This window comes from Armigeres subalbatus, chromosome 3, assembly GCF_024139115.2.
Source record: "Armigeres subalbatus isolate Guangzhou_Male chromosome 3, GZ_Asu_2, whole genome shotgun sequence".
Taxonomy (NCBI): Eukaryota; Metazoa; Arthropoda; class Insecta; order Diptera; family Culicidae; genus Armigeres; species Armigeres subalbatus.
Window position 1 is genome coordinate 186,549,184 of NC_085141.1, and position 239,019 is coordinate 186,788,202.

The window sequence follows — 239,019 nt, forward strand, 5'->3', positions numbered from 1 at the left end:
TCGAATGAAACTTGCGAAAAAATCGATTAAGGATTACTATACGAAAAGTTGTCTAATGTTTTTTATAGCTTTTGTGCACACACATACACACACATACACACATACATACACACGGACACACAGACATGTGCTCAGCTCGTCGAGTTGAGTCGATTGGTATATAATACTATGGGTCTCAGAGGCTTCTATAAAAAGTACGTTTTCGGAGTGAAATGATAGCCTTTCGGTACAACTTAGTTGTACGAGAAAGGCAAAAAGATAAAAATTCCGATTTCCATCTCATTGAACATATATTCATTTCATATATTCATTTCATCACAATGTGTGTTATAATTTTTGCTATTTTAGCAACTAAATACCGTGCAAATTCATATTTCGGACGGTTAAGGGCTTTGTGAGATTGAAACGGGCTTAACACATAAACTATTAACTAGTTTCTTTTGAACACAACCAAATCCGAAACGTAAGGGTCACTAACTTCGGACACTTGCACGCACTGATTCATATTTCGGTCATTAGAAACTCAAACTTCTGAAAGCTAAGAGGGGAGATAAAGTTTTAATCTTTCTCCAAAATCTGTCACGTACGACATTTAAATAAACAATCGTTTTAAAATAACATGGCTAACTATGGTGGAAGTGTGATAATATTAAATTCAAACATGCTGTAGTGCTGTACTTTGAATAAGCTCAATGACACATTTCAAGGGAAATATTTCAAAAATACTCCCACATAGATTCTGGTGTCTGAAGTTTGTATGCGTCCCATTGGCGTAGCCATAAAATTGGTCTGGGGGGGTTTTCTGAACATTTTTTCTAAAAAATTTGTCTCTGGGAGGGGGTTTTATACCCAAAACCACCCCCGTGGCTACGCCACTGATTGCGTCCGAAATATGAGTTTGCACGGTATATAAAAAAAACTAATATAAGATTTTGCTTTTCAGTTTATTCAAATATATTAATGGTGAGATTTAATTTTCTTTTGCTGTTTTCTTCTACACGGGAAAATAGCACCCTAACTACAAGTGTTGTTATAAAAGTAAGATTCGTTATTTACACTACCCGCCAAGAGTATGGAAGCGCTCTTTTTATTCGCTCTATCGATTCTTTGGAACGAGAAAGAACCCATATTTTTTGAAGCCTCTAAGTTGCAAAATTGCAGTTGCAGTCTTGCAAAATGTCGTGACCATCACCAGATGATCAGATATGAAAACAAAAACCACCACGCTTTTAAACGATGTTCTTTACTGACAATCACTGCAAGCGCATCGTGACATGTAGAAGCTGACACGTGAGTACCTTCGGTAAGCGTGACACCCAGATTGACAACCACAAGCTGAGAGCCATAAAGAGCATCAGGTCGGTCAGCTGTCAAAAGTGCAGGTGAGCACCGTTATTGATTGATTTTGTTGTCGTTTGATTGGACTGACGTCGTTTTTAATTGATAAATTGGATAAATCAATAGTTAAATTAAGGGTTCATTCACAAATTACATAACGCTAAAATGGACCTGGGGGCTGAAAGCCCCCACCCACCCTCTCGTAACGTATTTTGTATGGAAGGGTTCTGAAATTTGTATGGGCCGTATTTGTGAATGGCTCTAACTAAGTTTTTACCAATTTGATCCAGACTATCTTTTGAAAAAGGCCAAATTTTTTTTATTGATTTTTTCAAATGGATACAATCAAAAAACGACGCATCCTACAAAAAAATGTTATATGGGTGACTATCGCAAAATCAGTCAAAGTTTCTAATAAAGATATCGGAAACAATTCAAATTGAGCCCTACACTGAAAAAAAATCAGTTTCAACAGTTTCAAAAATTAAAACTCGATTTGCGAAAAAACGCTTTTTTTGATTTGTATGAAATTGTGTCTCAAGATAGGTGATTTTGTTCCCTACCAACCGTCCATACATCGCAAGCTGGGCACTTTGAAGGAAAAAAAGTTTTTCTAACAAAAACTTTTTCTTGTCGAAATTATTTTCAGTGTATTTTTATCCGTTGCGATTAGTTACGACCTAAATATTGTACTCTGCTTGACTGTACAGGAATATTTAAATATATGTATGTATATGTTAAATCCACTGGCACTCCTTGACACTGAGAAAAAAAATCAATTCCGACAAGAAAAATTTTTTGTTAGAAAAACTTTTTTCCCTTAAAAGTGTCAAGCTTGCGATGTATGGACGGTTGGTAGGGAACATAATCACCTATCTTGAGACACAATTTCATACAAATCAAAAAAAGGGTTTTTTCGCAAATCGAGTTTTAATTTTTGAAACTGTTGAAACTGATTTTTTCAGTGTAGGGCTCAATTTGAATTGTTTCCGATATCTTTATTAGAAACTTTGACTGATTTTGCGATAGTCACCCATACAACATTTTTTTGTAGGATGCGTCGTTTTTTAATTGTATCCATTTGAAAAAATCAATAAAAAAAAATTTGGCCTTTTTCAAAAGATAGTCTGGATCAAATTTGGAAAAACTATGTATGTACTTTTCTTTTAATAGCACCTCTTAAAATATTGCACAAAAAGTCAATATAAACAATAAGAACACTTAAATGTTCCCAAAAATTCTATTTTGGCTTCATGCATTTTTATCACAGCAAAAATCCATTAATTCCGCTAAGTGGATTATTCCATTGCTGTCGAGCGTTGATTTCGAACCAAACACCGCATAGGTCAAGTGATCATCACGATAGTCAAGATGACATGGATATGACAACCACAACATCAGGAAAGTTTTCCTATCATTCATGCTGGTGATCACAGGCAGAAAAAGTGAAGACATGGTGAGTGACCAAGCGCTAGTTGCTAAAATGTCACTTTCATGGTGATCGTTACACCAAGCATGAGAGATCCACATTGAGCATCACAATTGAGTGCTTGACACATGACCTGGATTTTGTTATTGTCACGCTTTGCGTGACTTGTACGGTGACACTTTGCAGAACTGCCTCTAACTATTTTCAAAATCGAAAACAAAAACCGAAAAAATGCTGCACGTGTGAACCGGCCAGAAAAATTCACCCGATGTTTGTTCAAAATCGGGCCAATCTTTAAGAAAGAGCACTTTTTCGATTTTAAAAATAGTTAGAGGCTATATGGGTTCTTTGGGAAAGTAACGAGATACAATTTTTGACGGAAAATATCGATTGCAATGCAAATGCTGAGTGACGCTTGCTTGATTCCTGGTGGCCATCAATGGTCCTTCGGATATTCCGGAACATCCGGTGAAACAGTCCATTTCAGTAATTCGTCCCAGAAAGCAGCGATTTTTATCTAAACCCTTAGGAGCCGAACACTAATCACGTAAACACTTAAGAGGGGAGGGAGGGTCTGTCATTTTCTTATTTCTTTGAATGGGAAAAAAATTACATGGGAAGAGGGGGGTCGAAAACCCCAGGAAAAATGCTTACGTAAGCACCACTCATTGACCACTGGTAATCACCTACTGGTCCTCTGGGAGTTCCGGAACATCCGGTGAAGTGGTTACTTTCATTAATTTGTCCCAGAAAGCTGGAACTTTCTCTAAACCGTTTGTGATAGCAATGTGAGAACAAAACTAATACAAGCACTACAACATTACTGATTTGACTGTAAATATCGAGCCTGTGACAAGCGCGGTGTCATCATCATCAATAGACATAGCCCACTGTCATCATTGAGAAGCAATATGAAAAAAAATGTGCCCGGGACATCCTGGCTACGATCCGGCGATGGGCTACGCAATAGGATGTCAGTAGCCTGGTAAATATATAACATGGGGTAGAGCAAATATACTCTATTATCAATATAGTCCACCCTGGCTGATTTGAAGAGACAACGCAGTAGTGAAGAGACATTCCCGGGGGTGCTTAAACCTATGATTCAATATGCAGTATAACATTTCGAAATAATATGTTAGAAATCATACCATGACCTTATATTGATATCTGAGTTTAAAAATAATATTTTAAAAATGTAATTCAAATTTTCGAAACACAAATTTTTGAGAATAAACTCAAAACGGGACGCTTTGGAGTAACAAGGATTGTCACGGGACGGGACCTTCGTAAATAGAGATTCTTCGAAGCAGGATGCTTGGAAGCAGCTAAGCGTGCCTCGGAACGGGACGTTCGAGAAGAAATATACCTCAAAGCGGAACGCTTAGGAGGAACATCGTTTTCTGATCTGACAAAAAAAATCTCTATGCGGGACGCTTAGGAAGAATTTATAATTTGTTCAAAAAAGACGCTTAACGAAGCAACACGATAGTCGTTCGCAAAATGGAACATTTTGCGAAGGTTTTTTTATAAGTTCGGTTTAGCACTCTACATAAAAGTCTTCACAAGATAGGACGTCAGTGAAGTTTCTCCCGAAGTTACTCGCACTCCTATATTTAGCTCGTTCATAGTTCATTTAGCTTGTACCACACTTAGTGGCACGGTGGTACCCGAGAGCGAGTACATGTTCCACTTAGCGATAGATAGAAGCTTTCTCCAGGAGCGACAGAAAACAGTTTATGAATTGGAAAAAATGCAAAGTAAATCTCAATGGTTGAATGGTGGTTACCTGGTTCAATTGAATGGTTCATCAATTAGAAAACACGTGGATTGAAAACGTATCGTACGTATCGCACTGGAAAATTGTGTTTGATTTTACAAAACTACAGGGTATGAATGCGAGGTACAATGGTTTGTATTTTTAGAAATTCTCTGTGGAAATCTTTCGTTTAATGGTGTCAGTATATCTAACAGAGTCGAATCAAGTCTTAAAAACATTGCAACAATTTTCCACATTTTTCAAGGTACAAACGAGGAGAAACGCATGTATTCCAAATTTGTAAGAGTAATTCAGAAAGAAAGTGTGCGTGTAGAACACCAACGTACGTATTTTTAATTATTTTATAATCTGGATTACCGACCTAATGTTTTTCAGTAGGCTAGCTTTTTGTGTTATGAAAACTCATATGTGAATATGTACGTTATGTGGAAGATATTGATTTGGAAAATGTATTGGAGGTACCCACTTTCCCTTCGATGGGACTCGAACCCATGACCCTATAGTACGCTAGACTGGTGCTTTAACCAACTAAGCTACGAAGGACCTCCGTCGGCCTTCGCAACCTACCGGCTACTGAACGAGCTCGAGATTCCCAAATTGGACGCATAGTCAAATCACTCGCACTCGATTGCGAATTTTCCATCACTGCAAATACTTTTACTGCTTGAAGAGAAAAGGAGGGAAGTTCTGTTTTGAAGCAAGTCTTAACAGTAACATGTACCGCAAAGATCTGGGTTTAGAAAGGAATTGTCTGCAGCTTGAATGCTCTTGGCTTGCCGTTCGCACCAACACTCGAATTGGGAGAAGCCCATCCGTTTGAATACAACTGTGGTTTTAGTAGAGCTAGAGAGTAGAGATTTTTTTGTCTCTTTTTAATGAGAGAAGAAGGAGAGTGTGGGGTATGAGTTAATTGAAAAGATATTTTAGTTACCAGATAAAGATTGTCGCTTCGGTTCCCTTTGTTCTGCTGTCCGAAACATGTGTGGCACCTAACTGTCAAATCGTATGTATTTTTCCCTCATTGACAATTAGATCCACTATCCTCGCCAGCAAAAGATGTTCCGGACAGTGACGACAGCGACAATCTTTATCTTGTAACTAAAATATCTTTTGTTAATTGCCTTCAGTGTGTACTTAGAGGGATACCCCTTAACATGTTGGTCGATGGATGAACATACCTTCATCTATCCGTATAACGATTGCATCAAGCACGATTCATCACGGTGGTCGTTAAGCACATAGCAATCCATGACTCTTGTTCTTTCTTTGTTGGACAATCGAGCTGGTTGGAATTGGAATTGGAATCAGCTGTGCGCAAATCAAATCCCCACAATCTCCAACAGTTGGTAATCAGTTGCCGCCCTTTTTTTCAAACGAACCGTGAAAAGCTTGACAGGTATTGCAAATTTCATTATTCAATTTGTTGGATCATTGCGCTGGAAGGAGATTCTCATTTTTCCGTGGGTTTCGTGTGTATCTGCATACAGGTCTACCGGTCCACCACCCCCATTTTAACCCTTCATACAGCAATAGTTAGAATTCAAAATGATATTGAAATTTGACTTTACCGTTAAGTGGAACAACATGCAGAGCAAGACTCCAGCTAGGATGGTGGCTAACCACATACATACATACAGAAGAAAAGAATCTTGAACAGCCTGTCGATCAAACATGGCGGTTCAAAAACCAAGTCAAACGACTTCTCACGCAAGATTAAACCGTTTATCTGATTAAAAAGTGCAGGAATCTAGCGTAATGTGCGCGATACACCACTTCATCACAAAACAATGTTATTTATATATTTTTCAAACTAAGGCCTGACTGAGTGACCTGTGCAGTAAATACAAGTCTTCTCCATTCCACTCGGTCCATGGCTGCATGTCGCAAGCCTCGTAGTCTGCGAAAGGGTCTTCAAATCGTCTCCCACCCGTCTATCCACCCGCTGCGCATCTCGCCTTCTTTTGACGAGCGGATCATTGTCGAGAACCATTTTCATCGTCCGACATTATGGCCCCCAACATGTTCATTTTCGGGGTGTGAACGATTGTTCTCCCAACAGTTGTTGCAACTCGTGGTTCATTCGCCTCCTCTATGTACCATCTTCCATCTGCATCCCGCCATAGATGGTACGCAACACTTTCCTCTCGAAAACTCTATGTGCGTGTTGATCCTCCACGATCATTGTCCAGGTCTCGTATCCGTAGAGGACTAGCGGTCTAATGAGCGTTTTGTAGATAGTCAGATAGTCGGCGGCGAACTCTATTCGATCGGAGCGTTTTGCGGAGTCCAAAGTAGTACAATTTCCTGCCATGGTGCGTCTCTGCATTTCTCTGCTGGTATCGTTATCGGAAGTTACCAGTGAGCCCAAATACACGAATTCTTCTACCACCGCGATTTCGTAGAAAACGCACTAATGATTTATTTGCGTGATGGGCCAATATATTATCCTATGCTAACATTAGCCTATACAATTTTGTAAGGTTTTAATACAAAAAATGTAAGCTTCTTGCACAGGTACTGTATTGAACTAATACAAATTGTAAGATTTCAATACAACGCAGGGATTGCAACGGAAATACAACGCACTGATTGTATTAAGGAGTTGAGAATGTTTCCCACCAGAAAATATCATTGTTCGGACCGCCATCTCCGGATTGGCAATCTTACGCTTTTGCTCGCAAGGCTAACTGGAGACCCTATGGGTATACAAAATAAATTAATGTTAATATTCAAGTATAGATGCTCGCCACAAAAAGTATTACATCTATACAAAAAAAATTATAGTTGACAGTAACTCATCATCAGCTTCTCATGTCTCTCTTTCTCTCCCTTTTTTGTGGGGCATGCCATCGCCGCTTTTACAATGAATCAATTTATAAAGTTCGGAATTACATGTACCGAAAAGCTGTGTGTTCAGCTAAACTAGACCTGACAATGCACTCAGCGCAAGGAGTAGTGTTACACAGTTCAAAGCGGCACGTACCTACAGGATACAGCACAAGCACTCGTCTCCGGTCGGAACTACACAACTTCATGAGTGCCTGGCTGCTTTTTGTCACTCCATCCGCTTGGTGGTGATTTAAGCGTGCCACTGAATCTCTAACGAGTCTTGACAGTAATTCCTTTCAACTTTTCATATTTTTTCCCGCCTCTTTTTACACCCACATTTGCGCTCACTCACTTATCTCATCTGCACCTTCGGTTTCTCCCTCATTCCGATAGAACATGCCAACGTTGAGAATCATCCCATACGTGGTCGGTAGGTACTACGCTTAGTGCACAGAAATGCAGACCAAGGGATAGCTTCTGTATAATATATTTTAATGATTTCAATTTGTCACTTTTTATAGCTGCTCTGAGTCAAACGAGCAACTTTATCATGGCATTCCTCCCCAGTTGTGGGGAAAACTTTCCCATAAACGAAGGCAACGACACTTCGGTGTCGCGTTGAAGCATCGCATCGTGTGGCAAAACAAAAATTGGATTTAGAAAATTTACGTGAAAAATCTGTTTAGACAAATGGTGGTATGTAAATTGAATTTATCGCTGTCCATCCTTGGCTGTCAGGCGCAGAGGAAGCATTTAACCTTTTGTGTGACCTTAATTTGAGGAATAGAAGTTCATCGTTAGGAGCAAAAATGGAAATGAAACGATGATTATATTTCGCTGACTGCCAACCCCAGTAAAATAAAGCACTAGGTAATTATTACTAAAACCATTTACCTAATCGAATGGTAATTCTTTGCGTTCAAAATAACATTCATGAAACGCTTATGTCGATTACTTCTGCTTGTTTACATAAGTTTATTTGATTACCGATAAATATGTTTCATCCTAACACGTGTTGATAATTTCCTTCACGACTAACACGCTGAATTTCAAAACTTCCTTGACAAACTGGACCATCTTCTTACTGTGTCTTTGTGCCCTTTGTGCCTTAAAATTTTCAACTGAAATTCTTTCTGAAGTGCTATTGAACTCCAGCCAGGGGAAGAACACCCATCTGGATATTGTCACATATGTCTCAGAGTTCAGCTTCAGGTGTGTGTGCTCTGGAAATGGACTTTCAGTTGGATTACTGTGAAGTGAGGCGAGAGTAGAACACAAAACCAAGTCCGGAAGGTTCGCAAATTGTACTTCTATTGTCAGGTGCAAAATTTGCATACGAAATAAATATAATCAAAATTCATAAACAAACGAATATAAGAATCAAATGGAATATATTTGCTGGAAGAAGAGAAACAGAAGAGCACCTGGTGTCTTCGGTCTATTTGTTGTAGGTATGCCGACAAAATGATTGGCATGAAAATTTAATTTGCGAAGACATGCATGACATTCCAAAATGTAGAATGGTATCATATCAGAACAAAGGTCTTTCATGATTCAGCATCTGTACTGGAATATGGCCTGTCTTCCAGCTTTGTGTTTTCTTTAAATTTTCCACAGTTATCAATTGAATGCATTTTATGCCTGATGGTACATTGGTACATGCATGCAAAATATCTTTTATTCCCAGGAATCGGGAGATAAAATATCAACTTCCCGGGATTCCCGGAATACGGAAAAATATATGAAACTAATTCAAAATCGACTTTCAAATAAATCGACTACAACTTAGGATAGAAATATACACTCGAAGGGGATTTATTATGGCTACATTGGCCTCAAATGATCAAAGAGTTGTTGAAAATTTTATTTTTTAATGAGCTCCACCATGTGCTACTTTTCCATAACGTCCGTATTGCTCCTTCATATGTAGGAAAAGACAGCTTAGGGTTTTCTTTTATATCATTGCATTGGCGGAGGCTTTTTAACATCAACAATTCTGGAACGTATCCACATTATTATTATTGTTGTTATTAACGAAACTTTCGGCCATTGGCGTAACTACAGGGGGGCTAGGGGAGGCTATAGCCCCACCTAGAATCAAACGTCATGAGCGTAACTGCAGATAATGAATTCTTTTCATCATCTCTCTCTTCGAAAAACTACAGCATGTTAAAACTACTTTACTAAGTTTTCGAATTTCGGATAATTCAAAATTACTTTGATATTTGGAAATTCCTGCTAGAACTTTTTTTTTTGCGAAATTCACGGTATGTTTGTTATCAGACAAAATCCACGTCCAGATAAGTGAATTAGTTTTGTAGATAAACAATTTTATAAGAATTATGAAAAACTGTATGACTGTTGTTAACGCTTTAGTAGTGCCTGGTACACAGGCTACAGGATTAAGGAATCCGAACCCGGCCAACTGGCCGGGGTATAAGGAAAACGATCCGATCCACTTGATGATTTATTACGAACTAACTTTCTACATAGTACGGTGTCCTATTTATAGTCAGCTCTACCCTATTCATTACATAGAACTTTCTAGATTTGTGTACAATTGTTGCTTGCAAGTTGTTTGGGCATTATTGTATAAAGTGTAACAATGACTGAATACGACTGTCAAAAACAATACATGGATAAACAGGGATAAACAAATGACTTCATGTTGTTTACTTCACGAATGATCGAATGGTAAGTTGTTCATATTATATCAGTGTTTTGTATGTAATTAAATCATGTTTTATATCGTTTCAGGTATGTTATGAAATGCTCCAAAGGTGGAGTAAGGTATGCGAAAATGGGGTAAGTATTCAATGACATTTAAAGTGGCAAAAAAGTGATTTGTTGGGGCCTCAGCATGAGGCATGTCGTCCACCGGCGCGGTGTGATGAAAACACCCCGGTGGCTTGCTGATGGCCTTAACAACTGTATTGAAAACCATGATTTCGGGTCCGTAACTATTTACGGTAAATTAGTGACAATTTATTTGTATTAAAAAAAAACTTTCATATTCTACGGAATCAATATAATAATAATTGTTTACAAAAAAATTACGCCTTAATCTCGAATAGTTATAGCTTGCGATTGAAATGCTAAACGCAAAGGATATTTTGATTCCTTGATTATCAGCTTCAGATAACTTTGCTTAAGGAAGTTGAAGTACGAACAAGCAGTGATTATACACTTTTCAATACTGATTGGGTATCTACTAGAAGTTACAGGACTAAAAGAACAAGTACAATTTGTGAGATTTAATTGAATGAAGAAATTTTAAGTAAAATGCTGCACTTTCTGTATAGTTTTAATATAACAAGAACATAAAAGTTTGAACAAATTGTTTATGTTTCAAAGGGACACATGATGCTTAAGTAACCGCATAATTTTCAATAAATCCTGATTTTTATTCAATGGAATTTCTTAGCAAATGATCAATTCTTTAAGATTTTAAAGTTTTTCGAGTTTTTGTGAATAATTTTTAGTAAACCAAAACTTATGATGTCTTGCTTTCTAACATAATCCTTAAAGATGCAGGATTATCAAAGGAATCATTTTGAAAATCTGATACAACCATACAAAGCAGCTTATGCATGTATAGAATCCAGACATTTCAAAAGCATTTCTGTCTGGCAAAATGTTTAAAGTATTGTTCTGCGATTAACCTTTCAAGTTTATCTTTTGCACAAGTTGTTTTGCGTGTAAATAAATACAAATATTTTTTATGTTGGTTTCCATAACACATTCAATTAGTGCATTGATGAGTTGGTTTTCTTTGTAGTTTTGAATTCCAGCCACAAAAATATTGATATGAACATAACAAATTTTGAAAAAAAAATTTTATTGCATAGCCTGTTTTTTACCATGGGTGGGGCAAGTGAAAATTTTCCGACACTGAATGCATTTCTCAATTTTTTCAAACACAAATTATTTCTATTAAGCGTTTATAAACAAATGATACCAATTCGAACTCATTGGAAGGCTTTTGGTTATTTCAGTGATACGTGGTATTACTCAATCAGGAACCCAAAGTGCCGAGCGTGTCAGTGTTTTAACCGATTCAATCCGGATTTTTTTTTCGTCGTATTTCAACATAAATTTTGGACATTCTGCTTCAAAAACGTATGCAAACCATGAAAAAGTAGAAATATGGGGTAAATTTTTTTTTTTGAGATCTTCTAGGGCTTCCAAACCTTCCTTGAGTTCAGATCTTGATGATCTACATAAACAACAAAGCGTTTTACGGGGCCTCAATTCTTATTTGAAGTTGGCATTGCTACTTGAGACATAATTAAATCGCAGTATTACCAAAACATAAACGGTACTCCAAACTATTCTTGACTTTAGATCTTGGAGGTCTACAAGATCAACAGAGCAGTTCATAAGTTCCCGAGCTTGTGTAATACTTGGAGGAGCCCCATGGAACATTATTACAGTAGTATATACAAAATACAAGACTCCCAGAATATCTACGGTACTCCAAACAATTCTTGAGTTCAGATCTTGGAGGCCTACAAGACCAACAGAGTGATTGATAGGTTCCTGAGCTTGTGTGTTAATTGTAAAAACCCCATGGGACGTGATTATGTCAATATATAAAAACATCCACACTCCCAGAATATCTACGGTACTCCAAACCTTTCTTGAGTTCAGATCTTGAAGTTCTACAACACCAACAGAGTGATTCATAGGGCCCTGAGCTTGTACGTTAGTTGGAGCAACCCCTTAGGACATCATTACACTAGAATATGCAAATCACAGCATTCCCAGAGTTCCTGGGGTAATCCAAGTCATTCTTGAGTTCAGATGCTGGAGGTCTTCAAGACCAACAGAGTGATTCATTGATTTCCGAGCTTGTGTGTTAGCTGGAGAAGCCTCATGGAACATCATTCCATCAGTATATACAAAATACAATATTCCCAGAGTATCTACGGTACTCCAAATCATTCTTGAATTCAGATCTTGGGGGTCTACAAGACCAACAGGGTGATTCAAAGGCAACTCAGCTTATGTGTTAGTTGTAAAAACCCCATAAGACATCATTACACCAGTATATGAAAATTAAAACATTCCAAGAATATCTACGGTACTCCAAACGATTTTTGAGTTCAGATATTGGAGGTCTACGAGGCCAACAGAGTGAATCATAGGATCCTGAGCGTGTGTGTCAGTTGTAGAAACCCCATGGGACAACAATATACCAGTATATACAAATCATAACATTCCCGGAATATTTACGGCGCCATACATGAGTTCAGATATTGGAGGTCTAAAACATAGTGATTCATGGATTCTGAAGCTTGTTTGTTAGTTGGAGAACCATCATGGAACATCATTACACCATTATATAAAAATCTTGTTAGTTGGAATTGCTCAAATGGACATCATTACGTACACAATACGTAAGTACGAAAAAAAGTGTTATTGTGATCACAAACATCGCATCCACAATTTTTTCGTTCCTTTTATCATCTATAGTGTTATAGAGGGGCTCTCCTTAGCCGTGCGGTAAGACGCGCGGCTACAAAGCATGACCATGCTGAGGGTGGCTGGGTTCGATTCCCGGTGCCGGTCTAGACAATTTTCGGATTGGAAATTGTCTCGACTTCCCTGGGCATAAAAGTATCATCGTGCTAGCCTCATGATATACAAATGCAAAAATGGTAACCTGGCTTAGAAACCTCGCAGTTAATAACTGTGGAAGTGCTTAATGAACACTAAGCTGCGAGGCGGCTCTGTCCCAGTGTGCGGATGTAATGCCAATAAGAAGAAGAAGAAGAAGTGTTATAGAATAAAGCTTGGTACCACGGCGTCTCTTGATGACCGGCTGGGCTATACATGTGAATTATTGCTACTCCATAATCGATCAGAATTACAGTAAGTTGCACCCTGAAGGCGTTGGTACACTCATACTTACTTGTTTCATACTTATTATACATATTATATATTTTATACGATATGTTTACCCAAGTGTTTACCATTTCTATACGTATTGAAACCACCAAGGGGTATCATGAGATGACAGTCTAACCAATAAATGAGGATTGCGTACCAAGAACTGAATAAAGTTCGCAATACATTCAATCGACAATATAATTGGTTTCAGTATTGCACGGAAGTGGATGTTACTAAGACTAACATTTATATGTAAGAGTAAAGTAATTTACTAAATTAAATGTAATAGCTAAATCATGTTGCTAAAAAAATCTCTCTCTCAGTTCCTCTGCAACCATTTGATGTGATTCTGCGAGATCGCCAACAGAAGACGTTTCAGTAAAACTTTCGAATCGACATGTTATGCTCTGGTGCACTGCTGCAAACATGCAGCACACTAGGAGTAAACTTTTTGAAAGCAGTGTACCAAAAGGAATCATTAGTTAAGTTTCTCAATAATAATCTTATTCATCGAAAAAATATTTAGTAGACTAACAGGTAACAGGTCATTGTAATTTTTTTTCGAGAAATGCTCTCATTATTGATGAAATTTGTGTAAGGTGATTATTCACAAATTGAGTGACGAATAATAAAAAAACTAGTGGTTCATTACAAGAAGTGGCGAAGGGGAGAGGGGTGCTGAAAATAGTAATTGTACGTACTATATCGATCTTCCTTAGATGTCCTTCACCATACAATTTTTTGGCGGTAAATTCATGCCAGACCATCGTACATCTTCTTGTTGATCGATTTGAATATAAAGAATTGAACTCATGGACAATTTATATTGTCGTACATGTTCAACGAATTCTACAATGTGTCTATAATGGTGTAACGAAGTCCAGTAGAGCTATTCCAACTCATAAAAATAGATGGGATGACGTAGATCTTCATGTTGATCGATTTGAGTATTGAGATCTGTACTCATGGACAGTTTGGAGTGTCGTCGATGTTCAACGAGTTCTGTAATGTATCTATAATGGTGTATAGAAGTCCCGTGGAGCTATTTCCACTCATAGAAATAGTGGAGACCTCAAAGATCTTCGTGTTGATCGATTTGAATATTGGGATCTGAGCTCAAAGACAGTTTGGAGTGTCGTAGATGTCGAGCGAATTCTGTGGCGTGTCTCTAATAGTGTAACCAAATCCCGTGGAGCTATTACAACCCATAAAAATAGTTGAGACATCGAAGATCTCTATGTGGATCGTTTTGAATATTCTGATCTGTACTCATGGATAGTTTGGAGTATAATAGATGTTCAACGAATTCTGTTATGTATTTATAATGGTTTAATTAAGTCTCATGGAGCTATTCAAACTCATAAAAATAGTGGGGACATCAAAGATCTTCTAGTTGATCGATTTGTAAATAGGGATCTGAGCTTGTTTGGAGTTTGGAGTGTCGTACATGTTCAACGAATTCTGTGGTGTATATCTTACTGTGTACCGAAGTTCCGTGGAGCTATTCCATCTCGTAAAAATAGTTTAGACATCGGAGATCTTCATGTTGATCGTTTTGAATATTAGGATCTGCGCTCAAAGACAGTTTGGAGTGTCGTAGATGTCAAACGAATTCTGTGATGTGTCTATAATGGTGTCACGAAATCCCGTGGAGCTATTCCAACTCATAAAACTAGTGGGGACATCGAAGACCTGCATGTTGATCGATTTGAACATTAGGATCTGTACTCAAGGATAGTTTGGAGTGTCGTAAGTGTCGAACGAATTCTGTGGAGTGTGTAATGGTGTTACGAGGTATCGCGGAGCTATTCCAACTCATAAAACTAGTGGGGACATCGAAGATCTGCATGTTGATCGATTTGAACATTAGGATCTGTACTCAAGAATAGTTTGGAGTGTCGTAGGTGTCGAACTAATTCTGTGGAGTGTCTGTTATGGTGTTACGAGGTATCCTGGAGCTATTCCAACTCATAAAACTAGTGGGGACATCGAGGAGCTGCATGTTGATCGATTTGAACATTAGGATCTATACTCAAGGAGAGTTTGGAGTGTCGTAGATGTCGAACGAATTCTGTGGTGTGTCTGTAATGATGTTACGAGGTATCCTGGAGCTATTCCAACTCATAAAACTAGTGGGGACATCGAAGAGCTGCATGTTGATCGATTTGAACATTGGGATCTGTACTCAAGGATAGTTTGGAGTGTCGTAGGTGTCGAACGAATTCTGTGGAGTGTCTGTTGAGCTGCATGTTGATCGATTTGAACATTGGGATCTGTACTCAAGGATAGTTTGGAGTGTCGTAGGTGTCGAACGAATTCTGTGGAGTGGTGTTACGAGGTATCCTGGAGCTATTCCAACTCATAAAACTAGTGGGAACATCGAAGATTTTCATGTTGATCGATTTGAATATTAAGACCTGTACTCAAGGAAAGTTTGGAGTGCCGTAGTTGTCGAACGAACTCTGGTGTGCCTGTAATGGTGTTACGAGGTATCGCGGAGCTATTCCACCTCATAAAAATAGTGGGACATCGAAGATCTTCATATCGATCGATCTTAATATTAGGATCTGTACTCAAGGATAGTTTGGAGTGTCGTAGGTGTCGAACTAATTCTGTGGAGTGTCTGTTATGGTGTTACGAGGTATCCTGGAGCTATTCCAACTCATCAAACTAGTAGGGACATCGAAGATCTGCATGTTGATCGATTTGAATATTAGGATCTGTACTCAAGGATAGTTTGGAGTGTCGTAGGTGTCGAACTAATTCTGGTGTGCCTGTAATGGTGTTACGAGGTATCGCGGAGCTATTCCACCTCATAAAAATAGTGGGACATCGAAGATCTTCATATCGATCGATCTTAATATTAGGACCTGTACTCAAGGAGAGATTGGAGTGTCGTAGATATCGAACGAATTCTGTGGTGTGTCTGTAATTATGTTACGAGGTATCCTGGAGCTATTCCAACTCATAAAACTAGTGGGGACATCTAAGATCTGCATGTTGATCGATTTGAATATTAGGATCTGTACTCAAGGATAGTTTGGAGTGCCGTAGATGCAGAACGAATTCTGTGGTGTGTCTGTAATGGTGTAATGAAGAACCGTGGAGCTGTCCCAACTCATAAAAATAGTGGGGACATCGTAGATCTTTTTGAACATTCCTTAGAACATCAAAATTAGAACTCAAGGATAGTTTGGATGCTCTAGACCATCCTAGTGACCATAACCTGACCTGGGCAATATTTTTCCTGGATGGAACAGTTAATTTTGAACATTTTTGCTGAAGAAAGCAAGGCTCTATCTCTTAAAACTGATTTTCGACAACTGATTTTCGTCTTGGGTCATATATGACCCATCCGGATTGAATCGGTTAAATAATCCATGTTTGATAAATAATTCGTGAAAACATGTTATTTATATACTAGTTATTGAACGGCTACTCAGTCTTACAATTTTCACAACGAGTTTATTATTTACCCGACGTTTCAACACGGGAATTGTGTCTTTTTCAAGGGGAAAATTCCGTGTCGAAACGTCGGGTAAATAATAAACTCGTTGTGAAAATTGTAAGACTGAGTAGCCGTTCAATAAATAGAATTAAACATACAGTCGATCCATCACCAGTTATTTATATAGCTTAAATACAAGAATCACTACTATTGCAAATATATCAACAATTATGATTTATTTAGTTGAAATTTATAAAATTTATTTATTTGTTAATGTACACTCTTCTACTGAAATCATAAGTGGATTGTTAATGAAACACAATATGATTCCAGGTTTGATAAATATTTCAAAGATAATTTCTCTGCATTATCGCCAAGGTTTATTATCTTACTATAAACCTGAAATAGAAAGTAGTGTTAAACACAAATGGAGATGAGATATTAGATCCCAAAGAATACAAGAAAACATAAAAATCATTTAATGGAGCCACTCTAGTGCCCTTTGACTTTCACGAAGTGTCAAAAAGCATCACAACAGATCACAGATATGTTCTATTCAGTATAATTATCATTTGCATGAAATATATGAACAGAAAATGTGTTCTTATATTGAAAAATCCTTCTTTTAAAATCATTTTTTCACTTACCCACTTACTTCACTTACATGTGGGGCACTTTCGTTTTCCAAATATTTTGTATTCTAAAAGTATTTTTCAAATATCTTGTTCGCAGGCATATAAAGATTGGATAGATGATTCGTTATGTCATAAATATGATCAATTTCAATATTATATTCATTTTTTATGACTTGATGAACACGAAATATACAATTTCCTTTACCCACTTGCCCCACTGTACCTTATTAAGGTTTTTGGGAATCCCATGGCATCTCGATATTAGGACTGAGCGTCGAGGATCAACAATTTAATGCCACAATACACGGCTCGAGGCCGCATCTCTCCATCCTCGAATGCGCCCCACGCTCGCCAAGTTGTTTTGCACATGGTCTGCTCTCGCTCGCTGCGCTCCACGCCGTCTTGTATCTGCCGAATCGGAAGCGAACACCATCTTTGCAGGGTTGCTGTGCGGCATTCTTGCAACATGCCCTGCCCATCATACCCTTCCACCATGACACATTTGGTGCGGTGGCGAATCTTTTTTGACCGCAGTTTCTTCTGGAGCCCGTAGTCAATTTGTACTCGATTGAAAATTGAGTGTATTTTATAGCGCATATTTTAATTTTATTCCAAGTGTTTTTATAGTACAGAGTATCTTACAACTGCTACTATAAAAATAAATATACGTCGAATTTTCAACTAATATTGATTTAATTTTCAATCGTCGTACTTTTATAGAAACATAAGGAAAAATGAATAGCGGATGCATGCCACAAGTGCACTTCAGTTTTTTTATTCAGTGAGACGGTTCGATGGTACATGGTGTCTTGCGATTTGTTGAATTGCGTTGAACCAAAGTGTAAAGTCGATGGCCAAACATATGACCATACACTTGCATTCCTGACAGCCAGCATTCTGCATTTTATGCGTTGTCGAACTTTGAAGGAATGAGAAGCTGATACTACTGGTATTTTAAAGACATGTTTCGTATTAAATGGTCAAATAAAACAAATATGAAACTTTTTATTTAAATAATACTACCACAAATATTTTAAGTTACCATTCAATTGAATTAATATTTAAATGCGTTCACATATATTTGGAATTTTAATTTCCCGTCCAGGAATATTCTCAAAAAGGACTAAATACAACATTGGGTTTCAAAATTGTGGCCTAAATTGTTATTTGACTCAATAGAATTTTTCTTCTAAAAGTCCCAAATCATATTTTCATAATCAGGACGGTTATGATTTTTTATTTTTTTTTTAGTGTGGGGTGCGGAACGTTCAAACCTGTTCAAACTGGCCCCTCCTAAAAATGATATTTTTACGTTTTTTTGGGAGAACGGACAGCTTTGACATATTTTTGTCTCAAAAGTAACATATTTATATATTGTTACAAAGCTCTTAGACAGATCTATGCAATATATAGGCTTGATAATGTAGTCAAGAATTTAGATTTTAGTAATTTTGTAAAAGCATATTTTACGCAATATTTAACGAACAAAACAATTTGGTACCCCGCAGTAAATCATCGTGCACTACACTATTGAGCTCTTAAGCATTGAGGGCCATGAATAATATTCTGACCAAATTCACCATTTTGAGAGATACTCGAATTTGCAAAATTGTCCATTTTTACCTTAATTCTCGTATACTAAGTATGTATGCGTAGAAGCTATAAATATGATCGCTCCAAAAACATTTAAAAGAAAGCCCATAGTATTGTATACCGATCGACTCAGTTTGAGGTGATGTCTGTGTGTACGTGTGATAAAATCTGTATGTGTGTAATCAAAAATGATCTTAACTATTTTTCAGGCACTTACCCTAAACCGATTTACTCGCAACAAATTTCATTCATTTTCATTAGAGAATCAGAATCAAAATTAATTGCCTATATTCCGGGGATTAAGCTACCTGACTTGGACATTAATTTACAACGTTGTGAAAACTCATATGTGAATATGTACATTATGTGGAAGATATTGATTTGAAAAATGTATTGGAGGTAACCACTTTCCCTTCGATGGCACTCAAACCCACGACCCTTAGTACGCTAGACTGGTGCTTTAACCAACTAAGCTACGAAGAACCTCTGTCGGCCTTTTAGCAACCTATCGGCTACTGAACGAGCTCGAGATTCCTAAATTGGACGCATAGTCAAATAACTCGCAATCCATTTGTCAAGCCAACACTTCCACATGTGTGTAGTACACGTTCACATTAGAGGAGCGTAAGTATTTAGAATGTCTGGCGGCTACACAAATTCTTCATTAGCAACTGTACACAGGAAAAAAAAAACGTGGTAAAAACTACTATTTTGTAGACTACGCTCTGTTTTTAAAACTATCATGAAATTTCAGTAAATTTTACCATGGTTTCAGAGAAATTCACCACTGTTTTAGTTCATGTGACAACATTCCGCATGGGTTACAGTTGATTTTTACTGCGCCCATGGTAAAATCAAACGGGTTTGTTATCTGCTGAAAATCGTCGGTGCATATTCTTAAAATAACCCTCGGAATGGTAGTTTCGACTGCAATATTTTTTTGCGTGTACTGATCAAGTCAGGTTGTGTGAGCTATTTGCCAGTCGATCGTCAAGCTCAGACCAGACCGCATTGCGTAGGCAATAGCACGCAATTCAGGTTGAGTTCAATCAAAATTTATTGCCTTATAAATACATTAGGGTTCTTTCACAAATTACGTAACGCTGAAGGGGGAGGGAGGAGGTCAAGCCGTTACGATCCATACAAAAAAATTAAACCTTCCATACAAAAAGTGTTACGTGGGGGAGGGTGGGGGTTCAAAATCACCAAATTTAGCGTTATGTAATTTTAGAAAGAATCCTTAGAGAATGTTGTTCTATTGTTTTCTATAAAAATGGGCTGGATCGGACTGTGGGCTCAAAAGCTAAGACCAAAATACATTTTCTTTCATACACTAATTACATAAGCAGTTATGGGGGGAGGGGGTCTGCCATTTTCCATATGAATAAAAAAATATTTGTGTGGGTAAAATCTTACTTGGGGGAGGGGTTGAAAAAAACCAGGAAAATTGCTTACGTATTTAGTGTACTGCACCTTATACGTTTTTTTTTTTGTATGGGGGAACAGTTCGGCACTTCATCTCATAGCCTCCATATCCCCCATAAAAAACAAAACAATGAAAAGTAATTTGATTTGTTTTTCTTTTTATTTTTATGATTTTTTTCAGCAGTGAGCACGTATGTTAGCAAAAAAAAGCAACAAGATTGGCCGAACATTTGAAAAGTTTGACTGATGGTTAATGCGTCGAAGACAAAGTACCGAGCGCGACAGGGTCTGCCTGGGAAGCAGTGTTACCATATAGGAGATACATCGAGTTGGTCGAGGAATTCTTCTACATTAGATCTTTGCTAACGGCTGATAATAATGTTACTCGTGAAATACGAAGGCGCATTTCCCTACTAAGGACTGCGGTCAAAAAAGAGCGAGCGTGGGGCGCAACTGAAGATGGAGAGATGCGGCTTTGAACCGTGCCTTGTTACGTCAAAATATTGATTCACGTTATCTATTTAGCTTAATAAATGAAGTGAAGTTTCGAAGAATCTATACAATCAGAAACAAATAATATTGTTATTGTTATCATCTATTTTTGCTTGTAAACAGCTCCCGTGATGCCATTTTTATGAATAATACACAATCTGAGGAAATTGAATTTATGGTTCAGCATAATAGAAGAAAATAAATTTGATTCACTTACTTATCGCCGACTTCCAGGGACACAACAGGTGCATTACAGTTAGGATCCAACTTAGAGGCTTGCTCGGAAATTGCGACAATTATCCCAGCTGTCTTTTCAGATGCACTCCCCCTTGCTGAAACAAGAGATAAATTGAATTGTTTAATTTGATAAAAATGTGTCAGTTGTAGCATACAATCGTTCCGAATTATTTAGAATTAGTTAGGCATTTTGTTATAACAGTTGAAGCAGAAATACTGATATTATTTAACATGGCGTCCGTTGACCCTTCCATGAATTGTCTTGTCCGTTGTTAAATATATTGTCCCTATGGTAATTGGTGATGAGTACAATCGTTGCGTAATTTACTAAATTGGTGCATCAAAAAACGATAGCAGGCTAGTGAGACTAGTATACAAGACCTTTGCTCATGTCAAAGAAATATGATAAATCAAGCTCTATCTGGAATAAGGGCGAATGTCGCAAGAGAGGATGTTACGTTTAGTTTTGATTTTGAATTAATAAGAAATAATTAGTAAGTAAACGAACGCAAACACAAATTGGAAGAAACAATAGCGCAACAAGCGGAATGCACTTTTGATCCAGTGCAGATTTTTCGAACTTCAACTGCCATGTCAAGAGCGCTCCGTGTACACGAACAACATGGAACAGACCTATCGGACAATGACGTTTCTCAAATTGACATCTGCCCGCATGCACACGCACACACCATCGTACGTCGCACAGAAAGTGAACGCAAGAAACGAAAAGTCATCGTCACTCGTCACCCACCTCTTGCCTGCGTCGAATGGCAAAAAAAAAGTAGATTTCTTTAAGGCCTGTGAAAGTGGTCAGTGCAGTGCTAAGAAAAAGTGTTGAAATTCCGGACCGTTTCGTGTCTGGTAGGCGGCATCGTTCCGTCTCAGTGTTCGCTGGTGGAATCGCGATTGGTGACGCGGCGGACACAGGTGAGAGAATCCTGCCTTTTCTGGTGTATTGTGCTGACGACAACTTAACTTATAATAAACCGCAGGAAGCACGCACGTGCAAGTTCTCGGGATACGGCACAACGCCGCCGCGGGAAGAAGAGGCAACGCGCGCGAGTTTCATTCGTCCACAGCGCAACAGGAATCACGGAAGAGCGGGTCAATTATTGTTACTCCGACGGTAATTGCCATCAAAAGTTACAATTGAGGAGTCTAACCTCGCATTCTCTGCACTATTAGCTGACGAAGATCGAGCGCCTGGTGGTGTGACTGGTTAGAGGACAGGCTAAAACGCTCATCAAATTGAGCGGAAATACCCCACTGGGTAAGTGCCGGAAAGAAATTTGATTGTGGACATTTAGCTGAATAAATGATTCAACAGGGTTTTTCGGTGGAGCCAATTCCCATCATCGAGGTCCGGGAGTATCGTGATCGAGGCAGCGGTGCGACAAGGCGACGGGCGGATTGCCGATACATCGAGTGTGCTTCACTCGGCCGGCAGGGCCAAGTCGGAGGAAATTCGTTCGGGAACCAGCAGCCCTTCGGTGGATCACTCGGAGGGACCCCATCCAGTTACTTGGTCGCACTGGACGCCAGAGGGGTCTCCAGCAGAGTGATTAGGATGCATGCGTGGGACGGCAGTGAAATGCGACAGGCGAACAGTCGCGGCAGCGAGAGCTCCGCCGAGGAAATAGTGTAGGGGGACGCCCCGAACACAAAAAGGTACACAGAGTACGAAGAAGAAACCGTGAGTAAGGAAGACAAATGTTAGTTTGTAAGGAAATGAAGATATAGAGAAAGGAGAAGAGAGAGATGCTTAGGAGCTAGGAAGGAAAGTGGGATCAATCCCCAAATATATGTATTAAATTGAAGATTTGTGGTTTTTGCTGTTTTGTTGGTGCTTTAGCCCTCCAGTCTTAGTTGCTTTTGTCCGTTTTGGTAGTTCTGCTCTACCCGCTACCGGAAGCTCGCAATACTGGCGCCCAACTGAAAATCCACAATTATTACTACCATTTAGCGAAAATTTTTGGTTTGTTTTGTAATATTTTGGTTTTGTGATTTGGTTATCCCACCTACGATAGTCAAATTTTACTTTAACTCTTACGCATTATTGATATGGACTATGCACATTTGACAGACGAAGAGGTAACCTACGAGTTGGCTTTACGCCACGTAGTTAACCTAGGTCCTACCACCCATAGAGGAAAGATCCTCCGCCTCAAGGCTCTCGTTCAAGAGGAGACCTTGAGAGACAGTAAGCCCACTAGCTCAGACCACATAATGAGCTCACAATCAAACATCGAGCATTGTGAAGCTCAAATTCACCAATTGCACATTAGTACAGAATCGGCCATCCGCTCAGCCGATAGTACAGCACTAAACCAAATTCGGACGCGTCTTACACACTATCGCGACCGATTAAGTCTGATCCGTCCTCCGGTCGAATTGCATGAAACGCACTCGAGGCTCATCATGCAAGTCAATTTGTTGTTGAGCAAAGTGAACGGAACAAGTGCAGTGAATGGTGTTTCAAGAAGTGACAGTGCAGTGAACCAACCGCAATCCACTGGTGCTGTGAGAAGGTGCAACGCAGAAGAAGAAGTAGGAGCTTTTGGAGGAGCAGCAGATGCAACGATCCCAGTTGCTGACATTGTTAATCTGGGAACTCCGCCGCCGATATCAAACCAGCTACTTCAAGTAAATTCGTTCTCGGGCGGAAGAGGGCGAGGACTGCTATTTTCAAGCTCGTTCCAAGCACGCGACAACGAAGGCGAACTACATATGAATTCAGTCCAGCAAAGCAGTTCACCACCCCCTCCGTACCAATCGAGAGAACCACCAAACTGGAACGGTCCGGAAAGAAGAGCACAGGAACTAGAAGCCAGAATGAGGGAGATGCAGGACAGAGAACAACGCATTCGACAGGAGTACCAGAGAATGAGGGACGAACTGGATCGGCTTACTCGCCGAGAACAACCACGACCGATGCGAGAAGAAGAAAGAAGAATACAGAAGGCGGTGCACAACTGGCCCTTCAAGTTCCGTGGGGACAAAGACACAACATCGCTCAACGTTTTCCTGGATCGGGTCGAAACTTTTGCGAGGTCAGAAGGCATGAGTGATGCGACGCTGCTGATTTCCATCAAGCATCTACTGCAGGAGGATGCAATCGACTGGTATGCACGGGCAACTTCACAACGTTTACTTCATACATGGAACGACTTCAAGCGCGAAATTCGGAAAGAGTTTCTGCCGAGTGGCTACTCGCAAATTCTTCGTCTGGAGGCAAGCTTCAGGTTCCAAGGAAGAGAGGAATCGTTCGCGAAATATTTTCGTGACATTTCCGCGCTTTTTCGCTTTGTGGAACCGCCCATTCCAGAGGAAGAAAAGTTTTTCCTGGTGAAGAAGAACATGAACGAGAACTATGCAGCTATCGTAACGGCAGCAAGGCCGCGTTCACTGGAGGAAATGGTTGAAGTTTGCACCGGATACGACGAAACACGAATGCTCTTGAGCAGACAGCGCCGAATTCCAATTCCGCACAGTGCGCTTCTGGAGCCGAACTTTGCCACGCCGGTGACCGCAAACAGGGCGGCGATACTTCCGCAGCAACAACAACCACATCGTTACAACAGAGTTCACGCGGTGGAAATTGAAGATAACATTCTACGATGCGAGGCAGAGGAAGATGAAGCACGGGATACGTGGCAGCATAGTATCGACGAACTCGTAGAGCAGGTGAACGCGCTGAAGCTGAACATGGAGAAGAGCACCTGGCGTTCGAGCAACACGACGCGGAACGATCAGCAACCCAGATTTGCAGACAGAATTCGTCGACCCGAAGAAGTTCGCCAGCCGGTCGAAACTGTGGAACAACACAGAATGCAGCCACAGAGACAGCAACTCGTGCAATACCAACAACGGCAGCCACAGCAGCTGCTAGATCGCTCTCGAAGAACACAGAACTGGCAATCGCACCGGGAAGCTCCGAACTTTGAAGAAGCATTAGACCACGTTCCTCAGCAAAGCCATCCATGGCATCCAGAAGCCAGACGGGAGGAAATCCATCACGATGATCAGCGAGAAATTCCGCGCAACCAGCGGCCAATCATGGTTTGCTGGAACTGCGACGAAGACGGGCACAGGTTCATGGATTGCCCAAAACCACAAGCAATTCTGTTCTGCTACCGATGCGGACGAAAAGGCTACTCACTCCGTAGCTGCTTCACGTGTCGAGCAGATGCGGGAAACGGTCAAGCGGGGAACCGACAATAGAGGGGAACAGTTCTCCGCAACCCTTCGGACACCCCTCCGAAATTCAAAAATTCCAGAACCTAGACTCAATCATCGTCAATCCCGGAAATGACAACCGTCCACATGCAGTGGTAACAGTGCTAGGCGACGAATTAACGGCGCTGCTAGACAGCGGGGCAAACTGCTCCTTGCTTGGAGGAAAGATGGTCGACCTGGCGGAGAAATACGGTCTGCAGAAAGGAACAGTTATAGGCGGAATAAAAACAGCGGATGGTACGAGGCACGCTATCTCCAATTTCGTACACCTTCCGATCTTATACAATAACCGCAACGAAGTTTTACCAGTACTGTTAGTACCCTCTATCCCGGACTGTATCATCCTTGGAATGGACTTCTGGGACATGTATGGCGTTAAAGCGGTATGCTGCAAGGTAGAAGCGGATAAAGAGGTACCAAGCGTTGGAGTGCAAAATGAGATGAGGCAGCTGTCATCACAACAGAGAATGCGACTGGAGCATGCGATCCGGAAATTCCCCAAAGCGGAAGCAGGCAGGTTGGGACGTACGAGACTGTACGAGCACCGCATCGACGTCGGAAATGCGCCACCGCGGAAGCAAAGGCATTATCCTATGTCGCCGTACGTTCTGCAGGAAATGAACAAGGAGATCGACCGAATGATAGCGCTCGATGTTATTGAAGAGGCACAGTTTTCCCCGTGGAACAACCCGTTGGTTGCGGTAAAGAAGAAAACGGGACAGTATCGTGTCTGCCTGGATGCCCGGCATCTCAACTCCATCATGGTGAACGAAGGTTACCCTATTCCGCAGATTGCAGCAATCACCAACAACCTCCGAAGCAGCAAATACATCTCGTCAGTAGATCTGAAGGATGCGTTCTGGCAGTTACCGCTACACCCTGGCTCGAGGCAATTGACGGCGTTCACGGTTCCATCCCGCGGACACTTCCAGTTCAAGGTCGTTCCGTTTGGACTGTGTACAGCTAGTCAAGCTCTAGCGCGACTGATGAAGCACCTTTTCGCCGATCTGGAACCTCTAGTATTCCATTACCTGGATGATATTATCATCTGCTCTGAAACCTTCGAGGAACATGTCGCGCTCCTGGAAGAGGTAGCCCGCCGATTGCGTCAAGCAAACCTGACAATATCGTCCGAAAAATCAATGTTTTGCAGGAAAAGCATGAAGTACCTCGGTTACGTGATCGACGAGCAAGGCTGGCGAGTAGATGACGAGAAGATCAAAGCTATAGTTCAGTTTCCAACCCCGACGTCAAGGAAGGAAGTGCAGCGGTTCTTGGGAGTATGTAACTGGTACCGACGCTTCATCTCCTCCTTTTCGGAGCTAGCGGCACCACTCACGAACCTGACATCAGCCAAGGTAAAGTTCCGGTGGACTCCCGTAGCAGAAGAAGCGTTTCTCAAACTGAAAGCCGCTCTGGTCTCAGCGCCGGTGCTGGCCATGCCAAACTATTCCAAACCGTTCGCGATAGCGTGCGATGCCAGTGACACTGCCATCGGGGCGGTCCTGACGCAAGATATCAACGGTGAAGAACATCCGATCAGTTATTTTTCGCAGAAGCTGTCAGCGTCGGAGCGGAGATATTCCGTCACGGAGCGAGAGTGTTTAGCGGTGATCCGAGCAATCGAAAGTTTCGAGCATACGTGGAAGGGATCAAGTTCATCGTGTACTGCGATCATGCAGCCCTCAGCTACCTCAAGTCAATGAAAATCCTACAGCTTTGATGAGCAGATGGTTACTGCGGCTAAACGCGTTTGACTTCGAAATCCGTTATCGGAAAGGTTCCATCAACGTAGTACCGGATGCACTCTCGAGAATAGTATCCGAAGCCGTTTTCACAGTGGATCAAGTGGTGGATCCGTGGTACAAGAAGCTGGTGGATAGAGTAAATAGTGAAGGAGACAAATTTCCGGATTTTCGTATCGCAAATGACACCCTGTTCAAGAACTGTCGTTGCAAGGATGAAGTCGAGCAGTATACCACAAATGGAAGCAAGTCGTTCCCAAAGAAGAAAGAATGCTTCTGATCCGGAGATTCCACGACGAGCCAGCGGCTGCGCACCTAGGATTCTACAAAACTTGGCACAAACTGCAAGCCCACTACTACTGGCCGCACATGCAGCAGGAGATCAGAGACTACGTGCGGAACTGCACAACTTGCAAAGCCTGTAAGGCACCCGGCGTGACGATGATGCCACAAATGGGGAAGCCCAAGCCGGCGAAGATTCCTTGGGAGATGATATCGATCGATTTCGTGGGTCCACTCACGCGCTCTAAGCGAGGGAATACAGTGTTGCTAGTGATAGTGGATTGGGTGAGCAAGTATGTGATCGTCAAGCCAATGCGCACAGCCGATTCGCAAAAGATGGTGGAGTTTCTAGAGGAAGAAGTATGTTTGAAGTTCTCACGTCCTCGGCTGATACTGTCGGACAACGGGAAGCAGTTCGAGTCCATGGTCTTCAAATCCTGGCTAGCTAAGCATAAGATCGGCCACATAAAAACCGCCTACTATTCGCCACAAGCGAACAACGCCGAACGCGTCAATCGCGTCGTGGTCACTTGCATTCGGACGCTCCTTGACGGCGATCATCGCGAATGGGATGACAAGTTGCCTGCTATCACAGCGGCGATCAACGCAGCGAAACACGAAGCAACGGGTGTGAGTCCGCACGAAGCCAATTTCGGACGTAACTTGCTGCTACACACGGATCTCTACACACAGCAATCGTTGAACATGGCGGAGGATCCAAAGGTCGCCCAGGAGATGAGATTGTCGACGATTCGCCGTATTCAGAAGCTCATCATCGAGCGGATCAAAAACAGCCACGAGCGAGCGAAGCAGCGATACAATCTACGCACGAGAGCGGTGGCGTTCAAGGTCGGAGATTTGGTTTGGCGTCGGACGTTTACCCTGTCATCGAAGGTGGACCAGATCAACAGCAAGCTAGAGCCGAAATTCGTTCCAGCGATCGTGAAGGAGGTCCTTGGAACAAATATGTACCTTTTAGAGGACGTTTTGAGTGGGAAGAAAGGCCGATTCCATGCGAAAGACATCAAAGCCGATTAAGCGGCATTGCTCAAGCTATGTACGCAGGTAATGCCTGCCAACCAGAAGCAAAGGTTGCTGAAAAACACCAATCACTGGGAACAACGACGACGAAGGAAGTGAAGAAACAGCAACACATTTCTTTTCACTTTCGCCAGACCGATTGAGGAACTAACGGATTCCGCTCAACCGAGCGAGGTTCCAAGACCATCATCAAGCTATGTAAGCAGACAGAGTCTGTGGACTAGGAGCACTGCGCTCACGAAAATCCGTCGCCAAGCGTGATAAATGGCACAGTCAGGTGTGATGAGCAACAACTTTAATAAACTACCTCTCCACCTCGACAATCAATCGGCAAAGCAACTACCGGAAGAAGACCAACGTCCACACGCAGAGGAAGACCAAAGCGGTCGCTGAACAATGTGGTTCATCAACATTCCCGTCGCGCCAGGGAATGAGCCACAACGAACCGCGCGCCGTTCACGAAGCGAGAGAAATCGTACCCTGTTAAACTGGAAACGGATTGCAGGGAGCTCTGCAGGACGGCAGTTCAGTTCCTGGGTAGGAGGAGTGGAGACCTTGGGTCGAGGACCAAAAATCCGTTCGGCGGGGGTCAAAGCTTACGGCCACTATCCGGCGCAAGGGAGCAACGACTGTGCAGTACTGAGAGTGAAGGAGAGGGGAACAAACGATTCCGAAACAAAAGTAGATCGCATAACTTGCGGTTCAACCAGGCAAGAAACTACGGTTCATCCAGCATTCCCATCGCGCCAGGGAATGAACCGTGCGCCGTTCACGAAGCGAGAGAAATCGTACCCTGTAAACTGGCAACGGGTTGCAGGGACTCCACAGAAGAGCAGATCAGTTCCTGGGTAGGAGGAGTTGAAGCCTCGAGTCGAAGACCAAAAATCTGTTCGGCGGGGGTTGACGCTTACGGCCACTATCCGGCGCAGGGGAACAACGATTATGCGGGAACAGGAGGAGAGAGAAAAGCAAGAAGATGTTGTCCGGGAACAGGACGGGAGAGAGAAGAAGCACCGAAGACCGCCATCATGACCACAGCCGGTGGTTATGCCGTTAGCCGATCGAGAGAAATCGAGCCGTTCCACCAAATATTCGTTGACACACCGCACAGAGCTAAAAGTGGCAAAAGTATATCCATTAAAATCGTATGCGTGGCCAAGAGTTAAAGCACTGGGGGTTGTCATGAATGGTAACGCGACCCAGGGCGCGGTAAAACCCTATTTCCCGGCCTCGTGACAATTTAGTCGAGTAAATGCGTCTTTTCTCAGTATTCCATACAAAACCAAAACAAACCAATTTTGTCCTTGTAAATAGTCTGTAAATATAGCTTCTTAGTGATTTGTGTGCGATTTCGCCTATTTTAGTCAATACAATAGGCTTAAATCCGATTTGAATGTTTTGCCGTAGTTTGGCCCGGATTTGTGGAAGCTAGCAAGGACTTTGGTCAGAGACGATTTGAGAGGTCGAAGATTCTGCCAGATGTAGCTGGCGTGTTGTTAAGTCAGTTAGTGATGATGATGTTAGTAAGAAGAAGATTTGGCAAGCAGTTTAGGCTTGCGTATATAGTTGAGTTAGGTTAAGAAACCGATTGTAACTTGAGGTCTGCTCAAGAGTTTAGTTGACCGATTTGTCTCTGACCATCATCCTAGGAGGATGACTGAAGTATTTTTTGAATTTTTCATAAATCGTTTGATCATCGATTTATGAAAAATTCTTCCGCTACGGTAGAGTTGTGTTACGTTTAGTTTTGATTTAGAATTAATAAGGACTAATTATTAAGTAAACGAACGCAAACACAAATTGGAAGAAACAATAGCGCAACAAGCGGAATGCACTTTTGATCCAGTGCAGATTTTTCGAACTTCAACTGCCATGTCAAGAGCGCTCCGTGTACGCGAACAACATGGAACAGACCTATCGCACAATGACGTTTCTCAAATTGACATCTGCCCGCATGCACACGCACACACCATAGACTAACGCAAAATGAACTCCCCCAAGAAATTATGACGTTTGAGCGGGTCGCATAATGAACGCAAAATGAACTTTTGTTCGAGAAGACGACCCGCTCAAATGTCAAAATCCATCAGGTGAGTGAATTTGATGAACTCCTGCACAGGTCTATCGTACGTCGCACAGAAAGTGAACGCAAGAAACGAAAAGTCATCGTCACTCGTCACCCACCTCTTGCCTGCGTCGAATGGCAAAAAAAAGTAGATTTCTCGCTTAACTTTTCAAAAGGACCTAAGTAACATTTTTTTCATGAATTAATTTGAACACTGCAATCAATAGATTTCATTAGAGGCCTGAATAAGAGAAACGCGGATAGAAGATATGACTCTGCCAACACTGTATTCAATCTTCTTCATTAAAGAGCAACACATGAAAAGTAAGAAATGGTTTATGTAGATAAAATCTCATAAACCGCTATTTGATGTGTCCACATCACATGACAATAGAATCCAATAAGCAATGCAATTTAATTTCATAATCTATAAATGACTTGCATAGATTATTGCAAACTAATGTAAAATGCATTCAAATTTGTTTATTTAAAAACGACATAAAATCGAATTTAGCCGTTTTCAGTATTTGAGCCAACATTTTGGCTGCTTGACAGGTCTCCTGCTCGATTGGCTGCTGTTTTTTGACGGTTCGATTGGCGGCACATACCTATCCGCGTTTCTCTTATTCAGGCCTCTAGATTTCATGTTGTTCTGTTGATTGCGCTATTCAAATTAAATCATGAAAAAAATGTTACTTAGGTCCTTTTGAAAAGTTAAGCGAGATTTCTTTAAGGCCTGTGAAAGTGGTCAGTGCAGTGCTAAGAAAAAGTGTTGAAATTCCGGACCGTTTCGTGTCTGGTAGGCGGCATCGTTCCGTCTCAGTGTTCGCTGGTGGAATCGCGATTGGTGACGCGGACACAGGTGAGAGAATCCTGCCTTTTCTGGTGTATTGTGCTGACGACAACTTAACTTATAATAAACCGCAGGAAGCACGCACGTGCAAATTCTCGGAATACGGCACAACGCCGCCGCGAGAAGAAGAGGCAACGCGCGGGAGTTTGATTCGTCCACAGCGCAACAGGAATCACGGACGAGCGGGCCAATTATTGTTACTCCGAAGGTAATTGCCATCAAAAGTTACAATTGAGGAGTCTAACCTCGCATTCTCTGCACTATTAGCTGACGAAGATCGAGCGCCTGGTGGTGTGACTGGTTAGAGGACAGGCTAAAACGCTCATCAAATTGAGCGGAAATACCCCACTGGGTAAGTGCCGGAAAGAAATTTGATTGTGGACATTTAGCTGAATAAATGATTCAACAGGGTTTTTTCGGTGGAGCCAATTCCCATCATCGAGGTCCGGGAGTATCGTGATCGAGGCAGCAGTGCGACAAGGCGACGGGCGGATTGCCGATACATCGAGTGTGCTTCACTCGGCCGGCAGGGCCAAGTCGGAGGAAATTCGTTCGGGAACCAGCAGCCCTTCGGTGGATCACTCGGAGGGACCCCATCCAGTTACTTGGTCGCACTGGACGGCCAGAGGGGTCTCCAGCAGAGTGATTAGGATGCATGCGTGGGACGGCAGTGAAATGCGACAGGCGAACAGTCGCGGCAGCGAGAGCTCCGCCGAGGAAATAGTGTAGGGGGACGCCCCGAACACAAAAAGGTACACAGAGTACGAAGAAGAAACCGTGAGTAAGGAAGACAAATGTTAGTTTGTAAGAAAATGAAGATATAGAGAAAGGAGAAGAGAGAGATGCTTAGGAGCTAGGAAGGAAAGTGGGATCAATCCCCAAATATATGTATTAAATTGAAGATTTGTGGTTTTTGCTGTTTTGTTGGTGCTTTAGCCCTCCAGTCTTAGTTGCTTTTGTCCGTTTTGGTAGTTCTGCTCTACCCGCTACCGGAAGCTCGCAATAAGGATTCTTTTCGTCGACTTCCCCTCTTTTATATAAAAGTGACAACTAGCAGATTTCTTTGTGGTTTATCACCTCAGAACGATAGAAAACAATGCGAACTTGTGTTCTGAGGTGATAAACTGCTAAGAAATCCCCTGCTTGTCACTTTTATTCAAAAGAGGGGAAGTCGACGAAGAGAATTCTCTCTTGCGACATTCGCCCTTTTACTAGATAGAGCTTGAAATTATAAGCAGCACCCTCTACACTGGGGCCCTCCTTAGCCGTGCGGTAAGACGCGCGGCTACAAAGCAAGACCATGCTGAGGGTGGCTGGGTTCGATTCCCGGTGCCGGTCTAGGCAATTTTCGGATTGCAAATTGTCTCGACTTCCCTGGGCATAAAAGTATCATCGTGTTAGCCTCATGATATACGAATGCAAAAATGGTAACTTGGCTTAGAAACCTCGCAGTTAAAAACTGTGGAAGTGCTTAATGAACACTAAGCTGCGAGGCGGCTCTGTCCCAGTGTGGGGATGTAATGCCAATAAGAAGAAGAAGAAGACCCTCTACACTACATGTTACTGGCCACACCCAGTCGAATTTCAAACAAATGACTTTATTTTTTGTATATCACTAAAAACCTACGGATCAAGATTAACCAAGTATTTAGGAAAAATCTATGTATTTGTTCTTGGTACCTATAGAATTTAATAAGCTTTTTGCATGAGAATGAACAAAATGCACAAACTTGCATATGGGTCCTTTACTGCCGCTAACCGCAAGTCGAGCACATCTGCATATGGAGCTCCATATACAGATGTGCTCGACTTGCGGTTAGCGGCAGTTTAGTACATCTCCGGAATCATAAGTAAAGTAAGTTTGTGCATTTTGTTCATTATCATGCAAATGGCTTACTACATTCTATATTGGTCCACATACAATGAAAGGAAATTAGAATTCAGCTATTCCTTAGTTCCTATATTATAAAGAATCCGTAAAACCGTGTAGCTACGGATTTAAAATAAAACCTGACTAATAACATTCAATATTATCACATCAGTGGATTCACTTACCACCGATGCAGAGTCCTTGATTGTTAGCCAGAAGACATCCAACATTTCCAGGGCTAGACATTCTATAATGATTAGGAAATCCTTGATAAGTCTAAGAACTCATTCCAAGAAACGACGCTTACACTTTATCTAATATCTGGTCGACCTGTTCTTCCATTTTTTACACTATTTTGAATAATTTGATGTAAAGATTGGTCTCTGCTTTGTTTCGAATTGAATCTTGAATCCTGCAAAATCTTCAAAATCCGCAAAATCAAAACAAAACATATATATTGATGTTTCTGAAGGGCACATAACGCTTAACATTTGAAAATGGCCACAGTCTATACACGGTTAGATGACTTTACCCATTAATGGGTACTCTGTTATTGTTGATATTATTCCCACCGGGTCCGTCTGACTCAGATCCAATTTGTTAACGTACCCAGATTTTGACAACTGCTAATATCAGAAAAAAATCGGGAACAAACGACTCAGCGACTGAATTGTTTCAGGTTAGCGTGAGGGGCTCCAATCATGCCAAGTTTAGAGCAAGATTACCGGGCGCGAGTATTAGCCATTTGGCAGCGCAGTATCATTACTTGACACTTTACCTATCGCTACTAAACGCGCTGCTATAACAGTAGCGCGACTGACAGGTGACCAAATTTGATAGCGCGGTAAGATCGCTCCTATTTGATAGAATGTCAACTGTCAAACGTCACCGGTACGGAATACAGCAACCAAATTGAGAGCCTAAAATAGTGACCGATACGGAAACGAGTGACGAAACTAAAATGACAGCGCTACGCGGGTAATTAAAATGCTCGCGACCGATAATGATGCTCTTATGGAAGAGAAGAACTTTATCGATTTTTGTTTTAAATTTTAAAAATACTTAGAGGCGTAAAAAATACTGATCTTTAGGAAAGTTGACCTTAAATAAGCCAAAGAATCGATCGAGCGCATAAAAATGTTTGACGGGAAAGGTAAATTTTCAAATAACCCTGCTCGCATAGCAAGATAACTTCACTTTTTACAAATGTTGAATCATTTTTGATAGATGTTTTGTTGGTCTTGCTGGGTAGCACCAGCCATTCTTATGACCGGGGGATTTCACATTTTCCGAACTGTCACTTTTATGCTTATTTTTTAATTTGCGAATCTGACCAAAGCCTAAGCAGCGAGGCGGCAATGTCCCAGTGGGATATGTAATGCCAATAAGAAGAAAAAGATTTTTGATAAAAATCCAACTTCGCTAGTCGCCCATTTTGGTTTTCAATTGCGGATTGAGTATTGAGTTCTCCAAGACCAGAATTACCAACACTAATGTCACTGTGTAGGACTTGGCCTCTAGTATCTGTTTGCAGATTTCCGTTTACTCTTGCTCAAGAAAAAAAAATGATTTTAAATATTCTAATTGGGTTGTTTAGGGGTATCGATGTTTTTACATATTCTGAATCTACACACTGACAAAAATCCAATCATATCCATTATGTGTCGCACACATAAATTTTGACTATAGCATTTCCCACATAACGGCTATGTGAATTTGAATAGCATATATGTGGAAACACACATAACCGTTATTAACTAATAACCTTTATGTGGATTCTCCCATAGCGGGTGGTTATTAACGCACACATAAAATTTATTTGTAAATTTCTTTAGATTTTTGCCAATAAAAATGTTTGGATTTTTATTCGTGCAGGAAAAACTTAGCCTAACCCCAATGTTTCAGAATTTTTGGTGCCCCGGAACTATTTTTAATTTACATTTTAAATTTATATGGGACTAAAAATTTGTTCTTATGCTGCATGGGCCAAATGTCATTCTATGAATGTTAGTGTCATTCTATCGATTAAAATGGTTTATTGTTTGCTGTATAAAAACGTAAATAAAAGGTTTACAAACAAAATAAAAATATGTTGGAGATCAGCAAAGCATGCTCTTTATTTTAAACTATAAAAAACCTCATATTTTTCTTTGCTAAACAACCCATAATTCGGAAATTTGCATGCAGCCTTACTGGCAACCATGTTTAGTACCATCACCAGCCCTTTAGAAACGTGAGGAACTTTGGTTTCAAGTTTCACGCACACTTTAAAAATGAATAAAAACTAACCGTAACATTACATAAATACCTAACTATTAATGAATGAAAAAACTGCATCTTTGGAATTTCTATAGAAATATATAAATATATATATTTGCGATTCGCCAAATCTTATTCAATCACTTTTGTGTAAACTAAATCATGAACAATTTTCTATATTAAAACTTCTGTCAACATTTTTAACGTTGTCGGTAATAAAATAAGATTTAAATTCATTATGAGTTGTGGTACTCACGAGGTCTCTATACCATGTTACGCTAGAATTTCTATCGCTCGAATTGCTGTTTTCCTCCGACATTTCCGTTGTGACAAACCTCGCTTTATTTTCATCACAATTCTATCACAACAAAATTAAGTTTGAAAATTAAAAAAAAAACTACCTAGTGCATACATTTTTCAACATAATGGTGATTGCATGTGTAGTAAAAACATGTCGAAATCACAACAAAAACTGCGATCTGAGCTTCTACACTTTTCCGACCCAGCGGAAGCAGGGCAGTACCAAGGAACTAGAGAAGCTTATTTCGATGCGGCTGGCGATGTGGCGGAAGGCTTCTGGCTTCTCGAGACCAATGAATCGGAGCGTTCGAATCTGTGGAGATCACTTCGTCAGTGGTAAACCAGCCAAGCTGGAGGAGCCGGGCAGCATCGATTGGGTGCCCTCGCTTCACTTACCCGACCAGCCATCCTCCATGATTCGGGGTGCGGACTTGGAATATCTAACGAAGACCGAGGTAACCGAAGTCGACTTTGATCTACGGACGGTATGTTTTTCGGCGTTAGAGATAAGGATAAATTTTTTTAATATGTTTCTAATGCAGATTTGTAGCATTAAAAAATGCCCCAGTAACAAGAACCCAAGTTGGAAAGTGAAAATTTACCCATTTCCCAGATTGGACAGTTCGAACTATGTGGCGCGAGTGCTGTCTGAAAAGCGACTTTTATTGTGGTGTCGAATGCTGGACACCTCCAGCAGATGGGACAAAATCGATCTCTCCAAGCTGCAGCTGTGCAGTTTGCACTTCACTTCAGGTAGAGTTGTTTTCTTAAGAACATAAAATTAAATAATTTAGATTGCTTCCATTATTTGCAGGTACTATGGCGGGCTTGACAGACGTTGAAAATGTGGATTGGATTCCAACGTTAAACATGAATAGGCAGACTCGTTTTACTGACCATATCGGTACATTATGAAGAAAGCTTTCGATAGTACCTAATCCTTAATTGAATATTCTTTTTGTTACAGCGTATTTTGATTTATATAATTTAATTTCGTTAGTAAAGGACTCAGGAGTAACCGAAAGTAGCTTGGCAACCGAATTGGTTTTACAATCACAGCAAAGTGTGATACCAACGCTGCAGTCTGCCAATGTGGGAGAAACAGTTGTTACACCGGACACACCTTCCAGTTTACCGAAAGTTTCAGTTGGTTTGAAATGTATCCTCTGTCTGTCACCCACAGCACTGAAACCGATGAATGCGGAGAACAAAAAAGCCGTTGAGCTTATATTCAAAGACGTAAGTTGATTTTTTAATGCCAGAGACTCCAACCATATGGATTAGATTCAGTTCTCAGTAGTTTGTGTCTTGTGGACGTGACATATTCTATATATGAATAGGAAACCCAGCAAAGATGGGACAAATATGTGATTCACGGCAGTATATGCGTCGTACACAGATTGTGGCAAGCAACAGTAAACAAAAGTGCCGAAAACGTGATTTTAGTATAGGTACACGTTTTGAAATTAGTATTTTGGCCTTAGCTTGTGCAATCCAGACAGTTTTCAATATTTAACAATGAGGCAAGATGCTTTGTTGAATGTAATGTATGTATTCTATCATGAACATGTACGTCTACATTTCCATATCATTACCTATTGCTGTTATCTGTGGATCGCACTTTCTGATTAATTTTCAATATCTTTTTAGACACTACGAGTGGACAGCGAGCTGATTTGTGCAATGTGTAACAAATCCGTTGGTGAATTTTCTGCATTTTACGAAAAAGTCCGTAAAAGCCAAGAAAAGGCCGCAACGGTCAAGCTCAAACCACTTGTGAAGATCGAGAAAACGATTTCCAATCCTCTGAAGCGATCAGCTCCTGCTCCCCTACCATCGGCACCGGACGAGAAGCGAATTCATTCGACCGATGAGAAAAGAGTAAAGTTGTTCAATGTCCTCGTGTCGAACGAATTCCAATGTAAGCTGTGCTACGTTACGCTCGCGACCAGACCGGGACTCAATGATCATCTATTTCACGCGCATAAGGTGAAAATCAATTGCAAACTGTGCAAAAACAGGTACAACATCCCATTGATTAGCAAACGTCTCGTGATATTCACGCGTTATGTTTTTATTATTTTGTCTTAGTTTTGCACCCGAAGGATATGCTAGTCATAAAGCGGGCTGCAAAGCGCAAGCGAAAGCCAAACGACAAGCCCAGCAAACAGCAGGTACCACTATTACAGCCACCCCGATCAAACCAAAAGCACCTGGTACGAAAGTGTCGAAACAGAAACATTCATGTTATATTTGTAAAGAATTGTAAGTACTTACTATGGGACATGCATAGCTCAATTATGCTAAAATAATAAGATTATTCGTAAGAGAAAATATGACAAGTTGCAATCTTATTTTGGCAATTTACAAGATTTATTACTTGATATTATTTGAAAAAATAGATATGTCAACATTGACATTAGGATACTCTTTATCTGGGAGGGAGAAACAGATACGAAAAATGTGTGTGTCAAGCCGAGCCGAAATCTAGCTGTCAGTGTGAGCCGAAAATGAAACTCTCGGCAAGCAATTTTTTGAAGGCAATATAACAACTGGGCTTATTCTACGAGTGGAGTGACGTGAGAAGAGTCGTATAGCCCCATTTGAATAACATGGTCACCTCACGTGAGTATTGCGAAAATCGACTCACCTCACGTCACTCGACTCGTAGAATAAGCCCAAACAATAACACGCAAAAATGAATTTAGTCTTAGACGCCTACGTTGATTGTTCTTTCTTGATGAAAATTTACTTGTTGCATGACGACAGTATATAATTAATTTGATGTGTAGTATCGAGAGCTCCCTCCCAGCTCTTTATCAAATAATAAAGCTTGTAGTCTGAATAGGCTCTAAGTCGGTTTTCTCAAACTTTGATGTTCCAAATCTCTCAAATCTAACCTAAGACATTTTGCCTATTTTCTCTCTATTTCTGCCTAAAAGCTTTACGCCTGGGGAAATTATTGACCATGTGAAGACCCACGGAATCGATACGGTTCCTATGAAAGACACCATGATTGATTATGAGGCCTGTAAGCAGTGTCACAAGGCGTAAGTATCCAGTGATTTGGTTCGAAAAAATCGAATGACAATTCCCCGGTTGCAAATTTACAGGGTTCAGAAGCAGAACATGAAGCGACACATGGAAGCGCACGAGAGTCACCGCAATCAAATGAGAAAGCTCATCAAAGAACAAGAGGATAAGCAACGCTTCCAGTGCAGTGTATGCCTGTTGGAGTTCAGAACGATACTTTTGATGGAGAAGCACAAAGAAAAGCACAAGCTTGTCACTATGGATGACCGAATCGAGTGTCCGGACTGCAACAAAGTGTAATGGCTTTTATTGAGTACATGACATGGATTTAAACTTGATTTCTCAAATTCCTTTTTCATTCAGTGTATGTACAAACGATGGATTCCTATGATTTGTTTTATTCTTAAACACTACGTCTTTACAGTAGAATTGGCTTAACATTGTTTAAAAGATAATACTTTTTGCCTCAAACCATGTTTGTAATTAAGAATATGTAGGTACACACAATGAGTCTCTCTTTTGCACATACGCTTGAATCCTTGATGTGGTGATGAATTCCGATTCAGTTGTTCCGTAAGTTCTTATTCTAAATAATAACTTCTCTTTGTTTCAGGATGACGGCCAGATATTTCAAATATCATGTGATGGTAATGCACGACAATGAGCAACTGCCCTGCGATAAGTGCGGCAAACTTTTCAGTAGATTTGCACTCAAAAATCATCGCGCAACGACATGCAGCGACGATGAGCAGGTCTCGTGTTCGCATTGTGGTAAAACGATGAGGGCACACTTACTGAAGGTAAGGATTCGTTTATTTTTTCCTGTTAGAATCCACTAGTATTTTTGCCTTTCTCGTATACAAAGTATACGTAAAGGCTATATGTTCGCTCCAAAATTAACTTTTTATAGGAAGCCCGGAGACCCATAGTGTTATATACCGATCGACTCAGCTCGACGAATTGATATGATGTATGTGTGTGCGTGTGTATGTCTGTGCACAAATAAATCACACTCATTTTTAAGGTACTTATCCTTAACCGATTAACAAGTTGCATTCGACGCCGAATCCTGTCCCATTGTTTCCTATTGAAAATTGGGCGGATCGGACTATGGGATTCGGAGTTATGGTCAAAATACATTTTTTTATATGAAAAATTCTCACTCACTTCTCAACATGTTGCATTCGATGCAAAATCCTGTCCCATTGTTTCCTATTGAAAATTGGGTGGATCGAACTATGGGATCTGGAGTTATGGCCAAAATACATTTTTTTACATGAAAAATTCTCACTTATTTTTTGGCACTTATCCTAGGCTGATTTTCTCGCAACATGTTGCATTCGACGCAGAATCTTGGCCAATTGTTTCCTATTGAAAATTGGGTGGATCGGACTATGGGATTCGTAGTTATGGCTAAAAAACATTTTTTTACATGAGAAATTCTCACTCGTTTTTTGACCCTTATCCTAAGTCGATTTGCTCTCAACAAGTTGAATTCGACGCAGAATCCTGTCCCATTGTTTTCTATTGAGAATTGGGCGGATTGGACTATGGGAGTTATGGCCAAAATACTTTTTTTCATACAAAATGCATAGAAATTACTCACTCGAAAGAAACGAGAAAGGCACCATCACCGCTAGGTGGATTAATTTGGGTTTTTCATTGTAGTGACGACTGTTTCTAGCAATTTCTTTTATAAACCTTCGGCTTTCATTTACATACATAAGTTCATCATCATTATTTACTACTTTATCAAAATTATCATTTTTTTCACCTATATTAGAATTAGATATCTTGGCGTTGATCTCAACGGTTGTCCGACATTTCGCGATAAAACATTCCGCGGTAAACCATTTCGCGGTGTACCATTTCGCGGTCTGTATCATTTGGCGGTAATCTGTTTCGCGGTTTATACAATTTGGCGGTATTCCGTTTCGCGGTATATATTATTTCGCGGTTTACAATTTCGCGGTGATCCGTTTTGCGGTATTCAAACTTACCTTATCTTATTAACTTTTTTTTGTATTTTTAAGAGTTTGCCATTCTTTTCTACCAACTCTTAATTTTCTCTTCTTTATATTGCCGTTTCTTTCATTGCGTTTCCCTTTCAAGTATTTTTCTCTTTTCTTTTACGCATTATTTTATGTTATTTCCAAAAGACATACATTATTGTGAATATGATAATTAGATGTGTGAGCTTTGTCACCAAGATACATTATATCATATGATAAAAGTCGCTGTCTTAATACCTTAAAAGGCTATGGTATTCTGGTAGAACTTGGAAGATGAAAAAACTGAAAATTATTCATAAGGCAAAATGTATCTTCCTTAAATGTTAGCCGACATTAGGTGAAATATCATGTGCTGTCTTCTTCAAATGTTCGCATTTGTCCGGTATAAGACAAAATGTGTTGTTTCGTCTTCTTTAAATGTTCGCATTTGCCCGGTATAAGGCAAATTGTGATGTTATGCCTTCTTTAAATATTTGCATTTGCCCGGTATAAGGCAAAGTGTGTTGTTTTGCTTTCTTCAAATGTTTGCATTTGCCCGGTATAAGGCGAAGTGTGTTGTTTCGCATTCTTTACATACCATCGTAGGGGGTGACAATGGGTCAAATGGGGTTGAGAATGGGTTACTATTTCAACCCCTTAGAATGCTTTTAGATTGGATTGAGGACAAGAAGACTAAAATATAAGAGACCTTTTTGGACGATTTTGCTCTTCGACCTCCAGACTGCCGGTGAAAGTCTTCTCACCCCCAGACCCATTGTCACCCCCGTTGCGGTGCCGGTAGTTATATTTGCAAATATGTTTTGCTTCAAAACATTGTTCTTGTTGGGCCTTTGAATTTATATAAGTCTAATGTAAACTGGCTGGGTTCGATTTCCGGTGCCGGTCAAGGCAATTTTCGGATTTGAAATTGTCTCGACTTCCCTGGGCATAAAAGTATCTATCATCATGTCAGCCTCATGATATACGAATGCAAAAATGGTAACTTGGCTTAGAAACCTCGCAGATAATAACTGTGGAAGTGCTGAATGAACACCAAGTTGCGAGGCGGCTCTGTCCCAGTGTGGGGATATAATGCCAATAAGAAGAAGAAGAAAAAGAAGAATGTAAACTCAATGATTATTCGCTTTACATAATAATTAGGTGAATTTTGAGGCGTTACAAAGCTAAAGAACACATTATTGAACTACTTGTAACATTAGTAAAATTAAGCCTGCAAATTGGTATTGACCGCGAAAAGTTTCACCGCGGAATAGTACTAACCGCGGAATGGTAAACCGCCAAATAATATAAACCGCGAAATGTTATACCGCGATATGATACTTAACGCGAAGTGGTAGACCGCGAACTGGTACACCGCGAAAAGGTTAACCGCGGAATGTTTTACCGCGAAATGTCGTACAATCATCTTAACCATTACAAGCTATTACAAATATTCTTTATATAAAATAAAAACCATCGTTCATCTTTTCAGGGTCACGTTAGTAAAGTACATTCGACTGTGACCGCCAAATGTAGATTCTGCCCGAAAGAGTACACCAGCAGAGAGTACGCCATAAGTCACGAGCGGTGGTCCCACCGTAAGGAGTGGGAGGAGAAAAAACGGGAAGGTGTCAAGCAGCTGGAACTGGACCGCGATCAACTGGAGGAGGCTCTCGGCATCAAACCCAATCCCAACGAAGAGGATATTTCGGCGACCTGCCCAGTCTGCTTGAACGTCCACGGTACAAAGCCGTACATCGAAGCGCATGTACGAAAAGCTCACTCCTCCGAGTATTTATCGATGATTATGAACGGTATCATTGTAAGCACTGGCGATAACAATACGGAGGATTTCGATGCTGCAGAGTACATAAGTGAAGTGATGGGATCGACTAAGACCGAGGCGGGAGCAATGTAGGGTAAGAACTACTATGATATATGTATAAACCTGTATGTACTACCTATAGTATGGCAATGTGTGGTCAATTCTGAACAGTTGTGAAATCCCTTTACATATATTAACTTTCAATCGTAATCCATTGTAACCACTGATTATTTTCGTTTGTGAGTAGATTGAAATTTGAATAGGTAATAAAACAATCCAGATTAATCCGCTTAGCAGAAATGTTGGATTTTTTTGAGTTTCGTCTGGGGTCGAGAATCCATCATCGACTCTCTTTCATCTACTCAGTACAACTACCTAATTGAATATATTTGACTACGTTACGCAGTCGTTTGTAGCCTTGAGCTTCAGAAATAAATATTCAAAAAAATCAGGTCTTGTATATCAGATGGGTGGCTACAAATGCTCTGCATTTAGGAGCGCGATCGCAGACCAGCAGAAGTGGATTTATTTATTTATTACCAGACTAAGCCCGGAGTGGCCTGTGCAATACATAAAAGTCTTCTCCATTCAGCTCAGTCCATGGCTGCACTTTGCCAACCACGCAGTCTGCGGAGGGTCCGCAAATCGTCCTCCACCTTATCAATTCATCTTGTCCGCTGTGCACCTTGCATTTTTGTTCCCGTCGGATCGTGTCCGGCCCACCGCAGTCTTCCGAATTCCGAGGTGTGAATAATGGATGGTTCTCCCAACAGCTGATGAAACTCCATGGTTCATTCGCCTCCTCCACGTACCGTCCGTCATCTGCACCCCACCATTATTGAATAATGGTGCGCGTTGGTCCTTTACGAGCATCGCCCAGGTCTCGTGTCCGTAGAGAACTACCGGTCTAATAAGCGTTTTGTAGATAGTCAATTTCCTGCCATGATGCGTCTCCGAATTTCTCTGCTGGTATTGTTATCGGCGGTCACCAGTAAGCCCAAGTACACGAATTTTTCAGCCACCTCGATTTCGTCACCACCCATAGAAACTCGTAGTGGGTGGCTTACATTGGCCGCTCTTGAGCCTCTTCCTATCATGTACTTCGTCTTCGACGTGTTGATGACTAATCCAATCCGTTTAGCTTCGTTTTTCAGTCTGATGTAGGCTTCCTCCATCCTCTCAAAGTTACGTGGCATGATATCAATGTCGTCGGCGAAACCAAATAACTGGACGGGCTTCGTGAAAATCGTACCATAGCAAAAGTGGATATAATTCAGATTAATCCGAATCACTGCGATACCGGACAGCAACTGTTATGGCAGTCAACAACAGATACGATGGGTGACGTAGCGAGAACTGCTGAGCCGTGTCGAAAACCTCCTGATAACGGCAACTGGGTGGCTGATAGAACGGGAATGGCTGCGACTTGAATGGGCCGATTTCCTATCCAAGAAGTTCATGTGAAGGATTTGTGATTGCCAAAATCAACGCCGTTTACGTATGCAGTTGCTATGCGCCTTCAAGGTGGACAGTGGAGCAGTTAACCCAAATGCTAGAGCGGTTAACCGACAAACTGATCGGACGAAGGCCGGTAGTTATGGAAGGTGATTTCAATGACTGGGCTGTGAAGTGGGGCAGCAGCCTCACCAATACGAGAGGGCATATTCTCCAGGAAGCACTGGCGAAGCAAGATGTATGACTGTGCAATAAAGGCTTTTTAAGCACATATATGAGAGACGGGAGAGTCTATCATCGATGTCACGTTCTGCAGTCCTTGGCTGATGGCGAACATGAACTGCAGAGTTAGCGAAGAGTACACCCATAGCGATCACCAGGCGATTCGCTATTGTATTGGGCAACGAAACCCTGCGACAACACACAGAAGAGTGACCGTTGAGCAGAAGTGGAAGAAGAAAGCCTTCGACAAGGACCTTATTGTTGAGGCGCTTCGCTCGGACAACAGTTTCGAAAACGTTGATGCGGCCGAACTGATCAGAAGGATGGCAACGGCTTGTGATGCCGCAATGTCGCGAAAACTGGAGCCTAGGAGCAATCGGCGTTCAGCCTCCTGGTGGAACGAGATGCTCAGTGCGCTACGCGCTGCTTGTCTCGGATCCAGGAGGCTGGCACAGAGAGCCGGAGTCAGGAGGTTTGGTGCATGATCTCCAAGGGATCATGACAACGTTGCAGAGGATCAGCCAATCAGTCGGTGAACTAGCATAAGTTAGGGGCCGGAATTCTAGAGGAAGTGCATGAGCACAGCCCCACATATACGATATGTAGCATACCGTGAGAGACTTTTTTCGTAAGTTCATGATATTTATTTATTCTTCTTATCCATCAACAGGCTTAAGATAGCCCCAATGATGTTGGTAATAATATAAAACAAAAACAGAGATACAAATCAGGTCAGCAAATAAAAGTAAAACAAAATAAAAATAGAACAGAAATAACAATCAATAATCTACATTCATCTTCACAGTATCACGGAGACCTGTTAGAAAAGAATGACGAAAACTTATGACGAAGCATATCACGTGTACTGTTGAAGTCGAACAACGGTGCCACTCTATTGAAGATCCGTTGTAAGCCACTAACCCCTCCTTGCAGGCCATAATTAGTACGTCGTAGAGGCAACCGAAGCATTACGTTGTTGCGAAGCGTGCGTTGCTGAACGTTAATATCAATTCGCTCCAAGATGGCTCCACAATCAATTCGACCCTGAATCGTGTCAGCCATCGTCATTGCCCTTGCTGTATCTCTTCTGGTGCGAAGCAGCTCGAGATCTATTAAACGACATCTGCTCTCGTAGCTCGGCAACTGGAACGGATCCCTCCAAGGAAGCTTTCGAAGCGCGAAACGAAGGAAGCGACGCTGGACGGATTCTACTCTATCAGATCCGTTGTTGTAGGCCGGGCTCCAAACTGATGCACAATATTCCAGTGTACAGCGAACGAGGGCAAAATACAGGGACTTCAGACAATATATATTGGTAAAAATTTTCGCTGTTCTGAAAATAAATCCTAGCGTTTTTGAAGCTTTCTCGACGATATACGACACATGCTGCTTGAATGTTAATTGCTTGTTGTCTCAAATAACTCCCAGATCCTTCACTTGATTCACGCGCCCGATTGTCGTACCGTGCAGGTTGTAGGCGAATGTGATCGGTTGACTCTTTCGCGAAAAGGTGATGACGGAAATCTTGGTAGGATTCAGTGTCAAGCGGTTTAGCAGGCACCAACTGGTGAAGAGTTCTAGTTGCTCTTGCAGATAGTAGCAGTCAGCGATTGACTGAATCAAAAGGAACATTTTAAGGTCGTCTGCGTACGATAACCGCGGGCTCTTTATGATCAAGTGCGAATCGTTGAAGTAGAGTAGAAACATCAGTGAACCTAGATGACTTCCTTGTGGTATACCGGATGTTGCATAGAAGCAATCAGATCTGAAGTCTCCAATCGCCGCCATCAAATGTCTGTCGGACAAATACGATCGAAACCAGCGAAGAAGGTTGCCGCAAATATAGAATCTGTCGAGTTTTGCTATCACGATGACATGGTCTATCTTATCAAATGCGGCGGATAGGTCGGTGTAAATGACGTCTGTCTGAGCCTGCTCAATCATGCTATCAGTGATAAACGATGTCAGACACAAAAGGTTGGTGGTCGTTGAAAGTCCAGCAGTAAAACCGTGCTGATCTGAGCTTGGGTGGCTTGGTTATCACTTACAGTTTCATCGTTAAATACGCTGGAGATTTTTTCTGCGAATAGACGACACGTTACTTGGGTGGAAGTGGCTATTTCGTCATTCAGGTGCACGAAGGACGGAAACCCAGACTCCGTTCGCTGTTCATTGACATATTTCCAAAAACGTTTTGGGTGAGAGCGTAGCCTACGCTGAATATCTTGCTCGTAGTGGAAAGTATCTTTGATTGGCTCGCTTGTACTCGTAATTGAGCCTGACGTATTGATTTCTAAGCGGTACTGTATGGTGCTTTGTAAACTTACGCAGGGCAGCTCGTTTAGTTGATTTCAGTTTGCGTAATGAAGTCGTTTGCTAGGGACAGTCGGTTTTCCCATCTCTCACAGTCTTTGAAACATGTCGATCAATAACGTAAGTTAAAATATTTGAGAAAGTTCGCGCCGCAGTTTCGACGTCCTCTTGTTCCAAAATACTCCCCCAATCTAATGAAGGCAATAACTCATCGATACTTCGATTATCGGCTTTTGAGAAATTGTATGAAACAGTTACTTCTGAATCATTGAAATCATGCGCCGCATTATGAGCGATCGTCACAAGCAATGGGGGCTGATGAGCAACCGATTTTACCAGAGGAGCAGGAGCTTGAACTACGGACGAAGGATGATCTTGATCACTGGCAAAACATAGGTCCAAAATACGGTTGTTTTCATTGACGACAGAATTCAATTGTAATAAAGTGGCGGAACTGTAGCTGTCGAGTAGAGTCTCCGCACCAGCGTGGAAAGTGCTATGTTCAGTGTCCGGGAATAAAAAACCGGTAGGTGAAGATTTCCAAGAGATTTGCGGCATATTGAAGTCCCCTAGCATGATAATTTCGACAATTCGACAATTGAAAAAAATGTTTGACAATTAGCATTAACGTACTCAACGTCCCGGGTTCGATCAAGAGGAATATACAGCGCGCACAGAAAGAGATTGCGGTCATCAAGCTGGATTGTCATCCAAGTCTGCTCAAAACTCGCCCATTCGGTTTTCGCAACGATTCGCGCATTCAAGCCGGTTTTTGCAGCAACCAAAACTCCACCCCCTGTTGATTTCCGACTATTGTCACGGCAACGATCGCATCGAAAAACTTCGTAGTTCGAACCGAACACCTGGCTGGAAATCGTGTTCTCATTGAGCCAAGTCTCAACCAGAACAATGACGTCGTAGCAATGGTCGGCGACTGCAAGGCGATAGTCTTCGACGAATGAGTTAATTCCACCAACATTTTGGTAATACAGCAGTAAGTTGTGCGGTAGACCGTGGCTGTAAGTTAAACAACTATCGGGATGATAAATTTCTTTTAAAAATCTCCAAACGCGGGTAGAACTCCCAAGTAACCAAATGTTTCTTTAAGGGTACATTTTCCGCTTAATCAGCTTCACTGTGCTGCTTAAGCGAAATACGTACTTTTAAAGAAACTTTTAATCACTTGGGATGGTTCTGATAATGCATTTCAACTTGTTGACTACAAAGCGAGAATGATCGCCTCTCTGTGCACAGCCTATGGGAGCTGCCAATCTGATTCTGTTTTTTCGCACTTGTATACAAACTTGATAAATTTGTTATCATGGCTTGTTATGATTCGGATCAGTTTTTTTCATTTCTTTTATCGTTGTTAGTTATCTATTGAGAGCGATTTCTGCAAACCCTGTTAACAATCGCGCTTGTGGTTGCAGGTTTGCCTGTGTTCATTTGTCAGTGACATAGATGTATGTGCGGATGGTGCAGTTTTCGACGGACGTAGTCAACACTCCCCCCGGAATACGCGAGGACTCTTCCTGAAGCGTATTCGCCACAATGCCTACGTCGACTACAGCTAAGGATACTGCAGGCCGCTCGTAGATGCCTCCAGATGCGGTCTGTACGGTGGCTGATCTTACCTGACCGTCCGGAGCTTGGTACGTAGAGATCAATCGCCCTTTTGACCAGCTATTTCGAGGGAGCTTCGGGTATACAATTATTACTAAATCTCCATCGTTGGCAAATAATTCTGAATCCATTGCTTCCAAAAGGCGTCCGCTACCTGCTGGGACTGCTTTCAGCTGTTTTGAAGAAGAGTAGGGTTGTTGTTTAGAAGGATCCACGATCGTAAGCCATTAGCCGACCCCAACAGAAAGTAGGAGTCAAGATCGATTCCACTGGATTTCTTAAAGAACGGGTTTTTAGCGAGAAAGGTTATCTTCTTGGCGAAGGCTGCTGACTGAGCGTGGCGAAATAGATTATTTTCAGCGTCGATAGCCTCCTTTATTTAGTGGTCAAGACACTCGTGGCTTTCCGCGGCAGCTTCGTTTCAGGTTGTTGATGAAACGCAGTGCGTAGGCCGTTACCCGTAGCAAGTCGGCGAGAAATTTTCTGGATAAATTGCTGGTTCCCTAGTTTGCGTGTGAAGTAGCCGATGTGGTCTTATCTCCTCAACGGTGGATTTTCTAGTAAATGGATTCACAGGTCAGTCATCTTTCATTTGCATAAGAAACTCCGGTCCGCGGCTATCAGTAGCTAGGTTCTTTGTAACAAATATTTTCACATTATATTTCGAGTGGAAAATTAGTAGGAATGCAACTTGAAAGAACTCGCTACGAAATTTCACGAGATTCAGCAGCTGATTGGAGCAGGAATGCATGTAAACCATCGTAAAGTCATGTAGAGTCTCGCGCAGAAGCGAAGAACGAGAAATGTTTAACAGCCAAGTAAATGCAAAATAATTTCGCGTATGGGAGTAATTGCAAAATATCCCTCTACTCGCTTGATAAGCATCTCTATCCGCAGCCCCCAGGGTTCGGCGTACCCAATGCCATTCGTTGACATCCGTTGTCTCCAGAATCTCGCTGACGCGGAAGGCAACGAATTTGCTATAACGTCTATTGGTCTGATCGAAGCCAACAAAGTACATCTTTGGAATCCGTCCAGAAGACTCGCTGATCGAGGGATCTTGTTTTGGCGCCCACCAAGGCACATTCGACAATACCGCAGTTGTTGAATCTCAAGTACATAGCTGCAGCGATTCCGTTCTCGCTCATCTCTCAAGTGTGTTAAAAGTCGATAGCACCGATGAATTTCGATAAATGTTATCTGAGGAAAGATAGCCACCCAACCTAACGATGTTCGCCATATTTCCTGAAGCAGTACTTTCAGAAACATTAAGACGTGTGCTATGAGCCCAAGTGAATCAAAAACCTTCATCTGCGTACGTAGAATTTCCCTTTTCGTTGGTCGACGGTTGCCAGAGATGAGTTCCTCATTGTATCGTCTAGAAATCTTGTAGGTGAAACAGAGACTGACTCGATGTATCCCACCACATTCCGAGGACCTTAAGGATGGTAAGCTGGTAAGGATGGTCTCGGAGCTGAATGAATTAAGATGAGCCCGGAAAAGCTGGCCAATTGTCTGCTGATGCTGATTCTGTAAAACAGGACATCTACCAGATGAGTGGAAGGTAGGGGTCATATGCCCCACCAACAAGAAAGGCGATACACTGGAGTGTAAGAACTTTCGAGCGATCTGCCTACAAAGTGATATCCCAGATCATCTTCCGGTGTCTGTCATCAACCGTGAATGAGTTCGTGAAATGTTATCAATACAGTTTCATTGACGGCCACTCGCCAACGGACCTTAAGCAACTTCTGAAATAAAAAATCTTAAACATCAGGTCCCAACGCACCATCAGTTTATCGATTTCAAGGCGGCATACGATAGAATAGATTGTGAAGGAAGATCATGGACGAAGAAAGCTTTCCTAAGAAGCTTATGAGACTGACAAAAGCAAAATTGTGTGAAGATTTCGGGCGTTTGAATCCGGTTTGTTTGAATCCCGCCGGGGACTACGGCAAGGTGATGGACTTTCATGTCTGTTGTTCAATACTGCGCTAGAATATGTCATGCGGAGAGCTGGGTGTAACAGCCGGAGTACGATTTTTACAAGACCCAGTGAATTTAGTTGTTTCGCGGATAATATAGACATTGTCGGCCGAACATTTGAAAAAGTGGCATAACGGTACACCCACCCGAACGTGAGGCAACAAAAGTTGGACAGGCGTCGATGACAAAGTACATGCTAGTGGGCGAAAAGGTCAATCAATATTCAACAGCATCCTTAAAATAAAGTTTACGTTCTTGCAGACTAATAATCTGATGTATTTTTTTTATAAAATTTGGCCACTTATTGTTATAAAGAAAGCAACTCAGAAGAATCTCTTTACAAAAATTCGAATAAAACGTCCGTTAAGTGCGCTCAACCTGGAGCTCCTTGCACTTTGAACTTGACGCCCTCCTCGCGCTTAGCTTGCAGCTCTAGCCACTGTTCGTAATGGGCCTTTTTTCTGTGAGTATAGAGAATCGACTGGAAACTGAATGTCATGGGGCAGAACGTACATTGATAAAGGCTCTTCCCTGTGTGGGTGGTCATATGTTCCGTTAATCGCACCTTAACCTGTAAAAAATATTTAAACATCAACGGCGTGTAGTTAGATACTAACATAAACTCAGATAACAGCTCAATACCTTAAACACTCGTCCGCAAATGGTACAATCGAACCTTCGGTTATTACAAGTGTCTGACTTGTGACTCCATAAATGGTGCTTGGATTTAAACTTTTTTCCTGTAAAAAAAAGTGAGTTCAGAACCGAATGAGTTTATATTCAAATTTGTACGCAATACCGCAAACATCGCAAGCCACAGGAGCCTCTGTCGTGTGCACTGAATCGATGTGCTTCGTCAGGATGTATTTGTGCTTGAAAGTAACGCCACATATCTGGCATTTCACTCGTTCTCTGACTTTGTCCTCGTGTTCATCCTGGTGTCGATTAAGAGAAAATTTACTTTTGAACATCCGGGGGCAATGCGAACACATATATGAAGCACTTTCGTGGACAACCCTTTTGTGACTCTCCAGAGTATTTTTGCTGAACCTGCAATGGGAAGTTTATGTTTGTATCTTTTTTTGACATTATTCCAAATTTGCAGATTGTGCGTTAGCGGAACCAAACCTTGGGTCTTAAAATTTGTGTGCGCCTGAAGACCATTAAACCAATTGAAACGCAATCCACAGTTCACACACGCTACTTTGCTGCTTTTAGAAAATACCAGTGAAGGCAATGCTGCATGCGGAAAAGTCGAATTGTACACGATTCTTCAATCGATGAGTTCTACACTGCCGTTTTACGCATAATTGTCCCATGTTACCTTTAATGAAAAAAATCCAAACTCGAGTCAATTTGTCCCACTATTTTCAGAATCGATTGGATCTTAAATTTTAACAAATTGTTGGGATGTTATGAGCGTAGGCAACACTTTACCAGTACATAAAACGAATCACCAATTATTTAAACGGATTTCAGTCTCTATTATCATCAAACAACAACTTCATTTTTTTAGTGGGACAAATTGATTCGAGTATGAGATTTTACATCAAAGGTAGCATGGGACAATTATGCGGAGATCGGCAGTACAGGTTTTGAACTTCGCTTAACAAAAAACAATGAATCAATTGTTCATGCTCCCTGAATTGGTATTCAATGTTTTCACAACTACCAATTCAGGGTTGATGATTTCGATGGCACACCTTACATAAAGACTTAATTTAAACGAGCATGAGTTTCGAGAATTTAAGTTGTAGGTATTATATAGATTTGATATTTTTTTGTTAGCTCCTGATAGCTGCCTAATATTGCTTAAGGCAGATCAATTCTACTAATGAAAGACTGCTCGTAAAAAAAATGTTACGTGATGTTTCACGTAAATTGCTTATTAGGGTGATGTCCGCTACCTAAGAATTCAAATCATTACAGAAATAATTTTTGTTTCAAACTTACGGTTTATGGCAAATATCACAAGTTGCGTCCTTGACAGTATGCTTCCTCTCCATGTGGGATTTCAGACTTTTATCACTTGTTAAAGCTTTACCACAGTGCTCGCAGCAGAAAGATATAGCGTAGGGGGACATGTGCGCACCTGCTTTATGTTTCGATAAATTCTGATATATATTGCCGCAAATATCACACCTGTTGATAGAAGCGGATTTAGATGTTTGTCTAATGAGAATCACTCGAATATTTACCTGTACTTCTCCTGGTTTACATGGAAATCCTTGTGGATAAGCAACATCGAACGAATGCTACACTTTTTGTCGCATATGTGACACTTCAGATATCCTTTGTCGTTGTGCGCCTCGCGCATGTGCTTTTTTAAATCCGGGATATTATCGTATTCGACATCCGGCACGCTAACATCTATCATACGTTGCTGGTCGCAAATTTCGCATGCGATTCGCTTGTAAAAGTCCAGAATTTCCTCATCGCGACCCACGATCCGGGGTGGCTTCTCCATTGGTTTACGATTGTGATGCACCTCGTGACGATCACGTTTTTTCTCAGTTGCAAATCGCCGAGGACATAATCGGCAAGAGATGGACAACTTTTCCTCTATTTCCGAGCGATGGATTCGCATGTGCTTGGCAAGGGCTACTTGCTGATCGTTTTGTTTGCCACATATGTGGCACCTAACAACCAAAAAACAGAAAGATCAGGGAGAATAATGGAATAGATGCGTAAAGAACAAAAATGATTGCTCGCACAAGTCAGACCGTCAAGTGGTACAGACTTCGTTTTTTCTACACACTCGATTTTATCGTATTCATCCAAGTTTATCGCCTAGACACATCCTGGGTAAACCAAAGCAGAGTCATGTCGCGAACGTCGCGAATGTGCAATCTGGACCGTCCTCCACCATGATTCGGAGGAATTACGAAAAAAATAAAATGCGACTTTCGTCAAATGAAATCAACACTATGGTTAACAATAGCTTGTTGACACCGCATGGACATGTGCAAGACAACCTCATCCAACAAAGGAAGAATAGCGGCATGCATTCACCGCAGTACGTACAATCAATCGTCGAGATGGCAATAAATGATGATAGCACCGTGGTGAATGTGCCTATACAAAATGAATTTGATCTACTCTCCATGGATCAAAACACGCAAAATACCGCTGCTGCTGCTGCTGTTGCTGGTGATGGTGCTGCTGTTGATGCTACAAATGCTGCAAATGTTCAATCCCCCCCGAGGATTAAAATACGTTGTCCACCGATCATAGTGTATGGGAAGAGTGTTATGGACATCAACAATATCATGGTGTCGTTGAGTGTCGAATGTTCCGAATACAAATTGCGGATAAAAGATGGTACCATCAGGATCCAAATGATCAACAAGGAACACTTTCTTACTGTGATTGATGCAATAAAAACCGCTAATATCCAATTCTACACTCATGGAACAAGCGATGAAATACCGGTAAAATTTGTGCTTTTTGGGTTGCCGCTTCTCGATTTGAGTGAAATTCAAACAGAATTGGAAACTGAAGGAATAACACCGTTAAATGTGAAGGTGTTGCACGCTTCCAAAACCGGAGAAAACGCGCTTTATCTTCTGTCATTCGCTAAAGGATCCATTCGGCTGCAGGAGTTGCGGAAACAAAAATCGCTGTTTAACGTGATTGTTGGATGGCGACATTATTCTCGTAAGACCACGGACGCTGTTCAATGTTTCAGATGCCAACAGTTCGGCCACGGAATGCGACATTGCAACATGGAAGCGAAATGTGTTAAATGTGGAGAACGACATCGAACTAGTGAGTGCTTACTACCATCGAGGAAAGATCTAGACACCAACAAGTTGGCAACAACCCTCAAACAAGAGAAAAAATACGTTGCGCAAACTGCAGTCAAAATCATACTGCAAACTACAAAGGATGCCCACAAAGGAAACGCTACATCGAAGCACTGCAACAAAGGAAAGAACAACTGGCGAATCGGAATCCTAACCCAGCTCTAGGAAAGAGCCGGTCATTCATGTCATCATACGTTGTGAATGGATGTAACTATGCTGAAGCTCTGAAATTGAATCCAACTCCATCATCGCAAAACCAACCCCATGACCTTTTCACTCCTATTGAGTTTCTAAACTTGGCAAGAGAACTGTTCGTCCGGCTTTCGGAATGCCGCACTAAGGAAATGCAATTCGCAGCTCTATCTGAGCTTACCTTGAAATATGTGTATAACAATGTATAATCAAACCACACTTAAAGTACTGAACTGGAACAGTCGTTCCATACGTGGTAAAACATTTGAATTTTTCGACTTTCTTGACAGACACGAAATAGATGTTGCTGTTGTTACTGAGACATGGTTATCTCCAGTGATTCCAATATATAATGACCAATTTGCTTGTATTAGAGTTGATAGAAACAGTGAAAGTCGCGAACGAGGAGGAGGGGTTGCCATTTTCGTTCGTAAGGGTATTCAGTTTAAACAACTAGAAATCCAAACTACAATCGTAGAAACCGCAGGCGTGGTAGTCAAGACTGACACCGTTCAAGTGCATATAATTGCCACATATTTTCCGGGATCTTCAAATAGTCAAGCACTACATCAATTCAAAAGGGATATCCGTCGACTTGTATCGTTTGATGAGCCATTTTTTGTTATTGGAGACTTAAATGCTCGTCACAGATCATGGAATTGCAGCAAAATGAACAAAGCCGGCCGCTTGCTGTTCAATGAATGTGAAAGCCGGAATGTGTACATTCACTATCCTGAGAAGTTTACTCGTATCCCACAAGGTAGGGACTTGGTGCTCTCAAACAATCGAATTGGAATGACGGTGCCTGAAGTATTCGAAGAATTATCCTCGGACCACTTACCTGTAACTTTTACTCTAAACGCAAATTCATCGTTCTGCTTTGAAACTGTGAAGTACAGAAATTATCGTCAAGCTGATTGGCGTCACTTCTCCAATTTCGTATATGAAAACTTAGACGTCACAACAACCCTAATCAACAACCTAGAATCCGAAGAGCAGATCGACGATGCCATAACAATCTTCTCCACCACACTAGCAGAACTGCTTCTGGAGAGGGTTTTAGTTCCACTGCTGGCACGGACCACACGCAAAGAAGAACTACCAGAAAACATCAGACTTCTTATTCGACTGAGGAACATACGACGCCGCCAATACTATCGAAGTAGAGATCCGTATCTACGGTCGATAGTCAATGAGCTGAACATCAGAATTCGAGAAGAATGTGCGCTATTCAAGTACAGGAACTTTGACACAACAATTCGCAACCTAACCAACAGTAGTGATAAGTTTTGGAGTATAAGCCGAAGCCTGCGAAATGCTGTAAAATATCAACCTCCATTGAAGAGTGGAAATAAGCTGGTGGTGACAAACGCTGAAAAAGTAAAAGTCCTGGCAGAAACGTTTGCTGAATCACACAACAATACCCTGGGTGGAGATCCAGACACGACCGCTGAAGTAAACCAATCGATAATGGAAATCACAGGTATGAACAACAATAATGAAGACCCCTCAACTTTTTGCAAGCCTCGTGAAATTAGCACTATTATCCGAAATCTGAAGCGCCGGAAATCACCAGGGCAAGACGGAGTAAGAAATGTACAGCTCAAACATTTGCCACGCAAAGGATTAGTATTCCTTTGTAAAGTATTCAATGCTTGCCTAAAGATTGGATACTTCCCAGAAGTTTGGAGAACCGCTACAGTCGTACCAATTCCTAAACAGAATAAGAATATAACTCTACCAAATAACTATCGACCAATAAGTCTATTAAGCGGAGTCAGCAAAATCCTGGAAAGAATTATTCTCAAACGACTGAACACCCATTTAGATAGCTCTCAAATTGTCCCCAATGAACAGTTTGGGTTCAAACCTGTACATTCGACGTATCATCAACTTTTGCGGATGACCAAACAAATTGAAGCCGGATTTGAAGGGAAAAATCGACTGGAATGGTCTTATTAGATGTCGAAAAAGCGTACGATTCCGTTTGGCACGATGCTGTGATACACAAGCTCCACTTATCCGGTTGCCCAACATACCTAAACAAAATTGTAAAATTGTTCCTAAGAAACAGGCGCTACCGTTTACATTTGAATGGAACATTTTCGGATAGTCAAAAAATTCTTTTTGGTCTACCGCAGGGGTCAGTCCTGATCCCAACATTGTACTAGCGACGTCGACATGGTGGAAGACGTTTCCTATTTCATTTTTGCTGATGATACTGGGTACCTTAGTAGTGATGAAGATGCCAAGATAGTGACTACTAAACTACAGCACGCACAAAACAAACTGGAGCAGTTTCAACACCGGTAGAAGATTAAAATCAATCCAGCGAAAACCCAAGTTATCTTTTTCACTAAGAGAAGGGCTGCCCATCGTTTTCCTCAACAAAGGTAAAAATTAATGGAGTTCCAGTCACATGGACGAAGGAAGGTAAATACCTAGGCTTAACCCTAGATCAGAAACTACTCTTTTCTAAGCACATCGACCAAAGTATAGCTAAGGTAAACGGTCTGGTAAAGTCACTATATCCACTCATCAATAGAAGATCAGCTCTGCAACCAGCCAACAAGCTACTGTTATTCAAATGCATTTTTCGACCAGTGCTTACCTATGGATCGCCGGTTTGGCAAAACTGCGCAAAAAGTCACCTTAAACGACTACAAACAAAACAAAATAAACTGTTGAAAATGATCTTCGCCTTGCCTCCGCATTTCCGAACGGATGAACTGCATAATATAGCTGAGGTGGAACCGTTAACAACATTCATCGAAAGAACATGAGCAAGATTTCGGACTTCCTGTCAAACTTCTTCAAATCCTCTGATTGAAGCATTAAATCCAAGACTGTGATAATAGCATAGATAGTTTAAGAAACAGATTCTGACTTTTAGTTTTTTTTTTGTCAAAACTTTTTCCTATCAGTGTAATGCTCAATTAATGTAAACTAAAAGCTATTTTCCAAGACAGTGTATAATGAACTTATGATGCAGCTGCAAGATATATCAAAACTCTGCAATGTAACCGTTATGTAAAGAAAAATAAAAATGAAATGAAATGAAAAAAAAATCAGACCTGACTCAGATTTTAAATATTTTGACCATTTGGCACGCAACGGCTGATCTGGACCGTTTGTAATAAACTTGGTAACGCAAATCTGTACAAATTCAATAAAAAATGCTCAGAGATTCAATGGTGGTGGCTTGTGATCAGATTTCCAGCTTCAATGTGCACATGATATTAAAACAATTACCAATCAATAATGAGGTCGGTCACGTCTTTACGGTTATCTTGGAAAGGAATTGATGTGCCTAACGTTACCGACATGCTAAAGAAAAAAAAAACCAACGGGTACAAATATTCAAGGTGTACAAAACACACGAACGTGTATAATGAGGCCTTGGATGAAGTTCCGGGCTGAATGACTTATTCGCGTAAGGTAACCAATTGGATTTCCGATCCAAATGCTGCTGTTTATGACGCCAATGTTCTAATTTTCATTATTTATCAATAGCAAGACACCAGAAAGTTCTTAACATACTTTGATACAAACCTATACTTATCAGGATCTGTATGAACTGCAACGTGACTGATGAAATTTCCGGGTGTGTAACATCGTTTGCCACAAATTTTACACTTGATATATGCTGGCTCCTTATGGTGCTCCTTGTAGTGCATTGTGGCGTGGTAAAACCTATCGAACTCTACTCTCTCCGGGCACACATAGCAGATAAACTCATCGATGTGCTCAAACAGTTTTGTGTCTTTCTTCCGCCTGGCTCTACGCGTCCTTGAAGGACCATCGACATCTGGATCGTCGCCGTCAAAATCTTCCTGCGTTGCCTCATCTTCCGATTCACTCGAGCTCTTTGATATGCGTTCCCTCAAGTCACTCAGATTTATATTATCTTCATCATCGTCAGATTCGTCTAAAGCCGAGAAAGATACATTATCGTCCTCCGACGATAAAATATCATTATCAACGGTACGCCTCTTGGATCTTCTGGTTGTTACCCCAGACCCTTCTTTCACATCAACATGTTTGCGTTTAGTTCTTGTTGACCTCCGCGATGTAACTGGCGAAGACTGGCTCTCACCATTTATATCCAGCTCATCCACAGTCAGAACTTCCAATTTATTGGTTTGAATCTCCTCGATTGGTTCTTCCTTTATTTCGATACATGTTTTCGGGTTCGAACCCTTTTCATCATAAGCGGAACAATCGTCTTTAAACGGATCTTCCCCCAGAATGTCTTTGTTAGCGTCCGATTTTTCATTATTAGTCTTGTGTATTCGCTTAACAGTTTCATAAAAATTGTTGAATTCATTCAAAGAATTCCAGCATTCGTTGCAGATTACTTGTTGTTCATTTGATGGTTTGAACTAAAAATATTTTACAAGTTGACTACTGATATTTATTGAATATTTTCACATTTACCTCTAAACTTAGATGCGTCTCAATGATGTTGGAAATATTTTTCGTTGAGTTTAGTTCCCCAAAAATATCAATGTACAACGTTGCATCGTTCGATAGGCATATTTTACACAGCTTGAATGCCATTTTTACGATTTTTACACTTATATAGCGTAGCTATTTTAACATATTTATGACACAATTTAGGAAATTTTCTTGCCCTGATTATTTTGTTATGTTTAGGAAATAAGACCAAAGACACAACATAAATATTGAAGTGCAGCAACTGTCAAGCAACGTCAACGTGCAACGTCCACGGATCAGCAAAAGTACCAAAACATAAGTTATTTTATTTCCACTTCTGGAAGTAGAAATCTGATTTATTTATCGAATTATGGAGACATATACGTATTGGACAAAACATTAATTATTTACCCGTCTAAGACGAGTTTAGTTCTCTCCATTTAATTCCACTATGTTTTGTTATCTTTGCAGATACGTATTTCGACCACACAGTTGCGGTCGAAATACGTAACTGCAAAGATAACAAAACGGAGTGGAATTAAATGGAGAGTATTCTAAACTCGTCTTAGACGGTTGAATACATTCCACTAAAAAGAGTTAAAATATTTTTTAATACTAAAAAGAGATAAAATATTTAGACGCTAACTTCGTGTTAGAAATTTTCCAAGTTATGTGCGCAAAGTTAGGCATATGATAAGGGGTCTGCTTTGATGTTCAATTTACTATTTATTTCAATTTTTTGTACCAAATTTAGTTCTCAAACAATAGTATGATAATAATACTACAGCATGGAAACTATTTCAACCAGACAGCTTTCTGTAAGTTGTTCGAGTTGATTCAATTTTGCATTTCCTTAACTGCGCAAAGTATGGTGCGTGCACGGTACCCAGGTTTGGTAAATTGTATACTCCTCTCCCTCTTCGGGAATGTGAGATCGATTTCAAAGAAGAAAGAAAATAAACAAACGAAATTAAAAACATCACCTTTATCCAGTGCTGCCGAATATTTACAGTCCTCGCTACATGAATATCAGTTTAATGTGTTATTTGTGTAGCAAGGGCAGACGAGAAACGAATCTACCGCAGGAAAAAAAAGGCGTGATAGCTGAAGCGTAGGAGAACATGGATTGAAACGATATACGGAGGTTTTACGCAACTGTCAATGGCACGCGGCATAAGACTGCGCCAGTGCCCGCCATGTGCAATGACCGAGAGGGGAATTTGCTGACAGACAAGACTATTGTCCTATGGGGGCAGCCAGGTGGAAGGAGCACTTCGAAGATTTGTTGAACGGTGAAAATGAAGGTGCCAAATGGCCGTTTAATTTTTACAACAAATGGTAATTTCGGAAAAAACTGAACCTTTGAACCATTACATTTTGACAATACGATGTATTATTTCAGTACCTTGATATACATCTAAAGTTTAGAAACAAACTTATGCCGACGATTTTGCTGCGGCAGCAGCAGCGGCAGCCTGTGCTTTCTCCTCGCGAATGCGGTCCTTCTTGAGCACACCGTAGTACGCACGTTTCTCAGCCGGCGTCTGGAAGCGACCATGTCCCATCTTTGACGAGGTGTCGATGAACTTGAGGTTGATCTGTTCCAGCGAGGCGCGTTTGGTGTGTACCAGCAGCGATTTACGCAGGGTGATGATACGGCGCTTAGCACCAATGCAGCAACCCTTGATCATCAGGAAATCGTTATTGATCTCGCCATAGAAGGGGAAACCACCCATCGGGGTAATGGACTTATCCGTTAGATCGTACTCGGTGGCGGCACTGTTCTTCACGACCTGTTGAAAAGGGGGAGTGAACGAACAACGGTTAGTTCAATGATACTAAAATAATATCAGTTTGTGTGGTATGATTGAAAGATCAGTCCTATCATTATGTAAACATGGCGTTTCATCGAAATGTAGTAAATTATAGATTGATGTCGGCTACAAAAGGTTTCATCATACAATGCTCTAAAGTTTTTTTTTTTAAGGATCATTACATACCTTGCCATCCTTGGTGTGGATTCCAGCACCAATACGGTAGATTTTCTTGTTGATTTCCGTGCGGTGATGGTAACCCTTCTGACCAGCACGTGCAACTGTGAATGCCACACGAGACGGATGCCACGCTCCAATACAGGCAACCTTGCGGAGACCCTTGTGCGTCTTGCGGGGCAGTTTCTTGGTGTGCCAACGGCTTGTAACGCCCTTGAAACCCTTACCCTTGGTAACGGCAACGCAATCGATCATTTCATCCTGACGGAACACATCAGCCACTGGGACTGGCTTTTCCAGATGTTCCTTGACCCAGTTAACCTTATCTTCAATAGAACCGCCGTTCAGTTGGATTTCAATGATGTGGGCCTTCTTCTGGCCTTGCTTGATCAGACGAATCTATATGCAGAAGAAATAATTTCATTAAATCGTTATCCGCGAATAATACCCTGATCTTGAAGATCGAGGATGGGACTGTGGTAAGTATGGTTTATCTACGCGATCACGGCCCAGGGGCTACGCGAAAGATTAGGAATATACCTTCCATCGCCTCCCGAAGGGCAATTTATTCTACGACATTGAGGAACAACCGTGCATTGAGAAGCAGAGTCGACCCCCACGTTTCTGATGAATCCGTTGTCCGGGAGGACAACAGATCCATCGAGGTGATGTCGGTTCTCAAGTGACTGGAAAATCGTTCCATTTTACACCTTATGTTCCCATATTATCACCCTTATTCTTGTTAACGGACGAACGAATGCAATTCATTCGAATTATTTCCTCATGTAAATTTGCTGGCGAAAACGAGAATGCGCATTTATTTTCGTTCAAAAGCGCGTTCGTACGTAAACAAGAATAATAGTGTATGCCTTTTATTTTGACAGTGCGAGCAGTAGGGTAAAAAACCGGAACAGTTTCCTTATATTGTTCGTCTATTTTTTGCATTCCTAACTGTTAATAGATTCTAGGCTAAATATTAGTTACCCATACATACCTACACTACACATCAAAATTTTGACTTTATGCGCTAAAGCTTTGATGATGGAATTACTTAAGTTTGTTCGTTTTGACCAATATTCAACTATTTAACATGGCCAGCTTGGTAAAACGCGTTTCTACGAGAGGTGTCTACAGAGCTATGCAAAATTTACTGAACGTGCGTCTTTACGTATTAATGGTCTTATCTGAATTAAACAAAAATGTAAAAATCAAGCGCGAATCGTTTACTCATAAATACGGATAATACAGGAGCGTGTTAATAATAATTAGATACCCATTTTTAGTAAGGAATGCAACATATTGACTTCAGATTTGGATTCGAAATTCAAAACTTACCTGGGAATGGGCAATCACACGGATGGACTTGCAGTAGCGGATCATTTTCTTGAAGGTATCCTCGATGGACCTCTTTCCCAGATCATCAGTCCACTTCTTGGAGGCTTTAGTGAAAGCCTTCTTCTTGCTTGCGTGCCTTTAGATTCGAAGAACGAACGGAAAAACGGGTATGCAATTCATCGGAAAAGACAAAACAGAGAAGGATCCTCATCAGACACGCGTCCGAGCGGAGAATCTTTTCTCAAGCCATGTTGGAAAAGCTTCCCACCGGGGTTAAGAAGTTGGCTTAGATGACAATTTTGAGCTCTCTCATAACGATCGAAGAGCTTTTGTTTGTTTGATTAGCAACGTTACAACAGAATGGACCCCAATGGTATTGCCAACGGAGCTGAATCAGTGTATTATAGGATCAGAAGGAAAGCAGCAGTGAAATGTTTCAACAGAAATTTTCAGACATCTTGTTGGGCTTCATCATAAAATACGCTGATTCAGTTTGCTCTATAAATAACGGACATTTGGTTAAACATATTTACCAGTTCTTGTAGAAACGGCGACGGCATTCTTCAGAAAGATGCTGGGCCCAGACGTTGCAAAGAGCACGTGGTCCGAATGGAGTGTCGATGTAGCCAACAGCTCCAACAACCACAATTGGAGGAGTTTCCAAAATGGTAACAGCTTCCACGACTTCCTTTTTGTTGATCTCTGTTGAAGAACAAAAAAAATTGATTGTATAAAAAAAACTCTCAATATATTTAGTTTAATTTTATGATGAATGTATCAGACAGCCCTAGTTCTAAACTGGTTTGTAATCATGGTTAATCAGAAATAACCGTAAACAATAATTTGATCATCATGTAAAGCTTGAATGCATCGTAAACCGGAGTACAAAATGCCTCATGCAGGAGCAGTTTAATTCAGTAAAACGTTATGTTACTATGCATTTACTTTTCCGTATCGGATCCAACAAGCTAACGTTACTCCGGTTCACGATGCACAATTTTACAGAATAGGATGATTATACTTACTTGATCCAGGACGGTCGGCTTCACGTACGATGTGAGTCATACCGGCCTTGTAGGCCAAAAATGCGGTCAGATGAACCGGCTTGGAGGCATCATCCTTGGGGAAAGCCTTTATTCTGCCCTGATGGCGGGAAGCACGCTTCCTTGGGGCGAAAGCCATGGAACCATGGCGAGGGGCCGAAAACTTACGATGCGACTGAAAGAAGCGAAGCGAAAGTGAGGTTAGAATAATTTTAATCAACATGCGTTAAAATTTAATATAATTTCCAAATAACCAATTCAAACTCATTCAATGATGTCGATTACAAAAAAATTGTTCAATTATTTATATTACAACAGCTATAAAGCACTCAAAACCATTTCAATTTGTGTTGCTTGAAAACCACATGGTTAAGACAATCACTTTCAAATAAGAATAGATGCCTTTATGACGATGGTATTCACTTTATTTTATTTTTTTACAACTCTAAAAAGAATACATTTACAAACTATAATGTATTTTCAGGCACAATTGAAGCAAGTACATACAACAACACATTTCAATTTTTCTTCCCAAACCACTAGAACTCACCATCTTGTCTACGTTTGCGTCCGACTTCCACGAAGTACAGATACGGAAAAGAAGGATGTTGGCTTGTCAAGTCATCAGGGCAAGTCGCCGTCGGGCGGGCGTCGACTTTAGAACTTTTGACGTTTGAAGTACACGAAAAATAGAATAGTGAATAAAAAAGGTGGGAATGCGTGCCCTTCAGTAATAAGGCTATCTGACGTTTAATCAAAACTGCTAGAGTGCTTTGAGAATAGGTCGTATGTGCAAAAGAGAGCCTCTCTTCGGTTACATTCTCTTTCGATTATCACAAAGCTATACACAAATTTATGTTGGATTTTTGGCGGATATCTAAAGACAATAACTTTGTCTAGCGTGCTAAAGTGAAAATGTGGCAGAAAATGCTAAACACCCGATCTATTAGCGAAAGAGAGGCGTGAACAAAGAGAATCTCTCTTTTGCACATGCCGACCTATTCTCAAAGCAATCTAGAACTATTCTCTTGCACGCGCACGGAAAAGATATTGTGTATCCGGAATAAATTTATACCGCTTTTTATACCGAAGTTGGATTTTTCTCCAGATACAGGCAACTTTCCCAACTTCGGAAGTAGTGCGCTGGATTCGCCTAAAGATGCGCTAAACAACGCATCAATTAATTTGACAAATAAAACTTCAAAAGAAAATTCGGTTCGGAAGTCGGGACTTGGAAGAAGTTGGGAAAGTTGCCTGTATCTGGAGAAAAATCCAACTTCGGTATAAAAAGCGGTATAAATTTATTCCGGATACACAATACATTCCAAATAATCTAAACGTTGTTTCCACCTGAATTTTCAGGTACATTTTACGTGCACACGTAACTGCAAATGCTTCAGAAAATTTAGATGAAACTTACGTGTCCGGTGAATTCGATCCAAAACTCGAGTAGAACTTACCTGATTTTCACGTAGGGCGAATTCTATCAAAGAAAAATCAGGTAAAAGTAACGTGAATTTCATATGGGAAAAATCTACGTACTTTTTCAGGTGGAAACAACGTGCAGATTTTTTTTGGGTGTACACTCCGAATAATCTAAACGTTGTTTCCACCTGAATTTCCAGGTACACTCAACTAAGACTGTGAACCATTCCACCGATTCGTTTAACTTTTAGTTAAAATTTGACACTTCGATGGTTATTTTCCCATCGTGGTTAAAATTTTACTCCGGAGCCGAACCATTTGAGTTTTGACAGATTGATAGTTATTCGGAACGAAATGGATTTGGCATAATTTTCTCGCGAACAAAGTTTAACTATTGAACTGTCAAATCTAACCATGCTTCGGAGCAGGGTTATTTTTAACCACGGCGAAATAACCATCGAACTGTCAAATTTTAACTAAAAGTTAAACGAATCGGTGGAATGGTTCACATCCTAAGAAAACTAGTGAACATCATGCGAATATCTTATGTTTTTGCCTTTCTCGTACAACAAAGTTGTACCGAAAGGCTATCATTTCACTCTGAAAACAGACTTTTTACAGGAACATCTGATAGTAAAGTTTTTCTTATACCATTCGACTCCAGTTTGACCGTCGAGGGTGATGTCTGTGTGTGTGTGTATGTATGTGTGTGTGTATGTGTGTGTGTGTCTGTATGGTCACTTTTTTCAACCTCAAAAACTCACACGATTTTCATGTACTTGGAGCAACTGGATTTTACCGCAACAAGTTGCATTCCACCGGAAACCACTCTTTGGCTAATTTCATACTATTTAATTTCATCAAGATTGATTAATGCGTTCACCCGTGAAACCAGGAAAATGGTTTAGGCAGTTTTCCATTTTTCCCATATAATCGGGACTACGAGCATTGAGAACGCTTCCATGCTGTAATATAAATTACGTTTGCTCAATGGGTTAGAAACCTCGCTTTACGGCAATATCGATAACCTTCTTGCAACGAGCAAAGCTTTTCAAAGCTTTGCAATGTGGAACGTGTTGAACACGAAAACTAATCGACGAACAACGTACGCGCTTTTTAAAGTTAAGAGCCGACTCGATGATGTTTATTGCCATTATACTTTATCGGAGCATTCGCACCAGCACAGTTAGCAAAGTTTCATCGTTGGCAACTTGAAATTGCACTCGATAACGACACGATTAACTGCTGGTTCGTACGCTCGTGGCCATGGTGGTATTTGCGTTTGTTTTGTGTCATACGTTGGAAGAGGAGAAAAAGGGTTTCATTTGTGCTTCAACATGCTGTTAGGTTTGGGTGGTGTGGAGTAATGGTGAAGTTTGGGTGATTTCAAGGGCAAATTGGAATATAGTTTTCGTTTCCGCCATCTCCTTATTTCCATATTATGTGTAGCAATACCGGTTTTTGTTAGTCTCCTATTTATATTTAGGAATCGTTCAAAAATGGCATCAGAGCCTTGGCGAAGGAGGGTAGGAATAATCGTTGGTTGAATAATCTTAAATGTATTTGACACCATATTCTAGTCCGGCCTTGAGAGTTATTGGCTTAATTTTCAAAATGTTCGTGTACATTTCACCGCAGACAGACGTTCAAGCTCGACTCATTAACTTGTGTAAAAAACATGGCCGCCTGATTGCCAAGTAGCAATAAGCGAAGAGATGGCGCCATATGTCAAAGAAGCATTCGTTATTTGCTTTTCTGTTTTATTGATTTTTGATTCCGTCAGATTTTTTAGTTTCTTGGATCTGCTCGATGGAACTCTTTTATGAAAAAAGCTTGAATCACGACCACGTGCATGTTGATTTTTGTACATCACTATTGATGGCACGATCAACACGCCAGAAATAGTATTTGCGACTCAGAAGGGTTATTTCATTTTTGATTTTTAGATTCTTTTTTCATGTCCTATATGTACTGTTGTTGGTTTTGCATTAAAAATCTACGATTCTCGGTCCAGACTCATGTTTTCGAAGTACAATCGCAAACAAAAATTACGCGTATTAAAGGATCTGAAAGCAACCTAAGCGAAAGTTCCGGACACATGGTAATGGCTCACAATTTATATATACGTAGCTTTGCAATCATTTACTCAAGGCATAAACTGCATGTAAAAGTGATTCAGCTTAGATTACATTGCAAAATTCGATTGTATAGGAAGTGGAATATAAAGTCATGCAGATAAAAAATGCCTTTTGCAACCATGCGGGAAAGATCTTTGCGTTGATTGTTTCTGTTTTGCTTTCTATTATTCGGTGAGAGGCAAACCGGGGTGAGGTAGAACTGTGGAAGGCGATACGGCAAAACGTCCAGTTTTCATGTAGTATAAGTTATGTATTGACGCGCTAGCATGCTATGCAATTCCAACGTATTTAGATTTGAAAATTTACACAAGAAAATCGAATTCAAATGTATGAACATAAACGTCTGTCTGCGATTTCACTAAGAAATCGAACCTTTTATAGAAGTCTTGGAGACCCATGATGTTACCTATTCGACCAGTTAGTCATAACAATTATATCATTATGTTCTTACCAAATAACAATACTTGAAACAATTTCTCTGTCAAGAATGAATGAAAGACAATTTCACGATCGTCATAACTTGATTATAACATATTGTATTATGCTTATTTTAAAAAGTAAAACAAAATTGCCAACATTTTTTGGTAGGGTAACTGTACCAATTTTGGCCATGTTCCTAATTTGGCTGATTTCTCAGATATGTAACTCCAAAAATAAAAAGCAATTTTTGCGGATTTTCAATAGCTGTAACAGGAGATATATCCCTTACGATTCTTCGCTATGAAAAATGATCGAAATTTTTTTTTAAGTATGCATTTTTCAGGATTGAACCAAATTAGGCACTAAAATTTGGCCAAAACCAGTTTACTTCCCTAGATAAAATTGGAAAAAACGAAGTTACCACCTTTAGTATATCTTGATTTAACCGAGAAAGGCATCATCACCGCTAGGTGGATTAATTTGGGTTTTTTGCTATAAGAATTACTTACAAACTTCATCCGATTTTCTTATGAACTGTGTGTTATTAGATCGAAAATGATTTTCATAAGTTTGTCTTATGAAACTTTTAAGTTTTTAAGAGCCAATAGAGGAATTCATAAGAGAATCTTATGAACATCAATAATTCTTGCATATGAGAATCATAATATTTTCAACACGATTTTTATATAGACGGCTCTCGCAAGATCACAAGAAAAGAAAATATAAAAAACAAATATCACAAAATTTTATACAACATATTATTTTATTGTTTGCTACATATCATATATTTACATTTTTCTCTGTTTAATGTTTCATATGCCGGCAAAGCTCAATTTATATAGGTGTTAACATCGCACCAGTATCCAACTTTTCAGCACTTTTGGTAATGGCGGCTCAGTGAGTTTAAAGTGTGTCCGTCCTATTACTTCTTTGACATCTGGCTTAGGGTTTGACATTCCGTTTTCCTCCTGTTCCAGGATGAGGGAGAGGGTAATCGAAATGTCAAACCCAAGCCAGATGTCAAAGAAGTACAGGGACGGATACACTTTTAAATCAACAGAGCCGCCATTACCGTGCGCGAAAAGCTGGATAGGAATTTGAGAGTCGTCTCATCGTTGATATTTTCCTCTGTTGGTGGTAGATGTTGAATATACAGTAGCCATTCGATAACTGCAAAATGTTTACTTTTCAGTTAACGAATGCCGTTCATTAACTACCCAGCACATTAGACGTCAAACGGTTGTTAATCAACGTCAGACGCAATAAAAGTGCATCTAAATGTACGGCGCAATGCCAGCATGTCATTGAGTTTGACATCAATTTGAAGTTTGGCGGTCCGATAACTGCAAAACTGTTGCAACTATCGAATTGCAATTAAAAAGCATTGCAGTTAAATGACTTGGTTCGCCGGGTTACAAAATTTCTCTTTTATGTTTATTTTGCTGAAGATCTACCAACCAGAGCTTAAAATATTCATCTTCATGAAGCAACTTCGGTCCGAATTTTGACAAACATCGCATGAATATTCAAAACATAGAGCCAACATAATTGAACGGCTTCTCCACGAACTCATTCATTCGGCTGTCACTGAATGTGTTTACTATGTTTGGAAAAACATAATTAGCATTGTTTATGTTGATGTTTACCGCTTCAGTGCCTCGCCGGATGAAAATCAGATTCAGTCCTATTAGCGATAAATCACTTTTTACTAATTTGAAATATGTTCAGATTTCAAATGTTTATCAATTTGTAAAATGTGCATAAATATTCAATGACTAATATTAACTTTTTCTCACCGAAGAATAGACTTGCAAATTGCAAATTTGTCAAAATGCCAAAACAAATGCTCACACGTCGGTGTATAGAAATTAACTTGAAAACACAATCCCAAAATATCATTCTTGCACCTTTTTTCACACCCCAAAAGCTCTTTCTTGCAGTTAGGGAGACGTCATCCGTATATGGAGAAACTGGGTAGGAACACATATTTTTAGTGGGTAATATTTTCTGCATGGGAGTCGAACACGGCGCAAAATTTGCAATATTCAACATGAATAATGACTGTCCAGGAAGCCGACTATGAATGTGTCGGAAGTGAACTGACAAATGAAGAAAAAATGGACTTCACTAAAAAAATCGATTATTTTACACTCTACTGCAACACAAGCAAACGTCGATAGACCCTTTTGCGGCCTTTATTATTTGCAATGGAATATAGCTGTCAATTCACAAAACAAACCACACGGAATCACAAATCAGCTCAGTTTTGTACAGACAGAAAAATTCCTCGAGTTTGAAACAAAAAGATTATTATTATTATTATTTTTATTAATGAGGTTTTCGGCCCTGGGCCGGTTCACCTCGCATAAAACAAAAAGAGTTTTTCAGTGGCAATTTCCAGAAAAAACACAAGGGACTAATTCGGAATTATTGTTGGCGTGAAAATCTCGCATGGGGCAGGTTCCTTGGAGCTGTGAACCAAACCACTTGATTCGTTTAACTTTTAGTTAAAATTTGACACTCAGTGATTTTGTTTTTCCATCGTGGTTAAAATGGTACCTCGAAGCCGACCATTTGAGTTTTTGACAGATTGATAGGTGTTCGGAACGAAATGGATTTGGCATAATTTTCTCATAATTAAGAGTTTAACTTAATAGAACTGTCAAAATCCTGACGCTGCTCCAGGGCAAGTTTATTTTTAACCACGACGGTAACCATCGAACTGTCAAATTTTAACTAAAAGTTAAACGAATCGATGGAATGGTTCACAGCCTTGGGCTCTGTCTCATTTGGAGAATTAAACCGAAATTAAACTTAAAAGTGACATTTCAATAATTATCAAACCTTCCTGCTCGCAGAGCAAGATTACTTTGACAGATATAGAATCTTTTTTCATCGATGTCTTATTGGAGTTGCTGGCTAGCGCAGCCATTCTTATGACTGGGTGATTTTTACAATTTCCGAACTGTCACTTTTAAGTTTGTTCTCCAAATGAGACAAATTGTAGTACTTAACATAATCAAGAGAGAGAGTCAGAGTGTAAGTTTAAAGTTGAAGAACATTTACTTAGTTTTGTGTATGCTTTTAAACTTATTTCTTTGGGAATTTTGTGTGTTCTTATCCGTTTGTCACCAGCATAAAAAGTGTTATTTATTTAATTTTCAAACAGAATTTGAACTTATTGGAACGATTGAAACATCAAAAAGAAAACTGAAAAGCGATAAAATTATTGTCTATTCAAAATTCTGGCTTGCTCCAAGGAAGCTGGGTGGTGCGGATAGAATCGATTTGGTTGTCAAACTGAAGCCAAAATTTTCTGTTGTGCGGGTAAACATTGAAAGATTAATAAGTTATGTTCGTTTCTGATCTAATATTGAGAAGTATTGTTATTATTTTGGGGAAAAATAAAGAAATAAACTTTGTTTGAGTTTTGTATTCTTTGTAACAAATATTCTCACATTATATTTCGAGTGGAAAATTAATGGGAATGTAATTAAAAAGGACTCGTTACGAAATTTCACGAGATTCACGGCAGCTGATTGGAGCATCAATGTATGTAAACAATCATGGGTCATGTAGAGTCTAGCGCATTTGTGCGCCCTCTCATTGCAACGTGGAAAGAAATTCGAAGAGGCAGGAATGTTTGACAGCCAAGTAACTGCCAAAAATAATTTGGTTTATGGAAGTGATTTCAAAATATCCCTCTGCTCGCTTGAGCGCAGAAAAGCGGCTCTATCCGCAGCACCCAGCTCCAAGGTAGCATAATCAGGGCTAGTAAATTAACATTCTCAATATTTGCCGTTTTTTCTATATGTACTTCATCTATTTTTTGGTATCCTATCATCTGAATTTTCTCAATGAATTATTCTTAAGACATTGGTTTCCTCACTCAGGCGTTGTGCATATGTCATGTGTAAATTGAGCCAGCATGAGTTGCTAACTCGCCGGAAATTTGTATGGCGAAAAACATCTAACGCGGGTTTTCCTCAAAGTTAGGGATTTTCAAGAAAAAAGCTATTTTGGTACTATTTCTGTACACGCCGTTCTCTCTTTCAAAGACTAAGTAAAATTGACGTCTCTTTCTTCTGACCGGAAATCTTCTCTCATTTTTCGTAAAAAGTGGAACTAATCAAAATTTGAGTAGTTCCACTTTTTTGCCGAAAAATCAGTCAGATTTTCATAGAGGATAAAAAGATAATACGGCAATACAATTTCTTTACTCAGTCTCTAGAGTGAAGAGTTCATTTTCTACTATGTCTAGAGATAGCATAACCTTTTCGAACTTTTACGGGTTTAAACCTTGAGGCGAGAGTAATGATAAAAATTAAGCTAAAATCTAGAGAGTATATTGTTTCAAAGTCAAATCATGAAAAGCCAGTCTTTCAGTCGAAATGTGAAGGAAATTAGCAGGTTCATTACGAAAATTGATATACCTACCTACTAAAATCATCCACACATATTTATTGGCCAAAAATCCATAGCAAATTTAACTTATGATGTATATCAGCGCACACATTATAACCATTCTCCACGCGAACTACTAATAAAATATATATCCAAAATAAACTTTATGTGTGGTCTCGAATAAGCAATTATTTAATTTATGTGTAGTTCTATATCGATGATTATATTGAGGGTGGAGCTATTGGCAAAAATTTATAACGGCGACATATATATCTTATATAGATATTTTTGGCAGTGTAGAGTGTGGCACTTTAATCGTCAGCTCAAGACAAAACTCCGAATATTATTCGACTTAAAGTTATGTTGATCTCATAAAATTGAAATACGTTTAATGTCAGTGTACTTCTCGAGAGTTTTTTAAAGCATAATTCTAAATGGTTTTTATTATAATTTTGATTGATCGTGTAACTGAAGGGATCCACAGTGTGTCAATTCACTCCACAAACAAACGTACATGAAGTACCACCTCATGGCTCACCGACAGCATGCTACAACAGTGTCGCCCGATTTCAGGCTGTGTTGTCAGTCTTCTTGATAAAGTGGTCTTCGGTTTTACTTTTTCTAAATAATTTCTATGAACTTCATAAGATACAAAAATGAATTTTATAACAGGCCAATAATTATCATAAGAGGCTCAATGAAAATGAAATTCGATTATTTTTTCACGCTTCATAAGATGAGGCTTATGATGTTTCTAAGATAGTTTATGGCCCGTTTACATATGAGCTAGTTCTAGCGGATAATGCACTATCCGACAATACTAGCGCGATATTAGCTTTAATGTATACAAGAATTGTCTCTCGCTAATGTAAGCGATTTACATTATGCGTTAATTTCTGCGCTAAGCGTATTATCGAATGAATACGTCAATCCATGGGCCAGAACTAACGTATATCTAAACGAACCGTGAATGAAGTGTACATTTCACGTGTGTTGGAATATCAGGTAGTGTGCGACGCTTCGCTGTAGATCGATGATGGATAGAAGAAGCGGGCGCCGGTTGAAGTAATATGTTGCTCTTTGGTATAAGATTAAGAAATATTGTTATGTGGATGTATTGGTATATACCTATTGTTTGAATAAAGAGAGAACTGCAGCTACTGTGGCAGAAAGTACTCAGTCAATGTAGCTCTGCCGTGGTGTATGAAAGGAACTCTAGTAATGTTTTTATTCTTTGTGAGGGGTTCCTTCTTATGGCCAACAACGATGCACAAAACGTAACTGCAAAATGATTCAGAAAAATTCAAAATTGAAACTTTACGTGTCCGGTGAATTATTCTATCCAAAACTCGGGTAGAACTTACCTGATTTTTCACGTAGAGATGAAAATTCTATCGAAAATCAGGTAAAAGTTACACGTGCATTTCAGGTGGAAAAAATCTCACGTACTTTTTCGGGTGGATGGAAACAACGTGTAGATTTTTTGGGTGTGAAAAAAAAGATAAGCGCGACAATACCGCGGTCGCTACTAAACGCGCTGCTATAACAGTAGCGCGACTGACAGCTGACCAAATTTGGCATTTAATCAACATGCGGTTTCCGTTGGGTGAAAGCTGTTGAGTATTCATTCTCGCTATGTCGGTTTTCTTTTAACCTGCGCCTAATGGGGAAGCGTCATTAACAGTACAATGAAAAAATAAATTTTCCCATACTAATTTGCATGCAAACTTGGAAACGAAAAGCTTGTGCTAAATCAGTTTTAATCCAAAATGAGCTCTCAAATTTTCAGAGGACGCTCAGGAACATGATAAAGAATCAGATAAGCACTGTGGAGACAAAAATCGATTTTTGAACCACCCTAATGATTACTTTATTTATTTAATTCAGACTAAGGCCAAGAGAGTAGCGCTGTGCGGTATATAAGAGTCTCCTCCATTCGGCTCGGTCCATGGCTACACGTCGCCAACCACGCAGTCTACAGGAGGGTCCGCAAGTCCTCTTCCACCTGATCGATCCACCTTGCCCGCTGCGCACCTCGCCTTCTTGTGCCCATCCGGATCGTTGTCGAGAACCAAAGCTTTTCACCGGGTTACTGTCCGACATTCTGGCTGCGTGCCCGGCCGCATCGCAGTCGTCCGATTTTCGCCGTGGTGTGAAACGATGGATATGGTTCTCTCCAACAGCTGATGCAATTCGTGGTTCATTCGCCTCCCCTCCACGTACCGTCCACTTCATCTGCACCCCACCATAGATGGTACGCTTAGCACTTTCCTTTCGAAAACTCCAGAAGTGCGCGCGTTGAGTCACTCCACGAAGGCATCGTCCAGGTCTCAGTATCCGTAGAGGACTAACCGGTCTAATGGAAGCGTTTTGTGGATTGTCAGTTTTGGTGACGGCGGCGGCGGAACTCTGTTCGATCGGAGCGTCTTGCGGAGTCCAAAGTACGCAATACGATTTCCAGCCACTATGCGTCTCCGGAATTTCTCTGCTGGTGTCATTTTCGGCAGTCACCAGTGAGCCCAAATGCACAAATTCTTCTGCCACCTCGATTTCGTCACCACCGATGCAAAACTCGCGGTGGGTGGCTCACATTGTCTTCTCTTGAACCTCTCCCTATCATGTACTTCGTCTTCCCGACGTGTTGATGACTTAGTCCGATCCGCTTAGCTTCCCTCTTCAGTCTGATGTAAGCTTCTCCATCTTCTCAAAGTTACGTGCCATAATATCTATGTCGTCGGCGAAACCAAATAGCTGGACGGACTTATTGAAAAATTGTACCACTTTCGTGTTAATCCCTGCTCTTCGTATTACCCTTCCAAAGCGATGTTGAATATAGCAAACACACGAAAGACCATCACCTTGCACGTAACCTCTGCGAGTTTTCGAAGGGACTCGAGAATGCCCTGAAACTCGAACTACGCACATCACCCGATCCATCGTAGCCTTGATCAACCGTATCAGTTTATCCGGAAAACCGTGTTCGTGCATTAGCTGCCATAGCTGTGGTCCCGATCGATTGTATCATCCTACCCTAATGAACATCTATCAAAATTTGGCTTTTGGAGTGAAATTATAGCCTTCTAATGCAAAAAAAAAGGCAAAAACGAAGTGTGGTTGCAGGATATATTAAAAGGCATAGCTTTTCACATGTACTGGAAGATAATTCCTGATGAAATAGAGGTGGAAGCAAAAAGCGAAGGTACTAGATTTCTATTCCAAAAAATGACGGAAAAGATGGCACATTCTGCAAAAAACGCGTCCCGCATCTGATATACAGTGTTTTTGCGTGATATGATCAGCATTTTACGGCTTGGAAAAATTTGGTTTCATCCCTTAAGAAAAAGGGACCATTTTGAAACCTTCAACGTCGTAGTTTTATTGTTACAGGAATGATCCTGTCATTATATACTAGAGTGGGGCGTCATGGTCATTTTTTCAAATCAATGGTTTTCGAAGCCATTCTGGGTCCTGAATTTCAACTGTGCAGTAGAATTGGGACCGATTAATTTGCTTCCTCGCTTTCCGCATCGCGTTTGAAGTTTGTATGGAAATTAGGTATTGGGATAACGTATATTTTTGCATTTCTACTACTAGAGGTTTCAGTACATCGTAAACCAAGTGGCACATTGCGTTAAAGGTGTAACCCTAAGGGATGCCGAAAAACTTTGTTGAAGAAGGCACGTTGCTGGAACGTCCACGAAAAAAGTTATAACGCTTCGAACATTGAGTGTTTCAAACAATATGCAAAAAATCAAGTTTATTCTGCCAGCACTGCCGTACTACGTAGACCAATAATTTAACTGAGTGTTATTTCAAAATAATTGATCTTATAGGGCTTTAGAGCAACTGGGAGCTATCCGGAAATATTTCACAAAGAAAAAAAATCCGATAAGAAGGAACATGGGTTTTTGCCCTTCGATAACCATAGGTTGTCCGGTAGTGCTGGCAGAAAACGTTGATTTCTTGCATATGGTTTAAACAATTAATTTTCAAAACGTAATAACATTTTTGTAGACCTTCCAGCCACGTACCTTCTTCGGCAAAGTCTTTCGGCATCTTCCAGACTATATGCTAATGTGCCATTGAGTCACGTAGTGATGATAAATTGGAAAGCCGCTAAGAGCAAAAAATGTAAAAAAAGTACGTTTTCCCATACTAAATCTCCATATGTAAATTTAAAAGCAGCGTGCGGCATGCGAGGTTGCAAATCCAATCGAGCCCATATGTTGTACCAGTTGATTGGGGTCCCAAAACGATTCAGAAAAACCTTGATCTCACTTGATCGGACGAAGTTTGCGTTTTTCCATACAACTGCGTCCCACTCTATTATATACATAAAAATGTATCAAAAATTGATAATAAATAGTTAAATGAATTTAATTGAATAAACAATTATTTCATCCTTTCATCCTTACACAGAAAGAAATAAATTGTAATTTTAAAAAATTGTGCGCACACTTTTTAATCAAAAAGTTGCAAATTTCCGTAAAAATAAAATAAGTGAAATAACATAAAAAAGAAAGTTATTGCATTTTCTATTCAAAAGTGTTTTTATCTTTCCTGAGAGTGTAATTTTAAAGTTCATCTTTCAATTTCAAAACTGTTAAACTATCAAAAACTGTTCATCTGTCAACAAAAAGTTTCTGGAACAAAACAGAGAAGAAGAAGAAGATGGTTCCTTCGAAAGGGCACTATAATTTACATCGTGTAGAAAAAAGTAAAAATGAAATCAATTGTGTTCTTTATGAATTTCAAAATCATATTCATTAAAATGAATACATGTACGATATTTGAGAAATAAAATTTACATGTATAATACAATTAGATAATGTAGTACGATGTCACGAATGAATTTTGCTACCAGAACTCTAATTATACTTTACCATACACAAAAAAACAAATATGGTGCCATGAAAGTTTTGCACCTTCCGCTTAAAAAGTGCTTCGTTCCTTTAAAAATAAAATGAAATTGGTTTTTGTTCAAGTATTTTCTTCATTTAAAGTTCATTTCTCTTGTTCTCATTATAAATTTAAAAGTTCTTCCTTTCCCACTAAAATTGTAGAACTGTCAAGTCTATTAACGATAAACTTCTTTTTAGTAAAAATGAGAGAATTTGAAAATAAATAATTAAGTCCCAAAACGGCATTATATGGGCTATCAAGTGGTAAAAATTACTATATGTATGTATTTGGGTTTATCAAACAAATTATCAGAGTTATTTTATAATTCTTACGTTAGAATAAACACATATAAAAATAAGTCGAAAATAATAACAAAAGCTTATTTTACTTGCATGTATATTTAAATATATATATATTTTTATCAACATGTTTTGTTCATCATGTTTAGAAAAAATTCTCATAGTGTTTTCCGTGGTTGTTTTTTTCCCACGCATCGCGTAAACAACAACAAAACCCAGATTTTTTTCTTGCAGCTGCAGGTCTGGTGCTGTGCTTTCTATTTAATCTTCGTCTTCGTTATGGTAAAATTCTAATAAATTGTCTCGAAAGAGAAGTGAGAACTGCAAGGGATTACATATTATTTGGCTTATTCGGTTATTTGAGGTTCTTAGAAATATCCACTGAAACGCCAGACCATGATATCAAAAGATGCTCCACATGCCTGCTCCCATTTACTGCATTGATCATCAGGCAAGGACGAGCGCTTCATAATACAGAACGCCGAAAACGACCGGGCTCGCGACCGAGCAGGACAAGGAATCGCTGGAATCGGAAGATGTAAGTCATACTTCAAAAGTAAGGATAAAAGTGTCTATAGATGGAATTAGAACCCCTGTGTATTACTAATTCCAGCCATCGAAACAGTGCCCAACTCCGGTGCTTCGAAGACCGCGACCGAAGTTAGGCGCTGCTTTGCTGCTATTCGATATCAGAGCATTATGGAAGGTTTTTGCTTTTTTTTTTACAGATAATATGTAGTTCCGGTACCCATTTGTGTCCGACGAAAACATCATCGTGCATTGTATAAAGAACTACTCTGCGAAGTCCCTCACGAATGCATGGATTTTTCCAGCTGCCTTGGCGAATGAGGCTTACACTGTTTAATAAAAGAAATAATTAAAATAATAAAATTCATAAACTTCATACCGACTTAATTTAATTTCAGAGGAAAAGTTGAAAAAGGTAAATTAATGGGGAGTTCCTTTTGTAAAATCATTATTAATACCGTATATTTTCCACAGGGAAACCTTTTAAATTTGACAGTTGTACAATTTTGTTTTGAGATGTTTAAACTTTTAATTTTTAGAATGGTATGCAGCTTTTATGATATGGTTATTTCAAAAGTATGTACTTTTATTTTGAGCATAAGCAACTCTCTACGAAAAAGAACCAATGCAACTTTTTATTTTAACCAATGGTTTTTTTAATTCTACTTATGGTTTTTCTTTCTGTGTATTACTGTTTAAATATAGCCAGTATGAATGATTATGGAAAATAATGCAAGCCTAATGATTAGAAGCGAATTAGTTCCCTAATGCATTGTAAGTGCAGCCTAATGAAGAAATCAATACGTTCGCACATAAAACTTATGATCATTGAATCGGAATATTTCTATTAGCGCCGCACATATTTTGGAAATGCGAAGTACACTGGTCAAAATATAAGTGCGGGGCACATATATACAATATGCATTTTATTATGAGTGTATGGAATACAGCAAACAAATTGAGAGCCGAAAATAGTGACCGATACGGAAACGAGTGACGAAACTAAGCGCTTTGCGGGTGATTATTGTCGGCGTAGCACCAAGTTAGAATTCTGAAGTCGGGACTTCCGAACCAAACTTTCTTCCGAAGTTTTATTTGTCAAACTAATTGATGCGTTGTTTAGCGCATCTTTAGGCGAATCCAGCGCACTACTTCCGAAGTTGGGAAAGTTGCCTGTATCTAGAGGAAAATCCAACTTCGGTATAAAAAGCGGTATAAATCTATTCCGGATAGACAATAAAATGCTGGTGACCCTTGTCGTGACCGATAATGATGCTCTACACGCTTAGTTCACTTTACCTATTTATGGGTACTTTGATCACCCATATTTGGGTACACCATACACACTTAAACGACCATTTTCTTCTCGGTAGAATAAATTGACGAACACGATCGTTAAAGTTTGTTTTAACTGATATCTCGGTAACAGATATGACGTTTACACAAGTTACTGAAACTCGGCAATCAAGTTTGCCACAATAACCGGTGATTTGAAATTCCCCCAAATTCGTCTGTCAAACATTTAACCTCGCGTTTAACCTCGCTGTTGAAAAACAAACACGCGAAAACTAAGAAAAACTAAACAAAAAAAATCATTATTTTACTTTTATTTTTTATCGGTAAGTATTCAATCTGATTTCTTTTTTTTTGCTTATATTAAATAATCTTTTTTTAAATCAATTTGACGTTGACTTCCATACGTATAAAATTTCAGCGGATTCGCTATAGCGCATTGAAATGGAGCTGTTCAACTTTCACTCCACGTTACAGACACAGCAATGTCGACGGAAATCGCTTTCCCTGGTGCGTGAAGTGCAGTGGCCAATCTATATATATATCTTTGGAATCCTCTTTGGAAAAATCATATATTGGGTCAGATAAATATTTATATGGAATCGAGGAATATTAGATTGCTGCCGGCTAAAGAACGTTTTAGCAGTTTGGTGTTACCTCGAACTCCATATGTTGTTTGTTAGTATTTAATATCAATAATAATGTACAATCGAAAATAAACCCCTCAAATATATTCTAAATTCATGTTAATTGACAATTTTTATTTCTATTTTAAATTATCTGAAAATAAATAAAAATAATCATTTACTGAATCTCGGCAAAAGCACTTTACCGATCAATTCGGCAATGTACTACCGAACGGTACGGTAAATTTTGACAGCTGAGTGGTATCTTACATTTTACGACCATTCGGTATTTTGAACTTTTACTGAGATTTTTACCGAAATCTCGGCTGTTGGATTCTCGGCAATTTATTTTGCCGGCCTCGGTGAATAAAATTAAGTGTGTAGTTATGGGTGAAATATACCAATAATATATATATCAAATATATATATATCAGATATCAGTAAACTTCACTCTTAAAGTTTGTCAAACCAGCTTTACCTATATATTGGGTAAATCAATTCACCCATATTTGGATGAAAAACAAAACATTTTCATTTAGTCGAGAACACCATATGGACACCCGTGTGCTCCTCGGTCGCGTTATTTATTTCTCCCTTGCTCAAAACGCTTGCATTTGAAGATAGTTTTCTTCTTTACTGGTGAGTATTCAACTAAATAATTAATATCTATGACCGGAGGCACTTTATTTATGCTTTCACGATCATATTCTTTCGTAGTTTCAGATTTTGTTTCCGACCGGCTTTGACCAGCGGGAAACTGCAGCTGGCAGAAATGGAATCAACCATCAGGGAAAATTCGTCCTATACTGCATGCAACACAGGAAATTTGGATATAAAGTGGATTGAAAGCGACATGGCCAAAATGATGCGGAGATGTCAATCCGAAAGTACGGTGGATCGCATATCCTCATTCATGTTACCGCGGTCACCAATCATCAATCTGCCGTATGGGAAAATTGTAGTGCACCGTAAATAAATATAATTTGTATGAATAAAAATGATTTTCATCACATATCTCTATAAATATTTTTGTTTAATATTTTGAGAAATCGGAATAAAATTTAATTCTGAGTCTCTAAAGCAGACCCCACACGAGGGAAAAAGTTTGTCAAACTCTTGATTATTGAAGAAAAAGATTGATGGTGTGAGTGCGAACCCAAAATATTGAGGTAAATATTGAGGGAAATCAGGAAAGTTTTATCTTCTTTTCAATATTTCCCTCATCTCCCCCGCAGTTTGCCCACAGGAGTCGATGACGGTCGAGTGTGTGCGTGTTTTGTGCGTTATACCGCTATTTGATTCGTATTAGTTCAAGAAAAATGAGTTTTTCTTCAGCTACGGCCATGCCGGCTAATCAGTGAAAATATTGAAGAAAAGTTTTATGAAAAGTTTGACGAAAAAAGTATTGTCAATATATGCCTCGTGTGGGGTCTGCTTAATAGAAAATACCCACAGATCAAAGCTTGAAAAAGTACCCAAATTTGGGTAATATTCACCTATAAACTGTTCATATACTGAAAGACCCAAATATGGGTAAACCATAAATCACCCATATCTAGGTATGTGCACTTTTTGGTGATTTTAGGTACTCTTCACCCATATTTGGGTGAACTGAAGTAAGCGTGTATAAAAGAAATTTATTTTCGTGCAGTCACAGTGTCTGAAAGACCTTCAGAAATACATTCAAAAATAAATCTATTCCATTCAGCCACCCCTCGAAAACAAATGCAACCCGATTTATAAAAAGTGCATCCCAGCTGTCATCCAGTATCGGGGATGCGCTTGGTGGCATTAATGGAGAATGGGAAAAAATTGAAAGAAAATGGTGAAAACAGAAAGTTGCGTACTGTGTCATGCAAGCAAATCGAAATGGTTTTTGGATATCTTCTGCGAGGAGAGCCAATCGATGGATATGGCCAGGATCATATCGAAACATCTATGGTTCGACGTAAGTAGTGTGTTTTGCGGGGTGTTGCAATTGAAGTAGATTTTTTTCTTCACTTTTTCCATTGTCTTCCGCAGCTGAAACCATCGGCCCAGTGTTATGTTTGCGCCGAATGTTGGAAAAATGTTCACGATTTTCATCTGTTCTACTGCAAACTAGAGAAAATACACTTTGAGACCAATGAGCTAGACTCAAAGACGGTGGAAGTAGAGGTTCAACCTGGTAAGTGAGTCATGTTATATCTGTTGCAAAGCGATATGTCTCCAGTACACAGACTGTTGACTTGGGTTCTAATATTAGATATCAGGGCCGGAATACAGTATCAAATAATAGCCTATTCAGATTCCGAGCATTTACGAGGTATTTGACGTGAATCATATGAAATGAATTAAAGGTGAGTGAACTGACATCAAGATACTCTTTATCATGTCATTAAGCTCGTAATCTGAATAGGCTATTTTGTCGTTTTCGGTGTTGAATCTGGGTCAGATCCACCCTCGACTCTGAATGATAGAACAAAAACGGATACAAGGTGACAATTATGGTGTTAGTGCTGTTAATCGAACTGTCAACTTTACAATTTCTATTTTTTAATACAAATTTTATGCCAAAATCATTATTTCCTTCACTTGATTAAAGGTCTTGTATTAGCAGGCTATCGTTTTAAATAAAGCACCAATTGAAACAATAATGAAAAAATTAGCTTTTCTCATTGCTCATATCATCATATTTTGCGCGAAATAACAAACATGCAAACACATAAATGTTGGATCTCGCAAATTTCTCAGAGCGAACCGCGCTGAGGTTGGGGCGAACCTTACGTCGGATTGCGATCCAACCCTATTTAATAACTGAACGTTTTGACTGTTGGGTCGGGTCTATAGGGTGAACCTTTGTTCGTATCGAAACCGAATAACCGTAATAACCAAAAACGAGTTTGGAATGTTAAAGTCCTATGATTTTTTAAGACCACATTTTTGCAAATCTGTGTTTATTGTTGTTTTGTTCAGACTTTGGGTTCAGTTTTTTCAATCGGCACTTGGAAATATAAATGTATACATTCTAAATTAACATTAATTGTATTGCAGATTTTGAATTTCATACGATTGATGAAATAAAAGAGGAACCTCCTGATGAGTATGAACCTAATCTGGATAAAGGAGATACCACGGAAAACTCAGAGAGGATAAAAAAGACAGTGACAACAAACGAAGACAAAAATGAACCATCATCATCTCTCTCGATTCGACCGAAAAGAAGCGCTTCCACACCTACCACAAAGTACAAAGTGGAAGTGTCCGATTCCGATCCGGAAGATGCAGACGATTTTATGGCAAATGATGATTTCGAGTGCGATGATGCTGACGACGACGACTTTCTAGCGAAGATCGAAGAAAAGAAACCTAAAGATTTAAGCGCAGAAAAGCCGAAGACTGGAAAACGACGCGGAAGACCTCCCAAAAATGCATTACCCAAGAAGGAAAACGTCTCGGACGGGGAAGAAATGGATAAGACAATGTCAGACAAAGGCGAAACTTCCAAAATGTCTGATAAAAAAGGGCGTAAGAAACGAGGACGTAAGCGTTTTACCAGAGGTTCCAGTGAAGAGAGTTCTGATTCAGACAGTGGCTCTGATCTTGAAGTGACAGACAGACGCAAACTGGGAGGGCGCCGTGCCAAGGATGAACGTCTATTCAAATACATTCAGGAATTCGTTTGCTATCTTTGCCCGGATCGAGTCGAGTTTGATCGATTCCATCATGCCAATATGCACTACAAAGAACTACATGGCGAGCCTGCCTATTTGAAGTGCTCAAAGTGTGACAAGAAATGTTTCACACCGGGCGGATTTATTAACCATATGGAAACTCATGATGATCCAGATAAGAACAAGTAAGAATGTTTTTTTTTTATCACATATTTATTTTTTGAACTCGTGAAAAATTCTAGTTACGCTATGTCAAAGGTAATGAAATTATGATAGTATCAAACTTATTGAGATACTTTTTCATTAATTTTTTTTCGACTTACAGGTGTAAAATTTGTGGTAAAGTAACCGACCAGATGATAACCCTTAAAAAGCACATGCGAGCCCACCGCATACAGATGGAGGAATCATTACCTTTCGCGTGCGAGCTATGCCCGCGAAAGTTTGAAACCGAAAAAGCTAGGAACAAACATGAGCGATTGCATGGGCGAAAGAAGATCGTAGTCCGAAGAGACAGAGGCCGAGACGAGGAATTACTTGCTTTCTACAAGAAAATCTCGTGCGATATTTGCGAAACGGAGAACAATGAAGAACGGCTATTTGAAAACTTTTCCGATTTGAAGTATCACATAGTTGGCGATCACAACAAGACACCCTATCTCAAGTGTCCCATATGCTCCAAGAAGAATGTGTGCCGACAGCAGCTTATTGTGCACATAGATGTTCACGAGAACCCGGATAGATATAGGTAGGTACATAAATGCAGAATAAGGTTATTTAACAAAAGGCCGCTGAACAAAACAATTGGGATGTCCTACGAAAGGCGGTACGATACAAAAGGCAGAAACAGGAAAGGCGGAATCACGAATAGCAGAAATGCATTGGACTGTTTTAACTTATAGACGGACATTTTGAACCACCAGATCGAACGATCTGTTGGTTCAAAATGTCCGTCTAAGTTAAAACAGCCCAATGCAATTCTACTTGATATTTACAATGAAGAAGGCAAAATGCATGCTTTCAAAGAAGGCACCATCAACTCTTTTGTATTATCCCGAGCAATCGCGTAATTAAAAACCAAAATTAAACCACCTAGTAGTGGTACTGCTTTCCTCGCATTTAGCCAAGACACCAACCTGTTTGGTTTGGTTCACAATTTTCTTTATAACGTTTTCGCACAATGCGTGACCACATGCTTGCCACATGTGGTCTAGACACTACCCCGGACAAACTAGTCCGGAGGATGTGCAAAGAATAAGTTGGCTGGAACGCCGTTTTATCGGCTATTGTCCAAATCTATGGCTAGTTCAGGCGCAAACAGAGGCGTCGCGTGATCAATTATTCAACCTGTGCACCGTTTGATTGAAGTATGTATTACGTACTCACTACTGTACTGACCTGAAATGACACATCAATATAAACGATTCATTTTCAAGCGTGTTTTCCATATGTTTCGTCTATTTGCTTCTAAGCTACATCCAATTTATCAAATTAAGTGAAGAACTGATCACTGTATCAAAATTCACAAACATAAAGTAATATAGAGATAATATATAAATAAACTTAATAAACAGTGCGTTATATTAAGGGGGAACAAAAGATGATTGAGTATTTGTGGTGTTTCGAGATGTTGCTCTACATCAATCACAATTTTTCGAAGGACAGGAAGAGACAGACTATAGACGGTGGTAAATTATTTAGAAAAGTCCTTTCATCGCATATTTATCGTTACGCTTCTCAATATGACAAATAAGACATCTACCTATTCAATGGAAAGGTATCTATGTTTTAATTTTAATTTTAGTTATTTTGTAGAATGAGACGAGTCTTAATAATTGTGAAACGTTAACCAGAAAATTGAAATATATTAAAAATGATTAGACGGCTAATAGACATATTATGTAATTAGCATGTCATACATATTAGAAACATGGTGGTTCCTCAATTATTAATTATTCTATTTTTAGTTTATTCCTTTGATGAATAATTTTCTTTTGGAAGGGCTATTCTCATACCACGTCGGCAGAAGTCGAAAATTTTTAGATGTGTACCTCCCTCCATCTGCTCATGCATTTTTTCATTAATTATTTGTCTGAAAGATGGACGGACATTCTTCATACCCCTCTACCGACTAAGTTGTCCACATGATATACGAATAGCTCCTAAAATATTTTGGATATAACGAAAAATTCTTCATAGGCCAACTTCCCAATCAATGTGAAAGACGCTATTGCTCCGATGCATCGCGATGTGCTTATTCAAAGTCAGCGGACTTTCGCCATGGCACGTTTTGAGATAGCCTCTTTTCTCTTTCTATTTTGTTCCGATTGCGTGCTCTCCACCCAATCGCGCATGCGCTTTTTATTGTTTAATTCGTTTATTTAAAGGCTCACTCGCCGAATTTAGCTTTACAGAGCCACTATCTTGGATATTATTTTTACAATAATAACTTTTTAAACAATAATTTTCTACGGTAACGTTTTTCGACGAAGTGCCGATAATTTTTCTGGTCCTGGATTCTGGGAACACTGGTCAGAACATACTCTTTTTATTTCACTCTCTTTTTGCCTTGATCGCCGTTGTTTATTTGTCACTTCATTGAAATCGGATGATGTGTTTGATGCATTGTCCTCAGCGTCTGTCCAGTCGCTATCGTTGTGTTGTTTACGTTCTTCAGCAGTGGATCGTACGGGTACGGAAGACGTCATTTTTTCCTTGTCCATTGGCGGAAAGTCGGCTTGACTAAATAACTCGTCGGTTGGAAGCGGAGCTGTTGGTGTTACTGTTTCATCTTGGCATGATGGTATGGTTGTTTGGTGACATTATTCCCCTGGATGGGCTGGTTTTGCGCATTGACGGCAAAATTTGGGCTGTAGGGTATGTTACCATCGATGTTTTGTTGTGTATAGTGATGAAAGACGGTATATGACGCAACAAGTCCATCCTTAGAACTCGTACACCGTTCGCGATACCGCATATAATCTGCTATGGAGGAATCACTCATTAATGGAGGGAGGTCATGTACCCGAACGGTAACTGCCTCACAGTCCACATAAACAGGTATGCGGAATTCTTTTTCTGCACATACCATCATCCTCTTCCAGTTGTGTTCCAACTGGTAGCGAGATGCAACATCTTTGTTATCCATTTCAATAAACAAACAGTTGCGGGAGTTGTGCAACTGTATGCTTTTTGACTTACGAATAGGGGATTTTTAGTTCATTATCCAAAAAACTTGAAATTTCCTAGCATCAGGGCGAGTAGGAAGAAAACTGAAATCCACTATAAGAGTCTTTTTTGCACCGCACATTTTTCACAGGTTAAGAGAATTGAAGTAAACATGACCGATGAATGCGAAAGAAGGCTGACGCATGCGCTGTTTAAAGTGGTAAAGGTACCTAGGGTAAAATGCCCAATAGTGGACCCCTAGTAGCGAAATTTTGCTCTTCCTGGCATAAGGAGTGGAAATTTTCAAAATATTAATTTTGCGTGATATCTAATATCAAGCTCTGCATCTCCTGTTCACGATACATACAAAAAACACTCAAATACTCGACGTTATTCTTTGAAATTAGCATTGTAAAGTTGGACTAAATTTGCCCTATAGTACACCCCCTGGGGGTCCATAATCGGAAATTGCTTCCCCATAGTCGACACTTCATTTGATTTTCATGTTTCGTTTCGGAACGTTCTTCTTCCCTATTATGGACCCCCCAAAATATTCCTATAATGGACACTCTCGTGTTTATTTTTTATAGAATTGTAAAAAATCAACTAATTTTACTTTCTAGAGCATTTTCAATGCATGTAATCAAATCATAGGACTGTAAGGTAGGTTCTCCCGATGGAATTTCATAACAAAATGTTTCCATTGTGCTGTAATAATGAAAAAATGTCTGGGGGGTCCACTATTGGTTGGGGGTCCACTATTGGGCATTTTACCCTACTCGGTAGGCACAAAACCGATGTGCTTTTCTACATCGGCACCAATCCGTGCACTGCCAGCAATGAACGCTTTGACTACCTATACATCGCCGATTGCGGTTAGAGCGGATGACCTACACATACAAAATAATGCGTGTATGATGCATGGCAAACCGTTCTCGTCTGAAAGTGCACGCGTTGGACAGCATGTGGCGGTGCGTCGGTTTCGGTATCGTAGAGTAGAATATAATGCGTCCCCATCGCAACATTTCAGTTGCCTCATATGCCCTATCACAGGCCGCCCATAAAAAAATCTGTGCATATTTTACGATTATGTATTTATTAATCGTCAAATTTGTACAAAACATATGATAAATTCACATAATCCAAATATATATTTGGATAAGAATGACAAGAAATCTATCGAGAGTTTAAATGTTAGGGACAAAATTGCTACCTGTGCAGTGCACAGGTTGCACATGCGGACGCGACGCCTCTGGGCGCAAATAAGAGGTGGTCCAAGGGTTCGGAGTCGCTTCATGGGTCATACCGGTGCCCTGTGGTCGAACTCGATCCTTTTATCGAACAAGAGGCCGCGCGAAGAACAACCTGGTATCGTCGCTTTCGCGGCGTCGGTCAACCGGGCGGGTTCCGAGCCCGAGGACGGAAAGGGATCCTCGTCAAGGCTAGGGTAGGCGTAGGCACCGCGTCGGCTAGTCCCTCTGTGTGTTGACGAATAGGCCCTATCGCAGAGATGTCAATTTGGGGTGCACGCGGCATCATCATTCTTGATACCAGTCGTGCAGGAGGAAGCAGGCGCGAAGTCGACACGGATAGACATGTGCTCAGTTCGTCGAGTTGAGTCGATTGGTATATAACACTATGGTTCTACGAGCCTTGTATGAAAATACCGAGCTTCCGTTTGATTTAAAGATACGAACGAAAATTCAATAAAATAGAATTACTTTTACTTTCACTTTTTGGGGAATAATACGTTCTGAGGAATGGTAGACAAGCGTGATAACCCCTACACAAATAATATGCAATTTAATTCTGTAATATCAAGATTCCTCATTCTTTATTTCGTACGAGGTTGTTTAGGATTGTACAAAATATACCGTTAGGCTCTCGAATCAACTTTTGACTGCGACTAACATGCTACTTATTCTTGCTTTTCGGGAAATTTTAAAAAGTGTTTTTTGATCCACCCTAATATATATATTTTTTTCTTATTTTTTCTCAAAAAAAAATGTGTAAGTCATGGGCGTTTGTCATACTCTCTCCCCCTAAACTGTCCATGCTGTAGAGACAGCTTCTTAATGTTTAGAAGAAATAAACTACTAATATCTTTTTTATCAAACTCTAACTGTACCTGTTTAATGATTTTTTTTTTTATGTAATCAACAGGTGCGACATATGTGGCGAGGTCAATCAATTCCTCGACAGACATAAGCTCAAAGTTCACGGTAATCGCGAAGAGGTGAGCACCGAGAAGACCTTCGGTTGTGAACATTGCGGAAAAATGTTCCGCTGTGAAATTAATCTGAAGAACCACATAGACCGCGTTCATGGTTTGAAGGATGTTATGTGTGAGATTTGCAATAAACCGTAAGTACTGAAGTATTTTCCCATTATTGTATAATTGCTTATTCTTACAAAAACCAATATGTTTTAATCTAGATTCAGTAAATTGGCGATTAGTTCTCATAAACGGTCAGCGCATACCGACGAGCAGTTCATGTGCGAACAATGTCCAAAAATGTTCAAAACTCGTAGTGGGCTGGAATCGCATAAAGGTGAACATGACGCTGACTTACGCAAACCGGTCAAGTGCGAATTGTGCGGTAAGGAGATGCGACGCGGTGCCAGTTTGGCCAAACACATGAAAGTGATCCACACCGTGAGTGATCCGGTGAACTGCGACATGTGTGGCAAGCAATTCCGTACTAAGTTCCACATGTTGCGTCACAGGGCCAACACGTGCGCGGCCACCATCAACTCCAGACCTTTCAAGTGCGAAATTTGCGGGAAGGGCTTCTCCATGCGGCTCACTATGACCGAACACATGACAACCCACACGAGGACAAGCTTGTATCAATGTGCGTTCTGCTTCAAAACATTCGGATACATATCTAATCTGTACAAGCATCGTAAGAAGGCACATCCAGAGGAATGGCAGGAGGTGCAAGCGAGACCCGATCAAGGTATAGCTACTTTTATTGAGATGAGAAATTGATCTTTTACTTAGAATTAAGAGCAAAACTGCATAACATTGTGGAAATGTTTAACGATTTTATCATCAATTGAATGGTATATTTATCCAAACTATGCTACCCTTTTCAACATATTCGAAAACAGAGGATTCAGGCAAAATTTTATTCAATTTCGTTTGCAAGCATGCTCAGTACTAACAAAAATGCATAAATAAAAAAAAACTTGTTTATGTTTTTGAATAATTAAAATGGGTGCATTTGCTGGAAAGTATGAATGGTAACTTTATTTAAACATACATAATTTTTCTTCATTTTACTTGTAGGAATAAATATGATAATCTACTCTAAAATCTATTTTTTTATTGTTGAAATATAAAGAGAAATTAGTCTTTATTTCTACAAAAGATACATATTAATGCAATGGCAGGCAGAGAAAAGGAAAAAAGCTTCCAATTAATAACTGTGGAGGAACTGCTTATAGAACATTAACCTGGGAAATAGGTCAAACTCCAGTTGGAATGTAGAGTCATTAAGTCATCGATACAGAATGCAAGTAGCAGTCGGGATTTAAAAGCTAGGCTAGCACACCACGTTTTTCCTATAATTGATTCGGGAAACGTTTTCCGCTCTATGATGATTTCGTATTATTCCCGCATTTTGTATTATTCCCCTGGATAAATTTAAACGAAAGAAGAGAATAATAAAGAATAGCCAGACGACACACCGCGGTGGTGAATTATTCAGAAAGCTGTTTTCTTTGCCCAACTTTTCTTGAGCCTTAAGGTTCAACTCGACTATTACCCAAATATCTATCAGCTAGTCAGTTTGGGCCGAATGTCTTTCACCTTTTATCGTTTATGCAGCTTCCATAAAGCCTTAGCACAGCTTTGTCTGAATTAGCAACACGGCTAATCGATTAAGAGCTCATGTATGCAATTGTATTGCTTATTAGCAACTTTCCTTATTGCGATGAGTAGCATTCACAATCAAATCGCTTTCTCTCATGTTATAGCACTAATAATACAGCGTAATGTCGCTATGAACGAATTAACGATGCTTTTTTGCAACTTTTGTATTCTTTATGGTTACAAAACGTTTAAATAAACCTTATACTGATTATTTTTATAGCTTATTAGTATAGAACATCGAAACCGCAATGTTTACATTTGATTTTTGGTTCCGGAGCTGTATATGAGCTATTTGATTCCTGTAATTCGCGAATACGAAAGTAATGCCTCTACTCACTCTTATGGCAAAATCTCATTGCTATCTGTCAGACTGTGCGTGAAACATGACCGCCAATCACCCCTTCTTGTCCATCCACAGTAAAATCCCATAAGGAATTGTCAGACTGTGCGTGAAGAATTTACCTTCGTAGTCGCGAATGCAGCTTTAAAGGTATTCACCTTCTCGTATATGTTGCAACTGACAAAGCGCTGTCATAGATGCTAACAAAAGATATTTTAGTTACTAGATAAAGATTGTCGCTTCGGTTCCCTTTGTTCTGCTGTCCGGAACATGTTGGGTACCAAGCTGTCAAATCGTATGGATTTTCCTTCTTTGACATTTAGCTCCCCTATCCTCGCCAGCAAAAGATGTTCCGGACAGCGACGACAGCGACAATCTTTATCTAGTAACTAAAATATCTTTTATGCTAACAGATAGTATAATAAAACAAACCATTTAGAAGCAATATTTCTGTTGATGGTGGCTGTAAAACGATTAGCAGTGGATGCTGCTGCATGCAGGTCGAGAAATTGTTGCCTAAAAACAATTTCAGCGATTGATGGTGGATAAAAGTTAGCCAATTCAAAACGTTGAAAGATGTTTGAATAATAATTGAATTAATGCTGAAAGTACTATTTTTAAGCTTATGTGCTAAAAGCAGCATGTTAGACTCTTTCTAGCGTTTATACAGCTCAAAACTCAAAATTGCTTTGCGAAGAAGCACATCCATAAGTTTCTCTATTATTTACATATGTCAAAGTGACTGTGTTGACAGAGTAGCAGCCATTGATTCTGGAGATCAGAAGTTCGAATCTGGGTAGCAACAAAATTGGAATGTCAGTTTTCACAACAAAAAACAATAAATAAACTCATTTACTCTATCTTCTTCAATTATATTTAATTAAATTAAATTTAGTGACAGATTTAAAAAGTCTGAATAAGCGCTATTGACCATAATTAATATAACTAAATAGTTCGGTAAAGATTGAGTAACATGCTGTAAAATAGTTTTGCAGGCACGTCAAAAACTGCTGAATAGATTCGCCAGATTTGCTGATGAAAGCATTGAATAGTAGGGTGTACCAATTGTAGCCATATGTAAGATCAACTATTTTTTAAAAAATAAGTAAAAGGCATGTGGGTGGACTTTGTATATCAAGCGAAAGGTTTTACTTCCTGCTCCTTAGAACAGCTGTGAAAACCATAATAAAATTTGTTATTATCCTCATAATTGATTAATCCATAATAGGAACCAGTTGTGGCACTATTCTCAATTTTGGTTCCTTATTTGGCAAATGCCATTGTTTTCTTATGGGATTGGCCAAATAGGGACCACTAGTGCGACAACTGGTGCAAAGGATTAAGCAAAATCAATTTTTACAATTATGCTTTGCTTTTTTTGGAGGAGATCAAAGGTGTTATCGTATCATATGAATATGCTTTATCGTTTTTTTTTATTCCTTTCTTTATTTGGTAGGCACTCTGTGTTACTTAACCGCTACTGTGTTGAAATCTACTGTGGTATTCTGCTGCCAGAATCCACACAGAAACTATTTTTAGATTTTACATTATTCATTGTTGTTGTCGTTGCTGGTCCATCTCACCGTGAGTCCATTGTGTCCATTTGTCCGTGTCGTGAATTCAATTATCGTTGCGCATTGTTCGGTTGCCATTTATCCAGGTACGGTGGAGGAATGCCTCCGAGAAGAACAATTTGTCATTCGTCATCAGGCAGTCGTAACGGTATGGGCGCTCCCCAATACGCCACCGCACAGGCTGCGCATCCGGCGACTGACGAGGGTTTGGTGGAGGGGCTGGGAATCGAACCCATGACCATTCGCTTGTAAGGCGAACGTGTAGCCAACTACGCTACGGGACCCCCCATGCTTTATCGTTATGAACTTGGTTTGCGGTAATTTGATTGCCATTTGAAAAATAAATCACTAGTGCGAAAACTGGTGCTATTGCCACAACTGGTACATCTAGCCTAGTACTTGCTCATATTTATATACAGCACTCACATTCAGCTTGAAGTCGTATAGACGAGTTGAAATAACATTTACATTGACATTAAATGTTAGTTGGGTAAGCTACTTTTGATTTCTGTAAGAATTTTATTTAAAGCAGCATGGTACTAACGGTATGAAAACAAAATCCCGAGGTTATTTAAATCGGATCAACCCGAAACTATAGTGAAATGGATATCTCATAAATTCCGTTTATTTTGCGTTTAGTTTTACGCAGATGATCAGTTCTAATGCAAACAGAATTGTGTCGCTTTAAAGTCCATGAAAGGTCTACATACCATATCTTGATGAATTACGTCGACCTAAAACATAAATATTTGCAGTTAATCTGTAATATCTTGGTATCAGGAATTAAATGTAATTATTAGAAGATTGTTAGACAAGTCCAACTATTTTCCAATATTTTTCTAGCCGTACCGATCCTTATAACAATAAAATTTATTTAATAAACAATGTGAGATACGTTGCTGAGATACGACCCGCGCCGAGAACAGCGTCGAAAACAGTTCAGCGTCGGAAGCAGTTACTGTCAGATTAGTTTATAGCAGTAGCCATTATGGCTAGCATGGAAAGCTGGGAGTCCCATGTGAGACAACGGGACATATCTATTGATTCGCAACTATAGGAATACGAACTAAAAATTACCGCAACTATTGGAACACTGCACCAATAATTGGAGGTATTATTTTAGGTAACAACGATGGAAATTGGCACGGCAAATGCTGGGTAAAGCGTGCCATTGGTACTTCGCGTACCTGAAGGAATAAAATAGACCCCATCTCGCGGTCCTTAGCCTCTTACCCAGCAACTCCTATCCCTACCTCCCCGCGGTGCTGGCCGGGATACGAGCAAACTTAGGGAAGATCGGGTAACCAACCCCGATGGGAACTATGGTCGTATGCTGACTGACCATGGCACCTCCTCTCCGGAGGTGCAAATCTTATTGAGCGTCTGTCATAGGCGTAACTAGAGTCTCGGTCTAGGGGGGCCATGGCACCAGCTGGTGGGATGTAATTTTCAAAGGCGATTTAAAGCACTGTGCGCATGGATAGATATTGTTTGACTAATAGAAATAGAAATTGTTTGACTAAGTTTATCGCTCAGTCGTCCTAGAACTAACATAAAAAAATCGCGAATAATACAATTGATTTCCAATGATGCTGTGATTGCTTCAAAACGCTGTGTCTGTGTCAACTTGTCTTTTCCATGTTACTAAATGTGGATAAGTGTGTAATCTAAGATTCAAGAATCTTCTTCGAATTATTGTAGATCCAGTTGAAATCCGAACTGAGCTCTCGCGACAATCGCATTTTCTCCCATTTCTGGATGTCGCAACTGCATCGCGAGTAGTGCGCATCTATGCCATAGCCATGCGCCATCATGCGCACCACTCGCGATGCAGTTGCGACATTCGGAATTGGGAGAAAATGCGATTTTCGCGAGAGCTCAGTTCGGTTTTCAACTGGATCTACAATATCTATAAATGAAATTCGATATGAGTATATTTCTGAAAGTTTTCAAGCATTTCCATGATTACTTAATGCATATAGATCTCGATTTTTTTGAAACTTGTAGTTTTTGAAACTCTTCAGATGTGGAATAAATTCCACGAAATTTTGTCATAATCAATATAAGTATTCATGCAATTCCAAAATGTATGCTATGTGCTGAAATAGTTAAGTACCGATGAACACAAATTTGGAATCCTAAAGTGTTTTTTATGAGTCATAAATTCCATGAGTCATAAAATTATGAGTCATAAATCAAATTCCAGAATAACATAGGGTTTTTGTAGTTACTGACGTTAGGAAGAAGCTTTATTATGGTTTTCTGAATAGGTGAGAGATTTCTCTGCAAAAATCAAAGAGACTTGAGAAGCAACCAAATCGATCTGAATTGTGCTGCAAAAGAAATGTTTTCTGATACGAACTGGTTTCTAAATCTATTTTTTTTATCCTAAAAAAACAAATTCTAACTAAAGCAGGCACAAAAGAGTTTTCCGATGATCCTTATGAAATCGCCAAAAAATTAAATTGAACAAGATCTTTTGAGGATTATAAAAATATTTCTTTAATGCAACCTCTGTTGTGAGTGCGAGGGTTGCCTAAGTTTTGTCCAAATACTTTCAATGGAATGCGTTGTTGATTTTTCTGTAATTGTAACAAAGATTCTTAAGTTTTATAATTTTATATCTTTTTGTGCTCCATAGGAATTTGATCAACTGTTTTGCGGCATACCTTGCGATTAACTCGAATATTTTCAAAAGAATGGTCGTTCGAAATTTCATTGACCGGATTTGTGTACATGTGCTCATTGTGATGTAGTTGCTTCAGTCTTTTTTGAAGCGGATGGTAGTTTAATAGAACAGAAATATTTATATCTTAATACAATTATGTTTTTATGTTTCTGCGACCAGGATACTAGTCAAACAAATGCAGAACAAATTTATTATTTGAGGCTAGCAACTGAATTAGAAGCGGCATTGATTTTAGCTTAAAAATCGAGAAAATGTTCCCGGGGGTCCAACTTAAATATTTCGATGCTTTGCTGAACAAATGGCCATAGATGTGATAACGCAACAAAAAATATGTTTATAGAATTCATAATCAAAATTAAGAAATATGTAGGAAATATGTAAATGAAATAAAAACTGACTAAGTTGGAATAACTTTTCAAAATTTTCTGGGGGGGGGCACAAGTAGGTCTGGAGGGGGCCAGGCCCCCCCGCCCCCCTTATTTACGCCAATGGCGTCTGTTCTCCATGTCAGGATCGGATCACAACAGCGTCTGTTCTCCATGTTAGGGGCGGCTGATCTTCCGAGTGCCAGTGAGGGACTCTAAGTGAAACTGTGCACCATGGTCCACCGGAAATAAGGAGAAATAGTCCTTCGGAAATTTAGGGGGTTTGGTGTCAGGCCCTGCAAGCCAGCCAAAAAAAACTCACGCAAAGAACAATCAACAAGAGAGTACGGACCGGAACCATCGGCGAAGACCACTGCGACGAAAAGGGACTAGCGATTGGAAACTCGGTTCGTGGAACTGCAAATCTCTCAATTTCATCGGGAGCACACATACTCGCCGATGTGTTCAAGGACCGTGGATTCGGCATCGTAGCGCTGCAGGAGGTTTGTTGGAAGGGATCAATGGTGCGAACGTTTAGAGGTAATCATACCATCTACCAGAGCTGCGGCAACACACACGAGCTGGGAACAGCTTTCATTGTGATGGGCGACATGCAAAGGCGCGTGATCGGGTGGTGGCCGATAAACGAGAGAATGTGCAGGTTGAGGATCAAAGGCCGGTTCTTCAACTTCAGCATAATCAACGTCCATAGCCCACACTCCGGAAGCACTGATGACGATAAGGACGCATTCTACGCGCAGCTAGAACGTGAGTACGATAGCTGCCCAAGCCACGACGTCAAATTCATCATAGGAGATTTGAACGCTCAGGTTGGCCAAGAGGAGGAGTTTAGACCGACTATTGGGAAGTTCAGCGTACACCGGCTGACGAACGAAAATGACCTACGACTAATTGATTTCGCTGCCTCCAAGAATATGTCCATTCGCAGCACCTACTTCCAACACAGCCTTTCGTATCGGTACACCTGGAGATCACCACTGCAGACAGAATCACAAATCGACCACGTTCTGATTGATGGATGGCACTTCTCCGACATTATCGACGTCAGGACATATTGTGGCGCTAACATCGACTGTGACCACTATCTAGTGATGGTTAAACTGCGCCCAAAACTATCCGTAATCAACAATGTTCGGTACCGACGGCCGCCGCGGTACGACCTAGAGCGACTGAAGCAACCTGATGTCGCCACTGCATACGCGCAGCATCTCGAGGCAGCGTTGCCGGAAGAGGGTGAGCTCGATGGGGCCCCTCTTGAGGACTGCTGGAATACAGTTAAAGCAGCCATTAACGACGCAGCGGAGAACAACGTCGGGTATATGGGACGAAGTCGACGGAACGATTGGTTCGACGAAGAGTGCAGACAGATTCTGGAGGAGAAGGACGCAGCGCGGGCGGTCGCGCTGCAGCAAGGTACCTGACAGAACGTGGAACGTTATAGACGGAAGCGGAGACAGCAGACCCGCCTTTTTCAGGAGAAGAAACGCCGCCTGGAAGAAGCGGAGTGCGAGGAGATGGAACAGCTGTGCCGTTCTTAAGAAACACGCAAGTTCTACCAGAAGCTCAACCCATCCCGCGAAGGCTTCGTGCCGCGAGCCGAAATGTGCCGAGATAAGGATGGGAGCATCTTGACGGACGAACGTGTGGTGATCGAAAGGTGGAAGCAGCACTACGAGGAACATTTAAATGGCGCTGAGAGTACAGGCAGTGAAAGTCAAGGCAGCGGAGGAGATGACTACGTCAGTTCAGCGGACGATGGAAGCCAACCAGCCCACACCTTGAGGGAAGTTAAGGATGCCATCCAACAGCTAAAGACCAATAAAGCAGCTGGTAAGGATGGTATCGGAGCTGAGCTCATCAAGATGGGCCCGGAAAAGCTAGCCACTTGCCTGCACAAATTGATAGTCAGAATCTGGGAAACTGAACAGCTACCGGAGGAGTGGAAGGAAGGGGTTATATACCCCATTTACAAGAAAGGCGACAAGCTGGAGTGTGAGAACTTTCGAGTGATCACTATCCTTAATGCCGCCTACAAAGTGATATCCCAGATCATCTTCCGTCTGTCACCATTAGTGAATGAGTTCGTGGGATAGTTATCAAGCCGATTTCGTTGACGGCCACTCGACAACGGACCAGATCTTTACTGTACGGCAAATCCTTAAAAAATGCCATGAATACTATGTCCCAACGCATCATCTGTTCGTTGATTTCAAGGCGGCATACGACAGTATAGACCACGTAGAGCTATGAAAGATTATGGACGAGAACAGCTTCCCTGGGAAGCTTACCAGACTGATCAAAGCAACGGTGGATGGTGTGCGAAACTGTGTGAAGATTTCGGGCGAGCACTCCAGTTCGTTCGAATCTCGCTGGGGACTAAGACAAGGTGATGGACTTTTGTGCCTGTTGTTCAACATTGCGCTAGAAGGTGTCATGCGGAGAGCCGGGTGTAACAGCCGGGGTACGATTTTCAACATATCCAGTCAATTTATTTGTTTCGCGGATGACATGGACATTGTTGGCCGAACATTTGCAAAGGTGGCAGAACTGTACACCCGCCTAAAACGTGAAGCAACAAAAGTTGGACTGGTGGTGAATGCCTCAAAGACAAAGTACATGCTTGTGGGCGGAACAGAGCGCGACAGGGCCCGCCTGGGAAGCAGTGTTACGATAGACGGGGATACCTTCGAGGTGGTCGAGGAATTCGTCTACCTCGGATCCTTGCTAACGGCTGATAATAATGTCAGTCGTGAAATACGAAGGCGCATCATCTGTGGAAGTCGGGCCTACTACGGGCTCCAGACGAAACTGCGGTAAAAAAAGATTCGCCACCACACCAAATGTGCCATGTACAAGACGCTAATAAGACCGGTTGTCCTCTACGGACATGAAACATGGACAATGGACAAGTCCTCCTGCAAGCACTCGGAGTATTCGAGAGACGGGTGCTTAGGACCATCTTTGGCGGTGTGCAAGAAGACGGTGTGTGGCGGCGAAGAATGAACCATGAGCTCGCCCAGCTCTACGGCGAACCCAGTATCCAGAAGGTAGCTAAAGCCGGGAGGGTACGATGGGCAGGGCATGTTGCAAGAATGTCGGACAGCAACCCTGCGAAGATAGCGTTTGCTTCTGATCCGACAGGTACGAGACGGCGTGGAGCGCAGCGAGCGAGATGGGCAGACCAGGTGCAGAACGACTTGGCGAGCGTGGGGCGTATTGGAGGATGGAGAGATGCGGCCTCGAACCGTGTATTGTGGCGTCAAATTGTTGATTCAGTGTTATCTGTTTAGATGTAGACTAAATAAATGAATGAACGATGGAAATTGTCAATTGAGATTTGAATTTTATTCTTTAAAAAAATCTATTATAAACGTATTACCAGAAGAAATGATGTTTTATCCCCCAGTTTCCAAGTTACACCATAAACGTGTGTGTGGCTGTAGAAACTAATCGCAGTGTAGTTTCGTCGGGACTGCTGATGCCGATTTACCGTGGAGCCTATTTCCTCCACCACCTTATTTTTCAAGCTGAGCTCTTGGTGGACGACCGGCTGCGAGCTTTGATGTTTGTGTTCATTACATGTTTGTGATGGTCGACTGTTGCACGGACTCCGGGCCGACTCAGCTAAATGGGATAATCCGGACTCAGGATCACATAATGGATTTACCGATGTCCCTCCGATTATGCCGACAGATTTGGTAACTTCGACACCGATGGCTCCCATAACACTTAGTTGGAAGGTTGGCAGCTGGCGATCGTTGATGTTATTTTGAAGAACGATGGCCACACCATCTCTCCTGGTTGGCCGGTTGAGACAAATAAGCCTTATTTATTAATGATTGGAATAAAAACAATTAAGATATGAATACAACTATTTCTCACACGTTCGCAACTCACTATGACAGATATCCGCAACTCACTATGACAGAGGCAAGAAACTCGTCATCATCGTATGCAATGCATAATTTCCCTTTCGAACTGTCTCGTTGGACAGTGTCACTGGAGCAGCATTCTTCCCTAGGCGCTTTGAAACTGTTTTATCAGCAAGAAAAGTCAGCAGGCCACAAACTGGAACCATGATATGCAATTCATTATGACAGAGAAGTTATGAAATGTTCTTCTTATTGGCAATATGAAATGTGTGATATACAATCATGAACAGTTGTTTTTTTTTTATAAATTGATACTTTTATTATTCTGTTCTTCGTATATATTTCAATATAGTCAATACTCTTCAGTTTTGTTTACAATTTTATTATATTCTACGTTAGGTATCACCATGCCATTTGTTTTTACTGATGGACATCAAAATGAAAAATTGCTTCTCAGAGACAACAGTCGGATCATGTTTATATGCTTAAGGTATCAACTGGTGCTGCACATGTTTTTTTTCTATCAAACTGATTTTTATTAATGATTGTTAGTTCTGATCTATGAAAGCTTTGCGCCTCTGACATATGTGCGTTTCTATGAGAGGATTATGGGTTTGTAGGTAAATTTAATTTATTGTTTTATTAGCCTTCTCGCAAATACTGTTCTGCTCGGTGCATAGAGCCTATGGCCGGGCTGTTATGCGTTTCACATTTCACTCTTCTTTGTGCGCATTCGCATTTTTCTTAACTTTCTAGAACCCCTGTATTCATGAATGACGCGACACAAGGAGATAGATTTTCACGGATTTACGATATTTTGTTTGAACAAAAATAAAGACGTTACTCATAACTATATGAGATTTTGTTAGCTGGAAGGACTGCTTTTTTACTCATATTAGAGCAAATATGTTTTCTATATTTTGGAGAAATATCTAGCGCTATTTAAACATATTTTACTACATAAATTAAAATACATATATCATTTAAAAATCAGAAAAGAGTTAATAAATATAACTAACATGTGTTTCACCGGTTACTAATTCACTTTCACTCCATCGCGTCTATTTTCAGTACACTAGCTAATGGTTTTACAAATTATTATTTACACAGTCGTTAACTGTACGTAAAGCGTTACTTAGTGGATCTATGTTGGCAAAGTAAACATGAAAATGTTAGGAAAAATGCATCGACATGAATTGGATATGACTGATCCGATATGTAACAGAAAATAACGACTACATAGCGAAGGAAGACGGTATAAATTATTTATAATTTGACTAGAGTGGTAATAAGGCCTAAACATATTAATAATGAAATCGCAATTTTACCCCTTCCTTCGCATTTAGTAGAAAACATGATTATAAAAACAAACTTAAAACCTTAATTTTTTCTTCAGATTGTCCAGATATGGAATTAAGTATCCTGGCACAGATTATTGCTGGACATTTGCGTTGAACACTGGGTTGACCCTGAGGCAGCTGCGCTCGCTTCTGGGAGCTATAATTCTACTTGATATGTTGTGTTTGGATCCCATAAATCATAAGAGAATGTAAATGAGCAATTGCCGAATTTTGATTCATCTCTTTCGCAATACCGATAATACAATACAATTTTGAAACTCATATTTGTCTGTTCTAATGATAATTTAATATTATCAAATAGTACTAAAGTCGAGATTCTAATGTTTTTGGTATTCGTTCTAGAACTTGGGTCAAACATAAAATGGCTTTGTAATGCCTACTTGAAAAATCAAACAAATTCAAGGACAATTTTGTCATCTCAAATTGTCGCATCATTGCTTGGGACATTTTGTTGGAAGGCAAATATGGATTAAAATCCGAATTCCTAACATTTTGATGATAAATCCTTTCAATGTTATACGCGAAATACACGCAGCATTCTAAGTAGAGATTGGTGTCTAGGCATTTCTCAGTTACATTTTAAAGTATGTTGCTAGTGTTCAAATGCAAAATTATAGAATCTATGGATTAATTGTAAAGGCAACGTTTCTTATTTGAAGTGAATCCATTGATTTTTAAAAATCAAATGATCACAAAAATTAAGTACTATTGTATATAAAATGCTATATTCTGTGGGGTTTGCTTTATAACTGCTAACACATACAATAGATAATGGACCAAACACAGACATTCATATACTGGACCTTAAGTTTTGGCGCTCACATATAAGTAGTATTGAAATCAAGGGCAATAAAATCATCGTAGGGTTTAGGAGTTTTGTTACGTATTACGTACATCAGATTGACTGAAAATGCACTATTCAACTGCCTAAAATGGAATCTCATCACATTGGATCGTGTTACAGCAACAAACACATGTTATATTAGAAATTAAAAAAGTGGCTACCTATAAATATATATTCACATCTGTTTCTTCTAGACATGCATGCATCTCGCACATGGCAGAGTTCTAGATTCTCGCACATTTCGCCTATCATACAAAATCGATTTGGATGGTCGGTATAAGTTAAAAACCAATAAGGTTGAAAATATACACATTACACAGCTATACTTATCGATCAAATCACAGCAAATCGGCGAATATTCCGCCGAACCACGCGATCACCAGGGGCAAGAAGAATTGTAGCAACGCTCGCGTGATAGACATTTCCGGAGCTCGCGAACTGCTACCGCTACCAGCGGTAGACGAAGTGCCTCCACTACCACCGCTGCTGCCACCACTGCCACCATCAACCGAAGGAGGGACATTTTTGTGACTGGTCGTGGAGTCAATAATTTCATTATTGCCGGCACCACCGCTGTTGCTACCACTTCTGCTGATATCACCTTTCAAAATAGGATCGTCCGTCACCTCCCATGGACCCAGTCCCGAACCGGTGTCGTCTTCTTCATCGAAGCCGCTTCCACCGCCGGACCCACTGCCGTAGTAGTTATCCTCTGCAATGAACAATAGATTTTTTAAATATAATTTAGCATGCAATTCAATCCAATCCTGTCATGTAATGCAATTCTTGCCAACATAAATTAAAGACTATGTTTAGCAAAGGACAATCAACAAGACTTACCTTGATCAGTCCACTCTACGTCGTGTCCATTGTAGGCGTTCCTTAGCTGACTGATGGCCGTTCGTAACGTGAACAACTGTTGTTGTACAATTGCGCTCTGCCTATTGTTAGCAGCACGGTTTGGAAATTCTGGATTTTTTTCCGACTCGGATGCGATCCCATGAAGATATCTGGAAGCAAATACAAATACAGCTTGTTAAGTATACATTTTTGACGTTAAGGCAGAGTCGTATTCTCTACTTACCGGTCTACGGTGTGTCCATTCCAACAGTTACCATCACTGCTTGGAGAAGCAGCGACTTCCTCATTGTTGCACAGCATGTATGGTAGGTTGGACCAAAACCGTTTGGAATCTTTCACCCGTTGTCGGATGTCCTTCACCAACCGGTCGAGCGGCTCGCGCGTACTGTCTTCGTCGTCAGTCTGCTTCCGGTTGTTTTTCCTCTTATTGCTACGGTTTGTGTTAGGACTAGCGCTTGGTGCTTGATGATGACTAGGTGGGCTATTGTTATTGGTAAACTGGATTTCTCCGTTGGAGAATTGCACCGGTTCGTACTTGAGCTCCCGGCTAGATGAGTCCTGAGCGGATCGTTTCGTAAGTTGCCTCTCGCTGGGCGTGGCTTCATCATCGAAGATAAAAATATCACTATCATCCTCCATTGGATTCTCGTTCGTTTCGCTTCGCAGTTCTCGTCGATTCCTAATGAGTTCTGGCTCGACCAGCGGTACCAAATTCGTGGATCTTCTCCTGCGACCGAGGGCTGGTTTTCCACAGCCCTGAAACACCCGATTGGAGATGTCTTGGCCCGTTTCCTGCAGAGTAATGTGACATATAGTAATACATTTGAAAATTTATTATCAACTTTTAGGTATGTCAATATTAATAATAAACAGTTATTAATAACTACTTGTTGAGTACAACTATTTCTCATAGATCTTTTAATATAAAATAAATCAGCGATAAATGATACCACAGACACCAATTTCAGAACCATAACTCACTGTTTGTAGATAACTATAGCTACTTATGATAATTAATCAATAATTGCACAACACTAACCTGAAAGTTCATGATGGCCTCGGAAATTTTGATGTTGATCGGTTCAACGACCATCACAATGTTAAACGGACCCAACAGCCGATCGGACACCCGTTCCATCGTGGCCACGAACGAATCCCATTCGGCGTCCAGTTCCAGGTAGTTCTGCAGACAACCCTTCATCACGTTCACGCAGTAGGACGAGCATGGCTTTTCTAGGAACCCCGCACAAGTATTGCATGTGCTCATTTTTGTCAATGCTGCCGTGCACTCTGCTGTTAAGCGTACCTGTAGGGCATCGCACACCGATGGAAAGGAAAAGAGGAAATGCAAATATAAGACGCCGCGCACTTTATTTGCTCTCGCAGACAGTAAACCCTTTTGATATCTAATATTGTCTAGCATTTTGAAGGGAAGAACATTATTTAACACGCTCGCAAAGGCAATTACACTTTGTTTGCAAGCGGCAGGGGCCTCGATAGTACAGAAGAATATCTACTTACATTCACCATATTCTTGGCTACTTCGGCAGCTGAATTCAGGGCTTGGGCAAAGGTGCGTGTCGCCACGAAGGACCGTTTGATCTGCACCGAGAGCTTATCGGGAACATCGCCGAACGGTTTGAGCTCCTTCATATGCTCACTAACGCAACCCAGATATCTGAAAGATGAAATGAAAACAATAAAACTCAATTCAAGAATACAATTCATGGGCATACTCACTTTGTGTTGAAACTGTACTGCGAGTTGAGCACGGTGAACATTTTCTGGTAGAGCACGTTGAAGAACGAATCCATTGCTTCGCCCAGATCCACTTTGCCGTTTGCATAGTACCTTTCCAGCTCGGTAAACAGATCGGCAAAAACGTACGCATTCTGCTCGTAGATGGTTCCGTACGTTCTCTTGAACATTGCATGGAACTCCGCTTTGGACTCGGTGAGGAGCTGTTTGAAGAAGTCTGGAACACAACAATAGAAAATTACGATTAACATGTGATGAAATGGGGAATGAGAGGTTTAATGGTAGAAATTAAAGCACGAAAACTATTTGGATCTTATTATAGGGTAAACAATCATATAGTTGTTCCAAATGTATGTTGTTCCTTCCTGTTCGAGTGACTAACATCTAATTTGTTTTGCCCTTAACAGGTAAACTTTAAATTTCTTATTTTTACCTGATATGGGCATTTCATATAGGGTAAAAGCCCAATAGTTGACCCCCAACCAATGGTGGACCCTCCAGCTATTTTTGCATTATTACAGCACAATGTAAACACTTTGCTATAAAATTGCATCCGGAGAACCTACTTTGCAGTCCTATGATTTGATTACATGCATTGGAGGACACTCAGAACATGATACAGAATCAAATGAGCGTTGTGTTACATTGTTACATTGAGTAAATTTTTCAGGAGACGCAATTTCCCAAAAACATCGAATAATAAATTCTTATTTGCAACTAAACTGTACCAACATGTTATGGCTGATGTGCCTAAAGATAGTACAGGTCGGACTCGATTATCCGGAGTATCGATTTTATTTTCACTCCGGATAATCGAATCCTCCGGATAATCGAATCACCATAAAAAAAACAAATTTGCAATTAAATAACAAAAAAATTATATATTATTTTATTTTCAATAGTGTAGTCAGAATTTATTTAAAAAAAACATTGATTAATCCACCTAGCGGTATCGGAGACATTCTGGTGTAATATGAAAAAATAGTATTTTTGTCAAAACTTTTGAGTCCATAGTCCGATCCAAAGTCTACCTAATCTACCTATTGAACTGCCAAACTGTCTACCTATCGAGCAAAGTAAACAAATGCTTGTTGGTAAGGCGGAAGTATTGTTATCGCCTAATGATAATTATGGCGAATTAAAACGCAAGAATTGAAATGTATTAGATTTGTTCTAGAAACAGCTTAAAAAACTTTTATACACCCCCTAATAAAGTAGCAACAAGAAACTCACGTGTTTGCACTCTGTGGGTGACTTGGTTATCAGAATGGAACACTCCCGTGAAGTCACTTGAAGGGTTGAACAAAATTGAAAGTTGTCAACATAATAAGAAGAGCATCATTCAGAATTAGATTAAGGAGATCCTCTTTGCGGAACTTAATAATCATAAACTTTGGTTCGATCCAGCCAATTTTCAATATGAAATGATAAGACAGGATTTCCATTTGAATGCAACTTGTTGGTTGAGAATAGGAGCCAATAAAATAGCTACATTATTTAATTTTTTTATGCAAACTATAGTATGTTTGCTATTATTTCTTTTGAGTCCAGTGTCAGATCCATGAAATTATCAATACGAAACAATACTTCAATAAGAAGCAGGATCTCCCATTAAATGCAACCCGCTGGAAGCAAATCGGATAAGGATAAGTAGCGCAAAATGGTTTAGATTTTGTGCACTCAAACACACAGACATCACCTCACGCCGACGGTCGGTATATAATACTATGGATCTCCAAGACATCTAAAATAATGTTAAAAATGTTAAAAATTTAAAATTATCTGTATGTTAAAAATTTAAAGATAATTTGGGGAATTTCCTCTGGAAGCTGGAAGGGGTTGCCGTGGTCACAACTAACAATTTGGTTTTGCTGAAGTTGTTAACTAAACCTAAACTCTGCTTACCTTAATGAACATCCATAAATTACATAATTGTGACAATCCATACACAATTCCAAAATGATTGATATAAACAGTTTGACGGGAGAGATGGAGGGGATTGAAAATGGTCAATTTACGAAATTAATAGATTATAGGGGGATATTCTGCAAGATGAATTCCTTCCAGAACCTCAATTTGTAAGGACATCAATTCTGATTATGCATTTCTCCTTGTTTTACACATGGTCCTCAATGGCAATTGGCAATTGGGTGGGGGAAATATTTCGCTGCCCTTTTTTTGCATTTGTATAAGGCGATGAGTAATTTTTTACCATGTCTTGTTATGATCGAAAAAACCTTAGGCCTTATCGTCGTTAATTATAAATTAAGAGCGAATTCTGCCATCCTTGTTATGCACCCAAACTAGGGCGGCGAGGTAACGTGTTCATGTGTCGAATGAGTGACTGCTTCATCAATTTTGGAACGATTGATATAAATAGCAAATCTGAAGATTTTGTCTCAAGTAATTGCATGGAAGAAAAAAGAGGAAACAGACTTCCATTGGAAAGTACTTGACGCGAGAAGTTTGTGGACATATTCTAGAGAAAATAGTTTATTCATGGAATTAAGATTAAATATATAAAACACCTCTACTTCAATCCCCCATTCCAGCTACGTCCACGTTTCTTTAAATAATCATATTTTGTATGAATATAACAGTAATATATTCATTTGAATTCATGGATTTGATATACAAGCCTATAGCCTAATTTGAATATACAAAACAGCCCCTTTTCAACCCCCTCGAACACCCTTGATACGTCCCATATTTTTGAAATAATCATATTGTATATTATAAAATTGAAATTTAAAAATTTAAATAAAAAAAAATCGAAGAAAAAAAAACTCCAGATAATCGAGTCTAAAATTCCGAATAATCGAACCCCGGATAATCGAGTCTCCGGATAATCGAGTCCGACCTGTAGTAAAAAATAAGCGAAGTTTAATAAATAGTCATGTTCCGAATTTTCTTTTAAATAAGCTGATTTTAGTGGGTGGAACTGTACATGTACCACTTTTTCTGGCAACGAAATGGCCATTGTGACATATACCAGAATATAAAATATACATATCTCCAGATTTTGTTGCCAAAAATCACTTTTTCGTTATTACCTTACTAAATCTTTGTAAATAGAAGCCATTAATGTAAAAAAAACTCAAAATTGTGAAAATGGTTTATGTACCACTTTCGCTGGCACTAGTTCATATTGGAGGTAAGTGCTTCCTCGCCCGGCGAGGAGGGGTGTAGGTGCGTGGGCATGAAAATAAACTTGACGATTACGAAGCAGTATCTTGTCTTGTTGACGACAGTTCCTCGGTTGGCGTGGCGGAAATGAGGATGGTACCCGTCTGTAATCAGAAGAGTGATTAAATGAAAAATTACATACTTAACTTCGTCACCACTCCACATTTGTCTAAGAAATGCCAATTGTTGTAGATTGGACAGGATTTATCTACTCGTCTGTAAGGCACATTAGGGGAACCTTGAATTTCCAAGAGGATTGCAATCTCTTCCGAAAAGACATCACCCTTCGCTATCTTGCAGAGTTCCTCCTCAGCACGCCTCAGTTCGTCTTGGCAGAGAACGCCTAGTCGTGATGCAAACCCGCTTCGTTTACATCGTAGGTCATTGATGAATCGTAGTACGAACGCCATCGTTCGTTGCAGACGGCACCATTGGCTGAACCCTGCATAGTCTTTTTCTCTGTAGTTTCTTCTTCGCCGGTGGTTATTGAACTCCTCTGACTTGTGAAAGAACGACTTTCCGTCTAACTAAGGAGTAAGCGGCGAGAAATGGGGCAAATCTTCCACATCATGGCAAGATCGTAAGCCTGCTCCAGATATGCATAGAACGCTTCGTTCTCGTCATTGGGTCTCCAATCGTGTGGGCAGTGCACGTTGATGATGCTATAGTTGAAGAATCGGCCTTTTATTCTCAGCTTGCACATCCTTGCGTTGATTGGCTGCCACCCAATCACGCGTTGACGCATCTTTCACAGCACTATGAAGCCGGTTCCCAGCTAGTTTGTGGTGCCACAGCTTTGGTAGAAGGTAGCCGCTCGATGCCCGCTTTTCCACACTTTCTGTTCTGTCTAGCAGATTTCCTGCAGCGCTACGACGTCGAAGTTGCGGGGATGTAATTCATCGTAGATTATCCAGTCGCAACCAGCGAAGCCTAGCGACTTGAAGTTCCATGTTCCAAGCTTCCAATCGCGATCCTTTATTCGTCGCCTAGGTGGTTGCCGATTATATCGAGTCGTATTATCTTCTATGTCGTTCGTAATGGCTGTTTTTAAAGGCGGATCTTTGGGCCTGCTCAAACCTCCTGTCTCGTGGGAGGGCCGTCGTGTCAGGGCTGTTTAGCGTCCCATCTAACACCAGGACTTGGGCTTGTGCGCTTTGAGCGGCACACGGTCGTCAAATCCCACCACATCCTAGGCAGGCACCACAACTCGCAGATGGCCTGGGGAGGGATCGTCAACCCCTTGGACATAGTCCGTGCAGCGCCCTTCATACGTTACCTTCATTATTACAAAGATTTTAAGAAAATCTTTCGCTTGAAGCATATTAGTACGTACTTTGATGTCGTTATGACGATTTGGTTGCACGACGAAAGCTAATGTCGTGCGCGTCAACGACGATGCGACGAGCAGCAGTGAAGACACTACTTCTCGTCTCTACTGTGGCATTTCGAACGGACTATGGCGATGACTTTTGTCAGCCCTGGTTGAAGCATTTTCATAGCGTAGGGAATTTACGTTGTGCCAATGTAGCATTAAATAGAACAGTTAGTGGGTGTATGGGGGCATCTCCACATGTCAGCAATTGCAGTGCTAAATTGAGTTCTGAGGCAATAGCGTTAAAGTCAAACATCTGTGAGTCGATATTGAAGGGACCATCGACTTATGGAAATATCAAGATGTGGAATCTTTGGATATCTGAGAACAAAGTAACCCAAGAAATATTTTTTTAATAAGGAAAATTTTGCTTCCATGAGTCGATATCGAGTCATAGAACATCGACTCATGGATGTTTGACTATATTAAAGGATGTTCTAATGCATTTTATAAAACATATTTGTTCTAATACATTTTCCGTGCTGGTACTGGTACTAAAGTTTTCATTTTCCCGACCATTTGCGCTGTCCCGGGATCCGGGATGAAACTATTCGTATTCTGGAATTTTTCAATGCAAAACAAGATTTTTTGTTTTGAGAACGATATTCAATGTTCACGGGTAAAGGCCACATTTTAGAAAGACAAGATATTACATAGATCAAATTGGAACACAATTCAATTTTAAATTTGAATCAATTAATTTGAAATACAACTTCAGGAGGCAAAAAGTATTCAGCTTTTTATCGGAAAGTAGAATGCGTTTTATGGAACAGGTTGTCCCTGAGTCGGAAAAGATGCGTTCGCTGTCGGTCGAAGTCGGCTTGATTGTTTGCATTGTTTTGAATATGTGCTGTTGAATATGTGAACATTCAGGAGCTCGTGACAGAGTATCGAGAGGCGCCACTTGAACAGGCTCATGTGCTGGAAAGTTTATTGCACAAACGTCGAATGAAGACGAATGGAGACGAGGAGCTTAGAACGACTGGCTCGGTTCGGTGTTAGTGAGTGTTAGGAGGAGCGAGGAGATTAGCGAGACGGGCACACTAAAGGAGAGAGTTGGAATGTGTATCAAGTAGTGTGCAACGGCTTGCTGTAAACAGAAGATGAGTACCTATGTAGATGTGGGCTTCGTGGCGGTGCGTTTAGCGCCACCAATCGTCTAGACGCATATGCTACGGAGTGTGGGTTCGATTCCCGCCCCACTTTTTGAGATCGAAAAATAATCCTTAGAAGATTATTCTGCGTACGAACGACATATCGTATCTAATACTTGATATTTGTAAGAGGTGAGGTTACAATAATTTGTATTGTTCAATTTGTTGACCCTTTTTACGATGCTAACGTTGTCCGAAGCGAACTTTTTTTTACACGTCAGTGAAATTACGTCCTTACGATCTGTCGGAAATGGGGAATAAGTCATGATGCAGTCATTCACCCACTGCAGGTCGAGAACACCTCTGTGTTTGCCACGAGATCATGCGGATTTCTTTAAATGGAATTCGTCGGTTATTGTCTATGGCTCGGTTAACGTGTTGCCAATGAATAGAAATTATTCCTATGCCGAAACACGAACTTTTTAGTCCACTTGCAGTTTTAACACAATGCTAGAATAGTTAAGCTGAAGATGTAGAATAGAAAAAGGAGACTGTATGGACTTCATTCCTAGTTCTATCTAGTTTAACCTTTATTTGTGTAAGTTTTGAAATAATTTCAGCTCTTCACTACTCCAGTCGGTGTTTTATACACAATGTGCAAGTTGACTTACGGAATTGTAAGAAATTCTGGCAGCATTCCGAAATTATTTACAGGATGTAGGACACGTAATAGATTTACTGGTACGCGTTTCTTTGGGGAATAAATTTATTAACCAATGTTATATTATTCCGACATCTTGCAAAAATATGTACCGTCATATGGGGGGAAGATGATCATTGGGTCGAAGATGATCATTTGATGTGTCAGTCAAAAGTGCCTATTTTTTCATGAAACGGTAGTCTAGTAGGTCAACCATATTATCTGTTCAAGTAATGTTACCGCTAGATAGAAAGATTTCGAGATTTTCAATTAATATCATGAAAGTGTATTTCGCGGAAGAAAGATAAATATTGTCATCTTCTTCTTATTAGCATTACATCAGCACACTGGGACAGAGCCGCCTCGCAGCTTAGTGTTCATTAAGCACTTCCACAGTTATTAACTGCGAGACAATTCCAATTCGAAAATTGCCTAAACCGGCCCGGGAATCGAATCCAGCCACCCTCAGCCTGATCTTGCTTTGTAGCTGCGCGTCTCACCTCACGGCTAAGGATATAAATAATAAATTACGCTATTTTCGTTTCTAATATTGACTTCGTAGACTTCTTCAACATTCATACAAATAACTTAGTGTATTTTGACGGCTAGGTCATAATGATTTTAGTAGAGTAGAGTTGCCAAACCGGATTACTCAAAAAATGTGTGATAATTTAATTTATTTTAATAAATGAGAAGGCATTTCAGGAAACTAAATTTGCTGATTATTGCGATGTATAGCAGTACATGTTTTAAAAATATTTGTTTCGATTTTAAAATGTAAACACACATTGTTTTTGGATGTTTTGTCTTCAAAATGATCATCTTCCCCCAGATGATGGTACGTATTATTTAAAAGAAAATCAAGGTGTGCTGAATGCCGTCACCAGCAATGCTGGTAAAATCATACTCAAATCTCGATCTCCATGCACTTACGCACGAGCTAAATCGAGTGCAATTCTATAGAGAAGCAGTGTACACGAGTTTTTCATGCAAAATCGTTTCACTCGTCTGAAGAAAAAAAAATTACTCCAAGAAGTGTTGAAAATTTATTGCAAATCATCGTTTACGATTTTTTAGTCGATGAGTTCGCCAAGTTTCAACTTGCACTTGACTTGAATCGCCAATAAGTTTTAAGATTTAGAGCTTTCTCTACATTGATTACCACCTTTCTCTTTACTAGTTAATAATTTGACACAAAACTATAATCAACAAAATAGTATGAACTACAAAAATGTGAACAAAGTGTTATGTTAGATTGGCTTTTCTCGATGATGTTGCAAATAAATGTGACGCGTTTCTGCTTACTAACCTTTAGTCCATCATCAGACGTAACGTGCTGGATGTTACCTTTTAAATTGGCCAGTCTAATTATTATTTTGAGCCTAATTACTAGCTTTACTTTAAGCTGGTGAATTACCAAATTCATAGCATAAATCGCGCTGCTGCCTGTGCCTTTGATCATTTTGAAACAATCTTACTCTCAGAACTGTTTATAGGTATTGCATTCGTTATTCATTCGTGTTAGTGATAAGATGTGACAAAAATAGCGTAGGACGCCATCGCCGTGGTTCATCAAGGCTGGTTTTCATAGGTTTTCATCAAGACACGAACTCCAGTAGATATGCATTCCAAATAATTTCAAAGAGCTACGGTACGTCTTTTTAGCTATCGAAATAGTAAGCTTGTGTGCCAAAGCCGAGATCATTCAGATTTTTTTGGGTTCGTATTTCTTTGAGATCTTGAAATGAAATGTAAAACAGCACTGAACTCTTTTGATCACTTCTTCCATAATTCTAACCATTTATCATGTCTAAACAGTAATTATATTGAAAAATAACGCTTCAAAATGTATCTTGGCACATTCCAAACAACTGAATGATAGAAAAAAGACACAGTTGCGTCCAAGTGTATCCAGAAGAAAAAGTTGATTGTTTGCATTGATGACATACTTAGTATCTATTCCTTGCATCAAAAAACAAGCCTAAACGATACCATCAGATTGTCTGTCTAGTCACTGGACGCAGCAGCGGTCGTTGGCGGGTTGTATGCAAATTAATCACATTTGAAACGACGATGAATAATCTTAGTCTTTCGTCTTGTTTTCCGTTTCTGATCTAACACCACGGACGGAGCACATCATCATCATCAACATCATATCAGCGGAACCACCAGCAGCGTGGCGTCAGGTCCATTCCAGGCGTCCAGCCAGTCGCAGTCACTACTCGCTAGATGGTTGTCACGCGATGATCATTCGCCGCCGCCACACAGTTTAGTTTTCCGCTTGAACGCCCCAAACCTGCGCTTCTGTTGGATCCGTTCCCTCGGACATGTATACCATCAGCCCACACACATGCTTTTCACGTACCGTAAATTCTGGTGAAACTGGTCAATCCTTCTCACGTTTATGGTGCAAATACGGAAAATGCAATCAATTATATTAATATTGTTTGGCATTTTCAAAGAATATTCAATTTGGCTTTCACTTCATAAGCTTGGTTACCTCGGAGCATTATTTTAATCAATCCACCCAGGTAGAAGGGTTCATAACTTTTCATTTAATTCCACAATTTCTTCGTATATTTGTAGATGTGTTAACTCAAATAGTTAAAATGGCACTTGTATTGTATGTTTGTAGACATATTGCACTAAACAAATTTAAATTGTTTGTTGTCGGCATATTAAACTTACTCAAGTATTTTCAGGTTCGGCTATAACAAGTATTCTCTAAGATAATAGAATGCTGAAATAAATTCACACTATGTCAATGATTAACTTAACTCAATTTCACGGTATTAAATGATGCATACGGGGACTTGCAATTCTGTCCGGTTCCAGGAAAGTCCAGCTAGGTATCAAAAACTTCATCATCTTTGCGGTGCCTAAAAGTCATCGTTCGTTGATCGCTTGTGAGATTTACAGACAAAGACAAAGTCAACTTGTTACGTACGCTCATCGTTTGTCAATATTAGGCAAATTAGCATATTATTTCAATTATCGAAATGAAATATATACAAATTTATGAGGCTATCGAGCGGTGGAGTTAGTGCCGGCCAAAGGCTGGACGACCGACAGCCCGTTCCCTTGCATAGTTATCAGACGGGTCGAACAGCAGGAGGAAACTCTAAATGGAAGAGTTTCGCCTCACAAATCGATTCCATGCAAATTATGTGAATATTGGTTTGTCAGGTTTTCGTTCTCTTGCGTCTTATCTCGTGTGTTTATCTAATTTTCAACTGAAAGGAAGCGAAGAGAAGAATGTTTACCTTTCATATGTGATTAAAAATTGGCGGCGCACGAAAAGACGAATATGAAAGGAATCGCCTGGTTCAGCAGGTTGATCCAGTTCGGTGGTATTTGGCGCGCATAGCTGGTATCTTACTTCAGTTTTGATATGATCAACGATTTGAATTGATCCCGTTAGCTGGGACGTTGTGTTTCTGTTGTCCGTTTTTTATTGCTCCATTTCTCTACACCGTAGGACAGGAGATTTGATCAACCGTTGTAGAAATTAAACAAATTCGGAATCAACATTACTGAATTGATAATCAATGATGATTTCATCAAATACTGTATGACGTTGTTGGTTCCTTTCTTTGGTAACGAAAAGTTCAGATCAGAGGCCTTCGCACTCCCGCAAATCATGGTCAATCCAGGTGTAGTAATTGGGCATTAGGGATAAAGTTGGAGAATTGCGAAATATGGGTGACACAATAATGGCCGGCTGTTCGCGTTTTCTAGGGCACATGCATGCCTGGAGACATATTTAGTGCAACGAACTGAAAATGTAACTCGATGCTTGCCCCCTGGAAGCATGTACTCAAAAACATTTTCAGTTTAGAACGGAGAATGAATCGCCAGGAGTGCTCCCTGAGAAGAAAATAAAGATGAGTTTGTTAGATGTTAAAATATGTACACCCAACCAGCGAATGGCAGATTTTAATACAATTCTGCATAAGAACTTTACAGAAACTGTAGAACAATTTGACAAACATAATTTCGCAAGATTTTAATACAATTGTTGTATTGAAATCTTCCAGATTTGTATTATTTTAATACAATATCTGTATAGAAAACTTACAGAATTGTATATGGTAAGATTTTATAGAATAATTTTCAGATTTGTTTTTTGGGTGTACGCTGCCAACCTTAAACGACAAAAAGTTTAAATGTATTCTTTACATTCAATTACTTGCACCAAGGAGCACACATCATAGTTCGGTATATTTTTACATTCGAATATACTTTGAAACAACAGTTGATGCACATCACTGCACATTCTAGTTTACGCTAGCAGTAACATCTATCGAATGGGAATGAGGGCACGGTTCGCTTATACGATTGAAACAACTATTTCGAATAGCAATTTTCAAACTTATTGTTCCAACACTGATTTCCTGCTTGATTCAATCCAATATTATTGTTGTTTCAATCCCGCATCATATGATTGAAACAATACTAATATCGTTCTTTCGACAACAATTTCATAATATGGAAAAATTGTATAAACTGTTTAGTTTGATTCCGTTTCTGACAATTTTTCCATTTTTGTTGATGTTATCGTAATATCGATAAAGTAGTTTCGCCGCACTTTCGAAATTTAAAAAGAACCATGAATATTGTTGTTTTCCAATGCATTATTTGACAGTGACAGCTGAAAAGCATAGTTAAAACAAATATATAAGATTGAAATCAACTATCGCGTATGATTGATTCAACCCAATCAGTAATTGTATCAACAATAAATATAGTTATTCAAAAATCAATGCAAGAATATTGTTGACTTGAAACAGAATCTGGTTGATGCTACCACGTGTGTACGTTTTTCATCCACTTTAAATCTTTCAACAATTGATTTCATTCAAGCTTACTAATTAGCTAATTGGTTTTTGATTAGTTCGTTTATTTTGCAGGCTAGTTGTGTATGACACTTTGCGACGCCGCAATTCTTTAGTGTGATATTTTACAGTGAAATCATCTTAACATTAACAGTTATTAGGGGAAGGACATATGCCAGAATACTTGTGACGACTTAAAGTTTGAAAACTACGTAATTTTAGGATAGACAGTGGTGTAAAAAAAACATTGCGCTAGAAGGTGTCATGCGGAGAGCCGGGTGTAACAGCCGGGGTACGATTTTCAACAGATCCAGCCAATTTATTTGCTTCGCGGATGACATGGACATTGTCGGCCGAACATTTGCAAAGGTGGCAGAACTGTACACCCGCCTGAAACGTGAAGCAACAAAAGTTGGACTGGTGGTGAATGCGTCAAAGACAAAGTACATGCTTGTGGGCGGAACCGAGCGCGACAGGGCCCGCCTGGGAAGCAGTGTTACGATAGACGGGGATACCTTCGAGGTGGTCGAGGAATTCGTCTACCTCGGATCCTTGCTAACGGCTGACAACAACGTTAGTCGTGAAATACGAAGGCGCATCATCTGTGGAAGTCGGGCCTACTACGGGCTCCAGAAGAAACTGCGGTCGAAAAGATTCGCCACCGCACCAAATGTGTCATGTACAAGACGTTAATAAGACCGGTTGTCCTCTACGGACATGAAACATGGACAATGCTCGAGGAGGACTTGCAAGCACTCGAAGTATTCGAGAGACGGGTGCTTAGGACCATCTTTGGCGGTGTGCAAGAAGACGGTGTGTGGCGGCGAAGAATGAACCATGAGCTCGCCCAACTCTACGGCGAACCCAGTATCCAGAAGGTAGCTAAAGCCGGAATTGTACGATGGGCAGGACATGTTGCAAGAATGCCGGACAGCAACCCTGCAAAGATGGTGTTCGCTTCCGATCCGGCAGGTACGAGACGGCGTGGAGCGCAGCGAGCGAGATGGGCAGACCAGGTGCAGAACGACTTGGCGAGCGTGGGGCGTATCCGAGGATGGAGAGATGCGGCCTCGAACCGTGCATTGTGGCGTCAAATTGTTGATTCAGTGTTATCTGTTTAGATGTTAACTAAATAAATGAATGAAATGAGTGGTGTAAAAAATAATAGGTATATCGCCCAATTTTCATATAAAATAATGATCTTTGGAACGCCATATCCCAACTCTCATTGAATGAATGATTATGAACTTTTCAACATAGGTGTTCTAAATTGGAACACCTATTAGTTTTTCAAAACTGAACAGATAGGGGAACGGTTCGGCACTTCATCCCATAGCTTCTATTTCCATCCCATCAAAAACAAAGCAATGAAAAGGAATTAGCGCGTTACGTCTTTGATTCGAAAAGTTTAAAGGATGTTCTACTACATTTGCTACTCTCTAAATTTTATGCCGCCGACTAACATGCAAGAGAGTTCGTGGGCAGTACCAGACGGGATTTAGAGGTGAACGCACTGCCACATACCAGTTGTTCGCCGTACGTCAGGTATTGCAGAAATACCGCGAATACAACGTGCCCACACATCATCTATTTATCGACTTCAAGACCGCATATGATACAATCGATCGGGACGAGCTATGGCCGCTAATGCACGAAAACGGATTTCCGGATAAACTGATACGGTTGATCAAGGCGACGATGGATCGGGTGATGTGCGTAGTTCGAGTTTCAGGGACATTCTCGAGTCGTCTTTCGTGTCTGCTATTCAACATCGTTTTGGAGAAGTAATACAAAGCGCAGGAATTGATTTATTTGGTTTCGCCGACGACATAGATATTATAGCATGTAACTTTGAGAAGATGGAGGAAGCCTCCATCAGACTGAAAAGCGAAGCTAAACGGATTGGACTAGTCATCAACACGTTGTAGACGAAGTACATGATATGAAGAGGCTCAAGAGAGGACAACGTAAGCCACCCACCACGAGTTTGTATTGCTGGTGACGAAATCGAGGTGGTTGAAAAATTCGTGTACTTGGGCTCACTGATGGTAACCTCCGATAACGATACCAGCAGAGAAATTCGGAGACGCATCATGGCAGGAAATCGTACGTATACTTTGGACACCACAAAACGATCCGATCGAATAGGATTCGCCGCCGTAGCAAACTGACTATCTACAAAACGCTTATTAGACCGGTAGTTCTCCACGGACACGAGACCTGGACGATCCCCGTGGAGGATCAACGCGCACTGGGAGTTTTCGAAAGGAAAGTGCTGCGTACCATCCATGGTGGGGTGCAGATGGCGGACGGTACCCATTCAACATTTTGGTCCCTATAACACGATCAAGTGGAGGACGATTTGCGGACCCTCCGCTGACTGCGTGGTTGGCGACCTGCAGCCATGGACCGAGCTGAATGGAGAAGACTTTTATGCACTACACAGGTCACTCCGGCCTTAGTCTGATAATAAAAAATATCTACTACATTTGCTCTTTTTGATATAAGGAAGGCATTTGACAGTGAAGGTTTTATTGTTAAACTGAATAATTTAAAAATAGAGTTTTTTGCGCTTACTTGTCAAAATAATATTTTTTTCCAAATGCTTCCAAGAAACAAGCACGATGTAGAGAAAGAAAAAAAAGACCGTTGAGGAGTAAATAAAAATATTAGGTTTATGTATTGAGTATACTATGCCTAATTGGGTTGTTTAGCACAGAAAAATATCGGGTTTTTTTGCAGTTTAGCATAGAAAGCCACTTTTCTGATCTCTAAAATGTTTTTATTTTGTCTGTAAGCTTTTTATTTACAGTTTTGTACAGCAAACAATAAGCCATTTCAATCGATAGAATGACACTAACATTCATAGAATGACAGTTGGCCCATGCAGCATAAGAACAATTTTTTAGTCCCATACAAATTTAAAATGCAAATTAAAAATATTTCCGGGGCTCCAAAAATTTTGAAAAATTGGAGTTCGGATCAGTTTTCCCTGCATATTCACAATATGTAAAAACATCGATACCCCTAAACAACCCAATTGCCGAATCATGGATTCTTCGAGAACTTTCTTCATAAAGATAACTTAACAGCAACTGAAGAGAAAAGCTGATCAATAATTAATCACTCTATTTTATCAAATGACACCGATACAGATAGCCATCGAAGGAATTCAACATCGCTCCGAAAGATGATATCACAATTCGTTAAACCTCGAGGATTAGTCATCGAACGGCTGTGATGAGATGTGGGAACTGACTCTATGTTGCTTCCAAGCCTTAACGCTCAAGTAGTTTTCCTGCGAAGCACCGCGATGCCTAAAAATCAGCAACCAAACTCAAAGACGATACCGCGCGTAAGCTTTGGTTTCTTTCTTTCTATATACTTTTTTTGCTGCTGTCTTAGAAATGTCGAAAAAGGTGAAATCATCGCACCGAAATGGAGACAAAAGCAATATAATTGGGAATTGATTAAAATTTATTTAAGAATTTAAATGAATTTCGCGGTTGGCGGTGTGACAACCATTCGATTGAACCGATGCTGATGCTGCTGCTGCCGCATGGTCCTGAATGTTTTCTTTGTCAATTTTGCATTCAGACTCCAGTCTAAATGGACTAAACAGGGCAGGTGATGTATGAGGAACGCGAACCGTCTGTGGAGAATAAGCGTGTAAATGGTGGCTTATTTGGTTGATTTATTTCTACCTTTGGCGAAGCCGCTGAATGGACATCTTTTTATTCCATTTGAACATCAAAATCGACGGAATTAGCACTATAATGAAGTAAAATTAATACATCACTGAGTAGATGTGCGATATCGAATTAGATTTGTTTCGCTCGCTCATTTAGCACTAATGAATACAGCTGTAGTGTCAAGAACCTTTGCGGAACGTGTTGAGAGATCTGACTTGATATCACGACTAGCCGTAATTTGTGAAACTCGATAATAGACGCAGTTCTGTTACAAAGCGTTAGGTTGTTTATCAGTAATTGAATCAGAGAATTGGATAAATAGATGCCATTGATGCGGTGAGGTGTAGCCTGTCTGCGAAGCATATATGCACATACATTATGAAAGACTACTGTTGCTTCGCATACTCAGGGTAAGGATAATTGATTAAACTGGTGGTATACAGCATGCTCCAGCGCCAGGGTTGGTAGTGTTCAACAATAAAAAAAACACTACGGGAATGAAAGTAAACATTAGCCTTCCGGTACACTTTTAGAGTATAAGAAAGGCAAAAACAAATAGTTATGCTTTAGGTAAATAAAAACAAAAAAAAATCAATAATTCTTGGGGCTGAGGATTAATAAAACGAACTACATTTAAGTAGCTTCTTAACAAATAAATACAATATTAAAACTATTATTATTAAATATTTTCGAATGCGTTATGTAAGCTTCACATCTTAGAGACATGAAGCTTTTCCATTTAACACCTTACAAAATATTTCATATCTTTCTTTCTTCTTTAATGACTCTACATTCCAACTAGAACTTGGTCTGCTTTACAACTTAGTGTACTTCAAGCATTTCGTCAGTTATTAATTAAAAGATTTACAATGCCCGCCATTGCATGAATATGTATATTCAATTCAATTCAATTTTTATTTATTTGTGCTTTATCGGTTTACAATTTGTTTATCTTATTTCACAATAGAGATTTGGTTTCCTTTCAACTATATCATAATTCAAGTTATCATTGGATACAATTACAACATTTTTCAATTTATCATCCAGGAAAATACTAGCAAAAAAACCTGCAATCATTGCTAAAAGATTGGGACAGTGGGAGGAAAGTTTGTTTTTCTTATTACTATATCACAGGACAAAATTACGGCACTAAATTCGCTATTAGCTCGTTCTCCGATACTGAACAGCTTATCCAGAATTTTTGGAGTAGTCTAGTCGTCCATGAGCTCAGTGGTTCAGTGTTAGATACTTCTTGTAGTTCATCGGATGGGTAGTTAAACGGTAGATCCAGCATCATTTTAAGAAGCTTGTTCTGCCGTACTTGAAGTTTCTTATGGCGAAATTGAGCGCAGCTGTGCCAGGCTGGAAAACCGTACATTAGGGTTGGACGGAATATGATCTTGTATAAAAGTATCTTATTCGTACTACTCAGTCGTGACCGGCGACTAATAAGGGGATATAACATCTTGGTAAGTTTGTTACATCTGTTTAACGTGGCATCTATGTGTTTATCGAATTTCAACTTTGGATCGAGTAAAAGGCCCAAATATTTAGCTTCATCCGACCATGGGACATGATGATTCATAACCGATATTTGTGACTGAGGTAGGAAACGTGCACTCCGACGTCTCGTGAAGAAGATTGCTTGAGATTTGTTAGGGTTAATTTTGATTCTCCATCGCCGTTGGTAATTTTCGAGTTCGTCTTGAGCTGATTGTAGTTTCTCGATGACAATTTCCGGTTTTTTGTCTGCAGCTACGAAACCTGTGTCGTCAGCGAAAAGATAATATTGAACACCATCCTTCATCACCACATCCGAGGTAAATATATTATACAGCATTGGGCTTAGTACAGCTCCCTGAGGAACACCGCAGGGTACTTGCTGAGAATGCGACAGCTCTCCACCTACAGCCACTTGGAAGCTTCGCTGCTTCAAGAAAGATTGTATTGCTTTTAGAACGTAAAGTGGAAAATTAGCTAACTTCATTTTGTGTAAAATAGCATCTTGCCATACAGAATCATATGCTTTTTCCACATCAAGACATATCATTCCAGCTGATTCTCCATGACTTTGCGATTGTCTTATGTATTGGGTAAGTCTGACAAGTTGGTGGTTTGTGGAATGCCCTCGTTTGAAACCAAATTGTTGTGCAGGAATTACATTATGGCCTATCAGATGTTCTTCTATTCGTGACAAAATAACACGCTCAAGGATTTTGCTCATGCTTGGAAGAAGGCTTATGGGGCGATAGTTGCCTGGGAGTGTAATGTCCTTGCCTGGTTTTGGAATGGCACAAACGAGAGCATGCTTCCAAAAGTTTGGAAAATAGCAGTTCCTTAAACAAGCGTTAATCACATTCGTGAGCATCACTAAACCCTTTCGTGGTAGATGCTTTAGAAGAATATTGCGTATTTTATCATGTCCGGGGGATTTCTTCTGTTTCATTGATTTAATGATCCTTGCTATTTCTCTTGGACGGCTCAATGGGATGCCATTCGTGTCTGCGGCAGTATTAGTAATATACTCGGCCGATTCGTCAACAGCCGTCGATGTCAGAAGGTCACTTTGAAGAGTGTTACGATGAGAATTGGCAAAATTGCACGCAAGTAGATTTGCCTTTTCTAACGGCGTACACACAAGAGAGTCTGTATCGGCATGATACAACGGAGGACTGTATTTAACATCGTTGCGTAGAGCTTTGCTGATTCTCCACACGTCCTTTGCTCCATTCTCTAGATTGCGAATAGTGTTGGAGAAATGTTGGTTCCTTGCTGCCGAACATTCTTCGCGTATTCGCTTATTGAGCGATTCAACTATCGCCGAGAGTAAAGGGTCACGAGAGCGAATCCATTGTCGACGGCGAGTGTTTCTCAGCTGGATTATTTGACGCGTAGAGTCCGGAATTTTCGTACCTTTATATGTCCTAGTTGTTACCATTGGGACTGCTGATGATTCTGCTTCTGTTAGTGTGGATGTTAACAGCTGGATGGCCGTATCGATAGCCATGGGGCTGTTCAGATTTGGCAAGGCGGTAGACGTTAAATCAATCTTCTCGTTAACCAAACGCTTGAACAGTTGCCAATTGCTTCGAGCGTAACAGCGTGATGTTCGAGTGGCGTTATTTCGTGGCACAGAGTCGTCTATGGTAAAGCACACTGGTAGATGGTCCGATGATAAATCGTTGACTACTGATATAGATGACATGTTCACTAGGTTGTTGGATAGCACTAAGTCTAAAGTTGATGGACGACGACCGTGGTGTGGGATGTATGTGGGTGTCTTGGGAGCATGAATATAGAAATCAGCAAGGAAGGACCGAGATGCGAGGATATTTCCAGCTTTATTCGCCCGTAGGCAATTCCATTGTCGATGTCGTGCGTTGAAATCGCCCGCAATGAAGAATGGGACGGGGCGCCTAACCAGAATGTCTATGTCCCGCTTAAACGTTTGCCATACCACTCCTCTGTGGGCACCGGGAAAATAAACTGCCAGGATGTGTATAGGTTGTGTTACGGTTTTGATTTCAACCCCAACAGCTTCAATTATTCCAGTTCTGATATCCAATTGCGTGAACTTGATACCTCTCTTAATAGCGATTAGAACACCGCCACCACGATCATTATTGTTTGACACTCTCCTATCTGCACGAATGCAACAGTAATTAGGGTGATGGAGAGAATTCTCAGTTCTTAGCCATGTTTCTGATACAGTAGCAATATCGATTTGATGCCGTTCAAGAAAATCAAAGAATGCAACTTGTTTTGGTAGGATAGACCTACTGTTCCAATTAACAATGTTGAGCAGATGATTGTTAGACATTTTTATACAGGTATTTCATCATCAGTTCGGAAAGAGCGAAAAACTGTTGCTCTTTGTTGCAGCATGCTCTGAGACGAATAAACATATCCCTAGCAAGAGCCAAGAATTCAGATATGGAGAATAAATCACTGTTGATGGTATTATCGGATGGAGCTTCGGGCTGGCCAAGAGCAGAGACCTGAGCATACGATGCTTTCTCCGCATACCGAGAGGAGTTTGGCGGAATTGTGTAGTGGCTAGTAAGATTAGGATAGTTGTCTTTCGTCATTTGAGGTGGTCGCCGCGTCGGTTTTTTCTTTCTTTTCTCGATGTCTTCCAGGTAAGCTTTTCTAGCTGGACACCCACGGAAATTCGCAGTATGGCTGGCTCCGCAGTTGGCACAGTTGAGTTGCGACCGCTCGTTGTTTTTGCAGTTAAGTTTGGCTTTCTTTGGAAGACTACACTCGCTGGTTAGATGTTTACCACCACATTTCACACACTTAGGTGTAAGGTTGCAGGTGGTAGATCCGTGACCAAACCTCTGGCAGCGATAACATTGGGCAACATCATCTACACGTTTCTCGAAGAATCTCCAAGAAACAACCACGTTGAATAGTGCTTTCGTTTTGCGTAGATCCTGGATTTTAACCGATCCGCGATGGAAATAGAGGATGTAGAGCGCGTACGTGCTCAGCTGTGTTTTTGTTGTCGACAGTACTCTAATGTCGATTGGAAGTATGTTGACTTTAGCCAGTTCATCTTTCAGTTTAGATATTTCGGCCAGAGGTAAGCCGGATAGGACGAACTTCACGGGGATGTTATCCGAGGTTCCGTGTGTGAAAAACTGAACGTTATTGCTTTTCAGTGCCAATACGGTTTTATCAAAAACTTCCTTCGACTTCGTTAGAAACTGTACAGAGGTTTTGTTGTGTTTCAATAAGAAATCTTCGTTCTGTGGAATGGCACAATTTTCCAAGAGCTTGAACACTTCGTTGATCGATGATTCCATTATGTAGATCGGCGGCAATCTGACCTTCGATGGCTTATTCGGCTGCGATTCCTTACTAACCGGTTCTCCTTCATCATCATCCATCAATTCCTCAAATTGGTTTGGCGATATGAACGGTGAAGCAATGGTTTCGGGACCACTGTTGATGACACTGTCGTTTGCTTTTGGTGCATTCCCACTACTGCTGGCATTGACGATGACATCTACACTAGAAGACCCCGACATTCTATCCAGTGAACGCACACGGCTAGGACTTTTCGGTTGGTAGTGGGGATGAAGCAAAGTATTATCCACATACTCAGTCATACTCTCTTTAGAGATTGAGGTTAGACTGTTGATGGGTTTAACGATATTCTTGTTTAGAATCCTTTGAGACGTCCTGGTGGCCGCATCCTGCTTCTCCTGGTTATTCCCGCACTTAGGTTTCCCCAGGATGGATATTCACAATTTTTAAATACGATCGCGTCGAAAAAAATACGGTTAAACGCGCCGCACATAGAAACTTGTTTACTTCTGGAGCAGTGTTTCTCCAATATGAATATGTATATTGTGTGTGGAAATGCACAATAAAAATACTATGCCCAAGTAGTCGAGAATATTTCCCACCCGACAACGTTCTAGACCGGACTGAGAATCGAACTCGGTAATTCCGGATTAAAAATCCTACGACTTTGCTCGCAAGGTTATCAGAGAGATCCAACCCAATCATATCCAGCTCTGCATCGTAGATATTAATTGCACTGAATAACAAGTATACATTGCGTTGTATCAACAACGAAAAACCAGAAAAAATCATTTGAATATCGCTTAGTGCTTGCATCATAACTACCTTTACATCATGCATATCAATGCATCCGGTGCTCTCTCGCACCTAACTCGTTTTTATTTTTTGCAGAAGAAATAATGATGATCATCACCTGAGTACCTGAGATTGGCCGTTCGCCATGAATATTTTTAATGATCAAGAATATCGGTAATAAATTCCTCATTTAATTTCACTGCGCCCATGTATGAGCGAGTGAACACAACCTGCTGTGCGACTTTTTCGAAATTGTGGCGATTTCTTGTGCTGCCGTCCACGCGGAGGACGCGACTGGATTCATCGACAGCCGATCTGGTTTTTTTAGCTTGTCATTCTGATCAAGTGCGAAAAGATTCTGGTTTTGAATTTATACACTTATTTGATTACCCACGATCGTGCGCAATCGGGGGTTTTGATCCATTTCATGGTGGGCGAACATGCATGAAGCGTAGAAATCAATTGATATCTATTAAGCGTTTCATGGAATCTCATTCCAGCGAAATTCTTATGCCCGCGACGAACAACCGAACAAATCAATTATGTTTGACAAATGTTTTAGTGCCATCTCAAACTGAATTAATATTAACTGTCGAGGACAACCTGTTGACAGAATTTCATTTTGCGGTTGCAGCTGTTTACAAATGCCATTCTAAGGTTATTTATATGCACGTCCATGCAGAGTTGCCCTCAGTTTTGTTTGCATTCGAGACAATCTCCATCTTCACACATTTATTTCTGATAGACGTCTCGTTGTCCAGCAGAATGGATAGAATATTACCATCACATCATCGTCATGTATGGACGGACGTTTCGCATGCAAAAGATGAAGCCACTTTGCGGTTTTATTGACCATGTCTAGAAGGAGACACATGGACATTTGAATTTCAAACCACCTTAACGATCGATGCCGATTTCGATTGCTGACTTGGGTTAGTTTTCTGCCAGCAAACGATCATCATACAAACTTTTTATTCACATCTCGTATAGGTGGGCGAGACCTGATTGGACCACTCAGCGTATTCTACTTTATGTATTAGCCTTCTGCCTGTTGCATGCGGTTAATCGTAAACGAAAGCGCCACATTCTTAATCCTACGTAATTTTGGTACTGTGAAGATATCTTAACCTGTTGTGATAGTTTTCATCTGCAGTTGAAATAATTCATGAAAGTAATGTTAGATCATCTAACTTAGATAGGCTTGACATATTTTATACGTTTTTATAAGAATTTTGTACTTTAGTTTCATAAAATAATGTAAACTCAATCTGGTTGGGAGAGAAAAAAAACTTAAATATCATAATCCGGGATCATTTTTTAATTGTTTTGTAAATATTTCCCCGTAGGTGAAATCATAGCTTTTTTCATATTCATTATTTGATAATTTTAAACTTGTTTTAAAAATGTTTTTCGTTTGAGTTTTTTGATTTTTTTATTTGGGGTAACTTTGATCAATCATTTATCTATAGAGAAAGCATATGCAAACGCCTTTAGGTAAGTAATTATAGTCGGAATATCTTACGCTAAAGCGATGTGCATCGATTGTTTCGAGAAAGATATCATCGCCGCTAGTGGAATTATCTGTTTTGTGTCAACAATATATATCAAAATTTCGAAACAAAAACTATTGATTAACCAAAACAATAAGATGGCTTATCACATAACTATAGGTACGAGTTTATTTTTTTTTGTTATTATACTTGTTTAAATGCTTTTGGCAGCTTGCTGTGAGTTCAAAAATTAATTTTGATTTTATTGTTCAAATTTTGACGAAAAATAAATGCAAATTCATCCGAAAGTTATATCATTCAGCAGCCAGTTTAGTCAAGATTAAGATACCTAACTCACAATAAGTAATTGTGATAACAGGAAATAATATTTTAATAATTTTGTTGGAAATAATAAAACTGATCAATGTTACCCCGGTGATCAATGTATCCCGGATTACGGTACTTGAATTTTACAAACTTTTTAACAGAAGAACGTACTTGAAAAAAAGGTATGAGAGAAACTTTGAAGGTTGTGATATACATTAACATGGAAATCTAATTAATTTACTAAAAATCGGAAACCAATCAGCGAGAGGAGATAGGAGCAATCGATTTCTCCGTTCAGCAATTTTGCAATAAACGTAGCATGCTGGATTTTTCGTCGCCGATCCCAGGTATCAAGACCAAGATATTGGCATCTGCCCCATCTGGGGTTCCGGAAGATGTTTCACGGCGAGCATGATGAATCGTTTTTGGACACGCTCGATTCTCAGATTCCATATTACGTCGTTTGGTGTCCATATAATGGATGAGTATTCGAGAATTGGCAGGTTGAAAATGAAAACTAGTCTGTCAAAAATAACACTCAAAATAACAAAAGTATGAGCCATTTACTCACCCCATCTTGGGCAAATTCGTGCTTTAGAAAAAGCATTTACTCTTTCACATTATTCCGGAAAGGACCGTGCTTTAAAAGAAGGTGTCATTCACTCTTTCGCATTAGATTGGGCAAATGCGTGCTTTAAAGAAGGAGGCATTCACTCTCTCACATTATTCTGGGCAAACACGCTTTACAGGAACGTCACATCCCAAGCAGCACAAGTTGAACAAATGTGATTGCAGTAACCATATTGTGACTGAATCCGGTCATATATAAGTTAATGTGATCAGTGTGCTGCTCGGGATTTACTCTCTCATCTTACTCCGGGCAAGTGTACACTTTGGAAGAAGAAGTAATGTACTCTCTCGCCTTGTCCCTGGCAAATGCGTGTATTGTATTGAGCGCATAAATATTATTATTATGTTGCTGAAACTATATCAGTTCCATAGACAGGACATGTGTTAAAGAAAAAGAAATAATTGCTTATACTGAAAGTCACTTCACGTTATCACAAATGTTTTTGCCTTCCTCGTACAACAAACGAACTTTTGATAGGAGGCCCGAATACCCATAGTGTTGTATACCAATCGACTCTGCTTTTTTTTAATCTTTATTAAGGAGGTTTTTAGCCCTAGGCTAGTTCAACTCGAATCATGAATGTCTCATGAAGGTCGTGAAGCCATATTTGCTTTCATTCTCTCCACTGGTCTCTACACAAACATCGTCTCTGTCATTCGATCTTTCGCATTATCCCGAATGCTCCCGGTTCAAATATTAGGATCAGTGTTGGTAAAAACTCAAAATCTCAAAACTCATGGATGATTCACATCAAGCGTGAGTTGAAACGCACCCAACTCAGCACCTAAAAACTCATGGATGAGTTGAATCATCCATTTGAATCATCGTAGATTTTCTTTTGTTCTCCTTCGTTATAAACAGTGAATTGACGTTTGTCGCATCAAATATTAGACACTCTTTTATGTATAAGCAAAAAATTGCCCCCAAATTGATTACAAATGCGTTTTTAAACCAACATGATTTTTTGGCAAATGAGTGAAATGATGCGTTTTAGCATGAAAAATTCAAGCGTGATGCATTTCATTAAAATCGCAGACGATTTCGTTCGTACGGGGGCGCTCGTTGATTGAGATTTATGAGTGATTTTACCAACACTATTAGGATAAATGTTAGCATATGCAAAAGTATGATTTAAAATTAAAACGTAATATAATTATATGATTTTCAGGGTAATGGCCTTTAAGAGTAGTGGAATATTCGGGGTAGTGGCCTTTCGGAGTACTGGCGTTCGGCATAGTGACATTCGGGGTAGTGTCATAGAACCGCTGACGATGGTTAGACGAAAATGTAAATGTTTAGGGGAAGTGAACGAAACACACCGTTCATGGCGACAAGGAACAGCGTCCCTGAAAAAATGGAACCCTGGGGTACCCCAGGCTCCCGATTAGGATTTTAACCCTTTCAGGACGAGTAAGTCATATGTATATGCCCAGCGTTTTAGACTGGTCACAGAAGAGAGCGAGGTCCCCACTTTCTTTACCAAAAATGTTCATCAGGATGTCGGCTTCACAGGAAAAATATTGGATGTCTAGTTTGGCTAGACCATGAAGACCCACACACTTAAATTATTTTACCGACCTCAGCAAAATTTTCGCCGAGAATCCAACAGCCGAGATCTAAAAAGCTCGTTTCCTACATCCAATTAGCAATTCCATCAGTTGCTTTCTCCTTTTTCTCACATTGGCAGTTCATTAACCAAGACGGACCTCTTTTTTTTATTCTTTATTAAGGTGTTTTTTTAATTCTAGATTAAGTTCAACACCGAAGACGGACCTCTGCCTCTCGAACCTTACCCAAAAAATTCCAATAAATTCCGTATGAACTCGTGGCAAGTGCAGAGGTATATTCGGCTTGCAATGGGCGAGTGATTGCATCATCATTTCGTTCCCTTCCCTACATTCTGACGTGGCAGGTGCCAGTATGACCTAACGAATGAGATCACAAGTACTTGTACATTGATGATGAGTGCTAGTCCCAAGCAAACGTCCGTTGTTTCTCTGTGCAAGAACAGATGATCTGGTCATAATGGAGTAGCAACTACGGGCAGTCAATCAAGCTCAAGCTACACTCATTCCGAAGTATCTACCAGATTAACCAAGGCTTTTTCAATGTTCTCATCAATGGCATATACCCAATTCGGTCAAATAGACATATGCGCATCATGTAAACCAAATTTTCTTGAAAGCTACATGTTCAAGGTACTCCAAAACGTTCTTAAGTTTATTCCAAAGCATCTACCGGATCATCAAAGGCTTTTTGCAATGTGCTCATCATCGGCATATACCCAATCCAGTTCAATACGAGATCTATATACATAAAAATGAAATGGTCTGTGTTCGTATCCGCATAACTCGAAAACGGCTGGATGGATTTTCTTCATTCCTTCAGGAGATATGTTCTTTAATGTTTCCGACGGGTTTATATGATATTTCTTCTTACGAAAATCACGAATAAGGTTGAGTATATCGTGAAAAACTAGAATTTTGTTTTGTATGCAAATTTCCCATGGGCAGTTCACAACGCGCATTTTTGCCTACTATGCAGGACAACGTCTGTCGGGTCCACTAGTATAAAATATAATTCGTGAAAGTAAATGGAAGAAAATATTCGTTTAACCGTGTAACATTTCCCCTAAGATGCTCGCAAATAATTAATCAATGAGAGAAATCCTATCGGCTCATTGAACCTGCTGGGATGTTCAACGATGCACGAATACATCGTTCATGACTTGGTTGATCGGATAGATCACATGTTCTGAACTTCAAGACGTTTTGTAAACCCTGAAATAGTTCAAAACTCGATCAATTTATGTCTTTTGATCCTAAAGATATTTTTGGACATATACATCAGCTTGGGACATTTTGTTTCTAGACATATTTCCTAATACATTCAAGGATATTTACTCCAGCGTGGTTTGGACCTAGGACATCCGAAAAAAAAAGTATTTCAACGCTTATTTAGTTATATCTATACCAGTTTTGGCAGGATCCAGTGAAAAAAAAAACAAATTCGTACACTAAATCTTCATAATAAAAAGCCGTCCTGAAAGGGTTAAAGGAGCGCCCTGTGAGGAAATTGTGGGCAAAAGTCCTGTTGAAGGCCTTGGAATAATTTTCCTGAATACGAGATGTTCGAGGTACTCCAAAACGACCTTAACTTCATTTCAAAGTATCTACCGAATCAATCAATGCTTTTGGCAGTGTCCTCAACATCGATATGGACCCAATCTGGTTCAATAAGCATATGCTGGGAAGAGAGATACCAATTCGGCGTGTATGCCCTCGTTGTAAGCCTCCTGAAAATCGTCTCTCAAGTTTCCAATGTATGTACCCTACCGTGCTGTCAAAATCCGAGTCTACTTACTGTTTCTAGTTTTTCACGCTTCCGCCGCCGGTTCACAAACCTCTCGACGACCTTGGGCACAAGAAGAAGTGCCTTGACATCCCAGGAGGAGATGCTGTTCTTACAAATGGGGATTTTTTTGTCTTTATTAGCGAGACTTTCAGCCCTAGGCAATACACAAATGGGGATGTTTGAACCTACATTAATAGTCCACTTGTGCTGCAATACGTTAGATTGAAAAGGTTATTCCAGAAGCCGTTGAAGTTCCAACGTTCCACTGGTGACATAAGTTGAGCTCAAGCGGAAGTGTAGGGGTTGGGAAATGAACAAGCAAGTTACCTTGATCCGATCTGGTGTAAGATAGGGGCAACGCAAGTGAATATCAGTCGTTGCTTCAAATTTCCAACGTAACGGTTCCTATATTTAACTTGGGTCAATTTTATTTACTAACAAGTTTAACTAGAGTATAAACCCTAATAACATTTTGATTTCATGCTGGTTTTATATTACGGTCTTCAAGAGCGTTTTAAAACTTAAAATATTACTTGGGAATCTCCTTCTAGCGGAAAACAATAATTTCTATATAGTTATGTAATACATAATTCTGTGTTTAAACTGTCGGAGACAGAGGTGGAATATTTTTTCACCATTATGAACATATATGGGGTCGTACAATTATTACGTAAGCAATCTCCCCACCCATCCCCCATGTAAGATTTTTTTTCATACAAATTTTTATTTATATGGTGCGTAAGATAATGACAGACCCCCTTCCCCATAAGTGCTTACGCAATATGTTCGGCCCCTATGTGTCATGTATATTAGTGTGTAGTATACATACATCGGTTAATGCATTTAAATGACATGTTATAATCAAATTTGAATAACATTCTACCTACATTTTTCTAATTATTAGCAAGGATGTACCATAACTAGTAGAGTGAATCAGAATTTGTATTCTTTATGACAAATCAAAATTAAAGCTTAATAAGGAGGAACTATATCAAAATGTGCTCACTTTTTACTATTATCCACTGTTTAAAACATTTAAAAACTAACTAAGGGGTTACAAAATCTACATCGATTTTATTTCTCTGTTACTCCTGTCAGAGCCCAGCTGAGACCTTCTATGAATCATACTTTCCAGTACACCATTCAAAGATTAACTCGTTAATCTAAATAATGCCACGAAGCTTATACCGTTTCAGTCGTTAAAAGTACACCATGCAAACACAGATCATGAGATGAGAATGCATCTTTTTCATGTAGGTAAAGTAAAATGGAACTCCTCTTACAGATTAATCTCTGACCAACATAAACAAGTGGAGGATAGTATTTTTAGAGGCTTCCACACACGCTTGCTTACTGACTGGTTGGTTGAAAGATCTTTTTGCCCACGGAAAGCCAACGCAAGAAGAAGGGATATTATCGTCCATCAAGTTCAACTACTCGCCCAGTCAGTTTAAATACAAATAAATTAAATTTAACGATGAAATTTACTTTATTGCTTCCACACATCACTATTTTTATCGTTTCTGCCCACTACTTTGCCGTGGGTATGAGCATTTTTCTGTTCAAAAATGTGTATCGTTCTCTGTCTGCCCTACCGCACAGTGGAATGCAGTTCCGAAATTTCGGTCGCTTCACTCCTTTCTCCCATATGGTTGACCGCGTGGCCTGCGTCGATTTTGAGTTAGTCAGCCACACAGACAGACACTGGAAAACTGGAGGAGTCGTCGGCCGTGCCATACCGTTGTGTTTTATGTTTCTCTAACCATTTCGAGGTTTACTATTTGTTTAATAATATGTTTTGTAAATAAAATGCCCGCTTGAGCCATCATGGGTAGATAAACTTGGTATGCACAAAGACGATATACGCATCTAAATCAATATGACGATCGAGCGGAAGGTACACATAGACACATACTTTTCGGTCGGTCGACTAGAACTGAACCGGTGTGATTTTATCCTGGTGGTGGTTGATCGCAGAAGGTAGTTACGGACCACAGCAAAATAAGATCATGTTCTGTGTTAGCTGGAACATAAAACAGTCGTCAATAATCAGTACACAGTTGGATGAAAAAAAAAACTGGGTAATATTTAACTAGATATAGCATCTTCAAAGTGACTGCAGAATATGAGGCAGGTCTGAAAAATTCTTGGCTTGTTGCCAATGTAACACTTTGGCAAACATAGGACAATTAAAGATCCAACTCAAACTCCAACCATGCTCAAACACCTTAATCTCACCGCCGGGTAAACATGTCCAGAGAAAAGCAGGCACTTATGGCTGTCTAATGAATTAGATGCAGGGGAGCCTCCCATTGTGCCGAGGAGCCCGAGCCCACTATATTATGTCAATATGAATTAAACTTCAAGCTACCCAATTGCTCCGTTTTGAGCAAATAGTTGAAGCAGAAAACCGCCTGGGTCGCCGCCGTGATGATGATACATGATACTTTTTCGTACCTTAGTGTTTTTTTTATTTCTTCTGCACCGGCAACATGTGAAGAAGAAGGTATGACAAACATTACCATGACGGGAGCTTTTATCTACGGTAAGTTTCGACGGCAGGGTAGCAATAAAAATAACACTTCCTCCGGGATGTCTGCATGTTTCTTTTGAATACCGGCCGGTTAGGCTGTTAGAGGAGCAGTGAGTGTGATAGAATGAAGGGTGTTAAAAAGTGGTAGGCTGCCATCGACAGCAACTTTGTTGAAAAGCCAGACGACACTAATTGTTATGCCTCATTTAAAATCTCGTGTACGTTAGGCGTTCATAGAAACTTATTAAATTTCAGCACAGAATGGTAGCCTTAATATTCTTGTCACCCGTGTAAGATCGTTATCGCGAGCACCCAGTGCTTTGTAGCACCATCTCCCGCATTGTTAAACATGATATACAAACAGGGGGAGAGAGAGACCAAGTAAACATCAATCTGCCCAGCCAGACGACGAGTGGAGTGACTTACCGTTGAATTTTTGCGCTCGAGTCCCCAGCACCGAGGACAGCTTGGATATCGAGTCTTTGGTGTTTCGCTCCAGCAGTGTTTTGGCGTGTACGGCCAGCTTATTCTCTATCGTGTGTGTACAACAGGTGCCTCCGGGCGGCACATCACAGTATCGTAAAGGTCTATCTGTAATATGGAGAGAGATAAAAAAAGATAAAGAATACGTGAATTCAGGGTAAAGCGGATTACTACTAATTCGAGCACATTTTTTTAACAGTGAAGTTGTAATTCTTTTCAAATTACCAATATTTGAAATCTTATAACACAATGGTTTTGCCACATTTTTAATCTGTCATACTCATTGCTATTTATTTTTTTCCGCAACAGTTCGCTTCAAATAACACAAATAACACAATTTTTTTGTGAATTTATTCGTGGAGTTAACTCATTGTTTCATTGACGCTGAAGGTCTTAAACGACTGAAACCAACCCGTGTAAAAAAACCTGGGTGTACTAGTGATACCGTCAATTCGTAATTAATGTAATACCAAGATTTTTTTGATTCTGTACATGCTTCTTCTTCTTCTTATTCTTATTGGCATTACATCCTCGCACTGGGACAGAGCCGCCTCGCAGCTTAGTGTTCACTTAAGCACTTCCACAGTTATTAACTGCGAGGTTTCTAAGCCAAGTTACCATTTTTGCATTTGTATATCATGAGGCTAACACTTTTAATACTTTTATGCCCAGGGTAATCGAGACAATTTCCAAGCCGAAAATTGTCTAGACCGGCACCGGGAATCGAACCCACTCACCTTCAGCATGGTCTTTCTTTGTAGCCGCGCGTCTTACCGCACGGCTAAGGAGGGCCCCTCTGTACATGCTTAGGTATTAAAAAAATGATAAAATTCAATGGTAATAAGCTGTAACAGGTAAATAATGTAACTTGCTGCAAGAAATGAAGCGCTCCCAATACTATCAGTGATTATGTCCCATGGTACAATTATGCGATCACTGACCAATTGTCCAAGGATTTTGATCCCTCGTGGGCGAATCCTATCTAGTCAGTATGTTTTACTGTAAAATGTTGTGGATAGCTAGTACATTATCAGTTCAATAGATAGAGGATGGCACTTGGCACACACACCGGCAGTTTAAACAACAATAGTTTAAAGATTATTTAGCCGAATAAACAAAAAAGGAAATTCTCAGAATCCTAGAAGAGAAAAGTGAAAAATGATAAATGTGAAGCGAGAAGTGAGGAATGAACCATTTCACACTTCACATAAGAAATAAGACGTAAGAACTAAAAGCAAGAAGGGTGAAGTGAGGAATGAGAAATGTGGGGTGAAAAGTAAAAAGTGAAAAATGAGTATAATCAGCAATAAGAAGTGAGAATCGAGAAATGAGATTCTAGTAGAAAGTAGGATGTGGGATGAAAAAAGTGAGAAGAATGAAGTGGAAAAAGAGAAATGAAAAGTGAAAAAAAAGAAGTAAAAAGGGGGAAATGAAAAGTGAGAAGTGAAAAGGGGCAGTGAGAAATAAAGAGTGAAGAGTAAGAAGAGAACTAAGAAGTGAGGAGTGAGGAGTGAGAAATGAGAAGTGAGAAGTGAAAAGTAGGAATTGAAATGTGAATCATAAAAATATAAAATTAGAAACTAACAGTTATTCTCTTCCTTCCTCTTCCATCTTCTTTGCTTTATTTTTTTCTGTTTAATTCTTTCTTCCTCTTTATTCATTATTTATTTCTATCTTCTTCCAACTTATTTCTTCCTTCTTCTTTCCATCTTCTTCTCTAAACCTTCTTCATTTTATCTTATCCTTTATTCTTTCCTGCTTTTTCCTCTTCCTTCTTCCTTTATCCAGCATCCTTCTTCATTTTTATTTGGTTCTTCTTCCTTCTTACTTCTTTCTTCCTTCTTTCTCGTTTTCTTGCTTCATTCTTCTTCGTTGTTTCTTCGTCCTTCTCCCCACTTTCTTTTGCTTCTTCCTTCTTTCTTTTTCTTCCTTTTTCTTTCTTTCTTCTTTTTTTATTTCCTATTTGCTTCTTTTTTCTTCTTCCTTTTTCCTTCTTCAACTTCCTTGTTTCTTCTGTCTTATATTTCACCGCTCATCTCTCCCTTCTTCCTTCTGTTTTTTCCACTTACATATAAAGTACTCACTTTGCATTTCTCAATTCTTACTACTCTCTGTGCACTTCGAACATCTCACGTCAGACCGGACAACGGACCAGATCTTTACGACAAATGTTTCAAAAATGCCATGAATAGGGGTAACGGCTCAAACCTTGGCCCATTATGCTACAGCTGAGCACATTTATCGCTATAAATCTTCATATATTGCATTTCCAACCAGAATTATTCCACCAGCCGGCTTGCTTACATTTGGTATTGATGCCAAATAGCAAAAAACGACGATGAATGTCCGCAATATCTCATTTAAACCAGCGAAAGTCTCGAGAGAAATGGACAAAACATCGGCATCCTTGTCCCTATCATGTGGATAAATTTTCAGCCCACTTGGGACGAGTGATTGTTGATTTCGAACATACGAAAGATAAAGATGGGTTGCTGTTTATAGCACCAGTCATTTTGCTTGCGTTGAATAAAGGCAGCATGCAAACAAATAGAGAAAATCAAATCATCTTATTGAGCGTGAATTCTAATTGGTTGCATGAAAAATACTACTACACTGATTGTGAGAGTGCGTTTTAGATTCCCCCAATAGCACGATTACCAAGGACATGCTAACGAAAATACTATTATATGTATCATTTATTTCCCAAATATTTACCATATTTGCAAGTGAAAAATGAAAACTGTATTAAAAACTGCAATTGCAAAAAGGCTACATGTTCTAGCCCTCATGTTGTGCCTTCAAACAAATTACATACGTTAATTATTGACTGCCGCATAATTTTGAGATTTACTGCTAGTTGAAACCATGGCAGTTGTGTTGCTTTCGCTCTCGCGATACTCTCAAAGAAACTTTTTTCCAAAACGTAAACAATGCCTTAGGTGGGGATGATGCATAACGCACTACTGAAGAAAGCCAATTGTAAAACTTATTCTAGGCAATTCCTTGCTTTGTACTGTACATAAACAGTTACAACTGTGCCAACTACCTGATATTATTACACAATTATTCATAAATACAATTATTGGATGCTTGTTTTAACTCTGCCTGCATTGAAGTTTCATGATTGGTACGTGCGTTTGATTCTACTCCTCCACATATCGATCAGCTGTTGTGAATCCTCTCAAAACTCTCACGTGTTTCAACTTCCCGAGTTGAAAGAATACTTTTTCGGTATCATTTTACAGATCAAAATACTTTTTGCAAGCAATAATAAATCTTAATTATGATGAAGGTATTTGTCAAGTAATTTGACTTGAAATTATTCACATGAAATGACGTTGAAAGTTTATCTAATGAAACATACGATCCATTGTATCTTTCCATTATTAAGTGAGAAAATGTCTGTAGGATTCGTGCGAAAGATGATAAAACTAAATATTCATACACTGATTGTATCATTTATTTGTGAAATTATGAAGAATACGGTGTATCGAACCACGAAAGGTTGATGCTTGAATCGTGTTTGGAAGCCGTAAGGTATGCAATTATTTTTGGTATGTTCTACGAATGAAAGCGATTATATCGTGATTCGAGAAAAGCATCAAGAGGGCCCATTCACTACATGACGTTTTAGGTTGTGGGAGGGTACTTGTCTGAGCGTTAAGGACTTTATAAATTTTAGAGCGCTACCATACATGAAGCGTTACTAGGGGCTGGGTGTGGGTTGATAATAGTTTAGCGTTATGTAATTTGCGAAAGAAACTTTACGGTTGAGTGGATTAACCTGTTTTTACAAAAATTCTCAGCAACCTAATCGCAAGCATCGTATATTCTATCTGCAGTTTTCGGTTATTTTCTCCAGTACGGGTTATTGGTGAGAATGTTTTGATTTCAGAGTTTCACCTATACTAACGTAGTGCTACAAATCGAAAGCGCATGCCACCATTTGGCTACGGGTGCACCCAGTATTGTCCAAAAAAGTTTTGGTTTATTATGTCGCTATACTAATGGAAATTGTGAAATAAAAATGATAGCTGACATAGTGTGGTTGTTATCCATTCATCTGATGTGCAAAAGCAGGTATGTTCATTCAGAAAACTCTTTTATTTGGCAAATGAAAAACTCTAGCACAGCCAGCCTGCATAAGTCAACGAAACATGGCTGCTAAAAACCCGAGTGAAAGTGATTTTTCACGCAAGATAATAGACGAATCCAAGTAAAAATAAGAAGAAGACACACGACGGTGTTAACTTTGACAGATCCTACAGTTCAGCATAGGGAGATCATTTTAAAATGCTTATAATAAATTCTAGACAAATTGTAATTAAAATCTGATTGATGTACGGTACGGAAAAAGTTCCGAATTACATATCTGGAAGCTTATCTCAATTTTTTGAATTTTTTCCAAAAATGTATCTATCATACAGTTCGGAACTTTTTCCGTATCATACATCAATCAGATTTTAATTACATTTTGTCTAGAATTTATTATAAGCATTTTAAAATGATCTCCCTATGCTGAGCTGTAGGATCTGTCAAAGTTAACACCGTCGTGTGTCTTCTTCTTATTTTTACTTGGATTCGTCTATTGCTTTTAATAGTTTAAGAAGTGTATAAATCTAGAGTTATGAAGCAGATATATGTTTAATACACTTTTCTAAAGAAGCAATGGTTAACACAACCCTACAAATCGACGTATTATCGCTGGAATGTTGATTTATTTGCGTGATGAGCCAATGTTACATCCAGGGCCAACATTACCGCCGGTTACCCTACCAATCCCCAACGCACCATCTGTTTATCGATTTTTAGACGGCATACGACAGTATAGACCGCGTAGACCTATGGAAAATTATGGACGAGAACAGCTTTCCTGGGAAGCTTACCATACAGATGAGCTGAGTGAGCTCTAGTTGCCTGGTTTGCGTTTTGACAATCATTTTGACGCATGATTTTTAATTTACCGCTTGAAGCCGGCTTGATATATGCAGAAATTATTTGCACAATTCAACTTGTTGCCTTTTTTGTAGATGACTTCTTACGTCAGTCAAAGCTGAACTAATCAAAATCGGCCTAAATGCTTGGAGCTCTCCTCAGCCGTGCGGTAAGATGCGCGGCTTTAAGGACAAGCATCTCGAAATCCAAAACAAAATTCACTCGCGTTTTCACTCAATATGAAAGCATCGCACAACTGTAATTTTCATTATTCCACGCATGCTGCGACGCAGAAAAGCTGATGAAATAATAAAAACAAAAGTTGTCCGCTGTCTCCGTATTGAGTGGTGTGCCCTTGAAAATGTGAGTGAATTTAGTTTTGGATTCTGTGATGCTTGTCCTTAAAGCAATACCATGCTGTGGGTGGCAGGGTCCGATTCACGGTCCGGTCTATGAAATTTGCGGGTTACAAATTTTCTCGACTTCCCTGGGCATAAAAGTATTATTGTGTTAGCCTCATGATATACGATGAAAGAGAAAAAATAGAAAAAAAAGGAAGAAAGAAAGAAGGTAGAAGCAAAAGGAAAAAAGAAGAAGAAACGGCAATGAAGGAAGAGGAGAGAAGGAAGCAAGAATAATTACCCAATTACCCAATACCCAAGGCAGAGGATGAACGAGATAAATCCACAGTTCCACATTATAGACCTAGGGATCAGAAATCTTTTGGTTTTGATTTGGTCCACTTCAGAAGGCTGCCGAGGATAGACCGGCAGCTAGGGGTTGAGGCCAGTTCCCTTCCGAAACTGAACGGTTTTGGGGCCATAAAAAACATATTTTAAGCTAAGGAAAATCATGGACGAGATTCCTATGTATGGACATCAGATAGTTATGCATATGAAGGCATTACGACAAGGTGTTGGACAATCGTGCCTGTTGTTCAATATTGTGCTTGAAGATAGCATACCAGATGTAGCAACTGCGGCTCGGGTACGATTTGGAACAAATGTAGTCATCACTTTACCTACTGGGTATTGCCAATAGAACATTTGAATGAATGGTAGACCTGCACACTTGCCTGAAAGTCGAGTTGGTTGTGAATGCAACAAAGTACACATTAGTGGAACGTTCCTACTGAGTCTACGTTTTGATACGAAGAAGTTATATCGAAAACATGTCGTTTCCAATTGCGTTCAAAAAGGTTCACACCTGTACTACGAACATGAAATTTGGATTACGCTTGAGAAAGATTTACAAGTATTGGGCTATTCAAGCAAAAGCATGCTTAATCTTATCTGTGTGGTATTTAAGAGAACGGTTAGTAATGGTGAAGGATGAACTACGAGCGTGCTCAACTATATACGCAAAGCAATCAGGGGATGTGCTTCACGATTCTGGCGTAAAATTGTGGATCATTTATGCGTTTAGATGTTAACCAAAAGTACTATTATATGATAACCGTCTATTACCACAAATAATTATTTGGGACTGAACACTACATCTTAGTTGAAACTGCGATGTTCTTCAATAGCCACAATCTGTCCAATGTCACACAGGATATTGAATTGTTAATAGGTAAGGTGCAACATCAACAGTTTTGCTTTCTTGTACAACATAGTTTTACCGAAAGGCTATCATTTCACTTCAAAATGCGAACTTTTTATAGAAGGTTAGGAGACGTACAGTGTTATATACCAATCGACTCAGTTCGACGAACTGTAGTGTACACACTAAAATTATTTTTTCGATCTCAGCAAAATTTTCGCCGAATTCCAACTGCCGAGATCTCAGTAATTTTTTTACCGAAACTCAGTTATTCTTTTACTGAAATTTCGTCATAACTTTACCGAAATTCGGAAAAGTTTACATTTTACCGAGATCTCGGTAACGATCACTGATGACTCGGCAAAGTTTACCGAAATCTCGGTAAAAAATTTACCGAGATTCGTTGAAATCATTGTCGGGATCCTGGCTCTTGGATTCTCGGCAATCGTAAAATTTCGAACTTTACGTGCACAAAAGCTAATAAAAACATTAGCCAACTTTTTCATATGTCATCTTTAACCGTTATTCTCGCAACAAGTTGCATACGACAGAGAATAAATGCTAGTTGGTTACTGTTGAATTTGATAACGATTACGTTTACGTTTAACGATTACGTTTAAAAGTTATGAAGAAGTTTTTGCCTTTCTCGTACAACTAAGTTATACCGAAAGGCTATCATTTCACTCCGAAAACGAACCTTTTATAGAAGCCTCTGAGACCCATAGTATTATATACCAATCGACTCAGCTCAACGAGCTAAGCACATGTCTGTCTGTCCGTGTGTATGTATGTGTGTATGTGTGTGCACAAAAGCTATAAAAACATTAGACAACTTTACGTATAGTAATCCTTAACCAATTTTCTCGCAACAAGTTTCATTCGATAGGAGACAAAGCCTTGTTGATCACTATTGAATTTTATAACGATCGGTTATTGCGTTTAAAAGTTATGAAGAAAATGGTACATCGAACCATATAAACCCCTTATATTGTTGGTGTCTTAACTAAATGCGAGAAAGGCACCACCAACGCTGGGTGGATTAATCTGGGTTTTTTTCTGTTGGTTAAGTTATAATGAATATGAACGTGTTCGTAATTAATAACCCCTTATGATTTTGTTCTTTTTAGGCAACCCACCATAATTTGCAATAATAGTGTCCAATAGTGTACACCCAACCAGCGAATTCTAGTTTTATATGGATCTGCACAAGAACAAGATCTGTATCACGAATTTGCTAATACAGACTTACTACATTTTAATACAATTATCCAATCATACATTTCAATACTGTATTACTTGTCATAAGACGAGTTTACACAATTCCATTTAATTCCACCACTTGATTGCATCTTTGGCAGATACGTATTTCGACCTCAACAGTAAGGCCGTCTTCAGTGTCGCGTACTTGACTCGACAAGTGAAGACATTCCACTAAAAGCTCAAAATAATTTTTAAATCTATACAACAGTATGTATTGCCAATAATAATACTAATATCAAATACCTATAACAGCATCATCGACTTTAACTACATCCAATATAAGCGATAATGTAATATGGAAAATGTATTTCGAACATGTTGAAGTGTTCTGAAACGTTAAAAACTAATGAACAGATGAACTTCATATCTCCATGCAGTATATGATAGGCACTGCTGAATAACGGTCCACCTGATGCAATCTACGTGAATTGCGCTTCGCCTAATCCTGCTATATGTACAGACCTCCCTAAGCAACGGCAATGGGCGCACAGACCAAACAAAAATTATCTAATTGACCATGGTCAATCAGTTGTTTTTTTCTTTTTCAGTACCTTACGCCGCTCATATGCTTTCCCACCGACAATCCACAGTTGCTACTCGGTTCGGCGTTTGCATTACACGTGTACCTACCTCTGGTCTTTGCTCTGTAGGTATTTCTTTTTGCCGGGCGCCGAAAAAAAAATCTGTCGAGTAATTTAAATTCTCCACAATAATAACCATGCGGAAAAGTTCTCAATTATTGCTTCCGCTTTAGTTCATAATTTTGTTGGATGGAAGCAACGTTTGAAATTCAATAAAGATATTACGTTTTCACATTTGAGCGTGTCTTATGCTTTTTGGCGGTCCCACTTTTTGCCTCAACTTGCCACGGCACTACAACGAAATTTCATTACGTCGAATTTATCAACATAAATGTATAGTAATCCGTCTCGGATTTTTATTCACATACTTTGAGTTGTTGATATGGATTAGAGCTGGCTGATCGCCATCAATCATTTGTTTTCTTTGACAGGAAGGTAAGAAGCATACACCGCCATGATAGAGTACGTAGCTTTTTCCGCCAACGTAGGTGTTTATCTAACTCGTGTCCGGCATTGGTAATCGCTGTGTGAATTCCTTTAAACTGATAGACTGAATTCTCGAATCGGTATTTCAAGTAACAAGGCGTTTTTCAGCAACAACACTTTTGTAACAGTGCAGTGCTCTAGTTTCTTTAAATGTGCTTCCTAGCACTTAGCAGTGCGAAAAGTGTTGGATATTGTACTGCGTATTGATGTGGATTTGCCTCGGTTATCAAACTTTTAGTGATGTATTCCAGGTCTTCATCTAGTGTCGTGTTTTCTTCTAGAAGCTAGAGGGACCCCCAGACTTACTTCTCTATCTGAAGAAAACATGCCGGCTAGTTTTGTTGCCAATTTCAGAGTTAAATGTGCCCTGTAATTCATTGTGTTGAAATTGCCCGGAATTGCCTTTTTTGTCACAGCAGTATTTTACCGAAGATTTGGATTGCCAAGTTTTTTGCGAATAAGCTCTAATGCCATAGATCTGTTTTTATATGCACGGTTACAAGGTATAATATTATGAGTACGAGTTCCTGGTGTATAACACCAGATCACGATCAAAATGAGTGTAAAATTATTATGCATATGTATTATGTATACATGATTCATTTTTAATTGACATGAATGCACTTTTATAGGTGTTCAATGCCTAAAATAAATAAAACAAACAAACAACTGATACGGCCGATCTAGTAAATTCACAGGATAGAAAATTATATCGACTTCTCGACCACTTCCATAAACTGTGAACTCTAATGAACGCAGGAGCGTGGTGCTAGTTTTCCGGTTGTGGTGATGGTTGTGGTGAAAAAACCGAAACAGAAATATTTTAGTAAAAAACTAAATAGTGCCAGCTCGTGATATCGATTTCTCATATAAAATAATATTTACTTTCCTATTCATTGGCTAATTTAACTGAAAAACCACAGAGCAAAAAAGCGCTCTGACTTGTGCGCATAAAATACTGAAATGCCATATTCACGTATTAAGTCAGTTCATTTAAGGTCAATAAAATGCTACAGAAAACCACAATCAAAATGTAATGAAGACATAATGACCACGATTGATCAAACTGCGGTTCGCGCGGACACACAAACATCCACTCCGTCCAACGAAGTAGAGAGGGAGCAGAAGACGAGCTCATTCGTCTCAAAGGCACAGACCGATCAGCTAGACGCCCGGGCCCGGTCCGTTTCACTACTTGGTCGATCTGGGACTACTCCGCTTAAGCTGAACGACCATTATTTGTGATACAATACACGTCATCGTCGTCTTCATCGACGTGAACTTAAATTGATTTTTTTTATTTTTCAATTAAGATTTTAATGGATACTAGCAATCAGCAAGCGATAAATAGCTTGCTCGATCGCGATCCATTGTTGTTCTTAATGTATTTCGCATTCGGGTGCGCTTGATATGTGTCTAAATCGGTTCTCACGTAGTTTTAGATAGCCACTAATCAATGCTATCAATGAGCCTAATGACTGGGGATCTCTAATGCTCGTTTAATGTTCCACAATGTGAAATTAGCTTACGCATAAACGTCTTACGGTAACACAATAGGGTGGTACTAAAATCAATTTCGCATCATATCGCTCATCTTATTCTGCCTGTAAAAGATTTTTAGTGTTTAAATTCAAGTATCTATAATAGTATAGTCTTTACGAACACTTTGTACATTGTACAAGCGCAACTTACTCAACATTTTTTTTGTATGGCAGATTACATAGTCAGCTCGATGATGATGTGCAATACCACACTTAATCGACTTCCAGCATTCTATTTTGAAATCATTAGGATCAATTCTATTACCTATCTACAATTTTCAAAATTAAATATGAAACACAAAGAATCTCGCTTTTTAACATGTAGTAATTCACGTGCAAAACCCAAATTAGTTCACTTATTTTTTCGGTTAGAAGAAAGCTCAATATCGTGTGTTATCGTGGGGTATTATCGTTCATATTTTGACCTTTGTCGATAAGGACGCAGAGTCCCCGATAGTGCTATTCCTGATCGATTTTGGTGGAAATTGTGCTTTCAAATCTGATTATGTTCGGGACTTTTGAATCCGTTATCGGAGCCTACTCGCGAATAGACCATCGAATGTAGGCCACTGAGCGGACCTAGGTGATACTGCCTTTCTTGTAAATAGTCAAGACACAAATCTTCTTGGTTTGATATATATTTATTACATAACTTTTGATAGAAATAGTCGGTCATGGTCAAATTATAAACAAGGATTTGCCCCCGTTCGAGTGAAACATGTTTCGGGTCAAAATCACTACACGAAAAGTTGAGAATTACTATATGCAAAGATGCTGTTGGTATTGTTTTTTATTTCAACACATCCATACACACACCGATAGACAGACATTTGCTCAGTTCGTCGAGCTGAGTCGATTGGTATATAATACTATGAATCTTGAAGTCTCCTGTGAAAGTTTGCTTTTTGAGTGAAATGATTCGGTGCAACTTTGTTGAACGATAAAGACAAAAACAATAGGACTTCTTCGAAAAGATGCCGAACTCTTGGAATAAATAAAAAGAAAAGTATGAACCGTTCAGGTGTGTAATAAGATAACACATTCAAATAAAACGGCTGCCGGGTGTCGTAAAGTTGAGAGCATGTTAGGACCCTATACCAAACAATCATCAAACGGTGGGTGATCTCTCTCGTCTCACTTGTTGCATGTCGCTGTTTTTGTTGCTGCCGATGTCGGGTACCCTACATTGAGAGGCCGTTACCATTGCCGGTCGGAGTCTGGCATTTCCTGGATTTTCTCACACGGTGCGCCAAAGATCTCTCACACATCATTGAAGAATTGCCGAAAGCGACAAAGCAAAAGACGAACATGCTACATTTATCAGTAGTTTGTCTTTGTCGGGCGATGAATGTTGAGATTCTTCCTCGAATTACGATGTGTACCTTTTTTCGGATTTCCTTTACCGCCGCCTGCTCTTTCGCTGGCTAAATGCAGGGCCAACTTGTTGGTGGTTTGGAGGTTTATGGAAGCATTGTGGGAAAGGTATAACAAATGAAGTTAATAGATGGAGTGTGTTTTCATTCAAAGGGTCACATACTTGCTACCTGTGTAAGGCAAATGAGCATTATTATTATACAATACTTGATATTCATTCAACAGGGCATTACATCTAAGAGATTATTGCCTATTATGGATTTTATCACATGGTTAAATTTGATGGTCTCAAATTTTACCGCGATTTTATTTATTATATGATATTACAATTCGTAGAAGAATTCACTTCGGAGAACTTGATTTAGGCAATGTTGGACAAGGTACAAAATCAATATGTAGTAGCATTTGCTTGTCATAACTCATAAGTCGATTTAGTACTTAACATATACGTATTTACGTATGTAGTCAATAGTAAGGCCGTCTCCAGTGTTCCAAATATGTTTATCATTCATGTTCTAGCTAAAGAACCCAAAGCTTAAACACGTTCTAATCGTTTTTATTACCATTTTGAACTAAGCTTTTTAAACCATACAACTGTGATTTTTTATGAGTCTAGCTCGAAAAGAAAACAATGTCTGGACCGTATCTGCATCATACCGATTTGCCACGGATGGTCTATTTTAAAATGCTACAAAATTACAATTACCTAATAATTACATTACTACAGCAGTTGGTAAATGCTTGAAATGCAATCATCCTTTCACAGCAGTCAATTTGTCGAATCGAACACATCTCAATCAGATTCTCGGCAAGGGGTGCCCCTCTACAGTCAGCACCAGCACATCCGCCACTCAGAACTGGAATAACCGAATCAGAAGTACCTACACTCAGCACTTAATTGAAATGAACTGTGCTAAATTCCGAAATTCTTTTCTCCTCTATTAGGATTTATTTTCGTTTTCAATAATGGGGTGGACCGCGCCGTTTGTTGAATGATGGTGCCTGACCATGACTTTGAAGTTCGCTCAGACTCAAGCCGTGATAATTATTGTCTAAACGCAGTTTTTCCTGTAAATTTAACAATAAATCGTAATAAACGCTCATTGAATGCTATCCCACACACCATGCGTGTCGAATGATGATTTGTGGCTGTTTAACGCTATGTATTATGTATTTCGGCTTCCCTTTTCGGGCTTCTCAATCTACCCTGTCTCCTCGCTCGCTTGTGCGTTCTCGCTTTTAACAACAACGGTCCAGCGTGCACTGAAACAGAACCATGCTGGACGGAACGGGGGACTCCATTCACTTATTGACAACGTCATTAGGAAAGATTTTAATGGATTATATTTCAAACTATTGTCCGGTTAAACTGGGCGGTTTTTAGGGCTTTGATTGTAGGTGATACACAATTGTTTACAGTCTGGTAATAAAAGTGTTCAAACTATTGCATGGGAATATTTAGTATAACAGATTATGTTATGGTCTTCATAAAGGAGACTAAACATTTGCAGATTATGTCACTGACATGAGATGTTTATAAATGATGAGAGGTGCTATGATAACAATAGAAATGGAAAGATCATTGGTTGGATGATTTCAAGAATTACTGTCGAATGCAAATTGCTGCGAACAAATCGGATAAGTATAACGTGATTATGATACAAATTAGTATTTTGCCCATAACAGTTGAACCTATTATTCGATTCAGTCAATTTTCAAGCAATTAATAGAACAGGATTCCCCGTCGAATGCCATTTTAATCTTCATCAAAATAAATTGGTTGACGTAAGTAAGTACTACATCAACACTTTGTTTCCTTCCCTAGTTACGGTAAAGGTGGTCGTATCCAGGAGTAGTAGAGTTGTTACGGGGATGCTAAAATACACGACCCAGAACGAAATTCTGTCGCGAAATATCCATTTTTTATTATTACAATTTTCTAAACATTTTCTCTTGAAGCATTTTATAAAATATTACTCATTTTTCAATATGATTCTAAACTATAACCTCATACGTGTTTGTACCAAATTGAAAAAAGGAACCCCTAGTTTGTGTTACAAACCATCTGGATGGCCATATTCACCACCGAAGCTATGAGGTAAACCGGTCAAGGGCCGAAAACCTCATTAATAAAGACAATAAAAAAAATAACCACCGAAGCTAAGTAAACAAGAACCAAGCTGGTAAAACACTTGCTGTAAGCTTGTCAAAGTTCGAACTTTTCATTTCGACGAGCCGAAATCAAGCGATTTTCGGATCAAAGAAGAACCTTTTTCGTACTATGTGGTGAAATAATTTTTCACTCATCACTCTTTTCATTAAGAAAAAAAAACGAAAATCGTGCCTAGTAGATGAAATTCTTTTTTCGTTTCATCATTTTTAGTCCTCACTCACTTTTCGCGAAAATTTACGATGAGCAGTTATAAAAATTGTATGACTGCAACTGGAATCAAACCTAAAACAGCAACAGAAATGGCATTGAGATGCGCTCATTCTAGCCACACAACTACACCGACTACTTATAGATGGTTAAGTTGTTTATTTCATAAAGGCTACTCTTGTTGGCATTGGTGCTCAAGCGTGTAATGGATGCAATTCATTAAAAACTTTGAAATATCCGAAAAACTGTGTAATCATAGACTACAAATGTAAACTATAATGTTAACTGCATTTTGTTATCGTGAATAAAGACCCATGTAGACATAAAACTATTTATTAAATATAAACATTCTCATATCCATTTCATTTATCAAATTTTCGGCACCAACATTTCAAAAGGGTGAAACTGCTTTTGTGAACAAAAGCTCACCACGTCGCTGGTAGGCTAATTGGTGCCCTCCCACACAATCCATCGCCATTTGATGAAAGAATTGGATTTGCTGCTTCCATCGGTGGTGTTGGATTTCGTGGGAGCGCTTAAATTAGCCCACCAGCGACGTGAGAAGCTCTTGCTTACAAAAGCAGTTTTGCCCTTTTGAAATGTTGTTGCCGAATTATTGATATTTTCTTAGACTAAGGCCGGAGTGGTCTTTGCAGTGCCTAAAAGTCTTCTCCATTCAGCTAGGTTCATGGCTGCACGTCGACAACCACGCAGTCCACGGAGCGTCCGCAACGCGAATTGTCTTCCACTCAATCGATCCACTTTGCTCGCTGCGTACATCGCCTTTTTGTGCCCGTCGGATCGCTGTGGTTCTCCCAACAGATGATGCAACTCGTGGTTCATTCACCTCCTCCACGTACCGTCCGCTGTGTCTTCACCCCACCATAGATGATACGCATCTCTACGCGCGAACTCTATTCGATTGGAGCGTTTTCAGTCTGATGCAGGTTTCTGTCATCTTCTCAAAGTTACGTGCCGTAATATCAATGTGTCGTCGGCGTGCCGAATAACTGAACGGACTTCGTGAAAGTCATACCACTCGTGTCAATCCCTGCCCTTCGTATTATTCACTCAAACCCTTTGCGCGTTTCGAATGGACTCAAGAATGCCCCTGAAACTCGAACTACGCATGTCACTCGATCCATCGTCGCCTTGATCAACCGTACCATTTTATCCAGAAATCCGTTTTTGTGCATTAGCTACCATAGCTGATCCCGATCATTTGTATTATATGCGGCTTTGTGAGAGGCGAATGAATCTAGTGGTTTAAGTCCTCTTTAATAAACAAAAAAAAAATGCGGCTTTGAACTCGATAAATAGGTGATGTGTGCGCGCTGTATTCGTGGCATTTTTGCAATACCTGACGTATGGCGAACACCTGGTCCGTGGTAAAGCGTTCGTCCATCAACCTCTTCTGGCACTGCCACACGAACTCTCTTGAAAGTTTGTATTAGTCGGTGGCATAACATTTGGGAGATTCTCTTTTTCGAAGCGTTCAGCCATGTGATTATCAACCCCAGAGGCTTTCATGTTTTTAGCCGGTCGATCTCCTCCTGAATTTCCTGGAGATCCAGAACCGGAAGACGTATCTATTGCGCACGTGCTCCCCGATATATTTCTATACCACTACTGTTGTCTGCCACATCGCCAATCAAGTGTTCTTCGTAGTGCTGCCACCATTTTGGATCACCTCACGCTCGTTCGTAAGAAGGTTCCCGTTTATGTCCTTACTCATATCAGGCTGTGACACGAGGCCCTTGCGTGAACGGTTCATTTTCTCATAGAACTTTCGTGCGTTTTTAGCACAGTACAGTTGCTCCGTCTTTTCTCGGTCGCGATCTCCTTGCTGATGCTTGTTTTTCCTCCGGAAAATCGAGTTTTGTCTGTCCCGCGTCCGTTTGTATCGTGCCTCATTCGCCCTCGTGTGGTGTTGCAGCAATCTCACCCATAATGCATATTCTCCTCTTCCACTTGATCCGGGGGTATCTGCCTGGTGCAGTGGTTGCAGTGCTTCGAATGGTGAATAAAAGTTACGTCTAGCTGCTCTTCCGCTGGGAGTGTCACTTCCAGCTGCTGCATTTTTAGGCTAGTCTACCGTCTTGTAGCCGCCCAATGTTTAGCCGCGGTGAACAACTTCATGGGGCCTTCTTTAGCCGTTTGTGATGTCGAAGAAGAGTTTGCCGTCGATTACAACGTGGTCGATTTGGTTTTCCATTTCTTGGTTAGATGATTTCCATGTGGCCTTGAAATCGTTATTACGTAAATTTGCGAAAACAGCTAACAACCCTGTAATTCTCATGCTTTGGTTATTTTTGTCTTACATTGAAATCAAGAGCAACACCCACCTTGATTTCTACACCCAACCAGCGGATGGCAGATTTTAATACAGTTCTGCATAAGAACCTTGCAGAAACTGTATAATAATTGGGCAAATACAAAATCTGTATTATTTCAATACAATTATTGTATTGAAATAATACAGAATTGTATTATTTTATTCCAATATTTGTATAAAAAGCTTACAGAATTGTATATGCCCAGATTTTATACAATAATTGTCAGATTTGTTTTTTGGGTGTAATAGCAATCTGGATAGAGATTTCAAATGAAACATGAGTACCACTAGTGTCCAATCTACGAAGTAGACCGTAACTATGCTATGTTATGAAATGATTCCTTTTAAAATCTTATAATAAATCAAAATAAGTCAATAAACTTTGATATCGATGAGTCACCGAATATAGAACAGCGAACGTCATCGCTTAACACAAGGTTTGCAGATTCCTGTTGCGTTAGATGATAAACAAAGAACACAAATAAAATTCGTATGCTAATTAATTAATAAAAATTCTTTTGGGCATATTCTGCTGTTCTTGTTTGCTTGCTCTTCCACCCAAAGCTTTTATAAGAACCACTATCTGTCTTAAATGTGGCTGCATGTAATCGCCCGTTTTTTTTGTTCTCTCTTTATCCAGATATTTTTTCTGTCCATTTGCCTCCCTCATCGAGTAGAGAAGATACCGGTTATAAGATTCAGTATCTCAAAAAAGAACCATGGGAATAAAAATTCAATACTAATACAAACAAAGCGCTAAGGAATTTCGATTCAGTTTTTTTCCCTCCTCACATCATACAATCCATTCATTATTTTGTTGGAGTTATTTCTCTTAGGGGCTGATCATGCCTTGCAGATCTGCCTTCCCACCTTGAGCCGCAACCGGCCGGCCTGCTGGACTTGGACTGCGACTGCTGATGGAACTGGGCCGGGCTGGCACTCGTGACGGGGTGAAGAGAGCAGCACGACGAAGGCGATGGATGATGCACACACGGCACCAGCGTACAGAGCCGAGGTTCAGAAGAGGAAAATGGACTTGAACTCGACCAAACAGGACCAGACAGGTAATATGCCGAGGAAGAAATAAATTTAGCAAAGTACATTTATAAACGCATTCGCACACAACGTGCCGCTCCACTGCCACCGCAAAGAGCTGCCCTGGCTATTGAACCTGGCGAAATAATTCAACCTCTCGTGGTCGACCGACCCACACTTAATTTCAATTTGTTCGAATACCAACCAACCCGCGAACAGTTTCAATCAACTTCGAATCAATATTAAAACCATTTACACGGTGAGGCATTCTTTTGGCTTCGCGGTAACTGAAGATTGCATTCCTGAAATACCTTTGGAACTGTATCATCCCAGCAGTGCTTTACATAAGGTTTAATTTACACAGCTGAGAAAGTTATTTCAATATGGCGTGCGAATGAAATCATTTTTAGATGTCTTCGCTCTATAACAATGCAGTGATTGTCACAAAAAACATCAATCGCAGAAAGGAATACCCTTTTTAAAAATATAATCAGCTATCTGCTTACATATCTATCAAGGCCTTACCACGTTGCATACGACATTAAGGCATTTTCGACTCGAATTCAAGACTCGACAGCTTAAAGAAAAAGTGAGAGAATTTCGTGCAACGTTGATCAATTGCAAGCGATGCCGCAATTTCGGATACATTGTGTTTGTGGCTTTGGAGATAGGTTTGTGGTTTTATGGTCAGTGGCAACAGTTTAGAAATTTGCGTGCTTGGGTTTGATTCTCGTCCCAAACTTCACTTGAAAATATCGGAAACATGCAAGAAAACTCGATAATGAATGATACATCGCTAATTGATCAATTTCACGTTTGACCAGCTTTAATAATCATCGATTATTACTTGAGAAGTGAGCGGGGTATCCAATAATTAAGAATCGTTCCAATATGCATTTCATTATTTATGCGAAAATGCGAAATCTTTGCTCTGTTGCAACATGCACAAACAGATTTGCTGACCACCTATTAATTGAGACTTTTGCTGTCAAGTGAGGGCTACGACGCTTCCCTGATTGTCCTTAATATTATCATTTTTTGTGCATTACGATTACATCCCCACACTGGGACAGAGCCGCCTCGCAGCTTAGTGTTCATTAAGCACTTCCACAGTTATTAACTACGAGGTTTCTAAGCCAAGTTACCATTTTGCATTCGTATATCATGAGGCTAACACGATGATACTTTTATGCCCAGGAAAGTCGAGACAATTTCCAATCCGAAAATTGTCTAGACCGGCACCGGGAATCGAACCTAGCCACCCTCAGCATGGTCTTGCTTTGTAGCCGAGCGTCTTACCGCACGGCTAAGGAGGGCTCCCATCTTACTCAATGTGAAATCAAATGCTTTTTTATTGAAACTAAATCTGAGATAGATCCTTACGTTAAATAAAACTTTTCTTTTTCTTGTTCTTCTTATTGGCCTCCACTGGGACATTGCGGTCGCCTCACAGCTTAAGGTCCATTCAGCATTTCACAGTTATTAAAAGCGATGTTTCTAAGCCAAGTTCCTTTTATGTATTCGAATATCAGGCTAACACGATAATACTTTTTTGTCCATCTAAGCCCGGAAAATGTCTAGACCATAACGAGAATTGAACCCAGCCAACTTCAGCATGGTTTTGTTTTGTAGTCGCGTGTCTTACTGCTTGGCTGAAGAAAGCAGACACCGTTCCCGAAACAGAGCAACTTTTTTAATAAGTAGAAAATAAGTAGTAGTAGTAGAAAATAAAAAAACGTTTTAACCGGCATCGTCCTTTGTATACGAATAGGAACTTGAAACACTCAACAAAAATATATAGCTATATAATAATAATTATTATTATTTTATAATCCATCTGACGGCTTGTGTTAAATCAGTTTTAATCCAAATGAGCTAAAATTTTCAGAGGACACTCAGAACATGATAAATAATCAGATGAGCGCTGTGGAGCAAAATCAATTTTTTGAACCACCCTACTATATAACACTATCGGCCTTCTGTCAAAAGTTCGGTTTTTGAGTGATCCTGTAGCCTTTAGTATATGAGAAAGGCAAAAATGTATCTTACACATGCAGAAAACAGACATTACCTTGATTCATCGAGCTGAGCCAATTGGTATGATGACCTTGAAGCAGCGGGGGTACCTTTTATGGATGTTGTATTATAATTGCGAAAAATACTAACTTTTTTCGAATAGCCATAATATTTGATCTAAAAAAAAAAACTTTTCGTGAATTTCTATGGCTTATTTAATTCATATGACTTTTCATCTGATGAACACATTTTTGTCCTGAATAAAGAGTAGAATCCTTGGTAGCCTTTGGGCCACGGTGAGATTGTGAAAATTGCTGTTCGTTGCCCATTTGGAAAAAAAAGTTCTTAGAAAACTGATTATCAAAAATAATAGGCATGTTGACTAGATCATAATTTCTATTTTGTAATTGGCAAAAGCTAGTTGTGCTCAGTAAAATTTGGAACAGATTTTGAAAAATGCACCACGCCCTTCTGGACAAAAGGAAAGGAAACTAGCTTTCCACGCTTGGTAATGGCGGTTTGTCGGTGTGTAAAAATCAATCGGTCACTGTACTGTTTTACACTAGCTGGAGGAAAGCCCACTGGCGTTCCTGGGTGAGGGGAAGGGAAGAAAGGCCTCACTCACTGGTGGTTTTCCTCCAGCTAGTGTCAAAAAGTACAGTGACCGATTGATTTTTACACACCGACAAACCGCCATTACCGAGCGTGGAAAGCTGAATATAACACTATGGATGTCCTTCCTTTTGTAGAAAGCTCGATTTGGAGTGATCCTCTGCGGGGTTGTTCAAAATTGACGTCACATTTTTTTATTTGGGGAGAAAATCTAAGATTTCAAAACAGTACATACTGGGAATACAAAAAAAGCGTAACAAAGGGAAGAGGAAGGTTTAGAAATCTCAAAATGTAGTGGACGTCATATTTGAATCGCCCCTAGCTTTCGCGTACACTTAGTGTACAAGAAAGGCGAAAAGGTTTATTTTTTTTTTTTTTTTTTTTAACTAATTTTATTTGCTAATTATCTAATACATGCATTCATCTCTTAGACTAGGTGTTCCGTGTTTTCTTAACACTATCATCCTTATTTGCTATGTCATATTTTTTGTTATTATTAATACATTTCAATTGCCTCTGGCAGTTAGAATTTTTCCTCTGGTTGAATTGAACCATGTAGGAATTACAATGTTTTCAACTTAAACTAAACTTAACCTATTTTATACTAAGGGTACAAGGAGTTAATCGTTGCAATAGAAGATTGCAACGATTTTTATCTAAAATTGAAATTATTTTGTTGGACATTTGTTGCAATGTCTCAATATTAGAAATTCTATGAAGTTCATTGGTACTATACCACGGAGGCAACTTCAGAATCATTTTCAGAATTTTATTTTGAATCCTCTGAAGTGCCTTCTTTCTGGTATTGCAGCAACTAGTCCATATTGGCACAGCATACAACATGGCAGGTCTAAAATTTGTTTGTAAATCAAAAGTTTGTTCTTAAGACAAAGTTTTGATTTTCTGTTTATAAGTGGATATAGGCACTTAATATATTTGATACATTTGGCTTGAACGCCTTCAATGTGATTTTTAAAAGTTAATTTTGATCTAGCAGAAGTCCTAAATATTTAGCTTCGCTAGACCAATTAATTGGAACCCCATTCATAGTGACAATATGTCTGCTAGAAGGTTTCAAATAAGAAGCTCTCGGCTTATGTGGGAAAATTATAAGCTGAGTTTTGGAAGCATTCAGGAAATTTTCCATTTCTGCAAGTAAGTGGAGAAAATATCCAAACTTTTTTGCAATCTACTACAAATGACACGAAGGCTTCGCCCTTTGGCTGAGAGGCCCGTGTCATCTGCAAACAAAGATTTTTGACACCCTGGTGGTAAATCAGGTAAGTCAGAAGTAAAATGTTATACAATATGGGCCCCAGTATGCTGCCTTGGGGACACCAGCCCTTACAGGTAATCTATCAGATTTAGTATTCTGATAGTTTACCTGCAGCGAGCGATCTGATAAATAATTTTGGATCAGTTTAATGATGTACAGAGGAAAATTAAAATTCATCAATTTTACAATCAAACCTTCATGCCAAACACTGTCAAATGCTTTCTCTATATCAAGAAGAGCAACTCCAGTCGAATATCCTTCAGATTTGTTGAGCCGAATTAAGTTCGTAACTCTTAATAACTGATGAGTGGTTGAATGCCCATGGCGAAAACCAAATTGCTCATCAGCAAAAATAGAATTGTCATTAATATGAACCATCATTCTATTTAAAATAATCTTTTCAAACAGTTTGCTTATTGAAGAAAGCAAACTGATTGGGCGATAACTAGAAGCCTCAGCTGGATTTTTGTCCGGCTTCAAAATTGGAACAACTTTGGCGTTTTTCCATTTATCTGGAAAGTATGCAAATTGAAAACATTTGTTAAATAAATTAACCAAAAAGGATAAAGAGCTCTCAGGAAGTTTTTTGATAAGTATGTAGAAAATACCATCATCACCCGGGGCTTTCATATTTTTAAATTTTCTAGTAATAGATCTCACTTCATCCAAATTGGTTCCCAACGAAAGGTCAAAAACATTCTCTTGATTGAGAATGTCTTCGAAGCTCCGTGTAACCTGATCCTCAATTGGACTAGTGAGACCTAGACTAGAATTATGGGCACTCTCGAACTGCTGAGCAAGTTTTTGAGCCTTTTCGCCATTTGTTAATAACATTTTATTTCCCTCTTTAAGCGCTGGAATTGGCTTTTGAGGTTTTTTAAGAATTTTCGTTAATTTCCAAAAGGGTTTCGGACTGGGATCGATCTTCGAGACACTATTCTCAAAGTTGGTGTTTCTCAGAGTAGCGAAACGTTTTTAATTTCATTTTGCAAATCTCGCCAAATAACTTTCAACGCGGGATCGCGAGTTCTTTGGTATTGCCTTCTTCTCACATTTTTAAGACGGATCAGTAGCTGAAGATCGTCGTCAATAATAATGGAGTTGAATTTAACTTCACATTTCGGAATTGCAATGCCTCTGGCTTCGACAATTAAATTTGTCAAAGATACGAGAGCATTATCAATATCACTTTTGGTATCGAGAGGAATATCAACATCAAAATTCCTATCGATATACGTTTTGAGAAATCCCAATCAGCTCTATGATAATTAAAAGTAGAGCTGATTGGATTATAAATGGCTTCTTGTGAGATTTCAAATGTCACAGGAAGGTGAGAGTCAAAGTCAGCATGAGTTACCAATTGGCCACACAGCTGACTTGAATCCGTTAAAACTAAATCAATTGTAGAAGGATTTCGACTGGAAGAAAAACAAGTAGGGCCATTGGGATATTGAATAGTATAATATCCCGCAGAACAATCTTCAAATAAAATTTTGCCGTTGGAATTGCTTTGAGCATTATTCCATGAACGGTGTTTGGCATTGAAGTCACCAATTACGAAGAATTTTGATTTGTTGCGAGTCAGAATTTGAAGATCAGCTTTCAACAAATTCTTTTGCTGCCCATTGCATTGAAAAGGCAAGTAGGCTGCAATGAAGGAAAATTGTCCAAAATTTGTTTCAACAGAAACTCCCAAGGTTTCAAAACTTTGGTTTCAAACGAAGAAAATAATTTATGTTTGATACGTCTATTAATGACAATGGCGACCCCACCACAGGCGCTGTCAAGACGATCATTTCTGTAGATAAAATAGTTTGGATCTCTTTTAATGGAGAGTCCTGGTTTTAAATACGTTTCAGTTATAATGGCAATATGCACATTATGAACTGAAAGGAAGTTGAATAATTCATCTTCCTTACCCTTTAGAGAGCGGGCATTCCAATTTAGATCTTTCACACAATTATTTGGATCCACTGAAACGCAGTCCGATAACAATTTTTTGTGTGTACTTTCCACCCACCTGCACACCTTCACGAACGGCACTTGCTTCCAACATTGCATCAATCATGTGATGCAATTGTTCAGTTAAAAATCAAAATCAGGAAGCAGTCATGCTACCTGAATCAACAACATGACCATGATTTTCCGTTGGGACATGGGTATAAACCTCATTTTGAGAAGAGAAATTTGGTCTACCAGCAGCGATGTTTGCATACGTAGGTACATTGGAAAAATTGAATTTACTGAAGTGCTTGCTACCCGTTGGCGAGCGGCAAAATTTGTTTGTGAATTGTGGTGGGTATGAATTGCTCGACCGGTAACCGGTTTCGAAATTTGAGCGTTTGAAAAATTTCTACCCGTCGAATCTGGGATCCGATTGGAATTTCCCGTCATCAATTTTGCACGGGAATTCAAAACTTTTTGCGTGAAGGGCATTCCCAGAAATTGGATTTATGATTGCCCCCACAGTTTGCGCACTTAAATTTATTGGAATCTTCTCTCACAGGACATGCGTCCTTGGCATGAGAGGTTCCACCACAAATCATGCATTTAGCATCCATGTGACAATGTTTGGTTCCATGACCCCACTTTTGGCACTTACGGCACTGGGTAGGGTTTTGAAATTTCCCCAGGCCTGCGGAAATGTTCCCATGTAACACGGACATGAGACATAATACAGGCCTTTTCCAAACTTTTCATATTATTTAGTTCACTTTTGTTAAAATGAACTAAATAAAATTCTTGAGAAATGCCCCTCAGGGAAGTACCAGAATGGGATTTCTTTTTCATCTTAATTACTTGGACTGGTGAAAATCCAAGTAATTGAGAAATTTCAATTTTATCTCATCCAGTGATTTGTCATCACTGGGAGACCTTTCAAGACGACTTTGAACAATCGCTCAGTTTTGTCGTCGTATGTGAAGAATTTATGGCGCTTCTCAGTTAAATAGTGAAGAAGACGTTTGCGATCGTCAAAGGATCCCGGCAAAACGCGGCAGTCACCCTTCCTAGCAATCTGAAATGAAACCTTGATCCCCTGAAGGTTACTCAAGATTTCATTCCGAAAGCCAGAAAACTCGGCAACAGATACCACAATTGGCGGAATCCTTTGCTTTTTCGCATGAATCGAATCACCTGGGCTAGAGGTAGATTCGATTTCCTCAATTTCATCATTAATCAAATCGAACTGATTGCTCAGTTCGATTGGCGAAGAATTATTTCTGATATTAGAGTTAGAAGGAATATCTGAATTCTCCAGCTTCCTTCTATTTTTTCCGCGCTTGGGCAGGACGGTCTTGAAACCTTGTTTCTTTGAAGGAAGCGGAGAATTCAGAGACTCCCCCTTCCTCTTGTTTTTGTTAATACTCATTGTTGAGCGTGGAGACGTGACCTTCTAAGAGGTTTTTTCCCAGAACGGTGTCCCTGCAGGATTACCACCGCTTGTCGGAATTTTACTTCCGCAAACGGGTCCAACGTAAAACGAAGGCACGGGTCCTTGCAAAGATCGTAACGGGATCAGTGGGTACAAATAGCGCTAAGAAGCACCGTTGAAATTAAAATAGCTTCGGGTAGTATTAAAAACTTCCTTCCGCAAAGAGAGAAAGAACCGCACAGCACGAAAGCACGATGCGGTCTGAAGGCGAAAAGGTGATAAACCTTATTGCCTCTCACCAATCGTTGAAGCAATGAGAATGGATACAAAAAGGAGAAGCCACAACATTCCATTCCGTCCGTTCGCTTGCACGACCCAGTGGACACAGTTCCGGATCGGTGCAATCCATGATGCAACTTTGTATTGAAACTGGTACTCATGTATGATGGTGCTTTGCTTTTTTTCTTTTCCTCGCAGTGCAGCAGCGTTGTTAGAACCAGAATGCGGTCTTTCTCAAACCGCCTCTTTCCATGTTACCCTATCGCTGCTCACCGCCTGCGCTGCACACCACACAGATAAGCGGTTGGCAACGACGACGGCCGCCAAAGTTGCAAATTAAGTTTTAAACTTTCCGCAAAAATGCTAATCAAGTGGCAATGCAATCAAAAATTAATCGGCCCTCGTCGATTCCCAGGAGCCTAGTCGTGTGGTATCCTTAACCGGGGTTTTCACTCGTTAGCAGTCATCGTGTTCGTCTTAGCGCGATGATGCGACCGAAAAGCGAAATACCACGTCATGGTATGAAAAACCGTATTTTAAATTCATAATTTTAACCAGCCGATGGAAAGGCTATAAAAATATGGGTTAAGTTCTGTAGTTATGCTCGTAATTGCAGTGTAATTAACTTTCTGGTGTTTTGTTTAAGACTTTTTTCACTGAGGCTGCTGCCGCTGAACCCTGGCCGGTAGTTGATGTTGTCGTGCGAAATGGGCACAAGGCATAAAACGCTTATGAAGGGAAAAATAAGGATATTTGGAAACCGTGGCAAGCTGCACCGAAAAGGCCGACGAACCTGTAAGAGAAAAGAGAGAAAAGGCAGAGGTTAGCATTTCCGTTGGTTGAGCGATAAGTTAACAGATAGCGGTTGGTGTAAAAATTGACACACGCATAAGGGAAGATCCATTGATTACGTAACGCAAAAATTGATCATTTTCAACCCCTTTCCCCCCTATGTCACGCATTTTGTATAAAGCATCTTAAATTTTTGTATGGATTGTCACGCTTCGGGCAACCACCCTCCCCCTCTAAGCGTTACGTAATTTATGGATGATCCCTAAGTCCGGAGTCGCGCATGTGGGTTATATTAACAGCTGGCGCAGAGGAACAACCCATAATATGCGATTGGCGCCAGTGCCCGTGGTGGACATGTGTAGGCATGTAGGGCCTTGTTTTTTCGAGAACCGGTGATCAGTCCAGTATAGTGTGTGAGTAATTGGAAAAAATGAAAATCAAGGTGCGAATGTCCAGGATATGTCTGCCGGAGCTGATGGCACCTTGCACGGAACTGCGGCTTAAGATGTCGTCGATTTTAAGCTGATGTAATCAGCAGAGAGGAAATATGATTTTTGATTGCTTTTTTTTTATTACTATGCCGATGGTTTCCTCGGTCCCTTCAATCTACATAGATTTGGGCATTCCACGTCTCGATAACCTCCCTATCTCGATATCTCTCTATCTCGATGTGATCTGATCATATTTTGTTCTGGATTCACTCTCCTTATGTCGATAAGTTCAAATTTTTAGGCTACTTGACCATCTTCGGACAATAACAAACATATCAACAATAGGAAATGACATTTGTTTTCGTTTTTCATAGCAACGAGCTTTTTTGGATCTAGTACCCATTTCAGTTTTCCTTCCATTCCTCGATCTCTCCCTATCTCGATGGTCCCTTCAATATCGAGACGTGAAGAGGCGACTGTATTTTATCATGTAATGAAAGGATGCAACTGCAACTACACAAGCACATATATTGTAAATAGTGATTGCGTGTATGAAAATGCGAGACACACTTTTGAAAGATCTACACCCTGAGCGATGTCCAACTATCACATCAACCTGTTGCCAGGCTAGATTTCGATCGCCTTCTTTAATATCTTTATTGAGGCTGCGCTGCCATGAGCCTCTGGGTCTGCCTCTGCTGCGATGTCCACCTGGGTTTCATTCTAATGGTTTGCAGCTGGTTTTAATTCCAAGCATCTGATTGTAGATCTCGTTTTCCGCACCTACGTAAGGTGTGACCGACCCAGTCCCACTTCCGATCCCGAATTTCAGTTGCTATCGACCTCTGGTGACAACGACGATCGAGCTCGTTGTTTGACATCCAGTTGTTAGGCCACCAGCCTCGATTTATGTACCGCAGGCATCTGTTGATGAATACCTGCCGCCGTTGGGTGTTCTCCATTGATACACACCATGTTTCGCTGGTGTATAGCAGCACAGATTTCAATTGAAAAATCGTATTTTGGGCCGTTTACTTATCTGGGGTCGCCGTGTTTACATCTAACGATTTGGTGGTATTGACGTTGATGACTAAGCGTGCCGAAGAGGAGCGCCCGTCAAGGTCGTGGAGTTTACTCTACATTTCAGAGCGCCATTACGCTAGGAGTGCAACGTCATCAGCCAATCTGAAGTCGTTTAGGTGTTCCATGGTTATAGACTGCCCTAGCAGCACGCGATTTGGTTAACGGTCAATCGCAACTACCAGAATCTCGTCAATTGCGGAACAGCAGCAGTGATAGAATACATTCTTGCCTCACACCGGATACGACCCAAATGGGGTTGGACAAGACCCCGTTGTTTAGCACTGATTTTCTCAGAAAGCCTTTTGCGTTTCAGGGCGCCCAACATATTCTCGTAATTGAAACGGTCGAAAGCTTTTTCGTAGTCGATCTTCTCCGGAATCCGGGCTAGAATGGCTTTGCATAGAACTTCGAGAACGGTACACAGCAATATAATAACTTGCCAACAATCTTCCATACAGTCAGGTCACCTTTTTTGGGCACCTTCACTAGTTGAGCGGATGCCATGGGGTCAGCTTCGAGCATTTCGGCTGATATGCGATCAACCCTTTGTTCGATTTCAGCGTTGAGGCTTTGTTCGATTTCAGCGTTTGGTACGGGAGTTCCACGCTTTCTTCCTTTCCCCTTGATTCCAAACTATTGAGTGACTTTAGGTATTCCTTAGCCGCTCAATATCTAGGAGTCATCTTTGCGGTACATACTGCGTTGGCCTGGCCATATGAAAAGAAAAATGACGGAATTCAGCAACCGTCATTTTCCAGGATGCTTTCAAGTATTGGCTACGCAAGTATGAGATTAGATTAGATTAGAGTAGAGCAAGCGTAAAATAAATGCTCAAGTCGTAGCGAACTCTGTTGCTCGTTGTTTACGGAGCAACGATCGCTCATAATCATTGTTTGGTATCCATCTGAGCAAGGCTGTTCACTCACAAGCGTAGAATAAGATCAATGCTCGTCCGCTTCACTCACGCTTTCAATGCTAGGTTGCGTTCGTCTTCGCCATGCTTAAAGCGTCATAAGAATAAGATATCGTAGAGAAGGCAAATGTCCCCAGTTGCTGTGCCTCTCTCGGCTTCGTCAACCAAGCTCGCTCTCTCCCGTCGATATGAGCGTTTCACTTTATTCTCCAGAACCGAGTATCACTGACGGGCTAAGACATTGGCTTCTCTGATTTTTGTTCGCTCCATAGCAGTTTTGGCGTCTCTTCACTTTTTTTCCTCCAAATGTCATCGATGATCCATTGCTTTTTCCTAGTGCGCACAGATTATTCTTGCTGGTGGCGATGAAGGCATTCTTAATGGCCGTCCGATGGTCATCCACGCTGCCACTTGTGGTTTGTTATGAATCGTATCTAAGTAGGGTCGGTGTACCAATTGTCGCCATACATAAGAACAACTATTTAAAAAAATAGTAAAAGGCATGTGGGTGGATTTCATATATCAAGCGAAAGGTTTCACTTCCTGCTCCTAAGAACAGCTGTGATTGTGGTTTTCATATTTGTTATTATCCTCAAAATTTATAATTCCATAATAGGAATGCATGCATCAGTTGTTGCACTATTCTTAATTTTAATTCCTTATTTGGCAAATCCCATTGTTTTCTTATATGACTGGCCAAATTGGGACCACTAGTGCGACAACTGGTGCAAAGGAAGTTAAAAATTAAGCAAAATCAATTTTTACAATTCTCGCTTAACTTTTCAAAAGGACCTAAGTAACATTTTTTTCATGAATTAATTTGAATACAGCAATCAATAGCTTCCATGTTGTTCTGTTGATTGCGCTATTCAAATTATTTCATGAAAAAAATGTTACTTAGGTCCTTTTGAAAAGTTAAGCGAGAATTATGCTTTGCTTGTTTTGGAGGAAATCAAGGGTGTTATCGTGTCATATGAATATGCTTTATCGATATGAACTTGGTTTGCGGTGATTTGATTGGTCATTTGCCATATAAAGCACTAGTGCGACAACTGGTGCTATAGCCACAACTGGTACACCTAGCCTATCGGTCATAGCTTTTTAAGCAAAAAAAATGTCACTTTTTTCCTATTTTTCACACCAAAATTTTAAATTTTAAATTTAAAAATAATATGTATAAATTAAATACAATCAAATATTGAAAATCAAAAATTTAAAATAAATATTTTTATCGTTTCCGTACGAATTCGCCACACGAAATGTAATGTTAAAATATTTATAGTAAAAAGAACGAAACCATTTTTTGTATCGACTAATCTCAATAAACAATATAAGTTATGGAAGGAACATAACCACAATCTTTAATGATTGACTACGACACAAAAGGCTATATAGGCGCCAGTTTGACAAGCAGAGTAAATCTATTCGCACCACCCAGATAAAAGATAAAAATTAAAAATTAAAAATTTGAAAATTGAAATTCAAAATTCCAAATTTTGAACTAAAATTTTAAATTCAACAACAAAAATTTAAATCGAAAATTGGAAATTTAAAATGAAAAATTTAAATTAAAAAAATATAATTTATAAATTTAAAACACAAAATATAAAATTTGAAACTTTAATTTAAAATCAGAAATTTCAAATTTGAAAAAAAAAATGAAAATAAAAATTCGAAATAGAGAACAAAAAAATAAAAATATAAAATTTAAAATTAATCATTGAAAATATAAAATTGAAATATAAAGCAAAAAAATAAAAAAAAAATAATGCAAAATACTAAATATGAATTAGAAATTACAAATAAGAAATTAAAAGTCTTAATTAAACATTTAGAATTACAACCCATATTAATCCCCCTAGCAGTGATGATGCCTTTCTCATGCATACTAAAATGTGTTAAGAAAGGTACATAAGATAGGTCAAAATAGCACTAGAGATATATCCTATATTTTCATCAATTTCCATTTGTTAGCATTCATTGCTATATATTTCCGCTGCAAATGTTTTTTTTTCGATTTTGAAATTTTTGCTGAGGGAGAGCTGCCTTGGGGAATAGTGGTGTTTTGGCCATAACTCCGGAATGCAATCTGGCCAAAATGGAATCCCAAAAACTCTTAAATTTAATGATTTAACATATTTCTACATATTTCTCGTTATTTGAAAGAAAAATGAATTATTTGTTATACTATATATAATAGCCCTATTTGTCTGTCCGGTGACTAGCCAACCAGACGCAGCACGCGGGGAAATTGACACAAAAAATAAAATATTTGAGACTTCACTTCTTTTTCACTATCAGATGCAGAAAACAAAACCAGTGAGAACCTTAGACAACCAGACACAGCATTTGATGGAAAAAATCACAGACAACAGACGTTAAAAATTTTGATTTTTTTAATGCATGAATTAATAAACCGTTTATATTGAAAAAAAAAACTGCGTCCACAAATAAACTAGTATTTTATAATAACCTTTGAGAAATAAGTACGTGGCCGGGGTTCAGCCAAATCGTGCAAATAAAGCGCCAATAAAACATAATCCATTTTCTAGCACAGACTTTTGCGTAGCAGATCCAATTAATCACAAACCGTATCGGATATTCTTCCATCCTATAACATCCTATAACAAATGAATTGATATAAATTAATTTCCGTGAATGGAATCCAAACAAAATATCACAAGTTAGTCAAAAAAGCACTATACAAGCCATATACAACATTCCTTCAAAATGTGTTTTGCCTTTCTCGTGTACGTAAAGGTTATAATGTATATTCACTCCACAAATGAACTTTTTATTGACGACTCGGACCTGGTGCACCAATTCGTCTGAATTACAGAATCCATACCATCTTCTTCTTCATCACTGGGACATTGCCGCTTCGCAGCTTCGTTCATTAAGCCTTCTACAGTTATAAACCACGAGGTCTCTAAGCCAAGTGACCATTTTTGCACTCGTTTATCATGAGGTTAACACGATGATACTTTTATGCCCAGGGATATCGAGACAATTAAATGATTTGGAGAACCCAGATCTTCGTATTATCTGGCGTATGAGCCCAGAATGATTTGGAGAAAATAGACCATCCGTATCACGTATTTTATAATCTCTCATTTTTATCTATTTAGAAGAGGCCAATTGTCGGTCCATCCACAACGTAATTTGACTAGTACATCCCGGAGCGCTTATTTTACGTGGGGTACACTCTTTGTAAAAAGTTAAAATAAGGAGGCAAGTTGAGTAAAACAAGATATTTTTTTGTTAAAACTAGCTAATGATAATCGATGCGGTCGATTAAAGAAAAAAAACAAGCATTAGAAAACAAAAATATCAAAAAATACAAATTAAGATAGCGATCACATTTGGAATCGAGCTGTTAAGAAACCATTCTCTGTTTCGTTTTATTAAATTATAAAATTATGCAAAATGCCATACTTATTTTATTGGGCACCAAACGACAACCCATTCGTGTACGATTGAATCGGGACGGTTTGTTTTTCCGTGGGTTGCGTTATTGGGCAAGACTATCTTATATACGGATCTGAAGTCATGGACTGGCGAAAATGGTAATGAAACCCGTTCTACTGGTTTATATGCGCATGAATCTTATGCTGTGAAGATATTCTGAACAAATTGACAATTAACCCGCCATTCACGCGAACCAATCGACACTGCTTCTGGGAATATTTTTAAAAGGTTTTAGGGTCATTGAGCGAATTGATAATCTTCTTTCCTACAAAGACAAATATCCCTAAGTAATTCTCTAATGATGATACGTTCGGTTCGGTTGACGGAATGGATTATGTGCACTACGTTTCACAAAAATACGTTTAATCCGATTTGGAGATAAGCATCCGCATTAACTTTTTTCTGCAGGAAAAAAAGAAACACTTTTGAGTCTAATCGATTACAGATGGGTATTAAAAGGTGAGTATTGTTGTTCCATTCACACATGATCCTTCGTCTTCCGGGGATCAGTACTCAATCTAGACGGGAAAGGAATGTATATCTTCGTCAGCACCGTGCGTGCGTCCTCAGGCAGCTCTTAAAACTGTTTTTTGTTTCTTTTTTTGGCACCACAGGATTTCCATCGAAGCCAGAACCAACACCATGGGACTGAAACATACATGGACTGATGCCGCTGTTGCCACTGCTGCCACAGAACATGAAAGAAGAAACCAGGAATGCACACTCGGGCTCAGGCTTGAGAAACATCGTGAAATCAGGTTGAAAGTTTATAGCTCGAGGAAGGATTGCAGCTACAAAGAAGAAGATGGCAAACCTGAAAAATGCGTATAATGAGAGAAAGGGATACCGAAAACTATTCAAGAAATGTCAAGGATTTAATTCTCTTTAAATCAAGTGACTTGATTTTTTTCGAAGATATGAATTGGGGTTCAGCATATTTTTACCCACGGATGACTGAGTAAAATGTAAAAATTGAAGCAGATCCTTATAATATTTTCGAATATCCTTTTATAGTTTGATTTGTTCCCCAGATGGTTTATTTTCATTCCTCATCGTTTACCAAAAACTCATGTTACGTAAACTTCGTAACAGAAGAAGATCTTAGATAATTTGATTTTAAAAAGTTTTGTTTTATAATGTGATTAATTTATAACATTTTTAACGGGCTTGGTGGCCATATGGCCACTTCTGCCTCATACACAGGAGGTCGTGGGTTCAATCTCCTTTCCTCCTACTACAGGCCCGCTCCATTCCTCCTACTTTGTATCTTTGTATCCATATATTTCTCATGTGCTAGCAATCGCTAGAACTGGAAATGGTGTCATTCACATCTGTTAGATCTGGTAACTGTTTGAATTCGAAATGAACGAAAAAGCTCGTTTCGGCATCCAATTCAGAATATACCACACCTTTTAATTACTATCACATTTATTCAAGACAAACCTCTGCCATAGAACCAAACCCTAAAATTCCAATAAAATTCCACATGAACTCGTGGCAAGTGCAGAGGTGTTCTCGTCTTGCAATATGCGAGTGATTGCATCATCAATTCCTTCCCATCCCCGATAGACCGTGAGGACGTGGTCAGCGCCGTTATCGACTATTTAAAATACAAGAGCTTTCGCACTGTGCACATTGAGGTAACTACGAAATGCAGGGTCATCATGCTATAATGTGGCATTTAACTAGGATTTGAAATTTGTTCAATAATATAAATATGCTAGTTTCATACAATTACAAACAGAAATTCTCAACTTATAATGTTATAATTATCCCAGCAACAAATGTCTAAGCCCGACAGGTAAGTATTAAGTCTCGTTTTGTTCGGAGCGGAAATTGGTGCAGCAGATCCAGCCCATCCGCACGACAAAGAGCATGGAAGTTTACCTAACAAAGAACAACAAACCCGTGAATTCCAGCTGTCTTTCAGTTGAGACCTCAGCAGAAGAAATGAGAAAATCGTTTCGCTGATTCCGGCGAGAAAATGACTCATTCAAATTAAACACCGGCTACTTACGTGATCCGAGTCATGTGAAACGCAATGCTGGTGTTTGCATTAGAATTAATTTCAAATGTTCTACGCGTTGAAAATTGCGGAACGTATCAATGATTAGCTTCTCAATTCACTTTATTTTCGAATTCTTTTTCTGATGCCGCGCGCAGTTTTCCGCTGACTGCTGCTGTTTCGATCGTCTGACTTTGAATAGCCTTTTACTTCTCATCCATAGTCGCACGGTGTTTTTCTTCGCCAGCTCAGCTGAATATGTGTGGCAAAGTCTTCTTCATCTTGGTTTTTACCGCTCTGGTCGAGGGGCCCCAGGTCTTGGGAGCTGGAAGCACATCCACCTCCTGATGGCCGCTTCTGCGCGCTCTTTGCTCTCTCCGGCGCGTTTAACACTCGCCCTGGCTTTAGGCTTTTGAGTGATGGGATAATAATCGAACCAGTTTCAAATCGAGATTCAATTATCATTGCTTTTCGAGGTCGTAAACGGAACACAAACTGACAGGGAGTATAATTACTTAATCTGATTGATGTTATAGTTACCCTAGATCGATGAAAATGTTTCTTTACATCGAGGTTGGGGGGTTTGAGTCGGGTAATCGTCAAAAAAGTTCCAAAAATGTTTGACACCACAGACAGAATATTATTTGTTAACTGGTGACTCAGAGTCGACGAATTTGTTTTTTTTTTCGAACCGATAAAAGCCGTGAGAGATCATGTTTCAACAAGCATGGTGAGTCATTTGAAGATGAATTCGTTGATCGAATGTTTTGAACCATGAAAAGATGTTCTCAAAAACATAGCCATCATATAGAACGAGAGAATCCTGATTGATCCTGCTAACGATGATACGACATTTTTTATATTCAGCGGATAAACAGATTTCTGTGATGAGAAACAACAGCGGAAGTCTAGTATGCAACTACAGACCGTTATAAAATTATAATACATACCTAGGGGGAATGACGGCTTTGGCAGGTTTTGTTCTATTATTGGCAGGGGGGTTTTTTATGACTGACTAGGCTCAAATTTGGCCTAAACATTCTTTGCATATCACAGAATATTGTGGCCAAATTTCATAAAATTTGGTCGACAAAAACCCCCCTGCCAATAATAGAACAAAACCTGCCAAAGCCGTCTTTCCCCCTACATATATTTAAAAAATACATAATGGTATTGTGTTTTCAGGCAAAAAAAATTATGGTTTTGTCACATTTCCTATTTTATAACTCCAAAATTTACCAGGGGGTGAGAAAATAGGGATATTACTGTATAGAAATTTTGCTACATGGATCACTTTCACGTGCCTTCTTTTCAGTTCGTCTTCTCATTTTGCGTATTATATTATATTACATTTATTAAATTATTTTAAAACTATACTTTTTCTTATCATTATTCCTTCTTTATTTGTTTGTTTGCCCTTCCTGACTTCTCACCTTTGCTGCCTCCGAAATTTCTTCTAAATTATTATTGCTCGGGATTGAAAAGTAAATTATGCAATTCAAATTTCGTATTGCGACATATAGATAAATAGATCGCTACATAGATGCGAATCGGAGTGTACTCGGTGATCGGTTTCACATTAAAGGGTAAGTACCGGTTTGTCTTTGTGTTTTACTTGGTGCTAGGCCATTTGAACGAATGTCGTTTGGCCTAATACTACAATAAGTTGAAAATGGCAACTCTTGAGATGAATACACCCGATTCTTTTTTTTACACGGGGGATGCGTGCCGTATGAAAAAATCCGTGTTATTTCGAGAAACCGTGTAAAAAAATCCGTATAAAAAAAGAAGCGGGTGTACTTCATTCTCTTTCTTCTTCGGCTTTATTCATTACTCTTTCCTCTCTTCTTCGTTGCTACCTTCTACCTCCTTTCTAACTTCTTCATTTTGCCTTCTTTCTTCTCTCTTTTTCTTTGTTATTTTTTTTACATACTGTATTTTTCTTCTATCATCCTCCTCTTCTTTTTTCCCGTTTTCCCCTTATTTTTTGCTTTTTCTGCTTTCTTCTCTATTTTTCATTCTATTTCATTCCTTTTTTCGAGCTTATAAGATGCTTCTGATGTTGTCATCACATGGAAATGTTATTAGGCAACAAACTCAGTCATTTCGCGACTAACTTTTGAAAAGGGCCTAATGTGTTAACTCTTTAACAAAAAAAATATAATAATTTCCAAAAAACATTGAATTTTTATTCACAAAATATGAAGAACAAATAGGGAAGAACGTATATTTTAGTGGAATATTGAAATATGTGTTGCTATGATGCACGGGAACGGGAACCTTCTTACGAACGAGCGTGAGGTGATCCAAAGGTGGCGGCAGCACTACGAAGAGCACCTGAATGGCGATGTGGCAGACGAAGATGGCGGTATGGTGATGGACCTGGGGAACGCGCAGGACTTAATTCAACTGGCTCCGGATCTCCAGGAAATCCAGGAGGAGATTGGCCGGCTGAAGAACAACAAAGCCCTGGGGTTGACCAACTACCAGGAGAGCTATTTAAACACGGTGGTGAGGCACTGGCTAGAGTTCTGCACTGGGTCATTACCAAGATTTGGGAGGAGGAAGTTTTGCCGCAGGAGTGGATGGAAGGTGTCGTGTGTCCCATCTATAAAAAGGGCGATAAGCTGGATTGTAGCAAACACTGCGCAATCACATTGCTGAACGCCGCCTACAAGGTACTCTCCCAAATTTTATGCCGTCGACTAGCACCAATTGCACGGGAGTTCGTGGGGCAGTACCAGGCGGGTTTTATGGGCGAACGCTCCACCACGGACCAGGTGTTCGCCATTCGCCAAGTACTTTAGAAATGCCACGAATACAACGTGCCCACACATCATCTATTCATCGACTTCAAAGCCGCATATGATACAATCGATCGGGACCAGCTATGGCAAATAATGCACGAACATGGATTTCCGGATAAACTGACACGGTTGATCAAAGCGACGATGGATCGGGTGATGTGCGTAGTTCGAGTTTCAGGGGAATACTCGAGTCCCTTCGAAACCCGCAGAGGGTTACGGCAAGGTGATGGTCTTTCGTGTCTGCTATTCACCATCGCTTTGGAAGGGGTAATACGAAGATCAGGGATTAACACGAGTGGTACAATTTTCAATAAGTCCATCCAGCTATTTGGCTTCGCCGACGACATAGATATTATGGCACGTAACTTTGAGAAGATGGAGGAAGCCTACATCAGACTGAAGAGGGAAGCCAAGCGGATCGGACTAGTCATTAATACGTCGAAGACAAAGTACATGATAGGAAGAGGTTCAAGAGAAGACAATGTGAGCCACCCACCGCGAGTTTGCATCGGTGGTGACGAAATCGAGGTGGTAGATGAATTTGTGTACTTGGGCTCACTGGTGACTGCCGAAAATGATACCACCAAAGAAATTCGGAGACGCATAGTGGCTGGAAATCGTACATACTTTGGACTCCGCAAGACGCTCCGTTCGAATAGAGTTCGCCGCCGTACCAAACTGACAATCTACAAAACGCTCATCAGACCGGTATTCCTCTACGGACACGAGACTTGGACGATGCTCGTGGAGGACCAACGCGCACTTGGAGTTTTCGAAAGGAAAGTGCTGCGTACCATCTATGGTGGGGTGCAGATGGCGGACGGTACGTAGAGGAGGCGAATGAACCACGAGTTGCATCAGCTGTTGGGAGAACCATCCATCGTTCACACCGCGAAAATCGGACGACTGCGGTGGGCCGGGCACGTAGCCAGAATGTCGGACAGTAACCCGGTGAATGGTTTTCGACAACGATCCGACGGGCACAAGAAGGCGAGGTGCGCAGAGGGCAAGGTGGATCGATCAGGTGGAAGATGACTTGCGGACCCTTCGTAGACTGCGTGGTTGGCGACGTGTAGCCATGGACCGAGCCGAATGGAGAAGACTCTTATATACCGCACAGGCCACTTCGGCCTTATTCTGAATAAATGAAATGAATGAATGATGCATTGATGCACACTAAGAAAAAAACAAGTTTTGGGAAACTCGCGTTTTTTTTCAAACCGCATTTTCTCAAAATGGAGCAAGATTTTCTGTGAGAATCTGAAAGTACACATCCCAAATATGATTCCCAACTAAATATCTCCGCGAGGAAATGCGGGGAAAAAGTGGCCTGAATTTTAAAGTTGAAAATACTTCTATTTTACAATGTTTTGTTCATATATCGATTTTTTAAATTTTACATTCATGATATCATAATTTTTTTATAAAACGACATGAAAGCTCTTTTAATTATCTTCACAATGCTATATATAAATCTTGATATCGTATTAGAAAAAAAAACCTTTCAAAAACTGGTATGGAGGGAAGCAAGATTTTTAAGAGGAAACCCGCGTTTTTTAGCTTTTCTCAAATTTGATAACTAATATCTCAAAAACTTTGAGGTTTTCTTATCTTGTACATCTTCGAAAAAAAATAGTGAAAAAATGACTGGTGAAAGTCGATTTTCCGATTAATGTCCGCTTAAATCCCCATAGTGCACCCCTTTTCCTTTTCCCAATGGCCTTCCGATATAATCGGCCCCTCATAGAGAAGATGTGTTCCAAATTTGGTTTAAATTGGCCCAGAGGTACAGAAGTTACACTAAATTATCCGTTTTCTTAACATTTCCCGTCTCTTCCTATCCTTCTGCTTTTCCAAAATGTCCCATATACTCGCTTCCTCGTAGGGAATATATCGGTTCTGGGAGTTGAAAGTTGTACTAGATTGATCGTTTTCTAAACAAGAACCATCCCCACTTCATCTGCTTTTCCCAATGACCTTCCCACCCTCTTTGTTATCTTTCCAGAGGATAGAGAATATGTGCACCAAATTTGGTTAAAATCGGTCAATTGGTTCAGAAGTAGTTGGTGAATATACATTATACATACATACATACATAGATTGGATTTTATATATATATATATAGAAAAAGAAGATAGAAGATAGATAGACAGATTTCCTTTAGAAAATTATGTCACATGAAACCAAAATAATTTCAAGTGTTTGCTCATATTTAGCAAATATGTTATTTATAAATATTCTAGGATGAAAATGTTAAAATAGTTCCATGATTTGCACACCATATAATGACCTTACAACGGTTTATCATAACTATCATGGTGTCACCACCAACAAGAGCCTCTAGTGGGAATTTGGCAATACCAGCTTCGTAGAGAGCGTAGATAAAAGAAACCGGCAGCTTCAACAAAAATGATTTCCGGCTTCAGATCCACATACTATGCTCCATCAGAGGTGCGTAAAACTACAAGAATATAATTGGTACAGTGAGAGAAGACAAAACGCATATAGATTTCAGTTTTATTGTCGTTTTATTGTTATATTGTTGGTAATAATATTTAGTGCTATTTATTTTTCATATTTCCTTTTTCAGAAGATGTTATATTATTTAATTATAACGCTATTTAAACCCTTATACATATATGCCTGGAGTGACTTTTGACTATTCTTGGTAAATCGTTTCATATTGTAGCCTGAGATTTTCGTAGTGAAACAACTGAAGAGATAAACTTTATAGACACCATTCTTTTTCATCGTCATCAATGGAGAACGTTGATGTTTCAATTTACCTTGACTACACGCCATTATTTTGAGCTTTACATTTGAGAAACGGTTTCAGTTGACTGACAAATCTGATAACGATTCGGCTGAAGAATGTGTTCACTCGTCTTCCATAGGCCCTATATATGTTTATCAACACTTCCAAAAAATTAGATTAGTTTGAAGAGATCACCAGATCGCAGATAAATCAGAATTCAGTCATTTATAAAAAAAATCATTGGTAGCATAAAGCATACACGTTTCCCGACCCCGAATGGCTTCGATTTGGACGTAATAGGGGCCCCAAACGGCTGGTGTGTAGAAACGATATGCCGTTTTGGTCGGAGCGGCGCAGTCCATTGCATTTCGAGCCACAAGGTGCTCTTGCTCGGACGAAGTCAAAGCAGGGAAAATGGGACGCAGTCGAAAGTCCGAAATCTGTTGCTCGTTCGCCGCTGGAACTCACTTAACTGCAAAGGTAAACTCTGGGCAATTGATGAGGAAGCGAGGCGCAACAAAAAGAAAAGGTAAACTCAGGAATGTACCTCACAGCTTGTTTAGTGTTTCGTTCTCACATTTCATAAACAAAAAAAAAGTTGTAGATTGAAAAGTGAGAGAGAAAGAAATATACACTTTTACGGCCGGAATCCGAGAGTGCCGGTATAGTCTGACTCGATCGGTCCGACTGGTCGTATCAGGTTCAATCTCGCAGTGGTAGAGGACCAAACTGAATTCCCTCACACACCGCAGCTTGGTTGTTTGTAGAACGATGGGATGAGGACGGAGTTTGTGCAGAGGCTCTGGACCGATGGAACGGGTGAATGGAAGATTGGAAGAACGCGTCGAAGTGAACACATTTGGAGTTATTAATTTACGACTACCAACTCAAATTAATTTCTTCGTTTGGATAATCGATCTTTTCTGCTTCCCAACTGTACGAATGTAAATGTTACTCTCCTATAGGGATTTGCTCTTCGCGAGGGCTTTATTTAAATGGCATTTTTGCAATGATCAGATGTAAGGAATCAAGATCAAGATAATGTAGGTCTGGTGAGCTAACTAAAGTAATATTGTAATAATTTCACCTAAGTACTTATATCGCATGAAACGATTTATATATTTTTGGAAGCTGGTGAAAGTCTAGAGCCGTTTTTGACAGAGATTAAGCAAGTCGTTGGATGTCAACACGAACAACCCCTCCAACTTAACGGTAGTCGAGCAAACGGTGTAGAAAAGATCGAAAACTTTCCATATCTTGGTATCTAGTTAGCGTCGGACGACGCAAATAGAGATCGATATAGGTGCTCGGATCAAGAAGTCTAGGGCTGCTTTTGCGAGTTTATGGATATTCAATAAGATTAGTCATCACCAGTTAGCACGCAGATGCTGCTAGTATTCATTAACTGAAGTCTACATTTTATTATTCGGGTCTGGTAGCCTCACAACCGGATCTCGAATGCTAAGCTTCATCGACGATGCCATCAAAAACCGATATCCAAAGAAATTCGAGAGGCATGAAATGAAAGAGCGAAGACGAAATCTGTAAGCAAGCACTGGATTGGAACCCGGTAGGACATCGCAGCAGAGGCAGACCCAGGTGCTCGTGGCGACAAAGCAAAAAAGTCTATAAACATTTGTTCTGGGCCTAATTTAAGGGTAAAGCGAGCAACCGCCCACGACTTTATTGTTTTTCAGCCGGTTAATCTCCTCCTGGGTCTCCTGGAGACCCGGAGCTGGGAAACGTGTGTCCTGCACGCGTGCTCAGCTTGTTCGTCACCGCGCCTACCTTTTCTGCCACAGCGCCATTCAGATGCTCGTGGTGGTGCTGCCGCCACCTTTGAATCACATCACGCTTGTTCATGCCAGATTCAGTTGCTGCGCGCATTTTGGCGCTAGTCTCCCGTATTGTAACCGCTCAATATTTAGCCGCGGTGTCCGACTTCGACGCGTATTGTACACCGTCGAGCGCTTTGCGTGCAGGCATACTGCAACGAGGTAGTGGTTGAATTCTATCCCTGTAACGTGCGAACGTTTGCGATGTCGGAGAAGAATTTACCGTTTCTTAGTTAGATGGTCTCCATGTGGCCTCGTAGATATTCTTCCGGGGTAAACAGTGATTCGGATGACGGAAAGCTGAAAAGTTTATGCATAATTGTCATTCGATACGGTATGCAAACTAACCGGTCCGATCTGTACATTCCTTCCCTTCCTACCTGAGCGTCTGACGGTCCGTTAAACGTCCCGCAGTGGGCATGAATCGTATTTCTACTTCAGCTGTTCATCGAACGCTTTTTCTCGTTGTTGGGCCTTTGTGCAAGCGTTGCACATTGGTGATGCTGTAGCTCAACGGTTCTCAACCTGGGGTACATGTACCCCTGGGGGTACCTTCGCCGGGCCCAGGGGGTACCTCGGACAAAAATGCATAATGGCGAATTTTTATTAATTTTAATCATAATTATTGATAAAGTTTTGATATATGTATTTTTTTATTACAAAATTTGGCATGTATATAATATTCATGGAGGTCAGCACCTCAAAGACTATTGAATCCTTCCCTCCACAACCCTCCCTCCATTCCCATTCCCTTACAAAATTTGGCATGTATATAATATTCATGGAGGTCAGCAACTCAAAGACTATTGAATCCTTCCCTCCACAACCCTCCCTCCTTCCCTCCGGCTGTGGACAAAAGATAAAAAGGACAGAATGATGAAAAAATTAATTTAAAAAATCTTTAATGCAATTTACCTGATCGAAACAGAATGTTGAATAATATGTTAAGAAAATTATTTTGAGCTTTTTAGTGGAATGCCTTCACTTGTCATAAGACGAGTTTGTACAATCCCATTTAATTCCACCACTTAATGGTACCTTGACAGATACGTATTTCGACCTCAACAATAAGCTCGTCTTCAGTGTCTCGTACTTGACTCGACGTCCAGAGACGCTCAGGTAGGAAGCGAAGAAAGGTACAGATCGAACCGGTTAGTTTGCAGACCAAATGGAATGACAATTATGCATAAACTTTGCAGCCTTCCGTGATCCGAATCACTGTTCACTCCGGAAGAATATCTACAAGGACACATGGAGACCATCTAACCAAGAAACGGTAAATTCTTCTCCGACATCGCAAACGTTCACACGTTACAAGGATAGAATCCAACCATTGCCTCGTTGCAGTATTCCTGCACTCAAAGCGCTCGACGGTGTACAATACGCGTCGAATTTGGACACCGCGGCTAAATATTAAGCGGTTACAATACGGTAGATTAGGCTAGTTAGGCTTTATATTGCAATTCCATTAAAATATAAATTAAGAGCTGTTGACCATTGTTTTGGTTATTTGTATAGCATTTCCGCAAATTTCATTCTAAAATACCACAACTTTACTACCTTACCTTAGTAACCCTGATAATTTTCCATAATCACTTATTGCAGTGATTTTTTATTTTGGGATGTTTACCTAGAGATCGAGAAAAACATTTGAAATATTGTTTATGAAGTATAAAAATAATTCTAGATAAAATAAAGATTCAGCAAAACTTTGACCGTTGCCAATGTTTAAAAGTAATCGATGACAAAAGGTCGAACGGGACAAGAAGTCGAAAGGACAAAACAACAAAAGGTTTTATCTTTCAACCTTGTATCCATGACTCGTTTAAAAGATTATGTTTTTCAATAAATATTTCTTCATACTTCATTTCTTCTTGAATTAGGAAATTTCACAATTACATATCTTCAAGCAGCATTTATTAATATTGAAATGTTTTATTCCTTACGAAATGTTTTGCGAATGATATGCTAATCGAACTCAAACTCCATTACGAAGCCAACAAACTTGACGAATCGTTAAGAGAAAGCATAAAGAAGGAATGTTTAAGTATTTAGAAAACCTTATTATAGACTATCAGGGTCATCATAACCTTTGATTGCATTTGGATTGGTCACCCTAGCAAATGTTGCAAATAGTCGTGTATATGAATTGCAGTAGCAAAGGTTAAATCGAAGAAAACTTTCAACTACGTACAGTACGTATGCTCAGCGAAATCCAAAAGGTGAAATGGATAGAAAACCGTAAAGGTAAGGAAATGCATAATGAAAGAATGTAATATAAATTATAATCAAGATGAAATGTGAAGTTGAAGCATAAGCATTCTCATCGTAACCCATGTTTGTCGTTTCTGTACCGATAGGTCGACGGTCAGACGGCCAGACCAGGCGAGGTGGGGTGATTTGGTGTAAGATACTCAAGAAGCAGTACTTCAGCGGGACGCCATCACCGCCACCGACCGCCACCACCATGTGCCACTGCACAATGGGATATTTTCGGACAGACAGGAGAATAAAAATATGTCCAACTTTAAATTGAAGTTTATTTTTCATTTGTCACATTTGATCAATTCTTAAACAAGTTTCCCATATCTTGCGAACATATTATTATTCGTTTATTTGTTTCGACAAAGAATTGTTTGCTTTGATTAACTTAAGCATGACCTGTTTGCCATTTCCTCATTCTCTAAGGGTCAATTTCTTCACCTTCACTTAGGCGTTAAACCCAACTTAAGTGTATGGGTAAGAGAAGAAATTAACCCTATGGCCTTAAAAAAATAGTGAAGAATCGCAAAAAAATATATTGATCAAAGTCGATTATCCGACTTTTAATCACCTTTCATCCCGCAGTGCACTGCTGATGCAATGCGAATGCGATACGAATCCTCCATACGATTTCTACCCTGGGCAACGTTTTCGGTTTTTCTTTCCCAGCCCAGCTCTGAGCCAGCGACGGAGAATACCATCGCATCGCGCGCCGCACAGTAATGCCGTTTGGCCGATTTTGGTGGGTTATCTTTGGCGCACCGCTACACACCGCTCGGGGAGTTTTTTTTTGCTTCTCTTCGCGCACAAAGAACTTTGAACAACAACACTGACTGACAGGAAAAGGGAGGCGGAGACGGATTTTGTCGCTCCGTGGTGCATGAGTAACAGCAAAGCGGAAATGTTCACAGCTGGTGGAACAGACAGAGCACGAACGGGACGGAACAGGGCCCGCAAATATACATACCTACATGGGAACTGAGCTGTGTGACATGCTACACTAAGTGCCCAGGATAATATCCGCGCCCGTGTTGTGTTCTCGCATTCCATTCCTTGCCCTAACTTGCGTACATTCATGCGCACTATAGGATTTCGGGCGGTCATTAATCGAAAATGTCATGTCTTCCGAATTATTTTAAAATATTTTCTCTCCATTGTCAATACTCTAATTAAGAGAAATTCTGAATTTGAAGTCTCTAGGTGCACTAGTTCCAAAGATATAAGGTGTCAAAGTCAGAAATGGGTAAAAAAGTTAACAAATTTCCTGAAAAAATATTTTACTTTCAACTATTTATTGAAATATTTTCTTAATGTTTTTTCTTTAATGTTAATACATCATTACAAAGGTAATTGTATAAGCTTTAAAATGGTATGCAAAAACTAATGGTTACATTGTGAAAAAAATGAAAAAATGCGGAAACAATATTTTTTCCAAAACGACGCTATTTTCAACTTTGATAGTGAAGAACTTTTTTCCTCAGAAATCCCCAGGTTCTTTTATGATGCACATCAAGGACGAAGCTTCGACTAAAATTTCCCGAAATAATTTCTTGCCAGTATTTGCAATTAACAGAGTTAAATCACTTTGATTTTTTTCATTTATTTTTTTACTGTGTTTTGCCTCTCTCGTACTCCAAGGTTAATGCTCATTCCAAAACGAATGTTTGATAGAAGGCCCGGAGATCCGTAGTGGTATATATCAACTAACTCAGCTCGAAGAATTGAGGTGATGTCTGTATGTGTGTGCATGCGCGTCTGTATGTATGTGCGCAAATCGCCATTTAGACGCTTATTTGTGTACGATTTTCTCGCAACAAGTTTCATTCGACGGGAAATCTAGTCCCATCGTTTCCTATTGAAAATGGGCCAGACTGAACTATGGGCTCAAAGGGTATGGTCAAAATACATGTATTGGTAATAACTTCGACTTTATTTATAACAATTTTTTAACTTTTCAAAGGAGTGAATGAATAAAACCCCAATACAATGCAGCACAACGGTAACGGTAACGGAATTTATATATTTCCTGTCAAATTTTACTGGTTCCGTCGCCATTCCGCTGAATTGCGTTTGGGGCTTGAGTGGTTTGAGTCATTTCCCAAAACCTATTTTTCTGAGCTATTCATTAGCTACTGATGGAGAACTAAATATGAGGTTTCATAGTATGTAAATATTTATAAATCTCATGGAATCAATAATTCCCGACATGTTTATTGCAAAAGTAAAGACGAACAATATCTTAGTTAGTACGGAGAGTATGAAATTCTTGCTAGTGTTCATGAATGTCTGGCTAAAGGTAGGGAAATATTTATTCACTCATCTACACTTTGAGGTTCACTGGCTGAACAACCAGCGGAAAGTCAATATAAAAAGAAGAAATTTAGAACTCATAATGCAAGAAAATGATCAAGAGAGGCAAATGTTGACATTTTTCTTCGTGCCTTACATGAATCAGATCTATTTTAAGCTCGATTTGGATAACGAGGAGACATTGGAAAAAATTCACTTAGTTATTCTTATGCCATGCGTAATTTTGTAATATTTGAAGATTTTTAAAAGTTCTTTATCCTCTGATACTTTAGATGAATTCATGTCATCTTCCATCGTTGATGGAATTGAAGAAAATATCATTAAAGATTTAAACCTTCACACAGAAAAGAATGATGCTATATATAACTTGTAGAAATCATGAAAACAAATCAAAAATAATTTAAATAGTGTTGTTATTCAAATTGAAAGAAATTTGCTTTTCGGAACAATGGAGCATTGTGGAATGAATGAATGTTCACATTTTTGAGAATATATTATTCTCATTTATTTTTGAATAACTTGTACAAATGTCATGGGATTGCGATTTCTAATTTGCTAATACCCTTTTTCAAAAGTTATTTCCAATTCTGATTCTTTAAGAAAATTGTTTAACTATTTTTTAGTGGAATGTTTTCACTGTCATAAGACGAGTTTAGTAAAATTCCATTTTATTCCACCAACTCGTATTAGTTCTACATATACGTATTTCGACCTGTTAGGACGTCTTCAGTGTCTCGTACTTTACTCGTTCTTGACTTCTGATTCTTTGATTAACATTTAATGCTTTAGGATCCTTCAGAACCTAGTACTTTGTCAAACAGATTGTTCTAAATACAAATTGTGAGGCATGAGAGTAAGAACAAAAAATATCACCGAATGTCATGAAATTAATGTCTTTTAACATTAATTCGGTTCTCTCGCCGCCAACTTCAGATTTAGAGCAATGAAAAGTTATTAGATTTATTGGTAGGGGAGGCGTTTTGTTACTTTCTTCCCACAAAAATGATTACCTTCCGCAAAAAATATACAAAAATATATAGACGACAGTCCACAAATGAGGATGGAGAAGGGGAGGGTTCATGATGTCCATAAATTGCTGTACTTAGTTTTTGTACAACCCCCTTCCTTCTCCTCAAGAAAACATATAAAATTAAACTTCCTAAATTGGATTGCTTTGTCACGTTAATCGAATTTATGAAAAAAATATTACGTAATTCATAGACGATCCCTAAAGGGGGGGGGGGTGTTAGAAATTATATATTCATGCTATTTCGACCATACACAGCTAAAGCAAAGTGGAAAATCACTTGAAAAGTCCAATTTTATTTTTGACCGCTCGCTTGTATGGGGATCCCCCATAGTGATGCGTGGTGTAAGGCATTTCCTCCCAGTCAGCAGCCGGCGTATGAAATGTGGTTCCTAAATATATGGTACCTTGACAGGTATCTCGAGAATTAGTTAGCTGTAATTAGCCGCATCTTTTAGAATGTTATTTCTACAGCTAACCATTCAATAATTAAGGTTTTACTTTTAGTCTGCCTCACAAAGGAAAATTAAATTGTACATAACGATAACAATATATTTAGAGTGCATTCACTTGTTTGAATGTTGAACTCATATTTTACTTGGTAGTTTTAACTATTGAAGGGTATTCTAACACTGGAATTCCAAAGATCCAAAATCAGTTTTTTTTATAAAATCAATGAAATGTCAGGTTTAAATGTAAATAAAGGTAACTGTTCCCCAATAAACAACAGACCCATTTTATATTTTAGCAATTTTTTTAATATTGAGCACGAATGTTTAAAACTTAAAGTTCTTCAGGCCAAGATACCAGTTTTGCATCTGTATCATGAGGCTAACACTACGATATTCATATACCATCCAACCAGAGAATTTTCTAAAGTGGATGAAAAATCGAACCCAGTAACCTAAAACATGTTCTCATTTTGCAGCCCCACATTTGATCGCTAGGATAAAATAGGGGATAACTTTTTGACTAATTATTTAAGAATAGTCGTAGAACATAAGTTATATATTAGTCTTCTTTTTTTACGAATTAATTTATTTCGAAGGCTCAGTCGTGTTTGCTTGCCGTCGTGAATGGTATTTCGTACCATCGTGCTCGAATTATGGTTCGTCAGGAAGCATCTTCCGGATGGCAATAGCTTCGTGGTACGGAACAATAGGACAGAGACAAAAAAAAACTGAGAAAGAAAAAAATGAAGTTTTAGACTTTGATGTGAGCCAAGCAAAGAAAGGCATAGACAAGTTGCATATTTATATTTTTTTTTCAAAAATGGTTGCAATGCATTTTAATCAATGCAAAAACATGCAAAATGATCGAAAAAATCTATTCCCCTAAAGAACTTTTTTGACTTTTCTCATATTATTTTTGCAAAATATTTTATGATGCACGAGAAAGGCATCAGCACTGCTAGGTGGATTAATCTTGGTTTTTTATCACTTTATTTAGTGATTTTTAAATACTAATTAATTTTACCAACTCGAAAGATCCTCTTGACCGAACCGGGAATGAAACCCGCCACCTCAGTGTTGGCAATACCATACCTTTACCGAGTAGATTATTCGATGGTTTATGGATCCAGATAGTCTTTATAATATCACACATCTTCTTTTATTTTGTGTTACGAGACATAATACCGTTACAAAAGAATAGCTACAACAGTTCGTAGGTGATTTCAACATCCTTTTTTAGACCCAACAAATTTTTGGACATTCCAAATTACATTCAACGGCAATAAAAGCTTATCCAAGAAAATGACACCAAATGACTTAATTTGATATTCTTCCACCACGGTGCTGGTGGCTTCCTCCTTCCACCTGTCTATTGGAAACAAAGAGACACTCAGCAGAAGGAACGCAGTAGATAAATATGATAATTGCATCTACACTTTCTTCTTTCCTTTTCATCCACGGTACTCTGCTAGCTGCCAAGCATAATAATGACTTCACGAGTCTCCTGTGAAAAATGCTGCTGCCGGTCGGTGCATCCACCCCAATACCTTCTATTCTCAGGTACGATCCCCTTGCTTCACATACAGCCCGGCCTACATCAACAGAAATAACAAACACTACCACGTTGGTACACCTTTCATTCGAGGAGAGTGTGCGAAAGAGAAGGCCTCGCTTCGTCACACAAGCGGTGCGAGATAGGAAATAAAGATTAATACTTTATCAAGTAGGTGGCCTCCTATATTACTTTTTGGACCATTCTTGGTCCCAATGTCTTGCGCCTAAGCTAGGCATTCTTCAACGGGTAGCCTTTTTATGCTCTCTTGCCGAATTCATTGAATACAAAAAAAAATACATCAGAACAACAGAGCAAAAAGCAAAGCGACGAGTAGTATAACACGGATCATCTGAAAGGCGAAAAGCAAAAGTCCAGTGGAGGCAAGAGCGAAAATGAAAATGGAAAAAGTAAGCCAAGAAGAAACACATAAAATTGAGAAATATATTAAGAAGTTTTAAAACGACGAGGTTAAGGTAAGATGATGATGATGATGATGCAGATCATTGAATACAATAATGAAAAGATGATATGAATGCCGTTGTATGAGTTTTTATGTGGATGCCTTTTTCCACCGAGAAGTGAATAAGACTGGCCTCCCGTCACACGATTCCATCACGCTTCCCGCCACCGTGTCGTCATCGTCGGTTTCGGTTGATATGGATCAAAAGACTCATTGGTGATATGTGCCGCCATTCGACTAGATATGAGACAGATCTGTCTTTTTTGTCGTAGTCGCCGTCTATCTATCTATTGCCGTATTCAATGCGTGGTGTCATCTGTATCTACGTTTTACTCCATTCAACATCAGGTTCTCTGGTTCATAAAATTATGTTATAATTTATGTATAATATCGACTTATACGCTGATAACTGCAGCGGTCCAATAATCGAACACAGGAATGTCTCTCGTTGCCTTTCTATCGTCGTCGCTTTCCGAGTGGGAAATGCGTAACTAATTGACTTGTGCTAGGTAATGCTCTTTGACACATTTATCACCTTTGAACGTTTCCTCTGTGAGTTTGCCAGCTGTCGCAAGCGTGGGTTTTTGTATTCGGGTGGTCTGTATGATCAGAATTTCGGATCCATTAGATACAAAACCTTTTATGCGTGACGGTTGAGCGAATTTTCTATTGCTGTCTTACAACAATTGAATAATAATAGACAGCAAAAAGTTTGAATGGTTCAGTCATTAGAACTGATGATAATAAAAACGGAATCTAATGCTGAATGCAGCAAAATTAAGAACTTTTATCGAAATAATGACACATATGGTAATAGTCACCAATTAAATGATTGGAAATACTTTTTGTCAAATTTCTTATTTGGGCATATAATAGGCAATACTATTGCTATATTAACATCTTGACACTTAGAACATATTTTTGCATTCAGATTATTACAACAGTCATTAATTTTTATTAAATGACTATTAAATGACTAGCTGATCCGTCGAACTTTTAAGTTTTAAAACCAACAATTTACCAACACTAAAACAATTTAAGTTTTTGAGTTATGTGGAAATTTTTGTTCCATTTGTCTTGAACCACCTTACACCATTATAAGAACCTTCATCGTCCTCAAAAGGCTCAAAAGTTCCAGCATACAAGATATATACATTGGAAATCCGTCTATTCATTGTACCATTACACTACATTTCATCTATGTTGCAGAGTTGTAGCATATTCCCTCCAACATAATACCCCCAAAATCCCACAAAACATCCCAGGATTAGTGGCTAGAATGTAAACATTTCACATAGACATTTCCCCTACGAGATCTAGCACAGCACGCATGTGCTAAGACTCCCTCATCGATACATCAAACAGAAGTCCTCGTTTTCTTCGCGTAGTCGCATCGACATCGGCAGCGTCATCAGGCGGCACCGAAGCGTACGCGTTTGATTTATCGCTCTCTTGAGATAATTGCCAACTGCCCCGATTGCCGTATGTACACACCACACAGGCCTTCGACTCCGAGACCTACGTGGAGAAACTGTAAAGGAGCCGGGAAGGTGGAGGCGGCCGGTATCTTGCAAGTTGTAATGTGTTTCGCATTAAGGGGGAATCGGCTCGGTACTTTTTTGTGTGTTTCTCTCTGCGACTCCCTGGTTCGGCTTTGTCTAGCCCTGTTTGGTATACTTACTCTTTGGTCAAGTGATTTTTTCAACACCTTCACCAGACGGCGGACGAAAAATGAGCGTGGTCAGTTTGTCGGTACTTGGGATGATTGCACTCGAGTGTGCTTGACTTATTTTTAACGAAATTACTGTGATTGTCGCAACAGATTAGTTGATTGTTGTGGGCTAACTGTGATTTGATTTCTTCATAAATTGATATGGCTTGCAATTGTTGTTCGCCGGTTGATTGATGATTAGCATTAGTCACGTATATCTATTGACATGGAAACACAATCCTAATAATAGCAATTTGCTACGGTTCGAAAGTATTCTCAGAGGCAAATGGCGATCTTCACTGATCTAATTATTAAAAATAAATCAACATTTAAAATGTTTATTAGAAATAAAGTTTCAGACTGGACCGAGAATAAATACATATATTTTTCACTTGCTTTAAGTTGTAGCTATTAAAATGTGTTATGCTCTGTCTCATTTCCCGAATTCAATTTAATTTAAATTAAAAGTGATCGTTCAATAATTTCCAATTAACTTTGCTAACAGAGCAAGAGTCTTACTGGTCTTCCTGAAAAACACCTGCGATTTCAATTTCCGGCAAATTTTTGATTTTTAAGCTGTACCTTTTAAATTTATTTTGATTCCAATTTAGGAAACGAGACGCATCCTTAGGAGCTTATTTAATTACCCAGCTAAACTCTTACATCCTACTCAAAATTATCATTTTTATTGCTATTTAATTGCTTTTAATTTCTGAGGCTTGTTGATACCTTAGCAAGAAGAAACAATCGAACTTAAGTAAGTTTAACGATACCTCAAGGCAACGATGAATCAGATGATGTGCGTAATTTCAGGGGCGTGCGCGAGTCCGTCAAATTGAAATCATGATTTGTTTTCAAATTTTGATCTTCATTGTTATTTACTTTTTTTAATTTCAGTTTGCTGTTGATTTTTTAAATATATGAACTCTTATCAAACTGATTACTTGTCGATATCAAAAATCAACAACAAAATCAATTTTCAATTTTCTTTCATCGACAGCAGAAATTGATGGCAAAGTAAGATTTTTCTGCAGTAGATATTGTTATGTTAACCGTTAAAACAACCAAAAGGATATCAATCTACGTAATCAAAAGCAGCGATTCCACAACATCAAAACCAAATATCGGTTCGATCTCAAGCTTTTATCGGGTAGTCCACTATGAGCTTGTATAGGTAGTAGTTCTTTACGAACGACATGGACAATATTCATGGAAAACCTGCGCTTGGAGTTGTTGAAAGAAATATGCTGCGTACCATCTATGGTGAGTGCAAATAGAAGAAGTACATGTAGGAGGCGAATGAACTACGAATCGCATCGACTATTGGGAAAACCATGCATCGTTCACACTGTAAAAATCGGATGACGTGAGTGCCTATCAACGACGGATTAAAGGTTTAGCCTGCGGGTGATCCTTGTTTAAATCCGGGAGTTGTTACGGTTTATTTTACCTTACCTGTAAGTGACAAATGTCTGATTGGAATTGTGTATGTTCCGTTCCTGCATGTTCTGTGTTTGGGCCTGAAGATAGGCAATAAAAATTATAGATGGAAAGATTCCCAGACACAGACTCAATATTGTTGGTGCCACATGGCACAAATTATTTCAGGGTGCCCAAATAGGATCTGAATCCTAATACAAATCAAGCTATGAATACAGCAACCAAATTGCTGTAGACAAAAAGCAATACGCTAATCAAAATATATTTGCGGGATTTGGCTGATGGACCAAAATTTCATATGAAACCTCGGCATTTCCCGTAATGGGCACCAAATAGCCGTCTCTCTCAGGGCACCAGGAGGGAACGTGCATTATTTTAATTTGTTAATTGTTACATGTTGATTGAGTATCATTATGTTGTTATAAAATAATTGTAACGTGGGACCTGTTACACTGGCGCCCAACGTTTGTTATCCAATTTAATTGTAGGGACAACAGAGTTAGTTTAGTTTAGTAAAGAATCTGATTATAGGACAATTTGCCAAGACTCGTTGGCGTTCAGACAACTTTTGGTAGGATTCGGTACCGTTGAAGGTTTAGAATAGATTTAGTTTTTTGAGATTTGTGGCTTAGGTTACGTTTCCAGTCTGCTAGTCCTCTAGTCAGATTTTTCGCCACATGCTGCCTTAAGAATTTTTCATGAATTGGCTCTCCGATTTATGAAAAATTCTGTGCTGTTGGATAAGGTTGTGTTACGGTTGGTTTTATTTTATTCGATAGTTGTAAATATTCGATCGAATCTGTATCTTGTGTCTGTTTTATTTGATGACTCTGTGTCTGGACTCAAGAGAGAAGCCTGGAAATAGGCAATACAATGTTTAGTTGTGATTTGTCCCAAGTTTGTTCCAGACACAGACATCGAATCGTTGATGCCAAATGGCATTAATTGATTCGGGGTGCCCAAATAGGATCTGAATCCTACACGAAATAGAGCTATGAATACAACTACTTGGCTGTTGTAGACAAAATGCAAAACGCAATGAAAACACATTTGCGGGATCTGACTGATGTACAAAAATCTTATAATGAAACCTCGTCACATCTCGCAATGGGCAACACATTGGACGTTTCTCTCGGGGCACAGAGAGATCGTCAGATATTTTAATTTGTTGAATGTGTTGTTAAGTGTTTATTTTTAATGTTTGTAAAATAATTTTATTGTAATAGAGTACTACTTGCAAACCAATCACCTGTCCATTGATTTCAAAGCAGCGTACGATTCGGTGAAAAGAAATATCTGTAGCAGATAAAGTCTGAACGTGGTTTTCCGGCGAAACCGATTAGGCTGATACATGCAACGCTTGATGGCTCCAAATCAAGTATTCGGATTGCAGACGAAGTGTCAACCTGGTTTGTGACCTTTAAATAGATTGGAGCAATGACGTTTACCGTAAAGTAAAAAGAGGTATTGCTGCTGCGAATAGGACCTTCTACACCCAAAACAATTCTGTGTGACATTCTTTGTATTAAGCATTTTGTATCAAATCTCGCAATCAAACCGATCAGAGAATATCATACTTGATCATACAGCTCATTGCATTAAGTCGTTTTATTTGGTTTCGATCAATACATCCAAACGAATCTCGTTGGCTCCTCCTAGAACAAGTATATGAATCGTGTACAGCAATATAACTTTAACCCACACAATCTTCTCGATTCCATTTAGCTTGATAACGGAAAAGGACACAAATATACATGGTGCTTATTCCACTCGTATCACTCATTGCTATCCCTGTTACCACTTGTCACATCCACATAGCATGAAACCTGGATTATAATTGCCCTTGGTCGCGTCGTTCCTCGTCTGGTAAATAGTCCAGATGGTTAGCGCGTCAGTCAAGATGTGCTAAGTGTGGAGGGTCCGGGCTCAATTCTCGTCTTTGGCCGGATTTTTTTGTATGGTTGCTGAGGTTGTCGAAGTATACAGCATTTCACTCCTCGATGGGGGAGTGTAAAATTAGATTCAATGTAGACACCAACACATAACCAGTTCTTATTTTCTCGTGCCCGGAGACCTAATGCAAGGGCCTGCCGTTTACTTAATACAATCTGTGCATATCGCGAAACTAATGCGAGATTGCAATAAAATGTTGCAATCTCTGGTTGGGAATGCTAATGGAAATGCTAATAGAACACTAAGTTGAGTTGGGCTAGCTTGTGGTTCATCCTTCGCCGCCACACACTTTTTATTGCGCACCGCCAAAGATAATCCTAAGTACCCTTCTTTCGAATATTCCGAGTGCTAGCAAGCCCTCCTCGAGCGTTGTTCAACTTTCATGTCCGAAGAGGAGTACCGGTCTTATGAGAGTTTTGTACATGACACATTTGGTGCGGCTGTGAATATTTTTCAACCGCAGTTTCTTCTGGAGCCCGTAGTAGATCCTACTTCCACAAATGATGTGCCTACGATTTTCACTACTAACATTATTATCAGACGTAAGCAAGCTCTACCCATGATGTCTATTTGTGTTCTATCTATGAAGGAACCTTACGTCTATTGTCGATTTCTCTAAGTGACAGAAGAGCATTTCGAGACATCGATGTGAAATCGCGGCGATGAAATGGCTTAGGGAGCATTAAAACTTTAGCTTTAATTGGTTTTTCGTACTGAGGATCAAGATTTCTGACGAATTCAAGCTTCTATGGAGAAATTTACACGAATAAAGCCAAAATTTTCATCTAAAGGGTGTTTGGATAATTGATAATAATATTTTATCGATCGTAACTATCAATATTGAATGATGTTAGTTTGCTAAATTTTGTCTCAAATACCAAACACTTTGATTCAAATTCCGAACACTACCTTAACACTCTCCAGCCCATGGTGTCTGTAGAGCATCATCAAATTTTACACCTTCTAACCTTCATCGAATTGTTTCAACAACAAAAAGCAATATATGGCACATCTTCAAGGTTCCATTAGACTACAAACCTAACCAATTTTGAGTACAAATAGTTAAGCTATTGAAACTATTGATTACAATAAAAAACTTTTTTTTTCGTTTTCCACTAATTTTAGCTAGGGGAGACGGCTTTGACAGGTTTTGTTCTATTATTGGCAGGGGGTTTTTGTCGACCAATTTGAAATTTGGCCACAATATACTTTGATATGCAAAGAATGTTTAGGCCAAATTTGAGCATAATCAGTCATAAAAAAACCCCCTGACAATAATAGAACAAAACCTGCCAAAGCCGTCATTCCCCCTATGTCAAATCACTTTTGTTCTAACATTTTTCTCGAAGATGATTCATTTCTATTGAAATCTTGAGCTTGAGCTTGATTGACTGCTGGTAGTTGCTACTCCATTATGACCAGATCAGCTGTTCTTGCACAGGGAACCAACAGATGTTTGCTTGGGACTAGCACACATCTTCAATGTACAAGTACTGGTGATCTCATTTGTTAGGTCATACTGGCGCCTGCCACGTCAGAATGCAAGTCAATGTAGGGAAGGGGGAGGAAATGATGATGCAATCACTCGCCCACTGCAAGCCGAATATACCTCTGCACTTACCACGAGTTCATGCGGAATTTGTTGGAATTTCTGGGTTAGGTTGGAGAGGCAGGGGTCCGTCTTGGTTAACGAGCTGCCTATGTGATAGATAGGAGAAGGTAATTGATGGAATTTCTAATTGGATGTAGGAAACTAGCTCTATAGTTCATTTCCAATTCTAGCAGATTACTGTTAGAATACTCAAGTTGAAGGTATAGGAATAGTAATGGAAACGGTATGGAAGTCCATTTCCAGTTCTAGCGATTGCTAGAACATAATAAATAAAGAGAAAGATAAAAAGTAGGAGAATGGAACGAACCTGGGATTGAACCCATGACCTCCTGCGTATGAGGCAGAAGCAGTAGCCATATGACTACCAAGCCCGCCTCGAAACAAGAGAGATCACACACTGAACTGATTAATTTTATTACCGGCCGCGCAATACAGAACACAATAATTCGGCCGACCGCGCGATCGTTCTGCTGTCCGAAACAAGAGAGATCACGCACTGAACTGATTAATTTTATTACCGGCTGCGCAATGCAGAACACAATAATTCGGCCGACCGCGCGATCGTTCTGCTGTCCGAAACATGAGAGATCACGCACTGAACTGATTAATTTTATTACCGGCCGCGCAATGCAGAACACAATAATTCGGCCGACCGCGCGATCGTTCTGCTGTCCGAAACATGAGAGATCACGCACAGAACTGATTAATTTTATTACCGGCCGCGCAATGCAGAACACAACAATTCGGCCGACCGCGCGATCGTTCTGCTGTCCGAAACAAGAGAGATCACGCACTGAACTGATGATTCATTTCTATTGAAATCTTTGAAAAAAGTCTTGGGCAGGAAAGGGTTAAATGCACTAAAATGTCAAATTTCAACGATATCTAATTGTTGGACAATTCTAATCACCTTGGGGGTCGTTCCAAAATTGCGTCACATGGTCTTAGATTTTGTGGCAGTACATATACTAGGTATACAAAAAAGCATGACAGAGGGGGACAGGGGTTCAGAAAACTCAAAAAGTAGTGGACGTCATATTGGGATTACCCCTTCACTGCTAAATATAACTAACTATAGTCAATTTGTTGCGATTATACATTCTTGCAATAGCGCCACCCTAATATAATCGATATGGATCCACACATAAATCAAATTATTGCTTATTCGTGACCACACATAAAGTTTATTCATATTTCTATATATTTTATAAGTGGTTTGCGAGACTAAATATAACTAACTATAGTCAATTTGTTGCGATTATACATTCTTGCAATAGCGCCACCCTAATATAATCGATATGGATCCACACATAAATCAAATTATTGCTTATTCGTGTCCACACATAAAGTTTATTCATATTTCTATATATTTTATAAGTGGTTTGCGAGAAGAATGGTTATGTGTGCGCTTATATACATCATAACTTAAATCTATGGATGATTTCCAATAAAAATGTGTGGATTTTTGGTAGTGTTGTTATATACTGCCGCCCCAAGCATAACTGACCCATATTGAAATGGAATTTATCTCTATATGGGACAGTTTTGATTGCAGCGGCAAGTTGTGCAATTATAACGAAATGTGTCAGATAAATCTCTGTGTAATGAGTAGGTATTCGGTTTGGAATATGAGTTTTTTCGGGATTTTAGTCAAAACGGTACATTGTTCTGTGGAATACGCTGGCTGGGTGTGCCTCTAAAAAAGCGAGGTGATGATCGGGACGGTCATAGTACCAACCATTTTTGGAGTACGTCGTGATTTTTAAGAGCTTTTCCCCATCCAACAAATTAAAAATACACCAAGGGCGTAGATGGACCGAAAAACATCCGGTACTGTGCATTGCGTTACCAATAGGACATTATAAAAGCGTTCAACAGTGCCAGCTGAAATTTTCATCCCTTCTAACCATTAATTCAGAGCGCTTCATATTTTCCACGCAAATCATTCCTAAGGGTACAAAACTAAATAAGCCCAAGGAAAAAAACTAAATAAGCCCAATTTAACAGCAACAAATTGTACGCTAAATTAGGCAAATTTAATTGATATCTAAGTAGTTGAATAGATCCAAATAAAACACCATCAATGTCAAACCGGATACTTTATACCATACTAGCTGTATGTACCCGGCCTTGCTCGGAGTCGCAGTTTTTTCACAATCGGAAAATGAATAAACCAATTGGTCAAAAGGATAATTGTGCTTTTTTATTGATATTTCATCATTCGATTAAAAAAAGGCAGAATACATTTGAAAAAATTGACTGATTTTGAAAAAGGGATCAAACCCAAAATCGCCTTATTCCGGGCAAACGTCTATTTCTAAAGAAGGAAAAACATACACCGATGCCTTATTCCGGAAAAACGTCTATTTTTAAACAAATTTACCATCCAGAAGAAAACACTTTAATCATTGCTTCTCACTGGGCAAACCATGATTTCGATGAAGTTTTGAGTTAATCGATAACTAAACAATACAACTCTCCCACACCCTCCCCTTTTCCACCCTTAATCCTTAAACCATGTATGCTCCAAATTTGACTGAAATAGGCTAAAGGGAGATCAGAAGTTACACTGAGGTGATTGAGAGCTGAACAATGCTAGTCCCTCCACAACCTTCCCGTTTTCAAAATATCATCCCTATCATCTTCGCCTTCTTAAGAAAAATTATTGAAATCGGTTGAAATCGGGCAAGGGTACAGAAGTTATGCTGGAACATTGGATCATTGCATACCTTGCTTTTGTTTATTAATCTTTAATCATAATCATATAAATTCCATACCTTTTAAAATTTGTAATAAAGGTTACTCGATTATGGATCACTATGCAAATCATTCAATTTGATCATTCATAATCATCAATCATTAATCATATCGATCGTTAATCATTAATCATACACATAGTGTATCAACATTTAATCACGATCGGTAATTGATAATCATACTCCAACGGTTTTTTACATTATTCATAATCGTTAATTATTGTCAAAAATGAATTGAATCGGTAATCATTATCGGTCATCATTGGCAAACGGTAATAATGCATTAATCATAACCTTTAATCATAGGTAACTCTCAACCCCCAGGACTAATTCCAACCAGATTAAATGATTTAATCATTTAATCTGGTTGGAATTAGTCCTGGGGGTTGGGAGTTACACTGAATTGCTCGTTTCATAAAGACAACCCCTTCCCCTTTTCCCCTCCCTCTTTTCTCAACGACCATTTCACCCCATTTGTTTTCTTCTCCTTGGGATAGAGAATGTGTGTACCAAATTTGGTTGAAATCGGTACAGGGGTTCAGAAGTTACACTTAATCGCCCGTTTTCTGAACAATACCCCTCCCTCCAGACCCCTCCCCCCTTGTCCAAATTACCCTCCTGTACGATCGGCTCCTCATAGTGAATATGTGTACAAAATTTGATTGAAATCGGTCCTGGGGGTTGGGAGTTGCACTGAGTTGCTCGTTTCCCAAAGACAACACCTCCCCCTATACCCTCCCCTTTTTCCCAATGACCATCCCACCCCCTTTGTTATATTTTCCTTATGATGGAGAATGTGTGTACCAAATTTGGTTGAAATCGGTACAGGGGTTCATAATATACTTTGAATTGCCCGTTTTCTAAACAAAACCCCTCCCTCCAGACCCCTCCCCCTTTCCTAAATCCCCTCCCATATGATTTCCTCCTTGTAGTGAATATGTGTACAAAATTTGGTTGAAATTGGTTCTGGGAGTTGAAAGTTACACAGAATTATTTGTTTTCTGAACAAACCCCTCCCACCACCCCTCCCCCTTTTCTGCATGACCATCCCACCACTTTGCTAACTTTCCCTGAGGATAGAGAATGTCTGTACCAAATTTGGTTGAAATCGGCCAAGTGGTTCAGAAGTAGTTAGCGAACATACATACATAGATTGGTTTTTATATATATAGATAGAAGAAGAAAGATAGAAGAAGAAGATAGATAGATGTCAGTGGAGCATCTCCATCCAAAAATGATGTTTTATGTTTTTTTACCGACAAACCGACGACGGCGGCGGTCACCAACCATTTCTGATGGGTACCACTCCTTCGGTTCCGAGGCCTGTTTTTTCGCTTTTGCTGCGAGAGAAGTTTATTGCCCTTGCACCGCCGCCAGCCCGAATGACATTCAATACCTTTTCATTGGTTTTTCGAGACGAGACTGCCAATACCTGCAGTAGCTAGGTTTAGGCAAGCGATTCACAGGGTGCGACCTGTTGACTAGCCGGTAAATTTATTTATTTCATCGACCGTCGACGTATGGATGGTACCACCGCACTACGGTGTAGGATTTCACTCCCGGCGACCTGACTGAGCATTCAATTATGATGGGAAATTAACGTCCATAAAGGGTGCGAATTTGGGACGACGCTTTGGCATGTTTTTTTTATATGAGTTTATCAAAAATCATCGAATGTTAGTTGATTCTGAGTGGTATTCAAGAGAAATGATCCACTCATAATTTGCAAATCCGGAGATAGCGAGGCTCTCGACTCCCCGGGCATGGTGTATCCATTGTACTTGCCACACAAGATACATACTCATGCAATGGCGAGCATAGACATGCTTTCAATTAATAACCTAAGAAATGCTAATAGAATACTAAATTGAAAAAAGCAGGCCAAGTTCCATTTGGAATGTAGAAGCACTGAACAAAAAGAACCACTCATAAAAGTACAACTGATTTAAGACCCTTCAGTTGACTATCAAATAAACCATCATTATGTGTAAGTTAGTCGTAGGTTAAAATAATTCTTAGTAAAATCCCTTTTCTTATTACATTAAATTGATTTTCATATTGTAGTTTGTAGGTATGTCCGTCAATGAAAAAAGCTAAGGTTCCTTGGCTCCTTCAGTAACATACATATTGCCGCTGCATAAATGCCCCATATTAATATGGATGGAACAGTAAAGCTTTTATATGGGCAGCCTATAACTAATGCTGAAAACGCAAGGAAACTGAATAAAACTATTTTCAGGTACAAAGAGAGCGAAGGTTTCCACAAGCTGGCAAATATCATACTTCATTTTCCACATGCTCCTTATTTTGCCAAAGGATCATCGTTTTAATCATCTCGAGTGGCTCATTACATTTATACCTGTTTGTTGCTGCACTACGGCAACACTTGCAACTCCTATATTAAAAATACACATGCACTCGACAGTGGACCCTCTATTTTGAATCCGTCGTTGGTAGTTGAACGGGAACTTTGAATAATCCCCATGATGATGGGCAGGCTGTTCTTATTGTCATGATTTAATTCAGTCAAATTTTGTTCTTATGACCAACAAATTGTTTCAAATTCCGAACACTATGTTTCAAAATCCAAATGTTACGCATTATAATATTGACCTCCAAAAAACATCCTTTTGGGAAAATCTGTTTTCTTTTACAATCTAACGTGTTTTAATAACAATCTAATCATGTTTTAATGAGCAGTAAAGTATTTCAGAAAAATCTTAATCTAAAAACTTGTGTTCGTAATATGAATCTGTTTGGGTATATGATGGAGCTTTTCTTAATTTCATTATCAATAAGAAAGGTAAAAAAGCTCTTTTCTAGCACATTCAGCGCTAAAAATATATAAAATCTGAAAAGTCAGGAAGAAGGTTAAATGGTGAAATGCTAAAATGTGATACTCCCAGGCTGACTTTGCTTCGTTTTCGTGGCTTCCTCATCGATCCTATGTGTGTTCTGCATTCCAGGTTTTACATTCTCTCTTTTATGCACCTCACTGTCTGCGTTCCTGCAGGCCACCATCCTTACCGCCGGTCAATATACCAGAGGAAGAATACGATGCTTTAACGCTCGCGCTCGCTGGTGCGATGCGGAAAAGGCAAAAAGAACCCGCGGTGGAGATGCTGCAGCGCACCAAAGGGAAGTAACAAAAGGAAGGGCAACATAGTTCTCGCTGCAGAGCTATAGAACTAGACTTACATAGAGGTTACCAGTGGCGCCTGGGCTCTGCCATAATGACAAAACAATAACACAACATAGCACACGGAACGAAACCGCTTGCCGAGCGGGGAGGGGTAGGCGCAGAAAACGTGTCTATGCAGCTTCTCTTCTTCACACTTTCCCATTTTCTGGTGGATAATTTGCTGGATGAGTTGCTGTGCGACCGGATAGCCGTTTGGGAACACACAGGATGCATTCGAAGGCACCTCGTGAGAGTGATATGCATTGAGGAAAGTGCCTGTCTGCAATATGAAGTTAGTAGGCAAGGTATCCCTACCAGTCGACGAGAATGATTACTGGCATGTTCATATTTGTTTTGATTACCTTAATGCGATACACATCATCGACGAATTGTATGAGAAAGATTAACGCTTGAAGGTTAATTCAATTGGATCATAAATTTATATCGCAATTATCAAACATATTTGATAACGTTTTTTATGACCATTTCAATCTGGGGGTTTATTCATCATGCAAATGATCCCGGAATAGTTTGAATCACCGGTTCTAGGCACTGATGATCTCCTATCATAAATCATTCAATGTCTATACTGATCATGGCCAATAAAATGATTCCAATTCTTTTATTCAATGCGTTCGATTTTATACACCTTCTTGAGCCAACAAGCGTTGAAAACTAGTATCTCGGTCTTACGCGTTTCTCAAACAGATTGAGACGGCGTGGTTTATAGGCTGTTAAAATTATAATTTCCAATCGCGATCAGTCAACATGCTTCAAATGTGTTTGATCCAATATGATTCTTTATTTTATTCTTTTTTGTGGCTCTTAGTTCCTATGGACGCTTTCCACACTACTTTGTATTCATATTATCATTCAAATTTGAAAAAGTTGATAAAAGTCTGCTATTTCAATATTGTGTGGCTCAGAAAAACAAGAATAATTGTTTCTACCCGAATAGATCCTAGATCGGGAATTCTGAAAGTATGTTTTTGTATGAGACACATCGCAAAACCATACTATCCAACTTGCGGCATGGATGAGAGCTGTAAGTTGGGACTCACAGTGATTCTGCCATACCTCCGGAATACAAAATATTAAAATTTTCGTTTTTTGTATCAATGCCAAGATAAAAAGTGAGGTTACGCGACGCCACGACAAACCATGACCTCACGATTTCAATGAAACTATTAAGGGGTGTGATGTCATATGCACCTGGTGCACGGCCAAAAAACGAACCCAACTATGTTAAAATAGAATAGAATCGACCATTCAGTCAGAGTATCAGTCATCAATAACTCATTCCAGAGGCTAAATTTGTAAACGTGTTAAATGATGAAATTTAGCGCGATGCGATGTTTTGTTAAACACTTGCCTCATAGTTCATTGCTCCGAAGTTTGATATTCACACCTTTTTTAGCATCAGTTACAGTTACTGTAACTAGTGCTCTAACTCCATAACTTACAAACAGTACAGTGCTACAAGTCTACCACAAAACCCATTTCAAAACACAGTTTCAGTGATGTGTTATTGGCAGAGAAATCAAAGCCAGATGCGCGGTCACGTGGATGGGACAAGGAAAAATTTATCAAATAGTGGAATTTCGGGGGAAACAAATTATTGGGTACCATATGTCCATATATGTATTGCCCCATTTCTTCTCTTATTTTCTTATTGGCATTACATCCCCACTGCGACATTGCCGCCTCGTAGCTTAGTGTTCATTCAGCACTTCCACAGTTATTAACTGCGAGGTTTCTAAGCCAAGTTAATATTTTTGCATTCGAATATCACGAGGTCTCCAGTAGTCCACTACTCCTATGTAATTTCCATTGGCGGAATTTTAGAGGGGGGGGGGGCTAAATTGTTGAGCCCGAGATTCGGAGCTTAGTTGGTTAAAAGCACCGCAGTCTAGCATACTGAGGGCCGTGAGTTCGAGTCCCATAGAAGAAAATTGATTACCTCCAATACATTTTTCAAATCAAAATCTTCCATCGCAAGCTATAACAGTCCGATATTCAGGCGTACATTTGTTTGTAAACTAACATTATTATATTTATTCCGTATATAATGTAAACGATTTTAATCTTTCGTTGAAGGAATAAAATAGATCCCATCTCGTGGTTCTCAATCTCTTATCCAGCAACTCCTATCCCTACCTTCTCGTGGTGCTGGCCGGGATACGAGCAAGCTTAGGGAAATCGGGTAACCAACCCCGGTGGGAACTATGGTAATATGCTGACAGGGAAGGGGGAGGGGGTTGCTCCTCTTCGGAGGTGCAAATCTTACTGAGCGTCTTTTCTCCATGTCAGGATCGGCTCACAACAGCGTCTTTTCTCCATGTTAGGGGCGACTGATCATTGTCCGAGTGCTGGAATACAGTCAAAGCAGCCATTAACCGCGCAGCGGAGAACATCGTCGGGTATATGGGACGAAGTCGACAGAACGATTAGTTCGACGAAGAGTGCAGACAGATTCTGGAGAAGATAGACGCAGCGCGGGCGGTCGCGCTACAGCAAAGTACCTGGCACAATGTGAAACGTTATAGACGGAAACGAAGACAGCAGACCCGCCTTTTCAGGAGAAGAAACGCCGCCTGGAAAAAGCCGAGTGCGAGGAGATGGAACAGCTGTGCCGTTCTCAAGAAACACGCAGGTTCTATCAGAAGCTCAACGCACCCCGCAAAGGATTCGTGCCGCGAGCCGAAATTTGCAGGGATAAGGATGGGAGCATCTTGACGGACAAACGTGTGGTGATCGAAAGGTGGAAGCAGCACTACGAGGAACATTTGAATGGCGCTGAGAGTACAGGCAGTGAGAGTCAAGGCAGCGGAGGATGACTACGTCAGTTCAGCGGACGATGGAAGCCAATTAGCCCACACCTTGAGGGAAGTTAAAGATGCCATCCAACAGCTAAAGACCAATAAAGCAGCTGGTAAGCATAGGCGTAACTAGAGTCTCGGTCTAGGGGGGAGGGGGGGCATGACACCAGCTGGTGGGATGTAATTTTCAAAGGCGATTTAAAGCACTGTGCGCATGGATTGCAATAGAAATTGTTTGACTAAGTTTATCGCTTATTCGTCCTAGAACTAACCTAAAAAAATCGCGAATAATACAATTGATTTCCAATGATGCTGTGATTGCTTCAAAACGCTGTGTCTGTGTCAACTTGTCTTCTCCATGTTACTAAATGTGGATAAGTGTGTAATCTAAGATTCAAGAATCTTCTTCGAATTATCTATAAATGAAATTCGAAATGAGTATATTTCTGAAAGTTTTCAAGCATTTCCATGATTACTTAATGTATAAAGATCTCGATTTTTTTGAAACTTGAAATTTTTGAAACTCTTTAGATGTGGAATAAATTCCACGAAATTTTGTCATAATCAATATAAGTATTCATGCAATTCCAAAATGTATGCTATGTGCTGAAATAGTTAAGTACCGATGAACACAAATTTGGAATCCTAAAGTGTTTTTTATGAGTAGGTCTGGAGGGGAACAGCACCATTAGTGAATGAGTTCGTGGGATGTTATCAAGCCAGCTTCGTTGACGGCCGCTCGACAATGGACAAGATCTTTACTGTACGGCAAATCCTTCAAAAATGCCGTGAATACCAGCTCCCCCCTTATTTCAAGGCGGCATACGACAGTATAGACAGCGTAGGGCTATGGAAAATTATGGACGAGAACTGTTTCCCTGGCAAGGTTACCAGACTGATCAAAGCAACGGTGAATGGTGTGCAAAACTGTGTGAAGATTTCGGGCGAACACTCCAGTTCGTTCGAATCGCGCCGGGGACTAAGACAAGGTGATGGACTTTCGTGCCTGTTGTTCAACATTACGCTAGATACAGCGGTTCTCAACCTGGGGTACATGTACCCCTGGGGGTACCTTTGCCAGGCCCTGGGGGTACCTCGAACAAAAATGCGTAATGGCGGATGTATTACAAATTTAATCAAAACTGATTGATAAAGTTTTGATATATGTATAATATTTTTTACTTCCGATTTTTTTTTCTTGTATATAATATGCATGGCGATCAGTTACTCAGAGACTATTGAATCCTGTCCTCCACAACCAGCACAATAAATGAAGGGCTATGGGACAAAAGATCAAAAGGGCAGGACGACAAAAAAACACATTTTGAAAATCTTCTATGCAATCTTCTTGATAGACACCAAATTTTTAATTATGTGTTAAGAATATGCTAACTTTCCATCCTTCCGTGATTGCAAGGACGTGGCCAGGTCTGCACGTTCAGAAGCCTCCATATTAGAGACATGAATGTTTTATTTTTAAGCTCATTTGCTTCGTTTGCTACTCTTCTCGAAAGCCTCCTTCTAAGTACTTCGGAGTAATCCTTTCAAGAGGATCGGAGGACTTCTTTTGAGAGGATGGGAAGCCCCCTTTCAAAAGGTTCGGAAACCTACTTTCAAGAGGTTCAGAGGCCTCCTTCCGAAAGGCCCGGAAGCCCCCTTCCAAGAGTCATGAAAGTCTCTTTTCAAGAATCGCAGAAGCCTCCTTAATAGAGGCCTGAAAGCCTCATTTCAAGAGGCTCGGAACCTTCTTTCAATAGGCTGAGAAGCCTACTTTATAAAGGCCGAAAACCTTTTTTCAAGTGGTTCGGAAGCAAGCATTCAAGATGCTCGAAAACCTCCTTTCAAGAGGCCCGGAATCCTCCTTCCAAGAGGCCCGGAAGCCTCATTTAATAAGGCCCGGAAGCCTCTTTTCAAGACGGCCGGAAGCCTCCTTTCAAGAGGTTCTGAAACTTTCGTTCAAAAAGCTGAAACTTTCGTTCAAAAACCTCTTTTCAAGTGGTTCGGAAGCAACCATTCAAGAGGGCCGGAATTTTCCTTTTATGTGGACTGAAAGCCTCCTTTCAAGAGACCCGAAAGCCTCCTTTCAAGAGGCCCGGAAGTCTCCTTTCAAGAGGCATGGTCTTCTTTCAAGAAGCCCGGAAACCTTCTTTCAAAATGCTCGGAAGTCTCTCTTCAATGGGCTTGCAATTCGTCTTGGAAGCTTGGAAGCCTACGTTTAAGAGGCTTAAAGGCATCATTTCAAGATGCTTAGAACCCTATTTTTAAGTGGCTCAAAAGCCGCCTTTCAAGAGGCTCAAAAGCCACTCTTCAAGAGCAATTATGGTTTCATTTTTCATATATCTTATGAATTACACCTATTTTTATCTACAGCATAAAAATAGGGGGTACCTCAATTAATGCAAAAGAGTTAAGGGGTACCTCTCAAGAAAAAGGTTGAGAACCACTGCGCTAGAAGGTGTCATGCGGAGAGCCGGGTGTAACAGCCGGGGTACGGTTTTCAACAGATCCAGTCAATTTATTTGTTTCGCGGATGACATGGACTTTGTCGGCCGAACATTTGCAAAGGTGGCAGAACTGTACACCCGCCTGAAACGCGAAGCAACAAAAGTTGGACTGGTGGTGAATGCATCGAAGACAAAGTACATGCTTGTGGGTGAAACCGAGCGCGACAGGGACTGCCTGGGAAGCAGTGTTACAATAGACGGGGATATCTTCGAGGTGGTAGAGGAATTCGTCTACCTTGGATTCTTGCTAACGGCAGATCATAATGTTAGTCGTGAAATACGAAGGCGCATCATCTGTGAAAGTCGGGCCTATTACGGGCTCCAGAAGAAACTGCGGTCAAAAAAGATTCGCCACCGAACCAAATGTGTCATGTACAAGACGCTGATAAGACCGGTAGTCCTCTACGGACATGAAACATGAACAATGCTCGAGGAGGACTTGCAAGCACTCGAAGTTTTCGAGAGACGGGTGCTTAGGACCATCTTTGGCGGTGTGCAAGAAGACGGTGTGTGGCGGCGAAGAATGAACCACGAGCTCGCCCAGCTCTACGATGGACGCAGAAAGTAGCTAAAGCCGGAAGGGTACGATGGGCAGGGTATGTTGCAGGAATGCCGGACAGCAACTCTGCAAAGATGGTATTCGCTTCCGTTCCGGCAGGTACGAGACGGCGAGGAGCGCAACGAGCGAGGTGGGCAGACTAGGTGCAAAACGATTTGGCGAGCGTGGGGCGCATTGGAGGACGGAGAGATGCGGCCTCGAACCGTGTATTGTGGCGTCAAATTGTTGATTCAGTGTTATCTGTTTAGATGGAAACTAAATAATTGAAAAATGAATAAATCTTTCGTTGATTTGTCAGGCTAATTTACCGTAAATCGTTATGGAGCCAAAATCATGTTTTTTCAATACAGTTTTTCATAATTCTTTTAAAAATGTAAACGTTTATCTACAAACGTTTATCTACCTTACCTGGACGTGGAAAAAATATTCTGTCCGATAACTACATATCGTGGTTTTCGCAAAAAAAAGCTTGCTTTAGCAGGAATTTTCAAATATCGAAGTGGTCCTGAATTATCCGCAATTTGAAAACTTAGTAAAATAGATTCAACTTACTGTAGTTTTTCTGCATTTACATCTATGCCATGATCATAGAGCTAAATACGTGCAATACTTATGCAAAAAAGCAAAAATTCTGGGGGGCTAAACTGGTCCGAGGTGGGGATATAGCCACTCTGTAGTTACGCCAAAATTTCTAAAACAAATAGACCGCTTGGATTCATACTCCAAATTTCTGTAGAATTTTGAGTCAAGTGTGGTTTCCTGGTGTCCATACCACGCTAATTGGATTGCTAGGATCGAAAAAATCGTACGCTATGCTCATCGCTTCCTCACGTGGAATGATGCTACAAACTTGCCTCCATATGAAGAACGTTGCCAAATTCTTGAAATACAAACCCTAGAACGAGAAATTGTCGCCCCATCTGTCCTAATCGAGATCAATATTTACGCTCCAGCAAGAACTCTACGCCAGCGGAATTTTCTCCACCTTGAAATGCGAAACGTTGAGTATGGTCTGCATAACCCTTTTAGATTTATGTGTAATATTTTCAATGACGTTTTTGATCTGTTTGATTTCAACTTAAACACGCGGACCTTTCAAGAACGACTCTCTATTTGCTAGGCGAAAAATAACTTTTTAGGGCACTTTTAAATGTTGTATGTTTAGATAGTTAGTATATTAAGCCCTAATTGTTCATTAAGACCACTAAAGTGTCAGATGAATGTGTACAAATAAAAAACTAAATAAGTAAAAGACGCGGTTTTCGCTGAATGAAAGCTGTTGAATATTTCTTTTACCAATGTACATAGTTTTTCTTTTAACCAGCGCTTGGAAGCGCTATACTCAGTATAATGAAAAATTTCCTCATATTGATTTACATGCAAACTGGACACAGCTCAAAATTTCGGTGGACACTCAGAACATGAGACAGAATCAGATGAGCGTTGTGGAGCAGAATCGCTTTTTTGAACCACCCTAATACTCATGCAATGGCGGGCATAAAACAGCTTCCAATTAATAAATGAGGAAATGCTATACTAAGTTGAAAAGCAGGTCAAATTCCATTCGGAATGTAGATCAATTGAAGATGAAGAAGATATCATGGGGCTATCACGATGATACTTTTCTACCCAGGGAAGTCGAGACAATGTGACGACCCAAACCTGATTACTGAACTCGAACAGGTGACTAAAGAAATTTTTTTAAAAACCCTATTTAGTAAGCACCCAAAAAGAAAGTTTCTGAAACACTTATCTTGGCTTGGTATTTATTTCGTTTGCGCTAAACAGCCAGTACGCCTGTTTATCTAATCACATACAAATCATGTTCGCGGTGGACGAAACCGGTCGGCTTTTAAGCCACAACATCATCGTCTAATCAGACTCCGTGATAACCTGATATTTGTATCGCGAACGCCAGAACATTATCACTCGAATCTTTAAAATAGAAATGTGTGGAGGAAAAAATGCTGTTAGTTGGCTCAAAATATGCACGGAGATATCAATCAATTCTGAACATATCCATTGAAATGCCGTAAATCAATAGAGTGCGCTGATATGTATATGAAGAATCCGAACAGATAAGCGCTCTAAGCCGCAGGTGTTATCATAATCAAATAAAATTATCGATTTTTCGCTTCCGGATCAGTACCGGTCGCGATCGATGGAAAAAGGCATTTCATCTTCTTGTTGCATGTTCCTGGAATACTGCATATACTGACTGGACGAAGTATACAGAACAGGAATGTATAGTCTGGAATCTCACTTTTCACAGCTCAGTATCTAAACATTACAGCCATCGTTAAAGTCGACGATGATGGTGGTGCCAAAGGAAACTCAGACTAGCCTGCGAACGTTTCCAATTTGGAGCGCACATGTGCTCCGACAGCGCTGTTATACGAAATGTGTCGATTCCGATATTTATATATAGAAATCCAATAATAAATATATTGGAAAGGAGATGATTAAAGCATGAGAAATTCACGGGGGATGGAGCGAACGGGTAAACGGGAGCGGAGTACCCGTGACGAAATTTGAACAAAGCTAAACCAACTCAGAGACAAAGGTACATGGTATGCGAACTATTTTTATTGCGTGCTCGTTCGGTCACTGAATATGTACGCAGTGATGAAGTCATCACCTGTTCTACAGAATTGTTCAACAAACTTGCTAATATGTTTGTCAGAATATATTATAGTCTACCTGGATATTATAATACCACCGGCGTTACTAGTCCCTGGTGACGTTTGTTTCATGTTTCGCGGAAGTGAATATTACTTTTCAACTATCCTTTCTCCATTCTCTTAGAGGTACCAACCCCCTTATTCAGAAATGGGTAACTACCAGGGCAAGGAAGACTAATGTTTCTTTGCAACTTCCTACTCGATGACAATATTACCTATAGAGAGACATTCGTTGCCGACGTTGCTGCCAGCCGCTGCGAGGGAGGATGTGCGAGGAAATGCCTTCCTACCGGATATGAGCGTGTTTTCTCTGTGGCTCTCATCTGTCACATAAATATTTGCTTTCATCCTTTCATGTCATTCTGTAGGCCCAACCAGCATTACAGTTAAATGAGTGTTCGGCATGGTACACACCAGATAGAGCTCGTCGTCGGTCGATCGGCTGTCGTTGCTATGTTTACCATTTGCTCTATGTGAGGGACGCTTTTCCTAGCCCTTCCCCGTTCCATCGCAACCGCACTGCATAAAGAACATCATGCTACTGTAGAGAGTGGTTTGCATAAATAGTACCATTATGTAGTACTATGCAGAGAGCAGGCAGTTTTTGTATGCATCTTCAATTCGGAAGCATTTCGAAAAAAAAACACTCAGCACACTTACTCATTACGGCAACTTTGATGCATGGGAATGATAGAAGCCATTGTTTCCTGTTTTGAATACTTTCTCTTTATTTTTTGTGTACCGCAAATGTTGTCTGGTACTGTGTACTTGTTCTGAAGTAAAATGAAGCACACAAACTCAAGGTTTTTCATGATGCTATATCGAGTTTGAAAGTAGAGCAAAGTTACATAATTTTTCCAGGCCCATCAATTCGTGAATAAACTGGATCGAAGCTGGTCTAGACACTTTTGTAAATGTTTGCTAAATTTAAAAAAAGTCGATTGTTAAGAATTTTCTTTGGTTTTTGGAACGTATTTCAAAGTACATATATATGTACTTATCCTTCTATATTATGAACCTCAAACTCTTTCCTCATTTGGGAGCAGTACTGTAAAAGGTCGTGATCCTCATAAGCCAGAGAGCAAAATCCTTTTTTGCCTTTCTCGTACAACAAAGTTATATCCAAAAAACACTTTTTATAGAAGGCCCGGCAAAAATTTTATATAGGATTTTTTTAACACGTCCGTGTAAAAAAAAATCCATGTAAAAACAGAATCGGGTGTATATTGTTTGCTATTAGAAATAGGCCTAATCGGATATTGCATTTCGGAATTATTAAAAAATCATTGTATTTTTCCCACGTGGAAAAAAAATCAAAATCGACACAATATTTTTTTTTTTGCGTAACGGTGCCAATGCGTATTAATTAATGTAAAACCTTGAAAAATTATTCTATTCCCCTAAAGTGCTTTTTTGACCTTTCTAATGAAATGTTTTCAATACATTTTATGATGCACGAGAAAGGCATCATCGCCGCTAGGTGGATCAAACCGGGGTTTTCTATTTCAAGCGACCAAATGAAAGAATCGTCATTAAAGGATGTTGTGCTTTATTTTAAAATTAAAATTTATAAATCTTCTACATAATAAAAATGAGTTGAGATTCCCTTCCTGACGATTTCACTCGCGAACGGGTTGACCGATTTGCAAGATTTTTTCCCTGATCGATTCGTTTTGAGATCCGCAAGGTTTGTATATACAAAAAGTTGGTAGATTTGATGGTGAAATGTAAAAAAAAAATTAGAATACAGTTTTGGGTCAGCTGTTGAGGAAAACAAAACAAACGCACGGAAATGCGGCGCTGCAAATAGTACATTGTGACATTTGCAACACCCGGGCAAAGCTGGATTTCTTCCACTAGTTATTTTAATAGATATATGCGAAGAATAGTGGCAAGTTGATAAATTAATCTTATCCCTCTAATTCACTGAGTTGTGGTAATAAACACAAAAATAAAGCAGATATTGCACACTTCCATACCCCTGTCACTGAACAAATATTTTTTGAGATTTTGTAGCATGCCTTCGTGTTTCTATAGATATTGGAAGGGGCAGATATGTAAACATCGCATTACATCTCTCATTGAAAATTAGAAATCGCAGTACTGTTTGTAAGCATCCATAAACTGCGTAATCCGTAAATTACGTGCGACATAGTGGAGAGAGGGGTTGAAAATGGCTAATTTCTGCGTTACGTAATTAATGGATCTTCTAACAACGCTGCACAGTAGGCCTGGCCACTTTTATGTTTGAACTACATTTATAATGTGCTTCAAACATAAATATTGACAAGAAAAGTAATAGATATAGTCGAATCTATCACTTTCCAGGATTCTTTCATGAACTGGCTGTGTATGTGTAGACTAGACTAGACTAGACGTAATTAATGGATCTTCGCTTTGGTTTCATAGGTTCTTTTTTTCATAAGTTCTTCTTCATCTTCTTTTTTCTCTGTTTCTGTGTTAGGAAATAATTGTCAATTGCTAATGAGTAATGATTTAAAACAGCTACAGCCTTCCTCACTCTTCTTCTTCTTCTTCTTCTTATCGGCATTACATCCCCACACTGGGACAGAGCCGCCTCGCAGCTTAGTGTTCATTCAGCACTTCCACAGTTATTAACCGCGAGGTTTCTAAGCCAAGTTACCATTTTTGCATTCGTATATCAGAAGGCTAACACGATGATACTTTTATACCCAGGGAAGTCGAGAAAATTTACAAACCGAAAATTGCCTAGACCGGCACCGGGAATCGAAACCAGCCACCCTCAGCATGGACTTACTTTATAGCCGCGTATCTCACCGGTAGGCTTCCTCACCTTAGAAACAGTAAATAAAACGTAACTCATCAACATGTAAAAAACATAGGGAATACAGACAATATCAATAAAAAATTGCAACAGAGGGTGGTGGTCAAACAATCAGTTAATAACTGGATATGGGAAGATTTCATAGTATTCACGGTGTGTTTGTCCGAAGAGGCTTATTTTCAAAAAATCAGTATCTCTAAAACACTCACTACACGAAAGTATAGGTTTTCCTCTTTCTAGTAAGTGCATTTTTAAAATGTTCTATCGGGGGTCATTTTTCCATACATTTTTGGGGGGGTTAAATCGGCTATCATTTGAGATTTCTATGGAGTTTGCATAAAAAATAGAGAAAAAAAATTGTTCTAGATCCCCCGATAGAACTTTTTTTTTCACCCACTATATGAAAGAGGAGAGCATCTACTTTCACGTGGTGGGTGTTTCAGAGATACTGATTTTTGTAAAATAATGTTTCCCCATAGAGACACCGTGTATTTATTATGCATTTTCAAAATTATTTACTCTTATGCATACCAGATCAAGAAGAATTAAAACTAGGAAAATATCAAAGTAGTCAAAGAAAACCCAAAAGGTTTCTGTTATCAAAAAAAAATCGAACTAGACAATGATTCCTATGTTATCAAACAAAAATGTCGATGTGCGGGGTATATCTCGCTGATATTGCATAAAAGTACATCCATTCAACTAAATGTCAATGGCTAGCAATCGCTTTGATTGACACGGACGTTATCTATTCTAGGAATGATAAATAGTCCGACACTCACCTGTAACTGGGTCAGCTGGCATGTTGGCTGTATTGAAACCCCTTTGCTCGAATATGGGATGCACGATAGCACAAGTTCGCTTGACGGTCCCAGTCGAACCTGCTGTTCCTCCAGCCGTACTGCTTTCAACTTGGATTAGCACATTTTCACTGCTGTTACCACCGCCAGCACCGGTGGCAACAGTTCCGGCTATCGGTGGCACACTGCTACTAATGACCCATTGGCAGGACAGAATCAACAAGTGCAGACATACAACAAAAGCGGTGTTTCTCGACAGAAGTGCCATCCTCATGAAGAGCGTTATTAATAGTTCCACGACGAGATGCTGATGGCGATTGTGTCTTACGTCCACAATTGTCGCAATGTAATACCGAAAAATGTTCACACCAAAAAGGTTTCTATTACAGCATACCGGTCATGATTTTTGCAACACAAACATAGACTGCACCGAACAAGCCATGCGAACTTTCTTCAATAGAGCACCAGTAAGCAGTAGGCTACGAGTTGATATAATCTTGTTCTTCAAAGAATTTCACACAAGCAACACGGGAGTTGAATGACATCCAGTTTTGTCACTAACCCTACTTTGATTCGATTTTCAGTTTCGATTTTTTCACTCCCACTTGAACCATTGAAATATGTAATTCGTTTCGTGCCGAAATAATGCCGTTTATTTTCACTTCTGATTTTTTATTCCATTTGCAAATATACAGCACATCAACAAGCTATTGTGTATATTTTTCTTCCTATGCACGAGCACGTCATACCACACTGATTCCGTCTGATGTTTACAAATCTGAAAACTCAGACATTTTTATCACCAACTCCTTCGATACCACTGGCAAAAATCAGCGATCGTCGTTTTCGCAGACCGCACACTCGCACTTGCCTACTGTAATGTGCTGCTGCGAGTAGCGAAATTCTGTCCAATCCAATGCACGCAAATGAAAGGTGAATTCACTCACACTGTCCAGTATTCGGCTTATCACACACACACACTAGACTTGCAATCTGCAGTCCTCAATTTGCGGCTAATTTTTGTACTTGCAATTTTTAGAATTTTGTGTTCGAGTGGCACGTAACGTGATATAAAAAGTCTACTAAAGTTGAATACTTTTTGGTACCATGGCTAATTTCATGCAAACAGTCTTTCTCCTTGCTTTATTTTACAAAACAACACTAACACAAACACATGTTTGATTTTAGATCAGTATTTTTTCGCAGTGAACAATGTTCAGCACACTATCAGTGATTTTTTCTTCTATCGAAACTTGCCGCGAACTTGAATGAAGTTTTGCACCACTGCAAACTTTACAACGTTTCAGCAATATTGAAAATTACAATGAAACAAAACTAATTTCTTATCAGAAACACGACAATCCAGACATTGCGTTCACTCTGTAGATAACTCTTCAAAACAGAACACACCGAGCTCAGAACATCGACGAACAAACCACTCTGCACAAAAGCTGACAACGTACTGAATGAAAAGTCTCGAATGAAAGAACCGATTTGCGTACTACGCTACGCACTGTCTTCGGTTTTCGGCTGTCTTCCGGGTCTTCCACATACATCCACGCACCGTTCTCTGTTCATGCGGATTCCGTAAGAAGAATGCCGTTAGACAGAAAAGAATGGCTTCAAAACGATGCCAAGAATCCAGTAAATACGGTCGAGCGAATGAGACAACTAGAGTAACTATACTTCAAGATTTTTCCAAAGTATTTCAAAAAAGAGGTACACACAAACACTTACACTAAAATTCACATAATATTTGGCTTATTTGTAGATTGAATAATTATTAATAAAAATCACCTAAAGAAAAAAAACCGAATGAAATGTATAAGTTTTGGAATAAATGTGTATAATGAAATATATTAGTTTTTTCTTATATACATATCATTAAGCACCTGCTTTGGCAAAACAAATTTAGAAATCTTAATATATGGACCACTCGCGCAAAAAAATGCTCAATTGGCGCTTTGATGTTGCATGAAGAAGAAGAAGAAGAAGCAGAAATATTCGTACGGGAAAACATTGAAAATCTTATACATTTTAGAAGCAATTCAATAAAAAAAAGGAAAGCAGTATGTACAGGGTTGGACTTTTCCTTTTATACTGTATAATAAACACAGTTAGTTTGTGATATCACCAAGGGGTGGGTCGCTGAGCACAATCATCGGCACAGCTTAAATTATCGGCACAGCTTGTTAATAAAATTCATTGTGCCACAATGTGCCTCGACGTGCCACATATTGTCATTAACAGAACTAGTGACATAATCACAAAGTTTGGCAACACTGTCAAATATAAACGTCATACTCGAGCTGACATATTTATATAAACATTACTTTATCAGCTGCGGTGGTGAACATCTAAAATCTAGAAAGGTAGATTTCGAAAAATGGGTTACCGGAATTCATCTAATATCAGTGTTACCTGTTACTTTTTGTTTTGATTCTGCGTTCCGGTTTCTTTTCTCCGACCCGCGTGCTAAAGAACGTTTGATCACTTTTTAACGATGTTCAAACCAACCAGCAATAAAGTGTTCAAATTAAAAACGGTCAAACTACCGGGGGTCCACGGTAGTCGGGAATAGAGATGTCTTAAATTAATCGATTACTTCGATTAATCGATTAATCGTTGTAATAATCGATTAATTTTGAATCGATCATTACCTAACGATTAATCGATTCAATAATCGAGAGAGATCGAGAGTAATCGATTTGTTACTAATCGATTAATCAGGATTTTACGACATCATAAGGATGCCGCAAATTAATTGATTACTTCGATTAATCGATTCATCGTTGTAATAATCGATTAATTTTGAATCGATTATTATCCAACGATCAATCGATTCAATAATCGACAGGAATCGAGAGTAATCGATTAGTAACTAATCGAGTAATCGGGATTTTACGACATCTCTAGTCGGGAAATGAGACAGAACTGAACAGCCAGTGGGATTTTTTTCAGTGTATAGTGTTCGAGACACCTTTGTTCTGTCCAACCTTGCTCGTGCGGTGTCTTGCGTTGATTGGTGGATGATGTGTCAAAACAATCGGTCGGTCGGAGGTTCTAGTTGGCTCCGAAGTTCTCGATTTACCAGCTCAGCGTTTCGCGTCGTGATTTTATTCTTCAATGAAAAAGAATACCGTTTTGTTTCATTCATCTTCGATTAATTCAAATTATACGCTCGTCTCTTTTATTCGCAAATTTTAGGCGAATTTTCAATTTAATCGATATTTTTAGTTGAGTGTTGTAGTTTCCAAAAAAATGCTTCGCTGGAACTTGGACGTTTGAGGTTACGGTTCTGATAGTGAAATAATAAACATAGGTAAATTTATTATCTAATTCAATAATGGATTGGAATTTCGATAATCTGTATCTAATAATTATTACCCAATGTGCTTTTCAGATTGAACCAAGATGAAAATTAAATATCGATTGGCGCTGCTTGGATTATTGGCATTCATTGGAACGTCTGCCGGGGAGTCAAAAAGCCACCCCATCACAACGCAGCTATCCGCAAAATGGAGCATAACGCCAGTGGAGCTGGAGATCGCAGAGTTCATAGAGGAAGAGAATGTTAATTTGTTTTGGGATTACGTAGATTTGATTGTTAAAATCCCCAGTGGGCTTTACAGCATAGGTAAGTTTCTGTAGACTATTCTTCGGATAAGCGTTTCTTATTATTGTGTATGCGACGTGTTATTACCTTGGAAACATTTTGCTGCAAGTTATCATTAAAAATTTTCCAACTAATTTTATTGAGTTTGAATCCTTGACTCCACTACAACAATAACTTCAACACTGGTTGTAGTGATTTCAAAACTAAACTTATGTATTTATTTTTTATTACGCAAAATTGGATTCGGTTATCCTTAATATCTTACTCATCACCACCAGCACTGTAACTGCCTTATAATATGGTTTCACAGTATGTGGAAATTGGTAACCATTGTTATTCTTTTGGCACAGGCACTGAACGAGATCGCTACAAGAAGTCGATTGAGTTAGCGGAAATTTTACTGGGAGTTGGACAAACAAATTTATTGAAACTGGCGTTGTCGCTGCACAGCTTCTCAGCAAAGGTGCACGCCCATCTCCAGATTGCCAATGAATTACTGAAACAAGGAGATTGCGAGTCGGCGGCCTTCGTGAGTATAGGTGGCAAAATAGCTTGCGATGAAGCTGAACTTAGAAGTGTCCTCAATGCCATCGATAAAGATCAATCTGAAGTGGAAACATACAGTTTAGATCATGTATATCCAGGCTCGGAGAATAACACCTTGACCGCGATATTGTACGCCCAGATAGGAACAGAGCAATTTGATCGATTGCACGTCATTCTGAAAGGAAAAGCCGAGCAAGGAGCGGTAAAGTATGTGCTCAGACATTTTGTTAAAACTGTGCCCAATAGAAAAATGCGATTGTCGGGATACGGTGTTGAGTTGCATTTGAAATCTACCGAGTACAAAAGCCAAGATGATTCACCCCGAGCACAAGATCAAGATGCTGTATACAGTGACGATTCCGCTGAACCGGAAGTCGAAGGATTCGATTTTGTTAAGCTCAAGGAACGTTTTCCGCACCTCTCACATTCATTGGACCGTTTTCGCAATGCATTGCAGGAGAAGCATGAAGAGATTGCACCGTTGAAAGCATGGGAGTTCCAGGAATTGGGTCTACAGGCAGCAGAAAGAATTGCACAGATCCAAGGCGAAGAAGCACTGCAGATTCTGCAATTTACCGCGCAAAACTTCCCGACGCAGGCCAAATCCCTCCTAGGTCAAACTGTCTCCGAAGATTTTAAGAAAGAAATGCGGCATAATATCGAAGTTTTGGGACGAAACCTCAACCTACAACCTCCGGATTCCGCTCTGTTTCTGAATGGATTGTTTTTCGATGCCGATACTATCGATACCATTACTCTGCTGGATACCCTCCGCACAGAAATGCACGTCCTAGAGGGTTTGAACCGCATCAACCTTCGGGGCAAAGCTGCAGCTCCATTGCTCGCGTTGGACCTTTCATCGACTTCCAAGGAATTTGCTATTGATATTCGCGATTCGGCAATTACATGGATAAACGATTTGGAAAACGACGCTCAATATCGCCGGTGGCCGGGCAGTGTCATGGATCTTTTGCGGCCAACTTTTCCTGGAATGCTGCGAAACATTCGCAAGAATTTATTCAATCTGGTGCTTGTTATCGATCCTGTCAGCAACAGCGACAATGGTCGTGGTATAGTGAAGCTGGCGGAAAGTTTCGTGGTACATTCGGCTCCGGTCCGGGTCGGTCTGGTGTTTGATACCAGGACAAATCCGGATCAAGAGAAGGATTATCGTGCGATTGTGTGTGCGTTCAACTACGCTCACCAGAAGAAGGGATCAACTGATGCACTCGGTTTTCTAACGGATGTAAGTATTCCTAATTAATTTCTGAAGCAGTCATATTCCGCCCACCTTCCAGTATCGCTCGTATCTAAGCATTTGAATCATTTTTGGGAAAAAAATCAACTTGAACACACGATATGTAATTTGACTCAATTTTTTTGTGTTATCTTCAGATGTTTGCCACAACTACCAAACGAGATATCACATACGACGATGTGCGTAAGCAGCTGAAGAAAACGTTTTCGAAGCTGAAGTCAGATGAAGTGGATGAGATTCTTGGTGAAGATTCCGACTTCGATTACGGCCGGCAACTTTCACAAGAATTTGTTGGCAGACTGGGGCTAAAAAACACACCACAAGCGCTGATGAATGGCGTATTGTTGCCCCAAAACACACTGAACACCGATGATTTTGAAGAAACCATCCTAACGGAAATTATGCAACAAACACCGACCATCCAGAAAGCCGTATACAAGGGTGACTTGAACGATGGTGAACCAGTGATCGACTATTTGATGAAGCAACCGCACGTTATGCCAAGGCTGAATCAGCGTATATTATCAGCGGAGGATCCCACGTTCCTTGATGTTTGCGGCAATCCTCATCCCGATCTGGAGGACGTGTCGGCCTTGGCACAATTGACAAACTCCGATCTGACTGCTACGCTGCTCAACAACCTCAAATATTTGGGAGGAAAATCAACATATGAAAAGTTTATGGGACAACGACTACATTTCCACAGTGTTTGGGTTGTAGCGGATTTGAAACAAACCGATGGTCGAAAGCTGTTGCAAAGTGCGTTAAGATTTATGGTGAGTAATTAAATACCATTCAATAATATATGTACATTCTAAGCAATGAACAATTTATAGAAATCAACGAGCGGAACTAGAATTGCATTCATCCCAAATGTAGACGGTTCCAATGCTGCCCGATCGGAAATGAAGAATGACTTAAATACTCTAGTTTGGGCTACTATTAATACACTGCCGCCAGATGAGGCAACTGAATTGGTTACCAATCTGTTAAAAGAAGCAGAAAAGGAAGAAGACTACAAAGTCCCCGAGTCAGTACTTGGTTTCCTTCCAGCAACGCAGTTGCATTTGAAAATGCTTCGGGTCTACTGCCAGCGTGTCCTTAAATTGAAAACGTCCACGCGCGCATTGGTAGCCAATGGTCGTGTACTCGGACCCTTCGACAATGACGAATCGTTTGATACGGAAGATTTCAGCTTACTGGAAAAATTCATCAATCTGCAGTACACCGATAAGATTCGAAAGGCGTTGAAGGAAGCATCCGGTGATGGTGAAGACATCGAGATCTCCAGCGATACGGTTTTCAGGCTGGTTTCGATTCTAGTGCCGCGGCAGCAATCTAAATCAAGATTTAACATACCTACAGAAATTCAGGAGCATCATACCGTAGTTAAGCTGCCTCCAAAATCCAATGAATTGCCGTTCTTTGAGATAGTTGCAGTACTAGATCCCGCATCAAGAGGTGCCCAGAAACTATCATCGTTGCTCATTCTGTTGCGTAGTGTAGTCAACTGCAACATGCGATTGATACTGTGTGCAGTGGATAAGCATAGCGATATGCCTGTTAAAACGTGAGTAAAACTTGTTATTATACTTAGAATTAGGACTACTAGCCGTTTACGTTACCTAAGAAATGCAGCTGCATGTGTGATAATTTGAGTTAGCGCTCGACTTTTAAGCTGATCAGTCGATAAACTCGAAGGAGCTAGCTTTCGGAAGTCGCCCACAAACTCGTACGTTTTTGTCGATTACTATTTACCATTCGTTACATGTATCGTGTATCATAATCACCGTGACGTCGTAGGGTAATGATGGAGGATGGAGCTGCAGAGATGCGTCTGTTTGACCTAGTAGCCGAATTTATCACCGAGTACGGCGACGTTCTCAACGTTCGGAATCTGCTTTGGGAGAATCGTTTGGCTTTCGCCTTCTTCAAACCAGAGTGCGCATTGCTCGGATGGTGGTGAAGAAGAACAACCCTTCTCTCGTTACACTGCTGGTACAGAAACTCAGCAGGACGAACAAGTAACCAATCGACGGAGCCTACCATAGGCATGGAAGATCGGACCCCGAAGTCAGCAGGGACACACCGAATACCACTACAAAAAAACGAGCAATGAACGACACCAATCACAAGGAGTTAAACTCAAGAAACACACCATGAGTGGAGAGCGGAATTTCACCGGCCCTGGACGGTGTACTGACGATAGCTAGAGCTATCAGATCCAGCGTGTTACATAATCCAGTAAATCTGTTAAACTTAGGTCTTCAATGCATCTCGTAGTGTTAGGGCGTTTGCATGACATATCATCCCGGGTTTTACCCAAAAGTAACGCGACCATGGGCGCGGATATTCCAAGGCAACTTGGAATTGTGAGCCCTATTTCTGGACTTATGCAAATTGTGAGCGAGGAAATGCACTCTTGCTCGAACTAACTACAAAGCAAAGCACTCGACAGCAGTCAGCGACTAAGCCACAAGGCACGAAAACAGGCAGCTACCGGAATCATGACTCCCAATGATGTCCTAGCCTTAAATCATTTAGCCAATTACTTCAATTATTTTCTCTATATTATTCGTTATTTGTAAAATTCTTCTGGTTTAGTTAACAACTAGAAGTAATTTTCTGAATGTCTGAATGAAAGTGATAAGGACTTCACGCCTCTCCTGGGGCGAGACTGGTTGGAGACCTTTTACCCTGATTGGAAGTTAAATTTCCAGAACTCATCAATCGTCAACAATCTAATACAGGTCAAATTTAGAGATGAAGCTTTGGGATTTAAAGCTGATTTGACACTTAAATCAGCGCAACCGATATTTAAACGTGCCTACCAGGTTCCATACAAACTAAAGGAAACTTTTTTGACTCATCTTTACATGCTTGAAGAGCAAGGGGTAATTTCTCCTATAAACGCCAGTGAGTGAGCGTCACCAGTGATTGCAGTTCTGAAGAAAGATGGGGAAATACGTATGGTGATAGACTACAAGGTGTCTTTAAATAAGATATCTCTGAAAGGACATAAATTGACTGCGCATCGCCAACAGTTGAAAGTTTTACACACACCACGACGGCAGGCGAAAGTGTTTGTCAACATGAATCAACCTACATCTATGAAACGTCGAAGAAGTGTTTCGATGGAAGAGGACTGTTTTGGATTTGATGCTTCGATCAATGATGAGGAGGATCCACCGCTGAAAAAGAAGTATCTCCATATACGTAGTCCAATTCTAACGAGATCGAAGACCGGAAGACGGGAAGCCAAATAATGAAATTTAGAAAATCAACTAGCTGTTAAAAATGAATCGCTAAATAGTGCGAAATCGAATATGTATGAAATTATAGAGAATTATTTTAAAAGCAAGTAAAGGTCTTGTGTTCAGAAATGTATAAATAAATTCCGTAAGAATTTCCTAAAAAGAGGAGAACTGTAATATTCAGGTTCTCTGAACAAAATACTTTAGAGTGTACTCGGTAAAATCAAATGTTTAAACCCTCTCGAAGAGAGATGATTTTCAATAAAGTCATTCGAACGTGAGCCGTAGATAAGAGCGGAGGCAAATCTAAATCCTTATTAATTATTAAAAAGAATATTTCCAAATTAGCGTTTCATCTATATTGTGTATTAAGCTTTATAACAGTTATAAAACATGATCCATTAGTAGTTAAAATAACAAAAATTGTAACAAAATCTCTTCTAACAAAAATATTACTAAATATGTTATTAATTGAACAAATATATAACTCCTTGTGTTACAAAAAAGTGGTGAAAATAGCTTATACTATAACAAATTGTGTTCTTGAAATGATTTATTATTTATTTAATCAGACTAAGGCCGAAGTGGCCTGTGCGGTATATAAGAGTCTTCTCCATTCGGCTCGGTCCATGGCTACACGTCGCCAACCACGCAGTCTACGGAGGGTCCGCAAGTCATCTTCCACCTGATCGATCCACTTTGCCCGCTGCGCACCTCGCCTTCTTGTACCCGTCGGATCGTTGTCGAGAACCATTTTCACCGGGTTACTGTCCGACATTCTGGCTACGTGCCCGGCCCATCGCAGTCGTCCGATTTTCGCGGTGTGAACGATGGATGGTTCTCCCAACAGCTGATGCAATTCGTGGTTCATTCGCCTCCTCCACGTACCGTCCGCCATCTGCACCCCACCATAGATGGTACGCAGCACTTTCCTTTCGAAAACTCCAAGTGCGCGTTGGTCCTCCACGAGCATCGTCCAGGTCTCGTGTCCGTAGAGGACTACCGGTCTAATTAGCGTTTTGTAGATTGTCAGTTTGGTACGGCGGCGAACTCTATTCGATCGGAGCGTCTTGCGGAGTCCAAAGTACGTACGATTTCCAGCCACTATGCGTCTCCGAATTTCTCTGCTGGTGTCATTTTCGGCAGTCACCAGTGAGCCCAAGTACACAAATCACCTCGATTTCGTCACCACCGATGCAAACTCGCGGTGGGTGGCTCACATTGTCTTCTCTTGAACCTCTTCCTATCATGTACTTCGTCTTCGACGTGTTGATGACTAGTCCGATCCGCTTAGCTTCCCTCTTCAGTCTGATGTAGGCTTCCTCCATCTTCTCAAAGTTACGTGCCATAATATCTATGTCGTCGGCGAAACCAAATAGCTGGACGGACTTATTGAAAATTGTACCACTCGTGTTAATCCCTGCTCTTCGTATTACCCCTTCCAAGGCGATGTTGAATAGCAAACACGAAAGACCATCACCTTGCCGTAACCCTCTGCGGGTTTCAAAGGGACTCGAGAATGCCCCTGAAACTCGAACTACGCACATCACTCGATCCATCGTCGCTTTGATCAACCGTGTCAGTTTATCCGGAAAACCGTGTTCGTGCATTAGCTGCCATAGCTGGTCCCGATCGATTGTATCATATGCGGCTTTGAAGTCGATGAATAGATGATGTGTGGGCACGTTGTATTCGCGGCATTTCTGCAGTACTTGGCGAATGGCGAACACCTGGTCCGTGGTGGAGCGTTCGCCCATAAAACCCGCCTGGTACTGCCCCACGAACTCCCTTGCAGTTGGTGCTAGTTGACGGCATAAAATTTGGGAGAGTACCTTGTAGGCGGCGTTCAGCAATGTGAGCGCGGTAGTTGCTACATTCCAGCTTATCGCCCTTTTTGTAGATGGGACACACGACACCTTCCATCCACTCCTGCGGCAAAACTTCCTCCTCCCAAATCTTGGTAATGACCCAGTGCAGCGCTCTAGCCAGTGCCTCACCACCGTGTTTAAAAAGCTCCCCTGGTAGTTGGTCAACCCCAGGGGCTTTGTTGTTCTTCAGCCGGCCAATCTCCTCCTGGATTTCCTGGAGATCCGGAGCCGGTAGAATTATGTCCTGCGCGCGTTCTCCCAGGTCCATCACCATACCGCCATCTTCGTCTGCCACATCGCCATTCAGGTGTTCTTCGTAGTGCTGCCGCCACCTTTGGATCACCTCACGCTCGTTCGTAAGAAGGTTCCCGTTTATGTCCTTACACATATCAGGCTGTGGCACGTGGCCCTTACGTGAACGGTTCAACTTCTCATAGAACTTTCGTGTGTTATTAGCGCGGTACAGTTGTTCCGTTTCTTCACGGTCTCGATCTTCCTGCTGGCGCTTTTTCCTCCGGAAAATCGAGTTTTGTCTGTTCCGCGCCTGTTTATATCGTGCCTCGTTCGCCCTCGTGCGGTGTTGCAGCAATCTCGCCCATGCTGCATTCTTCTCTTCCACTAACTGCTCACATTCGCCGTCATGCCAGTCGTTTCTCTGATCCGGGGGCACCGTGCCAAGTGCAGCGGTTGCGGTGCTACCAATGGCGGATCGAATATCTCTCCAGCCATCTTCAAGAGACGCTGCGCCTAGCTGCTCTTCCGTTGGAAGTGCCACTTCCAGCTGCTGCGCGTATTCTTGGGCTAGTCTACCATCTTGTAGCCGCCCAATGTTAAGCCGCGGCGTCCGACTTCGACGCGTGTTGTACACCGTTGAGAGTTTTGAGCGCAGGCATACTGCAACGAGGTAGTGGTTGGATTCAATATTCGCACTGCGGTAAGTGCGGACGTTCGTGATGTCGGAGAAGAATTTACCGTCGATTAGAACGTGGTCGATTTGGTTTTCCGTTTCTTGGTTAGATGATCTCCATGTGGCCTTGTGGATATTTTTGCGGGGAAAGAAGGTGCTTCGGACTACCATTCCGCGGGAGGCTGCGAAGTTTATGCATCGTTGGCCGTTATCATTCGATACGGTGTGCAGACTATCCGGCCCGATGACCGGTCTATACATTTCCTCCCTTCCTACCTGTGCATTCATGTCACCGATGACGATTTTAACGTCCCGCAGTGGGCATCCATCGTATGTCTGCTCCAGCTGTGCGTAGAACGCTTCTTTCTCGTCATCGGGTCTCCCTTCGTGTGGGCAGTGCACGTTGATGATGCTATAGTTGAAGAAACGGCCTTTAATCCTCAGCTTGCACATCCTTGCGTTGATTGGCTGCCACCCAATCACGCGTTGGCGCATCTTACCCAGCACTATGAAGTCGGTTCCCAGCTCGTTGGTGGTGCCACAGCTTTGGTAGAAGGTAGCCGCTCGATGCCCGCTTTTCCACACTTTCTGTCCTGTCCAGCAAATCTCCTGCAGCGCCACGACGTCGAAGTTGCGGGGATGTAATTCATCGTAGATCATCCTGTCGCAACCTGCGAAACCTAGCGACTTGCAATTCCATGTTCCAAGCTTCCAATCGTGATCCTGTATTCGTCGCCTAGGTCTTTGCCGATTATATCGAGTCGCATTATCTCTTATATTGTTCGTAATGATTGGTTTTCTAGAGGTTTAACAGGGCCCACTGTCAAACCCCACCACATCCTAGGCAAGCCCCACAACTCGCAGATGGCCTGGGGAGGGATCGTCAAGCCCTTGGACATAGTCCCTGCTGCCCGTAACTTCCCTTCCTTCCCGTCCCTCTTGAAATGATTATGATTATCCATAATGTAGGCAATTAACTTTGTCCAGCTGGTTCAACTTTAAATGTAGGTTCATATTATACTGTAGGTGGTACCTTCGTTTTGTTCCAATTCCTATCTACCAAAAATGTAGGCATTTTTTTGGTAGATATAAACATAACACATTATGTTATAATCATGTTACGACGATCATGAAATTTTCTTTCCTCCATCTTTGGCAGAGAATTTATAATAAAATTATTGCAAGTTTTGTTATTTGTAACACATATTGATATAATTGTTATGACTACTAACTAGTCGGGGACGCTGCAGCCAACCAGGTATCCAGGTATAGGTTAAGTCTTTCAGTTAGTTTTGAAAAGTTGCTAAACGTCGTCCAGGAAGGTTGTGATTTGTAAACGGATCAAAAACAATTATAGGATAAATGTGAAACAGAATTATCATATGAATGACTGAGATGTCACTCTAAAAACGGATGAACTCAAAGCAAAACTAAACAAAAGCGTTTCATTGGGCCACGTCATGGAGAACATCAAAACCTGTTCTAGAAGAAACCATTTGATTTATTTATTTCGGTCAAGTGGTAAGACGATTTGACAAAAAAAGTTAGTGTCTTAGAATAGAAAATGAAATCGAACCGTTACGTTGTTTGAATAGTTTAGCGACGACTGCCAAACTCATTCATTAATATAAGATCCTAAACATTCACTTACTGACTTGTTTTTCATGTCTACTCATTCACTGGTTCTCTTACTCACTCAACTCATTTATTTATCACTAATCACGCTCACTAACTCACTCTCGCACTTACTTGTCCACTCACTCAACCACTCTCTTCATTCCATTAATTCTTCATTTATTGATTGTTGAATCATTCATTCGCTCGTTTGTTTACTCACTTAATCAATCACTCACTTGTTCACTCATTCATTCACTCACTTGCTCACGCATATCACAACTAGTCGACCCGGCAGACTTTATCCTGCATAGTAGGTGAAAATGCGCGTTTTGAACTCCCCACACAAATCTTTATTTTAGTTTTTCACAATTTACAATTCACAATCCTCGTGATTTTCCACGCAAGGTACCCAGCATCAAATGTAGTCGTGATTACTCCGTTTGATGCTGGGCACATTGCGTGAAAGCGGCGTGCACGCAGCTTTAAAAACCGCTATGTGGACATCGGCTCTTGGGCTTTTTTATAGAGGGATGAAGGCAAATCTGCAAACAGACACCTGAAATTATGACTCAGGAAGTGGGGTTGACAGATGGACGATCCACTAAACCCACCCAAGTAGCGGAAGGTTGCTTGAGTTACCCTCTCTTTATTTGACACCCCATGTGGAACCTCTTACAAAGGTTCTCACTTCTGACATGCCATGTGAGGCTGACTTGCATGCTCAGGGAGCGTCCACAAATTACGTAACGCTTAGAGGGGGAGGGGGGGTTGAGTGAAGTGTGACGGTCCATACAAAATGTTCAGATGTTTCATACAAAAAGTGTGACATAGGGGGGAGGGGGGGTTGAAAATGCTCAACTTTTGCGTTACGTAATTAATGGATCTTCCCTCACCTCTAACATACCACGTGAGCTCCAACAGTTCTACGCTACGACCCTCCTACCTCGGCATGTGCAGTCCATACTCACATATGCGCTCACTCTTCTGCAATGCCTCGAAGTGGCGACTGCGGTTGCCACCCGTTGCGACACGTTGCTGGTCGACTGCTGCTCGCCCCGCCCGCAAGCAATCTGAGTGGCTGCAGTCGAAACTGCGTTCCACTTCTCCACCGCTTGGCACATCTTCTGGATAAGGGTATCCGGGGTTGTGTCCCGACCGCAAACGCCTAGCATAGCTCTTTTTTTCGACGTCGAAATGAGGAAATACGAACAGTTTCCTCAACACCTGGGCAGTCAGGGCAGACGGGACTCTCCGCGTGCCCAAACCTGTGAAGGTTCTGCCGGAAGCAGCCATGGCCTGACAGGAATTGTCAAATTGTGTCAGATGGAAGTAAACTTCCCCATGGGGTCTCCCCACCCAGCTCGATGTGTTAGCCCACCCACCTACCTTTAGAAGAGTTATCCCACTCGCACTGCCATTTGGCAACCGAAGTCACCCTGATGCGTTCGCGGGCTCCTCTGATGCCATTTAGCTCGAAACACTCCTCGTCTTCCCGGATGACCGGCCGACTGGCATCATGCTCACAATCACGCAGGCTGCATCGTGTGATATCGTGCGTTAGGCAGATATCACTCTGAGACACATCAAGCAGTACGTGCTCTCCAGCTTCCGCAGGTAACTGGCTCTTAGGCTTCGGACGACACAAGGGCACGTGCTCAGAAATTATACGACGGATTTGGCGACTGAGATATGTACTGCCGTGAATCGCATATCTGTCCCATCTTTGCTGGGTTTCCTATTCATATGGGACAAATATGCGATTCACGGCAGTGTATGCAATTTGTAGGAAAAGGCCACTTTGATAAGATTTTTTTTATGTATTTTAGTGTTGTATTTGTAAAATTAAGAATGTACATAACCTTTGTGAAAACGTTTTGTTCAATTTCAAGTTTTACTTAACGTAAATTTAAATATACTGATGATTGTGATATAATTTAAGTAGTTCAATAAGACTAGCAGGTCAGTTAAATGTGATTACAATAAATAAATAAGTAATATGCTGGTCGAGATTAGAATCGGTGTCTACTGGCTGGAAACTGGAAGTAACAGACGTTACCGGAAGAGAATTGTTCGTGACGATATCGTACTTGCCTGCGCAAACGGTTTGGAAGCCCTCCATGCCAGACTAAATCACAGGACCGGGATGATTGCGGAGCGCTGGCATTGGGATCATTGCTCGGACGGTGACTGGAATCGAGATATGGTTTACGGAAGGAATTGTTCATAGAAGTGCCGTACTTGCCTGACAAACGTTTGTGGAAGAACCCATCTCCAGACTCAAACACAGGACCGGGACGGCTGCAGGTCGGTGACTGGAATAGCTCGACAGCGCTGAGACGATAGATAACTTTCATTAGGCTTGTGCTAAGTGTGTGTCCCGGCGTCCACCAGGCACAACAGATCCATTGATTTATGACGACTAGAATCGGAAGATGATTCAGAGAGCGAGGTCAAATACTTGCCTGGGAACAGATTTCGGAAGTCCCCGTTTCCGGACTTAAACACAGGATCGGGACCACTACTGTTGATCGCAGACGAGATTGGCGCGACTGTGCTGTGAGGATTTTGGGCTTCCGTGACGCCTGAGGCAACTTTGCGTCCCGATGATCCGATAGCGGGTTCTTTGGGGGTTGTGGCAAGTTTGCGTCCCGGTGTAGAACAGGAACAGGGCATCCAGTATTTTGCGCTCGATAATGGCGGCCAAGTGAGTGCCTCTTTGACGTTCAAGAGGTAGAAAATATTTACATATTGTAATCAATGTAGGCTTCGATTACATGAAAAATATTGGCACTACTGAAACTACTGAAAATTTCGCAATGAAACTCACACAGTGTACCCTGAGACGAGACCTGCAAAGACGGGTTCTTTTTCCTTGTTTTGACACTTGTTCTTCTTTTCATCACAGTTGATCATCGATTCTCAACTGTTTCCTTGAGTGTTTCACCTAAATCCCGGGTAGAATCTTTTGAGCACAATAAAAGTGTTTGTGATTTACGGATTTGTAAACTTATTTTTATAAAGATTTTTCTATCGGAAATAAAACACGTATTCATAACAGTTCAATATTAAGCTGTCCGGCTTTTCTAGAATACTTTTCAAGGTGAAAAAGTACTCGTAAAACAAAATCATTCGGAATACTTTTTGAGGGATACCAATACTTTTACACAAAAAGGTGCTGGTTGCATCTGACAATTCGTGACAGCGCTTGCTGGTTGCAGATGAAGTTACATTTTTTCCTCTTTGCAAGTCCCGTCCCAGAGTGTACCTAATGTCGTTTTCGTTTTTGCGGTGTAGCTACACTCGTGCTACACTTTTGCACCAAAAATGTTCGTTTTTGATTTTCGTGCTACACCAGTGTAGCATTTTTCTTGCACTGAAACAAGCAGTGTAGCACCAGAAAAAATCAGAGTGTGCCGTGTAGTGTAGTTTGTTGTCAAGTTTCTCCCTTTGTTATTGTTTTCTTTTTATGGTATCCAACAGGTATCCATAACAAACAAACCCAACTGCACTCAAAACGTTCGTTTTTGCCGTGCAAAATGCTGCACTAAACGGTGTCGCTACACCTCAAAAACGAAAACGACATTAGAATAATGCAAGCTGCTAGTTGTATCTATACTAGCCTGTAACAACAACGAAGAAGACCTAACAACAAACGAAGAAATCCTAACACAATTTCGTTTCTAAAATCTATATTTTTACTAAATTCCAGATTCTATCGTTTCGTTGTCGAGCCGGAACTTCAGTTCACGCCAGATGGAAAACATGCTCAAGGACCGTATGCCAAATTTGTCGGATTGCCATCAAATCCACTACTGACGCAAAGTCTCAATGTAACTAAATCGCAGTTTTACTAACAAATATGTAGCATCTAACCATAGACTCGTCTTACAGGTCCCTGAAAACTGGCTAGTAGAAGTGGTACGATCCGTTTACGATCTGGACAATATCAAGCTGTCCGAAATCAACGGTCCGGTGCACAGCGAATATGAACTGGAATATCTACTGTTGGAGGGTCATTGCTTTGACACCACGACGGGATCACCGCCACGAGGATTACAGATCACACTGGGAACCGAGGAACAGCCGATTGTTGTCGATACGATTGTGATGGCCAATTTGGGCTACTTCCAATTGAAAGCTAATCCGGGTGCATGGATTCTGAAGCTGCGCTACGGCAAGAGTGCGGATATCTATGACATTACAAGTGCTGAAGGGGCCAATACCGTACATTCCAGCGACTACACAAGGGTCATCATGAGTTCACTAAAATCACATGTCTTAAAGTTAAGGGTAACGAAAAAGCCGGGTAAAGCAAATGCTGATTTGCTTGGTGATGATAAGGATTCTGGTGGTGGCATTTGGGATTCGATAAGTTCCATGGTAGGATCCGGAGATTCACAAGACAAGGAAGTTTTGAATATCTTTTCGGTTGCTTCCGGACATCTCTACGAACGCTTGCTGAGGATCATGATGTTGTCGTTACTAAAGCACACCAAAACTCCTGTCAAATTCTGGTTTCTGAAGAATTATCTCTCGCCACAATTTATTGATTTTTTACCATATATGGCCAAGGACTACAACTTCCAATATGAGTTGGTACAATATAAATGGCCACGGTGGTTGCATCAGCAAACCGAAAAACAACGAATAATCTGGGGCTACAAGATTCTGTTTTTAGATGTTCTGTTCCCGCTGGATGTGAAAAAAATCATTTTTGTCGATGCCGATCAAATCGTTCGCGCTGACATGAAAGAGCTGAACGACTTCGATCTCGGCGGGGCCCCATATGGGTATACGCCTTTTTGCGACTCTCGACAAGAAATGGAAGGATTCCGATTTTGGAAGCAAGGCTACTGGAGAAATCATCTCCAAGGGCGCAAGTATCACATTTCAGCGTTGTACGTGGTCGATTTAAAGCGATTCCGAAAGATTGCCGCTGGAGACCGCATCCGAGGACAGTACCAAGCGTTAAGTCAGGATCCCAACAGTTTATCGAATCTAGATCAAGACTTGCCAAATAATATGATTCACCAGGTTGCCATTAAATCGCTGCCACAGGAGTGGCTCTGGTGCGAAACTTGGTGCAGTAGCGATACGCTGCAGTACGCAAAGACGATCGATCTTTGCAACAATCCTCTCACAAAAGAGGCCAAATTGACCGCCGCCCAAAGGATCGTACCTGAGTGGAAGGATTACGATACGGAGATTAAACGACTACAAGCCAAGGTGGATGAACTCGAACATGAGGCCGGTCAAATTTTACATTCCCAAGGTGAGTGCAATCACATTTTTCTCGTGCAACAAAGTTGTACCGAAAGGCTATCATTTCACTCCAAAAACAAACTTTTTAGTGAAGCCGAATGTCTGTGCGTGTGTAATATGTATGTATGTGCAGAAACTTTTGAGATTTTGCAAGTTAGCCACATCTTTGTTGGATTTCCTATTTAGATAGGACTGACTTGCGGTTAGCGGCAGTATAAGGTTCAAACAGGTAGTCAGCAATTCATTTTTATGTATATAGATTATCGAGATTTTCAAACCGTGGTTGGCTAATCTAGTGAATTAAGTTTTTTTATAATTTTTTAAGAGGTTCTCAGTCTCAGGCTGTGCATTTTTATCACAACGTTTGGCCCCCTGTCCTACTCACTAATTTACAGTTCTATATGAAGCATTAATTTTTTTTTGGATGAATCGTCAGACTTCACGCAAACTTTTTAGCTCCTCTCTTAGCGTTACATTCCCTAATACTTGTGACACATATATGATACCAATATCACTGTACAGCATAAAATCATATGTCTGACACCCAGAATCACGCTGGTATCACGATAGCACGATGATTTCCGTACCCTGTCCTTCGACCGTTGTATTGTACGAAACAGAACATAATTTGTTGTTTTGAAATGTCAAGTACGCCGTTTGACATATGAAATAAAAACAAACATTTGCAAGCTGACTGCCTGCAAGCTGAGTAAAATCCGTTTTTCTGCAATTCCGGATGATATTTTTCACAACATTGGCAAAATAATTATTCGTAAGCCCATTATTTGCTACAATTACGCTCTGAAGATGTCTTCCTATTAATTTTGCCAGTTCTTAGGTTGTTTCCGGGAAGATCACTTTTGCATGATATTCAATGGTTTGAGTTCTGTTTCGTGTGATTTCGAACATTTTGTGCAAGGATCCCATGGGTTTTAATTGGAATGAGGTCTGGGGATTGGGAAGGATGCGGGATCTTTGATTTGCTATTAGTCAGCATTTACTTTTTTAGATGGGAAGAATGTTTTGTACCGTTGTTTTGGACAAATTCAAAATTGGATCTGTAGTGTTTGGAGAGAGAGAGGGAGGAGAGAGATAGTAGGATCTCGTGGAGGTAAAAGTGGAGTGCAGAAATAAACGGTAGTCAGCGCGAAGTAAATAAGCGCGAAATAAATAAGTAAATAAGGAAAATCCGGAGTTCCGTGTCCAAATAAACCTGTTACAGTGCTGGCTTTATCCTTCAAAATGTCCAAATGAATTAAACGATCAGTGCCGTTTGCACTGAAATCACCCCAAACCATAGAACAGAGTGATTAACGTCCGCAGAAACAGTTAATGATTTCAATACATTTTGATGAAAAATATAGTTTTGGAAAGCGGTAGAATCAGTTTCAAAATAAGCTGTCAAATAGATAAAACGGTGGAAAGAAAAGATGTGTGTCATCTTGTCACTGTACGAGTACAGCGTGATACGAAAATCATTGTGCGGAAATCATATGTCTGTCGAAAATATAAGTAAACTCAAGGATGGTTTCGTTCACTAAGTATTATTTTGGTTCGAACAAATATAAATTCCTTCTTTTGTCTTGTTAGTCTTTGAATAATACTTGTGACACATATATGATACCAATATCACTGTACAGAATAAAATCATATGTCTGTCACCCAAAATCACGCTGGCACGATGATTTCCGTACCCTGCCCTTCGACCGTTGTATTGTATTCATTTTTCTGCAATTCCGTTTGTTATTTTTCACAACATTGGCATAATAATTATTCGTAAGCCCATTGTTTGCTACAATTATGCTATGAAGATAATTTCCTATTGATTTTGCCAGTTCTTGGTTTGTTTCCGGGAAGATCTGCCGTCACTTTTGCATGATATTCAATGGTTTGAGTTCTGTATCGTGTGATTTCGAATATTTTGTGCAAGGATCTCATGGGTTTTAATTGGAATGAGGTCTGGGGATTGGGAAGGATGCGGGATCTTTGATTTGCCATTAGTCAGCATCTACTTTTTTAGATGGGAAGAATGTTTTGTACCGTTGTTTTGGACAAATTAAAAATTGAATCTATAACCCAATTGAACGGTGCTGGCTTTATCCTTCAAAATATCCAAATGAATTAAACGATCAGTGCCGTTTGCACTGAAATCACCCCAAACCATAGAATAGAGTAATAAATTAACGTCAGCAGAAATATTTGCCCTGCGGAATATTTGCAAGAATTTGCATATTTCTGCTAAAATACCTACGAAGAATTGGAAAACTATGACTTTTTCATATCGATGAATGAACTGCTGACGCGAATTCACAATTTATTCAAAAAATACAGGTACATATTGTGTAATGCCCATAAAAACTATAGTAACATGCGAGACGAGCCAGCCTTGGACTGAAAGTCTCGATAAGAGCACCTCCACGGGAGTCCCCATCTGGGTCCCTATCGCTATTTCCGGGCCCTTTATAGGGACCTACTTCTACACACGGAGAAAAAAATACGGTAGAATCAACCGGATTCTGCTTCAAATCAACAATATTTTTGCATTGATTTATGAATAACAATATTTATTGTTGATACAACCACAAATAGGATTGAATCAACCATACGCGATAGTTGATTCAACTCTCGAGTATATTTATTTCAACCATGCTTTCCAGCTGTCTCTGTCAAATAATACATCGAAAAACAACAATATTCATGGTTGTTTTTACATTCGAAAATGCTGTGAAACTTCTTTACCGACAATATGATGACAAGAACAAAAGAGAAAAAGTGACAGTAGCAGAATCGAACTAGTTACATGGGGAGTGAGAGTCATCCTCTTTACCTCTGCACCGTGCTTACTTCTTGTAGACGGGTTGATCTATGTTGATCAGTTCATACAGTTTTTTCAAATCATAAAATGGCTGTCAAAAGAACGATATTATTATTGTTTCAATCATGCGATGCAAGATTGAAACAACAATAATGTTCAATTGAATAAAGCATGTGAACATGCTGAAACAACAACGTTGAAGATTGAAACAACAATATCCGCGTTGTTTGATGCAACAATCGGAATAGTTGTTTCAATTTTGCAAAATTCTTCTGCGTGCACCGTTAGTATCTAAACGGGAATGAAAAATGAGAACGCAACTCAAAATTAGCCGTGAGTTTCCAAATTTAGCGCCCCACACTGGGTTGCTAAATTTCTATACAGGGTTGCTATTCTATGAAACGTCACTTTAGTATTGAAAAAAAATGCAGGAAATCTGTTTTTCTTTTTCAAAACAATTTCGGCGTATGTAATTAAATAGCAAGGGAAGTATAAGTAATTATAATAAACAATCAGCGACAATGAGGAGCATACACACCGCTAGATCTCACAATATTTATGGATTTTCCGTGAAAGAAAACTTTTTTGCAAGTTATTCAAGTAGGAGGTCTTCCAGGAATCCCTCAGAAGCGAGATCAGAAGGTTCTTTTTGTAATTGTTCAGTATGTTCTTCAAGGAGCTCCTCCAGAAAATCGCCCGCAAGTTTCTCTTTTCTGTCGTTTATTAAATGGGAACTGTTCTGATCTCAATCTCCCTAAACATATATTCATCTCATCACGAAACAAAGAAATACGGCACCAATTTCGTGGTTTCTTTTTGTAAACATACGTGCTCACTGCCGAAAAAAATCACATATGTGAGAAATAAATCAAATGCCTTTCCATTGCTGAATGGCATGCATATCGGAGCCATGAGATGCAATCCAGAAGCAGTTCCCCTACATGATTTGCTTTGGAAATTCATCTAGGAACCCTGGAAGATTTCTCCGGGAGTTCCCCAGCAATCATTGAGTTCCTTTAAGAATCTCTACCATTTCCCCTAGAATAGTTTTAGGATTTCTTTCAGAATATTTTGGAATAGTCCTACAATCTCTTTTGTATGGTTTCAAAAAACTTTGCAAGACAATTCGCCGGATTCTTTCGGAAGTTGTTTCGAGGTAAATTTCCAGGAGGAAGGAAATCCAGAAGGAATAACTGTAAAAAAATTAAAAAAGCTTGATATAATATATTTGAGTACTATTACGGGTCACCAGTTAGCATTGCGAGCAAAAGCGTAGAATTAATTCCAGTTGCCGTCCGGAGATAACGAATCCTATTTCCAATTCGGTCAAGGATGTTTTCGAGTGGGCTCCCTGGGCATAGTGTATCCATTGTGCATGTTACACAAAATACATACTCATGCAAAAGCGGGCATAAAAAACTTTCAATTAATAACTAAGGAAATGCTAATAAAATACTAAGTTGAACAGCTAGCCCAGTTTCAGTTAGAATGTAGAGCCATTGAACAAGAAGATGACTACTTTAAGCAACCCCCGGTGAGAACTCAATTTGTTTATGAAGTCGCTATACCTAAAATAGAAGCCACCGGTGTGAGGATGGGGCGCTATCCTAAAATAGAACTCGGGAAGGAGCGCTATTATAAGAATAGGACATATAGACATCCTATAAGACATAGACATAAAAAAACTATAGTAGCAGTTTATGATTTCTATACATTTTGATGAAAAATATAGTTTTGGAAAGCGGTAGAACAAGCTGTCAAATAGATACAACGGTGGAAAGAAAAGATGTGTGTCATCTCATCACTGTACGCGTACAGCGTGATACGAAAATCATTGTGCGGAAATCATATGTCTGTCGATAATATAATACTATCGACAAACATATGATTTCCGCACAATGATTTTCGTATCACGCTGTACGCGTACAGTGACAAGATGACACACATCTTTTCTTCCCACCGTTGTATCTATTTGACAGCGTGTTTTGAAACTGAATCTACTGCGTTCCAAAACTATATTTTTCATCAAAATGTATAGAAATCATAAACTGTTACTATAGTTTTTATGAGTATTACACAATATTTACCCAAATTTTTTGAATAAATTGTAAATTCGCGTCAGCAGTTCATTCATCGATATGAAAACGTCAAAGTTTTCCAATTCTTCGTATAGGTATTTTAGCAGAAATATGCGAGTTCTTGCAAATATTCCGCAGGACGATTATTTCTGCGGACGTTAATCACTGTATTCTATGGTTTGGGGTGATTTCAGTGCAAACGGCACTGATCATTTAATTCATTTGGACATTTTGAAGGATAAAGCCAGCACCGTCCAATTGGGTCATAGATACAATTTTGAATTTGTACAATACAACGGTACAAAACATTCTTCCCATTTAAAAAGTAGATGCTGACTAATGGCAAATCAAAGATCCCGCATCCTTTCCAACCCCTAGACCTCATTCCAATTAAAACTAATGGAATCCTTGCACAAAATGTTCGAAATCACCCGATACAGAACTCAAACCATTGAATATCATGCAAAAGTGACGGTAGATCTTCCCGGTAACAACCCAAGAACTGGCAGAATCAATAGGAAGTCATCTTCAGAGCATAATTGTAGTAAATAATGGGCTTACGAATAATTATTTTGGCAATGTTGTGAAAAATATCATCCGAAAATGCAGGAAAACCGATTTTTACTCAGTCAGCTTGCAAATGTTTGTTTTTATTTCATATGTCAAACGGCGTTTTGACATTTCAAACAACAATTTCTGTTCTGTTTCGTACAATACAACGGTCGAAGGGCAGGGTACGGAAATCATCGTGCTATCGTGATACCAACGTGATTTTGGGTGACAGACATATGATTTTATGCTGTACAGTGCTATTGGTATCATATATGTGTCACAAGTATAACGAAGATAGGAAATAAAAAATAAATGAATAAATTGATAAAATCGCAAAACTCGTCAGTTTTCTCAAAGATTTTCCTAAATAAAATAATAAAATAAAACAAAAAATCGAGGCGGATGGAGACAAGCAAAAAATAAATTTTGTTCCTGTCTAACTTATTTCATAGGCTAAATTTTAGGCTATTCAGGATCAACTGTTTTCGCAAAGGAAAAAAGCAATTTAAACATTGGTGTAAATATAGCAAGTGCAATTCTCTGAATAGTTATTTGCTCTAAAATTATTTTGGTTTGCGCAAATGTAAAACGAACCCCGAAAATCATAATAAAATAAAACAAAAAATCGTTACAAGCTTATTGCAAACTGATTATTGCTTTTTAAAAAGAACATTAAAGAGCATAAATTTTATTCTAAAGGATTTATATACGATAATGTTGGATATAAGTTAACGTATACAGAGATGATAAGAGGTTTTTCATTTCTCTGAAAGCAATGCCTGTGTCTAAATTAAACATATTCTGGAATTTTGTTAGTGTGGGATTATACTAAACTATTTTGCAAAATGACCGTATTTATGACAGTACTACCATGATCCTACCTTTTTTTTATCTTTTTACAGAAGATGCTTCCTCCACTCAAGAAGCACAACATACGGAGCTATAGATAATTACGGAGCAGCTAAGGAAGGAAGACTAAACCATGTCTGAGTGTAATGTATGAAACGAACTGCTAAGTTTAACTATAGACCGTTTAGTTCAGCTCCCCTGCGAGAACTGTGTTTGCTGTGATTATTTAGGGGTATGAAGCTTCCCGACTAGACATCGCTTTAGTGTACCAGCTGGAAATATCATTTTAGATTGATTTGCGCTGTTCTTCTCTTAGAATTCTTACGCCAAACGACAGACATGCAAATTATTTCAAAGAGTCAATAAAGTTGTACAACTATTTCTACTACTGTAAACATAGAATCAAAATTTAGTTTGTGGTTATCACACATTGACCTTTTTATAGATTCCACTTCACGGAAAAAGAAGTACATAGAATGATATTACTCATTGGGTGTCCTACGAAAGGCTGAAAATCGCAAAAGGCTGTAAAGTATCAGAAGGCTGAAATTGGCCCCAATCGTACGATCCAGTACTAGTTGAATGGTGAATAATGATTGAAGCATAAAAAATTAAAAAATTAAGAATTAAAAATAGAGAAAAAAGAACAACGAAAAAATAAAGAATGAGAAATGAAGCACAAAAAATAAAGAATAAAGCAGACGAAAAAGAGAAGAAGGCAGAAGAAATAAAGAAGAAAAACGATAGAAAATGAAAGAAAAATAAGGAACAAGGAACAAGGAAGAAAAAAGATATCAGAAAGAAGAAATTAAGAAAACAGAAGAATGAAAGAGAAAGAAAAAGGAAGTAGAAAAAAGTTAGAAGATGAATAAATAAATAAAGATGGAAGAAAGAATAAGTAAAAAAAGAAAAAGGAAGAAGGAACAGGGGAGTAAGAAGATGGAAGATGTAAGAAAAAAAGTTGCAAGAAGGAAGAAATAACGAAGAATGAAGTAGAAAGAAAAAAGAAGGAAAAAGCAAAATAAAGAAGATAAAAGTAAGGAAGATAAAGAAGAAGGTAAAAGGAAGAAAAAAATAAAGAAAGAAGAAAACAAGAAGGAAGAAGAAAACAGGAAGAAAGAAGGAAGAAGAAAGGAATGCCCGGAATAAGGCGAGGATGGTGGGATTGTTCCCTTTTTCGAGTTTCCTGGAATAAGGCAATGGTGACTATGATCTCTTATTTAAAAATCAGTCAATGTTTTCAAAAGTGAAGTCTGTCTGCCTGTAATTTTCCTATTGTAAAAAAATGGGAATCAAACTGGCAACTCCGAGCAAGGCCGAGATTGAATTCAAATCCCAGCATGAGAGTTCTTTCCCTAGGGCAGGTTATAGTGTTTGCAGAAATTCATGCTTCGAATTAGAACTGACTGAATAAATATTTCTCTTTTTAGAACACAAATTATTATATAAATCAGTACTTCAGAAGAAACTTTTTTTCAGGTGATGCGCAGTGTTTTAATTTGTAACAAAACTGAAATTGATCTGAAAATCTGATGCGAAGTTTGAAAATAACAAAAAACACAAGACAAATCCTGTCGACCTATTGTAGAATAAATAGACTATTTGCACTGTAAATGGAAGAATATCGCATAGTTATAACCATTGCTTTTCTACATGCGGGAGATAATTTTCAGAATGTAAAATACACATTTGGTAATTAACTATACAATACTTTTTAACAACGAAATCAAATTGCATCTGATTCAGATCCATATGATATATGCATTTTTTTATTTATGGATCCTGTACACCTCCGGTGATGCCGACTTGAAAGATCTCCATCCTGAGCGTTGCCCGGCTATCGCTTTAACCTGTTGCCAGGTTAGATTTCGGTCGACTTCTTTTATTTCTTTATTGAGGCTTCGCCGCCATGAGCCTCTGGGTCTGCCTCTGCTGCGATGTCCCGCTGGGTTCCAGTCTAATGCTTGTTTGCAGATATCGTTTCCGCCCCTACGTAGAGTGTGGCCGACCCAGTCCCACTTCCGATCCCGAATTTCTGTTGCTATCGGCCTCTGGTGACAACGACGATGGAGCTCGTTGTTTGAGATCCAGTTGTGAGGCCACCAGGCCCGAATTATATACCGCAGGCATCTGTTAATGAACACCTGCAGCCGTTGAGTGTTCTCCACTGATACACACCATGTTTCGCTAGCGTATAACAGCACAGATTTCACGTTAGAGTTGAAAATTCGTATTTTGGTGCGTTCACTTATCTGCCTGTTTTTCCAGATATTTCTCAAACTCGCAAAGGCAGCCCTTGCTTTCTTGATCCGTGCGCCTATGTCGATCTTGGTACCGCCGCCTGACGCCATTTGGCTACCAAGATATTGGAAGCTTTCAACATTCTCCACTGGTTGCCCGGCTACTGTGAAACTGGAAGGAGTCACCGTGTTTACATCCAACGATTTGGTTTTGTTGACGTTGATGACTAAACCTGCCGAAGAGGAGCGCTCGGCAAGGTCGTTGAGCTTACTCTGCATATCAGAGAGCCGTTGCGCGAGGAGTGCAACATCATCCGCCAATTCGAAGTCATTTAGGTGCTCCATGGTTATAGGCTGCCATAACAGCCCGCGGCTTGGTTCACGGTCAATCGCATCTACCAGAATCTCGTCGATTACGATGAGGAACAGTAACGGTGATAGAATACATCCTTGCCTCACACCAGCTACGACCCGGATAGGGTCGGACAAGACCCCATTGTGCAGCACTCTACACGAGAAGGCCTCGTACTGTGCCTCGATGAGGCCGATGATTTTCTCAGGAACTCCCTTGCGTCTCAGGGCGCCCCACATATTCTCGTGATTGAGACGGTCGAAAGCTTTTTCGTAGTCAATGAATACCAAGTAAAGGGACTCTTGGAATTCGTTGACCTGCTCCAGAATGATGCGGAGCGTGACAATATGGTCCACACAGGATCTTCCGGCACGGAATCCGGCTTGCTGCCGCCGGAGAGTCGCATCGATCTTCTCCTGAATCCGGGCTAGGATAATTTTGCACAGAACTTTGAGAACGGTACACAGCAACATAATGCCTCGCCAGTTATCGCATACAGTCAGGTCACCCTTTTTGGGTACCTTCACTAAGATACCTTGCATCCAGTCGACCGGGAAAGTTGCGGTGTCCCAGATATTACGAAATAAACGATGCAGTAGTTGAGCGGATGTCATGGGGTCAGTTTTGAGCATCTCGGCTGATATGCGGTCGACCCCTGGAGCTTTATTCGATTTCATGCTTTGGATGGCTGTTTGAATGTCTAGCAGTGATGGAGCTTCGGTATTGACGCGTGTTATACGTCGGATCCTAGGCAGATCATGCCGAGGTGGTGATGGTCTGGCTGGCACTTGAAAAAATTGTTCGAAGTGCTCGAACCAACGTTTCAGCTGGTCAGTTGGGTCGGTCAATAACTGATCATTCGCGTCTTTCACAGGCATCGTTGCATTCATCTACGCCCCGCTTAAGCGTCGTGAGATATCGTAGAGGAGGCGAATGTTCCCGGTTGCGGCGGCTCTCTCTCCTTCGTCGGCCAGAGAGTCTGCCCACGCTCGCTTGTCCCGTCGGCATGAGCGTTTTACTTCCTTCTCAAGAGCCGCGTATCGTTGACGGGCTAAGGCTTTGGCTCCTCTGGTTTTCGATCGCTCTATCGCGGCTTTGGCTTCTCTTCGCTCCTCTATCTTCCTCCAGGTCTCATCGGTGATCCATTGTTTTCTCTGGGTGCGTAGTTCGCCCAGATTGTTCTCGCTGGTGGTGATGAAGGCATTCTTGATGGCGGTACATTGGTCTTCCACGCTGCCACCTTCCGGAATATCTGCAGCACGCGTCTCCAGTTCTTCAACAAAGGACCGTTTCACCGTGGCATCTTCCAGTCGGCGTGTGTTGAATCGTCGTCCAACTCTTTCCTCCTGCCGACGAATCCGCGCAATGCGCAGTGATGATCAAACGCGATATCGGCACTACGTTTATTCCGTACATCAAGAAGGCTCCGTTTCCATTTTCGGCTGATGCAGATGTGGTCGATTTGATTTTCTGTAAAGCCGTCACGGGAGACCCACGTGACCTTGTGAACCGGTCGATGAGGGAAGAGCGATCCCCCGATCACCATGTCGTTATTACCACAAAATTCTGCGAACAGCTCTCCGTTTTCGCTCATTTCTCCGAGACCATGGCGTCCCATAATACGCTCATGGTTCGAGTTGTCGGATCCGATCTTCGCATTGAAATCGCCCAAACAGATCTTGATATCACCATTCGGAATTCTATCTACGACGGCATTGAGTTGACTGTAGAAGTTCTCTTTGTCTTGCAGATCGGCAGCATCGGTTGGCGCATAACATTGGATTATAGTAAGGTTTCGGACCCGTGTTCTAAATCTGGCAACGATTATCCTTTCACTTATAGGTTCCCACTTCATAAGCGCAGAGTGTGCCTGAGCGCTTAGTAGGAAGCCAACTCCGCGATGCCGGGGAGCGTGTTCACCTCGTAAACCAGAGTAGAGTAGAGTGGGGCAAGAGTACGCACTTAGTTTTCAATCGATCATGTGACCCTTATGAAGCAAGCTTCTGCATATCAAATCAGTGTCGATGATTCATATAGGGGCAGTAGGGGCAATATGAACATACGGGGCAATATGAGCCACCCTCATTTTGAGCTTATTGACAAGTTTTATCATGTAAAAATTATATGATCTTTAAGAGGATGCTCCACATATGCATCAACGTAAAAACCGCATTAAAATTCAATTCAAACATGAAAATACACTTGAAAATGTAAATTTTCGCTGCATAGGCAGAAATATTATAAGATTTGACGTTTATAAATAAGGTTTTCATACAAAACTGATTAAAATACAGGTCAAAAAAGCATCACAATCAAAAGATCTATTATAATTGAATATTGTACACACATGTTTGTACTGATACAAATCTGAATTTATCATAAAACTTTTTTTTCCCAAAACCAGTCTCTATGGGGCAATATGGGCATACCTGTACAGAGCAAGATATCAGGCCTTAAAATACGAACAAGTTCAAATTTCAGTAGTCCAATACAAGAATATTATCATATATGTAAGATTCATTACGGAAAAATTACAACAGCGCATTACTGCGATTGAAACAGAAAAAATGACCATTGGCCAATTGAAATGTGGCTGTTCAAACGGTGAAGAGTGGCAAATCGGTTCAGTCCGCTGTTGTGCGGTTTTTTAATTTTATTTAGTATGGAATACTCACAACTGTTGTAGGAATATCATATTCTTCCATATTACGATACTTTTTGGCCTAAATAAACGTTTTGAATGGGTGGCCCATACTGCCCCAAATGGTGGCTCATATTGCCCCGTATAGTCGGGAACACACATTGAAATCAATACATTTTCAAAAGTGCATTCCAACAATTTCCAAACGCATTTTTCGTCATTCATCGACGTTATATGAAAGGTAACATTCTCTAGTATAAGTAAACTACATTTGAATGATGTTTTTTGAGCTTTTCAGCGCTTTTCGGAACGATTTCTTTAGGTGGCCCATATTGCCCCGATCACCCCTACTCTTCCTTTATGTTACCCAGTGGAAAAAATATTGAAATTATTGATATTCGTTTTAGTAGAACCCTTATTGCAAGACAAGTGAAAAACGCACTCTTACCCCACCGGTGGGGTAAAAGTGCGCATCGGGTGGGGTAAGAGTACGCATTTATCCAATCATGTGTTTTAAGTATATATTAACACAAATAAGAGTTAATAACATTAATTGATGTTTAATGAGCATATATTAGGGAATGTTTAAAGATTACGTAACTCTTAAATGGGGAGGGGGTCCTAAAAATGTGTACTTTCATACGAAAAACCATTGTTTTTTATATATACAAAACACTACAGAGGTAAAAATATATATATCAGGTTTCGCGTGGCGTAACATTCTTATTTTTCTTAAAGAAAGTCCACCAATCATGTAACGTAAAATTCGGCTATTTCATAACCCCTCCCCCCCTATCTTACACTATTTGTATGAATCCTCTAAAAATTATATGGATCGTCACACATCTCACAACCCCTCCCAGCTAAACGTTGCGTAATTTTTGAATGTTCCTTAAGATTAAATGAAATTATCATTTAGATGAAGTTGTGTTTTCGTACTATGTTTAAGTGTACAGCAAGTCCTAATACAATTACATTATTTCGCTTCAGTGCTTTGTTCGCTAAGTCCTTTCTAAAACCGAATTATTTCAACTTATCCTAAAAACTTGCGATAATTTCGAATTATGTCCCTTTTTTCTGAGTTGTGAATCTTTACGCTTTGGAAGAACTCTTATTTCGGCCGGAGATACGGGTTTGACATCATAACATGCAAATTCATATGCGTACTTTTACCCCACAGTCCCAAAAATTATTCAAGTAATGGTTTTGACTTCTTGGAAAACCAACCGGATTGGTGTTCTGTACCATAAAGTACTCTATACAATAGGTTATCGAAATGGTATACACCCTTATTCTTGTTTACGTACGAACGCGCTTTCGAACGAAAGCTGATGCGCATTCTCGTTTACGCCAGCAAAATCAAATGGGGAAACGATTCGAACGAACTGCATTCGTTCGAAAGTTTCGTTCGTCCGTAAACTAGAATAGGGGTGATAATGTCCACCTGATTGAACGTATATATGGTAATGAAATACTACTTGTGGAAATCCAATTATTTTTAGCAAAAAGAACCAAAAAGTTATCTAACTCCATATCTTCCGTGTTGTTTATTTAAATCGTTTACAATTACACATGATAATAGTTGGCCAGAATACCTGTCAAACTGATGCAGTGCTGCTAGTTTATCTTTTTTCATTACTTCAAAAAATCGAAAACGTACTCTTACCCCACGCGCACTCTTGCCCCACTCTACTCTACTGATCAAGTGAGGTGGTGTAAGCTATTTGCCAGTCGGTCGTCAAGCTCAGACCCGACCGCATTGGAAAATGGATTGCGAGTGATTTGACTATGCGTCCAATTTGGGAATCTCGAGCTCGTTCAGTAGCCGCTAGGTTGCGAAGGCCGACGGAGGTCCTTCGTAGCTTAGTTGGTTAAAGCACCAGTCTAGCGTAATGTAGGGTTATTGGTTCGAGTCCCATCGAAGGGAAAGTGGTTACCTCCAATACATTTTCTAAATCAATATCTTCCACATAACGTACATATTCACATATGAGTTTTCATAACATATAAAATTAGTAAAAAAAAACTGGCGCAACGTTGCTTGTCTTAAAAAAAAACTTCTACTTAGTGAATCCAGCAGTCGATTTCCTATGAATGTCTTGATTACAATGTTTATCAATGAATGCCTAGCTAGCTAAATGTAAGCGTGGCTACGACTCAGCGTCACAGGGAACGCATCAGAAAAGTATCTCACTCACTTTTTAGGCACTTAATCTTGATTGGCACTTAATTGATTTTCTCGCAACAGATTTCATTCGAGAATCTTGTCCTATTGTTTCCTATTGAAAATTGGCCATATCGGACTATGGGCTCAAAAGTTATGGCCAAAATACTATTTTTATAACACGCGAGAAAGGCTCCATCCACGAAATCTACGTTGAAAAGTTGAATTACAATGATTCTGTTTTACGGCATTCAGGGTTCGCCTTAGGTGCCCCA

General features: G+C 39.9%; 7 protein-coding genes, 2 long non-coding RNA genes and 1 other non-coding gene across 11 annotated transcripts; 5 read left to right on the forward strand and 5 right to left on the reverse strand.

Moving 5' to 3' along the window:
- Positions 1–20,948: 20,948 nt before the first annotated feature.
- LOC134220383 (ragulator complex protein LAMTOR5) lies at positions 20,949–33,656 on the reverse strand. Its single transcript, XM_062699435.1, has 4 exons — positions 33,498–33,656; positions 33,376–33,437; positions 21,079–21,193; positions 20,949–21,019 (listed from the first exon to the last, which is right to left on the reverse strand). The coding sequence occupies exons 1-4, from the start codon at positions 33,530–33,532 to the stop codon at positions 20,965–20,967; spliced, it is 267 nt and encodes an 88-aa protein (XP_062555419.1). The 5' UTR covers positions 33,533–33,656; the 3' UTR covers positions 20,949–20,964.
- On the forward strand, positions 21,775–22,872 carry LOC134224681 (uncharacterized). Of its 2 annotated transcripts, XR_009983018.1 has the most exons (4): positions 21,775–22,025; positions 22,091–22,224; positions 22,284–22,368; positions 22,426–22,872. It is a non-coding gene; the product is annotated as an uncharacterized LOC134224681 (long non-coding RNA). The 2 variants fall into 2 exon arrangements; XR_009983017.1 differs by having other exon boundaries at positions 22,091–22,368.
- LOC134225897 (uncharacterized) lies at positions 31,597–32,221 on the forward strand. The gene is made up of 2 exons (XR_009983349.1): positions 31,597–31,672; positions 31,730–32,221. It is a non-coding gene; the product is annotated as an uncharacterized LOC134225897 (long non-coding RNA).
- Positions 33,657–35,724: 2,068 nt separating the features above from the next.
- Positions 35,725–42,898, forward strand: LOC134227840 (zinc finger protein 93-like). Its single transcript, XM_062709523.1, has 10 exons — positions 35,725–36,234; positions 36,292–36,502; positions 36,564–36,653; positions 36,717–36,988; positions 37,400–37,770; positions 37,841–38,014; positions 38,692–38,799; positions 38,863–39,078; positions 39,396–39,582; positions 42,266–42,898. The coding sequence occupies exons 1-10, from the start codon at positions 35,875–35,877 to the stop codon at positions 42,689–42,691; spliced, it is 2,415 nt and encodes an 804-aa protein (XP_062565507.1). The 5' UTR covers positions 35,725–35,874; the 3' UTR covers positions 42,692–42,898.
- A 7,551-nt stretch (positions 42,899–50,449) lies between these two features.
- LOC134224509 (transcription factor grauzone-like) lies at positions 50,450–58,903 on the reverse strand. Its single transcript, XM_062703877.1, has 7 exons — positions 58,633–58,903; positions 57,748–58,577; positions 52,396–52,836; positions 52,151–52,339; positions 50,997–51,247; positions 50,840–50,937; positions 50,450–50,768 (listed from the first exon to the last, which is right to left on the reverse strand). Exons 1-7 carry the CDS (start codon positions 58,753–58,755, stop codon positions 50,571–50,573), a joined length of 2,130 nt encoding a protein of 709 aa, XP_062559861.1. The 5' UTR covers positions 58,756–58,903; the 3' UTR covers positions 50,450–50,570.
- A 1,099-nt stretch (positions 58,904–60,002) lies between these two features.
- Positions 60,003–63,704, reverse strand: LOC134224510 (large ribosomal subunit protein uL3). The gene is made up of 6 exons (XM_062703878.1): positions 63,552–63,704; positions 62,984–63,176; positions 62,492–62,660; positions 61,959–62,094; positions 60,633–61,022; positions 60,003–60,425 (listed from the first exon to the last, which is right to left on the reverse strand). Exons 1-6 carry the CDS (start codon positions 63,552–63,554, stop codon positions 60,069–60,071), a joined length of 1,248 nt encoding a protein of 415 aa, XP_062559862.1. The 5' UTR covers positions 63,555–63,704; the 3' UTR covers positions 60,003–60,068.
- Positions 62,732–62,812, reverse strand: LOC134228243 (small nucleolar RNA U43). The gene has a single exon (XR_009983904.1). It is a non-coding gene; the product is annotated as a small nucleolar RNA U43 (small nucleolar RNA).
- Positions 63,705–80,782: 17,078 nt separating the features above from the next.
- On the forward strand, positions 80,783–89,176 carry LOC134226908 (zinc finger protein 492-like). The gene is made up of 6 exons (XM_062708017.1): positions 80,783–80,984; positions 81,059–81,203; positions 82,070–82,874; positions 83,015–83,437; positions 88,021–88,221; positions 88,294–89,176. The coding sequence occupies exons 1-6, from the start codon at positions 80,859–80,861 to the stop codon at positions 88,847–88,849; spliced, it is 2,256 nt and encodes a 751-aa protein (XP_062564001.1). The 5' UTR covers positions 80,783–80,858; the 3' UTR covers positions 88,850–89,176.
- Positions 89,177–98,903: 9,727 nt separating this feature from the next.
- LOC134225569 (glypican-6) lies at positions 98,904–208,193 on the reverse strand. Its single transcript, XM_062705752.1, has 8 exons — positions 206,708–208,193; positions 132,667–132,831; positions 103,402–103,636; positions 103,183–103,339; positions 102,701–102,967; positions 101,885–102,453; positions 101,641–101,810; positions 98,904–101,512 (listed from the first exon to the last, which is right to left on the reverse strand). The coding sequence occupies exons 1-8, from the start codon at positions 206,997–206,999 to the stop codon at positions 101,139–101,141; spliced, it is 2,229 nt and encodes a 742-aa protein (XP_062561736.1). The 5' UTR covers positions 207,000–208,193; the 3' UTR covers positions 98,904–101,138.
- A 1,557-nt stretch (positions 208,194–209,750) lies between these two features.
- Positions 209,751–231,755, forward strand: LOC134223698 (UDP-glucose:glycoprotein glucosyltransferase). The gene is made up of 8 exons (XM_062702888.1): positions 209,751–210,047; positions 210,129–210,362; positions 210,692–212,133; positions 212,283–212,921; positions 212,982–213,715; positions 223,501–223,621; positions 223,683–225,063; positions 231,401–231,755. The coding sequence occupies exons 2-8, from the start codon at positions 210,140–210,142 to the stop codon at positions 231,442–231,444; spliced, it is 4,584 nt and encodes a 1,527-aa protein (XP_062558872.1). The 5' UTR covers positions 209,751–210,047; positions 210,129–210,139; the 3' UTR covers positions 231,445–231,755.
- Positions 231,756–239,019: the final 7,264 nt, after the last annotated feature.

Excerpts from the sequence above, each read along its gene's own strand:
- LOC134227840 (XM_062709523.1), top strand. The coding sequence starts at position 35,875 with ATGGTGATTGCATGTGTAGTAAAAACATGTCGAAATCACAACAAAAAC. Across the intron at positions 36,989-37,399 it reads TTGAGCTTATATTCAAAGAC|ACACTACGAGTGGACAGCGA; the intron begins GTAAGTTGATTT and ends ATATCTTTTTAG. Across the intron at positions 37,771-37,840 it reads TGCAAACTGTGCAAAAACAG|TTTTGCACCCGAAGGATATG; the intron begins GTACAACATCCC and ends ATTTTGTCTTAG.
- LOC134224510 (XM_062703878.1), bottom strand. Across the intron at positions 62,095-62,491 it reads CGCCGTTTCTACAAGAACTG|GCACGCAAGCAAGAAGAAGG; the intron begins GTAAATATGTTT and ends TCGAATCTAAAG. Across the intron at positions 60,426-60,632 it reads TCCACACCAAGGATGGCAAG|GTCGTGAAGAACAGTGCCGC; the intron begins GTATGTAATGAT and ends CCTTTTCAACAG.
- LOC134226908 (XM_062708017.1), top strand. The coding sequence starts at position 80,859 with ATGGTGAAAACAGAAAGTTGCGTACTGTGTCATGCAAGCAAATCGAAA. Across the intron at positions 82,875-83,014 it reads GATGATCCAGATAAGAACAA|GTGTAAAATTTGTGGTAAAG; the intron begins GTAAGAATGTTT and ends TTCGACTTACAG. Across the intron at positions 83,438-88,020 it reads GAGAACCCGGATAGATATAG|GTGCGACATATGTGGCGAGG; the intron begins GTAGGTACATAA and ends TGTAATCAACAG.
- LOC134224509 (XM_062703877.1), bottom strand. The coding sequence starts at position 58,755 with ATGGCATTCAAGCTGTGTAAAATATGCCTATCGAACGATGCAACGTTG. Across the intron at positions 50,938-50,996 it reads TGTGGCTTGCGATGTTTGCG|GAAAAAAGTTTAAATCCAAG; the intron begins GTATTGCGTACA and ends TTTTTTTTACAG. Across the intron at positions 50,769-50,839 it reads TTTGCGGACGAGTGTTTAAG|GTTAAGGTGCGATTAACGGA; the intron begins GTATTGAGCTGT and ends TATTTTTTACAG.
- LOC134225569 (XM_062705752.1), bottom strand. The coding sequence starts at position 206,999 with ATGAGGATGGCACTTCTGTCGAGAAACACCGCTTTTGTTGTATGTCTG. Across the intron at positions 132,832-206,707 it reads GCCAGCTGACCCAGTTACAG|ATAGACCTTTACGATACTGT; the intron begins GTGAGTGTCGGA and ends TCCATATTACAG. Across the intron at positions 103,637-132,666 it reads TCGAGCGCAAAAATTCAACG|ACTTCTTCAAACAGCTCCTC; the intron begins GTAAGTCACTCC and ends GTTGTGTTCCAG.
- LOC134223698 (XM_062702888.1), top strand. The coding sequence starts at position 210,140 with ATGAAAATTAAATATCGATTGGCGCTGCTTGGATTATTGGCATTCATT. Across the intron at positions 210,363-210,691 it reads CAGTGGGCTTTACAGCATAG|GCACTGAACGAGATCGCTAC; the intron begins GTAAGTTTCTGT and ends CTTTTGGCACAG. Across the intron at positions 212,922-212,981 it reads AAAGTGCGTTAAGATTTATG|AAATCAACGAGCGGAACTAG; the intron begins GTGAGTAATTAA and ends AACAATTTATAG.
- LOC134220383 (XM_062699435.1), bottom strand. The coding sequence starts at position 33,532 with ATGGAAGAACAGGTCGACCAGATATTAGATAAAGT. Across the intron at positions 21,194-33,375 it reads TCAAGGACTCTGCATCGGTG|CAAGGGGGAGTGCATCTGAA; the intron begins GTAAGTGAATCC and ends CTCTTGTTTCAG. Across the intron at positions 21,020-21,078 it reads TCCCTGGAAGTCGGCGATAA|ATTGTGTATTATTCATAAAA; the intron begins GTAAGTGAATCA and ends CAATTTCCTCAG.